Source organism: Coloeus monedula, assembly GCF_965178545.1.
Source record: "Coloeus monedula genome assembly, chromosome: 10".
Classification (NCBI taxonomy): domain Eukaryota; kingdom Metazoa; phylum Chordata; class Aves; order Passeriformes; family Corvidae; genus Coloeus; species Coloeus monedula.
In genome coordinates, this window is record NC_138790.1 from 10,775,990 (window position 1) to 11,064,347 (window position 288,358).

The window sequence follows — 288,358 nt, forward strand, 5'->3', positions numbered from 1 at the left end:
CAAATGCCCTTGATTTCCTTTCAGTACTGTGTTTTGGTAATTTGAAAGGGAAATTTATTTACATCCCTGCTTGTTGTATAATCCCTAATGTTATTTAAGTAATCATTTTCATTCTGACTGTGTAGGTGCATTGAGATGATTATGCAGACATGGGAGTGCAGCTCCACCAAAGGTGGTTCAGCCGAGGGCACTTCTTCTCACAATGCATCTGCCTCATATCCCCTTCACAGGTATTTTTAAATGGCGTCAGGAGATGCCATAACCTGAAGCAATGTGGTGTTAATGATTTGTGAAATTGAGGCAGCAGTAAGTATCCCAGTCAAGGGAGATAATTCAGGTTTGGATATGCCATATTCTTCCACCCATCCAGGTTGTGCTTGCCAGGGGTAACGAGGTTCTGATTTCCAATTTGTTAGGGAAGCTCTTGCTGGCGTTCCCATAGTGATCAGGGATCTTTAATTACCTGTGCTAGTGCCAGAAGAGGTCGTGTTTCTGATTCCCTCTTCAGCTGTAACTACCCCACCATTTTCCCCAAGCACCAGGACAGCTATTTCTCTTCCTCTTCTGAAAGTAAGTTCAACTTTGGAGGTGGCTGGACTAAATAAAAGCATGAAATGCATAGGTAGTGACCTATTAGGCCATATTTATGTGATATCCCTTTTTTCTTCTCACCTCTAGAGGTCTCATCTTTAGAAAGGCAGATATTTGGTCTTACTTTTCCTTCATGTTGGCACTGTACCAGTCCTGCTCACAGCAGAAGTGAAAATAAAGCACCAAAGCCATGGCAGGTCAACAAGTGCAGAAGGAAGGTGGCTGCAAAGGTCTTGCATACATTTAAAAGGGCACATCACTTCAGTGAAGCACAAAATATACGATACTGAAAGAGCAAGCAAGTTTTATTCTTAACATTCCCATCACCACTGCCAGGCAGCCCCTCCATTGCCCCCACAGGAGCCCGGGTGAACAAGGGAAGAAGGGTTGTCAGCCTCCCAGCAAACACAGCGTTGATCCTTTGGAGACTCCAGGCCCCTCGGGTCAGCACCACCATGCCTAGCCAGTCTCAGGGAAGAAAGGCCGAGTCTGAGGGTGCTGGCAGTGGCTGTGCTGCAGGGCTGCAGCGTCTGGGCTCCGTGCCCTGGCAGCCTCGTGCCAGCTGGGGGAATTCAGGCCACGGAATCTGGGCCGCACAGGCAGCGAGAAAAGCGTCTGGAGAGAGCAGGAGGGGTGCATGTGGTCACCAGCCCTCAGGCAAGACACTGCAGGCACCCAGGCATGGGGATGGGGGAGAGGCAGGGCGGGCACAGGGAGAAATTTTGGCAGTCCCCAGTGTCCAGCTGTGGTGCCCGGTGAGGGAGCGCAGTCTGGGGCACAGGGGGTCCAAGGGCAGGATCCCCACAGAGGAAGTAGGACTGAGCAGAGAGGCAGCAAGGATGCAAAAGAGGAAAAATCCAAGGTTCAGAGCCTGCAGAAGGCAAGGTACACAGCGGTGTGGGGGCAGTAATGACATGCAGGGCAGAGGAAAGGACAGGGACGTGGGACAGGAGGATTGGTCATCGCATCCCCAGGGAATGTCCTCACCATGTCACCACTGACACAGCTGCTGGCCAGACACCTCCTTGCAGGAACAGTGAGATTTTCCAGGCAGCCTCCAACAGCAAATCTTGCATTAACAAACCTAAAGAAGCTCAAATCCAGCTCTTAATGCACCAATTAATCTTGTAAGCAGCAGAAAATGAAGGCCAGAAGAATCTTTGGCTTGACATGTGCCAGATGCTTACACATTTGTTCTCTCCTAGTCCAGAAAAACTTGAAACAAGACCTGTTAAGACCCCTGTCAACCTTGTGCACCTTTAGCTGTATTGTCTTCATTTGTTAATTACCCCTAATTATTTTTAAATACTTATTTGTCTGTGACAAAAAGAAATATGTACCGCCACAAATCTGTACAGAGATCCTGATGACCCTTACACCAGTTAGATTTACGTTAAGCTGAATCCATGGCATCTGCATAGCTCCTGATCATGACACTTTTCTGAGTTACACAAATGTGATTTGGTGAATTTAATTCAAATTACTTCTGATTTTTAGCAAGATAAGCAAGAGAAGAATCATGTCTATACAGATAAGCTGTTTTTAGAGTGAGCACTGAAGAGAATGAAATTATAAAAATGAATGAAGAATGATAAATGATAAATAATACCGTGGGCAATTTTATATGCACTGGATATTCCTCAGAATAAGAAAATTTACCAAGAAAAGAGACTTTTGACAGTCTCAAATCAAAACTTTTGTTTGCAGAGCATCATTATAGCAAGTAGAAGATTTGGCAATCTGTCATCTGGATTTCACCATTCTAGCTACCCAATTTTATCCATTAAAATAGGAAGTTACTAGAGGCCACACTTCCTATTTCAGTGACACGTCCCCAGCAGTTATTCATAGGCTTAGGGAGACTGGTCAGCCATGTGGCAATCCAGGAGATGTTTCTCCTTCCCCCACCTGTGCATGGGAACGTACAGCACCACTGCAACAATCCAAATTCTCCTGGAAGCAGCTGTGCACACAAACACTGTTTAAGAGCTAAACCTGGGTAATTTTCAAATTACACTGCTGAGATATTCATGGCAGAGTGTGCAACAGCACTGGTGTCCTTTGTTTAATGCACTCACTGTCCCCCACAGCCAATAACTGGTACCAGTAAAACCCTAATTGCTGAGTATGGCCAAACACATAAAGGTGCAGAAACCAAAGGCCAGCATAGGACAAGAGACACATATTCCCTGTTCTGAAGTGGTCATAGACTATGAAATGTGTGAGACAGGAAACAGAGCAGAGATCAAGGATGAAACCATACTTCAATTCACCACAGTCCCAACTAAGAAAAGGCAGACAGGTAAGCTGGGAAGGGCTGCCCTCTTTGTCCCTAACCTGGGCACTGCACTCATTATTGGGAAGAATTTTAACGTGTGTTGCTGGGTGGATGTGAACTGATTTTCTGGCAAATACCCATAAAGGTTGAAATAGAGATTTACAAATCCAGAAAAGCACAAGAATCACCCTCTTGCGTACGATAATTTAGTGGACTTGAGTCCTTTCAAAGTTTTTGGGAACCAAAGTGAATGTAGAGCCCTCACTGAAAGTATGAGGCTGATGCCATCAACATATCACACAAGATTTTTTTACCAAGTCTTGCAACTCAGAGAGCTCTATAAATGTTAAAATACTTCAACCCTAGAAGAGTCAAAAATACATAACAGAAAGTTAACAAACCTCCAAAGTCTTTCATTAAGCTCATGCTTAAGTTTCATCATGAGCAGTGCCCAGCACAGCAATGCAGCTGGACTCCCAGGCTTTGCTCAGCACCATGCAGAGCTTATTTCAAGCAAAGAGCAAGAGATTGGTTACACAGCTGGACCTCAGACAGTCAGAGGGACTCCCAGTGGATCCATCACAAGAAATGCCAATGCCGTGTGGCCAGAGCAGTTTTTGTATATGTAAAATATCTATAAGTAAATACAAGATGAATTATTATGAGATGGGATTTGCATTTGTCCTTTCAAAAAGAATTGTCTTTTTAAAGAAATTCAAGGGTTGTGTGCCTCTTTGGTGTCTAACAAAGAAGAATACATCCCATTGCTGAGGGAAGGGATTTGCCAACTATTGCTACATAATATTCCACAGAAAATTGCACTCATAAATCACCCTTGACATTGGAGTTTGAGGAAGAGGGATGGAAGTCAGACACAACACATAAACGAAAAAGAGAGACACAATGAATTCTCAGAAATCTCAAGGCTGAGTTGCTTTTGAATGAAGAGCACATTTAACTGTTAATTTGAAATCTGGTATTTCTCTGTCCACAAATTCTGCCCTTCTTGAGAGGTACTGCCTTATGGGGAAAGAGAAGATGACTTTATTGTTTATGCAAAATCAGACCTTCTTGAAAAACAATTGGAAAAACATGGATAGTGCCGGCCCTAATGCCAGAGAAGGGTAGTAGTTTTGTTGGGAATTTTGTTTTTCTCTGCAGATAGCAGTCCCCTAAACTGAGGGAAAATTAGATAGTATTAACCAGTTTTTACAGAAATTTTGTAGTTCATTGCTTGAAACTCTAAAATGTTATCAAAGCATCACCATATTTACCATTCAATAATCTAAACCATTGAATAATGTATTCCAAATGAAATCTTCCAAAATTCAGCAACATATATCACTAAGTAAATCACAGCTGTGTGACATTTTGATTTAAACCTGACAAGTCTGTCAATACTGCTGGGTTACTACCTTATTTTAAATCTCACATGCATTAAAGTAAAATAAACCTTCCAAGCTCTCAGGGATTAAGGCATTTCCATGGAATTGTAAAATATTCTCTCCATGGAAATGAAATGAATGAAAGACAGAGGAAAACTGATAAACTCCACACCTAATTCAGCACTCTAAAAATCTCCTCCTGTCTTTGTCCTTATTGCACACAGACAACACAGGGCACGGGGAAAGAGTGGTGCAATGTGATGAGTACTTGTGGTAAAAATAACTGGTCATCATCTTTTATATGTAGAACAATCTCAAGCCCAAATTCATGGCAAGATGGAAGAGAAATGGCATAAAAGGCACATGGGAAAGCAGATCTGTCTTTAGTTACTTGACGTTCTGCCAGCTTTGTTTTGACAGACCTTTCTAGCAAATGCCATACAAAGGAAAAACAAATGAAATAAATGTTCAAATTAAATTACTAGGAGGAACTGGTGTCATGTACAGACCACAAATAAGACATTGTGGACAACACATTTTGGGTACAAAATCCTTGAAATAAATTATTCTGCATCATGACACTTACTGGCTGGTTGCCTTCTTCACATGACAGATGCAACATAGAAAATCAACCAACCACAGACTGATCTGTAGAATAAATATCAGTGCCATGCATGGGGATCTACAAACACCCTTTTCAGTCAGCAGATGCTGCTTTCTGCTTTCTGAACCTACCCATGTACTTCTCTGTTCTCAGGGAGAAAGAATCATAACTGGAACCTGTTGTTTGTGATCTCTCTGTCCCAATACAGTATACAAAATAAGCTTCTAGGAGACCAAATTGCACCAGCAGTGATCACATATCACACCATTACAAATGGGGGTAAGAACATAGTATTCTGCTCACAAACTAATTGCTAATGCAGCTCCTACATGCCAAAATAACCTCAATTGCACTAGGCTGTTTGCTTTTTCCACAGAAGCTACACGCATTTTTGTTACCTTGTGCATCTTATATCTGGTTTATAGGCTCAGATTCCAGACAGATTTACTTCAGATTACTTCAAATCCATAAGTCAATAAAAAACCATGGTGAAAATTGGAACAGTCACACTCATTTCCTTGAGTGGTGTTGGACTGAGATCCATGTAGAGTCACATGCAAACTTTCTCATATGGAAACATGAATGGAGTCCAAAGTTAAGGACACCACAGATTCAGATTATTGCCCATGTGTGTTCTACTCCCAGGAGATGGAAGAGAAGCCACAGCTGACTTCATAAGAGAGCTCTGTTCTGTTGCAAGGAGCCACCTCGGACAGGAAGTAGACCAGTCCACAGGAAAAGAAGCACATCAAAAATTTAGGCTGAAGGACATCTCCTTGACAAGATAGCATTGCTGCCAGAGTGATAAACAGGATCTCTCCTGGTCGGTGGGATGCTAGCAAAAAGCCCAGGGTCAGCAGAGAAAGAGCAGATTGTTTCCCTTAGACTGGTCTGTTATTGAAGAAAGCACAGCAGACCAGCTTATTTTCCTAAATGATTAACTTTGCTGCCTTTTCTGCTCAGCACATCAGATAAAAATGTTTATTCAGTTAGCTTATTTATTTACATTCCTTTGCCAAAGATCTCACCAAACAAAGCCTATTTGATGATTTATTCTTTGCTAAAGGGGAAACTTATTTACAATAATCATCTTATCATAAACTTCTTAAAAGGAGGATTTGAAACTGGAATTCATAATAACAAAGAAATCTGACTTTTCCAGAGAGGTCATATTTGTTATCCATTTTGCACTGTAGAAAAAAATAAGCCAGCTGAGCCCAGATGAAGCTGGATGTGGCATAACTGCTTTGAAGTTTTGTTTGTTTTCACTGGTTGACCCACATCCTGTTGGAAGGAATCACCTTCAACTATTTGGAGCCATTCCAAAATATGAGGGGGAAAAGGATATAAAGGGTTCAGATGCTGGGTCCTATAGAGGGGATTCTGCAGCACAGAAGTTGCACCAGAGGGATCAGATCTAGCGCAAACAGCAGAGAGTCAAGAAGTACAAAGAGGATTTCTGAGGGACACCTCTCCAGTGACCAGCAGATCAGACTGAGGAGGAGCTGAGAGCTCATCACACTCTGCCCGTCTTTGTAACAATCTCCAGCATTCTCAGGTAGCAGCAGCAGTATCTGGTTGCTCAGACATCAGACTCTGGCTGCTCTCATATCCCTGATGAGATGTTTAAGATGGACATAAAAGTGTCTCAAATTTGCCTTATGCCATCCCTCCTGACCCCACACAGCTATAGTGTTTTGGCAGACACTCAGCCAAAGTCTCAAGGGACAGAAGACAAACTTGCAGGGAGGAGATAGAGCAGATCAGCTCCATGTCTCTCATTTGGCACCAGCTCTGTGCTTTGCCCTTCTCTCACTGCTCCCCTGCTCTTGCAGAGCATTTCCTAAGGGTAATGGATGCTGAGAGAGACAACGTATTTTAAACAAGAATTTTGTTTATATTTTGTTATAAAATAAAGTGTGCCTGAAAGCTGTAAGCCAGTGCACATCTCTCTCAGCAGGTTTGAAGAGAAGGTTTAAGCATACACTGGACTGCCCTGACTCCCATTTTTTATGTTGGGAACATGTCTGAACTCATTAGCTCTTGATTATACACTCATTATTTTAACTGTTCATAGCAGAAAATAGCATGAGAGACTAAACTCTTCCCTGAATTAATCTGGCTTTCAGCTGCCCTCCATGATCCATGGGAGGACTGTACTTCTGCACTCCCTCTGAGGTCAGGAATAAAAGAGCAGAGTACTATACAAACAGCAATTTCAGCCCAGCTGTACTGAGCAGCACATGAACCTCAAAAACATGGCAGCAGCGAAGAAAAAGTGTTCCCAAAGCTGGTCACACAGCAAATACCTCCCACAGAAACCAGGCTGGAGGCACCCAAAGGGAGGGCAGGCTGGGTTTGCATCTGTCTGATGCAATGTGCCTGTCTACTCTGCAAAAGCTGGGCGGTTGTGTGCAACATGAGAAGGGAATCTCAGAGAAATTTTGGACACAGAAGGATTTAGCCACATGAAGGGGAAAAGAAGTTCCCTTTGGCAACACAAGTGAGGAGTGGCTCTTCGATTCCCCTCAGCCATTCACACAGAGAATAATATTCAGAGGTGTTGAGTTTATTCCTCATCAGGTGTCTATTGCTATCAGAGAAGAAACTACACATCTTCAGGAATGTCATAACTGCTCAGGCACTTCTCAACAAAGCCGTGCTGGAGAAAAGCCATGCTGTTTCCAGAAATTAGGCTGAGACAAGATGAAAACATCAGTTCTGTGACTGAAGTTTCACAACACAAGACTTCACTAAAACAAGCAGTGTTTACTCCTATGGTCAGATCTTTTATATTTTTAGATGCACAGGGACACCAAGCCACTTTCCCCCAAAACATCACATACATTATTTTTAAAATCCCATTGTTTTCAAAGGGATTAACCACATAGAGACTTCACTGTTTGAGGATGCACTCTACTGAGTTGAAGTCTCTTTTCAGCTCTCGTTCCCCTCACACCAGTGTAGCATTTGGCCACATTTGCAGTGAAGGGAGAACAGCAAAATCAGGCTGATGTGTTTGGTACAGGGCGTTACCCAGCCCTGCCTGACAATGCTCAGGGTTATTCAGTGCAGGGGGTGCCTCAGGTCTCCTTGCAACCTCTCACCAACCACACGTGCCTTCCCCACATCCCAGCCCTGGCCATGAGTGTCCCTCTGAGCCCATTGTTTAATATACTAACAGGAATAGGATTAGAGAGCTGAAAACAGAGTTCCTGCAGGTTCAGCCAGGTCAGGACCGCATCTCCAGGCCTTTCATCCTCTGCCTGCTCCCCCAGGTGAGGGATGGGACTGGCAGTGCCCCAGTGCGACTCACGGCAGGGCTGCTGCTGCCATGTGCTCACCACGCCTAGCACAGGGACACAGCAGGGCTCTCGGATCCCAAGGGTGGACAGATGGTCTGCACTCAGCTGCAGAAGGGCCGAGCCCCTCGCCCCAGAGAGCACCCCATGGCACAGTCCCTGCAGTGAGTGTGTGCTGGGGACACAGCAGGCCTGGCTGGTGTGGAGACCTTGTCTCCTTCTCGAGCTACCTGTGCCCCTCAACAACCACACTTCTCACCATGTCTTTGGAAGATGAACTGTGTTCGAGTTAGGAAGGATTGAGAGCCAGCTTCTTCCAAGTGCAAGATTTGTTACTGAACACTAGCTCTGATGTGGGACTGTGGCTTCTCAGCCGAGGGTTCAGCAGGATGTCACCTCTGGTGCCCACACAGGACGAACGCAGATTCCCAAAGCACCTCCCAGCGACAAGACATAAAGAGAGGATGAAGCTGTGGCAATGGTCTAATTTTTCTCAGCTGAAGCTAGGTTTACATCTGCAGGTTTTAATGGATGTAATTTGTATGGTTTTAGTCAACATGTGTTTTCTAGCTGTTGGGCTCAACTGTTGCCTCAGGCCTTGTATCTATGCCATCCTGCAATTAGCCCAACCACATGGATAGGGTCACTGTCTCCATCATTTTGGACTGACTCTATCCAGAATCCACGTAAATGATGACATTTTCCTGTTAGCACATGTATCACGACTCTGAGCTGTAAAGGCAAGTTTCACACCACCCTAAGAAACAAGTAAGGATACATATGCATGCTTCTGGGGAAAAAACACTCAAGGACATTTTCTTATTTCCAGATGGAAGATGATGAAAAAAATAACCAAACTTGGAGAGTGCACAAGTACTGGAGGTTAATGACAAGCCCAGAGACTTGTCCCTGGCTTGTCCAAGAGGAGCTGGAGGCTGTTAGCTCATTGCTACAGGAAGACCACCTACAATCACCCCTTTCTGCAACTGGATGATTTACAGAAAACAAACAAAAAAACCCCAACCAACCAACCAACAACAAACAAACAAACAAAAAAACAACAAAAACCCAAAAATGTGTAGTATATTAACAGCGAGTGGTATTTGCTATACATCTGTATTTGCTCCCTCTAAGGAACAAACCTCGTACAGTTGGGGAAAAGGATATGAAATAACCAGTGTCCCTTGTCCACACTCATATATATCCTCAGGATACGATCTGGTGTATAAAGACAGTAACCAGCTTGTTCTTGCAGATTCAGAGTTGGGATACAAACACAAGATGGGTTTGTTCCCTCCAGGTCTTAGGGCAGCTCCATCTGGCAGGCAGTGCAGTGCCTCACAAATATTTCACAAGTGCATGCATAACATGACATCAGAATTCAATAAAATAAATTGGAAGGAGACAAAGCAATTTTCAGAATACAATTCACAGGATGCACAGGATGATTTACAGAAGCTAGAGGCTGCAAGCTGACAGGAAAATAGCTCCTCAAAAATTACTTATCTTTCAGGTCAGTCAATTGAGAGAAATATGGGTTGGTCAAGAATCGCTACAAAGGTGTGATTTGTATGCAGAAAGGCTGCTGCTCATTGCAGCATCTCTGTTGTAAAATATAGACCATGAATATGTATGTTCCCTAGAACAACAAGAGTTGCTTGCTTCCCTACTTTATATAGATTTGCAAGCCAATATTTTACTGACTGAAAAGGCCAGAAAATTCTGAAGAATGAGTATTTCCCTTCCTCTGATTAACAAATCAATTACAACAATGCCTCTTTTCTGTTTAAGTTCCCAAAAATGGTACAGGGTATAGCTTGCTCTTGATTTTTCTTTCTTAAGGGTTCTCAAAACTTTCCTAGAAGTCATAGTAAACAAAAGTTTCAATGTACTGGTACAGCAAAAAACTGTGCCAATGAAAAAACCTTATCTGACAACCACCAGGTGCAAATTTACAACCTCTGTTGTTCAGGCCTTCCATGCCTGAAGAATGAATGAACTGAGATCCTCAGTTCTCTTTTTAATAATTATTTTCTTGGACCACCATTGTTGAAAGCCCATGGTAGCAGATATAGGACGTCAGGAGAGGTATTCTGGATTTCTGAGGAGCATTTGGCATTTCTGTAATTCAAATGCAGAATGGTGTTACTAACCTGCATATCCACCATCTGGGGCTATGCCTTTACCCTGGAGCTGCACTGGTCTCACTTTTGAGAGATTACCTTGATAATACAAATCATTTTACCCTTTTCAGATTAACAGCTGGAATATCATCTTTTGGCATTATTTATAGTGCATCATATGCTCATGTCCTTTCAAATTTATAGACAACACTTCAGTTTGAAATGAAGAAAAACACAGGAACAGCTGCAATCTTCACTGGTTAACGTTTATTCTGTATTTTCTGAAATAAGCAAGAATTTAAGACGCCCATAAGCGATCAAATACAGCCACAAAAACCCCATACTGATCCTAAATAAGAAGCACTATGAGAAATACACAATATTTCATGAAACAATACTGTACATCAACAACCTTTAGGAAACAAACAACTCAAACCATATGCTTAATTTACTCACAATATAAAAAACTTCAACCTTTAAAGAAAAATATAGATTCAGTCCAATTGTAGGATCCAATCCCATACCCAGTGAAGTCAATGGAAGTGCTCTCATTGATTTCAATGTTTAAAGGATCATGCCCTTACTTTGCCTCAAGAGGCACTTTAATTATTATACAAGGCCTAGCCTGAATAACTATTAAAAAATGTCAAACATCAACTCAAGAGTATGTTTTAGCAACTTTCAGGAAATAATGGAGAAAGAGGTTATCTATCCATGCATGGAATAAGGCAAAAGCTAATTAATTCAGATTAGGAATAATAATTTTTACTAGTTTCTTTTTCACAACACAAACATTTTAGACTTTTTTAATTAATGGATATATTATATATCATATTATGCTTCACATTTTTCCTACCTCTACTGAGAAAGCTGGCACTGACATGTCATAAAGAACTCCTCATTAATTATTGTTTTCTGTTCTGTAACAACCACAAGAAACTCATCTGGGTTTAGTAATAGTGTCTACCAAGAAAAAAGCACACACTATCATAAGCTTATAGTTTATAGAGCTCAAGGTACATTAAAATGTAAATCATGAAGTTCACAAATTCTGTTTTAAAATATTTTTCCAAACTAAAAGCTGCAGAAAATTGGTTCTTAAATATTCTACAGAAAATTCTGAAGCATCTAATGGTTTAAATTACTTATGCTTTCTTCTTAAAAATATTTAAATTAGGTTAGTAGCCCATCCTTTTGAAAAATAATCCAAAAAAGATACACTAGATTACAAATCTTTTGTCTTAATCAGTGTAACCAAAGGTTTATCATCTGGGCTGTAATCTTCATAAGCAATGGGGGTTGCATCATACATTGCAGGTCGGGATTTCTTGCCAAATCTGGAAATAAAAGAAAACTTTTGGTGACCAACAGAAATATGAATGAGTTCATAGCAACAATGCAGTGAGTTATGGCCTGTGATCAGAAACAAAGTCAGAGAGCTTATATAAACTCTATATAACAAAAGAAATCCCAGGAAAATTAAGCAAAAAATGGTCAAGTATTTTTTCTTATTGCCCTGATGCAAAGAAAACAGTACAGAAAACACAGAAACAGAATTATTTACGTAGTCATCCACACTAAGGATTTTTATGCACTTATGGACTGTATTAAGCCTATATTAATTTATGTTGTGCACACTGGAAAGTGGAATTCAGAAAATTCAGATTTTGAGGCTAATATTTAGCCCAAATCAAAATTAACTTGATTTTCTTCCAAGACTTTTGTGCAGCTTCATGACTTCCAATTTCATTCTTGCCTGTTTTCAGTGATCTAGAATTGCTGACAAAAATGAAATGGCTGAAAGCATTATGATACATATGGTGAAAATTTCATTTTTCAAAGTACTTTAGCTGTGAATAAGGCCACACTAGATTCATTCCCATGCATGAATGTCTGTCTTCTTCTATAGATTATTTTAATAAATACAGACAGATCACATTTGCTCATCACCATCACGATGGATAAACCTGATTTTCTACAAATGAGGTAAAATTTCAAGAATAGAACGAAGGAGTCAAGTTATGGCATTTTACTACATCAGAGGCAGCACTGAATTCTGAATCACCCTTTCTCACCATCACTCTCAAGGGTTTAAAGGAAATAGAGCTTTGCAGAGATACAAATGATGGTGAACATTCTCCAGAGATTTAAGTAAAAGTCTATCTGCTCTTTCTGACAGTAGAGAGCACATGGCTTGTTGCACACAGTGAAGCAGGACAAAATCTATTTTCTCATGTAGGTCAGGGTTGACATGTGCCCCTAATTAGAAAAGGCTGAGAAGAGAGCACAGCACATGTGCAAGTTTTTTATGGCCTGGTTGAGCCACTGAGCTGCTCAACCACATTGCTTTGATCAGGTGGTTCAGAAGTCAGTTCCTGCTCATAACAGCAAACAGAGATCTCACCAACCTCAGAGGTTTATGTCAAAGACAGAAGTGTTAAATGGGAGCTGTGTTCAATGGGTGTGTATCTGGGAGGACTGCACAACACTGCTATGCTATCTAATTGATGACATAAAGGAACACACAAAGCAATTATCAATACAATCTGCAAGAGGCAATGATTCAAGGGCTAATCAATAGTGAAAAGATGCAGGTCCCTGCTACAGACTGTGCTGGATCAATTAACTGCCTGATTACAGCAAAAGCACATACAAGCAAGCGAATAAAGATTTTTTCCAGGGCAACCAAACACAAGATTATTCATCTAACAAAGAGTATACACTGTATGGAGAAATCTCGATCCTGGGAAGCACTGAGTGTGGAAAAAGACTGCAGGGACATGATGGATACTCATTTTAACACTAGCTTCAATGCCATACTGTGACCAATTATGTGCTTGGGTTGGTAAACAGTGTAGCAGTAGCACTGGGGAAGTTCTTCAGGCTCTACATTGAGCTTTGGCATATCCATTCATGTGTGATGATCGTGTTGTTCCAATGTGTACATCAGAAATACTTACCAGGGGCATAGGGATCATCACAAAGTAAAGTACATGAAACAAGAATCAGAAAATATATTTTGCAGTGAAACATTAAACAAGAGAGACCTGTGTAGCTTGAGAGAAACTGAGGGTTCCGTGACAATTCTGAGGACAGTACACATTCGTTGTAGGAATTCTTGGCAAAGGCAGCTCCATGTGTGTGTGTGACAGACACTGCAAATCATCGTCATATTTGGAATGGTCTTGCTCCTCCACTTCCTTAGAACAACATTTCAAGAAATGCCTAACTATAGAGAGTTATTAACCTCAACAACTCAAGGAGAAGACTTTTGAGAACCCTGGACAGCTGAACCCTGAGGAAATGGTATCTTCCAACTTCTGTGGACAGGCTGAAGTTCAGAGTTTCCCCAGAAACAAAAGAAAGAAATCACATGTTGCTACTCTGTTCAAAACCAGCAACTGGCAAAGGAGTCCACAAAAAAAGTTTAAACAAGAGACCAGAAGTTTAAAAAAAAGTATAAAGCATATTGAGAGGAGGAAGGGATTCTTTTGGCTTTCACAGGAGGAGAATGAGAAGATTTATTTCCTCTGCATTATTCAGAGAAAAGGTCAGGTGTGCAAGTGGCATTACGCCTTGCTTAGAATAATTGAGCTGTAATCCTAGAGCTCCCAGAAAATTAACCCTGGCAAAGGATGTATATTAAGCAATTGGCCAGTGATGTAGAAACCAGAGGCACAGGCACGTGTGATTACATTTTACAAAGAGGCAGCTGACTGAAACCTATGCCAGGAAATGGTAAGAAATGAACTTGCGCTGATGCTCATCTGATTCAGAAAGCCTGGGACATTGCAGTCCCACAGAGCCAGCTCCAACACAGGAATGGGGAGAATGTGCAGTGGAGAGACAGTGACCCTGCTGTGACAGGATAACTTAATCAGAGTCTGATGAACTGGACTCTTCAACTGACACAGAGACAGGACAGGTCGGTGCGTGAAAATAAAAATTAAATGAACTATGCTGTAAGTAGTGCATGAAGGCTACTGATATCTGGGCACACACAGAACTAACTGCAGTACAGTCTGAACCAGATCATTCATGAACTCAGTGTGAATGCTTTTCTAAAGTGAATGATTCTATTTCAATAACAGATCTTGGTTCCATTTCAATGACATCTTATGGCTGCCATAGCCAGTGGTCAAGTATTTCATTACGCTGTTCTCTTCCAGCTTTAAAATGTATAAGCTTTAACATAAAAGGAATGTTTCTTTACTGTCTGCATAATGAATGCTGAAGAGAGCTGTGCTTCACCTGCTCGGAAAAGTATCTAGTTCTGATCTGCTAATCCTAGGAACATTCACTAGAAGTAGACATTTATTAGTAATGATCCTTGAGCACATTGGTTTTGTCTCACAGGAAGTACCTTGATTAGTAAAGATCAAATTAGAAAAATAATTATCTAGGAAAAAAAAATGCTGAAAAACATTAACAAGTAATTTAAAAATAATTTACTGAATAGGCAACAGGCATCCACACCCCCTGGACACCTGCTGACTTTACCAGAAACCTTACCTTTAAAGAAAATAATCTACTAACATTTCCCTAGGCCTCCATTTTCCAAAATTACTAGCAAGTTTTGGTATCTAACTGTGAAAGGGAATTATTTTCTGAAAATGCCAAACTTTCTGTTATTTGAAAGTAGATTTCTTAAATACAGTAATTCTGAAAAATCAAACCTTTATATAAGTAGGTTTAGGAATTTATGCAAAAATAACTATAAAAGTTGTGCTACTTTTTCTGGATTGAAATTACCAAAACAATGGTTTATATCTTTCTGAATCCAAAATATACACAACAATCTCCACAATAAACCTCCATGAATTACCTGACCTGGCAGCTCTATCTTGGATTTTTATAAGGCATCATATTCTTGGAGGCACCGAAAATTATTTGGAATGAAAACATTTCTTTTCATTTGCCTTAAGTAGAAATACCTTTTCCAAGATAGGCAAACCCTTAATGGACAATAATGCAATTTCTAACTACATAATATGCATTTGACAAATCATCATTAATCTATCCCAGTCTAAGAACTTTTTTGAAGCTGGAACACTTTGAAGGGCTACTACCCAAGCTGTGCTGTGACTAACTGAGCCTGTGGGAACGCCTCACCCATTTCAGATAATTTCGATGACTTCAGCAGTGGTACAATTTAACCTATTTCATTTTCACTGAAACAGAACTGGAGCATTCAGAAAATGAATTACCAGCAATCGCCAACCAATATGCACACATTTCTCCATGTCAGTGCACAGAAACATGTCTCCCTCAGTTGTTTTAAGAGCATTTTAATGATAACACACATGAACACTCTGTTGGAATTTGAAGTGTTCTTGACAAATTGAAGAATTGGGAAAAAGGAACACTAAAAATGAAAGTTCAACCCTATTAAGAGAGATGTCAAACACAGAAGAAACCGTACTGACTAGGGAACAAAATGACACAGAGTATCTTGGGAAGAGGAAAAGGTCTAACAGGTCACAAAAGTATGTCATTTTTCACTAGAAAGGAAAAAAAAAAAGAAAAAAAGAAAAAAACCAAGCAAGTTTCCTTTTCAGATGTATGAACAGGAATGCCATAAATAAGATGCAGGAGGTGATTACTCAATTTATTTGGTGCACATAAATCTTCAGATAGAGGACTACTTCCAGCTTTAGGGGCCCCTCTTCAAAAAAAAAAAAGAGAAAGACAATCTGGAGTGTGTCCCAGGAAGACAATAAAGAAGCTAACATGATCTGGGAGGAGATACTGAAAGAATGGGTTAGTTAAATCTAGGAAAGAAAACAGTTGTTTTGCTTTGTTTGTTTTTATCATTAAAAAGTAGCGGGGGAGGGCTCAGCATCTGATATACAAGTGATATGAACAGCCTGACAAGCAGTAAGAAAGAAGCAGCCTAGTCCATAGCAAAGAAAATCCAGGCTCAATTTTAGGGAAGCCCTTTCTAACTCTACTCAACTCCTTTGAAGTTTTTAAACACAAGTGTTGGCAGGGAGCTAGGTATATTTAATGCTGTATCAGTGCCATGGCTTACACTTGAGCTCTCAAATCACTTCCACTTCTACTCTTATATTATTCTGACACTCAATGCAAGGGCTCTATTAAATTTCAAAGTGAAAAAATTACTGTCTCTAGGAAAGCAAGTAAGAAAGGCAAATTGGAGCACAAAAATGAGCGATGTGAAGAGATTCTCACTGAATAATCTGGTAAATTAGTCACAAAAATCAATGTGCCTTTGCTATCTGATCATATTACTTGTGTGTAGCAGTTAAAGAATCTTTACATCCCAAACAGAAGATCTGACAGGCTAAGAACTCTGCATATGTCCCACTTCACTAGTTACACCAAATAAAGTCAGAATAACTCCCACTGTTTTCAAGGAGTTTTGCTGTACTATCACACTTCAGATGAGAGCAGTGAGCAGCGTTGGTGATCCTGTGTTTTCCCAGCAAAGCAGCCCATTCACTCTGCCAACAGCACTTAGGTGCACTGTGCATGAGTGAAACTACACATCAGAACAGATTCCTAGGAAATCCCCATCCCCAGCACAAACCTGGCGTGTCGGATGGAAGCAATAGCACTACTGAATTCACTGTCAATGCTCCTACAGTTGTAAAACTCTTCATAGGCTGGCCTGGAAGAGCCCTGGTACTCGATGCGGCTGATGCGGCAGATCCCCACGATCAGGATGATCAGCATCAGGACAAAGGCCACACACAGGGCCCCGATGATGATGTAGAGGGAGTGACGAGGCATATTTGTTAGACTCTCTGCCATGTGCCCAGACTTCCACTGCAGATCTGCCAAGAAGAAATAAAAGGCTATCATTAATTAATAATTTATATCCGTCCCGCTGAATAGAACTAATTTATTATATTCCTTTTCAATATTTCTGACTTTTGAAGCTATGGAGATAGGTAATTTGAACCTTCCCAGGCTCTGTTACCAATACACCGCCATGCCTAACATGCCACAAATTTGAATAGCACTATGTTGAACCTTCACCCATTTTTTTCTGTTGATTTTTAAGGTCATATGGGAACACCTATCCAGTTTGATCTCCTGTATAACCCAAGTAACACAAAATCATAAAATTATTCTTGCATTATGTTATTTTATGCTATAGGCTCTCTAAAGGCAGGCAGGTTTTATGCAAAAGCTTCTAGTAACCCACCAATCCTCTGTGCAGTTTGTTCTAATAGTGAAGCCTTCCACTAAAATGTGTTATTTAACATGTATTAAACACACTTGGTTTTTAATTTGAGACACAGACTTTCTTATGCCTATCTACACCAGCCTGCAGAGACTTCAGCATTTCAAGGACAAAAAGGACACCTCATAGGGTCCTACAGTAGTAAGCCCACTAGAGTCTTTTCCCAAGCATAATTTCCCTGAGATTCTTAAAGCAGACCTTAAAGTAAAGCCAATGTTGCTAAGGCTTCTTGTATTTATGTATTCCAGATCTTCTGTATAAATATTCTTGATCCCCAAACCATAGTCTATCTATGCCAAACAGATTTTCTATCAATTGCCTATGTCCTCAGATTTGTTTCTCTCTAGAATGGGTCAGAATATTTCTAATTAATGTTTCTAATTAAGCTGTACTTCCCTCCAGGGTTGCTTTTTGGCAGTCTTTTAAGCCTATGGTCTCATCTATTATTTCACAACAGGAACAGACTTGAATCATACTGACTATGGAAATGTAACACTCTGCAAAAATTATTTCTAGTAAGTGCCTGTTCCTTTTTCAAATGTACTTCTTCTTTGCACTGATTTAGAAACTCCCTTTACTTAATCACCAACAGTCTGGCAACAGGGCTACCAAGCATATGCTTTGGGAGGTTAAGACACTCTCAGAAGCCACCTCTCAAGGCTGCTGATGATGGCAGATAATTCAAGCACCTGAGTTGAAATCGCCAGTTTAGTGGCATCTGTGGAAAAAATCTCCATCTATGGTAGAAATACAGGGCATGTACAAGGACAGGAAATACATGAAATCCATTTTAGAAGGAGGTGGTGAGAAAGCCTGAAGCTGTAACATGTGGGATTCAGCTGGGCAGAGTTTGGAGAAATGGCTGCTTGTTCTCACAATAGTGAAAGTTGTCCCAGACCACCTCTCAGCTCAGGGTGCTCAGACTTTGTCCACAAATGTGAGCTGAGTTTAAGGACTGGCTGTTTGTTTCTCTTACCTTCTTCGGAGGTCAAAAAAGTTTTAATCAGCCTGAATCATTCAGTGATTTAATATTTCTAAAGTGCTGTTACTGCAGTTTGCCCAGTCAGGATACAAAGGAGGGAATACAGCTGTGCTCTGTGCAGTTTGGGATGGGCTTCTATTTTTGTTCTGAAGCACATTTGTCACACGCAGTGGTTTCTGTCAGGCTGTCAGACTAGGCTGAATTCAGATCTAATGTGTGCAGATATATGGCAAGACAGTTCTGATTTAGATTCCATGTCTTCCATCTCTGGATGACAAAGATGAGAAAAATTTCTTCCTTTTTTCCTGGCCATATCCAAATACAAAGATTAACAGCTTATACTCCAAAGATCAGAAATAGTATATGACAGCTCGAAATCACAGTATTTTCAGTTGGTATATTAATGTTCATAAAATTAATTAAGAGTAAGATTTCAATGCACAGCACGGTCTGTAGCAGAAATTCTTCATAATGTCAGTTTTCAAGTAACCACATGGTCTGGCATACCTCAGTAGCTACATTAACAATTTAAAAAGTGGTAAAGGTATTAACAAATAACTAGCAGGCATTAGAGAATTCATATGAGACATTTGTAAGCATTTTTACAGTGAATGCTCCATTAACTTTTTAGGCAAATGCATTTCATTTTGAAAGGAAGAATATCCTCTTTATAATTAAGACCAATTTAATCCTATTTAATTGGAATTGCTAATACTGGTAAGGACTATAAGATGATATAATAAATATCACAGTTCATCCAGGCAATGTACATCTTGTCTAGTTTGTTGTATATACAGCACTTAGAAATTAAAAAGAACAGTCTGACAAGAAGATAACCCTGAAATCCTGTTAAGGTAGTGACTTCAAGCAGCTAAACCGGCTGGTGAAAAAATGGGGAACTATAAATAGGGTGGATCTACAAAAAAAGATTAAGTATCAATAGCCTCCTTCATGGCCAGTAACAGAAAATCACAAAGGATAAAATGTGATCTATTTAGTCAAATGACTCCCAAACACCAGCTTCTTGAGAAGCCTGGTTTTGTGTCTTTTTCTAGCATTCAGGGGGATGGTCCAATACAAAGTCAGCATGCAGTGTTTAAATGTCATTTCCATCACATTATTAACCACTATGTACAAACTGCTGAAAGAATATCATAAATATTCCAGGAGAACTGGAAAGATGAACAGAAGCAGATTTACTAATAGATTCAAACTTTAGACGTCAAAGAAATCCACTGCACCATTGTCTCAACTCCAGTGAGATCAGAAGTGCTGCAACTGTTCATAAAAGAGCTGGATTTGGCGTTTCTAGATATGATTAGAATTAAGTTCCCATCAGTTTTTCAATTCACAGCTCAGGGAAAGACAGCAAGTACAAAGATCTTCACATGGCTACACAGGTCTGTAGAAGAAAAATCTGCAGATCAAAATACTTTAAAATTCTTTCTGCAAAGTGATTTCTTCAAAACTCAATCCCTCTCTGTTTGCATAATCCTTTATAAACATGTTAAAACCCGAGTTCTTTATGTAAGCTTCCACAGCTTTGCACATAAGGCACTCCATTGGTTAGAGAGGCTGCATGTCCATGGATATCTGGTTTGGGGCAGCATGGTGTCCCACACAAAACACACTTTTACTTTGATGCAGTGGCAAAGTGACTTGAATAGCAAGGGAACATCAGACATTTGCTGAAGTGAAGCTTATTGAAAAAAAGACTGGTGACCCTCAAATTTTAAACGTAATCGTTCTTTAAAATGTATTTTTTGTGGCTATAAGAAGGTTTTCATTCAAGACCAATCCAAATCAGAATTCTTTACACTGCATTTTTGTATCTCCTCTATTATCGTTATTATTACATACATGCACTCTTTTAGCTATTGTCATGGGTTGGATAAAAAACTCAGTAATTTCAACCTCTTCAGTCGAAAACAACTGCCACGAACAAGGCAAGGTTGAATATTTCTGGTTCAGAATCAGCCTTGCAGTGTTACTAATGCCAGTTAACACTCAGGTAATTCCCTGCTTTCTGTCTTAGCAGTCAAACATAAAAGAACTTGCATCCCCCCTATTAAAATGCCCTAGGGTATATTACCATGTCCCGCAGCCATAGGGAGGAGGAGGAGAGAAGATCCAGCAGGCAGGAATTGTGCAGCAAGATTGATTTATTTAATTATTTTACAAACTCTTTTATAGACATTTTTCTTCATAGTCTAATTGGACAAGGATCAGCCACCCCTTGGGGGTGATTGGCTAAAATCCTAAAACACCCACTGTCAAAATATTTTTCTACTGTACCATAAACAAGACTTCTCAAGGTTGCAGGTGTTTCATTGTTTACAGAACTCTGCTACCTCTTCTGTGAGAGAGTAAAGTCTCTCACGGACTTAGAAAATAGCAAGAAAATCCTTGCTAGCAGCATTTTGTATCCACAACCCCCTAACAGGGGAAAGAAGAAATAATTGAGTAGCTGGACAGTAGAAGAGGCTCCTTCCATCCTCTTTTCTGCTTCTCTCCTTTTCCCATATGTCTATATGCACTTCACTGTGTATCTGTCGTGCAAACAGCTAAACTGTGAGTGACTAGAGCATGACAGCCAGAGCACCCCAGAACATGCACCACTGAATTCCTATAGCACATCTGCAGGCTCAGAAAGCATGCAAGCCTTTGTATCCTTTTGGCATTCCATAACATAACAGAAATGTAATTGTTACTTCACCAAGGGTGAAGTAACTCCAGGAAGTGCATTTCCAGGATGATTATTTCTTTCTCCAAGAACTAAACCCATCTGTCAGCCAACTACTTAATAGCAAAGGCAGGCAGAATTATACTGCCTTGCTGATCAACTTGGACATGCATGTTGCAGTTGTCACCAACATCAGCCTTGTCAGCAGAAGCTCATCTGAGCATAATTTAGCATCAGCAATATGGCACACAGACAGCACACAGTGTTGTGCTCCCAGCGTCCAGTGGCTCTGCACCACCCAGGGAAGCATGTGTGCCATTCAGAGAGACAACAAAAAAGGCAAGGCTGTCACCATCTCTGGGCTAGCTGGCAATAGTCTTCTGCAGTCTTTGCTTACAGCAGAAAGGACTGAAACTGAATGTACTGCGTTAAAGTAAGGACTAACATCAAGAACATCAAGAGCAGAATCCATTTTAAAAAATTGTCAATATGTTTAAAGTTTAAGTAAAAGAGAGTAAAAAAAAGAAGGTTCACATGCTCCTTATGTACATGAGATACAGAAAACATTTTTTAATCCAGCCTTCGTGTTTGTTTTAGCAATCTATCACCCATCCCTGCAACCTTAACTGTGCTAACAAACCTGTGTACCTGTATAATGACTTGAAGGGATCTATGACCACAGTACCTGGGCATTCAAGCAGTTAAACACACTGTTGAATTCCCTAGCAAAGACAACATCTCTAGCTCAAGAACGAAACATCAGGGAAGTACAAAGCAGGTCTGTGAACAGCAGAACTAATGAAGCCTAATTTCCATTTTAACTCTTCTACAGTTGGGCTTCATACTTTCTGCCTCTCCTGGACTCTCCACTGTGCCATAAGGATGCCCTTACAGTGAAACTTCTCTCTGAACTAAGAAACAAGATCACAGTGAAGCTGTTCCTTCCAACCAGTGGAACATCTCTTAAGTCTTACTGAATGCTTTGGAAATATTTCGTCTTGGAGCCCTTCTTCTCTCTACAAAATTTGGTGGAAATTAGCCTATGGCTGAAAAGTTATTCCTGAAAAAGTTGGTAAATTCATGCACACACAAGTCACAGCACAATTACACAGAACCAGTTTCCTTAGGTAAGCGAGTTCCAAGTTGTTTTGCTGAAACATCACTAGAGCTGCAGGTGCTCAGAAGCCAATACAAGCCTGTTAGGACCATGCTTACAGTGCTGTGGAATACACTTGACCCAAAGTGTGAAGGGAGGCTCCAAAGCATGAGCACAATTAAAAGGCAAACTGAGTGCCCAGCTCTGAGACAGCAACCCTGACAATCTAGTCCGACACATCTCAAAGTAGGGTGCCCAGAAACAGAAGTTTTTAACTTTCACAACAACTTTTGAAATGCTATGGCCAAAAATAAAATGAATTTAACATGATTTTAGTAATTTACATATCATTCAGAGTATTTGTGCAGACAGGTATTTAGAGATAAAGAGAGATTTCTTTAATATACCTTATCATTTTTAGAAATGTTTAGAGAACTACAAAACTTACGTATTTCACAGTTTGCACCGACCCATCCATGAGGACAATGGCAGGTGTAACCACCAGGCTGATCTATGCAAGTTCCAGCATGGTGACATGGGTTGCTGTCACAGTCATTTACATCAATTTCACATTCTTCACCTTACATACAGGAAAAAAAAAAAGTTATGCATGGCAAGTGCCTGACATAGCAAGTACCTCCTCAGTCATTTAACTTCTCTCTTGCTGCAAAACACCTTAGAGTGCAATACATCTTTATTCTCAGAACATCAGAAGTATTCCAAGAAGGAGGTATTACCCTCATTCAACCAAGGTGAAAACAAAGCCTGAGAACTAAGGGACTTGACTAACCTCACTCAGACTCTGTCTCATTTCTCTAAATATAATTTCCATCCCAAGAAAATGTGCTATAACAGATGATCATGGATATTCTCATATACTATACAATAATGTAGATAATTGGTGCCTGAGGAACTGACACTGTACAATAGAAAGCTAATCCTTTTCCAAAGAATGCCCTTTAATTAGCACAGATCAAAAAGTACAATTTGATCTATAACCTAGCTATGGATGGGTTTACCTATTACTCTCACATTGGATATTACCTTACATGACTAAGAGAACATCAGGTTGCAAATTTTCTTGACATCAGACATTTGGATTTCACCCATCACATCAGTCTAAGTACGAGGCCAAAGTATTAAATGGGTTCTTTACCAGCCTCTGAAAGTGTAAATTGATTCTTAACAAGTACTTTAGTGTTTTTAGGAATTACATATTAAGATAATGGAATAAGCTGTTTCTTGACAAAGGTCACTGTTAAAACATTTTCTAGTTTCAACAGTGTCCAATTAGTATATTGGGTTACCTGGAAATCTTCAAAATGCTATTTTTAAAATGCAATCTAGTCTCAAGTAAGGTCATAAGCCATGCTAAAAAGCTGTTAGCTTAGTGAAGTCTCTTTAGTAACAGGCTTTTTTTGCTACAACGTTCAAAGCAGATGTAAGTAATACCAAAATGTTTCATTCTCACTAGACTGATTAATTCCTTCCTTGAAGAGACACAGTCGTACTTGGCATTTGTTTTCCTCTAGACACGGTGAACAATGACAACTGGACATTCTGTGTAACACACAAATCACTTGCCTGCATATCCAGGTGCACAAATACATGTAGCATTTAGACCTTCGCTGTCACAAGTGCCACCGTTCTGGCAGTTGATGTTAACACAAGGATCTTTGTATAATTCACAGTGCCTTCCTGTAAAAGGAAAAATCAGTAATTGCCATTGACATGACTGATACTGGCAGCATGGAATCAGTACATGTGATAACTTGACTTCACCTGGATGAGTGTGCAGACTCCAAACCTGTACTTCTGGGCTAGTGATGCCATAACACTAAAGCCATGTGTTTCATGCTGGCTAAACTTTTTACACACATGCCTCCTCTCTGCTCTTCCCACAGGCCATGGGCTAGGAGAAGTACCCACACTCTGATTATTAAAAGAAATACAGGAATATCGACTATCTCCCAGCTCCTTTGGATCCTTGCAGCAAAGCCACTTTTCATCAAAGAGGTGATAATTGTGTAACAGTAGCTAGAATGATAACATGTTTTAGCTTTAATGCTGTACAATGTCAAAGCACTGTAGAAGCATTAAGGTACTGTCTGCTTAGAAGAACTATTGGATGTCTATGAAAAACCATATAATGAAGCATAAACTGATCAGTTATCTAAAATTCTTCAGTAACATGTAAACAATAATTGTCTTGACTAGGAATTTTATGTAATAACTTATTTAATAACATACATAAGGATTCTGATGCCTCTCATTACCTATTGCTGGAAAGTAATTTAAAAAAATTATTCAAATGTATAGTTAAAAATAAATAATTGGATGGCTCTACTTCATGCACTACCTTCACTCTTTCATGCCCAGTGTAGGCTTGCTAATCCAGCAGGTTTGCCTTGCAGAAGACAGTGCAAGCTGTACCTGGCATACAAAACATGTAACACAGTGTATTCCCACAGCATATAGGGATGGGGAGAGAGACTCTAATGCTACGGCTACATGCATCATTTTCTTGAGGTCTACTGTTCAGATAAAACTTATTTTTATATATATTTTATATGTATACATACAGACACATACTACAGACCTGCCAAAATCATTTTGCTGACATTTGCAGTGTTAACAGCAAAAAGGCAGAGCACTCGTTGAGCATCCTGCAGGTGAGGACCCACAGAGGCAGCAGCCCATGGGGACCTGCTGGCACAAGCTCCAGTCCTGCCCATCCCTGAGAGCTCATCTGTCTGCCAGCCAGGGGGTGTGGAGGCAGAAGGGGCACTGCAGATGGGCACCACTGGGGTGGTGCCAAGACTGAGGCCTCTGATGGCCACATCATATCTTGAGATGGGTACCTCGGGTCTATTCACTGGTGCCACTGGACACCTCAAGTACTGGAATGATGGGAGCTCAGTAATCAGCAAAAGCTGCTTACAGGCCCAGGTGCCTTGCTTTCATTTACAGCACAATGTGCTGTGCACACAGTGCTTCCAGCTGCACCGACAGGTCCAAGGAGAAGAGAGGATGAACATTATGGTGAACATTATGGTTAAGTGCTCCTTAAACTGTCATGAAACGCTGAGGGTCATTTCCTCACCAGGCCTCTAAAATGAAGAATTCTGTATCTGTTGTCAAAGAGTAGTGCAATCACCAGTGTGAAATACATATTTAGCCTCAAGCAGCTGTTAAGAGAGCATTACTTACCAGATATGGATTGATATGCTTAATGAGAAAATGCCGGAGCAATGTTCTTAAAACATAGTAATTCTGTTTAAAATATTTATTTATTTTTAATCCTAACAGCATATAAAATTACGTTCAAAATGTTCTCACAGCATGATTCAACACAGAATACACTAAAAAAGTATCATTTTAGCCCTCCCCAGAAGGACTTGTCACAGACCACTGATATGTGTTAATTTGTTTGCAGCTGAAATCTACTGTGAGAGAAAGGATTTTGTATAGCCAAACAGACACTCTTCTCATCTACTTTATAAATTACTTAAGAAATGCCAAAGATGGATTCCATTTGAACAGAGATCTCAGAATAGCTGCAGTTAACATGGAAAAGCAGTCACAGACCTATTACTCTCTCTGGGCTTTACCGTCTTCTAAATGAACACTACTACTCCTTTGTGCTAATCTATTTCAAATACTAATCTTTTGTTATTATGTTTTTAGCTCACTTCACTGGAGAAAATTAATAAAAAATAACCTGAAAGCTCTCCATGTAAAGGCTCCAACAACTGATGAAAAGTCTATTGAACAGTTATGTTTCCTTTTAAAAATGCATCACTTTCTAATATAGCCTAAAAACTGCAGAAGAAACTACACCTGAGAAGAACAGAGAGAATCCATTTGTGCCCAGACAAGGACATGCACTCCTCACAGAGAAGCTAAATCTGAACTATTCATTTGAATAAAGATTATGGGATCAGGATCAATACTGAAGTTTGTCTCTGCTAATTTTACATGAGGGATATATTTCTGCTCAGTGGAGGATATGGTATCTCTCTGTAACAGAACCTACCATAAAAAATACAGAGAACAACGGCAAACCCCAGCCTACCTTCGTATTCAGCAAGGCACACACACTCGTAGCTGTTGACGAGGTCTCTGCAGGTGGCTCCGTTCTGGCAGGGTGCAGACAGGCATTCATTATATTCTTCCTCACAGTAAAGGCCGTGGTAACCTAAATCACATGAAGAGGAAACAAAAATAGCTATGAAACACTTCCCAGTAAAAATTAACAATTAGGCAACTATAGACCGTGGGCAGATGCTTGCTAATTTAAATATACTGTGCAAACTGATATATGTTAAGACACTGATTTTAAAGGCATCTGTTCCCAAGGTGAAAATTACCAAGAAAATATTGGAAGCACAATGTTCTGAGAGAATTCCCTGCCCCTGTGATAAACCACAGGTGTAAGGATGGAGGCTGGTGGCAGAGGCCAGAAGCACCAATGTCAATACCCACACTCTGATTGTTAAAAGAAATACAGGAGTATCGACTATCTCCCAGCTCCTTTGGATCCTTGCAGCAAAGCCACTTTTCATCAAAGAGGTGATAATTGTGTAACAGTAGCTAGAATGATAACATGTTTTAGCTTTAATGCTGTACAATGTCAAAGCACTGTAGAAGCATTAAGGTACTCCATCTTTACAGTATTCCCAAGCCACAGGCAGGTATTATGGGCTGATTAGGCAAACATAGAAAGCGGAAGCAGAGAAAAGCTACACAGCCTGTTAACAGCCACTGAGTCATTTGTATTATGAGATAAGAAAAAATGAGTTAATCCACTTGAAAACAGCACCTTTTTCATTAGTTAGTGTGCGACACAATCATGAGTCTTAGCAGTAGTTGAAATTACAGATGTAGTGTAGTCTATGATATAATACCATGCACTGGAAGAGTGCTCATGTGCTTATTAAAAATTATTATTATTATTAATTATTATTATTAATCAAAAGCTTGATTTCCTTATTACATAAAAAAAGCATTAGATGAATGAACGTACAATGAATAAATCTGCAATGGGCATGAATAAAGATGTCAGGAAAAAGGCCTAAAATATAAAGTGTAGATTCTGCAGTATGATTTTACTTCTTAAAGTAATCTCTAGTTAGTAGCAAAATTCATAGATATGTAAGGAGGGTCTCTTTCATGAACAAAGACCCAAAGAGGGGGCAGATTCTCATCTTAGTAAGTGGCAATCTTTATTCAGTATCCTGGTCTAAATTTTTGCCAAAATTCTCATAGAATCATAGAAAATAGGACAAATGCTGCCTTCAGACACCATTTTCATTCCCCCTCTCCCTCCCTATTATGGATAATTCAAAACAAAATTTTACGAAGATACAACTGTTAGTACTACTCAAGATGTATAGACAATAACATCCATTATGATTCTCAAAAAATTGTCCTTTCATAGGAAATAGTTGGACTAATAAGTTACTAAGAAACATTTCGGAACCATTTTCTCCAAAGCTGTCAGCCAGGAAATACAGAATTAATTATGCTAAATGTTATGGGTTTTCTTGCTAGCCTACAATGAAGTTTATCGAGCTTATGATTCTATGAAATATCCTATGTAATGAGATCTGTAGCCAACATACAAACCACCAAAATCAGATGGGAGAATCAGAAAGAAAAACAGATGGGAATTCCCAGTGTTTAACACTGATGTAATGAGATATTCTCAGAAAAAATGTTTTCCACTTCTCACCTTTCTAAGAAAACGAAGGGAATTTGTGACTAAATAGCTGTCTGGTTTCCAAAATCAACATGAACTATGGTATCCCCTCCTCAGGCTGCAGCCAGTCCATGCTGCACACTACCAGGGAAAGATGTTTTCTCTCTCCACGAGAGGGCAGGTCTCACCCCCACACAATTTCACCCTCATCTTCACCCTGGGGCCAGCAGCTTCCTTCTGCTGGAACTGTTGGGATGGAAAACGTTCTGCTGTGGGACCACCTGAGGGAAAGGCATGCTTCTCCTCAGGGAGGCAAGAGGCACCTTGTCATTCTAATTGAGCATTTCTCCTTGTATTACTGCTTTTAAATTATACTGATGTATAAACCCTGTAGTATACTGAATTCATATATATATCTTCAAAAAGACTACATAAATAATCTCTGTATTTTTGTTGAAGAATTTAGATTGAAAAAGGAGAATTTTTCATAAATAACTTCAGAGTAATGGATTCTAGTGTAGTTGCTTCTTCTCTTTCTAGTAGTGTTACGATTCTGCTGCTTTTATGTTCACAGCCAATGCCAAATGCAGCTCTTTCCATCTTTCGTGGTGTGCAACGTTTCTGTGCACATATTCAGAAAGAAAGAATACCTACATTATCAACACTTCTCCAGCTACTGTGTCCTGAACAGGATAAAAAAAAAACCACAGTAGGCATTACAGCTTCAAAAAAGGGCAACTTCTTTTTCTAGGTCACTTGAAATTGAAAAAGCCTTCAGTAACAGCATCTTCATGAAGGTCCAGTTCTGATGTGCTCTCTTCAGAGGCTGAGGAATGGACAGGGAACCTAAAAAGCCCTAAACCAGAGATGTCCATATGTTACCCCTTTTTCCTCTACATGACCATCCCTTTGCTACTGGTCTTTACAAAAGCAAAAACAGATCTGTTGCCATTTTCCTCTTGATCCCCAAATTCTTCTTCCTCTTTCTTAAGCAACAGGAAGGCTGCCTTGAAGAGAGCAGGTTATTTTCCTGATGCTTTCTGGCATAGCCTTCAGTTACATGCTGAACTGCACTGTCTTTGCACATGGCTGTTAAAAACTGCAGAAGGAGAAAATGGGAAAGGGAGCACACAATGTGTGTCACACGGGCTGATGAGGAGAAGACAGGGGCTTTGTCAAAGCCTTCAAGAGCCAAAGATACAGCAGAGTAATCTCTCAAGAATATCTGCTTATTTTGTTAACTATCAGGTTAACAAAAGAAAGAGGCAGAAGTTTACTCTCCCTTTAGAAATCAATAAAGAACAAAGCTGAAAGCTTTTTAGCCTTTTTAGACACTAACTCCTCAACAGTGATTCCCTGGGCTTATCCATACTTAACACTTCACCCAATCAGGGCAGCAGAATACAAAATCCCATCTTTATGGGAAGGCCTAATGGGATACAATGCAAAACAGCTCTATTTTGCAGGGAACAGCATCAGTCCATATATATAGCTGTTCACTAACACAGAGTTCATGTTATATAGTCAGGAAATAAATGTGTTCAGCGAAAGTCTGAACTGATACAGCAACTAAATAAGAGAAAGAGAGAAGAATGCTCCAGATAGCAGGAAGGTAGGAAGCCATGCTCACCAGCCATGGCCAGATTGCATGGAAGGTTGTCTTAATGTAGAAGTGGAAACAAGATGAGAAGCAGTAACAGGCTCAGAGACAGTAAGGAACTGGAATTAACCTAAAGTCACTTCTTCCAGAGCTCACATACCCTGCCCCCATTACCAAATGTGGGCAGAGAAAGACAGAGAAAAGAAAAATTGCCACTGCTGCAGACAAATGTTGCACTGGCCTCTGCAAAGGCACTAAAATAAACCTATGCTCCTAGAACCATCTATTAAGCTGCATTAGCAGTAAAATCAAGGGAACATATTCTATGGTACTACTTCTAAAGTTACAGCCACTTTTTATACCCTGCAGCACTTTTTCTGAAACTCCTCTTTTATTTTCTTTTTTTCCAAATATTCTATATATGCCATATATATTTATATAGAGGGCAGGTGTTAATGTCTGTACATGTGCTTTGCAGTTTCAAAATCTATGTCTTTAAAAAACCCAAATTCAAAACATTGCTGTGATATTAAGCTATGCAATTTCTAGCTACATTTCTCCACTTTGGAACAGACAAAATTAAAAGTACTATATTAAGTATTTGCATTTGAAATTTATAATAGTAGCTGTATTAAAACAATTGCGTATAAAGAGTAAAAAGGTTTAAGAGGAGGAAGAAACTGCTTTGGGATCCAAGGACTAAATAAAAATTCTATGAACAGACGAAGTGGGGTCCCACTAGTTTCACCAACCAGGCTCTAGATGAGAAATCCAACAAATGAGCACAAGAACTTTTATTAGAATTAGTTCTTTAATATGGGGTAAGAAGTAAAACACGACACAAACTCTGAATCTAATGTCCAAACATTAAGTATTTCTTTGTTACCTGTAAAGGGTGAGGTGATAAATATTAATAATTGGAGTGTGTAAGCATATAAATTAAGATTTAAGGTAAGGTTTCATGTGCAATTGAAAAATCAGACATACAATACAAAGTAGGTATGGTTGCATAGGTCTGGGAATTCCATAGAGTCCCTCAACAGATATTTGAAGTACGTTCAACTTGGAAATAACTTACACACTTTTCCTTCCATTCTGAAAATAGGAATATTCAAAAGTACTAGACTGCTTTCCAAGTTATCTTATACAAATTAGCTTTTCTGTAGAAGCTATTAGATGAAAGGCCACAATGAAAGCCAACACACACAAAAAAATTAGTAGTAAATGTTCTGGTTGTTCATGTTCTGCAAATTGTGCAGCTATGCAAGTATAACTACTATCATTTATCATTCTTCAAATCTGTACACTGGCCAAAAAACCATGGAAGCCAAACTGCCAACCAAGCAAGGAGACTTGCACAGATTTTGGGCTAATTGGAACTATTTAAAATTCCTCTCTTGTTTAATTTTTGAGGCAGAAGTAACACAGATGAAAATCCAACCGACACTGTAAAACAGCGCATAAAGGAAGGACAGTATTTGGGTCACATATATAAACAAAACTCTCAGGCACTTTGTTTCTGTATTACAAAATTATATGCTCTGTAAAATACTCAAAAAAAAAAAAAAAAAAAAAAAAGTGCATCCTAGAGCTGAACACAAAAATTAAGTGACAAATTCCAAAGTTTTTAAAATTGTATATCAGACATGCCAGATAATCAATATAGAAGAGAATTTTAAAATGTCATTCAACAACCTTTCCATTAATATATCTAAAAATATAATGTGTAAGAATTCAGGGATATTCTGAAAGCCTCCTGTACAAAGAACACAGTGGTCTAGGAGCTGGCACACTGATGCTGAGAGCCTGCAAGTGAGAAAGCCTCAGGGTCACAAGGCAGAGACATTTCTTTCCTGGTAATATCTTTATTATTAACCCTTGATAATGCTACTAAACTGTACACAAATTTTATTCATTCACTTTACAAGTAATGTAACAGACACTGTCAAGGTCTCTTCAAGCAAAATTGTAAATAGAATCAGCTTCTTAATATCCCAGAGACATAACCCATCCACCCTAGAAAACTGCTTTTTGATAGAGATACCAAAAATGGATTAGGCTACAATTTGTAGTCATTACTTTAGTTTGGGGTATTTTAGGAATTGCAACCTAGGGATCCTAAAGTTTAATTGCTTTTATCTGCCTTACACTCAATAATTACCCAAACCAAGGGCAAAGTGTATCTTACAGTGCCTCCTACATGCTGATCTACACAGAAGTTGACTGCCCTTTATCTAATATCCCTTTAACTCATGGGGAAAGTATCTGAAGATAATTGATTCAAATTCTGCTGCTATCACTTAATGTAAGACCATGATGGTATTTTTGTAACAGTGAAAAGGCATTAAAGAAGGAAAAGAATTATTCTGTCTATTCCTATCTTGCTATCACTTAGGTGCAGTTCTTAAATGGCCTTCCAAAATAAGTTACCCAAGTTTTTAAACTATTCACAGATAAATGATAAGCTTACTTAATTTGGCCTCTAGTTCCACCTCTATGTGAATCAAGTAATGTTATTTTTAAAACTGAAGTTTACAGCAGCTTACAAAACGTTTGGAAAAAATAAAGCTTTTTCTAATGTCATTTTTGGAGCAACACAAAAGAGTTCAACTAAATAAGTGCCATATATGGTCCTGGATGCAACCTCTAAGGCTTCTCATCTCTAACTTTTAAAAGCATAAATATTGTTCAAATAAAAATAAGTTTCCATAACATGAGAGGTCGAAGACTACTTTTAAGTCCTGAGAGAGATAGAATAATTTTGAAAAAATCAAACCATGGAATTCTAATCAGGTTTAGGTGACAAAGTTCCAAAGAAAGCTTTTATTTGACCAAGAATATTTTACTAGCTTTTCTTTGTTTGAACCACAGCAAAGAGCATGCTGAAGAAGATTAAAACTTCCCTGGTATTCTTGGAAAGAGAAATGTCTAGTTTTTCCTACTATTAATGACAAATGCTGTCAACAAATGTATTACAAGGTAACACTACTATGGTATTGCCTGCATTTCACTTTCATATTTTTCTCCTTTATAAAAGAGTATGTAATTTAACTATAAATCTGTCAACCTCAACAACAAATATCCATTAGCTTCTGGTAATTTGTGAGCACCTCCCAAAAAACTTTTGACGGTCCCTTCCCTGTCTCTAAAAAGCAGATAAATGCTGACACCAACTAAAAATGCTGAATTAGTAGATTTCATTACAAAATCCCCATATTTGTAAATATCGACAAATAGATTGGTAGGATAATTGCACATCCTGCGAAGTGAGACGGAGGAAATGAAGAATTGTGCCTCGTTTCTCACAAAACAAGGAAAAGCAGCAGAGAGAAGGAAAGGAATGTAGAGCAATGTGAATGTCACAGCAGAGCTACTATCAAGTATCATTCCTTATTTTATCCCTTGTACACTGGAAATTTGTTTAAACCTTAATTTCTTCAATTTTCAAGTTTATAGCTTTATAGGAACAGACTTAAAAAAACAAGTGCCAAAATTATTCAAGTGAAAACAAAGATTGGTGCTCACACTTAAGCAGCAATGGATATTGCACTGGTTATCAGACATTCTAACTGCTACTTCCCCTATTAATTATCATTGCTAAAATGGATAAAGGGAGCTATAAGCACCCCAATATTCTGTTATATTGGTATGATGAAAAAAATCTGGAGCTAAGCCAATCGCTACCCAGACCCCATGACTGTCAGGCTGTGCTGTCAAACAGTTCCCAGCTGAGTCTCCTCACCCGACTCACCTGAGCAGCACCACTGGATCTTCTCTAGAGAGACAATTTATGTAAACATAGATGGCAGAACTAAAACCCTTTGGAGCAATCAATATTTTTCCTTCTCTACCTCTGTTCAGCCACCTTGTCTGTTTTTCTCCCTTCCTAATGATCAGTGTTACTTTTCCCACTCTCTCTACCAAATTTTGTAATTCCAACAGTGCTGATGCCTTGCCTTAAAAAGATTTATCCTGCAGACTACAGTTTTGCAATACAGCTGCAGAGTTCTGTCAACCCATATGGATCTCAGTGGGTATTTCAGTGCTCATTCCGCAATTTTTGGTTTTCCAAGTGCAATGTGTAGATTCCTATCATTACTCTAAACAGATAGAACATCTGCTCAACATGTATTGTAGACTGAAAAGAAGGAAAGGAAGTCATTTTAAGCTATATATGGAACCTACACATAAAAAAATATTTACAGAGCATGTAACGGTTGGTACAAACCAGGGATACAGAGGCATCTGTAGCTGGTTCCAACGCTGCGACAAATGCCATGTGCACACGGATTCAGAGCACAGAAATCAATCAGCTGAGCACATGTAGGCCCTGTAAATCCAGGACTACAGCTGCAGGAGAAGGCAAGTCTGTCTGTGTAACAGGTTCCATTGTTCTGGCAGGGAGATGACGCACAAGGGTCTATTTTGTCCTCGCAAGTGGTTCCTAAAAACCCTAAAAGAAATAAATGGGTTTGATAAATAAGCATTCTGATATGCATACAATTTTAATAACTAAAGCACGTTAAGAGATCTATATTCCTTTCTTTTCTAATTCTATGAATATTATAAAAATACAGACCTCTTATATAATAAACTCTAATTTTGCCCATTAACATTCTATGAAAAGAGATGCTTTAGCTAAAATCATACTATAAATTATTAAGGCAGTGAATTGCAAAAATATTTGCTGAAACTGGTAGTGTTTATCTGCTTTCTGAGTGAATCTGTCTTGAAAAGCAGAAGAGATTTTCTAAAGATCAGGAGCTGGGTAGCCTAGAAAAAAAGAAAAAAGCCAAAACTGACCTATTTTTCCTAACTGTTAATGTGTATGTTAAGTGTAACAACCTCTTAAACAGAACATGGGTTTATTGAGTTTCAATAATTTAAAGAATATCTTTTACAAGAACAGATTTCTCATTAGCAGGAGAGACAATGATTTATTGAAGCAACACCATGCCAAAAATAGACATAATGAAAAGGATATTCTTGCAAGGGAACTTTTAATCAGATGTAGGAGAGAATAATGTTCTAACAAATTGCAGTAAGTAACTACAGCTTGTATCTATACATACACATACATCATGTATGTAGTAACACAATGCATGGTTATTGTATCCTAAAGCAAGTCAGAAAAGCATATTCCAATTCTTGAACCCTTCCAACAAAAAGAGCAAACTGTCCTTTCCATTCAATTATATATATTTTTTTAATAAGTATTTGGTCCATTTGTACAGACCATCACTCATCAGGCTTAAAATTCCCTGGAATATCTTAACATTGTAAAAAGCTCTTAACATTACAGTAGAATATTAAACAAAAGTGAGTAACCCACACAGAGCATACTACAGAGTTCTAGTCACAGAATTAGCAAAACTTATATTAATGGAACTAAGAAAAGCTGGGGAGGTCACAATTGCTCTGTGAGTTCCAGACAAAGTAGGATTTTTTGGTCACAATTGGCAGCAGGATTTTAGGGGCATCTTCAAAATATTAGGCGCTGGACAAATGACTTTCAATGTCACATTTCCATTAGATGTCCATAAGTCTTACATCAGAGGTATGGAATGAAAACATGGAAAAAACAATCCAGTTTACTTTAAAAAAAAAAAAAAAAAGTAACTAGAAAGAAGAAAAGAAATAACCTACAGATTGGACTTTTAAGTTCTGTCATACAAACTCTGCAACAGACCAGGAGATAAAATCAGCTCTGGCAGGGCACAGACGAAGAACAGGCAAGAACCTTCTGTCCTCTCCATTTTGCTATCCTATGGCTCCAACTGCTGCATGGGCTTTGTCAGGACCACCTGCTCACCAAAATTGAACAGAGAGAGCCTAAAAACAAACACTGTGGAATCCTATACTAGAGGTCCCTCCTGTAGATGATAACTAACCATCAGAAACTGCAAAGAACAGAAACCCCAAAATCAAGAATGTAATTCCAGCAATGGTTCACTGACAAATTAAAAAAGCCTGTACTGTTATAACAAAATCTTGGTCAGATTCAAAAGAATCTGCAAGGACTTTTAACTATTACCAGAAGGAGTAAAGAAGGATCAGCCAATGAGTCCAGTGAAATCTCTCAAGTAACTCTGAAATCAGATTAAAAAGGATCAAGGAGATCTGAGGTCACACAATGACATTAATGCTGCTTCATTACAACCTTTGCAATAATCTACCCTCCAAAGAGGAGGTTACTGGCAGGTGGCTAATGTTTCAAGTGACAAAGCACTTCAAGAACATATGCAGGTTTAAAATACACCAAAACATGTTGCCCTTGTGCTATCTTTGGCTGCACTGTGAAATGTGTTTAGGTGATTCTGGAAGTTCAAATCTCAAGCATGAGTCAAATATCTGAGAATACTCCAAGTAGAAAATACAGAAATCTATTATTCTGGCATTTCTGAATGTACATTTAAATCCATATCAGTATAATTGTTGAAAACAAATAATGCAAGTAATAACCTTAAAAATCAAATTCAGAGGTGTATTGGCTGAAAACAGAATCAAATTCTGGAGAAAAAAAAATCAGAACTGTTTATCTGCAGACAAATATCCTCTGAACTACTCTTCAACAGAGCTAACATAGACCCAACCCTGCATCTATGTCATTGCTGGTATAAAAGGGACATGACTGAAATGCAAAGACTACTGGTAATTTGAAAAATCTGAATACAAAATTTACCAAGGAATGACACAGAATGTAAAGGGGAAAGGCAATAGTAGGAAATATTTATATTGGTAAAAAACCACCATACAATGTTTGTGCTTACATGAATCAGGCGATTTGGCCAGTTGTCAAGAAGAGTAGCAATGTTAAGTTAGGTGATATGCTTTATAAATTGCTACAGACCTCCAGAGCAGTGACAGAAACTAGATCAGAAATATGTTTTCAGAGACAGAAAAGCTCTGGATAAAAGCCAGATTTCTCATCACGGTGGGATTTTAGTTACTTGGCTACTGAAAGCAAAAGAGCCATGTGCAAGTCAAGGAAGTTAAACATTTTCTGAAGACACAGTGTAAGTGCCTTTTGTACATCCTGTACAACAACTAATTTGTCTGAATGTTACATGAGACCCAATTCCAAGAATTACAAGTATGTGAAAAATTAAGTTGTGAATTTCTAGGGTTCAGGATTACAAAACCTTTAACTTTGAAATACAGGAATAAGTACTAAAAGAAACACAAGCAATTTATTATTTTCCCTATAGAAATTTGTCTTGTGAGGAAGTATTTATCAGAATTCTGTAAAGAGAAAATGTTACTAATCAGAAGGATCAAGAAATCATTAAAATGCTGTAAAATTTTGATTGAAACTCACCCTAGCTAAGTCTTTATGGATAAAGATGAATAGAGGCTAAACCCATTCAAGCACTAAGGAGAAGTCTATATAAAATAAGAGCAATTTGGGAAGGTGCCAGGTAAAAATACTGCATTAGTGCGAAGTACCAGAAACTAAACAGCCATGAAAACCTTTAATTAACAACAAAATGTTCTTCAGGTAAATTAAACTCTCTTATGGTAATATGAAGAATTCTGCATTCTGATCACCAGTAACCTTGGGAAATCATCCCTATGCAACAGCTGTGTGACCCAGTTTCCTGGGGTCAAGACCGTAAATAGGTTTATTCTATGTAAACCTAAAGAAGTCAGAATGACATCTGCAAGATATACTAGAGAAAAAGGCTTTTACATGAACAACGAAGGAGAGGAAAGAGTGAAAACCTTGAAACAAACTATTCTAAATCTCGGCAAGTAACTTCTGTTCTCCCAGTCAATTAAGATTCATGGTGACAATGTGCGTTTTCTAGCTGTGATTGCAAATCAACACATGAATCACAACTTAGCGTCTTCTATAGCTGTCAAACTCTATTTTCTAACCACAGAAATCATAATATGAGAATTCATAAATGTATTGCTTTCCAGTATTTTTAGAAATACCTGCAGATATGTTAGGACACTTTTGCTCAGTGTGTTGCCAGCAGTAATTACCTGTAGCTACTCAAATCAAACTGTCAACAGTAAAATAAAATCAATCCTAAAATGTGAATTTCAAGTAATCTATATGTTAAACTCTTTATCATAGCACTGTTTTCTCTCTGTCTGCTTCTGTTCTAGAGGATGGCTATGACATCCATTATTGCTGATGACCATTTTTCAAAAATATATTAACCCGAATTAAAATATTTCTGCCCCTTCTGTCCAAGCTGGCGACGTCCACACAGAGCTAGTATGAACAGCACAAGAACCCAAGCCAGTTTTATGGGGTTGGTCAGCTGAATGCAGGCTATTTTTATCAAAGATTAATTTTTTCCTATAACACTGAAGGCAGTTCATCTGCACTTATCATCAGGACATTAAACTTGCATGGAAGAGAACTTCAGAAACATCTTGAAACAGAAGTTTATTTCTTTATTAGAACTGATCTGCACTTTGCTCATTATTATCTGGCTGTGTTCTAAACCATAGTCCACAACTAAATTATTTTAATATTATCTTACAAGCAAATTGAACAAAGGGTCTCCAAAGCTTTAAAATACATAAAACAAATATATACACAAGTACCAAGTCTTTCATTTTATCTAATTTTTAAAAATTTGTGTCTGGAAGGAACACATTTCCTCACCACACAATCAGGCAATTTCCATACTGTTGGGTTTTATTTTGACTTTTAACAAAGATTTCTGTGAATGTGGTAACTATGTAAGTAAGGATAACTAGCTTCAACATGTCTGAACTTATGTTTATTTATTTAATAATATCTGTTTATTAATTTAATGTAACAACATTTATTTATTCCAACCAAGATTTTTTAATGTTTCCAATTATTATTTGTAGATTTAGTTCCACTTCAGGGTATTTTGGAAATACACATAACTTCTCAGAAGCGTAAAGAAAATGGAGTAACCAAATTTGTAAACTGATGAGCACTTCCCCAGTCAGCTCAAATAAAATGTATTCATGCTACTGTCAATACAATAGTCTGTTATACACTACAATAAGTGGAAGAAAATGAGAGGAGATATTTAAAAGTGATAAGGATGGAATAATTCTGAATAGAAATGTCAAATACTCATTTTAGAGTTCACATGTTTACTATGTATAGGGTTTTAGAATGTCTAGAAGTTTCTCTGCACAATCATTCGAAGGTAATATTTAGTAAATGTATGTTTATTGACATAAAATTAATAAAACAGTCGAGGATACCCTACCCCATTGTAAGCAAGTACAAGATCCAAACATTGTTTTCACAATAACAATGTCAAAATTTTAAACAAATTCTTTGGTCTTTAGTATTGCTTAAGCTTCTTCACTACAAATTCAAGTATAAAATCCAATTTTCTCTTTAGTACAGGTGATTCAACAACTTCAGATAACAGTTTATTTTCTGACATATTCTGGATATTAAAAACTACAGTGCATCCCACAGAAAACAGAATCTGAAAGCATAATGAAATTTTCTTTACTGAAGGACTCTTAAGACAGTAAAATTTTCTAAAGAATCATCATGAATTGTTCACATCTGAAATAGGCTGCTTTTTCAGTGCCTCAGATCTGGCCTTCTGTCAGCTAACACATGCTTTTTCATGAACCAGAGATCTCATTTATAAAAGAAATGCACAATCTCAAGATCATTCTTATTGTTTCCATCTCATTCCTTTATCTGCCATCTTTTTCTTTTCCCTTTGTGATACTTGCCATATTTTCTTATCCTTTTCTGCAAGCCATATTATATCTGCAGTCTGTAGTTCCTACACAAACATAGCTCTTTGGCTACCTTTTCCCACTGTGCTGAATTAGCACTACAGAAAGAAAAGCTTTTTCTCAACAAGCGGTTACTATTAAGCACAGCAGAATAGCAGAGACCTCACTTAAATTAGAAAATTGGGGGTTGGTAGGCAAATTTGCAAGTTACTGCATCTGCAATTTTCAATTAACTACTCTTTGTTGCATTTACAAAAATTACTGAATCTCTTCAAAACCCAAACAAAAGCTCTAAAATTATGCCTCTGTGAGAGGATAACACCTCAAAAGATACAAGAATGATCAAGGGACAGTCATCAGTAAACTCAGACAATACATTTTGTTAAACTGACTCTTTCTTTCCTTACATGAAATACCTGAATTCTTCAGCTCATTGGCATTAGACCTTCCAGAACAAAATGAAAAAGCAACACCATATTACTTAACATGGCCCTGAGGCTACTCCAGAGCAGTAGACGGGCCCCTGCAGACAGGCAGTGCCACTTCTGTGCCAACACCCACCCTCATCACGGGAACAGCCCAGTTGTGTAACTTCATGGGAAACACTCACTCTGTGAACCACCAGCAACTATTAGAGAGAAACTTTGAGATTGCTCTTGAGTTATCACAGGCCGACACAAGAAGAGCAACCATGCACACAACGTGTCATTTATTCATGTGAACCTAAGGATGATCTTCTCAGGTCCAAGGAGCTAATATAAAACTACTCTTTATAAGAGAAATAATCCTCACCAGTCCAGAAAGTGATTTCTGAAACATTCTATCCTCTCCAGAGGCTTTCTCTACATTGGAAATAATGCAGGTCAATGTGCAACACCTGATTTTAACAGGAGTTACAAGTGTATTTCAGTAAAACTCTTTTTCCTTTGTTGCCCTAGCCCTTTTGAAAACATCTATACCATGTGAGCATGTCAGACACATAAATGAGCAAGCAGAGTAACAGCTTTTCCCCCAATTCCATCTTTGCTCTACAACATAGCTGTTCTCAGAAACATGGAAATAATACTGGAGACTAGAACTGGTTACTCTGTACAGAAAGTTTCAAAAAAATGACCCAAAAAGCATGTTTGCTTATTAACAAGGCCTAGGAGCAGAAAGGTTCTTCTTGAAGTCACTAAAAAACTGTTTTGGTTTTTCTTTCCTATGGAAGGATCAAAAATCACATTGTGTCTTTAAGGCAAGTCCAGAAACCATAGAAAAACCCCAAGACTCCAAGCAGAAAAGGGGCACAAGCTTGTGACACATAATAAAAAAAGAAGTGCCAACAAACAAAAATACCAGAATACTAAGAAAATGATACCAATGTGCCAAGAAGGAAAAAAGCAACGCATACAGCCTAAACACTGATAGTACAATAACAGTGCCAAAATAAGCCTACTTAAAGCAGGGCACAAAACAGAAACAATTGGAAAATTATCAAACACAAATATAGATCAATGGAAAAGAAAGGAGCAGAAGGTAAATATTCAAGGAACAAAGCAGGCAACAAGACTGAGGAATCAAGTAGCTTAACACAGATATATCCAAACATGAGCAAACAGAGAAGGGGCACCAGTGACTTGTTTCTCCTGCAGCACAAAGCTGCTGCTGGTGGAAATTCTGCACACCAAGCAGTGGCACAGCAGGAACCTCTCCATCAGTCTCCTTGGGGAGAGGGCTCCAGAGGGAGGTGGAGGGGAGGTTTCCCTCTCCTGTGGTCCCCACAGCACAGGGGCACAGCGTGGGGCCCTGGCACAGGCAGCAGGTGCATTTGCAGGAGCGGCGCTGCTGCTGGCGGCCGCGCCAGGGCCATGGGCCAGGCCGAGCTGGCAGCCAGCCCCGCTCCCCTCACAGCTAATTGCCACTGGCACGGGATCCTCGAGCCAGAGAGCAGCCACAGCCTCGCACAGTGCCCAAGGCAGGGTGGCATTAGCAGGGCACTGAGAGCTGCTACTGGCACCACAGCACAGCCACAGTGCCTGGCACAGCCCAGCAGAGCCCTCCAGAGACCTCAGCCTACCAGTGACCCTGTCCTGTGCGCAGCATCGCCAGGGCGGCAGGAGAGAAGCTGAGGTATGATCAGCATATTCGTTAACAGGTAATCAGGAGAGGGCAATTAATGAGCCACACACAGAAACAAATATGGCAGATATAAAACAACCAAATATCCCAGCAGCTGCTTTTCCCAGCATTACTGGAAAGATAATTTCCTGCGCAGCATCCTTAAAGATTCTTGAACAGATTTCCTAAGAAAATCACAAGTAAATTATTGACCAATTCTAACATCTTGTATTTTTCTCCTGAATTTCACTACTATTTATAAGGGAAAAAATTTACAAAATTTTTTCACATGCAGGATCTGCTCGGTTGTCAATATGTCAGTGTCTGTGTTTCAACACAGCAGTTAAGTGTTAAAGCATAGCACTCTCGAAAAGCAGGGAATCAGCCTGAAGAAACTACAAATAATCTTCATTATTAAGCAAGTAGATATTACCAGAGCAGTTATCAAAGACTTGCAACCTTAGAGCCAGCATTAAGGTGATGGCAGAACAAAACTAATATCCACAGATCAAGGAAGGACAGAAGTATAATTAGCTCAAAGTTCTAAATAACTAATAGGAGGCTTCATAATTGAAAGCTTCCACTCATGATAATTTTTTCATGCACAATTCAGGGATCTGTCATTGCAGTCAGCACAGTGTTATGAAAGCACACTCTGGCATTGAGGTGTCCTTGTTTCACATTTACAAGGTTTACCAGTGAGAATCAGTGAGAAGCTTTCAAGTCAAGAAAGGAGTATGTCCAAATGTAAAGGAGAATTAATTAAAACTCTGGGGGATTGAAATAATTCCTTTAGTTATTACTTTTACACACATTTTAGCCAACCAGCCCATATGCAGAAATGTGCAAATACTACAAGGGAGGCATCTTTTTCTCAAACATTTAGCAGACAACATAAAAATCAGATCACACCCTAAGTCTCCTCAAATTCACCTGTCTCACCTGTGCTGGAGCCTCATTTCTACTGCAGGATGAAAGAACATTTGTGCACCACATATACAGTGAAACACTCAACTCCTACAACATTTCATATCCTATTGCTGATTATACCAAGATTTCTCATCTGGTTTTCTTTTCTGCTTACAATTACAGGCTAAGACACAGTTTAAAAAACATTTAAATACACATATCTAAACGTCAATATAACTGAAAATTGAGACTAAGTACACCCCGCAAAACAGCACTTTGTATGAGGTACTAGACACGTGTTTGCTGTTTACCTTCTGGGCACTGACAGCTGAATCCCTGGATGTGGGATGAGCAGGTACCTCCATTCTGGCATGGCTGCTGGATGCAATGATCAATCTCTGACTGGCACAGCTCTCCAGTGTAACCTACAAAACAGCTCACAATATTCAGAAGATGGAACAAAAACGAGGGTTTATCACTAAATGTATTGCTCAGCCATCCAAATAGTACCATTACTTTTCTTGAATAAAATTAACCAATAAAAGCAATAGAATCCAGGATAGTATTTTAATTTCTTATAAAATGAGATTTCTAATTAAAACATATACTTCACTGGAGAAACATTAAAAAATAGCAGAATCCTAGAGACTATAGCAATTGTATTTTACCAACAGCAATATTCTGACATCACTAGTGAATTGGTGATAGGTGCTGGGTCCTCATCAGTACCCATATAACCAAAAAAATAAACTCATTTTGGAATAGTTTTCAAATCCAACTTGAATCTCAAGTCAATAATCTTTAGCAAGGCTTTAAACAGAACATGACACTAATGAATTATTTGTGCATATGCTAAATGACTGTCATTTGCTCCTACTTCTGGGCTTCAAAAAGGGTGTTTATTTTAAGTGGGAGCTGTGAAGAACTGCTCAGCACAGTTGCAAACTCTTCCAAATAAGCTTCTATAAGTTCACAAGCTACAGATTGTGTGTACTGTACCATTTGACCATAAGTTTGCTTTGTTCCATATGTCTGATGTCTGTAACACATCCCCAAAAAATGAACAAACTTAACATACAATCTAAATTATTCTACACTCCGTACTTAAATTTCTTAACAAATACCACACATTCCCCTTTTCAAATTTTTATTTACCTTCAAGAAAATATCTTGGATGCATGACCAAAGAAAAAACTACATGCTACACAGACACATCTTGTCTTTTTACAAGGAACCCTAAAAAAAATTATAAATATCTTCCATAATGAGCATGTTTAACTGAAGAGCTGGTGTTAAAGACTAGTAAGCTATGACCAGATGAATACTGCTATGAACAGGTATAAATGACGAAGACCCCAAGGTGAGACAGAGGGCTCTGATGCAGAGGAGAAAAAGCAAAAAGAAGGGGAAAAAAAACCCCAAATCAAATCAAACAAGGGGGGGGGGGGGGAGGGGGCAGGGGGAACCCCCATGGCTTTATTAAATAATTATTTTTAATGCAATCAAATTTAAATTTGCATGTCTTTTGGGCAGAGTAATACCCATACCTATTTAAATTTATGATGTCACCATAAAATGGCTGTCAACACAGATTATTAGAGTTGCTACAGCACTACTACAGAAAAGCATCTATAAGGCTTTCTGTGTAACTTCCGCTTTTATATGCTAAGGAGAGCTAAATTATAAAACTATTCTCTGCAATGCAAAACCTGGAAAAAGAAACTGCTGTATATTGTAGAATGATTCTATGAAATCAGCTAAACTTGGGGGAAAGATGAGGTTTAAAGCCAGAAATGTGGTCTCATATGGCAGGTCCTCTTGACTGTGTTGAAGCACTTGGAGGGAGGGATGTCAGCTTCACTCCGGAAAACTAGTGATTTTCTGTAATTCTAACTGGTCTCAAATTCACATAAATTGTACAAAACCAACAATGAAGTATTAGAGAAGACTGCATCCACTGACTTCTTTCATCTATAGGCTTCACAGCTTTTCTAGTTCTCACCTTCAGCTGATTATTTTTATGAACTGTAACACAGTATTGAATATGGCTAACTCATTTAAACATCCTTCCATCTTTGAACTGTTACCAAGCTTGTGAAGGTTCAAAACTACCCTGGAATTCAACACGTATCCAGAAGAATGTGGCATGAAGACAGAAATGATTGTGCTGCTCTGAATCTTGCTACAAGAATTGGACTTCCTATAATTGTCATTACAGCTTTCAGGAAAACTCATCAGAGATAATATCTTTTGACAGATTTATAAAAATAAGTATGTCCTATCTTATTACAACCTATAGTGCATGTTTTCTCAATCTGAAAGAGAATATGATTCAGGAATAGCATCCCAAATATGTTGCAGGGACTAGAAATGCAGAGGTACTAAACAATCACCATAGAAGGGGGGGGGGGAAAGCAGTTTCTTGGTGCGATACACATGAAGCATCATTACACCTCTGCACTTTGTGCTGATATTTAACTTCATAACACTTTCTTCTATCAGAATTTGGGAAACATGATCATATTCATATACAAATGTTTCTGAAACTTGCATATGGAGACATATGAGATAATTAAACTCTTATCTACAATTTTCTTTAATATTTTTCATATTAAATGAATATTTTTTAGAAATTAAATGAAAACAGTTAGTTTTCCTGACTGGTTTTTAGTGTGTGGACACAAATTTTGGAGGATAAAATAATTATGGGTAGAAACACAAATCACTGAAGGTTAACAATGATTGAGCCATTTGAACAACATTAGACATTTGGTATTTTAAAAAATTATGAATTATTTTAAAAAAACCAAAAAGCTAAACCTAAGCTTATGTGTGGTGGTCACAGAACACATCTGAAAAAAAAAACTGATAAAGAAAAAGCTGATGTAAACTAAATTTTGCTCCTGTGTTTTTAGTAGGTAAAGTTCCATTAGTTATGATTAATTCCCTCGAGAGGTTAAGGTTCAGATATGTGCTTTCAATGGCATTTTTCACTGATGAAGAACCATCCACTGCCCTCGTGCTGTTGTTGCATTTTCTGTCTGTTCTAGTATCTGAAGTTGCACAGTTCACTGCTCGGCAAAAAGATATGCATCAAATGTCAAGCAAAGATGCATTATTCAAGGTGTATTTCAAAACCTACCAGGCAGGCAGCTGCAGGTGAAATTGCTTCTGTCATGTTTCTGTGCTACATCAGTGCAGGTTGCGTTGTTCTGGCAAGGGTGGCTCTGACAGGCATCGAATTCTTCACACAGGGAACCCTTATATGCATCTTCACACTCACAAAAAAATGTTGCCTAAAAAGAAACAAGATATGTACTTCACAATTAATTTTCAAAGATGATGCTTTCATTAACACACTACTCAAAAAAGATGGTTCAGTTTTCCTGTTCATAACAACAGTAGTTGCCATCACATCAATACATCAACCAAACAAAGTTATTCTTTGAAATACTAAACCCGCACCAATTCTTCAGCTCAAATTTTTAATGACGTTGGGTCATTTCATCTCAACAAGGAGGCTGGGATCAGATCCATAATATCGAAATCATTATGAATTTTTCTTCCATTCCAGAAATTAGATTTATAGGCAGAAATAACTGTCAGAATCAGTAATGTGCAGATTTACTGCAACAAAATCCTCCCACAAATATGCATGCTTTACATGATGGGCTCCCAGAGGCTCACTTCAGTGGTGCTCCAGCAGTAACATCCTCTTTTAATTCTGTTAAAATATGTCTTCTTCTGAATGTATTCACTACCTTTTCCAAGGTTGGAAATGCTTAATAAAAATCAAGACCAGTACACCTGTTCAAGGTTTAAAGTACCTACAGAGGCATGATATGGCACATTTTAGTTGGAAATAAAATAATTAAAATCAGATTTAAAAAATCTTTAGGTCACTAAGATTGTCAAGGAAATCTCCAAGAAAAGAAGCAAGGAAAGCTCTCTCATCTGTAGTATGCATTTAGATTACATCTGAATCTTTGTTCATTAAACACTAGATGGCAACATCACTCACTCTCATCTGTTTGAAAGCTGGATCTTTAGTGCTGGAACGCAGCTGTCCCATGCACAAACACTGGAATGAAAAGTGCAGAACACGCATGGAACTACAAACAAAGAGATGGGGGCTTCTATTTTTACTTGGTTTTGCTTTGTATGAATAAACAGCTGTGACTTAAGTAGAAAATAATCATCTTCACATAAATAAAAAACTTCATTCAGTAAACTCCAGATTTCACTCTTCCTTACAAATATCACACTGGTAGAGTTATACAAGAATAAATATGATACATCTTCGGAACTCAAAATGATGAGTATGTTATTTATCAGGAGTGCCAGAAGCCCTTCTTAAGTGTACAGTCTACACATGTTCTGGAATTTACCCAAGCCTCTTCACAAAAGAGCTCTGAGTGTCTCACACATCACCAGTGACAGGTTTCCAAACAAGGCTGTAGTTCAACAGAAAGGAAAGACAGGCAAGCAAAATAGAGTCAAAATTACTATACGTGCATAGCACAGTAACTATCTTTAAAGATAATTCACGAGCTGTCTACAGAGACACAAGCAGCATGGCTCTGCCTGTACTAAAAGCTCATCATTACAAAGTAGGTATTAATACATTCAAACAATGCAACAATCAGTCATTGCTTCAACAATAACGATGAAATAGGAAGTTAAAAAAAACCCAGATAATATATCTAAGAGTTTGATATAGGGATCAATTTACCATAAAGAGTAGTTAACAAAATGGGTTTTGAAAGCTGCAAAAGAAAGGCATTGTACCACTTCAATCCGAAATGTCTAATGACAGGTAACAGTTCTGAGATGCTGACAAGTTTTTCATATTCTTACCCATATTCCATAACCATGTTCTATGGAGAAGGTTAGGTTATCATCACTTACCCCAATTGATACTATTTTTTTTTCCTGAATAGATAACATGTACTAGTATATTTGAGGAAAACTGAGTCAAGAAGCAGCTCCACACCACCACAATGCTAGAATTAATGTCACTTAGAACTCCAAAATGATCTACTACCAATCAAGAGATCATCTGTGTATTTTACTTAAGTGCAAATCTATCTTATGATTTTGGGTGGCAATAAAAATAAATTTTTAAATAATTTGCTATTATCCAACCTATACCATATTATAAATACAGTTGGAATATACTTTTTGCCATTCTAATTAAGCAGAGTAATAAATGGGGTTTTTTACTATAGCAAAGGAGCTGTTAAGATGACCAGAACAAAACTAGAGTCTACTCTCCCTTACTGAGAAAGACTTTCAGTATTTAGTACAACTCGCAGTGAGTTGCTACAATATTTAAGCAAAATGTTGTATGATAATTACATACTTCGGAGCATACTTTACTTAGGAAAACAAGTCCATATGCAGGACAGCATACCTTCAGGTATACATGAGGGTTTTTATAACCTGCCTTTTTATAGATTATTATCAAATGGATCTATTCCAAAGCTTCCAGCCCACATAGAAGACATGGAAACCATTGCTATACAATTCAATATATTATTTCTCAGTGCAGGCAGAGGCCAGATATTTTTGTGTAAATCTCATGGGTTCTAAATCTAGCAATAAAAATTCATATTTACACAGTCAGCTCATCCATATTTTATACTGGAGAGCCAAAGTTATGGAACAGAGCAATCTGTGAGGGAAACAACCCCTTACGTAAGCAAAATTGTGGCACTCACAATCAATGGATGGCCCAAGTTCACTTCAAAATCTTACATGAAATCAGAAATTCACACCAGACAAATCTCTCCCCTTTGTGTTAACAGCAAAACTTTTCCATCAGCTGCTAACTGTTTTGAGGACAACTCATCCTGGTGTAAAGCTCAGCACATGATGTGAGAGTGGTATTTATATTGTGATGATGCCAAGACCAGTGTTATACTTCTGACACATTCCTGCTTCCCTTGTGGACAAGTGGCAAGCATGGCAGCAAAACAGGTACGAAGTTCATACAAAGGAAGGAAAAGGCATCACCTGGGCTCAGCATCACCTTGCTTCACAGAACTTTGCTCAAAGTGATGAATTTTATGTTCCTTTCAAAAGCAACAAGAACTGAAAACAAAACTTAGCATTATTTGCTTTTCATAACCACACTCTATAAAAACCATCTAGCTGAATAGAATTCAAGTTATATACTAGCAAGGAATGAGTAAAACTGGCCAAGATTCCCAGGTTAAACCAGAATTCATTTTTTTATAGTTACATGCACTCTGTACATAACAGTATGCCCCTGTGCTTCTATCACTGCAGATTGTTAATTACATTTAAATTTCCCATTAAGCAGATGTGTTCCTACATTCTTTTACATTCTACTAGATTTGAAATAAAACTATGAAGTACATAAAACCCCAAAGACAACCATTAATCTTCTTGGCTCTGGAAGCAATGACTACAGCCAGCGGAGCTCTGAGCTTGCTCATGGCATTAGGCCTTTTATTCATTCTTCTAAGAAGTTGCATCCTGCAAGACTAGATTGTGCAAAACAGAATGAATTATGGATAAAAACAAACAGCAAATCACAAAGGGCACGTTTTAAATTTAAAGAAAATTAAAGTTTATGTTCTGCAAAAAGTGTGTCGTGGGAAACAGACTCAATGGTTGTCGTGTCAATTATGCAATTTTGGCAGCTGCTAGCTCCATCGTTAGGGAAATCATCAAGATATTTTAGGGCACATCTCACATAATTTGAGTTAAACAATGGCAAAAACATTCTACTTAATGAAATATGCACCTTCTATTTTTATCTTATGCTGAGCATGTAGCAGTTTCCTGTCTAGAGTTCTCTGATGCATCTAATAGGCTAAAGGGCAAGGAAAGCTCACGGATTTAAAAACACAGTACAGACAAAAAGACAACTTGGAATTTTGATTCCCCCTGGAGTAGGAGGCTGGATATAAATTACCCACATTTTGGTTGCTGTATTTGATGTTCTAGCAAGCTGCCCCAGCCCAGCAGGCTATCTAGCACAGGCATGATGGCATTTGAGAGGATCACTGGGAGCATTCCTCATTTGTTCCAAGTTCTAGAAAATTCAGGAGCAGTTTGCAACAGCAAAAATAGAAGTAATTGAGTTTCTGAAGTTAAGATTTTATTTGAAGACAGATAAATATATTTTATCATCATATATTTACATTAATTTTTATATATTATTTTATATTTAGAAATATTGAGAATCCTGCTAATTCCAGATCTCTGACTGCCATTAATTGATAGATACTCTTCAGAAGTAGATTTGGACATGGTTTCCGTGTCCCACAGCTTCAGCCATAGGGTCTTGGTCAACTACAGCCTAGTACATGTTACACCACAAGCACTGCCTTAATAAATTTTCCTGTTAATGGGTTCAGAGAAAGAATAGTGGAAAGATATGAACAGTCTTGAATTCTTCTATTCACTTGCCAGGGAAGACAGCAGACTGCATGTGCACAAGGCGGGGCTCTTTCATCGTTAACTGTTCTAGTTTTAACATATAAAGCTTCCAATGTCAAGATTACAGGTGGGAACATACAGATACTGGTTTATCTTTTTTTTGAGTTAGATAATTGCTTCTCTTTCTTGCTTTGAAGGCAATCTGTCTGTCTTTTTTTAAAGAAAATTTTACTTTATTTGCCACATCTTAGAAGATAAATAACACATGGATATTTATTACAGGCCATATATGCCTTTCCCTTAATACAGAAAAGCATTAATTCTTCTGCACAGATACAGGAAGCAGTTTATTTTTATTTTGGAACTTGACATGCAACAAGAAATTACAGTCATAAAATTGGACAAACAACATGAAAATACACAAAATAAGGCAATCTATCAAAAGCTTTATCTCTCCAATTGACAAAAACTGGAAAAAGACAATATTTGGATATGCTGTTATACATAGGAAATTTGAACATATTATTTATGTAAGTCAAATTCAAAATATTGAATTTATAAAATAAAAATTACAGCAAAGTAAAAACATAAACTGGACTAGGAAACAGAACACCGTATCTGAATGAATAATTTATTTGGATACTAGCCAGCTGGTATAGTAAAGTAGCATTAATTTCTAAATTCATCTTACAATAATTATGTTCCCACATTACCTCAAGCATTTTATAAAATTCATTTTTGAGAAATAAAACAGATAATTATTCCAGATGTTAGTACTGCCATGTATGTATAGATTACTGCGGCAATTTAATTATTGTTGTTACAATCCAAAACACCATTTTTCTTTTAAACATGCTTATTGAGAATTTAAATCAGAAAATGGTAGCAGATGAACTAAAAGTGAATTCACTCAATATGCCAAATTTTTTGTGTTCACTGCAGGCTCACAGCTGTTCATATTTACTCAACAGTTACTACTGCTTTTATCTCCCAAATGAATATTAATAAAACCAAAGATTAAATATGCGTATTTGTGCTGTAAATGACTTTTAATCCATGAAATAAAAAATAACATGTATAGAAGCATCTAAAACCCAAAAGCCCAGTCTGGTTTTATAAAAGCAGAATACAGACTGCAAATTTGACAGATTTGGTTCTTATTTTCTTATGTTGCTAGATCACACAAAATCCCCAGTGTGCAGTGGAATTGCCATTGTAATCCCTCAATGCAGTATTATGTAAAGGAGAAAGCTGTACAGGAAAACTTGCAACCACTACCAAATCACTCCGTTCTGTTTCTCCTCATAATTATGGTCAGGTAGTTCCATTGCACTGGTCAGTCTATTCTGAGTGAGCAATTATTAAGACATGGAGGAAGAAGTACCAGATTAAAGCACACCTAAAGCCTAAGACAAGGTTGAAAACTTAACAAATCTGAGCACATTGGTCTGGAGATTGGAGATCCCAAGTGCCAACGCTGTGGTCCTCTTTTAAAAAAACTTCCTTCTACGGTGACAGTAAGATGTAGTACAAATTCCCTTATACCTGATTTGAGAAATTGTTTTTATTGCCAGGGCAGGGTGTGAATATTTGCATCTTGTATCTGTTATTTTCTTACTTCAAGTGCTTGATTTGCAGGTATAGCAGATAGATACTGTTGTTATTTAGTAACATCTGTGAGCTTTCAAAGCCTGTTACACAGCTGCAAGGAATGCACACACCAAGGACCAAGTACAATTTGCCCTGTGTTTAAATTACCATGGAATTGCCACATTACAGGAATGTCTTGATAAGCTGACCTTACCTCATCTGGCTTGGTGATGCATTTCCCTTTCCCCGAGCATGGGAAGTTGTCTGAATGGCTTCCCACAGGCATGCAGGTACTCACTTTCACCACCACAGTCAAGCGTAGAGCCACAATGCACTTGGTAACTGAATCATTCAAAAAACCTTTAAAAAAAAAAAAATTCTTGCTATATGACAAAATAGGCTGGCACTGTTAATGCTCTGCAGCTAGACAAACAAAGGAAACTGATTTTAAATAAACTGTCAACCAAGAACAAAATTGCTCATACTTAATACGCACTTCTCTGAATGCAATGCAAGTAAATACAAATTAAAATACAGTTTGGAGACAAATGTCATTATATTGATTAACAAAAGGAAGACAGGATGGTGAAACAGATCTACTTCCAGAGCTCAAACCTACTAGCATTTTTAGGCTTCAAAATTAAATGGGTTTGCCTGCTACCTGTTGAAAAGTTAAAAAATAAATTTCTTTAATGACAAGGAACATTAAAATCAAATTTCGTGGAGAAATAAGTTTAAATGAATTCATAGAAGTTACTTTGGAGCTAAAAAGCACACAGATTCATTACACTGGTAAAAGATGGAGAATCCCTTTGGCTCTGTTTTTATTAAGTTTGCAAGAATATACTTATACCATTTGACAGCATTTCTTTGTGTATTTGCAATGCAAGTATTATTTAATGTCTGATCCGATCTCTCTATAAGGTGATACAGCAGGTAGAGATGAACTAAACATGGAAACAGGAACACTGGGCAAGGAAGAGGAAGATTTATGAATCTCTGGCTAGCACCTGCAATTGCATGGAATGAAAAAAACTGTTGGTTGGTAGCTATTAAAACACACTGGAGCATAATAATATCACTATCACACATGTTCCTAACAGATTTATCTGAAAAATAAAAGAAGAACAGGAAAGATAAAATGGGGCACATTCACAGCCCATGACATACATGATAAAGTCAGAGTTCATGTCAAAATACACAGCCCCTGCTCCTGAACTTCACTTGTGCTTGTTGTTCCAGCACAGTGATAAGACTCCTGGACCACAGCCCTTCCACGTATGGCATCAATTAATTGTTTTGTTTTCTTTGGGGAGAATAAATGTGCACTGACACAAAAAAGTGTGTTTGGTATAGTGTATATACTGCATGCACAATTTATGCATAAAAAACCATCAAAGATCCCTCTACAGACTGTCAAACTTTGACTTCACTATCCTTCATGTAGGTAGACTCCAAAGGGTCTAAGACTGTAGTACTGGAATGGAACAGTGCAGGCACAGAACCATTCTATGATTCTTCTTTTCTTTAGAAAATACAAAGAAAATTTAAGCAAATTAAAGCAAAAATGGATGGGTTTTTTTTAAAACAAATATCCTTAATTTTAAAAAGAACAACACTAAATAGATGCAGTGTATGACATCGAATGTTTTTTCTTAGATTTTCTACTTCAAATTGCAAAACCCATTTACAGCCTAAGCCTCTAAGCAGCTTCAAAGATGCATTCCAGCTTCTTGCATTATAGACTGCAGATAGCACAACATTTAGTCAAGAGAAAAAAAATAGTAGAACAAAATATTTTTAATGAACAGGAACAAACAAAAGTTTCATGAAACAGAACTTCAAGTAAATTCTCTTGCAGAACAGCTGCTAAGCATTACTTACATTTTGCATATGGAAGTGTCAAGAATGACTAATTCTACAAATTCCACAGAAACTCATATGGAATACTTCCACTGTTTGTTCTTAATTTTTAGATTTGCTGCATCCCTTCAGCTATTAGTTGCCTATGATCTCTAAACCCTACCTTCAATGAGGAAAATCTCATGTCCAATACAGACGTCATTGGCTTGAGTACAGCCTCTACAAGTTAGCTGGATATTCTAAAGGATCAGATTAAAAAAAAAAAAAAAAAAAAAAAAAAAGTACTGGGTATAGTTCCAAATGTCTAATGGTCTGTTTTGGCTAGTGAAGATTATTGTAATCTGATGACCTCTCCAAAGCAAGCCAATTTATTCTGGCCTCAATACATACCCCATTTTTACCCATCTGTTCAAAGATGCAGCCAGAATTTTTCTTTAACAATTGAATGTGATTGTCACTGGCAGTCATGCAATTGTATGTGAATGCTTGGAAGAATGTAGTATTTCGAAAATGTCTTTGGGTTCACATTTCCTTGTCTCAACCAGATTGTTACATATTCTTCAGGACAGTTCCCTAAAGAAATATTAAATCAACCTTTTTTGTACTTGGAATCTTGCCACTATTTTGGTATCAAAAGCCCTTAGGCAAACCACTGAAAAAATCATTATTCTCTCTGGAATGCCACACATTTTCCTGCAATTTCTAATTATCTCACCTATCTTGTAAATACTAGAAAAATACTAACATGGGTATTTCTTTTCACTCTATAGAAGTTGCATACAATTTTCTGAGATCTCTAGGTTTTAAGGCTAAAAGAAGCTTGTCTGACCATCTAAATATAACACCCTGCTTAACTCAGGTCATAGCACTTCAATTAATTCCTTCCCCAATTCCCATAACAGCAACTGAACTAGAGTGAGTTTTAAGTTCTATTTTTAACTTCTAGATAGAAGAATAATTTCAGAACCATATTTACAGCTACCTTCATCTCAGGTCTGGAGAAAAATATTACAGCAATTTATACCAAAAGGTAATTTTGTTCAGTTCAACCTTGCTGGTTTTCTAAAGCCAGTTAAAACACAATGGCATCAAAGCATGTTTAGTTGCAGAATTCAGGGTTGAGTTATTTACAGTAATATTACAGAAACAATTCTCAAACCGAATGTATCATAATGTGATGAGAGTAGTCATTAGAATTGCAGAGGAGGAATTTTCAAGCGTTGTGCACACAATTGATTGTCTGCGAAATGCCTGCACCATTTCCTTGGCAGAATGCATGGTAAAATACACTACAGCTCATTCCACCCAGGTAGTTCCACACACTTACATCTGGGAGCACGAAGTATGGATCCTCCTGCTTCACTCACATCAAGAAAATTAAGAATGATAAATAAGCAATAAAGCCAAACTAAAATATGACAGGTGTTATAATTATGTCCAGATACTTTCAGAAGATCACATCATGCCATTCAGATTGCCACTACTCAAACATTAATTACGTGTATGCTTTCTAGACTATGCAAACTGGTTTGCTTCCTTCACAAGCCTCACTTCTGAGCCATACCATCCTTCTAAGCACAGCAGTCTGAGGTCAGCAAGCTGGTCCACAGTGGACAGCCAAAACAGGGAAGACTGAAGCTAATAGACCACCAAGAACATTATCATATTGCTCATAATGGTAAGGAAGGGAAACACTTCACTATAAATCATTCACTAACTCTTGGTATGCACCCAACATGCTCTGACACACACCAATGCCTTTTGCATTTGGCTCAAATGTATTTCTCTGTATTCTACACAGTGAATACATGTATTCCAAAGATATTCACCTTTGGTTGAAACAATAGATTGTCGTTTTAGTTCCAGTTCACAGAAGTGTAGGTCTTTGAGTTCACCTAAAGGTTTCTTGGATGAGTGAGAACGACTGCCAAGGAAATTGGGCACTCACTCACTCACAGCGATGTATCAGTCCTTGAGTTTTCAACTTATTTTTAGCCTGGTTTTCCAAGGAAATGAGACAGCAGTGGGATGTCTATCAGTTTCCATCTGTTCTCTTTTTCTCTTTCAACACTTTCCCACACCTAAAGCTTTTGGGGTCAGTAGCCGACTTCAACATTTTGCAAAGCAGTGAAGTTCTCAAAGACACTAAGGGCCTACAGCTTCCCTGCACAGTAAGCAGCCCTGGCACCAAGGACATTGGTAAGTCAAGATGGTAGGAAAACGGCCCCAGAATAAGGTGATGTAAATTCTCCACCCCATTCCCCATATACAGTACAGTCAGCTATTCATTATTTGGAAAATGGAAAACTGAGATATAGTTAAATGGAAAAAAAACAGACAGTATCAGTCCTTCAGGATCAAAGCAGCAGTACTTGGTGTGCCTGCACCGTATCTTCAGTTCTTGTCATACAGTAACACAGTGAAGCTATGCTACCTCCAGATCAGATTTCGGCTTCTAGAAACAACACTGCTGTTATCAGAGCATATTGAGCATGTTTTATAAGCCTTAGTGGTCTGACATAGAACCTATGTAAGTGTATCTGACAGGTCATCTACAGATGATGGAAAGTCATAGAATTAACCTAAAGTGTAAAAGAGTCAAGAGAAATTTTCTGTTTGACCACATCTCTCCCACCACAAAAGAAAGAGTTATCCAGCAAGCTAAACAAGAGTGGTCAATACACTCAACCTCTTCTTTTGTGGCCACTGAAGTTTGCAGACATAAGAATACTTTAAATAAAGGAATCAAGGAAAGAAAGAGAACTATATTTTGATTACAGTACCCACCAGGAAAAAAAAAATAAATAAAAAAAAAGAGAGATACCTGAATTCTAGTTCTTCCTCCTAAAATGTCTTATGTCCAAATTTTATCCAAAGATTATTTCATGTCCATGCATCATGTAATACAGCTAACATTCGATACCATGAAAATTACTACGAAAACAGAGGTTTGTACTAATCACCACCATGCTTCAGTGCCTTTTTGGATCTAAGCACGAAGTTGGAAATTAACTATATGAACCAATTTCCCTCTGTTATGGCACAGCATATATCACAATCTCAAACAGTTTTTCATCTAGCAAATCTAAGCAAGCTCAATCCTTTTCTTGTTCATACAAGACATCTTCAACTCATTTTAGAGACCTAACAAATGAAAAAACATAACAAGATGTTCTCATGATGCACTTAACTCTGAAAATTTACCTTTACATGTTGATGTAGTAAATAGTAAAGGCCTGCTTTTGATTTACAAAGGGACAGAACACTTATGCCCTTTTCCATGACCCAAATACTCAGGGTCATTAAGGCCTACCAATACCTTCAGGACCCTGACACCAATACTGTTCTAAAGAATAGGGAAAATGGGTCAGGAATCCTTTCCTAGTTTGCCTCAGGATGATTACATACATAAGAAAACAAGAAGTGAGAAACAGGTAATCAATGCCATTTGCAATCTTTGATGCAGTACATCAGTGCCATCAGCACCACACAGAACATCTGAGATCACTCTCTAATGACGCCGCTAGGCAACATAGCATCTGGGGACACAAAAATACAGCTACAATAGCAAAATTGCTATTTTGTCCACAAATAGCTCTATTTATAGGTGGCACAACTCTCCCAAATTCTATCTAGGTCAGCATGCTTACTGTGCTTTATTCACAGAAGCCTTGGTCAGATACTGCTTTTGAAAGTATATATAGATTTTAATGAGAATCAGTTCAAGAACTATTTCAAATATTTTGTTTTTCAAAAACTCACATGAAACAGCAATTTAAAGATTTTTTTTTCCTGAGAAGTGACTGAAGATTTTCTCATTGCATTCATTGTCTTCTCCAAATTTCTATCACAATCACAAACAGTTTTTAGATAGATATGCTTTCTTCCTTTGCTACCAACACTGAAAACAGCCTGGGCTCCTAAAATCAAACATACACTTTATTCTCATGCATAATCACTTAAAAGGAAGAGTTCTGCTGCTCAAGTTAACATCCTCAATAACAATACTAAAGTTCTACCAGAGGCAGATTGACAATGAGTGCTACACTGGTGTAAGAGAAAGCAAAATTTGGGTGTCAGAAAATTATTGCCAAAACGTTGGGAAGAAATAGCACATGGCTTGACTTTAAAGCTGGAGCTCAGTTTCGCAGGACTGGTAGTTAAAATATATTTATGAACTGAGAAAACCAGTTGAATTCACTTAGCGTAGAAAAATCCCATGTTCCATTACATTTCCTCTATAACAAATGTCAATTTCTGAATTTCACTGTTACTTAAACAATTAACCAACTTAATAGCCTGGCTGGATCAAAACCCATGACAGAACTATGAAACAGTCAGCTAGCAAGAGTACATTTACTCTTACAAAGCCACTTGCATACAGCTTATTAAGGAGCTGTGGCAGCAGCTTAAAGTGTGACCTTCTCCCACAGCTTCAAGGACTCTTCTTACGGTCCAAAGTAATGGTGAAAGCCCAACAAAGAGGTGAACAGACTATTCTTCCAAAAACATTTCCTGTATCACAATTTCCCAATATATTTTTATTTGTCAGCGTTTCAGCCACATTGCCAAGCTGGCAGAGAACTATTTTGGACCCAAATGTAGACCACCAGAATCTCTGATCCCACACTTCGCAAACGCAGTTAAGTGTGGTGGAATACCAATGACGTAGCTGGGACTGCACTAAGGGTAGCTGTGAAAGATGAGATGGCAAGGCTGGCTAGGATATATCTGTAGCGACTGGTTCAACTTAGAGACTCTGTGAGTGGCTACCCCACTTTTAAATACACGTTACAGTATGTTACAGTACTAGCTGAAGATCTCAAAGCATTTTACAAGCATTATTAAAATGTGTCTCACACTGGTCCACTCAATAATGTACCAGTTATGCACTGGTATCTGTATTTCACAGATCAGGTTAAGCAGTCTGTCCAAGATCATATCATGCAAACAACCATGTGATCAACTTAAAATAAATATCTTGTTTGTGAATTTGTCACAGAAGTCATATTTGAAGAATGAGGAATCTTAAAATTAAAGAAACAAATGAAAGGTATTTCATGAAACATTACAAATTTGAGCAGATGAACATCCAAAGACAGACTACAAAAATAATTTCCCAGTGTTACTAACGAGAAATAGCAGTGAATAAAAATTAATTTTGAATAATTTACTGATTAATTAAAGATTACTCTAAAGAGTAAAAACTATTTAAATGCTAGCTTAAAACAAAATACAATCTATGAAAATAGTAACTAGTCTGATGTTTACATCTATTTATATGTGAGATGAGGTACATGCAACTTGATCATAAAGGACAGGATATTTATTTTATCATACTTATAGATATACCCTTTCTTATACAGGCTAACAGCATTCTTCAGAATGGTTTGGATTTCAGCTGAATTCTTCCCTTTTTTGCCTTACTTTTAAAACAAATCATTGAAATTAACGCTTCACTGTGCTTTTCTTGCTGTTTCACACTTTGCTGCTGCTGCTATTGTTTACCAAAAGGCCATTTTCTGCAAGGTTAGCTCTTGTGCCCAGAACCCCAGGGAAATGTTCAGTTGAGCACAATGCTCAAATCTGCAGACAATAGGGCCCTTCTAGGCAAATTACACACTTAAAAATGAGAACCCCACTAACTGGAGCAGTTGTCACCAACCCCCTGCCAGCAAGGCCACCTTGCACAAAAGGAGCAGAACAGTCACACCTGCAGACAGAGGTTCTGCACATCAGCAGGGCACAAGCACGGCCTCAACACTCCAACCACGGCATGTGCAGGGCATGGAGATTTAATTTGGTCCAGAGTGAAAGAGGGTTAAGTTAAATGACTGCACATATGCCATGGACTGGGAGCTCACACAGATGCTCACCTGACACATGGCAACTTGTTAAAGCTAGAGTAACTTGATTACATGGCTTTCCGTGAATTCAATTCACACATCTCCTATTATGAAATAAAATTGTCCTATTTCATTTTTTGCTTAAGTGAAAACAGTTACAAGATGCAGTAAACTGCTTTCTTTAGATAGAAATGTGTGCATATTTTAGAGGCCTGTACACAACACAAAACACAACATCTCAAAGCCCCAGTTACAATTTGCCCCCTAATCTGAAATTCTATTGCCAGACAAAAAGAGTTTAAGAAGACCAACTCGTTTCAAAATATCTCTCTAGATTATTTATGTTTCACATAGTATTTTTTACACTGTTTCATTTTGCCTATTCAATATAGCTGCAGTCATATTGGTGGAGACTACTCATTAATGCATGATGAGGTCTTGCATGGAAACTTGTTTAATAACCAAAGAACAACAGAAGAGTAAGTAACTGCTCAGGGCACTGTTAGAAAGGAAAATACTTTCTTGAATTTGAAAGGCAGGACAGCATTTTGGATTTGAAAATATTATCCTTCCTGACACAGAACCATATGGCTCCCACACTTATTAAAAAGCAGCAGGTATCTTGTGCTTGAGAAGCCAAGCATTAATTTTCCTTTTTAAGCCAAACCTCAAAAAGTTTCATGGAATTCAAGCAAGCTGCCTTAGAGGTGTTGGCATTTGAATGGCATCAGTACTCTTCATCTCGCCACAAAGATGCTAGAGCACCTATTTTCGAGCGAGTTTGTACAGATACCAATTTTATTTAAGGAAATATTTATGAAATACTTGATAAGTATAGTTTAAAGCAGCTAATTATATTATATTGATCTAAAAGGCTGAGCATCTTGGAGACAACCAGATGACATGCCAAATAATGTCAACTGACAAGTGTAAGTCAGTTTTTGTTTGCTGTGATGAAAATAAGCATTATAATTTAAAGACTGTGCTGGAAGATTTATTTTCTGTTCAGATAAAAATATTCATTCATATTAAATGTTAAACCTTATTATCTGCAAGGTCTTATCTGAGAAATAGCAGTTTTGCTTATAAATGTCTTCCTTTGATTTTATAAGCAGACAATAAGCTAAAAAGCTAATGTAGCAATATCTCATGAAAGCAGCATCTTTACTTTCCTTTTAAGCAGCTGCTTAAGCAGCACCGTGGAAGTGCTAAATAAAGCACAAAGTCTAAAAGCAAGTAGTTTCAAGCTATTTACAAGCATTTCTTTACAATTAGATATTTACAAACTTTTATATCATATTACCTATGGGGAAATGGAGGCAAAATAATAATGCCCAACTGTTTGTTTTACTATTATTCTGAAAGAGCTCCCATCATTACTGTTTCAGCTCTGGGCACACTGAGGCAGAAAAGCAATTTTTCCAGCATTTTATCATGAAAGCTGATGAGAAGCAGATTTTTTTTCAATAGAAATAATATCCTAATAGCCATGATAAAGACCTGAAAACATAATTTAATTTTTTAGTGTTGTTAGGAGAAAGAAAAGAAATAGGTTGCATACATGCAGAGTTGGCACTGCCAGCTCCACCTTCCCCATTATGCCCAAAATCTCCAAATAAACACTTCCTAAAAATAAGTAACAATCATACAATAATAATACAATATGCAGTTTTGTATTGGTATGAAAAAGAAAATGGCATGAAGCTGTGTCAGGAGAGGTTTAGGTTGGATATTAGGTAAAGATTTATCACCCAGAGGTCTTTTGGGCACAGAACAGGTTCCCCACGGCAGTGGTCACAGCACCAAGGCTGACAGAGTTCAAGAAGTGTGTGGACAATGCTCTCAGGCACAGGGTGGGACTGCTAGGGTGTCCTGTGCAGGGCCAGGAGTTGGACTCTATGATCCTGAGGGGTCCCTTCCAACTCAGGATATTCTATGATTCTATGAATTATTACTCAATCTCCAAATTAATTTTAAAAAAAGCTATGGTTGTTTTGTGTCCTAGCTGTTAACTGGATTGTTAAATATGATCTGCTATCTGTACAGCCACACAAGTGTATCTATAGCAGTTTTCCAAGCAGACTGGAAACTGTGTGAAATTCGATCTGCCTGACTGCAAGTCCGCCAGCCACAGGTGTATCTTTGGATACACCTGAAGCACAGAAGTGTTGCCTTAGTAAGCAGGTATATTCATTTAGCGCCAGGGTAAATTAACTGACTCGTACAGAAACAGATGGTGTACAATCACTGTAAAACTTCTAAAATGTGAGCATTAAAAATATATTTTTTTAATGCTTTTATTATACAGAAGGTTTGGTTTTTCCAGTATTTTCACAGCAGCCTATGTTCTCAAAATTAATGTTCCAGTTCTCAGTCAGAGAATGATAGCATGCTTGGATAAAAGAGATGCATGTAACAAATCATAAAGGATTTTTGTGGGACATGCCATACAAACTGAGAATGTCCTTCAAAGTCCTTCAAAGGCCTTTTTTATTTTTTAAAGAAAAATGTTAATGAATCATTTTTCTCAAGACAGCTATTATTTAATCAATTCAGTAAATCTTCTGCATTTTCAACAATCTTGTATAGAAATATATCTACAGACTCCAAAATCCAGTATATTATTCCCTGGGAGAGAGAAGTGCACAATGCTGGGTAGATTAGATTCTCCCCAAAATACATAACAACCAGCACTTTTAACTCACCCCAGAGATCCTCAGCTGTAACCTACTAGCATTCAGGAGAAGTTCTGAAAGACTCCTGCACCAACTGATGGTGCATCAGGGAACTCTTTTCCCATTTTTTCAGACTTTTAAAATGTATTTCATCTGATTTCAATTTTTCAAGATATATTGCAACGGAGAATAGGTGTATGACTCTAACAATGTAAAGTTTTGCAGTTAACTCATTTTCAAATGTTCTAATACCATTACTGCCAGCATGAATATATGAAGATCCAGTAATAAAACAAATACTGATGAGACATTTTATAAATATAAACAGTTTATGCAGAAATCACTCAACTCCCAAGAACATTGGGACAAAGAGTACGAATCTGTAAGTCTAATTAATGGAAAGTCTGCCTTTCACTTCAACAATGTTTTAAACGTTGAACACCTAATTGTCATCTCTTATTTAAAGACAGTATTAAATCCCTCCCACTTCCCTTTCTCACTATCTCTTTGGCTAATCTTGATGCCCACGCATAGCACTCCACAGGATAGATATATTTCTGTAGAGATATTAAAAACATTTCCTGTTCAGAAATACGCTCAATTAAATACCTTTTTTAAAAATCTTGGTTTCAAAAGAAACATTGTTGTTGCAAAATGTGAGCAGAGATGAACAGCTCACTTGGCTTGTCTACAGACCAACCACCTCATGACCATCTCTGTTTAGCAGCAACCTCGCATTAAAAGCCATCAGCCCCTTGGGATGTGCCATGTGCTTCATCCTACTCCTAATCCACACAACTCACTTTCTCACTTCAAAGCCTGAACCATACTGGGCTTTTTTTCCCCACTGGCTAATAAGTACACTTTCTAATAAGACATAACTAATTATTTTTAAGGACTGGTACATGTGTAGCAGCAAATCTTACAGAGAAACTCTTTAAAAATACTCTGAGCAAAGCACAGAAGGAACATGTTACAGAAGGCACAAGCCAGACTTCTGTGGGCTACAGGTGGGTAAATGCTGTAATTGAACCACATAATCATGCTGCATAATCACAGCACCATAACTCTGTCCCTGCACTGCAAGAGACTGTTTGCAGATGCAGCAGCCATTTTATAAACCCCATTACAGAACACAGAGCGCTCTTTTTGGGTTAGTTGTGCTACACTCTCCCCCTTCATTCTCACACACTGCAGGTACTGTCTCTGGGGTGAACAGCTCTGTGCTGACAGGGGCTATTTTTAGACTCAGAAACAGCATTCTTCCCAGCCTCTAGACACTGTGTCCCGAACCACAGAATCAGCAAATCAGCACATTACTGCTGACTTCTTAGTCTTTTCAATCTTGTCTAAACAACTTTAAACTTGTGTCACCACAAACTAACACGAAACAAATAATATTTCCCTAAATGTTTTATCTTCGACATAGATAACTTTTTCAGAAAGATTTGCAAGAGGCAATTAAAGTACCTTGCTGAATAACAAAACTTGGAAGGAACACAGTGAGAAATGACTCAAAAAGGATGTAGATCAAAAAGACACACACACACACAAGAAAAGTCAAACCAAAAAAACCCACTCACATCTTCCTCATTTTTCTTTTACAGTTCTAACTAGAAATTTTTTACAAGATAAAAAAAACGCCCTTGTACAAAATTCACCAATTAAGAGAAGAAACCTTTAAAGTCTCATTTGAATAAACAGAAAAAGAGTAGGGGAAGGAGAAGGAAATTATATAATGTAAATGTATTGACTGACATGGTCCACCACCTTACTGTGTGGCTCTGCTTACAGCAGCCTACAGCATCTTGTGACCTCCTTGTATCATTCTAGCTTAAATATCATCAATAAAAGCACTGGCAACATTACTGATTTTTTATATAAAATCACCCACTTTAACTTATTGTCTTTTAGAATAAGCTTGTCATGTACATCAAGAAACATGAAAATTTGTCTATAAGGAAAACTTTATTCAAGTGACTTACTGAAAGCTAAATGATTAAAAACTTTTGAGGCACATCAAATTGACAGACCTCTGCCATACATCTGGATCAAATCTGAAGTAAAGATCAAATTATTTCTCTACAAGCCTTGGCAGAATTATGGATTTCAGTTGAGTGAAGATAAAATTCATTTACACACCAAATAACTGACTTACTTTTTAAGTTTTACACCCAAGACTTACACTTCATTGCACAAAAACTGATGATGGGAAGTAAGCAGAAGGTTTCCATACAACTGAGAAGGAAATTCAGAGGCTCTTAAACTAAAAAATTCATGCCTTAGTCTCAGCAGCTGGAAAATTTTACAGAGTTTCACTATCAGGAAATTAAAAAGACCAAAGAATGTATCGAAAACCACATGGAAGTAAAGCAAGAGGTCTCAGAAAACTTGTAGTGCATGAAATAAACTATTTTCATGAATTCAACCTTGTCTTATATTCATCAAGGAAAAGGTACATTTTCACCTCATGTTACCCAGCACACAATAAAAAATTCAAAGAATCCCAGTGACAGAAATTCAGCTATAGAGGAGAGTAGGAGAAGACAAACTACGAAAGAATAACACAATACACGTTTTAGTTATCTAAATTAATAACCTGTGCTGCATGGCTTGTACAGTCAAGTGGAGCCTCCATAGAGCAACTTCGGTCCTCTACTTAGGAGCTTAGACCAAGCTGTGCCTTTAGGCATTTTCACCACTGCATAAAAGTTACCAATTATCCTGTCTTCAAGATACTTTTATCATACATTAACTACCACAAAGCAAATGCAAAAGTTTATTCCAGAGACATGAGAGGATGACTTTAACTCTGATAAATTAAATGCAAAACTAGATTAAGGGGGGAAAAAAAGTCTAAAACTAAGTATCTTAGAAGAAATAATAATATTAAAAAAAGAAACTGGAAAATTATTTGAAGAAAATAAACATCACCAAAAGAAACCTCTGATGATAAGAATAAAATTATTCTACTAACAACCTTCAAGCAGTATCTTTGAAAAGTGGTAGCTCAAAAAGGAGAGAACAAGGTACTACTTCTGCATTTGGGCATTTTCTGTATTAGCTATACACTTGGAATTTGTTCCAGTGTTTCTACATCAGAATGCTTTTAATTTTACATTTATTAGCATGGTAAGTTTTCAAATAACAATTGTGGCAATTTATAGTTCCTTAAAAAATACACAGCATTTCAAGCAGATAAAATTAAGCGCTTTTATTACAATGACTTTGGTTTCATGTCATTGGTATAATAAAACATCTGCCCAGAAATCTCAATTTAATTAAGTCTATTGTGTCTATGCATAAATATGGCATTAAATCTGTATTATTTCCATACCCTTAAAAATAACATATCAGCCTATTTTCATTATACTCCTTCCACAAAGATGCTTAACATTTAATTGCTGCGTGAAACAAATAGTATATTTCTAAGGTTCCATATTAACAGAGACAATTCTAGAAGATAAAGAAGTAGTGCAATTAAACACTGACAAAATATAATAGGAAATCTGATCTTCTAATATATTTTTTCAATTTTCCTGTGTACAGGATTAAGCTTCTTCACAAAGCATCCCATAGCACAATATCTGACGAAGAAACACCTCAAGCATTCAAATATATACTGCAGCATTTTCCAAAAGCTTATTAAAATAGAACATATAAGATAATTTGCATCATCTCAAGCTATCAGACAAAAATGACCACATAGATTTTAAAGTGAATGGTGACAACTGTGTAAGAATTTAGTGTAGTTCTTGTCTGGTTTGAATGAACCAATGTCCGAAACAGTATCCTAATATCCCATCAGGATCTTTCAGCACTTTAAGGAATTAGTCCTTTGTTCCTTTAAACGCTGAGTAAACCATCAGCTGTCACCTAGAGGTGATGGACAGAAAGCCAGCATGTTACTCACCAATAAAGTAGTTGTTTCCTAATGCCAGCATATCTTCAGAAAGCACAAGGCCACCCAGTGCCTGGAGAAGAGTGACACTTCTGCCATCAATAAGTGAACACTGTTTAAATCCAGTGCTTGTGACCTTCCATAGCAGGATAAGAGAAGCAGTAGCATCTTGCCTTATTCTAAAAGAAAAGAAATTGAGAATATTTACACTGAGGGAAATTGGTGTTATTAGGAAGTACATCACTGTAGAACTGAAGCTTAACAAAGATGGGAAACTTAAATCTAGCAAGTATGGAATCAGGAAAAATAATGAATGTTTTTAGCATGCCCACAAAATTTAAAAATGCTTCAATTGTGAGATTGCATAATAGTTTATATAATACCAGATTAAATCATACAGAGTCCCAATTTCTGATACTTGAAGGTCACCATCTTAAAGCCCAAGAAGTTTTACATAAATATCACATAATAGTAAAGGATCCTTATTCATTCTTTGTATTTATGCCTTTTCAAGTAGTACGTCCATCCTCCATCTACAATGCCATCATTTTCTGCAGCTGAAGTACATCCAGCCCTGTTGTTTACTGAAGAACATTCAATATTCGTTCAATATCAAGAGACAGATCCTGGTAGAAATCCTCATTTGTTTGACACACCAGATCGAAGATTCAGGACAGTTTATTCTTGTAAATCAAATGAGTCATGTAATGCTCCCAAGGTTACTGAGCCCATGGTGCCTTCCTGAATATTGACAGATTGGATATAGAGTCTAGTAGTGCATACACTCCATTAGGGAGCACTGGACACTATGCCAGTCTTTGTCCTCACAAGACACTTTTTTTCCTCCTCACCTCCATAAAGAAACAATACAAATCTGTCATATTTCTGGCAAAGTCCCAAATATTTGCATTAATTGCCTATGAAGGAATCCCAAAGGAGTTTGAACAATCCTCTAAAAATTCAAACACAAGTGCATCAAACTGCTAAAAACTGGTAATTCTCTCCTGCTGAAAACAGACCTCCAAATACATACAGATGAAGCTCTGTTCCACAATTTCCTCTACTGAAATTGTTTCAATCCTACTAAAAACACAAGGTAGTTTATCCCTGGTCACTTGTTATTTGACTTAAAAACAAGAAAAGCAAAGTTTTGTAATTATGTGTGACAGAAGCTGAAATGATGTCGCAACTAGACATCATAAGAAGTAAATTTTTACACTATTTTGCATCCTCTTTAAGAACAAGCTCAACTGCTATTCCAAAAACTGACTGTCTCACTTTTAGAACAAGATAGCGACTAGTTTCACAGTTTAGGTCTCATCTGACAACCAAAACAAAATCAACTTATTAAACTGAAATTATTTTCCTTTCACAAATGACCATTAAACCAGGTATGTTACTTGGGCCTTTAAGATAGTAAATAAAATGAAATAAAAATAGATCTTGACTTGCACTAATCTACCCAGGTATAAAGCACTACTAAATATATGCAGTGTAAAAATGATCAAAACTGACTGTGTACTCTGCAGCCTCCTTTAAAATGGGGTTTCTCCATCAAGGCTCTTAAATAGAGCTTTAGAATCCACAAACGCCGGCTTTTTCCTGATTCCAAGAAAAGACACTTGTTTGCTTTCAGATTCCACCCAGCCAGGGCATCCACACTCCCAGATCTCTTCCTGAGGCTTAAGGCTCATGAATGAGCACAATTCAAAACCCCGTGGGAGGGCCCCCACGTTTAACAGTTACTGCTCCAAACTGTCTGCAGCTTGTCTGCTTGCATCACTTTGCTTTTTCCTGTGAGCATGGCCTTTTTTAACAGAAACATGGGATTCTGAAAGATAAGATGACAGTATGAGAAAAGTACACTATTTTGGGAAAATGTAAGTCTAAAACTGCAGCAAAGCTGTGAGCCAGAGAACTACGTTGGCAGATTTTTTTTTTTAATGAAATTTCCAATAAGAATATGCTTCATCCCAGCTGACAGAATCAGATCTTTCTAGGAAGTCAGGTTCTGTTAATTAAATGTAACAACGCAAGTATTTGATCCAAAAGCATGAATTTGAAAAGTGAGTAACCGAATAAATTCACATTTTTGAGAAACGTGTTTTTTAGGACATACACAAAGATTTCACAGCTGATGATGACACCCAAAGCAATAACCCAGAAATCAAATACAAATCCACAAAATACATGCATGTATATAATCAACAATAACACTTTTCGTCAGCAAGTTCATCTTGAGATTAAAGGGGGAAAAGTGTTCAGTGCATGAAGTAGAAAGGAAATGTCATATCTTCTCCAAACTGAAATCTTCAACACATTTGCCCTAATTTCTAATGCCTTATGATAGCCCAGAGACAGCTTACATGCTTACATCTTCTAAAACATTAAATATGTGGGAGAAATTATGCCAAGCAAAGAGCTGTCATGGCTCTGCTACATGCTTGAAGTCTGTCTGAATTCTCTCATAGTCTTTTAGTCATTTGACAAATCTGCCTATCTGAGAAACTGTTGTCTAAAATACCCAGTCAAATGAAAATAAAACTGCTTTTATATCTCATCAAATATAAGAATATTCTCACTTTATTGATGTATTCTGTGGAACATCAAAGGAGATAAGCCGGCCTCCAGCAGAAGTATTGGAACTGGCATTTCCACAAGCCACATCTGGGATTATCTAAAAGTAAAAATAGCTTTATTTAACAATAAACCATAAAATCTGACCAAAGAAAACATGAACGATTTTTTTTACAAATGACGCTAATAGCCCAGCAGTCAACTTCTAACAATCATCAGGAACATTCACTGAAACCTTTATGCTGCCAACAAAGGTGCTGAAAATTCACATAACCATCCTTTCAGGGTTTTGTTTTAACAAAAAATTCCTGCATGGAAGTGTGAACTTCTAAAGGCATCTTCCTTTAAAAGTGAACATTTTTAGAAAAAGATAAATAGCCTTCTGGTCTTTTAGAATAATAAATAAAGCTCTAACATTTGCCACATCCAAGAAATAGCGCATCGTTAATTTATTCAGTCCTGAAGGATTTATAATAACAAATACAGACATTGCCTTTCTACTATATTGGAATATGTTTTTTTCCAAACACAGGTTTCCTTTAAAAAACACTCTCCCACTTGCCCATTACTATTCTTTCCAAGTAAAAGATGCTTGGACACACAGTGCTTTCAGATGGAAAAAAAATGATGATCACAGTGAGAGTGAAAGGATGCGTTTGCCAAATCTAGTGACACCTACTAGGCATAGAAATCAGTTGCTACATTAACAAGATCAAGACAACATCATGCAACACAGGAATCACAGACAGATTCCTTAATTATTCAGATCTTCAGAAGTATTAATTTACTGAAGGGAGTTTGAAAATTATTAGTGTTTCCAAGGGCATATTTATTTCAAATAAGTAATATTTTATGTGGCATATTTGAGTCTATCACTTAATATCATCAGAAGTTTTAAATAACTTTTCATGTATCTTCATCAACTTGCCTATGAAATATCACAGTGGGAAAAAACCCCAACAAACCAGTTTAATCTTCAAATTTCTAGGCAGTTTGCAATGTTATTCTTTCAGCCATAGAGAATGTTTGCAAGCTTTTTATACCAACCTTACTGAAAAAGCTAAAATGCAACCTGACACACTTCCATGAATTAATCTGACATAAAAACAAAAGCAAGAATAAAATTTGTAAATTTAAATAAAATTCAAACTCACATTTTAAATATTGCATGAATGTCATTAAACACATGTAAATATAAGAACAACAGAAGTCCAGAATACAATGCAAGTAATAATTTTTAGGACACAGAGCTTATCTTGACTCAGGCAAGACAAATACTCAGTATTTGTATTTCCCAAGTGAATGATTTCCCAGTGTCTAGATTACTCAACTAATTGTTGAATTCCCTGGTGCATACAATATGAACACATGCTATTTATGAAAATAAAGTGAGATGAAATTTTACTCTATTTGTTCAAATTAATTTTAAAAAAGATAATATATTCATTATGATTTTTAATCTCAGAAGTCAAAACTATGGACCTAACACTCAAAGTACGATGCATCCAAAATTAGTTTGGCTAACACTCTTCCTTTTATATTTGCCAACATTTAAACTTTTTTTTCTTTTAGAATCTACATGCCTACTGGAACAAAGGGAAAAAAGAAACCAGTATCTCTATTCTCATACAGTCTTATACTACATCTAAAATACACGTGCTTTTATAGTATTCCTACAGTTTTGTAATTGCATGCTTCTATTATCTTGGAACACAAGAAGGGAAATTGTAATTTAAGCATTTCATTTACCTTACTGTTTAATATTAGAAGTTTTTAAAGTAAAAGGTATTGATGTCTTTGCAACTAGAACAAAATAAAAGAATCATAGAAGCAAGAGCTGAACAAAGTGGCTGCAGAACAAGAGCTGAGATTTAACCTTGACAAAACGGAAAAAAAACCAAACGAACAAACAAAAGACTTTAGTTTGCAAGCACATCAGAATTTAGGATTACTCAGCAGGAAAAGCACACACAGGAAATATTGCAATGATAATCAGAAGAGTGGAAGGCAAAATGCATGATTTTGACTCTTCTATTAAAAGATCTGTAATGTTTGATGTATTTCTCTAGGAACTCCATTTGTAATTGGCCCTGACTTCCTGCTCTAAGAATCTGGTAAAATAACCATCTAAACCAGTAGGATGCTAAACCGAGGATTTTAAAACAGCTGAAATTTGAAATTTTTTATATATTAACAACCATGATACTTGGATCAGATGAAAAACACATGAAGATGCAGAAACTCTCATAAGGAAAAAAAAATGGTCCCAGCAGTGTCCTATTTCAGTCAAGTACTATGCACACAAAAAATGATGGTTTTGACATGTGAATCAGGAAACAAACTGCAGGTTTTCCACAGCTGTGAGAAACTTGTATAAAGATTTTTAAGTGTGCCTCTTTTATGTCTTAACAGAGCACTCTGCAAAACTGTACTGAAGAATGAGGGCAAAGACAACCAATATATTACAACAATAAAGGACACTCAGAAGATGAAAACAATCTGTAATTTTCACTCTCAAAAAAAAAAAAAAAAAAAAAAGGCTGCTACAACTGGTAGAAGATATTTAAAACTGAAGTCACTGGGAAATATGCTTTAATGACTTCCAGAGGACAAAATAAAGATTATTCCTAGCCTAAAGTGAAAAACACAAATAGAGTCGCTATCTAAAGTCATTTAAAGACAACCAAAAGAAAACATAACATAACTGCAATGACATCAAACACTTCTGAAGCATCTAATAGTACAGGAACTTTAGGACAGCAAGAAGGTTATTGGGGAACAGACTTATAAACATTTACACTAATGATGCAGCTACTTTAAAAATAGCCACCAAAGAAAACAAAATCTTCATGCACCTTCTAGAGTCTAAAGCATGTTTAGGAGCTGATTACAAAGATAAGTTCCTGCGTCAACAGAGAATACATCCAAGACTCTTCTTCAATACCTTATTTAGAGTTTAAAATTATTAAATATCAAATTGTTGACAGTAAATACAGAATTCCTTTTTACATAAATGTAAATATATGTAAATAAGTTTGCATCTAAATCATGGGTTTTTTTCTTAGAAGATAACATAATATATAAAAACTATATTTTTTCTTCAAATGCTTGAAGACTTTACATAGGTAAAAGAGCAGCACCATTTGAGAAAGCAAGAGTGAAACCTTGAGAAGAGTTCTTACTCCTACGATCTCTACCGGAGCCTTAACAACACAGCAGTGATTTTGTTAGATTTCCTTACCAGGCCATAGCAGTGGTACAGAGGAGATTGCAAAGAAAATCAGGGGTGGTACCTAAGAAGAGAGCAACAGACTGTTCTTCCATATTACAACTATTCTGAAGAAATTAAATAGAGTGAGTTAGACAGATACTCTCCTGCCTTACAAAACCAGAATAATGAGAGATACACTTAATTCAAGAAGTGCTGAAATACATACATAAATCCCAAGGCAATATTTTTACATGAGTGAGTGCCTTTATTACTTTGCTAAGTGTACTAGACTTTAATTCAATGAGGCTGAGTGGCATACAGACTCTGTCTACATTTATGCAGCCTCTCAGTGCTGAAATTAGTTCTTTGAAGATAGCTATTGTATATGAAATTTCATAGTATATTTCTTGAAAAGTTGAGCAGACATTTGTAATTCTACAAGGCCTTATCAACACGGGCAGACTACTCCTGACAGTGCAAAATACAGCCATTCTGCGACCATGATACGTTTGCATTTCTTTTGTGTCTCAACCCCAAGTTCATAGAATGGCAGAAGGTTTGTACTTCTTGCAAAATATGCCACACTTTTCGTCAAATTTAAAAGTGGCAAGTGGAATGGCTGAATTCATATAAGCCTTAGAAAGTCCTCATTACCCTATTAACAAGGTATTAATTAATATTTCTGGAAACCAACAGATAGCTCCAAACACTAGAGGAGGTTGCCCAAGTATCTTGTGGACTTTCCACCCTTTGAGTTATTTAAGTCTCAAGTGAATACAGTCCTGAGCAACCTGCTCCAGCTGACCCTGCTTGGAGCAAAGGGAACAAAGTCCAGAGGTCCCTTTGCCCCATGAGCCAGTTGCCTGTTAAGTCTTTCCTGTTAATTGCCACTGTAACTTCAGTGACACCACAGCCTTCACTAAACCCCACTCCAGCATACACTGAAAGTGCTTCATTTTGAAAATATCCCCAAATGTAACACAAATAACTATGTGTGCATGTGTGTGCACCTGTGACTCAGGTACTTTCCTCCTGTCCTGAGAATGTTCTCTTTGGATAATCTCCTGTTTCTTCATCTCAAAAAGCTGTTCTCCTGTTTTTACCTCCTAGTGGGGCAACAGAGAACTCTGCATTGTCTGCAGCCAGGGCAAAGTGGGGCAGATTAGTCTGGAAATAAACAGAATATATGAATGCACACATAATTCTTGAACTAAATAAAAAAGATGGATACAAACTCATCCTACAGCAAAGATCAGTGCTTAAAAGTAAAAAAACCTAAAATTTTAAATATTTGAAATGGCATTATGTTATGGAAAGAGTAAGAAAATGAGTTCTTTGAGAAAAGCAACACTGTGCTCTGGGGTGGTGTCCCATGAAAATTGGCACAGTCATTAAGAAAGAAAACTTTTCAGCTCTTCAGTGGGACAGAAACTGTCATGACAAACGCAGTATGAGGAATGGTCTTGTAAATGCCAGGTCTTCCAGATCTTCTTCCAAGGGATTTCATATTAAATTTCAATTCAATAAAGCAAGTTTCATAACATGCAATTTTGGCTTTTCTGAACATATAACTACTTTTCTATCAGAATAGGGCCTGCAGGATTTATTCTCTTCTGACCCTCTAAGTGTGGCAAGAGGTAGCCCTTATTTTCTAAGAATTATAACATGTTTGGCAGTCTTTCTTATGCAAGGGAAAAATAATATATGAGAGAAATAAAATAGGTTAGATCCTGACTACAGATCTTGAACAGCTGTTGGCAAATAAAAAGTGAAAATAGAAGTAGGAAAAGGCAATATAATAGAACCATAAGACAGGGATCTAGTACTATCTACTTATTGTTGAGCTGCCAAGCAACAAAGCAGGATGATTTCTAGCACAGAAACTGAATTCAGAACAAAATTCTAAAAGAAAAAAAAAGCAAGAACAACAACAACAGAACAACAGCTCCAGTTCCCTTGCCCTGTAGCACAGAAAAACTACTTCTGAAAAATCTAGTGTCATTTAGCTTAACCTCCAGAGTTTCTACCCTCAGAGTTTCAGATGGAACAATGCTTGAAAGAAAACAAGAACAGAAGAAAATCAAGGTTTACTTCTAACATATCTCACCAGTGGGAGAGAAAAGTAAAAGTGTTTAGAGTAGGAGTAGTGCCTCTCTGAAGAACACCAAGGGGAGACTGACAGACGGCATCCAAAAACAGTATCAAATGAAGAAGGCTTGCCACATATTGTAGCACTGAAACTGATGTAAGGAAGGCTGCAAATCCACCCAGCGAATCCTGTTGCTGGCAGTCTGTTTCTTTGCTCCTCTGAGCAAGAGTCACTTTGTAGAGTCAGCAATCACAGCACCAAGAGGATCCAGCACATTCCAATGCACAGCAATCCTCTAAATAACATTATTGAAACTTTCTATTTCTGTCGCAGACTATCAATGCCAACATTACACCAAGAGGTAGATGCATCAGCAGGCACAGGAGGCTCTCTTACACAATGACAGATTAACTAGATTATCATATTAGCCAGCTGCCTTCTTGTCTCAAGATGGCCACCAAAATCACGGACAACTTCATAAAATCTGACGTTCAGTCTGTACTGGTTTTGGCTAGCATGGAGTTAGTTTTCTTCACAATACTTTGCATGGTGCTATGTTTTGGACTTGTGATGAACACAGTGTTAATAACAGGGATATTTTAGTTATCACTAAAATGTTCACACAGCATCGAGGCCTTTTCTCTTTCTTAGACTGCACTACCAGCAAGTAAGCTAGGGGTGCTGAGGGAACACAGTGGGACAGCTGATCCCAACTGACCAAAGGGACATCCCACACCATCGAAAGTCATGCCCACCAATAAAACTGGGAGTGGGGGGTGGAAGTTGGCCAGACCTGCTGTTACTCAGAGACTGGCTGGGCATCAGTTACTTGGTGGTGAGTAACTAGGGCTTTTTGCATTACTTGTTTTGTTCAGCCTTTTCCTTTGTTGTTTTCTACCTTTTTTAATTATTGAACTGTCTTTATCTCCCCATGAGTTTTCCCACTTTTACCCTTCCAGTTCTCTCCCCCATCTCACTGGATGGTGCAGTGAGCAAGTGGCTGTGTGGGGCTTAGCTGCCTATCCTCTGCTTAGATCACAACAGTCATTCAATAAAGATTATTTCCATGAACAATTAATAGTCATTTACTATTCCAGAGCGTATGGAGCTGTTCTGAAAAGAAAGGCAAACACTGTGTAAACAAGTTCATTGAGCAAAAATTCCACATAGTCAAATCTTTGCATGCAGTGTATGAGTTCAGGTCACTGGAGAATAAGCTGGGACATAAACTTCAACCTAAGACCGTCGAGTCAGCTATAGATATTTCTATCAGCTATAGATATTTCTACACCAAAACACTGAAAGGCAGTAAACACATCAGGCTTTTTTTTTTTTTTTTTTTTTTCCCCTTTTTTCCCCTCATACTTTCTAGGACTTCAAAACAGGATGATTCCTGAAGGAGTAGTTAAATGAATCCAGATACTTTTCAAAAACAGCTCTGGATCACCAAAAATTCTGAGTCCACCCATCAATATAGCTTCAGATGGGCAGGGTTTCAATATCTTGATATAACTGCACTCACTAGAATTTCTGTCTTAAAGAGCTTTGATTTTAGGAAAGCTAGTATTTATGACTATCTATTAAACATGATTTAGTAATGGAACATCATAAACTGAGGTTTGTATGAACTTCACATAAATTTTGTTTAAGCATATGGAGCTTTTAGAGATATTTAGGGTTTTATGTAGAAAATAATTATAATAAAGGGTAGCACCTATCTAGAGATATATCAAGTTGTCTATGAAAATGGTGTCTGTATATAACAAAAAGTTCCATAAATTAATATTGGAGAGGAGAGAGTTAGTGAAGTTATAGATTCATCCTAGAAGAAAACTAGTATTATTCTATCAAAATCTGTGTTTCCTTCATTCTCCTTATGTGTTTGTAGAATATCTTTTTCTCAAAGCAAAATAAAAATCCTAGAGGTTTCCAAAACAAATCTTATATACAGGTAGAAGAGCTGTCCTAAGTCAAACTAAAATTAGACACATTCCAGTACTTTAACAACAATTATAAGAGGGAATACCAAGAAAATAGGGTAAGAAAAGGGCAAGTATATATACTCCAACCTTCACCTATTTCCATGTCAAAGATCCTCCTAAGATGTCATTTCTAAGGATCAAGTTTCTGTTCTGTATTTAGCAATCTCAAATGGATCTCTCCTCTGATTTTGTACAGATTCTCTTCTGTTCGTCCTCCTGCACCCATACCATACTTTGACAGAAAAATCCACAAACATTTAGCAACACATAAAGTAGTCAAGACTCAAACATTCCTGTTTCAAGAATATGCTTAAGGAATAATTCTGCCATTGCTGCAGAGCAGCAACACTCTCGTTCAGGATTTTCCACCTGACTCAGCCACACTCCTTTTAAAGGTTTCTAATTTACTGACTAAGGACACACATAAAGCAAATGCTGTCCCCACTGCAAGGAGAATTAGAAGTTTATTGTAGCCTCTAATCACTAGGTCCAAACCCTTGAATCTGGGCACAAGATTGCAGTATAAATAGAAGGTTAGACTAGGATTCACATGCTCAGCATTCTAATTTCTGGCTGCGCACCTGGCAAATCACTTCCCCGTTCTGTGCTTCAGCATCTCAGTCTGTAAAATGTGAAAAATACAGCTGATTTCCTTTGAAAAGAATTTCAGTTCTATTATGAAAAGCTGTATGTAACAGTATGGTACTGGTATTCTTACGGTTGATTTTGTACACTGAAACTTTTGTTAAATCCATTAATTGACTAGTATTAATGAGATGGTTTCTTTTTCTCTCCATTACTGGCTAATAGATATCTCTTATACATTGTAACACAAAAGATGATTGAACTGGGGAAATGTGGATTGTTAGCTGGATCTCTCTTGCAAGGGGAACCGGTTGCCACAAGTAGGAAAAAGAATTATCTTCCAACATATGAGAACAAAGATAAATTTGTATAACAGTAAAGAAAATCAACTGAGAGAAAATATTCTTATCTATGATCTACGGTTTTAGTCCTTAATCTGCATATCAGGAAAAGATTAATTTCTTATATGAAGGCCACTTTAAGAAATGAAACTGCATGCAAAGACATCTGTACGTTGTCTACTGGTACAGATACTACTGAGGCAGTTCATTCCAGCAAGCAGTGCTAAATGTATCCCTGGTATCCAAGGAATACAGAAAACATGTCCAACTGTACGCACACATCATACATCTCCTAGACAGTTTACTTCTCTCAGGTGTTCATTTTTTGAGTTCCCAAAATTTCGCAGGAAAGCTTTCATGGAAACTTCATCCTTGCAAGATAGTGAGAGCTTTCACTTGGAAAGAGTCTGACAAAATTTCTCTCTGAGATGAGACAAAAGGGTCTGAAGAACATTAGTTAGCTTCCAGTATCAGTATAGAATAATTTGGAAAACAGACTTGTCTTGGAAGATTTAAAAAAAAAGCAAACAAGGAACAACATAATGTTAGTATTTGTTGTCTTCTGAATCTCAACAAAGATCAGAACAGTATGTTTTTGCAATACAAAACCTACAGCTACTTTATTTTCTTCCTTTTAAGAGAGCAAAACAGGACCAAGTTTTGCAAAGTTCTTACAGCCATGAGGAAAGGTAGTGTTTTTCTTATTAACACTTTTTACTTCTGAAACCTCCACCAAAGGGGCTTTGGAACACAGACCTTCAGGCAAATCAACTCTCTTCTGTTAATACAGATCAGATACAATGTCTTGAATCAGCAACTGAAATCTCTTTGTTTCAGATAATCATCTCTCTCGCTGTGACTTCCAAAGAACAAGGTAGAAGAACATTAAGCCACATTGGAAAGCTTGTCAAAAATACAATACCCATCACAGTATATTAAAAACATACCAACACAAGCAATTTTGTAATAGGGTAGCAAGTAATTTCCATGCTAGTGTTAATCATGCAAACCATAATGTATTTCTCAGGTAACAGAAGACATGCAGAAGGGTGAATTTCAGCTATTGAAACACCCACTTGTGAATGATCTGTTTGACTGAAATTCTTAGTGAATCTATCTAAAATGCAGAGCAGGCAGAAATGTTCCTTATACAACACCAGACCACAGACTGAGGAAGACATGCCAGGGAAATCTGGTACAGGGAAGAGCATGCCCTTAATCGATCAGGACATATGGACCACCCACGCAGAGATAAGACTTCATTTAAACTAAGTAATAAGAGCAGATCATTGTTTCTTTCTGCTTCAGTGCTCTCTCCAAACTCCATCCTTGGTGCCTGACATATGTTCTACTGTAAAATAATAGATATGGGAGATGGAATTCCAGGAAATAAAGCTTTGTGCTCCAGACGTGGTCTACCAGCACTCCCACTGAAATGGAATACATGCCTATAAATACTTATACCTCAGATAAAATAACATGCCAAACATATATTCTACATAGGCTGAGTCTACTTTCAGAAAATTGATTTAAATAAATTTTACAGTAAAAACATCAACAAAATTTGTTTGGGCAAGAAATGAGTGATGAAAAATACACTTTTTCCAGGAGTAAACTTCTGCCTGTTCACTTTCTCATTATGTATGTCAAAACACCTCAGGAGAATCAAACTCATTGAAACATTTCAGAAAAAGACACAACTGACATTTTGCCTATTTATTCCTGAATAAACTGAAATAAAATTACATTACAAGGCCTTTCTCAATAAGAAAAAGATGTCACAAAAATTCTAATTCTTTGCCTACAGAAATTAAAATATTTTTTAGCAACAAGTTTCATTACTTCTAGCGTTTGGTACTAAGCTGATCATTACTTTAACAGCAACTTGGTTAAGTTTAATCGTTTCTTAAAATTTTTGCAGATACTTGAGTCCATGCAAAACATTTAAGCATTACAAATAAGGCAGTGTACAACACAGTAGAAAGCAAAGATCACATTTCTCAAGGATCGTAGGCTGTGTGCTTTCCAGCTGTGGTTTTACCAGATACTGTTACGTTTTGACAGAGATTTGTTTGTAACAGTTACAATAAATGTCTAAAATTTAATCATTTAAAAGTTTCCACCACTGTAATTGCACCCCTAGAGTTGTGCCCTGTGTAATACATTAACTACCCCTTTTAATCCTCAAGTAAGTATGCTTTCTTAATACTGCAGGAACATGTATTTTTCAAAGCAAAATGTGATTATAACTGCAAATATCAAAAAATACATTAAAAGTATTGCTTTAACCTTTAGATTTTCCTAAATTTATTTGATGTTTGGAGATATGGTGTCATACAACTGACTGGACAAAACAGTATTATCCCATTTCAAAGTATCTAATACAACACATTAGCCAACTTAAGTCCATTACTCATAACATGGATCAAATGTTTTTTTTGTTCTAATTTTACCAACATATTAACTCAGGGCAGAGATCATATCTTCAGTCTTCTCACAAGGACATCATGAAACCACACACAAATGACAACTTGAAAATAACACTTTCAAATTTTTTTTGTCTGTGAATTTTCACTTAGAATACTCTCACCTCTATTTCATCCCATTTGAGATCCACAACTCTCTGTCCTGCCTTTGGCTGCCATGTAGGTAACGTCACAGTGGCTCTCGAACGGGGCAGAGCAATGTCAGGCTCCAAGGTGGACGAGGCTGGGCTGCTGTGTCGGGGTGAGGTGGCCTCTGTCCGTTCAGAGGCTGGAGGGCTGTGGAGTGAATGTTCACAGTTTGTTCCCTCAAAGCCTTCACTGCAGAGACAGAGGTAGCCATCCTCACTGGTGCTACAGTTACCATGGTGACAGGGGTTGCTGGCACAAGGATCTGAAACAAACTGGAAAAAACATCATATAGGTCAATTACTGATTATAAAGGGTTTATTTCTGAGTTTTAAAAATACCATAAAACAGGATTCTTTCCCCCTACTTTATTTATCTTCTAAACATATTTATGAACCAAACTCATCTTTGATGTATCTTCAAGGAGGTAAATTCAAAGGATTAAAGAAGAATACAAATTAATCTATATTAACTACTTTTCTCAGACCATTTATGCTAATTCACTGTTGCCACATTCAAGCGAAGAGATAAACACAAAAAAAGGAATGTGGCCACCATTCATTATCAGGAATTATCAAAAACAGACTTAAAAGAGTAACCTATTCAGGGAAAACATCAGGTATGTTGGAATTCAAGGGAGTAACAAATAGGAAAGGGCACAGAACCTGTACAGATCAGCAGGTCACAAAGCAGCTCAGTGTGGTCAGAGCTAACCACATTACACAATCCTATTTGTGGACACAATTTCCATCATAAAAGAGCTGGGCCTTTTACCTACACTTCATTTTGTGGACAGCAGTTTCAGAATCCAATCCTTTTGGGTGCTGAAAGCTTTCTAACAGGAGTCAGAAAGCAGGGGCAAAACTTTGCTTGCTTTTAAAACAGCATTTGTAATAGCACAGGACAAGACTAAGCTCAGTGATGTAGGGAAAATGCTGTCCGAGGCTTACATGCCTTTAATTTCTAGCTTGAATTTACCTACAGCTATTTTGTAGTTTCTTATGTCATCACTGACTTTCAGGTTAAATGTCTTCCATTTTCTATGTTGAATTTTACATCCATAATCCATTTATAGAATACATCTACAAACTCTTCAAGTTTCATCTCCTGGAAAAATTAGCCATACTTGCCCAGTTTCCTTGAGGACAACAAGCCCTTCCCTCCAGACATGTGCTTGTTTTTGCACCTGGGACTCCAAAGTTTAGCACTGCCTTTTGCAAAAGCATCAATACTTTTGCTTGTCCTGGAAATAGCTTCCTAGATAATACTTAAGAAATGTTTGCCCTAATGAGAGTTAAATCAAGCTGCTGGCTCACTGTCATCGACCAAGACTGTCAGTTCCCTTCACTTGTCTTCACATCAAAGGGAAAATACATCACTGGAACCAGACATTTCCTCATCTTTAAATGCAAATTTCACCCAAGTGCTCCAGTCCTAAATATTACCCAGTTCTTCCCTGTATAATATTCCTGCCCTTCCCTGCATCAGTAATGCTTCTTGTTATATTTCTCAGTAAAGCACCACAGTTATTTATTATTAAACATTTGTTATAAATATCTCAAGAATTATATAAACCTTACATATCATTAATGTCAAAAACATGTATTGGGTCTACACTAGGAATTTTACCTTCCCATTAGTCTAAAGGTCTGGTGTCAGGGACACCAAATCCTAATATAAAACTTCCTTATATAAAACAGCACTATTATTGACCTCAGCTGGAATGCCTTTTTTGGCTCAAATTTTTGTATACCCCAGACTCCATGTAACATTTTTGGACAGAAAACAGAGGAAACATTATTATGAAAGTTAATTTTGAAGACAGTCAATGATGAATGTCAGATTTTGCCCTGACTGATGTAGAAGGCTTAGAGGCCACAGAGGACAGTCCAAAATATATGGTCTATTAATTAATCTCGTGGTTTGGTTACAGTTCAGAATGTTATTTACTTTGCATGGGGGCACATCTAATACATATAGGGTGACACATTATACATCAGGGTCAAGCTCTGACTCTTCTTCGTTTTTAATACTCAACTACATGGCAAGTTTATATATATACTTGATATATCAAGGAAGTATAGATTTTTATGATCAGAAGAACTTATCTCCTTAAGGTCTCTTTCCCCTGCAAATCAAGAGAATGCATAAGTTCTCAAAGAACAGTTTCAGAATCTTTTCTCCATAAAATAATATTTAAGTGACAGAAAAGAACAACTTTCAGGAAGGAACTAGTTCTGTTCTACAGTTTGTCACTTACATTTTAAGCTTGCTCCACTGCCAAGTGCCAGAGATACTCATAGAAATTCCCTTTTCCTTTAAGAGTATTGAAGATAAAATGTGTTGACATGTGAACAAAGCCGAGTTCAAAAATTGTTTGCAGCAGTTTTTTCATATTCCAGTTTCTTGGACTAGATCTGAGTTTCAAAGAACTGCAAATATCCTATTGCTGGACAAGCTCTTTACTTATGCTTTCACAATAAATCCAAATTCACGTTAAGCCTATTTTGTGTTAGTAATTCAATTGTTCTTGTCACACCTAAAACGTGAAGGTTATTATTTGCAAATCTAGTAACAAGAAATAAAAAATAATGTTTTCAATGACAAAGGGCACTTTTCCCCATTACTGAATACACCCATTCACTTTACAAGCACAATAATAAAAAATGCTGTGTAATCCATGCTATTTGATGCAAACTGATTTCAGCTTCTTTGACCAGAAACAGTGGTGCTTAATGAGAAGCCTTGTTTACAGCTGCCCATGCCATGCACTGAAGAACACCTTGTGTCTTAGGAACCACCTCTACCCTTCACACATGAAGTGAAAATAATTAAAACTGTTTAGTTTCGATAAAAAGATGAGTAGATGTGGAACTTCAGCCACTGATTTCCTCAGAAGTTAGTTTTATGAAGCACTTCACAGGATTTCATCAGAATTCTCATTCCTTAGTTACTTGTAATTCAAAAGCCCATTTGTCTTTCAATAAGCATATCAAAACAACTCAATGTCCTTTGTGCATAGGCTTGCTGTTGAACTAAAGAAAGCCCATTTTAATTATCAGATAAAAAGAGATAAGCAAATAAAATTGATTAATTTGTGTTGGTTGTGATGTTTCTGTGGCTTCTCTGGTCCTCACCAAGGTGGCAGCAACAGTTAGCCAAGGGATCTGAGAAACATTCTGACACAGTGAACAGCATGACTACATCAGAATTAAAAGCTAATAAAATTTCAAGGCTTAACCTTCAGTAAACTATTAAAGCTCAGAAAACAAAACAAAACAAAACAATAAACCCACCATGGTCTCATAACGAAGAGCTCAACATGAATATACCGCGAGTACACAATTGAGAGCTCCTTTTTTCAGCCGCTCCTTGTAAAGTTCACAGTATATTCAGAGACTGTTGTGCAGAGAAAACAAGGAACCAAGTAACATGTATCCATACAGCCCATGAATAAATACTAAACCAGTATGATCACTACTAAAAATTCCAGGGCTGTTTTAGGTACAGAATTTCAATAGTCACTATTACAGTGAAAGTATATTTTGCATTTAGGTCTCTTGTTTTCATACTCATTTTTTCATTTAATAGTCTGTCTGTTTTTATAATACATTCCTTGACTAAATAGGCACAGCCAGCCATTGCAGCTGACAGAGCCAAGCTAAAAAGCATAAAATGTATTTGCATGCAATTACTATTCCATATGCCTGGACAATTGTAATCCTTGAAATATTTTTCCAATAGAATCCTAAGATAGATGCATACCAAGGTGCCCTTCATATCACAGTTAATTTTTCAAAGGCAGACTGAGTACGGTACAAACACTGGACTTGTTTAAGAATCACACTCACAAACACAGATCGTTTGCCACCCAGTCCAACTGTTTCCTGAGGTTTCAGTTCAAGATAAAACACTGTAGGAAATAATTCTGCAAGATCTTTCTGCCAGTGAAAGACCACTACTTGTGGTGACATCAATTTGTCATTTGATGCTCATTCACCTTCTCTTCAAAGTGGTTCTGCTTGTTCTACCTGGAGACAGTCCAGACAGATCCTCCAGAGAGCTTCAAAAACTAGAATGGTAAGTCTAAAGCCAAGGCTACAGACGAGCTCCTAAACACTGTGCCAAACCTGCCTTCCACCTGCAACTGCCCTCTTAGATGTGTTAGTACGAAACTAACTTTTGGGTCAGTTTTTATTGCTGCTGCCTACTGCCACAGACAATATTATACCAGCTTGCAACTTCAGTAAAATACAGAAAAAATCTCCCAGTAAACCCAGTCCTCACAGTAAGAATTCAGCAGATTGTTTAAATTCATTCTACATAATGAAAAAAGGCAAGCTGCCACAATGATGTCAAAGGCTGCTGTTTTGCATACGTGTCCAGGAGCACTCACTACTCTGAAACAGCCTGCAGATATTAAAAACTGACATAGTCCAATGTTTTCAACTCTTCCATGGCTCCCTCAGATAATTTTTCCAATTACAGAGTAAATTGTTGTGGTTCTTAAATATGTAGAGTGACTTTAAGTGGCTGGGACTTAGACAGGTAGTTTCTTCATGTGTTCTGGTAAAAAGAGATCTTAGGAGAAATTTGTATCAGTAAAACTGGTTTTGCACCTACATTGCTGAAGAAATTCTCCAATACAAAAGCAAACAACTTCTCTCCCAGAAGAGATCATGGGAAGATCCACCACATATCACCAGGATCAGAAACACCAGTTTCAAGATATGCATGGAACATTAAAAATTACCAACTTCCGAATACTTTAGAAAGAAAATAATTAAAACCTACATTCTAAGCCATTATCTGCTTTTAATAAAGTAGGGGGGAAAAAAAAGATTTTTCCTTTTAAGCACATCTGAAATACCATCTCTTTTTGCAAATGCATGAGTTTATGAAAGATAGAAACAGATTTAAATTTTTTACATAAAAATGACAATAAAGACTATCTAGAAATGTAATATCTTTGAAAAAATAGGTTAATTATGTTTAAACTATTATTAAAATTTCTTCTAATTCCATCCTTCACACAGTGAAGCTGTAAATTCCATTCCATGTCACATTAAACATTAGTGTTAACTATGAAATGAAAAGGAAGAAAAAAAGATGGATTTATATTTTAAAAAAACCACAGATGTTCCAAATAGTATCCACAGGAAAATTATTGACATGAGTACATCAAATAAATGTATTTTCTTTTGCTTTGAGAAAAGGCTGTCATGAGACTCAGTAGGACTAAAGCAACATATCCAGGTTCAATTTCTGGCTCTCCCGGAGACATCCTGTGTGAGCTGAGAACAGTCAGACTCCGTCTCTGCCTCTTTCCCAACTCTAAAATGGAGATTACACTTCCTTTCTCACACTGCCTGTGTTGTCTGGTTAGAAAGCAATTTTTTTTCAGGATGGGAACCACAGAGACAGAGGTAATACGAACTCTCAAGCAGCACTGAAATACAAATAAAAACAATCCAGAAATACATCCCTGTAGAGCAAGGCTAAATCTGTAACCTGTGGCTATTGATATCAGGTTTGTTTCTTAGTCTTTCTTTCTCTATTTCTTTTTTGCTTCTTTCTGTGGCTATTTTGGTTTCTTCTGAACACTTCTTTGCTTCAATGAACAGAAGTGTTTACAGAATCATACAGCAAATTTTAAAGTTAAGAAAAAATCCTAAATTATATTAGCTCTACTAATTAACCCCTAATAGACAGGAAAACCATCTTAATATTGCATCTTTAGACACTATTCTTCTTTAAAACAAGATTTGCTTCAAAACAGATGCACCAAAGAATACATTAATTTTCCAACTGTGACCAAACGTAACAGAAATAAAAGAAGTGGCTAAAATACTCTGATTATGAGAGTCAGGATGAATGAGAACTTTTTGTCACATGAGGATGTAAAAATAAACCACGATCAGCACCATGATCATACACGTATCACCACCTTAAATGGCTGCTCCCTAAAAGCTGCCTGCAATGTCCTTTGTGCATGAATTTAAGGACGCTCTCCATAAGCAATTCTTCTACCACATGCACCAGGACACAGTGAAACACTGCCTAACAGGGTGCGGTGATCACAGTGAGCAGAGCCAGTCCATAGAGGAACTGGAATGTCACAATTTGTCCAAAGGAAAGAAGTGCCATCACAGTGCTGTTTCGAACTGCCCATGTGCAACGAACTACACCAATATGAGCCCTGAGTGTCAGGGATTTAATAGAATGGGCAACCACAAAGTAATAAGAAGTGCTTTATACAGAGGTCCTGGAAGCCAGGGCAATCAGGGCTTTCTTTCCCATCCCTCAAAAAAGTGTAAGCAGGTCAGAACATTTCTCTATTACATAAAACACGAATATGGCAGCTATGTCAGCTTCAGTCATTAGAAACTAACTACAAGCTATGAGAGAGAATTGTGATTAATCAAGATTTAGAAGGCCAAGGCCAAGAACTGCATCATACTGAAAATACAATGTAAGCAACTTCTTTCTAGAAGTAAACATTTACTCTTCTCATTTAGCAATTCAAATCAATGCCCAACCCATGAAGAAAGCCATCAATAAATCTAATAAAGTGTAACCTTTATCAGGTAATTCAGAATATGATTCTCTGAAACACCATTAACAATGAGAACTTTGGATTTCTTCCAAGCTGCAATTCTCATTCCATGAGTTTTGAATATTCAGAGTAATGAAACTGCCAGTGAATGTAATAAATGGATATAAAACACTTTTTTTTACTTCAGTGAAGCAGAAAAAAAATGCCTAAAGAAATTGTCTGTTTAATTGCGAACCAAAGCATGGCTGCCCAAATCCGTTTGAAAATCCAGCAAACATAAAAAGGCAGAATTTGAACAGCCTGATAGATTTTCTCCAGCAAATGGCTGATTTACTCTTGTGTAGTAAGTTACCACACACCAACTGCCTTGCTCTACCTATCCTCAGGCACATTCTTACTTCAAGGTATTCTGAAATAACTGCAAAGCAAATTGAGATCACTTTCCCTCTCCATCAGTGAAAGGAAAATATCTGCTTCACACTAACCACTGAGAACTGTCAGATGTCAGTATGTACATAAACAATTATTGAGAAGTACCTTACTTTTTTTTCTCAGCTTTTCTCATCAGACTATTTTTAATCCTTTTTTAAAATATATATTTGCCTTTCTTCTGTTGTGAAAGGACATTCAAATCATTTGATATTTGTCTAAGTACAGGAGATTTAACATTACATTCCAAGTAGACAAGCTAAGCCAGTTTACTGTGTTTTTCAATAACACCCATACTCAGCAAAGATACTTTTTAAAAAAACCAAAATGAAGTCAGGATATCTATTCCAAAGATGGGTGGACTACTTAAGATAAAGGATCTAAGAAGTACTAATGGATCTGTGAAGATCAGCATTGGTGTTTTTTACCACAGAATCATCCCATTTTACTCTCAGTAGGGCCTGGCATCCTGTAGTTGTTAGATGGGACTCCAATGGTTCTCCCATTACTGGTGGCAAAACTAAGGGGAAAGTGTGAAGGCAAAGCATTACATTTGTTACAGTGGCACAATACTTGTTTGTTTAGATCTTAATGCTATTATTTCATCATTAAAACATCACACAGTGAAAGAATTATCAATAATATCTTTATTCTTAATATTTTTTCCCTTTTTAGAAATAATTTTTCTTGAGCAACAGTAGGGTGCATAAAGTATTTTTATGATCGGACATTAAGATATGTAATGATATGAGAATTCGTAACATTTTTTATTTCTACACTGAGCTAGTGCAAAGCTGAAATTAAGTAAATGTGCTCCCATATAACATTATTCTAGAATTCATTACCTGACCTAAAAAATGACAAGTAGAATTCTATAAAAAACCACACAAGCAAGTGTTCCAACTTACATATAAAAGATTCTTTAAAATTTTTTGAACAAAAGATTTATTAATTCCAATAAATAAAAGTTTGAGATTAACCATATGGGTCACAGGCTAATCCAAGGTTAATAATATAATTTCAAAATCTTAAAAGTTCTGCCATGAATATTCTGAGTTATGATGAGATCAGGACTAGCACAGGCAGAAATACAGTCCACCTATCTTAATGGAAAGAACAAATCCCAAACAATCTGCTACTGGAATTTTCAAAATTAACTGAGGAAATTACTTATCCTACTCAAAGTAAGATGATCTTGAATTCCTAAAATTTTAGCTGTTTTAAAAACAGTAGTGTGCTATAATCTCTCTACAAGGATGCGAAGTTTTACGTGTCTGTCTACACTTACAAATATTGAACAAAACAGATTTGAGAGTTTTCTAGAAATATAAAATATAATTTAAAATTTTACCTTCATTGCATGAACAAGCAACCAGGCAGAGGATCAAGCCTATTTAAGTGCTCGAAGTGACAAAAAGTGCACAATGTAAGCTCACACTTGATTATCTACAAGATACAGCACCCTTCCAAAGTTCAGCAACAGAACAGCAATAGCATTCTCATTTTCTTTAGCATCAACATCAGTCAACCTCAAGACATACATTCACATAAAACAAGACTTCACTAGTTCAAGTACTCATGGCATTTCTTGATTTCCAAGTCTGAGGCTTCAGACATTTGCTAGGTGAGAAAAAGCAAAATAGACACACGGTTCTTGTAACAACAAGAGAAGGACTGAACAACACAATGAGTTGTGCATAAACTATGTCGTTGAACCATCAATAGCGCATGAAATCCTGAAAAACTCAGCAGATGTGATAACTGGCTACTCTCACAGCTTTTTGCCCACAGGAGGATGTGAAAACAGAAGATAATAAACACATCTACAAGGTACCTAGGAGATGTGACATAACCAGCAGTTCACTGATGTCACATTTTCCAAATCAAGTATGAAAAAGATAATTTAAATGATTTACCAAAATATGAATATCGATCTAGTATCGATATCCAACTGGGATGGACAAAAACTCTTATCTAAAAGTTTAAAGTTAGAAAATGTATGTTTTATTGGCACTGGGCAGCTGTGTGGAATAGCTTCTTAATACACAGTGTCGAGGTATGAATGGTTACAGAGTCTATTTATCCACAAAAGTTATGAATATCCAAAATACAAATACATATTTATAACAATGACCCCCTCCTATTCTCCACTTTGTATGGAAATTAGCTTTAATGTCATTAAGCATGCATAGTATAGTTTTTAAATTGGGTCGGTGGTCATTATTAACTGAGGAGCGGTCTTGAAGATGAAGGAGTAATAGTCTTCCTCACTTGAACTTTCCACCCCTCTGGGTTTTGACAATACAAATAGCCTCTTGGGAAACATCCAGTTTCTTCCTTATGACTTCTGAATAGTATCCAGATGGGAAAAATTAGCAACTGTTTTAGATTTCTTTAGATCTATCTATCAATGCCTTCTGATTCTTATTATAAACACAGCTAAGCAAATATAGAGAGACAGTTAATTAATTATCTGCAACTTAAAAGCTTGTTTCTAACTTAACTCCTATTAACTCTTAATCAGTCTCAGGTGGACCTACTTCCTCTAACTAATTCTAGCAAAAGTTATCTTTAACTAAAATCTTAGAGTCTTAATGTTTCCTTCAATATCTGTGTTTCAAAAATTTGGGGAGTTTGAAAAGAAGCAGTTGTTCTCATTTCAAGACACAACACATCAGAAAGGAGACATTTTGGCAGCTGAGGCATTTGGCAATCAATAAAACAGCAAATGCTTATGCACTGAGTCAATTAGATAGGTCTTCCAGCGCTTTCAAATCACCAGCATTCCTGCACTGCATCCCATACTACTGACAGCACAGTAAATCGCAGCTACGTGGTCTGCTGATTTACTGCTTATTTCTCATACTTAAACATCCTGTCAGATCCAAAGCTAAAATATTGTCTAGTTGGAGAAATACCAAAAGAAAGATGAAAAAAATTGCAAACCCATAAATGCATTCTCTCAGTACACACTCTCTGGTTTTCTGTGTTGGATTATGTTACTCCCCATGATTGCTATTTTAAAAACTCTTTCTTTTATATATTAACATATACTTGATTTTAATCCTCTGGACTTGTAATTAGAATTCCAAGCTACATTTTTATATGGTTATTGGGGGTTAAATTGACTACTAACACCTACAGAGAGCAGGTGAAAAGAGATGCCAGCGTGAAGTCACTGACTTCAGATCTCTCATTGTTACAGCAGACAAAGGTTCAAAGCCCTCCCTTCTGGATTAGGAACCTAACAGTTTTCTCATCAAAAGTGATTTTTAATTTTAAGACAGGGCTGGAGGCATCTTCATCTCATAACAAAGCACCTGCCCACACATAAAGAGCGATGTCCAAAGAGCTTCCAATGAAATCCACTTCTTCGTCCCTGAAGAACTCACCATTTTACTGCAAAAAGTAATTGGATTAAATATTTGAACAATGTTGGGATGGAGATAGAAGCCCAAAATTTCTCTGCTCCTCCTTGTCTAAACACCATCACTCACTCATATTGGCACTCGTTGCCATTGTCACTGTCTGTCTATGTGAAAGCACCTTAAACTACAACGTTTTATCTCACATTTTATGACAGCCTGGGTGAACTCAGTTACTTCACAGCACCTAGCACTCAGTAACTTGTTAAGGTATGAAAACAGCAGAATATACCCGAACCTTGAGAATAAGCCAGTCTTCAGATGCATAAAATAGGTCTTTATATTCAGTGGTGAGACACAATGCTTCTTTTAGCCTCATCTGAAATAGCAGTTTTGCCCAGTCAGTAGAATATCCTATTTCTGGGGTTATTTTTTCAAAACCAAATCTATCTTGAGGTCCAAAAGACCTTCTAAGACTGTATTAAAATAAACTGGATTATCATAGCATCTAAAAAATCTTTAAGGCAATAATTAACTGTAGATTTTCTGTCTGATTAAAATTTGGTAATTTTATTCTATGCCCTTATGCCTTATCTTGTCATATTTAGCAAATGTGTTGCTCTTCTTCAAATCACTTATCATCAGAGAGACTTCTATCACAACTGTTTTTGAAAACGAGGTGAACAAGCAAAGTCTGAGATATTTAGAAGCTGTTTCATACACCTTCTTTTCATTCACTGTCCCTTTTGGATGTGGAGAGACAGTACCAGACATGTGGGTATATCTTGGCTTTGTATACTGGTATTGTGATTTTTTTTCTCTTTTCTCTGGTCCTTTCATCATAGTAATCAAAAGACTAAAAGCAACTTTAGACCAATTCTTCTTTGTTTTGTCACTAAACATCATTTCCTATCTATATGACCCATGACTCTCAACTCGCTCTATTCAAGGCCCAAATTGTCCTGACTGGTTTTGACACAGACTCTCTGATGTTCTGCATGTTCCCATGCCCCTGCACACCTGTATGATACACAACAGCGATGACCCATGGGAACTGTGAGGGCAAGGACTTCCAGATCTGATCACAACCATGCTGGGAAGCTTTGCATGGAACACAGAGGCAATAGCAGCAGAATTGTGTTTCCTGCAGATCACTCCAGCAGCTTTTCATCAGTTAGAGTCTTACATACATGCTTACATTATTAATAGGTTTCTGTGTATTTTTTTTCAGGTTTCCATTAATTCTTATAACAAAACATTCATTTTTGGAGGCAAATACCAGGGCTTTTGAAAGGCACTCTCCTATATCAATTTATGATATAATAGATAGCAAGACACACAAGAGTGTCTGAGAGCACTCCAGAGGCAAGGAGAAGTGTTAATTGATATTATTTTCCTCCAGATCATCAGGTTTTTAGGGGCCAAAGCACTTATCTCCTTTTGAAACAGCTGCAAGAATTCAAGTGAGTATTTCCTGGAACTATAAAAGAATTCTAGGTTATTTCTAGGGTTATCACCCAGCATATTGCCTGCACGTCATGCATTAGCGAGGCACTTGGACACCGGCACTCACAATGCTTAGCTCTGATACAAGTGTTAGTCACAATATTAAAAATGCTACTTCTCCTATTGTAGCTGTACTGAAAGATGGTGATTCAGGAAACATTCGAAAAGGCAGCCAAACACCAAGTCTACAAATAGCAAAACAGTAAAGAACATTTTGCACAATATCTCTATCACTGGGGGCCCACCCAACTCAACACAGAATTCAATTTGTACATTCCATGTATTTACATCACAGGATCAGATGGCATCTTTTGACAAATTCCAGGCTTTTTATTAGTTATTGAAAATTACACACACATCTTGCATCAGAATTTTGTCCTTGACCTTCAGCAAACACATTTATACTAAAACAAACTTCCTTTAAAAGATGGGAAAAATAGAAAAAAAAAAAAAACAAGTAACAATTTTAAACCACTCGTATGGGCATGCCTGCAGGAAGCTTCTAGTGATGGACAAAAAAATGGCTCATTAAATCCCTGCTGTACCATATCCTACCCATCCTATTCTGTCAGGTTACATGATATTTTAAGGCACTACACCACTGCCTTTCCCTCTGAGGATAGAAAGTGCAATGGAGTAGATTCTTGATGCTGTATTTGCAAAATGGAAGAACACAACGTAACCTCACTGTGGTATAAATTTTGCCATCAGTCCTTGTTCTTTCCCTGTAAGTTGATTCAAAACTTGTTTTACTTAAGTAGATAAAAGGATAACAAAAATGTGGAGAACAAAAAGAAAAATCAAAAAAATTATTTTATCTTTATTTGTCTTGCTTCTAGCTTCTTTATAGACAGGAGACAAACCATGATGTGATTAGGTGTTAATCCTGGCCATCCTCTTCCCATTAATTTACTTACCTTTTGCATTACAAAAATTATTTTTTAATTAAAGACCCAATTAAAGTATTTTTCTGGGAAACAAGAGTAGGTTTTCTAAACCAAAATAAAAAGTTCTTCTATCGAGTAGTTTTGTATATCATATAAGCTTTCCCTTATTACTTTTACTTACTAAGTAAATATGTAGGAGGAATACAACAATCCATCTATTGCAGGGCACAGCAGAAACAATTTTTAGAACTACTGAGACCTACATTTTGGAACAGAAACACTCTGATAGTAATATAGTCCTCTTTCTCTCTTGTTCTGAAAAATCAGGCTGCTGCTCATCTTTGACAAAACGTTCTTGTAAAATTCTCCATCACAACACTACTGCTTCTTGATCAAATTTTCTGTAAGTTCTCTGTAAATGCTAAAATATAACATAATTGAAGTACCATCGTGGGAAATCTACTGCAACTACACCCTTAGAGACTGCTCTTGATGATCAAACATACATTGGAACTGAGCTTCTAAGCAACAATGGACATTTATGCATAGCTGCATCCTTAAGAAAAGGGGTATCAGTTGCAAATTCAAAATAAGATTCAGAAGTAGAGAATCAATAAATATTCTAGAAAATACCATTACCCTGCCTAAAAGGTCTTAGGAATTAAGATGTCAACAACTCTTGATACCTTCCATGAGTTCTGATGGATATTCACAAACAGACTGAACAAACTCTGGGTTTCTGTAGCATTTCATTTGCTCACTCCACTTTTGTCTCTCTGGGTTCAAATCCTGGAGCACCCTTTCACAGGCACTCCCAACATCTCTTTAATCTCCTGTTGGGAGGACACCATCATCCAAATATCTGTGCACTTGTTTCAGAGAAACCCTCTCAGAGTGGGTTGCTTCCAACCCAGAATAGTCTGTGATGTATCCTCAAAGGCGATTTCATTGAGGACTGATCTCTGACAATGAAGTAAAATAACACTCAGACACCAAGACTTCAGACACACATCCACTTTACTGGGTGAAAAGGAGTACAGTGGGTGGAAAATCAACAATATATGAACAAAATGCCTTTTCCATTGTGCTACACTAGGCTACTTGGGTTACAAGTCAGTCCAAAAGCTTTCTTACATTTAGATTTGCAAAATCCACTTTCCTCTCCAAAAATCACAAAAAAAAAGCACCCCTCTTTACAGCCTTGGAGTCTGCTCTGCTAGTTTACCAAATGCATATCATTTTCCCTCCCTACTCAAATGATCTGTTGCTTAATTACAAGCTCATGTGGAAGGATCAATATTGCTTGGCAGTAAACAATTCATTATCCTGATGTTCCTGCATTTGATTCAGAGAAACTCCACTCAATTTTTGATAATCAGTCTTCATATGCACCCTTTATCAATACCTCCTTGAATTCCAGGGCCAAATACACATTGGAAAAAAAAATACAGAGACAGAAGAACAATACATTTGTGGTCTCAAGAGAAAAATCTTCTACAATCAGATACACATTAAATCCTCATGGTCTTAACCCTGAGAGAAATAAGCCCAGATTTGTGAAACACTACTGAAATTACGTTTGAAGCCTAAAGGATGAAGAGATACAGTACATTGAAAGTGACTTTTATTCTTGTGGTCTCCTCTGCCAAATCACTGACTTCCTGTGACAGCAAAAAGAAATAATAGTAAATGAAACATTAAATGCCCATTTAAATCAGATAATCAGAAAAAACTTTTGCTCGTTAGTGCTTTCAGCAAGACTGAATTTTATTTCACTATCTGCTTTTGCCATATCAAGTGGAACAAAGGGACAGACCTCTAGAAAGCCTAACACAACACAGGCAGTAAAATGGACTGTTTCAGTCCCAGTGTCAAGTTCTACACAAATAATTAGCCGGGAGAATTGCACTTAAAACACAGGTATAGACAAAACAGAAACAAATTATAAACATAATTATATCCAAAGCTGTCCTTTCGTCAATGGCTTCACTTCTATTTAGTTTAAGTTCAAAAAACAGGAAGGAATTATTGCCATGACAATTTTACTGGAATTTAGTGACATAGGTACATTCAGGTTAAATGTCCGTCCAGTTCTGGCAGTCACAGTGGCCCACAACAGATCCAGAGAGTAAAGTGAAGTCTCAGAAAAGTTTTAAGGGGTCTTCTTGGTCTTGCAAATTAGTATTGAATTTGGAAACAGATTGAAAGGTAAGATAAAAGCAGGTGTCTTGGGCACAAGCTTTTTAACATTGCTTTGCCAATATATTTCCAGCTTGGTTCGTCACACTTCTGTTACTTTTCTATTATTCATTACTCAAACAGACTGCATATTTGATGAAGACATTCAGGAATAATTTCTTGTACACAAAAATGTCAAGTAAGAACAAAATAATGAGCAATTTCATTTTAATTTATGACCTCAAATAGAACTTGAATCTTGATAAAAAGCAAAGGAACAACCTGAATTATGACTTCCTTGCATTGTGATTTTATTCTTGTATGGAACACAGTCAGTGTTATTTATGTCTGAAATGCAACTAAAAAAAATTGGCTGTATCAGCTGAACAACTAACCACAGAAACCCTCTCCCTCATAAGCCAGTAGTTTGGCAGGAAGTTGTGCTGTAGGTGTGCCTGTAATCCCCTTCGTGTGGTACCTAGCACATTAAAAAACCCAACTATTTTCCACCACAAAAATGTAGAGATCTGCCAGATAAATATTTGAAAACTGAAAGACTGGTATTACAAGCAGATTGACTCATGGCATCATCCCATCCTAAATTTCTTTAGGGTACGTTCCTTCTGCTCACACTTCGATTGCAAAGACAGAAAAATAAAAGCAAAGCAAAGCAATGCTGTTTTTAGATAACAAACCATCTGGTAAAATGCCTACAATAATTACTCTGTTTCCTTTACAATAACTTTCCATATGTTGGTAACTAGCCATATTTTCTTGTCCCACAATATAACCAGCTTGGAACTAAAAATGCACTCTAGAGTGCTGAATTGGACTTACATTCACAATTTACGATATATCCTACTGCAACTACACTTATTCCTTTAAGTAGAAAATTCTGCCTGCTGCTTTATTATGGCTCTTCATCACCAATCCTTATTAGATTTTAAATTGCAATGATCTTGCAAAACAAAGCACTATCATACACTCTCTTCCTCTCTCTTTTTTTTTAGATAAAAGCCACCACATCTATTTCACCTATTTACCTCCTCTGCTTATTATAAACATATTTCCAAAAATAAAACTATCTTTTTATCTCCATCCCAACAGACACATTCTGTATATTCATCAGCCTTTCTGTGGCCAAGATTCACTACCCACGACAAGCAAATGCACTGAACATTTTTTACACTAATCTTATAAATTCCTTTTCTGGTCCCAGAGAATACTTCAACCTTTTCTTCTTGTAATTTTTATTTCCCATAAAGAGCTGTTGCCAAAAAATGCATATGACATAAAATATTCATATTACATAGGACTACACCCCACAAACGTCACAATTTTTCCTTTGAATTCCTAATACAATTACTAGCTTGTCAGCATTTTCTGTATCAAACTCACCTAGCAAAATGTGTCAGTTCTATTTACAAACCCCACCCAACTAGTACAAAATATTTTTATACTGAAGGAAAACTGAGCTTAAGTTGCTAGTTAAGAACTATAAAAAACAATCAAGCTCTGAGACAATAAGCTATTTATTGACAAAGCAAGTAGTAAGATACTTAGTGATGTGACAAGACAGAAGAGCTTATATACTGTAAGAAATACTGACACCCTACAACTGAAGCAATGCATGACACCCACACTGTTAATACTCAAGCACTTGCGTAACTAGATGACGGAAATTCTCTTGATTTAGCATCAAGACTTTTCTCCATAACTTGTCACAATATAACAACTTACACCCCACAGCAGCCAGCAATACAGAAATGAACTAACAATGCAAACAACACTCCTGAGGCTGAGGAAAGAAATACTACTAAAAATACATCTCACATTCTTTAAACAGTGTCCCAAAATTGACATGAAAACACCTGGTAAATCACAGAAATTTAAAATGTATGTTTGCTCGCTCCTTAATACTACAGATTCTCTGATATCTGCAGCAAAAAAATGAACCAAACAGGTTCATTTTTTCTTACAATCAATATTTACCCACAGGCCAAAAGCCAAGCACCAGATAGTGTGCATTGGCATCATGAAATTGCATTAGAGACGGAAGGGTTAGGAGTAAATAAACTGAAAGACAACAACTAAGGTTGTTGTCAAAAAAAACTTGAGAGGAAAAGCAAAATTTGAAAAAGCAGTTAAAATATAAATTATTTCATAAATACTAAACATATGAACAGCCTAGTTAGAACCAAAAAGATGTTCCATAGATCACTTAGTTCAGTGTTTATTACTGTCATCTGCCTCAAAAATTGTGGTTTCAAAAATGCATCTGAAATTTTCCTGGTTTTGCTGTTTCCTACAGCAATGTAATTTAGTGTCACCATTCTGGTAACTTCCAAAATAATAACACAGTACATAGTAAGCTGGGAGGGAGGGGATGGTGGTAGAGAAAAGTACCCTATGTAAGATCAGTGGGGCAATAGCCCCTCTACTTTTATACAATATAAAATAGAATTTGTTCTCTTTGTATACATGGCATTCAAAAAAGATCCCCTCAGCCTGACACTGTTAGCAATGGGCCACATTTCTGTGATTTAGAGTCAGCCCATCCTAATAAAGGCTCTCATAGTCTTGCAGTGGAAATCTGCTTAACTGTTTTAGAAACGTGGCTTTATCTCCATGCAAGAGAAGGAAAAAACAAAAAAATAAATCTCACACGTGAGATATGCTCTCTCTGCTTGTTCAGCTGCAAGAGGGATTGAGACTTTACTTCACGATGGGATATTTCTATCTTACAGTTGACCTTTTACTGCATCAGCTCCATCCATTGTTCCCTTTCTTTCCTTGTATTCACCCTCCTTTCCCACGTTGATAAAATGGGAGAATGTCACATTTCACTGTGGTGCTTGTTGAACTAAGTAGGAATTTCCTCTGTTCACAATCTCTTAGATCTACACAACACATTACAGTGTGTCTTGGTAATTAGGGAGCATATCACTCTCAAGCAAAGGCTTCTGTAACTCCTTGAGTTCACAAACCTTCATTTCAGACTGTGTCCACTGCAGGTCACAGCTTTGGTCCGATTTTAGCCAAAGACAAAAACTCCCTAGTCTCCCCACTCCTCTCTCACTCAAAGCTAAGTTCTTGAAGTATGTCTTTGTGAAAATATGTCCCTTTCTATACACCTGCTATAACTGCACAATTACGTATTGATAAATTTTGATTGTGTATAACAACATTTAGGCACAATTTTAATGTGCTCCTTGAAATGTAAAGCTTACATTTATCAATTTTCTTTCAAAGAAAACGCAGCCTAACTTCTCTAAGAATTTCTTATAGATAAGGTGAAACAACAGTAAATTCCACGCTGATTAAGAGAACTTTACACAAAAAAGCAAAAAAAAGTTACACCTTTTTTGTCTCTATCAGTCCCAAAAAGTATTCCAGTTTAAAATAATTTCAAATTTTTATTTTTTGTACTCAGAGCCCTTGAATCTTTCAAGACACAGAAAATTATGCAAGACTTTTTATATTTACTTCTTTTTAAACAGAAGGGGATTTACTTTTTGTTCCACTTATTTGAATATACAGTAACTTTTTGAGGATAAGTCAGAAATCATACATAAATGTGTAAGTCATACTTAAGTGTTGTAGGTTACAACACATTCTTAAATTACAGCTAAAAACAAAGTAAAGTAAAAACTTGATAGTGGGCCCTGCATCCAGCATTCACATCCAAAACTTGATATTCATTGGCACACATTCCTATCGTTTCCTTTGTTGAAATCTTGCACTTTCTTCAGATCATTTTGTTTTCAGTGAATGAAGACAAACACTTAATTGTGAGTTTTACTAACACAAGCACACACATATCAGAATTCACCTCTTTTTGGTGTATCAGATGCTTATAATTACACCAGACTAAGTTTCTGGACTACGTTCAGAATCTTTTTTTTGTATTCATATAATGCTAAACCATTGGATAATACAAGCCTGACTTGGACTTTTAGTGCTACCATCAATACTTATTTTACTAATGACCTGCTGAATTTTATTTGGATTCTCTGCTACGTGGATCATCATAATTTTGGAATGTCTCAAGAATCAAAGAAAACTCTACAAATTAATGATACTGCTAATCCACTTGCTAGGCAAAACTCCTTCATTCTACAGAGATTTTTTCATACACTGCAGGATAGCCTTGGCTGCTAAATACTACACTTCTAAGCCAACAAGAAGATGCTTAAAATGAGGGAGAGGAGGAAAGAACCTTTCCAATATTCAGTCTTCTGCATAGTGATTACACCTGCAAAAATGTTACATACTCACTAACACTTGTTCTACCTGGATTCTATGGAAAAATCTGGCATGCACAGTGAGCCTCTGAATTTTAAAGTGCCTGAATCCATGAACATCACAAAATGTCTTCCATCCAGAAAGGAAAGGCCATAAAGTACAATGTCTTAAATCCTAACTGAGGTTTTGCTAATCAAACTTTTAATCCAGAAGTTCTACCCAATTAGCTCCCTGTTAAAAGATACGGCTACTGAATTTTCACATTTCCTTTCAAATTGCTTCCTCTTATCTGATTTCTGTCCTTCTGGTGACCTATATATAATGACAAAGTCTCATTATCAGAATTCTGCAGCACCCAGAACTGGCTGTAATTGATGAACTGAAGCCACAGCTGGAGCAAGAGCCTGCAGATGTAAAGTCAAGCAGGAAGGTGTTCCTTTGAAATAAGACAGAAATGGGCTGTTCTCACCAGGGCTTTGAAAACAGGGGTTGGTAAAAATGTGAAATTCTATTATATAAAAATAAAGATGATTTAGGGGGAAAAAAATTCTTGACTTCATACTTTTATCCTCCTAATCTCTTTCTGCCCATCCAGGCAGTCATTCGGGAGCACCGTTCCTCACAGATTTCATGTGCTTACAATGGAAGGAAAAAAAGTAACTTCTGTTGACATTGTCAGTACAGAAGGGGACATCTCATACACCATATAAAAATTAATGAGTAAGTCAACTCATGGAAAATCCATGGAATTCCTAGAACTCTAGAAAGGACATAACAGACATCATCCAAAATATAGCTCATGAATTATTTTAGATTACCACTTCACATGTCCTCTAACAAGTGGGCCAGCATATTTCAGCAGAACAAGCGGAGCACAACACAAAATATTTTCAGTCCCTGAGAGTACATAAAATTACTGTGAGCATTACATTTATCTTATTAACTGAAAGCAAAGTGGGAAGAGAATAGTTCAGTCATCCTACCTAAATCTCTAGAAATCTGGAGTACTCTTGGGACCTGCATTGTGCATGAACTACTGTCTTAGATGCATCAAACATGCTGATCTTGAAGTTTTTACAGTGCCAAAACCATCCAGTCTTGCTGCTACATTTCCTCTCCATCATGACTGAACTTTAATATGAGGAGCTCTACTACTGGCCACCCCAAAGATTTTCCTCCATGGGTGAAGGAAACTTCCTCCAAGTGAAGGAAACTTCTGATGAAATCTCAGCAAACTCTTTCTGTTCTGATATAATTTTTTTGTTTTGTTTTAGCTACAAGAAGTTTGTTCATTATGCTTAGAATTGAGCATCGCTGTTTCAAATTTTATGAACGTGCAGTACTGGCAATTCTAATGGATCTCCAGGGCTTTGACAGCAGTGAACAATTTTTCAGAATTTCTTAGATTACCTCCAATATTTAAGTGTCTATAAACATGAGCCTTCTTATTTGTGCATGACTGTATCTTGGCTACACCTGACAATAAGATCTCCAGTTACATGCACTTCTGTTCAGAAGCCATCACAAAGTCCACCCATGTCAGAACACTTGGGGTTATCAGTAAGTAAATAAAATAGCAAGATTTTTGTCATCTAACATTGACTTAGAATTCTTAGCCCTGTCTATTATCTATGCTTAAGGGTCATAACTGTCAAAACAGTACTGACAGAAACAACCTAAAAACATCAAACTTCAGCCAAAACAGGCACAACATGGATTTTGCTTCATAGCATTATACCACATAACACAAATGTCATCTACACGTGTGCTGTCATAAAACATTGAAAACAAAGCTTTTGTGCCTCAAAAATATATCAAATTAGATAATTTAATCAGCTTTATTTTATATTTTTCCACATAAAAGCTGTTTTGATTAGTAAGTGGGACCACAAAAAACATAATTCAGTTTAAATTGCATGTGTCGTATGGAAGCAAAGGTTTTTACCATGTTTTATAGTTAATTTTTAATAGAAAAAAATCATGGACAAATTGTTCTAGATATGGCTACTGCTTGTAACTGACAGGTAGGAAACATGGGGCCAGAAACTGACCTTTCAAAAATGTCATTTTAATAAAACTATGTAATTTTTACTCTCTGTGAGAAGTAGAAGTAATTTTTCCCTAATAATGTTCTTACAAGTATGAAACATCTCAAAAAATGTGGACTACAACAATTTCAAAGCTCCTGTGTATAAAAGTAGGTTTAAATAAGACATCTGCATCTCACACTGAATTTTTTTTTTTATTTATTTATTCTGCATCTCACACTGAAATTTATAATTGCCATGAATATTTTAAAAAACCTTACTAGAATCCACTTTGTCAGCATCTTAGATTGCAGCAATTAACCTCAGCTAACTCATTAACTTGATCCAGAAATCTGTTTGTTCCTTACTTTTGCTGCAATCACTACCAAAGCACCCTTCATAACTCTAGTAAGTGTTCAAAAATAACAAAAGAAATAAAACGAAGAAAACACATGGGGAAAAAGTTTTTCCTTGTTCCTTCAAACAACTGCATTTATACACTTATGAAAATAATTATAAGGCATAGTACATATACTTTCTAAATAAATGTAGTTACAGGTGCAACCCTCCTGCACCTGTATAATTCTCAGAAATACATCCCTTCTGAAAGAAAGATATTAACCAGTATATTTATATGCCAATGCCTCCAAATACATCCACAGACATAAAAGGATAATGCTTAAGCGTAATGCATAAAGAACTTTTTCAGGACTGAAGCATGGACCACCAACACCACCCTTATTTTTTAAATTAAAAATGTGTGTACCTTTTTGGTATGTGCTCCAATTCCTCTGATTCAACAGAAGTACATTTTCCTAGCAAGGCTGTTGCACCCTTAGAAGACATTCAAACATATTTTTGTATTTTCAAGATATAAACGAATCATTTCCATCTTGCCTTATAATATTATATTGAGCATCATGCTGTATTATATTATAAACAGGAACTACTCATTATAAATACACATAAGAAGTGAACATTCCTACAATTTAATGAGCAAAACTGTGATCTGCATGCTGCAGTTCATTAGATTCTCATATGAAAAGAAAAAAACACCACAGCTCAAAATTAAAAACTGTGGTTTTAAATTAGCTCTTCTAGGGCTGCTCGTCTTTTAACTGGCAGTGAGAAATGGCTATAAGACAGATGCTGTAAGTTCAGTTCATTACTACCAGCTCTGAATTATTTCCCAAACTTCCTGACACCATGAAGATTGATTGCTACTCTATTCCTTTAGATGTATGTGGATTTGAACAAAGGGTTTATTTTCTCTACCATATTTCAGAAATTTTAGTATTTTTCTTTTTCCTCCCATTTCCTTACATTCATGGCACATTTTGGAGATCTCGTCTCTCAATATAATCTCATGTAGCACTGGAGCAAAAATCATTAGCAATCTGGATTGAACTCTATCATGGCTCTGAAGCAGCAGAAGTATGTTTCACATTGGGAGAGCAGGGCTGCACTTCTCAGAAAAGACCCACATGAGCTCCAGAACAGTGGCCAAAACAAAGACGCCACCACGATCCAATAACGGGGATAATTTTCACCACAGATGTGTGTAAGTAAGGAAGAGGAGATAAAAGTACTCAAGTTAAAAAAACATGCAGTAGGAAAAACTCCCTCAAACTACAGCTGACCTCCTCATCAAGCAGCTTGTTTTCAGTATCATATGAAAGCTCAGGCTGTTTATTAAACTTTTCAGTAGAAAAAAAAAAGATTAACAGTTAATAATACAATCTGTTGGATAAGAATAGAATGATTGTATTCCGGGGTTTTTTATTTTAAAATTTACTTTATTGCAGTAGAACAAAGCCCGTCTTGTCATATTTCAAGGCTGCGGAATTTGGTTCTTTATCTCATGTAACGTAAGACTGTAGATATCTCTGAATTGCCTTAACTCACCAAAGCAGTCACACCTCTACACTTAGTAAAAGCAAAGAAATGAAAAGCATGGGTATTTTAAAACAAAACAGGTATTTTAACTGAAGTCTTTCATCAGATACTTTCATGAGGTTTCATTTGAGGATACACACTGGAGGAAACAATGATTTGAATATGCAAATAATGGAAGCGGATGCCCATTCACAGCAGGACAGCTACTAGCTCTGTACTTTGCAAAGCACGTATTAGTCAAAACTGGACAATAAAGCCAAAAATTACACTTATATAAAATCTCTTATAACTAGAAAATTATGTTTAGAGGCAACCATGAGCCAGTGATACAGGGTTGGCAGAATGCAAGCAATTCCCATGGAATCTGGTTACTGAAATTATGCCAGGTTAACTGAAACAGGTTTTGTTAAACTGATACATTCTTTGTGCACGGACTCTTGTGTAATAGGTTTTCAAATATTTATTTCAACTTAAATTTTGTCTGTGAAGTTGTGCTGTTCTCATTTTATGAGAATTTCATATAATCCTGCTAAAGAGAACTCTTGCTTCAAAATCCTACACTTTCATTGCTGCAGGCAGACAAGAAGAGGGTAGATAGGGCAGGAGGATTATTAGACTGGAGACAGGCAGCATTCCCATTTACTTCCACAGACAGCCACAAATATTTCTTGCTCATGTCTTACTAATCAAGCTTTTAGTACTACTTTTTACGCACTGTGTTGATAAACCAACCATGGAGCAAACACTGCTTGGTCTCCATGTCTATCCATTTTCTTTTGTGACAAACTGGAAGCTCATACAGGAATCATTCTTTCCCTCTCTGTTTATACAAGTACAGCAGGATCCTCATTCACTGGTAACTTTCTAGGTGCTACAAACATACATGAACTATTATATGCAGAATTACAAGAAAATGATGGTCTTGGTTGATTACCATGGCTGCAAGGACAGAATCTTACAGGGGAGGTTATTGCAGTCAGCTCAAATTACCCAAATTTGACAGGCTATGCAAACTCCAGCCCTTCCAAAGTTAAATCAACATGAACAGCTCTCAATAGGAGCGTAAAAGCTCTCGAGTGTGTTTTACACTGTCTGTCTAAAACCGTGACCCAAGAAGGATACACCTCACTGATCATTGTTATCTGCAAGGGAGTGCACATCCAAGGCAAGTAGGCTTATAACTCAGAAGTTCTATCTGAAGGTAGCTTAGGAAAAAATACATTATGTTTTCAGCTATCATATCTGAGAATACCATGAGAATGCTTAAGTGCAAGAGCTTTGTATGTTACATTACATCCTTAAAGACTGCTAAAAATTTAACTAGCTGGAATCCAAAACATGAGACCCTAAATTGAGAAGCTGTTAAATAAAACATGTAGGAACACACTCAAAGCTTTCATTTGGAATTCTATTGTGGCCATTCTATATTTGGAGCTTAAATGTCTCAAGAATTACCTCAGGTAACCCACCAAAAAAAAAAAAAAAAAAAAAATGGGGGGGGGGGTGTGAGGGGGAAGTCAGCGGCTCTAGGAGGAAAAATAAAAATAAACCCTCTTTTTAAACCAAGTATACCTGCAGTCTATATCAAATGTAGAACTAAACAAGCAGTTTGAAGCAAATTTTGTTACAGCCAATACTTCACCTAATTAAGTTGGGGTTTTATTGTCATTTAGCATTGTTTTACTCTTAAGTGGATATCCAGAATGAACAGCCAGCTGTCAGAAAGTGACAGAAATGAATATTAATACACATTAGGGGGGAAAAAAAAGACCAAAAGCTTTGCTGTCACATTAATTTCTTACATATAAAAACATATTTCCCCATTTTGAGGGCTTAAAATTCACAAAATAATCCCTCCTTTTACTACTTTTTAACTAGTATGTGGTAACCACCACAGCTCTAGCAAACACTAGGCAAGGGTGGTGAATATTGGGGTTATTTTCCCACTATTAGATCCTTCAGTTAATTGATCCAGATATATGAACCCATACACATAGGAGAAATCAAATCCTGATAGTCTGATAGAAGGGGTAACTTAAGACACACTTTTCCTGATAGAATCGGCATGCTTCAGGAGCAAGAACAAGGCAACACTGCATTTAACAGTCTCTGGTCATGAGCTTACCAGCTTAAGAAGCTTCTCATTAACTTTTCCCCTGTGGTAGAACTTAGTTTTTCAGAAAATACACTGGCAAGGTGCTTCTCTATTCAATTTCAAAAAAACTAAAACGTGCATACACCTAAAACAAAAACAATTTCTTCTGAGGTTTTTCTAATAATTTCTGGCAACTTCTTCAGTCCTGTCCCATATTATCTCCTGCAATATCAATACTATGTTGGACTATGTTATTGAAACATTCCACATTTTTAGGCAGGGCAATGCTGATTAAACTAATTTCTTCAATTAAAGTTTCACTAGCCCAATATTAGTACATTATTTATAAGCTGTTTGCTGGTTTACAAGGTTTATCCATGAAATCAAATAAGTCTTGTTGGTGACATTTTTTTTAATTGAGACCAGGACACTATTTTATATTCAACCCAAAAAGAGGCTGCAGTAAAGGACAGTAACAAAACTGTTTGACTTCAAAGTTGTTTTAGCAATTGTGGAACTACGAGCAAAAAGCAGTAATAGCAACATAAAAATCACTGAGTAAAAAGTGGGGTTCCTTTCTTGTTGGAAGAATATGGCTTACAGAATAAAAATGTTGGAGAAATATCATTTTATGTGTATTTGTTTTCACCCTCTGTCAAACACAGATCTCCTAGTAAACAAAACAAGTTAGAAGGTAGCCTTTTTGAATGCTTTATTAAAATTAGCATCCCATCAGTTTCTCCTAGAAATAAAAAGACCCTAAATTAATGTTCTAAAAAACTATAAAAACTATGTAATACATTTTCCTTACGAATTCTCCAGTAGACCTAAACTTGAATTCTCCCATCAGTGTAAACCCATGCATCATCCATATGATGATGGTCAAATCAAAGAACAAAAAATTTATCTAAATTTTCTTACTTGCAACCTGACAATAGAATTATTTCTCTTTTCACTATAGCATACAATTTTATCTATCCATCTGTCGCTGTTTTATGCAAAGCAAATGTTCACTGTTTTCTTAAGAACAGGAAAAATTGAAATTCTCCATATTTCAATGAGATACAATGCTCACATCTAAAAGGCCAAATTTTTATCAGCACAAAGGTTTTTTTCAATAATAAGTTCTCAAGCAGATTAGTATGAAAAAGTCAGGAATTTTTGTTGTTTGGTTGTGGGGTTTTTCCTTTTAAGTACAAAATAACTAAAGGTATCTACTTATATTTTACTGAACCAAGTACAGGCTAGTCATGACTGCCATACCTTTGGATCCAATTTTTCCATAATGCCACAATTTCCCATTTCTATTCAAATTACAAGCTATAACTGAGAATTCATTATCTATCGAATCTTATGTGTAGGACCATTTACTTTTTAATGAAACCAAAACAAAAAAACATAAAAGCAGAAAATGTTCCCTAGCTTACAAACATACCTTCATTAAACCTCCTTTTTAAATTAAAAATATGATATTAAAGTCAGGTCTAATGCAACTCATAAGATGTAAAACCCCATGCAAGTACTTTGTTAGAAAGTTATTAAAAACATTTGTTACTACCTCATTAACTTCTGTGCTTGTCAAACATGTCTATTAAAGAATGTTAAAATTTAATCTTAATGTCTACCTATTAAAAAACAGAAAGCAGAGAGAGAAATGAAAGAACAACACATTATTGCTAAAAGCCTGAACCAATCAAGGCAGTGATAGTGATAGCAAATTTTGCCACCACGAGAACTCGAGAAAGGAGAGTCAGATACTTCTGGGGACAGAAAGAGATGAGTAAAATAATACACTTACAGAATTATTAGAAATATTATTACTTTAATACTAAGCAAAGAATGTTTCTTACTATTTTTTATTTTCTATGTAACATGGAGCAAGATTGAGAAGTATTATTAAAGGGGATAAGCAAACCCAGAAATAAACTGAGACTAATGAGAAATTGCCACAAAACATCATCTTTGATACAGAAGAAAAAAATCTCAAAAAGTGTTCAAAGTAGGAGATATTAGAAGTGACATCATACTGTGCTACCACACTGGCACAAAAGAAAAGAGATATCAAAATAAAAGAACACAGTTCAGAACTAGAAAATCCTTGACACTAAGTTTCAAAATGAGAAATTTTGCTTTCCTGTAATTTACAAAAAAAGAAATCCTGTTTGTTTTTAACATAATCCTGTTCCCAAGAGATGTAAATCCTTTAGATTTAATTTCTTACATATAAATCTGTCTCACATGAAATGGAATGGAATAGGAATGGTGTCACTTAATATGCTGATATTATTATCAGTTATTTTTTTGCCTTACAATATTCTAATTTCAAGCACACAAGTCATTAAGCATTGCAGCTTTCAGGCCAAAAATTTTTGCTTACAACTGTCATAAAACTTCAAAAGCTTTCATATTTTTAGAAGTGTCTAGGAATACATGCTTGGTTTATTACATCAAAAACCAGTTCACTGACATCCCTGCATCTGGACAAGACTAAGCATTCATGAAAGAAGTGCAAGCTAGAAAGCTTATTTTCCTGATAACGGACACTATAATCTGGCATGGTTGATGGTTTTGAACAGAAACTATCACTATTCCTTGAAATTGTACAATCCAGCTGAACAACTCATCCTTAGTGGCATCACACAATTCAGATAATGCAACAAGCAAGCTGAACAGCATTCCAGTCCAAAGCAGAAATTGTGTATTTCATCTCATAGAGGTAAACCTGAATATTAAGTTATAAACATTTTTTACCCATTTTGAACACAGATGCAGAGACATGTGCAAGCTATGCTGCAGAAATTAATCAATTATTTGAATTTTAGCTGACAATGTAATTTCTTAAACTAAAATTTCTTCCTCATCTAACCTGAGTGCTACCATCCAATGCAGTAATATCACAGTAAGCAAAGAAAGCCCCTTCTCTAAGTGAACTTCCCTATTTCTTTCTCCTTTTCCATTCCCCCTCCCTTTCTTTACTGCAGGAGATCATCAAGTGAATAAAAGGTTTAAACAAACTATCTCTGCACAGAGTCAAGCATATGCCAAAAATTTCCATTGTTGTTAAAATCAGCAGATTGAAGATTAAATGGTTAAACATTTTAAATCCCAATGATTCATCCATTTGTAGCAGGAAAATAACACCTTACTTCTTTCCCTGCACGCAAAAATATCAGGATGACCTACTGTTACCACTTTACAATTAAAGAACCTTGGCAAAATACACTTGTTTCCTCCTACTCATAAACAATTTAGAAAACCTCCAGGCCTAACTCCGTATTTCCTAATTTTATAAACCTTTCTCCGTTTAATTTTAACATAAGAGCTGACAATAAATTGGCCTTACTGACTGTGCACATCTCGAACAGATATAAAATACAATATAAACAATGTGGTGAGGATACTGCAGGAGCAAGAAAGAAAAGATGCAGATGGCATTACAGTGAGACAAGAGTTTGTGCTACAGATGAAAGTGTTTCCCAGACCAAAGCCTTTTGTTAATCACGGAATTGTGCCCCTGAGCGCAGTGTTTTTATCCCGCAGATTGCGCGGCTCCCCCGGGACAGCAGCCGTGCATCAGCAGCAGGCCAAGGTCAGGGACAGCCCTGCAGTGGCCAAGCAATGCCCGGCCCTGCCTGGGCTGGAGGGCACCGGGGCAGGGTGGGCAGCTCGGCTGGGAACCCACCCGGGCACCTGCCCTCAGCCCTGAGAATCACATCCTTGTTGGGTTAACTAAAGGGCCACGGCAACAGCTGGGAACAGCTGTACTTCAGACACCTCAGGCAGGACTGGTGTTACTTCCCTACTGTGGAGCACGAAGGACCACAGCCAGGCTGAACTTTGAATAAAGGTGAGGCTACAAAAAGCGACGGCAGCCGCTCAGTATTGGTATTCAGCAACATTAGTATCTTGGGCACTACGAGACAGTCTCTGTGCCTTCTGAGAAATCTCTTCAGAAAGAATTGTTCCACACTAGAAAGTCTTTCTATTATACATTCTCTATTATTAGATATTACTATTTTAAGTTTTTCTCCAGGTCTTACAAAAAAACTGTATAAACAGACTTCACAACGATGGCGTTTAATTGCTTTGCATGTGCATTGGCTAATGCATGAATGATTCGAGCAGCTGAGAGCTGGAGGTGCAGCTTAGTTTCCATCCTTTTGGAACCCAGGAAAATCTAGTGAAATAAAGCAATGATTCTCAACCGGACTCATGCAGTCTGAAATCATTCAGTGTGTCTTCTGAAAAAAGAAAGAATTTAAAACATGCCTATGATCCTCGGGTTTGAAAGGTACCACTTCTATACCTTTTGGACTATCAATATTAAATTAATGTTTTTTCAAGCATATTTTAAGACTGCAAGAACAGTTACTTCGTGGATGTCTATAGAACCAGAGCATTTATAAGCAATTCTTCCAAATGATGGATTACAATGGAGAAAGTTTATTTCATTCTTAAAAATATCAACTAAGCATTCAACCATTCAGTTAAGACAGGACCAATAATTTCCCCAAAGAAACTTAGACAAGAATATACAGTCTAGTACATGTCTAACGAAGAAGCATTTCTTTGGAGAAATCAAATTGGTTTTGTCACTTTTTATCAACACATGGATCTATTTCCAACAATAAAAAAATACTTTTACTTTTGGAATTACATATACATGCAAAATGCAAACTTAAAACACTATGCTTTTTACAGGAATAAGATGGTTCTGAATTTCTAAGAAACAGTTGAATTATGGTTCAAGATAAACAGAACAATGCTTATCATTCAGTGCTTTTCCCTGTATTGTGAAAACAATATTATTATATAAATTATATATAATATGAAAAAAAATTCATTTTAGAAGCCAGATAAACAGAAGTGCTTGTAAATAATTAGTTACCCATATTCAGAATGAAACAGGATCTTTTTACATTAATTCTATGGAGACAAAGACCTTGGATTAGGACATACTTTAGCACAATCTCATAGACACTAAGTTACTGAAATGTGAGGGTAATTTTACTACATAAACACCTAAGAGACTCTCAGGGCACCAGCCTCAAAACTGGTATCATTGAACACTTTTACTGGTCTTACCAGCTGGCCCGAACTGACACAAAAGGGGAAGCAAAAGGTCCTGTTAAAGGACCTGACAGTGACTGGTGTATAAATCAAAACATGTCAAAACACATCAATTGTAAAACTATACAGCTATCAAAACCATGATTTTACCAATGTGAATTGGATTTTTAACTTTCAGCTTTCATACGTTTTCATAAAGAAGAGATGATGTCCAGTGTCTGATAACTATTGCAATATTTTTTTATTACTACAGCTATTACATCAAGTTCAAAATCTTTTGTTACCAATGCCAACCCATTATACAAATTTCTTTGTCTAAATAGTGACATCTTACATATACATATTCTGGTTCCCAAATTTTGCATATTTTGTTTAAAAGTTATGAGGCGTTTCGCATTATTAATTAATAAACAGATGCCAGGATAAACTTTGTGAATCTCTATGATAGTTCCTTTTTCCAAAGGAAATATCTGATTGTTTCCTTCAACAATCCAGACACCTGAAGTTAAATTGCAGAGGAATGGAGATATGAGCAAGATCTACCTTTTCCACAGATACTGTCTCTGATGTACCAACCATGAAGCTGTTAGAGCCATCATGCACGAAGCTTGGCTTCTTTCAGACTATGCACACTTGATGTGTAAGATTTTCCTGGAGAAGGCTCATTCTCTGCATCAGACCAAGTTACAGAAGTCAGTGTTGGCACAGGAGCCAGAATGGCAAGGAGAAATAGCCATAAATATGGACTCTTACTTCCAAGAAATTCCATTTATTATTTGTAAATAAATAATTATTTATACATCTATTATTTGCAAAAGAAAAATTTCTGTACTTCAACCAAGTCCAGAAAAGGCAATTGGCTGATGATCAAATATTGACTTGCAATTTGTAGGCACACAGCTGGGAGAAAGCTGGATGTGCATCAGCCTTCACAGAAAGCTGACCTGGCAGCCAGGGAAAAATGAGCAGAAAAAGATTTCTGCATCTGCAGGTTATTGTAATTAGTAAAGAGCATTCTATGAAACTTCCTAAGACACAAAATTAGAACTGGCTCATTTTACTCACATAAAGTAAGAGAATTTTGTGTGGACAGTTTGATGACTACATTCAGCTTTCAGCTGCTAGCAGATTTTTCAGGGTAGAAAATAAGCAGACTACAGATGGGGAAAACATTGGAGCTGGCTCAGCAGGGTTAATTCTGGCATGATGCTGCATTACCAGTCAGCTGCAGTGCCTCAGCATCACACTCCAGGGACTGGGGTAATTGTGCATGGAGCTGGCAGGGAGTCAGGAGCTTTGTTAGCCCCTGATCAGCATTAACCATTCTAAATAAAGCTCAGCTCTACGCAGACAAATGGTAGGTGACTCCACATGATCCTCATCAGTACCCTGGAGCTTTCCTCCATGTGGAGTATGCTATTTCCCCAATAATAGATAGTGGAAAGTGACTACTAGCAGAAGAAAGATTTTGTCCAAAGCTGTTCCACTCCAGCTTCAGCCCTTCTGTACAGAACTTCCCAAATACATACATGGAAAGGAGGAAGTTAGTAGAAGAAAGCAGACCTTTGCATTGTCACAGGTGCACAAGCAAAAACCTGCAATAAAGTGAAAAATAGAATTTGCATTTGGTGTGCTTATTACTACAGAGTGAAAATATTTCATCATAATGAGATGAGCTTTAAACATTACTGAGAATTCCATAAGGTTATAGTCCACACAAGGGAACACTTTCAGGGACACAAAACCACTCTACAGAAATTAAGACAAACTAAACAAACAATTCACTAGAATAACATCCTGTGACAAGATAAACTGGTAAAAGTGAAAATAAAAGGGGGACCAAATGAAGGCCTAAATACAAAGAGAGACCAAATTAAGACTTTGGCACAACTAAGCATAGCATCAAAAATCCACCAGATTGCTGGATGATTTACTAAAAAACTTCTAGAATAAATCTGATATGGACAATAAGGAAAGTAAGTTAGTATCAGTGGTAAAAAAACTACCGCATCTATCAGCTCTGAAGAAGACCTATATAAGCTCCAAAAGGTCACCATATTGTTAAATTGTACAAGAAAGTTTGCAGTATTTGGAATGAAAAATAAAGAGTCCATTTTGTGGTCTTAAGGTCTCTGTATTTTTCTTATAAGATCAAGAGATTTCCAAAGTGAAATGTGAGCATATATTTTTCTAACATTATAGAGATACAGAAACTTTTGATGTTGAAGAAAATTGCGAGAAATTTTCCAGTGGCAGATTATAAATCAAGCCTTGCAATACCAAGTTTTCAAACCTTTAGATCAAAAAACAACGTTAACAGATCAGGCAGGAGACAAGGAAGAATAATCAGGGTGAGGACAGGATTTTTTTCTTACATCTATTAATTATTTGTAGCCAGAACTATTTTATCTGAATTGACCAATAATGTGGTCTTGCAGATATTGATCACTATTGCAGTCTATTGATCCAATCCACAATCAGCTGAGTGCAATGGAAACAGTCTTTAACTAGGAATTTAAATATGCCTGCAAAACAGATTCTTATTTCTTTCTTTCTTCATTCATCTCATCTTGAATCATATAAAATCTCTTATCTTCACATAGAATCCAACAGAGAACACCCTATAGCGATACACAACGAAAACATTAAAAAAACATCTAAAAAAGGCATAAACCCAAGGGCACCTAGAACAAACTGTGCTTACCACAGCCATACAGCACAGCAGATGACTGAGGTTTTCAGAGCAAGGCCTCTGAGCTGCACTGCTCAATTCAAGCCATTTAAGACTACCTGAAAAAATGAGCTTCTTTAGACTGCCAGAAGCACCACAATCCACTGTGAAAAAATTAAACCACACTTGCCACACCATTGGCTGTATTTGCATACATACATTAATGATGGGAGTCCAATTCAACTGTTCAGCTCAAATGCATCATTGCAGATAAATATTTGAAATGTTGCTAGGAAGAAGTTATTGTTACACAGCTTCAACAATAGATTATTCTAAATCTATTCCAAATCCCATACAAAAATGGAATCTCAGATTTTACTTACACTGTCAATCTGCACTGAGTTATCACAAGTGTAGAAAAATAAGAAAGCTGTTATATGGTCTAGTTAGTTGAAACAAAACAAGAAGATGAATTGCAATGCTAATAAGAGTTCTTTTGCCATCTGATTTTCCGCAAAGAATTTTTCATTTTATAGTAAAATATTGAAAACAAATTTGTTCAGAATGATGCCTCTGTGCTTCATAGGATTTTCAAGTACAATTCCCATTCTCAGCTAATCTAGTGATAGGAGCCATTTACTTGCTCCGGGAGCACCTTTCCAGAATAAACAGAAATAGTAAAACAATTATGGAACTTTAATTACAACTGGAAAACCTCATTGAAGGACTTAGTCCCTCAGAAACTCAATATTATCAATAAAATCAAAAATTACTGGCAGTGAAGAACTATAAAGACTGACACCCAACATATTCTAGAAGAATCCTCTCATTCAGCCTGGAATAAGAAGAGATGCAATCCACTCACACTTCCAAGTTGATGTAGATGACTATGCAATATGACCTCAGCAAAAAGGCATGTGACCTCCACGTTACTTATTGGCTGAAGCGGAAATGAGATCTAAAAAAGCTAAAGACCTAAATAAGTCCTAAGTGAAAGCCAGGATTAAGAAGATAGTCAAAACCAGGGAAATCTGCTAAATTTGTCAAGCACTGAGCAAGTTTTACTAAATTTTTCAGAACTAAAAATGTAGACAATATTTCTAGCTCATAAGTCACTGCTGAGGTTACTGCTGCTGAGCAAAAATATTTTACCTATGATAAGTCCATAATTTGTATAATAGGAGTAAATGCAAACTAACTGGATCACTCTAGTTAGTTCTCTAGCATTCACTATGGAAATGAAAATCAGATTTGCTACCAAAAAAAAAATAGGAGAATAAATATGATTATTATATTTGGAAACTCATCAGCAGTGAAAACTATTTTTTTTTTCTAAATTATCTGCTTCTTGTATATCCCAATTCATACCTTGATGCCAAAAATTAGTTCTTAATATTTCTATTTGTGTGAAATCCTATGGCATATATCTAACCATGTCTGGTTTTGTATTAAAGAATAATGCTGGTCTAAGAGGAAGCGAAATTCAAAAATCCATACAGATGGCTAAAACTCATTTGGGTTGCTGTATCCACCTGAACAATGGTATGTAACATTGTAATAGGACCAGAGAAATTCATAATCCTTTCATACCTGTGAGAGTGCTAAGGACACCTGGAACACTATGCAGCATCATTAATGCATTTATTCAGACCTTGAATACAGGCAGGTGCCAAAGGAAAGGCCAACAGTCAAATTCTCTGATATATTATGTGAATTCACCTAGCTGAGACACAGAAAATTCAAACCAACTACCCTTTTACTTACACCTAAAGAACTGTCAGTACTGAAATGAAAATCCCACAATGCCATTGAAATGCAAGTCAAGCAAGAAAAGAAGCTATCAGACTTTTTCAGCATCTAAATCCTCTTTGTCCAAGAAGAAAATAAAAACTATTTTTGGAAGCTAACTTTATTTATGCAACTTACAGTTAAAAGACAGCAACAGAAGCTACAGAAATTACACTCCTGCAACTGCAGTGAACAGATGCCTAAGCATCAAACAAACTGGGAATCGAACAGATGTTATTCTGATAAAGGTAGAGGAAAACCAGGAAAACATACATAGAAAGTATTTCAAATAGATTGCCTTCTAATGGCCGTTTGAAGTATATATTCACTCCTCTGGCTAGTATCCTCAAAAGTATTCCAAACCCTGTGAAGGTCAAAGGCAAGGAGAGCTTTGTGGTTCAGGAGCAGCACTGATCTGGATGTCGGACCAGGGCCCCAGCCCAGCTCTCCCTTTCCAAACGAGCTGATGCAGCAATGCAAACTTCCCCTGCTCAGAGCATATTTTGCACATGAAACCAAAGCTTCTATAACAGTCCAGAGCACAGACACAACTGCTTTGTGATTAAGCCTGAATGTATTGATTTCCTCATTCTATTATGAATATCTATAGCAAATATTTCAGCTTATCTATTATACAAGCTTAAAAGTGATAATAAGGTTTAACTTTTGTCCTTTTTTTCCCCAATGCTGCCTGTATTTCATGTCTTAGCCAAAGAAATGCAAACACACAACATCGTATTCCGTACTCATCTTCATCCCACTTACTTGATAGGGTTTAAAGGGACTATGAATGATTTATTATTCTACTCATCCATAATTGCAGTAAAATGACTGCAAATTAGTTTCTGCACTGAAACATCCCTGCATCAACTTTTCTTCCCTCTGGCTTTGACATTATTGTCTTTAGAAAGAAAGCAAATTCTTCTAAAATGAGGGATACAAGTTTTATCAGCTTAGCCTGATCAGCAATCAACCCAACACCTTTACAATTCCCTTGAAAAACTGAAAACCTCATCCCTGTTATTTTAAAAAGACGGAGAAAAATAAACTGTGCAGATCAACAACTGGTACTCAACAGTTTTACAGTTATCTCCAAAATTAGATTAGGTAATGGCAAGGTTAACATCTAAATCAATATACCATTAAATACTCAGGAACTTTTCTCTCTAGACACCACAAGTGGTAGAAACTTCTAGCTGAACATAGGGGTTATCAGAAAATGACGGTTCATTGATTAAAATGAATTTTGTGCTAGCACCTCTGATCAGAGGAGGCCAAATCACAGATGTGTTTCTGACAGACACTTTCCCTCCCAACTGCAGCACTAATGGCTCTGCTCCAAGATCAGGGAATGCTGCCCCTTGAAGCCCTCAGCTGCAGCCCCACTCTCAAAGTCAGAGAAGAGAATTTCAAAGCCATAAGACTGCCAGGGTAACTTGAAATTCTCAAGATTTCACAGAACTTCCGCTTCACAGAACTCCCCTGCTTACTGCCAAGAAGCCTGGAAGAGCCTCTGCCAGCCAGGAGCTCTCAGAGCTCAATAGCCGCTGGCAGCAAAGGCCCCACCTCCAAGTGGGATGAACTTCCACACCATAGGCAAAGAGCATAGAAAATCTCACAATACAGCTGGATGTAAATGTATCTTGGAAAAGAAAAATGTCCTCAGAACTAGAAATTTGAAATTGGAAAATGCTGCAGTACTGATTTCAAAGTGAAAAGCACATATATCATGCAAAAATAACTAAGATGCTGCACTTGTGTTTGCTGTATGTCACATACTAAGGTTTGTTAGCACAGCTGTCATTCCAGAGTATCCTTCAATTGATTAGTATATGATTTACATTATGTTGCATGTAAACATAAAATATGGTTAAATCACTAATATGTTACACTAACAGAAAAGCCTCCACGTTCCTAAACCAAACACAGAGAAGTTTGGGGCCATACCCTAGCTTGCTACACGCTACTGCCAGCAGGACTTGATAATCAGAGAGCAAACTGTAACTGATAGATCTATCATGCTGTGCTTAAGCAGGCTTTTGTGAAAAGGCAGAACCACTGTATCTATTGATCCATCCTTTCTCACTCACCTGCAGAAAGAGTTGAAATTGTATGTTTGCAGGGGAAGATGTTTAACTGGGGAGAAAGGTGTTTTGGAATCAAGTGGCACAGCTGACCTTGTTCCTGCATTCTTTCACCTTAGAGAATTTCTTTGGGACATTCCAAGAAACCAAAGCTCAAATCATTACTGAAATAACTACTTCCAAACTTCCATTTATTATTTTCATAGACGTAGAAATGATTATGAATTTACATCAGCTTTAAGTGGTATCATAGTCAAGTCCCAAGCAGCCCTCTAAAGATGTTCCACATTTTTAGAATCCCCTGTACAAGCCAGGTCCCCACACACCCTCTAAAAGATTATCAAGAATTTCTATAACATCAACTCAGTACCTTTCCATTACTTTTAAAAGGCAATAGTTAGACAAATTTTAACATTAGAGTCTATTACAATTATGTAAATTAAGTCAATTTGTCCTTCCTTCAATTAAACATGTTAATTTCCCAGGGGACTCAACACAATTTTCTTCAGTTGTCACATATGCCATCATCACACCGTACACTGTAGCCTTAAAAAGAATTAATCAAGTATCTGATCTCACAAACCCTGCCTATGTCAGTAAACCCCATGAAACCCAACTCCCTGAAATTCAAAGACATTCTCAAACGAGAAAGTTTCTCAGATCCCCATATACAAGAACAAAATCTTGGTGTTCCATAGTTGCAGTAAGTGCCAGAAAACTCTCTTGCCACCAGACAGCAGAATTAGAAATCTCAACACAAAAGGCATTTAGCTCATAAACTATTATTAGACCTTTACACAGCCTTTTTCTTCTGTTTAATGTTCAGTATGCCTGAAAAACGGCTAAATTTGCCTGAAAATTAGATTACAATAGAAGTAGAAATATACAGTCAATCAGAAGTTATTAATAGACTGCTAGGTGTGTATGAAACCTGACAAATGTGTTTTGGTTAGCCATTACAGAAATTTGTTCACTAACTTGATTTTGATAAAGGTATTTAACAATTTGCTTAATTTCTTCAGCAGAAAAAACCATGCATCACCTTTAAAGCAAAGATATAAATGAAATTTGCATGAATTTTTACAGACTTGCTGAATTCAAAGCACAAATCATCAAGGCTGAATAAGAAACCTAAGAATTGTCATGTGGTTCTTGGAGATAGTTACTGTCCTTATGGACAAACACAACTAATATATATTTCAAAGGCAGATCACAGCAATGTACCAAGTCTGGAAAATTACAAAAAATTGTCCATTTATTTTCCTTAGCCACGTGATTTGATTAATAGCTGATGCCCAGAAGAATTTAACTGTCTCATTGATGTTGGTTTTTAAAGGATTGTCTTTGTCTCAAGATTACCTTCAGACTCTTCCTGTTTGTCTCTGTATGAAAGTGAACAAGTAGACCATCCCAGATTATTCAAATCTTTCCATATTTACTAATCTTTCTCGGGCTGATATCTATTTCTGCCTTCTCGATCTTGTAAATAAAGTTACCTCAACTTGATTTCAGGGAAGCAAGTACTATTTGTTCATAGAAGGGAACAACATTCTAGAACAGCTTCTGCTCTCTTGTGACATTATCTGCACATCTTTAAATTGCATGTTGAACACTCAGGCTCAGTGAAGATTATACCACATACTCACCAAAACATATGGGTCTTCATCCCAAAGAATCAGAGTTTATTCAGAATATGCATGGTTGACTGAAGTTATTCCTTCTCTTGTACACTTGTCAACAAGCTTCAGCTTTATTAGATCCAGCACAAAGGACCAGATAAGGGCTACCCAGGCTCAAAGAGAGGCTTGTTGGAAAGAAAAGGAACCATATCTTGTAACTTTTTTTACAGCTATTGTTCTTACAGCTACCCCAAAGTCTTCTCAAACTGACAATACAGTTGCTGTTGCAACTAATACATGAGGTACAACAAAGTTCTCAAAATCATTAACATTCAGTGACCTTATCTCAGTAAAACAACCCTACTTTCACAGTCAATTTGAATTCAGTTCTTACCTTATTCAAGAGCACCTTGTTCACAAACACCATTGCTACAGAAGTCTTTGAAATACTGGTCATTGATATATTGCCCTGTTTCCAGTGGGAAAGAACATTATGAAACTAAATTAATCTGTAAACTGCTAGACTGAATATTTGCCAGACATCAAAATAGTCCAAGTGGTTAATTTTTTTCTTTAACAAGAAGGTTTTTTTCATTACAATTTAAATATATCCTGATAGGATCACTAATGTGTAATTCAGAATCTGGCATTTCAATACTATGCTTTCTTACAAAGTGCTTCTCACTCAGCATTTTTAGACCCCTCATATGTATTCACAAATTAACCTTTTGAACACCCAAGATTAACTGAATTTATAGGGAAGAAATGTAAGTAAAAAGGTTCTATGAGTTTTTGCCCAGTGTGACTCAGCAAGGCAGTGAGAATTGCAAGCACCAAATCCTGATATTCCCATTCCTACTCACTATGTATCACTTCCAGACCTTTCTATAAAATTTACAGCTACATTTTCAGGTTTACACCAGACTATAATACTAAAAATACATTGTAATTGTCACAGCCTGTATTGTAAAGCAAATCAAGGTGAACTTGAAAAATAATATAGGGCAGTGATATGTATTGCTGAACTCAAATAGGCTCCATATGAAGCACACAAATGAGCTTTTGAGTGCACGAGTGCTTCTTTGTAAGAGGTTAGACACAGCCAATGGAAAAAAGAAGAAGTTCTCTTATCAAGAAAACATTACTTTTTCAATGTTTATTTTGATGAGCCTTTCCCTTCTTACAAAATTTTTGGAAAATTACAACTGAATCACAGTTTTAGATCTTCTTCCTAATAATACAATTACAGTTTATGTTTTGTGAATTCATATTGACAAATGACAAGCTTCACTCCAGAGGACATTTATTTTGGAGTTTACTTTATTCCAGTAACATAGAAATTGGGAAAACTATACTGAAACAAAAACTTGAATAAGACTACCTTTTTTCCTTAATAGCCAATTCAAGACTTTTAATAAACAATGCTCTACAGTGTCAAATGCACATACTAAACTGCTTTTACTTTCGGATTTTGACTTAAATGCCACTAAGACATTTTAATGCAGTTATCCCTACTTTTGCCAAAAAAAGCGCTTTTGAAATGATACAGGTGCACTGGAAATTTGGATCCTTTCATTTGGGGATCACCATTCCAGAAGGCACGTGGCTGAGCTCAGCTTACCACATCAACCAAGAGTATATTAAAAAAATTATTAATATTATTGAAGCTTTCCCTCTAATGCAGTTGTCAAGAGAACAGGTAACCTCTCAGCATACATAAAAACAGGATTTAGCATTGTACAAAAACTTTATATTTAGATTAACCAACAAACAACAGGAATATCATTACTGAATTTATTCAGGTCAGAAACAACATTGCAAAAAGAAAAATATTCACTATACACACACAGAGGGAAGAGTGGAATAACTCATTTATAAACGGGAAAAAATACAACAGGGGAATGCAATTAAATTGAAAGACAGAAAATGAAAGCTAGCGAAGTTATTTTTTCCATGCAATTAAACTGCGGGATTAATTGGAGCACAAATGTAGCACAAAATATCACAGGGGTTTGATATTTAACAAGAACAGAGTGAGCTGTGAGAGCGCCAAAAGCACCTGCAAAACCAAAAACCAACCTGTGTTCATGGTCAAGCAGACACTGTTTTCAGCAGACCCATATCTGCCTATTAAAACAGAATTTTAATTTTAATTCATCATCTTCTAGGATTTCTAGACTCAGGACCCCATGATCAAGTGAGATACTGCTAAATGCCACTCAGGAAATTACTGATCTCAAACAAGTGCTTCTCAGAAGGGCAACACGTACAAGATTCTGAGAGCCCCTAAAAGGAGGGCAGCAATCCTACCTCCAGTAACACTGAACCAAGTCATACAACTCCACTTGCATTGGGAACCTGCTCCACTAAAGATCATTTCCAGAGCTACATAATATACACGTGACAACATCAAGTTAGATTATTTCAAAGGAAAGTAAAATGGTGATGGTTTTTAAGCAAATATCATTGCAAAGTGATTCTCTTGGATCGAAGAGCATAAACTGAAATAAAATACATCATATGAAAAGCTGAAGCATCTTAGCATAGCACGTCTTCTACTATCACTCAGTTACTTTACACCTGATCCAGCTTTTTGCAATTGTTAATCACAAAAAATTACTGAAAACCATCACAGGAAACTTTCACTTATATATCAGAATTTTTCAGAACCAAATAGTTTGCACTATGTAATGACCTGACTAGCCTTTAAAAAGAACAACTTTTACCAAATTTAAAGAGAGCATTTTTAGATACTGGAAAAGACGATACAAAGATTCACAAAGGTCAGTGTGTAAATGATACCCAAACAACAACCTCTTATATAACTGAGACAGTTCGGGTTATTACATTATCCCAGTTTTATTCTACAGATATTTACAACAAATTTTTCTAGATCCCATGGCAAAAATCACAGCACGATTCTTTATTCACTGCTTAGAAAACTGCTGAATAGTCTCTTCCTCACGTATTTTCACATGATATGCTTCCAGGCAAGATGCTAATTTGAAAAGCTTAAATTTTTGACTAGAAATACATTTCTACTACACTAAGAGGAAACAGATGTTATAACAGCTAAAATAAATTGGGTGGAGAAACTAGTTTTCACATTCATTTATTCTGTGCTATTTGAAACCACACATTGCCACAATGCAGAACTTCATCAGCTCCACTGCAACCCTGGAGATCAGAGTTCATGAGGTACCTGAACAACACTGCACTTGGACCACAAGAACTCACAGAAAACAAGTTACACCAGTAAGTTCCATGTGACACACAATTGTAAATTGAAAAAAACCTCAACAATGACTGAAATGTGAATATAGTCATTTGTGACTAAAGGAGATACAAACTCAGTGTCCTGAAATTCATACAAAATATTTTTCAGATATCTAACAGTAATATTGCCATCTTGGGAGTCCTGCTTGCACAGCACAAAGTTTGTCAGCATCCAGGTATAGTCTAGACTTGACAGAAAACAGACATATATAACAACAGGGAAATAATTCAAATGCCCAGCAAAGGGAAGGCAAGATCAGGACAAGATTAAAAGGCAAATGCAAACTCTAATGGGGGAAAAATAATACAGGGGTGTGTATATACAGAATGGTTTAGACTGGAAGGAACCTGAGGGAGTTCTCTGCTCCTACCCCTGCTCAGGCCAAGGTGCTTGGGGTTTTGGCCACTCAAGCCCAGAATCTCCAAGGATGAAGGTCCTACAACTGTTCTAAATGCCTATTCCAGGGTTTGACCACCATCATTGCAAGGAATTTTTTCCTTAGCTTTAACTGGGACTTTGCCTACTATAACGTGTGTGTCCCCTCTCCTCCTTTCACTGATCACATCTGGGAAAAATTCTGCTCCATGTTCTCTATGACCACCCATTAGGTGGCTGAGAATGGCACTTGGATCCCCCTTAGTCACCTCCAAAGAAAACAAACTGAACCCTCACAGCCTCTTCTCACACATAGGATATTCATCAGTGCAAATATTTAAATTCTGCATCTTTAAAGTACTGCAAGAGTGAGCAGAGCTAGTCAGCAGGAAACAACATGGTATCTCAAAACTGAGGCTAAACTACATCTAAATAAAAGAAAATTCAAGGGCATCTGCTAACTCTACATGTTACTGTTATTAAAGGTAAAAGAGCAAACAGAATGGTCACACCACAAAACATTTGAATCACAATAGCCATATAATCTAAGTATATACCCCTCATTAATGAAATGGGAAAAATAGCATTTTAAATGTACTAGAGAATTCATTATGAATTTAAGGATAGACCTTTCAGAAGGGATGTCAGCACTTAATAGAAAACAGAATCATGTGAGGAATTAATCAGGATACTGACACCAAGGTGATTTAGCAGTTAGATTAAAGGATGTCCTTTTACACAGCACTGTCCAGTGCAACCTGAAATAACCTGGCCAATGAAATTCATACTGCTCATGCTGAAGTATTAGACCAGTGAGTCAAGAAACAGCAATCCTTCTTCCTGCAGCTGTTTGCTAACTCTGGATTTCTGCATTCAGCATTAACCACCACATTACTAGAAGTCTATTGAGACCAAAAATAAATTCAAAGAAAAAAGAAGCGAAAACCCAACACAAGATGAAAATACAAAAGCAGGGGTTAAAGGACAAAAACCCCCTGAAATCACTGCAGTAAAGTCTACAAACGTTCAAATACTATGATCAAAGACAAGAATAAATTCAGCTGGCATTTAAAGGTACAGGGAGGGAATGAAGAACAATCAGGCAAAAATTCAGGAGGGCAAATAAAAAATAACTTTGAAAATTATGAAAATAATTCTAAAAACAAAAATTTAATCTACCATCCAGTTTTTATAATATCAGTTCCTTCCTTAACTTTTTTAAACTCAGGCTACATCCTTCTAGAATTCCATTTTAAACATGATGTCCACAATTACATCTAAAAAATATTTTCTGTTCTAGGTGTGGAAATACAATAATTAGAGTAAACACAACAAATCCTCCCCAAGACCAAAGAGATCTCTTTGCTACTAAAATAATAACTGGAACACTAACTCAAAAATGCATTGCACCAGTGGCTACCACATCATGCTCAGAAGTGGAACATTCAGTCATCACTAATCAGACTGGATAGAAGAGAACTGCTGCAAAGTCAGAGTGCTGCTTCAGTATGCCTGGACACTATTTGTTTTCTAGTTTTGATTACTGACACAACCTATAAAATAACTAAAAACATACTAAAAAGCAGCAAAGTAAAAGAACAAGAGAAAATTATCAACCAAAAGAGAGGGAAAAAAATTTTAAAAAAGCAAGACAAGCAACTAAAACAAAGCATGTATGACAGTATTTTAAAATACATTAATAATTTAGTATTTCTTCATGTGATAGCCTTTTAATGAAATCAGCACTAGCATGGGATCAAATAAACATCATGCAATTCAATGCAATTAGCTAAGTTCCAATTCTGTATCTTTAAGCAAATTACCAAGTTGATCATGAAGTTTTTTCATTTCCCAACTAGTTATTTTGTACCTTATGTCTCTAAAATTATTTCATGAGGCACTAACAAGAATTAATTTTTGCATACAACTTTCCTGGTAAAGAAAAACTATTTTATTGGATTCTACACATCATTAAAAATAACAGAGTAGTCATTACTTTAGTCATTAGAAATGAAAATTGCTTTTAAAAGTAAAACAAATAAAAAATGTAGGGATTATGAAGTTAATGGACCATTACTATCTCATCATTTCACTTTATTTCATCAAATTCTCTCAGTGTAAACCTGAGAAATGGCCAATTTTAAATTCCCACAGAAAAAAGACAGTGGAATTCACTATAATTTTGTACAATTAAATAAATTGGTAATGTTTGTACAATCTCTGTCAAGAGAAGAGGGAAAAAATTCACAACCATGAAAAAAAATGGAGGTAAATTAGAGCAATGTCCCACAATGGGGGACCAGACAATCCATAACAAAACAAGCCTGAACTTTGCAAAGCAAAGTATATTCAAACTATAAAAAATGTGAGATATATACAAATGCATAATTCATAGGATGGATGTACTAGAAGGACCTGTAATTTCTGTGGTTAAATAAATAATGAGATACTAAAGCAATTATAACATGAAATCATGGAATTGGTTTGCCTAAGTAAAATACGCCACTTGGTGATAGGAAAGCTCTGGACTTTTAGAAGTATCCCATGTGTATGTGATGTCAGTTTTATTCTTTTCCCATGCCAGCACCAGCATCCACAGATGCCATCAACACGAGTTACAGTAAAATCTTCAGGGGTAAAATTCATGTGCAATCTCCAGGTTTGACTCTCAGCAATCTTTCTACATTATCAACTTCACCATGCCCAGCTGACTCACGGGCACATTGACAACATTTTGTCTTCATTCTAAAATCTTGACACATCTGAGCAGAATCATTGAAATGTTGTCTTCACTACCAGAAGCGACATGAAAGTAATTCTATCTTTTTAGGGAAGTGGGAGTTCCCAAAGAACTCCAGCTCCACCATAAATTCCAAAAATCCAAATTTACTTTCCATGATCTGAGTATTTAAAGACAATAATTCCTATTCTTTCTTCCCCTCTTGGCATTTCCCTCTATAATCCAACTGTTCAGTAACAACTTCAGCATTAAGACAAAAACCAGTATTTAGATATACCCCAGTGATAGCTATTGGCTAAATCTCTCATAACCTGTAAAGGTACACGAAAAAAAACCCTACAGTTATTTTAAAATCATTACAGTTATTTATTGTCACTGAGTTAGAAAACATGATCTTTCTTTGTAGAAGTTTAAGCCATTAGGCATCTGTTAAGCTCTGAGGTATCTGAATGACAGAGCAACAGAGGAAGGAATGCATTTGTACAACATATATTTATTCCCTATTTTAATAAAATAAGCAAAACCTCAAAGATGGGTGTACTGTGTTTATATTACACCTTTAAAAAAACCCTGCCTGGTCTCCAGTTAAAGTTACATTTCAAAACCATATAAACTTTTCAGAACTACCTTGTGTCCACACTTTAACTGCTGACATGATAGCTAGAACTGGCACTCATTTCATTATCCGTATTCCTTGCAAGGGTCATTACTCAGTATTTTATAAAAAGAAACAAAATGTGTAACACCATAAGCCTCCTGTTACTAGGTAATAAAATGCATAACAGCTATGAAAACATTGCCTACGTCTTTTATTACAAAAACAATTAAACCCAGATCCCCAGGCACAACACTTCACAGAAGGTGTGATGGCAGCAAGCGTTACATTTTACTAGGTCTTCAAAAGGGTCATTAATCTTTCAGTCATGGATCGCAGACACTTAAGTCTAACAGCAACGTGCAGAAGCAAACACACAGCGCTCTCTTTCTCTCTTTGTAGAGATAGAAACATAGTAAACTCCTAAGACAAGATCTAAAATTAGACAAAGAGAAATCTATTTAATCCACTTTCATCTCTCTGATTTTACAGAATCTCATTAGTGTAAATATTTTCACTTTCATTGTTACATTGAACCAGCTGAGGCATTTGACGGCAAGCAGAGAATTCTGTGCATAGCGCTCCTACTTTACAATGACTCTTACACTCGACTACATATTAAGTCTTCAGTAAACGTATTATCCCTTTCATCTATTCAGCAGTATAGTTCAGATACTACATGACAAAGGAACGAGAAAATAAAGCCTAAAAAACAGACTGAAATTACTTGAAGTCATTTGCTTCTATGTCAAAAGCACTTACAAGCAAGAGCACTGACAAAGCAATGGTCGTCAATCCACAGAACCTTTTGTACACCACTGTCACAGAAAGTACCCAGGCATATACACATGCAGGAAACAAACCTCTGTGTACCTGCACCTGCTTTTCCTTATCTGGAGATAGAGAAAATTGAGTGTTTGTGAATTTCTTAACACGATAACAAAGACTGCCATCCTTAGTGTTAGAGACAAAAAAACCCCCCTCTTACTATTTCACGTTACTATTACTATTTCACGTTACAATAATTCAATTCAATTATGTTATCACATTAGGTCCCAATATGACCAAGCACATTAGAGAGATACTGCTTACTGGCTCTCTGTATTTTAGATCATTATCCCTACTCCAAGCGCTCCGATCTTTTAGAATTCAAAAGGCACCCGAAACGTGAGAGCGAGCACTCCTAGCCTATAAAAATGACCACTGGAGACACGATTTGAGGATTAGCATTCAATGCAATAGAGCATCCGCTTCCAAGGACCATCTTTTCACCTTCCAGTAAGTCAGTGCTAAATAACCTGCAAGGTCTGGGCAGCGGGGGGGGCTGAAGTACTGACATTAACCTGGGAGGCACCGGCTGAGCTCAGCCCCATCCTCCTTCACCCCGACCGAGCCCCTAGCCGGCCGCCGCTCCGTCTGACGCCTGGAGTAGCGGCTCCCGGCTCGGGAGCCAGCCCGCGGCGCGGGTCGCAGCCCGCAGGGCCAGCAGCCCCTCGGGAAGCCCGGGAAGCGCCGGGGCCACCGCAGCCCCGGGTGCTCGCGGCGGCCGGGAACGGAGCCGGCGGCGGCCCCGCGCGGAGCCAGCGGCCGCACCGGGCGGGGAGGACGCGACACAGCCCGCCAGGAACCGGGACCGGCCGGGGCGGCAGGGCCGGCGCAGGGCAGCGGGAAGGGCGGGATGCGGAGCGGGGCAGAGCGGGCAGAGCCGCCCGCGGACGGGGCAGGGGCGCGGCGGGAGCGGGGGGGGGGGGGATATTCGCTCTGTCCCCGCAGAGCGCGGGGACACCCAAGGGCAGGGTCAGGCACAAGGACGCGCGGCGGGCGGGCGACGCTGAGGCGCGTCCATTACCTGGCAGGAGTCGCCGGTGACTCCCGGGGGGCAGGTGCAGCTGTAGCCAGCCGGGGGCTGGGGCAGGATCAGCTGGAGGCGGCGGGGCGGCGGCAGCGGCGAGCAGGTGCCGTTGTTGCGGCAGGGCTGGCTGAGGCAGGGGTCCCGGCCGGGGGGCGCGGCGCTGGCCGGCGCGGGAAGGCAGGCGCGGCGCTGGGCCAGGGCGAGCAGCAGCAGCAGCAGGAGCGGGACGGCTCGGGGCATGGCGGCGGGGCGTGCGGGTGCAGGCGCCGCTCCGCTGCTGGCGCCGGCAGGGAGGGAAGGAAGGAGGGATGGAGCGATGGAGGCAGCGGCCGCCCTGCTGCTCCCGGCCCGCGTTCCCCGGGCAACGGGCGGGCGGGGCCGGAGAGGGGCGGAGCCGCCGCCGCGTGCCCGCCAGGGGGCGCCGCCCGCCCGCAGCGCGCGGGCCCAGGGGGACGGGCTGAGGGGCGGGGTGGGCGCGGGCCGGGCCGGGACAGCGGGGTCGGGGCTGCGGCTGCGGCTGCGGCTGCCCGTGCCCCTGCCCCTGCCCCTGCCCCTGCCCCTGCCCGTGCCCTGTCAGGCTGAGCCCGGGCGGAGCGGACCGTGCTGCGCACCAGCCCCACCTTCCCGGGCGGGGCGGTGGCGGCCGGGCTGCACCGAGCTGCCGGTGCACGGGGACCGGCGCTGCGCCCCCGACCCGCTGGTTTAAAAGGGGAGCAGTGCATTACTGAACTGCTGGACGGGCATTCCAGGGCTGCCCAGGCAGTGACGATGCAGAGGCGCCCTGCGGGACCGAGCGCTGCCGTGGCTTAGGCAGATACCTAAGGGAAGGGACACCTTCGTAGGATCAACTCACCGTTTGCTGCTTATTTACTGTTGCACAAGCTTAATTCTCTAATAATTACTTTTAAATTCTGTTGAGACCGAAGCAGGGTCAGATGAAAAGCATAAACATTAATCCTATTATTTCTCATACTGCAAAGAACCTGTGTGTTTTCTTCATTGAGGTTATCTACGGCAGATTTTTAAAAATCGATTTATGTTTTTCCAGTCTTCTGGGGATTTTTTTACTACCTTTTAACTAGAACTAAGATACGAGAGCTGTAAGTCAGCTAACAGAGAGCAGGAAGATAACCCCTGTTCTTTGACCTTCTATTCATTTGCTACTTCAAAAGTGAAGTATTTTAATTTCTTGTAACTAACGACTTCTCACATCCCTCTCGCAGGGTACAGGAGTACTGCTGGCTACAATTTTCCTAAACTTTCACACTTCACGTATGGCCGACAGCTCTGTCGGGAGCAGAAATAACTTGTAATGCTAATTGAACTGAAAATTCGTCAGAGTCTCTAGCAGCTTGACCACGATATTCCGTCCCCGCATCCTGTCTCTGCTCCTCCATCCCCCCAGCCCTGTTCCCCTCCTCGCAGCGCGTTCGGTGCCGCTCCGGCTCCCTCTGCTGCCTCCGCGCCGGCTGCGGCCCGGGCGCTGTAGTGACCGCTTCGCTCGAACCGGCTCCATTTACATTTGACAGGATTTGTTCTTGGTAAGTCCACAGAGGCTGCTACTTGTCTCCCTGTTATCCTCCAAGTGCTCTGAAATAACTTGTCTATATCCCAGGTGAGCTGCTCTGGGATTTGCTGTTAAAGCAGCAGGCCTGTAATTCTCTCTGTCCTCCTTCTCAATAAGGTTTGTCCTTTTCCAGTCTCGTAGGGCTTCACCCTTCCACACAGGCTGTCGAAGAAGCTTGTTAATAACAAGCTTTAGCCAGTTCTCTAAAAATTTTATAGAAAAAATCATCAAAACCAGACAATCTGAAAAAATGTTCTCTCTAACCTGACGCATCTTTCTGCTCAAGCTCGGCTCCTGGCTCATGCTAATTGTGTTGAGCCACTGACTGCTCTTCCTAACAAAGAGGATGGGTAACAGTCAGTTATGTAGTGACCCTATTTTCCAGTTGTTCCTGTACCTCCAAAGGGTTCGATAATTCTGGTCTATAGCTGAGGTTTTTTAGGAGTAAGACATTTTAGATAAGCATTGGAAAATATGGTTTCAGGACTGACAGCTACACTAGACAATGAATTCTGTTGGTGGAGTAGCCTGGTATTTGAAGAAAAGAACAACTTTAAAAGTAAGCTAGCCAACTAATGCAGCCAACCAAGCAGGACATACCACAGTGCTCTGAGTCAGATTATACATCCCTACATCACAATTTTCTTAACTTTTTACAGAATATATAAGCAATGTTTGCATTATTTTATATGGAAATATTTAACCTTACAACAGAAAATATTATGCTTACCTAATTAGCTAGTGATTTTTTGAAATGCTGTTTCTTTTTATGCATATTAATGTTCCAATATGCATAGTTTCAATAATTTTATAGTCAGCTTTCCATAACAAATTCCTAATCTTAGTATTCAATATGGATTCAAGATGTCTCCCTCATTTACACTTGCTAGGATTTGAATTGTATTACCAGTCTAATAGCTTATTAGTGTAACTTAGATAAGCTACATTACAGCTTAACTATTTATTTTGATGGAGAAGTGCTCATCCTCTAGTGGCTTGAAGGAGATTTTGCAGAGATTTTTTCATCTGTTCTGATTAAATATTTAGTAAGGAACAAAAACCTCTCTTATTTGCTAAAAGGATGTGCTTTAAATGTCTCCTATGACAACAATGATATATTTTCTAAATATTGATGAATTCCTTTAAAACCACTAAATATTACTTGCATTTTTCTTTACTAGCATAGGAGTTAATTTAGATGAGAAAGTTACTCTGTAGAGCCTTTTCTGAACAGTGTCTGGACTGTGATTCTTTTGTTGCTTGTTTTGGGTCAGGCTGAAATTGCAGTGATGAACTGATGTTTTCCTCAAGCCTCCCTAAGCTTGTGCATGCTTTACAGCATCTCAGGAGTTTCAGTTCCGAATTACACAAGGACTGGGATCTTAATGTCACATGGGAAATTTCAGAAGGGCCCCACTCATGCAACTGAAGTCAAATTTCAAAAAATGTCCATTCTCCTCCCAATCCCATACTGATAGCGGCAAAATTAAAGCTATATCCCCTTGAAAATCATTGCTGGAATCACAGAAATTATTACTGTTTAACGTTGTGTTTCATACAGTTTTAAATGCATTTATTTAAAATGTTTGCTGCATATTTTAACTTTATTTTTCCAAGCACATAGTGTTTACTAGAATAGAAACTATTAATATAACTTTGGATGACCCACACTTCAATTTATCAAAATATTGGAGTACACATTTAAAGAAATAAGTAGCCCACAGAATTCAGTAAGAATACTCACCTTGGAAGGAACATGCTCAGGTGTTTCACATTGGCACTTACTTGGTCTCACCTTCATGGGTTTGTGAGGGCAGTTTCTAACCGTAGGAGAAAGGTAGTTTAAGGCTCTGAACAGAGACAGAATTTTTTAAAGTACATTATTTAGTGTTGTAGGTGGGTGAGGGGGAAATACTGCTTTATTTTTGTGTTTACCTGAATAATTCTTATTTTACTTCTGTCTTGGCACAGACTGGGGTACATTTACAATGTGTGGGGATTTGTCTGCTTTTCTACCCAGCTCTTGCATTTATATTTAACTTGTTCCCCTTTATTAAGCTGTTTGAAGCTTGCATGTCTTCTTCTTTTTGTTTGCTAAAATGGTGATAATCGTGTTGATATGTGTGCCACTGTTGGCAGTGACAGTGTTTGTTGTTATTTAATGTCTGATGGGTAGGGGAGCTGCAGTAGAAGGAAGGTGTTGATACAAGTAATACCAGGAGAGAGTTGCCAGCCCAGGTAGAGAAACAGTCTTCATCGTGGGAATCGTAAATTCTTGGGAGTCATAAATCATGCTTTAAGACAAAAGCCATAGAGCAGAAGTTAAACTCTTCTATCAGGGAGCACAAAGCCACTGTGCTGTGAAAATTCATGATGCCTGTTTTATCAGCGGCAGGCAGTTGAGGAGTGGCAGCACTTCCCACATCTTCACCTGTTTGTTTGGTTCACATCAACTTTTATCAGCCTGTGTGGGTTTTATATATTTTTAGAACAATGAGATAAAATATACACAGTATAGATATTTCACTAACAAAATGACTCTCAGATATCTAAGATCTTTCTCTAAAGGTTAACAAAGATTTTCTCAACAGCTATCGCACCTTTCACCAAAAAGCTGTACTCATCATTTGAACATAGACACTTTTCAGCAAAGATGTGCTTTTTATAGTCTTACGGTGGTTTTTTATCACCATGTTGTGTAACACCACAAAAAATATTACTGTACTTCATAAAATAAGAAATTTATCATAGGAAAAAACTGATCTGGACCTACCTCTAAGCAAACTACATGGGGTAAAATTCTGCATATTTATATCAGGTTTGAATTAATCTGTTCAAAAAGTCTCTCACAAAACAGATGTTACAACTACCACATGTGCAGCCTAAGGTCTTTAAATCCTATGATGTAGATACAATGAAGTAATTAATATATAGGGTTTGCCATTGACAGTCTTCTGCTCTATTCTTAAACTGTGACTTAGACTTTCAAATAATGACCTAATGTAACTACAATTTCAGTAGAGATAAAGAACATAATTCATAAGGTATCCTTCATACAGACAGTAATTTTTAGTTAAAGTAACAGAGCAAGTGCAAAGCACAGGATCAGAATTAATTAATGTCAGAATTACCTTAAATCTTCATCCTAGAATTTACAGAGATGTTTCAGTAATTCAAGTGTTATGCTTAATATGCCAGCAATCAGAACAAGTATGTGACTGTAAGAACTTCAAGGAAGCAATATCTCTGAAGAAGAGGTATTTTTATATCCAGTAATTAAATGACTTTTTATCTCTATGAATTTCAAGGTGTGTATGGCAGAGGACATGACGTCTATGTTCTGGTTGACTGGAAACCTTACACATTAGAAGCTGTACAGAGGAGAAAGAAAAATAAAATGCCAATAGACAGCTGACCCTACCTCCTTGTTCCCTCCTCCTCCAAAAAAAAATCATAAGATAATTTACTTACAGCTTTTAACACTTAATGCTTCTTTTATTATTCTTCCTGAGCAGTAAACAAAAAGGTTATGCTTTGGTTTGGTTTGTAGACACAAAAGAGCAGTACCTGAGATTCTCAAGGGGAAGCCAGCAGTAAAAAATACCCCAAATAAAGAACTGCTTTTATTGCTTTAATTTCAGCACAAAATTTCACAGCAAATACAAAACTGAATTTATATGTTGCATTTTTTTCTTTCATGCAATTATTCTTTCAAACCTTCTTTTTCAGGTATTCATTTCAAATTTTTCAATTTATTATTGTTCCATAATATCAACCTCACTAGAGCTGAAACTCACAATTAAATGTCACTTTTTTTCTATCTGTTCTTTTACATGTCTTTATAATTAGTAGACCATAGCTCTGTCCGGACTTGTCTTTTCAATTTCATTCTTTCCTGTAGCATTTATTTCAAAAAGAGATCATAGAATCACAAAATGGTTTGAGTGGGAAGGGACCTTAAAGATCATTGAGTCCCAGCCCCTGCCATGGGCAGGGACACCTTTCATTAGCCCAGGTTGCTCAGAGCCCCATCCAGCCTGGCCTTGAACACTTCCAGGGATGGGGCAGCCACAGCTTCTCTGGGCAACCTGTTCCTGTGCCTCACCACCCTCACAGAGAATTTCTGCCTAATATCTAATCTAAATCTGCTCTCTTTTACTTTTGAATCCATTGCCCCTTGTCCTGTCAATACATGCCCTTGTAAAAAATCCCTCTCAACCTTTATTTTGAGCTCCCTTCAGGTACTGGAAGGTCACAATTAGGTCACACCAAAGCTTTCTCTTTTCCAGTCTGAACAAACCAAATTCTCTCAGCCTTTCCTTGTAACAGAAGTTGGTGGCCTCCTTTGGACTTGTCCTTCCTGTGCTGGGACCCCAGAGTTGGAGGCAGCTCTGCAGGTGAGGTCTCACCAGAGCAGAGGGGCAGTATCTGCTCCCTCCCCTGCTGCCTACAGTGCTTTGGATGCATCCCAGGACACATTTGGCTTTCTGGGCTGCCAGTACACATGGCTGGGCCATGTCTGGCCTCTCACCCACCAGCACCCCAAAGTCCTTCTCATCAAGGCTGCTCTCAATCCCTTCATCCCCCAGCCTGGACTGTTGCTGGGGTTTGTCCCGACCCAGGTGCAGCACCTGGCACTTGCTCTTATTAAGTGGTGTATGCACCCACTTTAATAAATGTGGGTCCACAAAATATCTTGCCTCTTTTATAGGCTGGATCTTCAGAGTCCCAGTTAATTGAGTGCTGATCATGAGTCACCACCTCCTCATCCCTTTCCTGAGATGGGGAAGTGATTTATCCCAGTTTTACAGTTCAAGCTCCAGCCCAGATCCCAAACAATTTAAAGACCTAACCAACAAGTTGGGTTCTTGCCCAACAGCTACAGAGAGGCTGTGGTAAGTACAAAACTCATCCTAAAGCTTTGAACTACTGATTTACACAGTGCTGAACCTTGCTAGAGAAAACAACCAGGGTCTAATTTCTGTAAAAATTAGGAATAAATATTATATGTTCATGGGAAAACAATGAAGCCAGTATAACTTCATTGTCATGAAAAAGAGGGCCACTGTACATTATGTGGTCATCAACCCAAATTTAGGGAAAAGTAGACTCGGCAGATTCAAGGTGGCAGTGGTGTTTGCAGAGGCAGTGGATGTATGCTGGCATTCCAAACAGTCCACAGTCAGAGTTAGTGACAGCCTGTTATAAACCATATCCACTGTTTCTTAAAACCTTTTCAAAACAAAAGGAGGATATTGTAAGACAGTTCTGGGCCAATTTTCCTGTGGTCTCCCACATAAAGAACTTCTCATTTATTTTATGTTCAGACTAGAAGTATGCACAAATTACAGTATCTAGTCTTTTTTGAAGACCACGAGTGATGAAGACTTGAGGTACATTTTTCTCAGGAGTCATAATTTTAGTCTGAATTATTCTAGTTTTAGCAGTCAGCCACTGGATCTAATTTTACTTTTTTTTTCCTCACAGATTAAGGAGCTACATGCTAGTAAAATAATTAATGTAGCATTTTTACTTCGTAGGTGATTCTACACTGAGATTAAGCAATTTTTAACATGCTTTTAGATGAGCTGAACATTTTGTTGTCACTATTTATTAAGACTAATGTGCTGTAGCTCTCATGGACATATCATAGCAGTAGAAGTTGAATCTTCACCATTTCTCCTTGTATAATCACTGCACATACATTTTCTTCTTGCAGTTATCACCCACTAACAGTTAATTGGTTTCTGAGGAATGATGTAGTACATTTAGCTTATGTGGGCCTGTACAGATTTTATAGAGAATAGGCCAAAAATTGCATGGGCTTTTCCTTATACTGTGCAAATCTTCAGAAAGAAATGCCAGAGTGTGCAAAGTCACACGCACGTAAGTCACAATAAACAAACAACTATCTGGTGTGAAATGTATTACTAATTCAAATATAAAGGTTCTCAATTGATTTTGGTAAGTGTAGGAGGATAGGGACTGTCTGGGAGGTGTTCACTGCATCAGCAATGGTGTTATGCAAACATGGCTAAATGACTTGAGCCCTGAATGTCTCTTGGGACTTGGGAACACAAAATATAAACATTCTTAATCTGTGCCTTAGTATTAAAATCATTCAGTCTTTGACATCATCAGACAGAAAGCGATTGAGGACTTATCAAATCTCAAATCAAAAGCCTTAGAGAGTGACTTTAATATGCCAACCTGGGGTTTTTTTTCAGGCTGGCAGATATCATAAAACACACTAATGGGTGGAATTACTTCCTTTAATTTTAGTTCTGGGTTAATAAATTATATATTAATATTTTATGTTTCTGAAATTACTATAAAATTATAAAAATCTACACTAATAAAAACAATAAATGGCTTACTTTCACCTCTATGGCTACACCCCGGACATTTTTGTATTAATACAGCAATGACAACTATTAATCCCATCCCACTGTCTAGTACCAAAACAGAGCAACAGCAAATGGTTTATTTTTTTCTTAACATATTCTTGCTTAGTTTGTAAATGGCTATGAAGTTGATGCTCTTACACAGCTTAGCAAGTCAGTAATCCAAAATAGGAAATGCAGAATCCTTCACCTACATTCCATATTCAGCTTTACTGCTTTTTGGGGTTTTTTTGATTTAAAGTGCTTGTGTGTCTGTTAGCCTCAAGGAATATGCTCACAGGATTCTTCACAGCAGAGTTACTCATATTAAAGTCCCTATTTTTGCTAAGTAATGTAGTAATTTTTGCTAAGTCATAAAAACTTGGCATGCTATCTCAAAGATACATGTCAGGTTATGTCACCATCTAGCACACACTTCTGGTGTGTGCAAGAGTTACAGGTGACATCTATCAGGCACTTTTGCATTAGGTGGTAGCTCTAGAAATGAAGCTTTGGCTTTTGGGAGGATGGCTGCTTTGTTTTGCTGAAGACTCTCAAGATCACTTGAAAATTGCTCCTTTCCTCAGCAATCAATTCTGAAAAAAGAAAAAAAGGGCATGTTTAAAAATCAAATGAACTGAGTTACTGATATTTGCAAGTTTACTGAAGATTTTTAAATAAAGACACATAAATTGTGAACTTGAAAACCAAGGTGCTGTCTTTGATTGTGTGCAGAGCAAGGGATAGGTCAAATGGTTTCTGGCTTTCCACTGTCATGATTTTTTTTCTACTCTCCATAGTCAAAAAGGCAAGATATTAAGTACTACTTATTGCAAAAACAAAAAGCATATTGCAGAAATAATCTATGTCACCCATTTGGCAGCTTCAGCTCCATGCAGAGGTGCTGTAGCTCAGCCTCTCTGGAAAACAGCGCACTTCAGAAAAGCAGCAGCAGAGCACATACCCATGCTGCGTGCAGCCTGTCAGCAAATGGAGAGTACCTAATCCCTGAGCCTCTGGAGGGGAAAGGCAGGCATTTAAACAAAGGTCCAACAAATGAAAAATGAGCAAGCTCTGTGGAGGAGTGCTTAACTTGAATTTTTCAGTAAATTCCATAAATGGTCCTGGCCAAGTAAGAAGATTACATTGAACTGAGATTAATTTTACTATAAAAATTGAATGAGAGGTGCAGATTCACCCTTTGGAAAGCTGATTGGCTGATAAGGTGTAATACAAAGCAAATATAGTCTAGATACCTTAACACCTTCTAAAGCTCTATGATAACATGAAGTGTAAGAGACATTATTACATAATATCATATATTATTCTGATCTTCACATTAATTCAGTTGTGAAGAGATGCATTTTTATGATTCGCAATCGAATAGGTAGACCTCCTAAAAGAAATAACAGAAAAAGCCGTATCATCTTTGATAAGTGCTTTTATTGACAACTAACTAACTGGAATTGCCTAATTCCATTTAGGAATTATTTTAAAGCTAAAATTATTGCTATTAAATTTAATATTTTAAGTTGTTTTCTCACATAAGATCAAAAAGTAAATCTCTAGCAGCTGGTAGTTTTTTGCTTCTGTTTCCAGGCTGGGTAACAGTTCTGAGATACTCTTCTTGTAACCATGTTCTATTTGATGCTGTGCATAGAAAGGACAAGAAGACCTCCCTGCTTTTTCTTATCGTTAAATCACAAGAGGAGGCAAAGTCAAGCACTACAAAAAAACAACCCATCATGAAAGGCATAATGAGACAACACCAACCATCACAAGAAGCCATAAGCATCTGCAGCAATTGTCATTTATCATGATGATTTCTGGGGCAAATATTGTGACAGAGAAGCTTTTCAAAGATTTTTAAAGTGCCTGAGGCAACCTGAGAATACATTCAAGTGTGAGGTGAAGAACAGGAGAGGGAACAACAGTTCCTTCTTGGAGCACTGGAAGACAAGAACTTTATATTTAATGTGGTGGAGGAAAGGGACCTAAGAAATATACATGGAAAAAAGAGACAATTAACACAGGCAAAGCTGCAGTCTGTGTATCTGTCCCCTGAATAGGAATAAGCAAAGTTGTCTTTACTAGCAAAAAAAAAGAAAACTTAAACAAAAGTGCCAGTTACATAATGGATATGATAAAACCACTGAATGATGTATGTGGATAGGAGAGGACCAGCTAAACACAAAGCATCAGCACATTCAGATCTAGTGTGGAGGCAAGAATCTATTTTTGAGGCCAGGGTGAAAGAGAGGATGGTTGTACCTAAACAAACAAACAAACAAAAAAGTAAATCTCTTGGAAGAATGATTAAAAGCCTTATTTTGGACTTAACAGGTATGAAACATCTGGACATCAGTGCTATCACATCAGGACTGGAATTTGGTCAGAAATAGTCTGCTTCAGCACAGAAGGATAAAACCTTTAAATCATTAGTATGAAGGGAGCAGTTGAATGTGTTTTAGTGCAAGACTACCAAAAAATAAACTCTGAGACAAGAAAGAGGAAACTAAGAATGGAGGCAGTAATTGCAACGTAGAATGTGTGTAGCAAAAATGACAAGGATATGAGAAGGTAAAAGTGACGAATAGCTATATGATATACAGCTGGTATTGTACAGCCTCTGGCCCTGTTCCATTACTAACGGTGCTTCCCCATTCAGGAGCTGTGAAGCTTCTGCTCTGCCTACCTAATACAACTTGTACATCGCTTATGCTCTTACTTCTGAAAGAGGTGTGTTAGAGATCAGTGCTGCTAGGGGAGAGCAGAGGCTGCTGAAATATACAGTCACCTTTGGTAGGGCATGAAGCACCCCTGTTCCCCCTCTGACATGCTGTCTTTACAGCTCTAATTCCCATCACTGCTTTTTCACTGTCGTTCTTAAGACGAATGTTTTTCTATAAAACTTCATTAACAAAGATTGCTTGGTGGATCCATAAATGCCTCTCACCAAATAACTGATACACAAAATGAAATCCTACTTGATTTGAACTAATTGGTAGCTTCTTGCTATACTTTTTTCTGTTTATCCTATCATAGACATGCAGGACCTATACCAGCTCAAAATCAGGCCTCCTGTTGAATTCTGCCAACAGTTTTCGACAACAGTATCAAATGTTACTGACAGCTGGAATGTACAAAGGTCTCAACATTGGGCATAGGATCCTAAACAGCATCTTACTCTGTTCCTTTGCCCCTCCATTTCTTAGAATCAAGGCTTAATTAATCTGTAACCTGCACAGTGAGCTTTTGGTAGAAAATGTATTTTGCAGGTCTGTATCACTAAACCTTTGCATTAACACAGTACAGGAGGAAGTGAGTTATATAACATGACCATAAATGTCTTGAGCATTACCATGGACATACACAGCACTGCTGTGGTCACTCACCTATCAGTACTCATTTTTCAAATTCCACATATGGGACAGAAGTAGAACTTCTTCCTATTTTGTCCACGTCACATTCCCAGTTCTACCTATCTTTCCACTTTCAGGATGCTATTTTTTGCTAATACCTGTGAAAACTACTCTTTCTAGAAAATCCTCTATATGCAATTATGGCATCTCTCCATAATTGCTGTCAAATCATGTTAACTACTTACTCCAGAAGAAATTGGAAATGACCAGCTGCTTGCTGGGGCAGAGATTATAAACATAGAGTCATAAGAATTTCTCATCACAGATAAGTGCCAATTCATTCAATATTAAAAACAGAAGAGGATGCCAGAAAAACTTTTGAGAATTGAAACCATTTTAAAAAGTAGAAGTAATTAAGGCTTTTAATTTTCATCCAGTTGAAACAGAGTGTTCTGAAGTGGAGATTACCCATAATTGCAGCTGAAACTAAGACCCTTGTATTTTTCATTTATTTTATCAGAAAATTTAGAAAACCTTTCTCTCTGCATATAAATTTCTCCCATTGAATTTACTTCAATTGATGAGACTGATGTAGCACGAAACAGTGCAAGGGTAAGATGCATATCATTTTAGCTTGATGCTGTCATCAGTAAACGCCTACATACGGTTCTGACTTTAAATTCTAAAGAGAGCTCATTTTAGAATTGTAGTATGTTTTAATGAAACAAACATATATCCAGTTGGGTCCTAAAAAATCCATGGGGACTGCACAATCTCTCCTCTGGGGATTTGAAGCAAAGGAAATAATCCCTTCCCCTGATTCACCAGCTATGCTCCTATCTGCACTGTGTGATGCTGCTGCCTTCCCTGGCTGCCAGGGCACAGTGATGACCAGGGCTCAGTCTTCCCAGCAGAGCTGCCCTCCAGCCAGTTTCTCCCTTTTCTCCCCACTTCTGGTCCAGCAGAAGAAGCCAGTACTGCTGGCCATAAATTGGAAATTACCACTCTTAGAACCCAGTGTTACTAAAGGTGGAATAATTTTGCTGTTTGATTAAGTTTTAAAATGACGTTTTCTCCCCTTTCACATAGCATCTGTAGTTTTAGTGCCCCAGAACAAGGGCTGCTCCTTTGCCTATCAAAGTAGTATTAAAACTGTGGGAAACCTTTCTGAATGGTTAGTAACATCAATACTTCCAGTAAATTAAGCATGCCAAGCTACAAAGTGAAGGCATAAAGATTTTTTTTTTTTTTTTTTCCCTGAGTAGAATAGCACAGACTATGGGAAACATTGTGGGGGGGAAAAAAAGTAATCAGCTAGGAAGTTTTCACTGTTTAGCCAGTGTCTTGACAGTTTTGATACATTGAAGCAATAATCTGTAAAAAGGGCAGGAAGAAGAGGCTTGGAGATAAAATGCCTCTTAGAATGGCTAACTATTTCTGGATCACTGCTTGCATCATCCTGCCTGCCAAAGAGGCTTCTGCATGCAAGAAATCCCAAGAACAGCCAAGCCACAGTCAGATCAGGCCTGTATTTAGGCTAGAACACCGTGGATAGCAGCTAAAGGAAGAGTAAAATAATCTGGGAAATAGCTGTTGAGATGGGAAAACTGCAGTATGTCTAAATATCTCCAGAGCATGAACCTGCCATGGCTTTCAGTGTGTAAGCTTACCTTTAACAAAGGGAAACCTGCTCCTTCCACCTCTCCCTGTTCTCAGGCAAGAGGGTAGAGTGGTTGCTGTTGCACATCGTGCCCCAGGATTATCTGCTTCTGTCTTTTATGGGGTTTCAGCAGTCCTAATCCTAAAGGGAGGGGCAGGAGGGGAAACAGGACAGAGGCAGACAAGACCAAACCCACAGTACCTGTGCTGCTTTACCCCAACATACTGCTTCCAGCTTGAGCTCCTCAGTGTTCTCCCTAACTATGGGAAAATAGCACAGGTCTTAGGAATTCCTCCCACCTTTGTGCAGGGTGGGTGGGAAAGGCGCTTTCATGCTTCCTGTTACACTTTTTAGGGTGGTTTTGGGGTTTTGTGTCTTGTTGTGGCATTTTGTTCTTCTCTTTTTTCCTCTTTGAAGCAGTTTTCTGGAAGCTGCTGCCAAACTATATCTGGAGTTATCAGGAACTCTAATCTAGTGCCTTGAAAACACTGGATGTGTCTTAACTACTTCCCCTCTGCTTAGTTCTGCTTACAGCACAAGACATCATTAGTCCCCAGGCACACACAGGAAAGGAAGGGACCCAGGATCTGTTCCTCCCTCTGCCCCCAAAGCAGCTTCATACCTGATCAATACAGGCACATTTCAGTACCAGGAGCCAAGGGCATGGTATTCCTCTAGAGGCATCAGTCGTTCCTTGAGCCATTCACTGTCAGTCACAGGCAGCAGAGGATGGAATTTGTTTCCCATCTGCTGTACAAACAGGCACCAACGTTCTGATCAAACATTGCCTGTGCAGCTGGTGCTGCTGCACTGGGCTGGGGCAACCACTCCTACTCTTGGGCAACCACCTACACCCACCTGAGAAAAGCTCCTAAAAACACAATGCAGTGGGAGAGATACAGTAAGCTGGGAACACACAGTAGGAAGGTCCTGCAGGATCACAGGAAGAGGTCACGTAGCACAGATCTTTTGCAGTTCAAGCAATCAAGAGACCAGGAAAGGAAAGTAGGAGAAAGACAGGGCAAGCCCTGAAAAGGCTCAACCATCAGCAGATTTTACCTCCCCTTCCAATTTCAGCATTTCCATAATCCATTTCAGCAAGGCTTTTCATTTTTCTCCATTCTGCCAACAGCTTTAGCTATAGCAAAGTTTTGGCCTGGGGGAGGCACGTTCACATTGAAACCATGGCATTCTCTCTCAAGGCAGGTAGGCCCTTATTTCCTGCTTCTGCAGAGTACAGGCTGCTCAGAGGATGGGAACTGGCACTACTCCTGTGAAGACAGGTGGGCTGGGGCCCAGGAACTCTTTAGAGGATAAGACCTACCTCCAGCAGGGGCCACAAGGGAGGGCACAAGTGTCACAGGCACCTGGAATTTCACCAGTCCCTGAGGCACCCACCTTCACATCAGAGGAGAGCTCAGTAAGGGGAAGGAGATAGAAGAAAATAAAACACATGACTGACGGGAAAGAAGGAAGAATCTCAACAATTCAATCATGCAAGCAGTCTGCATATGGAAATTGGAGTATCTGATCAAATTTGGCAGTGGACATGGGGACTTTCCAGATGACTGGAATTAATTCTTGTGCATATTCCTAGAGAACATGAAGAAGCACTGTAACTAATTCACATCAGACGGGACACTAAAGTGTTCCCTACACAAGAGATTTTGGTAAAAAGCCAACGTCTAACAGCAACAAAAAAATACTGCACAAGTTCAGTAGCAGCTATCAGTGCTTGGATGGCCCTTTCATCCATGATTTTTTGCTACTCTTGCTAACACAGAAGGACACGAAACTCATTCAAAACAGTAACTAGTGGTGTTACCGAACACCAGTTGAACTTACCATGCTAAAAAGCTCATCTATTTTAAAAGATAAGACTTCTGATTGTACCTTTTATTATACCTTTTAATGGTATACAAAGCAGTGCAGTACTGAGATGACTACACACACCCACGGATTGATTTTAGTGAGCTTTCCCCTAATCCAAAATTCCTGAAAAGGAGGAATCCTTAAGGTCTTGCCCCACCCCTCCACTTGTTCTGAACTACTCTCAGATACATTTGTTTGCAGGACAGTACTGCAGTCATGCAAAATGTGACTTCTCAGTTTACTCTTATAATTTACTATCTTTACCGTTTAAACCAGACTGCTCTCCTAATACACTGTAAACTGACCTTGGTAGGAAAAAAGAAGTGTCACCCAAAAGGGTTTCATTCACTTTTCAGGCAAACTAAAACCTTAGTCTGTGCTGAAAATGACAGCCAGAACAACCAAAATCATATCACCACAGGTACTTGTTTTTTCCTTCCTTTTGAAACAGGCAACCAACAACTTATTTTCCCACTGGAACAGTTACATAAAGGCTAGATATGAAATCTGAAAGCTCCTCAAAATTTCCAAGTCAATGAAAGCCAGATTCTAGAGGGAGACAACATGGGTAAAAAAAAGTATCAATACACATGATATTTTAATACAAAATATTAGCTTTTTTCTTTTTTTTTTACACAAGTCAGTTTTTTTAAAATATAGAACCTTAAAAAAGAACAAATTGCTATCCACACACTATAAACACTTGTTTGTGCTCAGTTTGATCAAGTTATCAGAACAATTTAAACACCAGTCCATAGTTTAAACACTGCCTTGAAGTTGGATGAAAACTATGCCGCACTGTGCGCTACCGTTATTGTATGTACAGGGTGAAGCGCCATCGGTCGGGTTTAATACGGTAATAAAAAACTGTTCAGTTATCAGGTTCTTTGTGCAAGGATTTCACATTCTACTCATGCTCATGACAGGTCTGTATTACATTTCAGTGGCACTGGTCTGAGCAAGCACAGGTAATTCTGTGAATGTTCACCGGAAGAATGTCCATTACATGTTCTGGAAGTACGAGTTCTTCAGCTGGATAAAAGAAAACTTGTTAGTTTAGGGGAAATAACTAGCCTGATTAGCCAGAATTTAACAATTTCTAAGCACTGAAAGGAATTTTGATTTCTCAAAGTTGAATAAAAGTAACTATCACATTTTCATAAAGATTAACTATGTAGCAGGTACATCTCAGGAATATTTGTAATTCCCCATTTTTTGAACCCATAGAAAGGAAAAAAATTTCCCTCAAAGTTGGAGATCTTAAAAGGTCTTGTTTTAGTAGTAAATCATCCACAAGTTGCAGGTTGTTAGCCAAGTAGATTTAGGATGATTTACTTGCATTACAGTAATTTACACAATTGAGCTTTAGGCATACAGTACAAAACTATGAACAAAAAGGTGAAGCAAACTTTTTTATTTATATTCAGGTAAAAACATTAACCTGATGAAGTAAATTATTGCAGATTTGAGAAATCAGCACATAAAACAGTTGGACAGAGCATTGCTTACAGGTGCTTTATCTGTGTCAAAAGACAAAGGCTGAACTGCTTGTTCCAAGCTAGCACTGGGGGGAAAGAAAAAAAGAAAAATAAAAAGGAGAAAAAACTACAAAATTAGCCAGGAACTTAGATCAAGAACAGGAAAACTGTTTACTCAAACAGGGAATGAAACAACTAATTTGTCTTTTAAAAAAACTTTACATCAATTCGAAATGCTCTGGGCCTTACCACAATACACACTGGCCAGCCCAAGCTGTTGGACTTCAACTACATGAAAGAAGTAATTCTTCCTCACCTCCAGTACGAGGCTTTTGCTGCCTGAATCACTGTGTAAACAGCTCTGGAGCGCTCTGGTAACGACTGTCGCCATTATAACCTACCACTACAGTAAAACTATGCTATAAGAAAGGTTCTACCTAGTTACAAAGGCTGAGTTATATTGACAATATATATTTGATTTCAGTAAAATTTAAATTATCTTAATCAGAGAAAGAGGCATGGAGCAGTTAAATGCCCATGCTAACCAAAACGTAACAATTGTTGAATGCTGCACACAAAAAGAACCAAGTGAATTGCACATCAGACAATACATGAGGATGGGTAAAATTAGAGGCAGGTGAGGGTACACAGAACTAGTCTACTAAACTAGATTCGTCAAATACATGGTGTATTTTAATTTCTGTACTTATGTACAAAAGTTGTCTTTGGAGGAAAAACTTCAGACTTAGCTAGATGGATACACACAGCCCAGTATTAAACTGCACAGCGACATTTATTGTTCCAGCCTGGAAAAACATCCCTTTTTAAATTTCACACAGCAAAGCAAGTTAAAAACTTCACTCATCAAATAAATGATAATTTAAACAAGAACTTGCTAAAGAAACCTTGTCACAACAACTTTTAGGGCCTGATCACTTTAAGTCCATAGGGGCTTTTAATGAATATCAACCAAGTGTCTTTGTTTATAATCTGCAAGCCGTTTTTCTACAACAAGAAGGCGTAACACGTTTCCTTGACTCAGGTGATATATTTAGAAAAGAATCATGAGTTTCTCTTTTGCTGTAACAGGCAGACATTGCATTTTTCATTGTGATCAGGAAAGATGGAATGACTGCTGCCCTTCTCTTGCAGCTATCAAGAGTTTTTCACGCATTATCTCAATAGTTGAATAGTCCGGCAATTTGAGATAGTTCACACAAGTCATTACTGAGGGTAAGAAATCATCGGGATTCTCTGTGGACTCAAATGTCTTCCGTACAATCGTCAAGGGAGGATTCAAACTTCGGAAACCTATTAATGAGAAAAGACATTCAGAATGGCTGCTCCTCAGGTTGCTCCTCCTGAACACCCACAGCTGACTGCAGACATCCCCCAGTGACAGAAGAACACATCGCACAACTGATTTCCCCTCAACCTTTAAAAGTTTAGAATATGGCTTCATAAAGCTGCACAGTGAGCTAAAAAATACCTAAAATCCTGCCTGCAGATTAATTTTCCAAGATGAATTTAAAATAAAGGAATAAGCTGGATTAATCTACTCTTAATTGTGTTCTGCATGTGTAAAAATTCTATCCCAATAATAATATTTTTAAGAGTTTTTTGGCTTCACACATATTTTTGAAGATTCTCAGGAATTATCTGTGACTGTAGTACCTTATTTTTCTTATCTTTTCTTTTTCTTATCTTATCCAGCTAAGATTTTTATACTCCTAACACTCAATTGTATCTGCACTGTCTCTCCATAAAAGAGCTCCCAAAAATACTTAGAAAAAGAATGATCAAGTCTTTCCCCCAGATCCCAAAGAATGTAAATAGCAGAACAGATGCATGAATTCTGTTTTGACTTGCAAAGCACTCATCTGAGAATACAGTAAAATGTGTGTTCTACACTGGTCCCTAGCAAAGACAGCAAATTTCTCTGTTTACCTGCACTGCCTCTTACCTAAATGCTGAAATTCAAAACGGGGAGAAATTAAGTAAGATTAATCCTACGCTAAGTATTGTCTCCTTTCTAGAAAGGAGACTGTTGTTTTCAGGTTACAATGCATAAGTCTGTCATCATAACTTAATGCCCCTCTAGGAGCTTTATTTAAATTTTGAACTCTCTCTTGCCCTCTGACAGACTTTCTGGCAACAATTTAAACCTGGAGAGTCAACTGAAGGAAGTGTCATGAGATTAACACAAAGGTTATAAGAATTATACCTGAAGCCTGCCCAGCCACTTCTGAAATTAAGAATGTGAGACTATATGAATCTCTCAAACACGTAAGTGTTAAGGAATTTTTTCCTATACTGAAGTAACCATCTTATTCTGAAATACATCACTAACAGTGATTTAATGCACAGCAATATGTAATAAGGAAAACCTACCTCCTACAGGCAGTCTGGGGCTGCCTGTCACAAACTGAAGAAACAGTCTTTGCTGCTCACTATCGAAACTACTGAGAATTTCAAAGAGATACTTCACTGCTCGACTGAGAAGGGAAAAGAACCAAGAGAATATTATTTTGTTTATAGTTAAAATAATTGCATCAGATTCATGTTCAGTGCAGTATGAATATTTTCAAATAAATATCCTATAATTCCTTTAGCTTGAATAGCAGTGTATGAAGATTATTTACAAATATGTATTTTCTACTGTTTTGGTTTCCTGTTTATTTAAAAAGGTAACATATTACCTGTCATGTGTATAACCGTGATCAGGCCTGCAACATTCCATTAAAGTCTTTGCATCCCAAGTGTCTGTCTTGCTGCCACACAGCAGCTGCTCCAACTGTAAAATTAAACAGCAGGGAGTAAGTGTTCCTCTTTGCATTGCAAAGCACCAGGAACACCAGAGTACCACAAAGGCTGGGCTAACTCATTCCAGAGTGTGCTTTAATGCTTGTTCTTAAAGTGTCAAAGGTCCGAGTTCATAAAGGTAAACAAAGCCCTCAAAGTACAGTCTTCAAAGAGACTTCCTCAAAGAAGAATAAAACATTCTCTCTTCTAGTCCAGAAAACCATAATTGTGACTCAATTCAGTCCACTTAAGAGTGTGAGCATTTTACAAGGAAATTGATGGTGACAATAAAGAAGACCATCTATCCTTATTCTTTTCCCCTTCATCTGAATCTCTTCTTACTGCCTGAAGCTTTGCTGAACAGCTGACTACTTGTTTTATTAACAGAAGATCCAGGTAGCATCCACATCTATCTGTAACTATTCAGAGGTACTGCAACACAAGGAACTAGAGACCAACACAGAGAAATAAAGTATGATACATAAATTAAAGCGCTTCTCAGAAAAGCTGGATACACACAATTTTAAAGAAAATTGAGCGGTTCATAATAAAAGCATTAAATAAATGACTACTGAACAGAGAAATCTTTATCAGTTAAGTGTGCAATTTCAGGAACACTCAAGTTTTACTAACACGCCTCAGAAATGCAATGTCATCAGATTGCCACATATGCCCTGCACCCAGGTTAAGACTACCCATACATGCAGGTAAAGGTTATAAAAGCAGCAGCAAAAACACTTTCACCAACCTCCTCAGGATAGAAGTACTGAAGATGACTAAGGGGGAAGACCGACTCAAATCCATCTCTGAAGGAGTCAAACTGTCTGGCAACACCTTCATTTAGTGCCCAGAATATAACCAACTGCAGGAAAAGGGAAAAAAAATAAAATTAAAAAAAAGCCATTTGAACAAAGGAAGCATGCAGGGATGACTCCTGTACAAAAGAGTACAAGTACAGACACCAAACTCCAGCAGTCCAGCCATATGCTCATTGGAGCTACCACAGGGTGCACATTGATTCATGGAGCTGCTCTACAGCATTGCCTCATTCTGCCTTAATTCATAATTTAGATTACCCTTAACATGAACATCATGCAGAATTTAAACAACTTATTTGCCTTTGTTTTCAACAAAACAAATAAACAGATCTCAGAATAGCTGGTTAAACTGAACCTATTTAACAAAAGAATATAAAGTTAATCTGAACATTTGTTGTTTTTAGAAGCCTAACCTAGGTGTTCTCTCTCTACACCATTTAAAATGCAGCAACTGAAGCAGAAATCCATAGGGCATCATTGGCAGTATTATCTTAATCTCTCCCGTGGAAATATATGGGTCCCTATTCTAATATTAAGTTTTTAAAAAGTAACTTTAGCCCATTTGATATATTAGGTAGCTTAATATTGCAAGAATACATAGGAACAATAACTTCATTTCAAGTTACTGGAATATGGTTAAGAATCGTGATGCAAAAGACAGTAAGACAATAATCTAGGCTTTTTGAGTGCAATTCTTCTGTTTTGTTTTGGTTTTGTATCTGCAGTTACCTCATCAGCATTAAATTAGCTTCTAAAGTGGACAGCACATACTGAAACAACAATCAGTGGTGGGGGGAGGAAGGGCATATGACACAAATGAGACCAGAGTTCTTTTAAATAAATCTCCTGCAGCCAGTATTTCTCCACTAAATTAAGATATTTTACATGGCAGATTGCAGGCCAAGTTCAGATTCTTTTGTCAGTCAGTGCTATTGATGATTACACTTGCCTTGGATACCCTCAACTCCAGCAGGAAACGAGGGCTGGTTATAAAAGCTGTGTTGTCAACACAGAACTACGAGTTTTAAAATGTGTTTAAAGCTCTGGTCTCTGGTGCTGGTTAAAGTCATCTATGGATGCATCTGAATAGGATTAAGAAGTTCATAGGTCCTGCTGGAGTCCTGAAGCAAGAATTTAACCCCATCCCAATAACTGAAGAGTTACTGGTTCCAGAAAGCTCTCAGATATGAAAGCTCATTAGGATCTGCTGATAAGTTTTCCTACAGAAGAGTCAGGCATTGAATTTCAGGCAAGATACATTCCACAACTTTCATACACCAGGTTTTATACTGAAGAGGAAGGTAGTAAACACCAGCAGCACAAAAAACTCTTCTACGACATAGAATATTCTATGGCTATTCTAACAGCAGAGTTGCTTACCTACGACTGTGATTACTTTTTATGATCATGAACATGTGGTATACTTAAGCTACACTGTTTCTTGCAGATTCAAAGAGAAGATCAAATTGCTAGACAAAATTCTACTACTGAAACTTTTTGTTCACAAATTTTGTTCACACAACAAGCAAGGTGGCCCCTTTATAGTACAGGGGAGAAGAGGGGAAAAAAAAAAGACAAAAAAAATAGATAGAGAATAAAATCTTTCACTATATTAGTAATTGAAGCAGTTCTACCTTCTGATAAAGGCAGCTCCTGTGGGAACTGTCCTTGGGGGAAAAAAAAGGAGACAGAGGGAACAATGACATGAAGGCAGGAGAGGCATGAAAAGCAACAGTAGGATATTCCAGCTTTATAAACTACTTTTCATGTTAATCCTCACGTAAGATTTTAATGAAAATGATATGTTCAAGAGCAGGGCAGCTGACCCACAGGGAGCTGTACAGGCCAGCTGATCAATATACTGTTTCTAAAATGCAATTCATCATACTTGTGATGGAGAGCATACTAATTTTCCCTCTGAAATCTTTTCTACTTCTTTCACATCAAGTCTCATATAGTATCACATTCTTCCCATCTTTCCCCATCTCTTTTCCAAACTGTTATAAATAGATTCCCTTTATCCCTTTCTTAGACATAAACAGCATCCTACCTTTGTTCAGCAGTATCAACCTTCTGTTTTTCTATGCCTTATGTCCCTTTTGATATAGGAATCAATACACAGGTGGACTGTCAATTTATTCTGACATTGTTTTGTTATCTTTTCCTTACCCATTCTCTCTAGGGTTTGGGGTTTTTTTACACGTGTTTGGGGTTCTTTGGTTGACTGGTTCAGTTTTCCTTGGGGTTTTTCTTGGTTTGGTTTTGGTTTTTTGGACAAAAAAACTACTGCTCTAATTTTGACTCACAACTGCTGATGTTTTGTTAAGTCTGAGCCCAAAGAAGTTACACTACTATTATAGCAGTTCAAAGGCCACTGAGTAGCAGATGCTAGATCACTACTGCTAAAGAATTTGCTAAATCACTACTCATAAAAAAATCATCAAAACCAGATGTGGAAACTTGTTAAAATATTCTGAAATTCCACTGCTCAAATGAATCCACTTACAACACTTTCTCCAAAAAGCCAAACTTCTCACAAACCACACTTTTTTATACTACACAATTTTCAAGTCAGGTGCAATTAGATTCTAACAGTTTTAGTGTAGTAATAATAACCTAGTACAGAAGAGAAGTGATAAGTACGAAAATTATGTTGTGCCTATCTCATGAGAATGAACTGAAATATATATGGAAACAAACTACCTGGGAGGAAGAACAAAGAATTTGAGTGATAGGTTTGCTTTTACATACTCTGAGATACTCTTCTAAATTGTGGATAGTGACCGGTGTATCTTTTCCCCCTTTTTTCAGCTCTATATTGGGAAACCCAGGAAGTGTGAAGTCCAGCCCTAGATCTTCCACTGAGCAGCCATTCATAGTCAGAGCCTCCAATGCATACTGTAGACTTTCTTTGGTCTAAAAAATTGGAAGTGAAAAGCAATGAGAACAGTTAATTCAAATAAACTTATCCAAAAGTTATGACTTCTAAAGCATCTTTGACTAAGCAGACATTTCTGTAAGAGTACTACCGTTAAAACTGTTGTTAAAAACATTAAAACTGCTTGCTTTCCTTCTGTAGTTTTCATACATAACAGGAAACCAAGACAAACAGATAAACAAGCTTAGTGGATAACCTGGAAAGATCACAAGAGTACACTTTTTTCTAGCAGTTTTGGAATTCTGTAATATCCCAGAAGACAAACTATCTAGAAAATACTACTGGCAAGAAAAGGAAATGTGAAATATGCTATGGCTCAGAGGCTGGTTTTTCCTTAGGACAGTTAATGGCATTCATATTTGGCATGCATATTTACATTTTTCAGCTTTCATCCACCAGGTTTCAGGTTTTTCAAACTCTTGGGAAATTAAAAGCAGTGACCAAGGAGAGAGAGTGAGACAGTAAGGTAAAGAGGAACAAAGACCCACAAGCTTGCAATAATTTCGCTAGTAACAAAGCAGATATACTAAGAGTATAAATTAGGTTATTACTTCCTACCATCTATTAACATTGGATGCTAGAAAAAAGCATGTGCGCCGAAGAACTTTTATCACTACTGCCAAAAGGAACTGTGGTATTTTCAGCTAAGAGCAGATATCCTTGAAAAATTAATGTTATGTCTGAAAGAACCTGAATGCTCATGCATGGTGACAGTTTGCATCAGTTCTGCATACAGCTCTTCAGTGAAGAGGGGGAAAAAAACCCCCCTACATAAACAGCACTTCTATGAAAATCTGAAAATTTGACTAACCAACTAGTAAAAAATCCAAACCTTTTGACTATTCAAGAAGCAAGGACAGATTTTTTTTTTTCCTCTGATATTTAAGTTGGTTAATCTTTTTAAAGTGAACCAAAACAAGTTAGGCCAACATCTGGCAGTTTTAGACATTTCTAGACTGTGTTTAATCACACAGAAGAATCCCATAATGAATTTCTCATGCTAGACTTTACAAAAAGACTGTTTTAAAATTACTAGCCACTGATCTATAAACATTAAAACTACTTTGTATGAGAACAAAGTAATTATCGATATTACAATCAGTATTAAGCCCTACGATACATTCTGAATTACTGCTACTTCATAAAATCCAAACGTGTAAAGATGCACTCTTCCATTCTTAGGGTTACTTTCCCACCTGAGTTTTATCCTGTTCAAGTCTTTTCTTTTGTCTTACAATATCTTCAAGGTGATATATTGATTTGGCTACTACTGGATCAATACTGAACAAGTCATGCGAAGTCAAGGAAGTTTCCTGTCGTAGCATCCATTTATAAAAAGGAAGTCCAAGAGGAAGGTCCACCTGGAAACCAAAGCATTGAACTGTTTAGTATTAACTGTCTTCCAAAAGTCATCTCTTGACCAGATCTACAATACTCTCGTACTACTGGCACACACCAGAACATCATGTCTGAGTGGTTTTGCCTCAGAAATTTACAGTCAAGAAAACCCAAGTGACTGCCTAGTGCATATACATTAAAGCAATCAGCAAGCTACCAAGTAGAGTGAAAATGAGCCCAAAACATTCTTGAAAGAAGACTGGAGAGAGATTGCAACACATAGCAGATAATGGCTTTTCCTTTCTACAATAAGGTCTCAAAAGCCACTGTAAAGATCTTCAACCCTTTCCCCCCACGAAAATTAAGCTGCATGCCTGTTCTCTTCCCTGCCTTCCCCCAGACTGCCCTTACTTCTAGAGATGAAAGTAATACCATTTAACTTTTATGCTTTTATCCCTCAACAGAGCTAGTGCTTTTATTTGACCCCTTCAGAAAAGATTCTCTATTTTATTCTCACCAGTCTGAAGTCCATGATTGCCTTGGCCATTAGTTTTCCCAGAAAGCGGAACTTCATTTTAACTTTTGCAATGTGAGCTGGCTTGGCTGTTCTACCAAAAGGAAGTGCAAAAAGGCCTTGAAGGTTATGAATGTACTTGGTACCTTCCTGGCTTCCTGTTGAGGAAGAAAGAAGGAAAAAGGAAGAGTTCAGTACTTACACTGCTAGTTTCTTTCAAGATGCAAGTGGCATTCAGATAATCTTAACCTAAATTTCTTACAGAAAAAAAACCACCAACCATATCAAACACACAGAGAAACCCAACAAAACCCATGAAGATAATCACACACTATCATCAGGCACATTATCTGACCACAAACTGAGGTGCTCTTTACGTAATTGAAGTCAACTTAAAATCAATTCCATATTAATCAATATTTATAGATTAGGTAGTAGAGTAATTACCTTTTGGATTGGCTAAAGTCACTTCTTCTCCCCTCCAAAGGCCTAAGTCTGCTCTCTGTAGTTCCTGAGATACAAGTGCATAGAACTCTAGTGTAGGGCCTAGGCCTGTGCCAACCTTCAGAGGACAGAGGGTGAGGGGAGAGGAGAGGGAATGAGATAAATAAGTAAATAAGTGAGTCCATTAGGTCAGTTTGAATATAAAAATCTCTACTTAGTCTGAGAAATATAATACATTATTTCCTATAAAGAAGACTGCACTGCAAAAAGCATCTAGAGAACCTAACTACAGGAACATTTACAACATGACAGAGGCAGCCTGGAAAGACCATATATCAGAGGAAATAACAGTGGAGTAAAAGTATTAACCACCTAATGATCATATTATAGAGGAAACATACACAGCTGTTTGCTTAAGAGTTAGAAAAAAAAATGAGCTCTGCTGACAAAGATTGATTATGAAATTTAGATCAGAAAGAGCATCTCCTAGCAACTAAAAATCACGACCAAGCAGATTAGGGATAATGAAAGGATAAAATTCTTTAGCACCAGCAATGTGAAAGACACAGTCTGACCAAGCCATTTTATGAAAGTTGTAGCTGTTTTGTATTAATCTTCAGTAAAAAGGGGTTAAATTAGACTGCATTGATATTACTTACTTCATTCTCATACTGGATTTCCAACATGGCTCTTGAACTGCCTAGATCCTGCATCACAGATTCTGCCTGTTTCAACAGCTCATCTCTGTTCACAGTGCGCTACACATTAGAGAAGTTTTAAGTAGTGAAATTATGGCTTTAAGTCCCAGCTCCCAAGGCAGTTACAACAGGAAAAAAAAATCAGTTATGAATGTTTTTCCACCCCATGCCAATAGTTCCACAGTTCAACAATTTAAGTTTATACTTTGACATTACAGTTCTTGCTTCTATATGAAAACTATTTAGAATGAACGTAATCCATATAAAATGAGAAAAAATGCCTTACATTTATATCAGTGTAACTAAGAGGTACTATTTTTGCCAAGAATATGGCAATAGGGCTATGATACAGCAAAGAAGTATTGTCATGTGATGTTGTATACCTCAAACTAATATGTAGAGAAGAAAGTAGAATAAAGATGCTGAAACCCAAAAAAGCCCAACAGCACTGGGATTCCTACATGTGGGAAGCCATATTCTTTTTGAATTTGGTTCTCATGTCTCCTTGTCTTTTTTCCCCACAGGTATTCAAGATCATATAGCATATACAGCAGATCTTATTTTAAGATAATATATCTCCAGATTCAAGGCAGACATCCAAGACTCCCTCCAATTGAACACAGTCACAGCTTAGTTTTATTATGTTGTGACAGGTGATTTACCTTCCCAAAATACTAGGACAGTATTTTTGTTTATTAAGGGTCTAAATCCTGTAAATTCTTCTGAGAATCAAGCAAAACAGATCTACAAGCCAGTGTGTGGAAATAGCACTAATGTTACCTAAAACTCTGCGCTCACTACTGGAGTTTAGCTTCAGGAATTACATTAGGGCCCCGCTGAGGCGCAGGCAGGCCGAGGGTGCCCCTCCTGCCCTCATGCGGCCGGCACGGAGAAGACACCGCGCCTTCTGCTGGGGGATTGCAGGAACTAAACCCACCTCCGTTCTTCGCTATACCACGGAACTCTCAAGTTTTACAGCTAAGTCTTGCTCACAATGATATTCTTAAAGACAATATAGAAATAAATAGATTCTTCATTCCATTTTAAACAAGATGTACTTACTTTTTTCCTGTCCAGTCGCGGTGCCACTCTGCTATCCTGAGAATCTGACTGATTGATTTCTGGATTAGTATCCAGTAGTCTTTGCATGGCTCGATCGCGGTCAAAGGCTGTCACATAAAACAGCATTTGGCGGGTATCAAATGGAAAGAAAAATGGGCTGCAAGAGTATTGGATTAGTCAGTTGAGTTCCAACCAGCATCTTTGACTATAATTTAGTTTAAAACACAATAAAAATGTAGTATGTCTGAAATTAGTGCTTTATTACCCCCCCAAAGAAGCCCTCCAGAACACACTTTACTTTTAGTTACAATGCTTAGGAGCAAGAGTCTAGAGAAATGCAATATATGAAGGAGACAAAAAATTCCAGAAGCTTTTAACTCCTCTTGAAAAGTAACTCAAAATACTTGAATGCCTTGATTGTGCAAAGTTTACATCAGAAACTAAGATTCCTTGTTCACTACTGTGCTACAATTAGTAAGTCTAACAGATCAAAGATTTAAGCTCAAGCTCCCATACTGGGCAGCAGGAAGACATGACAACCTGCCTAGAGCAGCACCACTATTCTACCTTCCACCATTTGCAAAAAATACTTTAAATAATCTGTGAAAGACTACCAGAGAAACTTCTTACTTTAAGTAATCACTTCCACTATTCTCAAAGGCATGTGTATGTTAACAGCGTGGTCCTCCATTGGCATTAAGTGAAAAGGCAGTTTTATTGAACAAATACTGCTACAATTCTTTAATATATGTTCGTGCTCATCATCTGTTATCTGGAATGCTTATGAAGGAAGTTAGAAATCTTATTTTTAAAATGAAGCCAAAGAGTTTCTCTAGACTACTTCCACAGTAAGTTGTCATCAGTACTACTGCAATTAACATGTTTGAAAAATGCAAGAATGTCAACTCTGATTTCTCATTCTTTCAAGTGGAAGAGCTTTACAGCTGGTACTCTGTATCAAGATACTACCAAGTACTATGTATACAGCTTTATAAAAATTATTTATATTCTTTTATCAGCAACAATAAACATACTTTCCTTTGTACCATGCTGAATATGCCAAGATAATTACAGTGATATGGTAAGAATGTCATTAAGCAGTTTAACAGGAGAAAAAACATCACCTGAATAATCAAAATGAACGTGATTTAAACTATGCAATATAGGTGTAAGCATCCATCCAAGTGTCACTATGTAACTTGGCAAGACTCCTGTGACTACATTTTGCACTCTCAGGAGTCCTGTAAGGTATGATGCACTGTGATGCCCAGCCAAGATTCCTACTGAACTGCAATTACAGACAGGAGACAGCAAATCACTCATACCATGTTTTTCCAAGTTCTGTCAGCCAAGTCGGGATGTTTCCTGTCATAATTACCAAAGGGTCCTGAAGCTGCCTGTTTGCTTTTGCTGTCAGTTTACTGTTGATAAACTCTGAGGTTGGAATTATCTCCTTGCAGACTGCATTCTGTGTTTAATAAAAGCAATGTATTTCTAGTTAGAGAAATGCTAAAAGAAATAACAAGTCTTTGTTAAAAAAGATTTTTAATGCTTCTAATTTGCTTATCATGGAAAGTAAAAAAACTTTCATTGCTGTTTTGTTGATCCAGCGTCTAAGACACGAAAGAAGGACTGAGTAGATTTTTACTACTAATTTTCTTTTCAGGAATAATGGTGGTCTTTCAACTTCAGGAAGGACAAAGCATGGGAATTGTGTTCAACACACTACAGAGAAAATATGACTGACTAAGAATTTACAGCCTTCATCTTATCAGGAGTTAAGAGAAACATGTAGGGGAAGATGGTAGTATTTGCATTATTCTGTCTTCTTGAGGGGGAGCAGGTGGGGGAAAAGGTTATGATGTTAGAGATGGTTCTGTCCTGAACCAAGTATCAAAGTGATTTTAAAAGTGCTCTACTCACATCATACAAGTAATACCAGTATCGACTGATAGCGTGTAAAACTCTCAAAAGAAGAATAACATCTAGTGAGGGGTCTTCAAATGTTATATTTTCAGGTGGAGTAGATATGAGGTAAATTTCCAGAGGATTTAATACCGAAGGGCATACACCATCTAGCAGGAAAAAACAACATGTTAGCAAAACAATCCAATTGAAATTTTCCCAAGATTTAATTATTAGGAGCCTAGGTAGTATTAGTCATGGCATTCACCTAACGACAACAGTTTAGTTAAACAACTCAGTAAATATCTTACTTTTAGTTTTAATATGCAGATTAATATACTTACAATTTTTATACTACATCTGCTTTAAAAGAAACACTATAATGTTTGTAAACATTGTGAAAGTTCTGAAAGGACTGAGAGGAAATCTAGCATATAGCAAGGTACCACACTCACCATGCCACAATTCATCATGTTTTTTAGAATTTCGAGGGGAGGTTTTTGTGGGAGCAGTTTGTGCTCTTCCTCTTTTACCACCAACACAGTCCTTATTACCATCTTCATCCTCTCGCACAGGTTTGTACCTAAAAAGTAACCGAAAGTTGAAAGTATGCTTTGAAATGCTACCTTACAGGGAAACAAAAGCACTTTTAAAGGTGTTAGTTAGTTAGAACTTTACTTGAATGACAGTTAAAAGCAGAGAGACAAGAACACTGCACTGGGATATGATCCAGCCTCCAAGGCAAAGTATTTCACAGGGGAGAAAAAAATGGAGACCCTTCTGCTCCATAAACTGGAAGGAGAGAAGGCAAATGTATAAACAAAACCCCAAAACGATTGACATTAGTTAGGGTTAGGTTAAGTTTGGGGGTTTTTTGGTTGTTGTTTTGTGGGGTTTTATTTGTGTGCTTTTTTCTTTACATTTAAATGTTAAAAAGAAAGAGACTGCTGAACATTAAGATGTTCAGCATGGTCGTGTGTCAATGCTTCTTGCAAAGTATGGCCAGAGAATACATTCACCTTCACAGCAATCAACTGGGAAAATCAGTATGAAGTTGACCATTACTTGCATACTGCACATTCTCTACTGTTTGTGGTTAGTTACCCAACACTAAGAATGGTTTCTAGCAGGTGTCACTTAAAATTTCCCATTTCTTGTTCACCAGCTTTACTCATGAGCTAGAAAGAACACCAGGAGCTAGCAATGAATTCTTACTAAGTTTGGAAATTCAAAGCTCCAGTTTTCAAAGGGGAAAAAAAAAAGAGAAAACAGAGCAATATTCCCAATTTCTTGACACATATACATTTAGGAAACTGGAGAAGTTATTCCTGGATTTCTCTAAGCAACTTACCAAATGGTGTGTGTTTTTGTCCAAATCCCAGCTCTTCCCAATGGGTTGCTTTCATCATCTGTAGATTCCCTCTCTTCCTCAGCTTGCAAACTGTACTGCCTGACTGCTTGATATACAGTCATATTGTATGGCAGCAAGTGATCTCCAATGTAAAACTGCAATCTATGTCTCACATTCCCTGAATTTAAGAATTGAGCAGCCTGAACAAAAAAAACCCAAAACCCATACAAGTTAGGAAACTTGTTGCATAGCTTTTCTTTAGGCCCCTCCCCACACTGTGCCCTCCCCTTACTCCCAGAGCAAAAGCTTACCAAAGATTCATCTATTTCTTCATCTGACCCATCATCATCACTATCTTCATCATCTTCTCTAACTCTTCCATAGCCTGAGACAAGAGAAAAGAAAGATATCCTCATTTGCTTTTCTTCATGAAATGTAACAATGCTTTGGTACTCTGAATGTTATAATGTCTAGAACTTTAAAACAGTTCCAAAATGCATCAGTTAAAAACAGTAATATTCAGAACTGCAAGAACAAATTTCAGTAACAACACCTGGCATCAAAACTGCCAAGTATAGTTTTGTACAGCCAGTATGACAGTAAAGTAGATTATACTTGTTAGTATTTTGACTGAACTGTTTACAACAGGAAGAAGTTTGTCCCAGAAACAGAAGATTCTCTATAGCTTTAGTCTCCCCTGTGAGCAAGATTTATTTATAGGTACCTTCCATTTGTCTTCAGCATAATCCTCACAGGTTTTTACACACTCTACACTGTCAGGAGGAACTATTCCAAAAAGGAAAACACAAATGACACTATAATATATAAATACCTCTAACTACAAGGTATCTTTCAATGGCTTGTACCAAAGCCAGAGGATCAATCTTCACAGGGCCACCTTTCCACTGTTTCACATTAGCACAGTCTGGATGTCTTTGCAGTTGGCATTTTAATTGATGTGTATTGAAGAATTTTAAAGCTTGCGATCCTCTGTTAAGAGAAAAACTCAAAATAATTTGTGAAAAAAGTTGCTACACAAAGAATCTAACAACCATAATTGCATTAAAAATGCATTAAAAGAGGCTTATACATGCATTTACAATTTTACTTGTTCAGAGAATTATTTGTCAGACTATTTTTCTAAAACTAAGCTACAATGGTTTGGATAAATAGAATTAAAAGTTTTCTTTTACAAGAACACCAGAATCCAACTTGGACAAAATCTGGAAGCTACACGAATTGAGAGAAAGTCCAGCCTCAGGTCTGACTACAAGATGACCTATACTGACCATCTTTGAAATCTGAAGTTGGTCAGCTGATGGGACAGGAGATTTAGAGCTGTGTTTACATGCAGTGAAACATGGATCAGAAATGGGTATGGAAAACGCAAGTACTCATTTATATGGTTTTTTTTCAATAAGGACCTGAAGAGAAATCCTGAAAGCTCCTCTGTTTTTTCCTTGCCAAGGACAGTTTATATACACATTCCACCTCACCAAACTATCCGTACTCAAAGCTAGCTGGTTTTATACAACAAGCCTCTTATTTCTTCTGCTTCTATACAGGTGCTAATAAAAGCAAAAAAAACTTAATGCCTCAAAAAATCCTCACTGACATAATCCACATTAAAACCAGCAGTCAAACAATGCTACAGCAGTCTGGCTTCCTGTGTTTCATTTTCTATCAAAAAGAACAGCAACATTTTGCTTCTGTAATTAGCAGCTTTTTAATTTTGGTAGATAGCCCACGTTTTACAAAAATAATGTGTATAAGGAAGCATTCTCACATTACAGAGCACATACTATTTGAAAGCCAGTAAAGAGACACTAATTTCTTCTAATAAGAAATCAGTGTACTGCATTAATTCCCATTGATTTTAAGCTTCACAAAAACACAAGTACTGAATTTTAATGTTAGGTTAATGCTGTAGTGTGAGGCTCCAAAACACCTAATATAATGGATGTTGTGTCACCATTAATGACAAAAAGATTCTCCACACTACCTTACTACCTGAGACATAGAAGACCTTTGGTATTTCTAACTTTTCTAAAGAAGAGGTTTTGAAAATTCATTTTCAATGCTCCTCCTCTCCTGCAGAGCTTTTAGCCAGCACCAGAAATACTTTCAAAACTTATACACAACCTCTACTGAAACAGACTTACTGTTATATAATATGTGAACTCTAGTGTTGATTTACTGAAGCATAGAAAAGAAATTGTAGAACAGGTCTTTAGTTACTCAGATCTGTTACTTAAAACACAACTAACAAGCTGGATTCCAAATGTATTCTGTATCGTAAGACTCAGGGCAGGTCTACAGCTATTTTAAACTCTACTGACAAGCAAGACTTATCACTTAATCCACTATCATCCTAGAGAACAGAACCTATACGAATAACAAAGTTTAGCACTGTAGTACACTCTCTGCAATTTAATTACTCTGCTAAAAAACATCAGTGTCTAAGCAATAAATAGATTGCTTGTTTCCAGTGTTTGTTACATGGGGACAAGGAAGACATTTGGATTTTTAAAGGGCAAATTTAGAGATTGCATTTAAAGTTACTCTATCACGCCCAATTTAAGTGAGACAAGTTTCAAGATGGTAAGTAAACATTTGGTAAAATATTCCATCTTCCACTGGAAAAAAAAAACAAAAACACAACTGTGTCATTGCTTTTGTGTTTAACAGGGTCAGAAGTTTCCATTACCTCCTCTTGTAATTGTATTTCTACTGGTACTTGTCCTTTTACTGTTGTTTGAAACAAGTTTTGGAAAACAAAAGCTTCCAACAAAACTGTTACCTGAGCATTAATCCTTACCTGCTCCCTGTTCCATTTCCACTAGGGAAGTCATGCACTTTAACAGGAAACTGTTCCATCTGACTGAGGCAGTTGTTCATTTTATGGACTAATGCCAACAAAGGTGCATTTTCTAATGGCTCTAATCTTCCAAGGGGCTCTTCTCCAGGAAGCTGAAATATAGTCCAGTCTTTTAGTTATCTGCTTGAATTAAACCATCCTAAACCATTTATACCATAAATTAAGAATCACTACTCTCACTGAAAGCAGCAGCAGTATCATGATGACTAAATGACACAAGTTTACGAAAGACTTGTTTCAAAGAATGTACTTTTCTCTCGTGGTTTCAACTGAATAGCCCGATTTTAAGCATTCACCTTTAACCATGAGAAATAAGCTTTTTGGAAGTTTTAGTTATCTGCCTTCCTCTCTTCCACTTCACATTTCTTTCTTTAACTTTAAGTGATAATATTACTATCCAAACTCTTTCCATATCAGCTTCTTGAAAGACAGAAACAACTTCTAAGTTGTTCAAGATTCAGATAACTGGTCATCTTGGCATTTTTTCCACTGCTGTGTGGAACTATCTGTAATTACAAGGTATTCAAAAAAGTTCATGACCTATAAAGACATTGAACAATGTGGAAGTTGCAGCTATACAACTTAGATATAAACAAAACATTCTTTCTGTATTCCACCTGTAAGGTAAGGTCAACACAGAACTTCTCAGATGACTTTCTGAGAAAGAAAATTTGAGAGAAAGACAACTAAGAATGACAAAAAAATAAACAAGAAAACTTACTGGAGAGGAAAAAAATACATGAAGAAATCTTTTCAATCTGATATCCCTGCTAACAGCATCTTTTTCACTTTTAGATGTCAAGTAAAGCAGCAGTTGTTTAACAAACCCACTATGCTGGATTTCAAATGAGGAGACGTCAGATTCCGAGACAATGCTACGGATTTCTACAAGGCACTCTGTTCCACCATCCACCTGAAAATCATGAAGAGAGTGTTTTACTACCTAGGTATTAAGGGCTTAAGAAATTATATTTTTCCTTCTACTGCATGTAACAGCTCTAAAGGGAGAGGAAAAAAAGGAAAGTCTGGAATGTATAGTAACTCAACACAAGCAGCAACGCAAGGCAAATAACCTGAGGATAAGCACTTCTCTGTTCAAGGGGAGACATTACAGGCAACATCTACATTCTCTATTTTGCGAGAAATGCAAGGTCCCATTTCTGTCTCATGCAAGGTAAAGATAAGCTCCAAGTAAGGATGCTTTCTGTTTAAAACAACCAAACAAAACCCCAACAACTCAGATGGGTATATGTTTTACATAACATTCGTGTGGGAGAGAGAAGGAGGAAAAGTTTCGTATTTTAATGATTGCTTAGATCAAAGCACAGAACACAGCTCAGCTCTTGTGATACTTCAGAAGTTACATGTTTAGATCACCTAAAAGGACCACAGCTGTCTGAAAAGCAAGGCTGGAGTTCTTGACATGCTACCACATTCACCCTAACCTGTATTTCTTCTATCATTTTAACAAAATGCTGCTTCCCTCTCCTTCTTCCCCAAGTCCCAAAGTTCTTACTACAAACTGTATTGCTCTTTAAGAATAAAGTCAATCCCTAACACTAACTGTAGAACTTTTGAATGTGAAATAAAATACTATGCAAATGACACATTGCTAGGACTGGTCTTTTATCCTAAGTGGTGTGTGTCAGAGCTTACACACTCATTCTAAAAAATTACTTCAAGTCATAATGACTCATAAGGCAAGGCAAGGCAAGAAATTACTCCCCACGTAAATTTGCCACTTCTAACCTGGAGGTTGAGTTGTTCAGTTGCAGTGCAAAGTCTCTGTAATACATTTAGTGCAGGATTGCTTCCATCCATGTTTTCAGAACTAAAGTAATGTTCTACAAATTTATGGGCTTGCTCCTTAATCCAGCCCTTAATTTTTTCTCTGTAAAGAAGCACACAAAAGACATTTAGCCACACTTAGCATTTGCATACATCAAATATTACAAGTAAATATAGCCTGAGTATAATTTACTCCATGTTAAACAGCAGTCGCAGAAAACCCTTTGCTTTTATTCCAACATAGTCAAGTTCTTTTCTCTACAGATCAATTCTTGCATTGTTTTTCTCAGTTCTCCGATTTTTCCCCACCATGCAACTTTAAACTATCCAGATGTTATTTTCTCTACCTTCATTTCTTCATTCTTTTTCCAGAATTATTTTAACTGTGGTTAACCTCCAACTTCTTTGTAGGTGCTACTTAATCACCTGATCATAGCTGACATCATGTTACAAGTATTGCAATTTTTTTGTGTGTACCTGTTATTGGAAATGGTATCCTTGGAAGCAGCCCTTGCAAGACCACTTACTCCTGCTGTTCGTGCTGGTTCGATATTATTACTGTTGGATTGTGTGCTTAATCTTCCCCATGTCTTAGGATTTAAACTTGCCAAGAAAGAAGATTTAGGAGACTGAGTAGTTGTAGGGCTTTTAGCTGGAGGAAGTGAAGAGAAAATTTAAGAGAATCAACAGGTTTATTACAGCTAGCTTTTTCTGCACATTATAAGCTTACTTTAAAAAGGAGTTGAAAGTATCATACTTTAAGAATTATTTACCTTGATTGTCTACTTTGTCATCATCTCTTGGAGGGGAATATTTTGGTCTCCTTGGCCCTCGTTTTGGCAGTCTTTTTCTCTTTAGAACATCACTCAGTCGTCTGTTAAAAATAAATGTAACTTATTTCCACCCATGAACATATTCATGCACACACCCATCCCTCAGTTTAAGATGCACCTGGCCAACTACTTCCTTGAGAACTGAAGAACAGAAGGACATTCCTTGCTTTAGGAGCAGGGGCCTCAACTCTGTAATTGACAGGACAAACTCGATCCAGAAAGAAGGGGTTTTGCTGATTGTCATTGTTCTATTATGAGCAGCCAAATACAGCCAGAAGTGACACTAAACAGAGGTTTCTCATAATTTTCATACTTTGTGTATCCATCTGTTTGTTCATTTATTTGAATACACTTAGAAAAGAAAAATTCCACTAACGGCTACTGAATAAACAAACACCAATCAATATTGGATCTTTAACACACCTCCCCTACAAAAGCCCAGAAAACACTTCAACAATTTGTGGCATTTCTACTCGTCAATCACCACACTTCACAAGTTCACATATTTCGATTCTTGTTTAAAATGACCAATATTTGACCTTTAAAATAAAAACAAACTAGTAATTTATTCCTACACTGTATTTTAATTCTACGAGTGTACAAAATTATTGCCTTCCAACAAAAATTAAGGATAATTTCTTTCTTCTCCAGTCTCCAGCAGAAAGGAATCATGTACCATAGCTCTGAAAGAATCACTGTCCTCAGCAGTTAGATGAGACTACGAGCTGTTGCTCTTGGCATTCTCCCGAAACAGAAAATTAATATCATTATGACATAACTATCAGGTCACTATTTCGTTGTTTTCTCTTTTAAACATTTAATAAAAAATGAATCAAAACTACCCATTGAAAAATTCAACACCACTCCAATTTAGTTCTTTAGAGGAAAATACCACAACAAAATGCAGATGATAATGTGGGCAAGCCCATGTCACTCTAGGCTTTTTTTTAAAAAACAAGATAACAAAACCCCAAAAGAAAGCACCAAAGCCAGAGCGAACAGATTACTTTTCAGAAAGTGCACTTACCCCTGTGGGCTCAGATCCAAGGAATCCTCCCGGCTGTGCTGTAAGCTGGGAGAGCCCAAATCTGCAGCTGCATTGCTGGCAGCAGTGGCTGTCCCAGTACTTATTGTCGTAGTGGTACCCAGCGTTCCTGATCCATTAGTGCATACTTTTGGTGGGCTTGTTAGCAAAGCCTCAGACTCTGCCAAGTTTTTCACTTGGTGCATCACCCCTTTGAGAAAGAAGAAATCTTTCTTTGGTGGGTTGGTCTGGGATAGGGGGAGCGAAGGGGGTGGTAGAGATGTGGTGGCAGCCACAAGGGTGTTTGAAAATGTAGAACTGAGTGTTATTTGAACCTCTGCTTTGACTATGGCAGTATTTGCTCACCCCACCAATCAACACTAAGCTTTTAAAAGCACTCCAATCTTTTCTTCAAAAACTTAACCTACATCGTTTAAAAATAAAAAATTAGAGCAGTATGAACAGCAGCTGAAGAAACCCCAAGCACAAGGACTAACACAAGGACTTCCTGCCAAAGATTAATCCGTTTTCTCCAGTAAGACTTCCCATGTAATTTCAGTGAGCCATCTTCAGCCTAAGTCAGTTCACTAGTATCTAGTGAGCCTGTACAAACTTGTTTCGGATTCTAAAAACACAAGCTTGTCTCCTCCAGAGTCAGGGTCAGCTCCTCCCCTGTAATATGAGGGCAGCTTTCACAGATTCACCTTTATTATTCAAGAACAATATTCAATTTTTACAACTTGGGGAGAGTGGAGAGAGGGGGTAAAGGACTCAGATTCTCCACAAACACATTTTTAAAATACTACAAAAAGAGGTGAAGAGGAAAAAAAAAAACAAACCACAATTTACCTTCTCTTCTGAAGTAAACACTAAAAATGTCAGGTAACTTTTGCATTAAAATCTCTGCCATCTGCAGGGCTCCAACTACTATCTTAAGGTCTTGACTCGACAGCATGGAGGCAATATGACTAAAACAGATAATTTATTAGAATTAGCTTTGTCTTTTTTTTGGCTGAGTTTTTCTTTTTAAATCAAGTCAGTTCATCTTGCATACACAGCACTGGAGACTGAAAACAAGTTTTATAGTGCTTTTATCAAAGCTATCAACAAAAGGACTGAAACAGTTCTATTCCCACCTATATCACTTTTACCAAGTTTTAACATGGCATAAAGGAGTCTCTTATAAACAACAGTGTTGTTTGTAGAACTCGGTACTGTTTTTGAAAAACAATTTAGTTTATTTTCCAGCTGCATCCTCAGATCCCCAACTTTATGTGTAACATGTAGGAGAGGTTTCAGGAATAAAAACCTAGCAGTTGAATGCTATGAGCGTCTGTTATTGTTCACATTGTATTACCTAAAAAGTTATCTTGCCCTCAGAGAAGTTCATAGGCAAGTTTTAGAAATCAAAAACCAATAAAGAGTAATATTAGACACTCCTAGTACACACAGCCAGACGCCACCTAAGTTTCTAGTAGGAATGTCTAGCGCTGGCAACTACTGCAAAATCTGTGATACAAAAAAAATCCCTGCAGAGCTGGCAGCCTCAGCTTTTGGAAAATGAACGAGACTTTAAAAGTATAATTTTCCCCTTAAAAAGATGATTCAAAAAAAGTAACCACAAATTTGAGCTGTAAGCTCAAAATTAATTTCATTTGCAGCAGTTAATGAACCCACCTTGAAACAGCATGGTTTTTCAGCACATCCTTCAGAAGTTCAGCATCAGCAAAATAAATTATCCTAAGAATTGCTCTAAGGCACTTGTGTCTAACAGCAGGTCCAGCTGAAGAACTATATACTTCATAAAGAACACCAAACAATGTTTTGATAAAGGATTTTGCCAGTTCTGGGTCCTCTTTCATCAACTGTGCTCGAGCATCATCCTTCTTCAGTTCCGAATGTCCACCTGTGAGAAAGTGCGCAACGCATCACTGTACAGATCTTTGCATCTCTGCTCCGATGATTACTTTTGTTAAAACTGATTTAATTCAGCTCTTGAATGGAAAAGATAAAATTCAAGAACCAGAAATCAAAGTGAGCAAGCAGGTACAAAACTTCCTCTTTTCAGGAGTTCAATCTTTTTTTCTTCAGTTTTCTTATGTATTTCTGTATAATATTATGAAGCCCTCACAGAGTCTTCATTAAATAAAAGAGATGTATCAATAGAACTGTTTCAGAAATCCCAAGCCAGGAACACACCCAGCTCCCTCCCAATTCCATACATTTTCAGCTGCCAGGAGGAGTTTATATGTTAAAAAGCACACATGTCAACAGTACAAGTTTTGTTATGAAGCTTTCTTCATTCATGTAAATCAGAATAGTCTGAAGTTCCAAAGAAGCCATAAGAAATGTATTAGTTAAGCAGTAAACTGCTGCAACCCAGAATAAATCAGCCACAGCTAGAGAGCCCCGCTGTTTCCTGAGCTGTACTTACTAGTGTTTGTATTGGCTAAAGGGTTTGGTTTTCGCTGAATGGCACGGGCTGTTCCAGTATCCTCATTTATTTGCTGCATAGAGTTAAAATCAATAGTATAGACACGCCCAAGTGTAGACAGGCTTATCTCATCCTCACCAACCTGATGAGCTGCCTAAAACCAAGAAAGAGTTTAAAGTTAAGAAATCCCTAACAAACAGAAAGCTGTATGAAAGGTAAGAAGAGGGGTAACACAGTAGGAAAACAATGGCAGAAATACAGTAAGAACAGTGATTAAGTGATTTGGCTGAACACCAAAATAATGCAATATTACAGGAGGACATTTGAGGAAACTTGTGTTTCTTACTCAGAAAGATCAAGAGTGGTATTTTCAAAGACAGAGAAAGCACTCAATTCCCTATACAACCGCACGCAGATTTGAAAAGCGTCATCACACAAACGTGTGAAATTACTACCTCTATTATTCGACTATCAATCCTGTTATACGGATGCCAGAGACCCCTGTCATCTCGCCATTGCCATATTGCACCATCTGTATTTTGTGCATTTCCTTTCTTTAGCATAGTATCAACAGCAAAGATTCCCTCTTTTGGCAGGCAAGGCATCAGTTCACTGTAAAGGACATTAAAACAATATTTTACTAGAAGTATACGATCAAGTCCATCTAAGCTGAAAACTGTTTGCCTTATTTTAGTGAAGTTCAGGATTTTAACATACCAACCAGACCCAAAACCTAGGACTGCAAGACTTACCAGATAAGAGAAGTAAGTTCATAAAGTTCTTGAGGACTTCGTGGAACAAGGTCAATTTGTTCTTGACAACTCCCATTTGAGGCTCCACAAAGGAGGAAGTGAAGTGTTTCTGCAATATCTACAAAAATTATTATTCATGAGACTGCCTGTATCAGACATGGATTTCATTTTCTGTTGGACACTACACAGCAGAGATAATTACTGCCCAAAGCAAATAGACAGTGTGACAGTAGGACAAAAGTGTTTCTTTGAACACTAAGAAATGTGTTTGTTCTCAGGTCTGGGGTTTGTGGCTTTTTTGGGTTTGTGGTTTTTCCTTTAAGGGACAATTAGGGGAAAAACGCCACTCAATATACAAGACATAGAAGAAAACAGGGAAAGGTACAGGGCAGTTGAAGTGGTAAGTCAAAATTTATGAAATGGAGCAAAGAAAACAAGTGACAACTAAGACAGTTATACAACAGTTACTTTTGTTAATGTTTTCCCCTAGAAGTAGTATTAAAAGCACATGGTTCCCCCACATGGTAAAAACTAGGAAAAGAATTATTCAACTCAGGCTGGAATAAGAACAGTTTGTGCAGCTAATACAGACTTAAGACTAGGTGAGCACTGCAGTGACAACAGCTAGAACTAGGAAAAGTGATAAAAACCCCTCTGGGTAAAAGTTTTCAACATTTTAACTAAACTTTTTATCCCAAGGGAAACACAGTAAGAAAAATTGAAAGAACAGAATCTTTGTATAATCAAGCGCACAGAGGTCCATAATGACTGTAGGTATTAACATGAACAGGCCCCCTAGAACATGGAAGAATAAGAACTTACTTTGCTTCATAAGCTGGACTGCAAGTGTGGGGCAGTTGGAGCACATCAGGGAGAACATGCGCACCACCATAATGAACATTCCTGAGCTCAGGATAGGAGGTGTCACAACCAAGAGCTGCTGGATATTTGTTAACAAGTCCTTGGAAGCAACCTGCTGCAGCAAGTTCTTCAGGAGAAAACAACAAAATAGAAAACATTAAGTCTTTGAAAGGTGAGCCCTCATGAGAAATGGGGTGGGGGAAGAAGAAAACAGAAATGCAGCCCGATCCACACTCTTACCTCTTCATGCTGGAAGTTGTCCACTAGCCGTGCAAAACAGAGACAAGTGCTTTCAACAGACTTTTTGTCCTGTTATAAAAAAGTTAAGTTTTGTTTGAATTGAAAATTTTTAACTTGCACTAGATCATCCTGTTTTGAGGCATTCATCAAATTTCTCCAAAAGAGCCAGTCTAATCACATTTTACACAACATTACAGCTCTGACTTTTAAATTCACTGACAGTCTAAACTGACTTCCTGATACAGCTGTGCTTCCTACATATTCCCTGGGAAACACCCCCCACTTGCAACACAAATACCTTTAAGGACCTTTAGAGATGAATAAATTAATCCCTAATATTCTTTTTGGATTCTGCAAGGAGGAAACAATATGGAAAAGAGCTAGAAAGCCAAAGTAACAGGAGATACAGATAATAAGCAGGAATGAAGCCTACTGTTCTACAAACTACATGAAGCCTGATTTTGGTATTATGCAGCACAGCCACCACAGCAAATCTAAAGACACAAGTAAAGACTGCTCTGAAAATAGCTCTAGTTAAAAGTTCAATGAAATGCTCAAAAAAGTTCAGCTGAACATAATAAAACACTAACTGTAAGGGTGGCAGAGCACGGGAAGAGGTTAGCCTGAGAGATTAAGTCTCCATCCTTGGAGATACTTAAAAAGGGACAAAAAGAAAAAAAAAACCCCAACAACGACAACAAAAAAAACCAAAACAAAACACCAACCAAAAACCCCCACAAAAAACCAATTACCACCAAAAAAAAGTTAGCTGGACATGCTCCTGGGCAATCTGCTCTAGCTGACCTTGCAGGGGAGCTAGGACTAGGTAACAGAGCTCTCATCCAACCTCAACTATTCTGTTAAGAGCTAACTCAAGATTCTTTTCCAGAAAATTTCCACTTCAAAATTTCTTGAAATCTTACTTTGGTGGGTTGTAGCTTCTCTTCAGAGAGCAGGAATCAGTACTTGTCCCTACTACTGGTGAGAATGGTGCTTCCTGTTTCTAGAGTACAATCTAAAGCTGTCATTTGACTTCTCAGAAGCTGCCTCAAAGATTCAAGTAGTCTTTCAGCAAGACGATGTAGGCAAATTAAGAATAGCATAAGAATACACAAAACCATTACCTGGAAGCTTCCATGTAGTTGCATTTGTTAACAAACAAAATACTTCTCCTTTTTCATATTTTTAACAGGGATCTGCCAACCAAGCAGATCACCAAAATCTCTTTTGGTGCATCAGTCATTGTAAGTGCTCGTTTATGAACACAGCAATATTGCAGGATATGTAGCCCTTAGGAGCCCCTTCATTTCCGATCACTTCAAACTATTGTACAAAAGCAGGAACTTTTTTTAAAATGCCATAAACGCTCCCAAAAAGTTAAATCAAAAATAACCCCACAAAAATTGAAACTAAAGCTGTTCTGAGTTTAAAGTGGGAGAGAACCTTGCAATCCATTTCTTAAGAAAAAAATAAAAACAGTAATGCTACTGGACTCCCTTCTTACTGATGTCCTTGTTCTTAACAAGGACTACAAAACCATTACTCATGCTTTAACTTAAAGTACCTTATTTGTCTTCTTTTATAAAATGTCATGTTTACAGAAACACGAAAGGTCCATATGTACATTGGGATATCACAACTTGACAGTATCGAAACCTAAACTCAATTATCCCCTTGCAAAGGCAAATAATACACAACAAAAAAACAGGTATCTGGGGACATCTTTAAACTGCTTTCAGATCAAAATCAAAACATTCCATTTTTTAACAGCTTCTTACCTGATGGGTTAACCTTTGTGTTAGCAGTGGCAAAGAGTCTGCCACAAAGTGAAACTCATCAGGCGTTATACTCTGGCAGCAGTTGGCAGCGATAGCTAGTGCATTCCTTTGTGCATTTATACTGAAGAATTCCAGATACAGCAAACAGTCTGCCAACCCACCCTATAATAAAACAAGCATTTTCACTCTCAGTACTGCTCAAGTCACAAAGTTGTTTTATTTCATCTTCACAGAAGATCACCAAGATGTAGAGCTGGTAGAGGCAAAAATGCCTTGTTTTGTTTTTACTTACTGCCTGCAGAATGGCTTTACTGTGCCTGCGTGACAACATCTCCAGGGCTGTAAGCGCCTGCTCTGCCACATCAATGCACTGGATAACCTGCAGCTACAAGAAAACAAAAAAGCTTGTAGATCAATTTCTAAACCAATTTGCAAAAATAATCATCTTGATTAACACTGGGACATATAGCCTCTACTATGACACTATGCTAATGAAGCCAGCTCTGACCAAGCCTGCCCATTTAAGGTTACCTCAGCCACAGAGCTACTCCAAGAGGCAACAGGTCATGTAATTACACATTTTGTATGTTTGCAACACCAACCCAACAAAAAATTCTCAGTGAATCAGAGAACACTCTTCAGTAAGGGTGGGAGCAAAGATAAGCCTGGCTTTAGAAGCTTCTCATGCATTTTATATTATCTCGTAAGCCATGAAAAGAAACCACCATCTTAATGGCATTTTCTGAAGTTAAAACAAAAGATAAGACCCCCTCATACTATTTTATCACTGTTTTGATTTCATTTTACCTTTTCCAAGAAGACAGGAATTGCATCTACCACTACGGCAGATGATCGGGGAAGTGCTTCCATCATGTATGTTAAGGCCCGACATGCATGATTCATCTATTAAATACATAGATATTTGATTTTAAGTTCAGATGACATTTTTATATTTCAAAAGCTTCTTAAATACTACAAACTACTTACAATGTCAAAGTTGTGCTCCATCTGCAGGAGTGTTATCTGTTTAAAAAAAAAAAGTGTTGTTTGTTTAGAAAAATGTATCTAGGTATCATCACAAAAAGGATACAGATCACTACTATAGCTTTTGACTCAGGATTTTAGATGTTGGTAGGAATTCCAAAGGAACCACTGCCTATTCTTGAGCTATTCAAAAATTAATAGGACTATCGTAATTTAGCAAAACATCCTCTCAAAACCAAATAATAAGACAGATACACATTCACACACTTAGAAGTAAGACAATACAAATAGAGACGACTTAATTTAAGCAAGACATTGAGTGAAACATTATACCCTACAATAGAAATCTGAGATTAAATCTTTACCAAAGCTGGTACAACACTCTTGACTGGAAATCCTCCTAACGTTTCTTCATTTCCCATAACCAACAGCTGGCACATCTCAATCACTGCCTGTAGTTGCTGACTTTCATCAGTGGCTTGGAGACCTTGTAAAAGCTGTTGAGCTTTAGAACCTAGATATCCAGAAAAAAATTTAGGAAAGAAGGTATTAGAAAGTGTTCAAGAGAACTGTTATGCTATACTTCTGCCAGAGTGGAAGACCAGAGATAGTTTGTTTTCCTCTGTATTTGTAGTTTCATTTCCTTTCCCTGTCATAAAAAGGGGGAATAGGGAAGGGACACAAAATCTCACTCTTGGCTGCCTTTCCAGTGCAGACTGGTCAGCACAGGGAGTCCACCACACTGCTCACCACAGCCATCTTGCCAACCTACAGCAGGTGCCAGAACCCAAACCATCCCGCCTTTGTGCGGCAAAGGACTTTGCAACACCCCCCAGATAATACAGCACATGGAGCACCCATGAGACCCCATCCTCTTCTTGGCATGCAGTGTAACAGGCTGCCTCTGGCTCCCCTGGGAAGCCAGACTTGGACTAGACAGTACACATCTCATCCAGCTGCATAGTGCAGACCTGGTGCAACAAGTCTAAGGACCCACATTCTCAGACAACATCTGAATGAAATTCATTCTGTCTGAAACCTAAGACACTTTTGAAACTAAAACCGACATAACTTAGAACTGATATCTACTAATTGTTTTAAAGCTATCTTAAGCATTTGTTTAAAGCTAGCAAAAAATCCAAGGGGCTTGGAGAGGTCTTTTGTTAAGCAGCCCATCATGCAAAAGAAAAAGACAAGGAAGGGGTGAAAAGGCAAGAACCCTCCCTTCCCCACCTAGAAGGGAACATCAGATGCCCCAAAAAAGAAAAGCAAAGAAATACAGCTAAGGCAAATTTCTCTTTCTTATAGGAAGACAAGCAAATTAAAATTGTTGACCAGTGGTCTAGCACTACCACGACATACAAGTCTCCAACACGTAAAATATTAAACTATGAAGCTAATACAAATATTAGATTTACTATTGGTTGAATTCTACTAGTCTGGAAGTGGAAAGAATTAAGTCAAATTAGACAAACTTTGCTTACTAGCTCCACTTCCAATTGTCCTGTGGAAGAGCTGCGACATCCGAGGACCAAGAGGGCCAAACAGGTGAGGAGGAAGACCCCTAGCCTCTAATAGAGCTAAAAGCAAACAGAGGATAACAGCCATTGTCAAAGTTTCTACGTATATTTTTAAAAGTTAAATTTTGTGATGTTATCATTTAAGACTACTAGAATTTTGGTACTTTAAGAGTTAGGGTTAGATGACTGCAGCTACCTCGATATCGAAAAAACACCAAAAAGATGACCTTTAAGGAACAAGTAACTAATATTTTTTTATATCAGAGCGTTAAAGTCCTTTACGATGTCACCCGCCACGTTTCCACGGTTGTGTATTTCACAAAAGTAATCTCATCTATTAAACTGTTATAAGCCTAGAGCCAGAACAGCAAATACATCAGGCTGTAATTTCAAATCTAAACTCAAACTACATAGGATAGGTTAAGCTTATCTTCATGTTTTCAGGACCTGCAGGCGCTACTAATCTGACAAAAAAATAACACTGAAAACAGGTTTACAGCTTTATTTGCTGATGAGGGAAGAACTCTGCTAAGTATTAGCAGGTTTCTTTTTTGATTGATTTTCAACACTTTACAGTACTGTTACTTAAGCTAAACTAAGTGGGTGATTTTGATTTTTATTGTAGCAACCATGACTACTGCTGATCAATAAAATAATCATTAATAGTGAAAACCAATTTAGCCCAGTATTTCTGATGCATACCTATACTTACTGAGAACTAAAAGCAAGTGAACGATACTGACAGCACTCATTTCCACATTAAATAGCTAGATTAACAAAAACCTGTCATTTGCAAGGGAGATCATGATCTCAGGACTCCCTGCAATGTAGTAGCAAAATCATTAGACAGTTGCAGGACATGCAAACTGAGTTTATACCTGTCATACTCTCTGGTTTTTAGAGACCAGACTCCTTTAGCCCAAGCACAAAAGCAAGCATTTTAAGAACATTCAGATTTTTTTTGGTCAAAGCTTACAGCAACATGGGTATCAGTGACAAGCACAAAAAAAAAATTGTTATCCAGAAGCAGGCAGAGTACGGTAGGCCTAACCTGGCCTCTAAACTTAAAACATGCTTGCAAAGAGTATTTTTATATTTGAGCTTACACACTTAGTAAGACTGAGTTCTCATTTCTCTCCCCCCCACCTCCTCCTAGAAAATCAATAGTAGTGTATTACACACCATTTAAATGAACAAGGACACTATCCCACCCCCTTCCAGACATCTTGCATCTTTTGTGAATTAAGGCTTGAAAAACCCTACTTCAGAACTATTGTAAGCAAAAATACATTCACATACAGTGAAACAAAATACAGCCTTCCCACTGAATGTCATATAGAATTTGTGTAGGTATGGTTATTTATAGGCTGCTAACAACGAAAAAGGTAAATTAGTAACCACTTTTATACCTTGTAGTCTTCCCATCTCAGAATCATCTGACTCACTCTCTCCAGAAGTTGTCATACCTACAGCTCCAGCAACAGAACTAGAAGCTAAAGAAACAGTAAGAGATTAATACAGTTACAGTGTCTTTAAAGCCACAAAATTCACACCAAAGAAAGTCTTTGCTATCAAAAGTACACTCTGCATTTAACACTGCCACCAGCGAACTCCTGTACAACTTTCATTTTTAAACAGACCAGTCTAGAGGTCTAGTACTTTCCAAAAGCTGAAGAGAATGGCTTTATCAACACAAGATAATGAAGAAAAAAATACAGCTAGATCCATAAAACAGTTTCAGACAGATTTACCTGTATCCTTAATAAATGTATGCTTTTCTTAATTGAGTATTATGCTGTACTTAGTTTCCATTACTTTTTGTACTGATGTAGCCAGCTCTAGGCATAGAATGTTTAATATTTTCTAACATTCACCATAATTACCGAACAGCTCCTTTGTACTCACTAATTAGAACCAGATGATAAAATTATCATCTAATAGGACTGTGCAAGTAACAATATTCAACTTGGTCACAAACTTCTCCAGTACAGACATGCTTGCAATTTCAACAGAAAACCTGTAGAATATTTATGAGTAGTTTCAACAAAGCTTTCACAGGTAAATGCATGCCTTCTGTATTCTTAACAGTTTCATATCTTTTCAGCTGGTGATAATTTATGTAGCATCAGCTGAAGTTACTTTTTTTAAAAGTAGTACAAGCTCAGAAACTAACATCTAGATTACTGGATATAGTTTGGATACTACAAAAAAGTGTACCTGAACCATGTACCAAATAGCCAAAAAATCATTATCAAATATAAGGGTCCCTTGCACTCAAAAACCTTCCAGCATTATTCACCAACTTAAATATTTTATCTTCAGAACTTAATCTATTTAATTATTTTTAAATGCAAAGAAGTTTATACCAGCAACTATGCTAAAATTTCTTCAGTTGGAATTTCTTCTTACCTGCAGCTCCCTGGGGAGGCTCATCTGTTCGTGCAGCTGAAGAGTTAACTCCATCCTGGTTGTTGTCAGGATCAGCCATCTTTTCCTGTCGGCGAGCTTCAGCTGCTCCTCTTTTGCCCAGGCCAGAGCCTCGCCGACTAAAGGTTCAAAACACCAAAGTTTCAGACATTATGAACTAAGGTAGGAGGTTTATTAATGTAAGCCTACTAAAAACTACATAATGTTTATGTACATCACTACCACAACATTTCACAAACAAGCAATTCATGTAAGAATCAATCTTCACAAAATTATCCAACCCTTCTGTACACTCCCTGTCCGGCACCATAGCAGTGATTTGTTTACACTGAGGCATTACAGACAGATCCTTACATTACACCTTTCAAGACCAGGCAGTCTACTAAAATAGAGCAGTAAAAATGAGCAAGCTTAAAGTGACTGTTAGTTATAAATCATATATACATTTGAGAAGGCCAGTGATAGAGTAACCATCTTTAAAGAAGTTCTGAACTACTGAAAGCAAAAAAACGACTCTGATAGTCAACTTCGTTTTCAGTGGCAGAACAAGTTTGAGGGGGTGAGCTTATTTAGATTTGCTGTTTTAAAACACTACTGCCATCATCACTACAAATACATATACCTACAAAGTAAACAGTCAAATTCAAATGCACACTTGACAACAGAATCAAGACTTCAGAAGTGGTTTTTTTAATGGTGTGGAAGAAGGACAAGACAATGTGCTGGAACTACTAAACAGTCTAGGCACAATAACAAAAATAAACCTTGTTAAGGCCTCCTATGTCTAGTTCCAGAATATATGCAACTACTGAAGTTTATTGCATCACAGGACACAAACTCTCCCCTCCCATTTAATCTACCAGCTGTTTAAAATTACTAATTCAGGACTACTTCTCCTCTGCACCAGGAAGTACATTAAGTACTTAGATGCAGTTCAGATGAAACTGCTGACAAGCTGAGTCAGCTTAACAGTGCACCCTATTAAAACAGACTCCTGTGTGGTACCATGAAGTCTAATTTTTCAAAACAATCATCTATTTTACTATTCATAATGGACAGTAGTTCAGCACTACTGTCAACACAGAGAGTAGTGCTGAACTACTTAACACAAAGGAAGTAGTTCAGCACTACTGTCTGTCTTCTTACAACACCTCCCTAAGGACAGGATTACTTAAGTTTGTGATACTGGCTTTGGCTGTTTCTCTTCCTTCACCTCCACAGCTGAGGGACTTACTGGATGTCTGATGGCAACAAATTCTATGTGCTGTTCATGATACTGGTGGTACAGAGTAATCCAGCAGGCCTGAAAAGCTACAGCTATTTTTACAATAGCCAAGAGAGGGACAAGGCCAATTTTCATGCATGAAAATGATATGAATACCAACTCACTGTAGTAATCAAGTTCCATTTCCTTAAGTTTTACCTGGTGCTAGCACAGGAGCCCGTGGTCTTTTGCCGTGTGCTCCGCCGTAAACTGGGGAGCTCAGCAGGTGGTGATTCACTGCGCTTCTTTGTAGATTTTCTTAGACCTATGCAATATGTAAAGAATTGAGAGTAAATCAGTCTTTAAATACACAGCAGTTCTACAAAGAAATTAAACTTTTGTGTACAGGAAACTTCCATGATGAAGAACAGCTTCTACATAAGAACCACAATAAGCCCACATCAATTTTAGTCAGCTTACACTGAGCTGCTATACCAGTAAAAGAAAGGTTCAGGCACTTACTTTTATTCATTGAGTTAAGTAATACTAAACTCCAAGTTTTTATGTAGGCACCTTTTGCTAAACTATATACTACAGCTATAGATCATCTTTCTCATGTTAAACAGGTATCACGTTATGGAATACAAGGTATTATTTCCAAGTTCGAACACTTAAAAGAAGATGCTTTAGCCTTGAAAAAAAGAAACTATATTTCAAGAGGGAAGGCAGTGGTAGTTACAATCTCAAATTTTAGTCAGTTTTATTCACACTAATATGGCTTAAAAATAACTGTCTTAAATCAGAACCATACTCCCCCTCCAGGAGTCAAGCACTGTCAGTGCTGAGATCTATCACATATGTATTATTTGTGTTCCTATTTCAACGACACCACTTCAGCCCCTCTTACTGTCATAAGGCCATCCTCTATGTAAATAAGCAAGCACATCCTCACGGCTTTGGAAAAGGAGTTCCAATGTTTAATTTACAAGTATTTGCACTGTTGAAAACTGACCCAATTGATAACAATTTGCTCTAGGTGACAAAGCCACTGTTCTGGTAACACCCCACCAAAGAACCAGGTTAATCTTACACACAAAAACCCCATGCAATACAACATTCTCAGATGATTCTCAGCAAGCTTACTATCAGGTTGAAATATCCAATGGCAGCTTCCACTGATAATTTAGGGTGAAAATTAAGAACTTTTATCAGGCCCAGTTTGACATTGCAGCGATCTCACAATACCTCCACAATAAATAAATATAATAGAAGACAACATCATAACACTGAATTCAGACATATTACTAGAACAGATGTAAACAATTTTGAAAAGAAAAGTAAGATCACTGCTCCCTCTTCTGGCAACAAAACAAATAAAACATACTTAAGCATGCAATGCATTTGAGTTCAGAAGTTATCAAATTAGCTCCTATTTCTTTAATCCTAAAACATTCCAGAAATGCAGAATTGTGGTACTGAGGGATGAAATGATAACTATGCAGATTCTGACTGGATATTTAACAGAAAAGGAAAAGTGATCTAAAAAGCTACTACTGATCTGGCTAACAGTGTGTCCTTTCAAACACCACAGCATATCCAACCCAGAAACACAATGCTGTGTGCAGTTACATTCCATGCAGATGAAGGTTAACCTGATATTCATGTATTTACCACACACGTGGCTTAGCAACTCAATAAATTTAGCAATCTCTAGGGAAAGAAGTGTTCTGTATTTAAAACCTACCAAGCACTGAACTGAAGCAGGCCAGTCACCTGAGTTTCCAGATGGTCTATACATACAGAGCATACATTAACTTTTTCAAATATTCAAAAAGTAGTGGTATTTTTACTACGTATGCTTTGAAACCAAAACTAAGTTGAAATTACCACAACACAATGACTCCAACCCTACTCACAGATAGTATATGTAAGACTTGGAGGTGGGGGGAGGCCAAGCGTGACAGGAGAAATCATAAGGTAGAGATACAAGACAAAACTCATTTGAAATGGTTGCAGAAGGATCCCATGCCATAGATACACTTCTCAAGTACTTGGAAGTACAAGGATACATGAAAATTTCCCTCAGAGCTGGTTGTATTTTACACTAGAAAATGCATGCTTCAACTGGCACTAGGTATAGCACCGTATTACTCCACAGGTTTGCCCCACTGAGTTCAGAGAAATACTTTCTCATATATAACACATGGAAAACTAGGTTACTCGGTACCTGTAACACTACGGTGAAATTCTAAGTGAAATGTACTTTTGCTTCACATTAGAAGAATAAATGAATCATCTTCATACAGTAGAGTTCACTGGAGAAAAAAAGGCGTATTTTCATCCTTTATGTCAGCTTACCATTTACTACTTCAAATCTGTGGGTAGTCATTTTCAAGTAGCCAGACCTAAATTAGGTAACTTCATATTAGCTTATTAATGGGCTATCGATGAGACACCACACATCCACTGTAAGTGAAGATTGCCTTAGCTTGTATCAAAACAGGGTTTCTGCTAAAGGGAAGAGTTGCACAAAGCAGCTGAGCTAGCTTAACAGCTGTTGTTTAACAGTATGGCACATCCATGTCTTATTTTCCCCAAATCAATCTCAAGATATACAAAGTACACATCTGACACACACTTTCTTGTTTTAGTATTCTGCCAGCCTGGTGAGTTGAGCTTGCTTAAGGGTCAGATGAGCACAGACACCATCAAGCAGTAGGGCAAAGATGCAATAAAATGGGTTGTCCTTTTCCATAAGTGGCATTAAATTAGCTGAGCCATCTTTTTAAGCTGAATTACCTCAGAGGGTTGTAGAGAATATACAGTTACCCAGTTACTGCTTGGTGAGTGAGCTGCAGAATACATCACACCCCTGAGCATCCAGAAGAGCTGAGAGCATTTTCTCCTGCTGCTCAGGAACATTGTACTTGTCAGATCTTTCTACATGTTTCTTTTCCCAAGTCTTTACTTTTCTGTCTCTGAGCATCTACACAGGGTAAAATTGAGCTTCCACCTCCATCTATTAATTTTATAGCTAAAAGAGAAAGCAAAGAAAATCTTCTCACAGCATGTTCCCTTCCTGCTGTTCAATGCCACTCTGCCCTTAAGAAGCCTTCTTAAACAATCAACTTCAAGTCAACCTTACCATCTGCATCTTTTGCAAAACCTTTGAGTCTTCCCAATACCGTAGCTTCAGGATGGCTAAGTTCTTCACACTGAGCCTTCTTCCTTGCACTCACATTGTCATTAAAATTTGGGATGGCCAGCACAGCCTCCAAATTGAAGGGTAGTCCTGTGTCTTTAGCAGTTGCAGGAGGCTAAAAGTGGCAAGCATTCACCAGTAAATAGAGCACAACCAGTGTTCAGGAAAATGAGATTAAAGATGCCCTGCGTATGCCTGATGGAGGAAAGCACCAGTCATACTGCCACAGACAGACAACAAGGGCTTTCAGAGGAATTAGTTTGATGTTCATCTCCAGAAGTTGTTTATTCAGCACTGTTTCTGTAATATACACAGCAATTGTCACAGACTCACAGAAAAGGTTGGGGTTGGAAGGGACCTTCAGATATCATCTAGCCCAACCTCCCTGCTAGAGCAGGTTCACTGGTCATGTCCAGGCAGGTTTTGAGTATCTCCAGAACAGGAGACTCCGTAGTCTCTCTGGGCAGCCTGTTCTACTGCTCTGTCACCCTCAAAGAGGTTTTTCTTCATATTTAGATGGAACTTCCTGTATTCAGTTTGTGTCCTCTGCTGCTGGGCACAACTGAAAAAAGACTCTGGCCCCGTATCTCTTGACAACCACCCTTGAAGTATTTATATGCATTGGTAAGCCATGTTTTCTCCAGGCTAAACTGGCACAGATCTCTCAGCCTTTCCTCATAAGAGATGCTTCAGTCCCCTCATTACCTTCATAGCCCTTCACTGGACTTTTTCCAGTAGCTCCTTGTCTTCCTTAAACTGGAAGACCAGAACTGGACACAGCACTCCACATAAGGCCTCTTCAAGGCAGAGGAGCAGGATCAACTCCATTGATCTGTTAGCATCGCTCTTCCTAATGCACCCCAGGATTTTGTTGGCCTTCTTAGCCACAAGGGCTCACTGCTGGCTCATGCACCACCTGTTCTCCACCAGGGCCTCCAAGTCCTCCTCCACAGGTCAGCCCCTAAGCTGCACTGGTGTGTGAAATTACTCCTCTCCAGGTGCAGGACCCTGGACTTGCCTTTGAACTTCATTAGGTTCCTCTCCACCCAACTCTTCCGCTTCTCCAGGTTCAACTTAATGGCAGCACAGCCTCTGTGTATTAGCCACACCTCTCACTTTTGTATCATCAGACTTGCTGAGGGTGCACTCTGCCCCCTCCTGCAGGTCATTGATGAACCAGTAGAACAGCACTGGACCCAGTACTGACTGCTGGAGAACACAGGCCTCCAACTGGACATTGCATTGCTGATCACAACTCTCTGAACTTTGCAATTCAGTCAGTTCTCAAACCAATTCCTTGTCATTTACCTCACCCACATTTCATGGGCTATCAGGATGCTACAGGAGACAGAATCAAAAGCCTTGCTGAAATCAAGGTAGACAACATCCACTGCTTTCCCCTCATCTACTCAGCCAGCCATTCCATCACAGCAGACTATCAGTCTGGTCAAGCATTATTTCCCCTTGGTGAATCCATGTTTACTACTGATAACCTTCTTTTATTTCACATGCTTAGAGATGACATGCAGGATGAGCTCTTCCATCTTTCCAGGGATGGAGGTAAGGCTGACCAGCCTATAGTACCCTGGGTCCTCCTCTTTGCCCTTTCTGAAGTGACACTGGCTTTCCTCAGACATCTCTGCTGTTCTCCATGACCTTACAAAGGTGATGGAGAGTGGCTTAGCAGCAACATCTGCCAGCTCCCTCAACACTCATAGGTGCATCCCATCAGGGCCCACAGATCTGTGGGTGTCAAGTTTATCTAAATGATCTCTAATCCAAACCCCTCAAAGAAAATCAGGTTTAAGCAACTCATATTCAACACCTGCAAAGACTTCAGAATTAAGCTTCAGAATTAAAGCAGAAGTACAGGCTTTCTTATGGCAGACATATATTGCTTATGCCCTGACATCATTCTAGTTTGCATGCCAAGCACTCATGTTTATGAGTCAGAAGGAAAATACATTCAAACAGGCTAAACCTGAAATAGCACAGCCTAACAAATCAAAATAAAAAAATCTAACAACTTCACATTTAAGTGTGTTTACTCATCAGCATTTTTTTAAAGAATATTTTGTTGTGCAAAAGTTTTGAATGCAGCTGTACTGCAATCACTTATTAAGTCTGAATGTACTACCCAAGTCAAAACAAACTTAGTCAAACTTTCACAGTTCATAACCTAGAAAGCCCTTCATCTGCAGTTCAGAAAGGCAATCAGGAGTGATTTACTTGTTAGGACTGGAATTTTAGACTTCAGATTGGCTCCTGTGCAAGGCTGCTCTTCAACTAATTGAGATAGAGTGAAAAGGGCTGCAGCAGGGGAAGGCAAGACAGCCTCCTGTCATTCTAATATTCCACCATTACCCTCCCTCAGTACCAGCCCAGACATCCCCAGCTCTTACAGAAGCCCCACACAGCCGGTCATGACCATTAAACCAAGTATCTCCAAGCTAGCCATCTACTGTCTCAATACCAAGTCCACAGCTCCAAGGCTCTAACTACCATCACCCAAGCTAGCACTGTTACTCACAATCCCAAATAAACTAATTCAGAGCTATTTTCTGACTCTCTTCTCTCTCACCTTTGTCAAAACCCTCAAAGCCAGGAGTTATATATCATTTACACTCTGTGTTTAGGTTCATGTGGCTTTTCAGTGCATACACCAGTAACCTCCCTAGCCCCTCAGTCTCCAAGTATTAGGTAGAGATGTCTCAGGCAGGGACAGCTATCCTAAGTAATCTCGCGCTCAGCACTGTCCCAGTCACTCTTGCCAGCTTCTTCCTACTTAAGGGCCACAAGACAATACACAAAGGACAGCAAAGATTTCCCTAATAATGGAAACATAATTAAGGTTGATTTTATAGTGTTATGTAATCAGTAACATGACCCGATTTGCAACATTTAAGAAGCCCCTACAACAGATACAGCTTGAAAAGGACGTGAAAATAGTCAAATCACAACAGCAAATGAGAAGCTTGCTTTCTTCCTCTCTTCCCCCTTTCTCCCCGTGAAGAAATATTTAACTACTCAAATAGATGTGAAAAACTTTAGTTTAGCCTATTTTATTATACCAACATATTCTTTAGTTGTTATTCAGTGATGTCACTGCTCTGTTACAGAGACTTCTGTGTAGAGCTTAACACACAAAGTCACCTGGGCTGGATTTAATACCTATTACCTATCCAGGAGGACTGGACAAGAAACCTCAGGGTAGTCTCCTCATTCTTCTCAAGCACGTGAAAAACTTCTACAAAGATGGCAGCCATGCTTCTCATTCTTCACTTCAATAGAGTAAGGCAGAGCAGCTGCTCTTATTTTTCATTCAAAGATCACAACCTCTAACAATGCTGCTTCTACTCCTTGAATTGCATCATCTCCACAAGAGAACAGCATTGCATTTATATAGACATGACCGATCAGATGGGGCTTTGAGAACCTGGTGCAGTGGAAGGTGGCCCTGCCTGTGGCAGGGGGTTTGGAATGAGATGATCTTTAAGATCCCTTTCAACCCAAACCATTCTATGATTTTGTTAGGCTGAATAATCCCCCCTCTCCTCCCACTTATTTTCCTAGAACCACTTCCACCCATCGTTTTTTTCTGAAGTTTTTGCAGTTGTTACATTTGCTTTTTTGTTTATATCCCACTAATACTATAAGCCCTATTTCAGACTTCTCCAAATGCGTTTCATAATATATACACCTACAAAAGCCTACTAAGTTTAAGCTTTTAGTTTCTACACAGAATTACTATGACTTCTAAGGGCTTGTTTCCAGGTAGAAAGGCATACACCTCAATTTCATCTAGATCACTCTTTGCCTTCCCACTTCAGAAAGCTCCAGGGTGTTAATATTTGTGTGAGACAGCTTTCTTCTGTTCCCTTATCCTCTAAGGGTACTGGTCTGCTACAGAAAATTAATTTGAACTTACCTACCTACAAAAACCTACCCTGCTGGTTTATTTTCTTCATATTTTCATGACGCTTCTCAGCATTATGCAAAATGTGTGTTTTGTTAAAACACAATTTCGAACTCTTTGGACAAATTTGAAGTATGTCACACAAGCTTTCTCCTTTTTTAGGAGACGACTAAGCTAACAGTAGTTATTATTGATTCCAAGATCACTTCAACCTGCTGTCAGAGAGCACTGTTCGAAAGACTGAGACTGTTTGAAAATATCATAGCTTAAGACTTCTGTTCTATGCTGAGCTCTTACAGTGATATTTGGCCATCAATGATATTTACTGGAAAAAGTTTTGCTGTAATCGATAGTAAAATAAAAAGGCATTAGACATTTTGGACTTCCTAATATCACCTGTTAGTACTTTTCCCCTCCCTCAAATTGAAATGTCATCTACAGAAAATTACTTGGTTCTCTATTGCATATAGAAGTATCTCTCACCATGCTTTGTGCCCCTTAGCAGTGACATTTTAGACACACACACACCCCCGCCACAGTCCCTACCAGCTCGGTTTTGTCACATATATTTCAACATCTTCTGGCAAAAGACCTTTAGCTCTTCTATGAACTGAAAGTTAAGTCAAAGCATCTTTCTCAGTACAGTCTTTGCAGTGACAGTTTAGGCTCACATTCTCAAAGCTGTTTTTCAAGGTACACAACACCACTCTCCCCCAGCCCCCCCGTTGTGCTATCCCACCATTCCCCTTCTCACTCCTTCATGAAGTTTTGTAACTTATCACATGAATTGCTCTCTGCCTTCATCTTGTTGTCCACTTGTTGGAGATCAATGCTTTCTCCTCTCTGTTCCTTTTCTTCTTTGCCTGTAGCCTGGCTTAGCTCAGAACTTGTTGGTCATTCCCATTGTTATCTGACTTCTACTCACTTCCCTCTCCTTCCACCCTGTGCAAATTCAGAGTTTTGATTCTGGAATTCATCACCTGGTAGCCCTGAATCATGGAGCAGGTAAAAAAACCAAAAAAAACCACCTTGCTGTAAAGTAACTCCTCTCTCCTTCCCAAAAGCCATTCTTCATCTGTTAGGCTAGGTCATTCCAGAATCAATACTCCAGTCATGCACATTATCCAAAACACATCTGTTAAATTTAATTGACCTATGTTGATTATACAGGAAGACACCCAGTTGCTTTTGATTATTTCACCTATTTCCTGCATTAGTATTAGCTATGGATGTGTCCCAGCTGGGACAAGCTACCTGTGATCATGCCTAAGTAAAGGAACAACAGTAAGCAAGTTTAGGAATCCAACCTCTTACATCAAGTTTTAGAGAATACATGCAGTAAATAAATCATTCAGTACACAAAGGCAGCAAAACACATTTTTTAAAAAAAAAATTGTTCAAGACAGAGCTACAAGCATATCTGCATACTAGCAAGCAGGTGCTCTGCTTGGAAACAGCCTACATTTCTCAGTGATCATGTTCAAGAACAGTAGCTGCTATTCAAACTCAGCACCTGAAAGAAGCCATACTTTGTAAGAACAACTTAAAAGATAAAGTGACTAATCCCCAGCACTACATACACCAGATTTACAACATTACTGCTCTTAAACATCACAGATTCTCACAACAAGGAAAAATCAGGAAATTAAGTTTGAAAGAACAAACCACATATGATCTATCTGTTTTCCAGCATTTATCATTCCCACTTCAGAATAGAAGGCTTAAGAAAATGAGTGAGGGGGGGAAAAAAATCTGACAAAAGGAATATAATCAGTGTTTTATAACATATATGTCCCCATCACAACATCCAATTATTTTGCATGTATTTTATTTTGAAAATCAATTTGCAAGACACAGAAGCAACTTAAATTTACAGAACACTGACTGAACTTAAATAGTCTGCTTTAGCTGTAAATAGTTTCAGTCACAGCTTAACTTAGCAGAACGTAACTAAAAGTTAATTTTTCTAGGAAGATCCCAAGCAGCTTGAAAAAAGGAGGATTTGTTTAGAAGACTTGATTTTAAAACATATGTGTTTATTCTTCCACAAAAGAACGACTTACTTGCTAGCTTAGCCTGTAGTCCTGAAGGTCCAGGTTTTGATGTCTCCGACTTGGAAGAGCCTGGTAGAGACAGTTTTGTTTTAGGGAGACTGACTTTTGGGCTGAATCGAGCAGCCCAGTCAAACTTTGAAGAGCCACCTGTTTTACTCGGTTCTTTGTCCCTGCTACTCCTTCTTGGACTGGGGCTGGACGCGGAACGGGAACGTCTAGCCTTACTCTGGTCCTTTCCCTGTTTCACTCTGGCACCCTGAGGAACAGTAGAAGAAGCAGAGGCAACAGCAGAAGAGGAGGAGGAGGTGGAAGCTGAAGAAGAAGAATCGGTGATGGTGCTACACCCAGCTTTGGCTGAGGTCACCGATTTTGAAGCCAGCTTGGAGACTTTTGCTGACTTTTCTTCAGTGCCAGTTGATTCAACTGATGACCCACTCTTTATACAAGACAGATTCTCTGTCCTTTTCCTTTTCTGACTTCGGGAGCTACCAGCAGCTCCACCCTTTCTGGTGTGAGCCTTGCTTGTTGATGGCAATTGTGTAGACTTGGGCTGCTCTTGGTCTGAGTGTCTTCTCTTAGATTTAGTATGTGGCTTGTTAGTTTCTGAGGAAGTTTCAGTATGTTGAAGTGCTTTGGGTTTTTTAGCAGAGCTAGGAGAATTGGTCCTCCTGTAATCTGGACTAGCACTGCGTTTAACTCCTCGAGAATTGTCTTTCTTAGGCACTTGCCCCGTTTTTTGCTTTTCTGAAGTATTGACTCTCTCCGGATCTTCTTGTGGTATTAAAACAGCAGATGAACTACAGCCTCTGTAGAAGTAAGCAGGAACAGCATTAGAGTTGAACTCAAGAAGCCTCACAGTTGTAAGAGTTTTGCATGCTAAACGTTACCATTCTTTAATAATAAATAATAAAGGAAACTGCATGTAAGAAACACTGTTAAGTTTACATTGAAGCAAAAAAAAAAAACCCCACATGCTTGTATGAGAACAGTTATATCACACATATTTGCTAGCATAAAAACTAAGTAGATTACAAAATAAAAGCACAATACGCCACCTTTCTAAAAAGGAAGTTAGAACTTGAATATATTTTACTTTTACATATATCAGTATGTCAAACTGATTAAATCAAGCCAAAAAAAAAAAAAAAAAAATCAAGCCATAAAACTTAACTGAATGTTTGAGAATATTAGTTCCACAAGAGAGTAAGGAGTGTTCAGTAATGCATAACTAGTCATAACTGGACTCTAGTTCAAGAAAGACTCTTATCAAATCTTTAAATTGATGTAGTGAATCACATACAAAAATGGCAAAATTCTCTTCTATGTGATAAAAAACTGTTCCAGTGTGTAGGTAGTGGAATCATATGCAGAACAGACAAGCAAAACCAAGATGATTACCCTGAACATAGGTCTACTTTAGTTCATTGCATGTTTCAATTCATACTGGACATTGCTCTAACCCCCTTGAGCAATCTTCTCCCAATATGAAGCAGAAGAAGGGGAGAAAGACCTTGCAAGTACTCCAGGACTAGTTATGCAGAAATCATTTCCTCCCCATCACTGATGGAATGCTCTTAGTTGGTGAATTAGAAAAAAACAACACAAACAGAAATTGAAACCCTGAAATACATCCAGTGAAAGCAATACCTAGATTAGTTAAATATCTATTAGTCACATGTTTTATAAGAACTCTGTATAACTCAGTAATTATACACAGTTTTGAAGTGCAGATAACACTAGTTAACATATGAATATGAAGCACAATTACCTTTTAGAAAAGTGTCCCTTGGACTGCTCAGAAGTAGTATTAGACTGCACTTTGGGTGTCTTTGAAATAGATTTTCTACTCTCAGGAGGGCTATGTGCCTTATGTTTTGCCTGCCCTAAATGTGACCTGTCAGTAGAAAGTCAAAACAGAAAGCTATCAGGATTCCAAGATACAGACCTGTAGGTGGAATATTGTTTATTTCTGGACCATTTACAAATATTAATTTACAGCTACAAACCTTTCCACATCAGCTCCTAATATTAAAGCAGCATTTCAAAAGAATCACCTGATGAAGTTACAAATCACTACCAGTGTAATTGTTTTGCAAAGCACACAATTATTTAGTCATTTTAAATGAATAAAACATCTTCTCACACCTGAGTTTTGCAGATAAATTCAGATCTTTCTGGTGTGCAAGATTACTGAATTATTCACTTAAGCATTAAGCTAGCACAGTAAAGCACAAGACTAGAGCACCTGTCAAAGATCTCAAAAACAGATATATACTCATCTACCTCAAGATTCCACGCATTAAGTCTTTATACAGTTACGAGTATTTACATCTTTGCTCTTCAGTTAAAAAAAAAAAAAAAAAAATCAAGTGCTCAGAATGGGAATGCAGCCAGCTCCACTTGGTAGGAAAGCTCAACCCTACCAGTTATTTTCTGGCTGCAGATCTATCATTTCAAAGGACTGAGAGCTGTTTGGTAACAGTTGAAGTAAGAGGAATGAAGAAATGCATACCACCAATGAAGGCAGTCAAATGAGACAGGAAACTTGTGATGTCAGAGACAGGAACGAGTTTCACATAGATAAGCTGTAAGAGGTCTTCTAAGCAGCATTCAGCTGCATGCAAAAAATGGTTTATTGTAGGAACTCTGACTGAAGGACAAAGATAATACTATACACCATCGATAAAATTTCAGACTTAAGTTACATCTTCATTTATTCCACATTTACCTTGAAACCCACTCAGAATCACCATCTGCAAGACTCAGAAGAGAGCGCTCATCAGCATTTAAAACAGGACAGTATAAATAATTGCTAAGGCAAGAGACATCTCACTTGCACTTCCCAGATAAAATGCACTTTTGACTCAGCTGTCACCTGGAAAACTTTACTGCACATATCCTACCTATACAGAAGCCCCATGAATCACTAACCTTTGAAAAACCTCAAACTAGTCTATTATTAATGCTGAAAGAAGCTATGTTTCAAAGTTAAAGAACTGCCAATTACATGGTCATATGCTATAAACCCAGGTCTAGATACCCTTTGAGATGAGCTCTGCAAACATCCTCAAAAGCTACAGAGGGTGGAGAGGAATGTGGACTTCCAATTTAAGTGTTCCACTCTAACCCATGACCCCAAACATCACAAAGTTTAGGCCAATAGATTAAGTGGAAGTGGTAAGAGTTCCACAAGCTTTGAAATAGGTTCTCTTCCAATGAAATGCCAGTCTAGTAGAACAGGCAGAGCTAAGTATACTACACTGACCAGAAAGTTTCCCGATCCTCTTCAGGATTTCAACACAAACTTGAATCTCAGTAGAAAACAAGTACCAAGCATAACCATAAGGATGATAACCACATGGTAATTTGCTTAGAGTCAAAACAAAAAAAACCACTGTTTTTCATGATAACTTTCCTGCTTCTGAATTAATTCTCATTTAGTCAGTTACTCAGATGAATGCACATAGACAGTACATGTCCAACATTTTCTGTGCCCCATCTAAGAGCATGACAGTCTGGAAAGATTAAATTAACAGTATCTTCACCATACTCCAGTAATTAATTTTATTTATCATACTATAAGAAATCTTGTTTACTATCAAAAGTAAATGAAATAAAAGTGTTATATCTTTAGGTCACAATAACAAACTTCATCAAGGTAAACTTGGGAATGTTTCACCTAATCCTGAGTGTTTGGATTTTCCTTTTCCCAACAAAAGATTAAGGCGTGAAATTTAATTTTCCCCATGAAATGTTTTTGTTATGGGAGTAACAGACATTATTACATAATTTACACTTGGCAGGAGTCTTGGGTTTTATGTAAGCTAAACTGATCAGGATTCACTTATTCTGAAGTATATTTTAAAAGGTTACTTTCCCATAAAGATTTTTTGTTTTGCTTTAGATATTCACTAAACACAATAACTGAAGAACTTTTCAACTAAAATACTGCTAAAGCAATACATGCAAAACATGCACTGAGGAGTTTCCACTTGTTTTAGGTTTCTCCCCTTCCATGTTTAAACGTTTTGGATTCTTACAAGATTTCCAAAGACACTTTCATACCAATGTCCAATTTGTGTGGACTATTAAAGCTACAACCATATCTTAAGGATCATGAATACATGCAGAGTATTAGCATCTGCTTGGCTTTCTTTATCCATCAAACTATCAGTACAACCAACCTTCTGTGCAAAAAGGTTACTCTAGAAACGTGACAAATGGGAAGTCACAACTGAAGAGAATTTTTTTCAAACCTACTGTGCTCTCACTTCTCACTGAGTTTAATCACTCACCTTGCATATATTGCAAAGAGAAGGTCCACGATACAACGGCAACTGTGCATGCAGTACCATGTCAGTCAACAGGAACATGACATGAACTCTCCAAGTTTTATACAAGAGCAAGAAGATTGAGAATTTGATTACAGGATTAACGTAAAAAGCCGTACGCCAACTAAAAAGTATCATTCTCCCAATTTATACTAAAGTTGTGACAGTTTACTTAAGATCTCCTTAAAGAAGTTAACTCTCATACAAAGGTAGGTAGAATAGCCTGTAGAGCTCAGAATGAGCAATGCCTGAAGAGCAATCAAGTGCTAAAAAAGATACATGCACAGCTGGAAGGCTGGGGTTTTTTTAAGATTGTAAGCTACATGTATATTTGTCCATAATCCAAGGCTTTTCACTTGTAACTTACCATTACAAGCTCTTCAGTCTTTTCCATTAATACAGTTATGAGCATTTTCATTAAGAATCTTCATTCCAGCAACAAATGTTTTGAGAGACTGAGTTCCTCATTAATGACAAAAAATGATGAGCTAAATATTTGAGCTTGCATTTGTCCATTTCCACTCTCAGGGGCCGCTCCAGAAAGGGGCTGCTCCAGAAAGACTGAGCTCTTGCTGCACCTTTAAGTTGTGTTTTGTAGGGGCTTTTTGTTTTCCTTCCCTCCCTCCCCAAACATAAAGACAGTTTCATAAACAACTCCAAGGCTTCATTCAACTGGGCAAAGCTGACTGCTGAGGCACATTTTAATTCACAGGCAAAGTTTAGAGTAACACACATACAGAAGTTGACAAGCTAACCACCATTTAGCTTGCTCTGTTATATAAACAGTATGGTGGAAAATGTCAGCCCTGAGCAAAACTATAATAAAGAACCAACTAGAACCTGTTCTCAGAGAGTTACTCTGTGCATATTCAAAAAAAAAAAACAAACCAACACAACATACCTTTTGAAGTTAGTTAATAAACAAAGTGTTTAATCTAAGTCATGTTCCTCAGCAGCTGAGAGTGAGAGCTATTAAATGCTTCCAAACAAAGTCTGCAAAAACCATCCTTTTACTTCTGTCAAAAATGAGATTAAGAAAAAAGCAATAGCACAGATGAAAAAATGCTGTGGAAAAACACCTACTTTCTCTCCTCAGAAATACTCCACTTGTCTTCCCCACCAACTCAAACATCATATTTAGTTTTTTACAGGTCTTAGGTAAGTTCTTACCAGTTAACATATCACCAAGACTGGTCCAAAAACAAATCCTGTTTAGAACAAAAGCAGTATAACTGACAAAAGCACTCTTTCTGCTCATACCAAAATCCTACAAGCAGTCAACAACAATCTCATTTATCATTTAGCCTTCAATTCCAAATACACACGAACATGTACATATTTTATTCCAAAACACTAGAATTTGCTTATGAAGTATCCTACTTCCATATATAACTCAACTGCATAGCAGTCACTTATGCCAAAGTGATATCCTGCTTAAATACTGATACTCCTGAAGATTCCATAAGACTAATATGCTAAAAGATAAGCACCGCTGTAATTTAATGCCACTTATTAATAAAAAAAAAAAGAATTTTTTGCAACACTTGTAAAAAAGTTCTAGTACATGGCACCACTTCCATTAGTCTATACCAACATAGTGAAACATTGGTCACAACTGAAAGGAACAATCAACTGCTCCATGTCCAGAAAAGATCTTATTGTGTGCCTCACAATACCACTTCCAAATTGCTCCCATTCAAAGTAAATCCTATGGCATGACTGGGAACTAAGCCAGGAGGGCACAATTCTTCAACACACATGGTAACAACATCAATATACAGTTGAGAAAATGACAGTAAGTACCTTCCACCCCCTCCTCCTCCCCCTATGAAAAGAAAGCTTCATTAACACATCTGCTTTGGTTTACTGCTGCAAAGGGAAACTTCAGCATCATTATTGCTTCCTTACAAACCTGCAAGGAGTCATCCTTCAGAGGAGAGCACTCCAAGAGACACTTCAGACAGGGTTCATGCTGCACAATTATAAAGGTGCCATCGTAACAGTAATTCTAAATTAGGAAGTAAACACTAAACACTTTTCAAAATGGTAGTAAAACCAGTAAAAACTATAGTACCCACAAGAGCTGAAGTTCATCCAAAGCACAAAGTTATTGCAACATCACTACTGACAACAAAGTGAAGAATCACGTTAGTTCAACTTCACCAAGGCCAATTTGTTTACAAGCATACATGGGGGGAAGGAATGACACAACACCACCAGTTCACTGGTTTATATATCCCTTTTCAAATACAGACCCCTTTCCTCTTTTAGAGGAAAGCACACATGACTGTTACAGCGCAAACTGGATATAAACAGCATCTGTCTGTCTACACTTCTTTGAGCCTGGTATCATTGTTTGTATTTTTAAACAAATGCACCTCAAAAATCAAACTCAAAGCTCCTACCAAGTTACTATGCTGAGTGTGAAATTGCTGGTAAAACTCCAGCAGAAAACCATTACAGGCATCCCCTGCTCATTGTGACTCAAGTACTGATGTTATGGGGACATCAAACAAGCCCAGCCTACAGGAAGATGGGCTTGCATTGTTGCTTCTAGGTTAAGCCAGTCTGTCAATACTCGATGTAACAGGAGGGAGATTCTGCATTTAGAATAGACCCAAGAGAAGTTTGGAATTTCCAAGGTCTTCATGCCAGTGAACTGTAGCAGCTCAGCAAGTTAAACTGGCAAAGTTTTAACAAAAGACCTCTAAGCTGTAAAAGTATCAAAGATTATAGAAAGACACAGATTAGTACTTCAGCTTGGCAGCACTATCATTGTCCTGACTCCCTTTCTTAACACTTTTATCAACTAAGGTCTCTTGCATTCACTCCAGTCAGAGCATAAAAGAGATCGAGGTAACTCTAAGGCTATTACAAGGCCATCTGGCCATAAAACACGCTTACCTTGGATTATTGGCCTTCACATTCAGGTCTGAAATTATGAGTGACAAACAGCATAAACTCCTCAAGCTTTCGTCACTTAATTTGTATTTTGAAAATGCATGCACCTCAGCCACAAGAAAGCTTTAAGAAAAAAGCTGCTGTATTTCCAGCATTGAGAAAGCTATTTATACAAAGCAGAAATGCAATCAAGTACACAAGTTCAGACAGTATCGAAACCTGCCCTTGCTCGAAGGGTTATGATTGCATATCTATGACCAAAGTGAAGTAACCTCCAACTTCAGAAGGTGTGGCCCTTAAGTCTGCTTACAAACTTTGTGGCTAATTTTAGGCATGAAGCAACAACCCTCTACAGAGTCACATTACTGTCTAATTCCCTCTTTTTTTTTTTTTTATTAGGAAGGGGGGTAGTTGGGAGTTTTTCATCTTTGTATATTGGTTTGTTGTTCATGGGGGGGGTAAGAAAGAAGTGGATTTAATAAAGTGGCTGACTAAAATCTCACACTGTCTGTACAACATCAGTAAGTAGTATGGATCAACAGAAGAAAATCTGTAAAGCAAGACAGTTGCCATTAAGGATCCACCATCTCTGCATTTCAATGATTTCTACTTCAAAGCATCCCAGATTACAACCACAAGTGACCAGCATACACACACTGCTCTCATAGATCACAACTTTCAATTCAGTTTCATCCAAAAAGATTCCAGTTCAAGTGCTCCAAGACCATTCCACATTAGCCAAAACACAGCAGGTGAGGATGACTGATTGGCTTCAAAAGAATATTCCCAGCTCCAACTAAAATACTAACATAGATATATCTCAAGTTCACAGTTACTTGCACAATATTAGCATATTATTGAAACTAGTCTTTCCACAGTTTGTTTATTCTAAGTGATTTCACAGCTGAAACTGAAGAGTTTCACTTTTTACTGATGACAAATTCAAGAAAGAGTGAAAATAAATTGTCTCAGTCATCCCAAAAAACCCATTAATGTAAGAAAAGGTGCATTGTTTTTTGCTCAAGTGTTTGTTTGGGGTTTGAGTTTTTTTTAACTATAGCAGCCAAAGCAGTGTTTATCACTGGACTACACCAAGGCATAACAAGAAAACTCAAGCTGTGAAGGCTAGACCCTCCTCTATAATGCTCAGCAGCAGAACCGAAACATACTATCCCACTGCATGCTAGATACATGGAAGGGTCAGTCCTGTGAGGTTTGTGTCCAAAGACATGCACTAGCTAGAAACAGTAATCTGAGAGCCTGTCTCTTTCCATGTCATCTACAAATTTTATAAGGACCTCACAGATCTATCTTACATTGGTCCTTGTAAAATAGCCATTTCTGCCCAGCACCTTATTAAAAAGGAGATGCTGATGACACTAAAAGAAGATTAATTAATTTTAAATTTTGTATTAACCAGCATGCTTTAACCAGGCCTCTTTATAGGCTATGCCAGCTCAAAATGCTTGTTCAGAGATGCAAAGGCAGGGGAGGCCCTGTTCTAAAAGAGACCCAGATTCAAAGAGGATTTTAAGCTTCTTTCATCCTCTTTACTTAAGCAGGAGCTCTGGTTCTGACAAAGGTCCAACTCAGTTTAAGAGTGCAATACACTCCTGTTCATGGAAGTCTGGTAAAAATTTGGTGAGGAGTGGAAGAGGTCCAGTCATTTAAGACAAGTGAATTCCAATCATTGTATGACAGCATAACAGATCACAATGCACCAAAACAATGGATGAGTGACTTTCTTAAAAGAAAACAGTGCTACCCTTAAAATTCTTCAATTTGTCCGACTCGCTGGGGAGCTTCTCCCTGGCATTCTGCTGTAAAACCTGAACTAACAGTCAATATCTGAAGAATTCCCCATCTCATCTCCAAATAACTCGCCTCCAATTCTTTATTCTAGGGAGAGGTTTATTCGCCCCAGGTGAAGTTTAGTGTAAAAGGAAAGAGCTGGTAGGAAAATATCTAACTTAAACATCCACCGAGATGCAGAAACAACATAGAATGGGCAGAAGGGAATGAAGGGCTCACTATGCCTCTGTTAAAAGACATTCTCCAAAACCAATTCTAGCTTACAAAATAATCAGCTACATAAGGCAGCAACTTCCCCTAGTAATGCCACATCACTCCAAGGGAGAAGCCTTGTGTTTATCATCTGCTCTTCCCCTTGTACAGTAGACTAGTTTAGAGAATGTGAAGCTGCATTATTCTCCCTGAAGTTCCTTAGAAGTTGGCCTTCTTCACCCATTCAACAGTTGTTCAGCTTGTTCTCAGTTAGGCTTATACTAGTAAGAAATACACCACATTAAAATGTATAGCCCAATTCCTTCCTAGTAAAAAACTTTTGTGCCACTGATGTGCAATATTTTAATACTCATCCCCCCCCCCCCAAAAAAAAAAAAGAAAAAAAAATCAAGCCCAAGGTACACATATTCAACAACTGCACCAGTAACATATCTGAGGGAGTAGAATAGTAGAATATAGACAGATCTGCCTACCATCATACTACAACCTTTCTTCATTAGGCTGATCTTTTAACAAAGTTAAAGAAACACATATCCATACAAGCTTCACTCATGGCAGTAATACAGTCATGCATAGGAAAGTTTTAAGAATCTTCTTTGTTCTGCACTGCAGAGGCAACCACTTAAATACAATCCGGTCCACTTGCTCACTACATCAGGCATATTAAATGATGGCAAACCTTTTTTTTTCTTTAATTATTCAACAGCTGCACAGGATTTACATGCAGTGCAAAGGTAACAGAGTACCAGTTATTCACTCTTCTAGAAGAGGAACACAGATTTTCCCAGATTCCCAGTAACAAACTCTCCCTGTCATCCCCCTACCATATTTTTAATATCAGTGGAAGAGAGAAAGGGAAAGAATTTGTACTACCTGTGATTTATGGAAAACAGCTTTTTCTCCCCTTTACTACTGCTATTCTAGCTGAACATATATGGCAGTAAATTATCCATGAGTTTATCTCACACAAAAACAGTACAGGTAGCATTTCAGGGGTGAAAAGACTTTATGCAAATTTCAATGCTTGGATTGAAGGGTGGAAAACTTCATTCTCTAAATCACATCAATTTCACCATTATACATTTGAACACACCCATAGGTAGCAATCATACCTTCCTCCTACTGCGTCGTCTTGTGGCTGGGCCCCGGCAGTGTTCCTCTGTGAACGTCGCAGTGACCCCCCTGGATTGTTATTAGGCCGGTTGGACATTGGCACCTCTCTCCTGAAGGGACATACCCTTTCTAGACACTACCATTCACTGAAAGACAAGAGAGGAAGAGCCATAAGACATGTGGCATGAAGACTCACTGCCACGCCCCCAGAGGTAAATGTAAAATGCTACTGTTTAAGCAAAAACTGAAGACAAACTTTTAAACAACTTTTAGTTAAAAGACTCATGGACAAGGTTCTTCTCAAGAACATTTAGAACCTTAATACAGAGCAACCAGACTTTGGTATATACAGCATACAGATGATCTACTGGACTAAATGACCTTTAAAGGTCCCTTCCAACCCAAACTACAAACTCCTCTGTGATTTTGTGATGACACCTTTTTTTTTCTAGCAGGCTTCTCTAATCATAAGGAGACAGGACAAAGGCACTTAAGGAGAATCTGTGTTTATCAACATTAAGGAAAAATTCAGTGCTTGATAGACAGCAACAGTATTCAAGTATTTTAACTTCCATTGTAGGAGATTACAAAGCCCATTTCAGGAATAAGCAGCAGTATTCATAACATAACTACAGTGCTTTCCAAACAGCTTCTTTCTCTAGTCTGATTTATGCAACTTTCATTTGCATAAGGCAAGATATATAGTCATTCAGGAAAAAAGATCTAGCTTTATAATCAGGAAGTTTTGCTCATGAGAGCTAAATTAAAAAGTATTTGAGACAGAAGAATTAATGAGTGCACACTATTTTTAAAAAATAATCTATGATGGCTTTGTATTACAACTTGTGGAACTGCTTTGTGACTGCTAGAAGTCTACAGATATTATTTTGGTAGTTATTTACAGAAGACTACCATAGCCCCCAGCCACAGTCCTCAGGAACAGACATATTTCAAGAACAAGCCTCACTTAATTCCTCAATGAAGAGAGGTGACTTCTGTATCCTGTGCTAAATTGGAATTTCCATGTAGAGCATAGCAACAGGACCACAATCAGCAAATCCAGTTTTACTGTTTCTAATTTTGTGGAATCTGGTAAAAAAAAAGGTATTTGCAGGGAAAAAAAGGAAGCTGTAAAAAGAAAAGTAACTCAAGTTTAAGAACTCAGTACTCTATATGCTGATTTGGTACCTATTATATCTAGAGCACAGTAAGCAAGAAGTCTGTCATGGAAAAGTTTAAAATGCTGCAGCTTCAGATTCAAATTCAAATGTCTCCAATGAAATAACTCTCAAGATCTGGCATTGTCAGTAAAGACAGTGAACAGCTGAACATAATTGTCTATTCTTCTGAAAAGGGTCTATAGAAGTGAACAAAGGGGACAGGAGGAGAAGGGAGGGCAAAAAAGAATCCTAAATGACACCGTTTTACTGCAAGCCATAAGAAACCAGGCATATAAACTGGTATTATGCAAACCATTACCTCACATATGATGCTAAAAGGAACATGTATATCATCAAGACACTTGCACAGTGCAAGAAATTATTTACCAGGATTCTGCTAGCTCAGATTCAGTCTTGTTATACTGTAATAATACAACCTAATACTGAAAGGTCACACTTAGCATGCCAGCAATACTTTAAATATTTCCAGGAATTGAATACAAATACAAGTTAGGCAGTAGAATTGCTCTCCATCCTAATCCAAACATCACCGAGTCAAAAGCATCTTTTGTAAGTTTTTCATGTTCTTTGTACTATGAGGTCCAACACAGCAGCAAACAGCAAAAACAGAAACCAGAATTAATAAACAAATCACTTTTACCTTCATTGGTTTGGTTGGGTTTTTTTTTTTTTTTACCTTTGGCTTAGGAACTTGAAAGAATGTAAGTAAAGCACAAAATACACAATCCTACAACATATAGTTGTTTGATGAACCTCTTAGCTAGAAGTCCTGATGACTAAGTGGAGAAAGCTATAAACACTACTACTACTAAAAAGGAACTTTCCCTCTTCACAATTGTTTCCTCTTATTCTAACTCCTTAATCACAGCCAATATTCCAACAGAAACTGTTAAAGCTTTTCGGTAACATGTAACACCATCAATCTACAACTTCTTATACTTTAGAGCACAAAGAGATTTACAATGAAACAGAAAAAGCTTGCAATTGCTGGAAATCATGGCAGCTTGCTGATATAGCCAGATTAGTCAAACTGAGGAGATCACCAAGTTGAAGGACTCTCTTCAGGCTAGCAGTGCAAGAAAGCCGAGCATTACCCAGGCTAAAAGCTGACCAAGGGCCCAGCACCACCCAGGGGGTCCAGCTGAAGTCAATCACAACCACTGTCAAATGTTGTTGCATATTCTCTTTTTATTTCCTTGTATTCAAACACCAAATGAAAAAAAACCAAAAAACAAAAAACAAAAACACCTCCTACTCTTAGAAATGAGGAGCATTTTGTGCATTTTCTAGAAGGAGGGAGTAGTGTCCCCTTCTGCACAAAGGTCAGCTGGCATTGAAACTGTAATAATGTCAAACGTTCAGTCATACTACAAAATCATTGCCACAGAACTACTGTCTCATCTTGTACCAGTTAAAATGTGCATTCCAGCAGGTTTCATTCTGCAAGGAGCAGTGCTCACTTGGACCTCTGCTAGGTTAGCCATGTACTTTCCCACCTCAGGTCAGAAAATGGGCTTCTCCACACACCACCACAAGAGTCAGCTAAAGAAAACATCACACAGGCAATCCTGGCCCTCCCTAGGGAAACTTTCGTTTAATACTGATCTATCTGGGTGTGCTGGTTTTGTCTGTGATTGACTTGAATTTACTCACAGTGGCTGGTACAGGGCTGTGTTTTGGATTTCTCTTGAACACAGCATTGATAAGAGAGCACGGTGTTGATAATACAGATGTTTTCGTTATTGGTGAAATGTGCTTACACAGAGCCAAGGCCTTTTCTGCATTTTGTACTGTCAGTCATGCTGGTGAGGAGGCTTGAGGTACATGGGAGGTTGGGAGGAGACCTAGCCAGGAAAGGTGACCCAAAATGACCGAAGAGATATTCCAGACCACAGGACTTCATGCTCAGTATATAAAGCAGGAGGCAGCAGGAGGAAGGGGAGAACATTTGAAGTGATGGTGCTTGTCACTGTTACCATGATGGGTCCTGCTCTCCTGGAGATGGCTGAACACCTGCCTGCTCATGGGAAGAAGTTAATTCTTTGTCTTACTTTGCTTATATGCACAGCTTCTGCTATTAGATTGTCTTTATCTCAACCCACAAGTTTTCCCGCTTCCACCCTTCCAATTCTCTTTCCAATCCCACTGGTGGGGGAATGAGCAAGCAGCTGCCTGGTGCTCAGTTGCTGGCTGGGATTAAACCATGACACAGGGTTAGCCAGATACTTGAAGTAGTCTGTGTTTAGAAGTGACGTAGCACAATGTGTTGCCATATACACGGTATTTTCAGCTGCGTATAAGAATGAAATGACAACTGTTTTATCCTGTAAGGCATCTGCCAAGTCAAGATGATGCCCAGAGTTATCTTCTATATTGAAACCTCTCGGCTTAACTGCATTTCTTACTGTGTACTTGTTGCCATATGACTCCCAGTTTGCTTTTAAATATAATGCAGCTTCATGATTCAGCTGTGACCTTTGGCATCGAAACATTAACTTAAGTCTCACTGCAAGCTGCACAATACCATAAGCCCAGTTAGTCCAGTAATGAAGAGATATTTTCACAACTGTGCCTTCCACATCCTGAAACAAGAGAAGAGCCCAGAGGTTCCTAAATCAGAACTGTTCTCATTCAGACTTGTCCCTCTGAGTCTCACTCCAAGCACTTGGCTTCTTCTTTCCCATTGTCAGACACCTACATTCAAAGGAAATGTGCAACTCAGCAGAGATCAGCCGAATGTGCCAGTGCAGTCCTGCCAGATTTTAAGACAATTTCCTCAACTACACTGATTCTTCCTAATACCCACAATAACAAAAAGCTACAACCATTCATCAGACCTCCATGCTTCCGCAATAGACAATGCTATTTAAGAATTTTTAAGCTCAGATCCCCTTCTAACAAAGTTATCTGCACGCAAGCCCTTTTAGTTAATGTTTCATAACTCCATATTCCTAGCTACGATGATGCCAAAGCATGGGCCTGCAGAGGGCTCTCATCGTAAGCAGACTCCTTAGCATGAGGATCAACTTCAAAAGCCAGCATTTCCAATAAACCCATGACATATCTTCTGAAGCCATGTAACAACACTGGTATCTAGTGCTTATTATGCTGCATAGTATTCTTGAGTTTTAGCAAACACTATTTGATTACTATTTAGAGTAATCTTCATTATTGTACAAGAAAGCAACTAGAATTAATTTCTGTAGACCTAAGATACCCATTGCAAACACTATAGCTAATGTATAGTCAACGTATTGCTTGGAAAGGTTCTACAGGAACACAAGACAAAAACCACCTGTTAACTTGCAGTGAAGCCTTCAACCTTCTTGTGCAAAAGCCAACAGGAAATGACTAACATGCTTCCATGTTTTTGAAGCAAACTGGGAAAACAGAGAACGACACAAAAAGCCTGTACCAGCCTTTACTTAGCATCCAAATCACTCTGAAGGATACTAAGAACTGTAATGTAGCAACCCTGACATAGCCTAAAGTGAGAAAAAGACAATGAATAAACTGAAGGACTCCGGCATGCTCTAGGGCTGCAAATAGGGTAACAAGGCAAACCAGTAACAATGACTGTAAAAAATAAACTGAACTCTTCCACAAGGGCTTTCTTAATCTACTTGCATGAGCTCTAAAACTTGTTTGTTTGGGGTGTTTGTTTGGTTTGGATTTGTTTTGGGTGGTGGTTTTGTTTTTTGTTTTGGGGGTTTTTTAAGTTCTTTGCAAGAATCTTGGTAATGCAAGAATTTTTTCAGACTCTTACACTCTTATGAGTATTTTGAGATATGCCTAGCACCTCTGCCTATAATGCTCCCTTATAATACCTATTATCTGCTTGGAGGTGAGCTAAGTACACTGGTCAGCATTCTTCCTCTCTTGTACTTTAGCCCAAAAAAATCCGTGCTTTATTTAATGATGCTGCAGTAATCCAGCTCCTCAAAATTGCACAGACTTACTGCCCTGAAGTCATTATTAGGCAAAGGGGGGGGGGGGGGAGGGGCATAGGGGGGAGAGAACAAAAAGACAGGAGGATGTTTATATGCCTTGCAAGTTCAGAACGTTTTCTTCCAGCATGTTGCACATCTTGCCAGCCAGAACCCAGAGTTCAGCGTACATATCAGAAAATATTAAGCCTAAGACTTCAGATCTGTATTCACTTACTTCAATGTAGACATTAATTTAATTGATCAGCTGTTTCTGTGATAAATCTAGTCACTTAAGACAAACAACACACTAAATATATAAGCATACAACATATTTAAGAGTTCAGACTTCAATTGTGACTACACTTAAGAAATTACTGCCTACAGTTTAGTAACTGCTGAATTGTTTCAGACTTACATCATTTTCAACTGATGTCAGCTGCAGCATTTTTGCCCACTGTTCACAAGGTTCTCCTCATTTACCTGCAGACATACACACCTATTTACTTGCCTGACAAGTAAGCACTTGCAAGTACTCAATTACTAATTCTACTTCAACAGCTGACTTCAATTAAGATGACTTTTTAGTCCAGGGAATTGTTTTAAACTCGATCTTCTGCAGCTGATTTTGACACAATATTCTCCCTCCCTACACTCTCCAAATTCAAGAGTTATCCAGTCATCCTTGTTCTTTTCCCACTAAGGTCCTCACGTTCACGCAGATTTTAAAGCTCCACACAGGCAGAAGTTTGTGTTTTCAGTTTAGCAGTCTCTTGTCCCTTCTGGTTGTTGAAGTAGCTCATGGAAGAATTTTAGGGAGTGGATACAATACCATACTGAAAACTTCTAGAAACATTTTCTGCAATGTCCTAAATTCTCATCACCCCTCCCTTCTTCCTGACAGTAAGTTTCTATACACAAACAAGGGGAAAATATATTTTCCCATGAGCTGTAAGGCACAGTAAGGTGTATGCATTTAACCTGTATTCATGCAAATCTTACGTTATTCAGCTGCATGAAACCATTGAGCCTTAAGAAAATAACAAACTTTTCTTCTTTCAACATAGGAAGACCAAGCTAACATTTAATTTCCTTATCCGCTTCCATTTCTACCTTCTCTCCATGAATAGCCATAAGGTGTCTGCGGGATTCAAAGATGCCAGAGTACATTAAGGCTTCCTTGATGCACTGCATCTAATGTAAAACTCACATGGTGACATTAATCAGAACAACTTCCTCTGATACAGAAACCACACAAAATTATATTGAATCACGAATTAGGCTGGACTGTATTCTTTTAGTATTTTCTTTCTCCAAAGCTAGAGAAGAACTAGAGAACTACACACACAGAACTGCATGCACAGACACCCTAACTAGAGCAAATTCAGTACATATATAAAAATCTCCGGGACAAACAAGATTCTAATGACATAACATTACTTCATTGCTACAAAGACAGACAAGCAGGTCTCAAGGAAGTTTCTTCTGTAAACAAGCATGTACAGCTGTAAGCAAACAGATTTTTACAACTGGCACAAAATTTCTACAGATTTATATAGTTGCATCACTTTTGCCACTTTTTTTGGAAGACATTAATAAAGTATCGATGGGAAGACAAGCAGAGTTTAACGGCATTCAGAGGGAAACTTCTCTTCAGACCAGAGGCTTTCTTGATGCAGAGTTTAACTGAAGTACAAGAGTTAAGTCAGAATTATTTTAAAAAGCCTTGACTGGAAAGAATCTCTTGAGATTATATGGTCCAACCAACCTGCTGAAAGTAGGACCTCAAATTACATTAGACAGTTCTCATTCTGGGAAGTGACAGTTGCCAACCATGATGACAAAACACAGAGCCCTGAGCAAGAGGTGAATCACAAGAGCTACCCTGAACAAAGGGGAAAGGGAAACAAAATCACAAAGTGGGGTATCAAAGCACCACCATATATAAAAGCATGCAAAGAAGACACTAACAAGAATATCAGAAACTTTAAAAAGTCACGCAATAGATGTTAGTTCAAGTAACCTGAGTTCTCAGATCTGCATAAGATGTACACATACCCAAGGACACAAACCCCATCCCTTCCAAAGACAACTGCTCTGAGAGAAGAGCTAACTATGGCCCAGCTCCTCATTGCAATCACAGAGCTCAGAAAGCCCTCCCTCCCCCCCTTTCAGTTCCTCAAAAGCACAATCCAGTAACCTGGACTAAGAGGAGAAAATAAGACAAACAGGCATATAAGCTACAAACTTCAAAGGAGTCCAGTCTCTGAAGATTATAGATTTAGGACCACCTCATATGCCCATTTTTACACTGAGTAACTTTAGACAATACATAAGCTGTTAGCCAGAAAATATTTTTCCAAACTGCCAACAAAGAGGAGAAAAACTTCAGTAAAATATTTTTCCTAGATTCATTTACAGTGGAAGAGTTATTTTTAACTCAGCTTCTCTGCAATCACTGAATGATTTCAACATAAAGAAAAATAATAAAATAAATCAGTCAAAGAGCAGGAGTTATTCCCTCTTCCACTGACTTTACAACAAACAGCCATCAGAAAATTATGGCAAACTTTGGGCCTTGCTGCGTTAGGAAGTCAGCTTTCCCTTTCCCAGGCTTTCAAGAGCTCAGTCCTTGCCTATCCTTTTAGCCAAAAGAGTGGCTGTGCTGAAGGCCACCCTCAGAGAACAGCAAAGTGAGTGACTAAGAGCCTGAAAGGTTGTACCCACCACATAAGTCTCTGGACTGCATTTATGTATACATGTCTAATGACAGAGACAAATGGGCATGAAAGAGGAAGAGAAAAAAAAAAAATCTTCGTGATCTCATACTGGTACCTGGCAGTTCAAATACTCATTATCTGCAACTAGAAGATTTACAAGTTCCCACAGGTGATAAGAATACTGAAAACACCTCTGAAAAGATGCACAGCACTACTTGCTAGAGGAACACCCAGGTTGTCAGTACTGTGTTATTCAAAAGGTCATCCATGCCATGACCCCAAGCAAGCAAAGTAGCACACTTAGCTACTGACTTTTGTCTAGTGAGAGGACTGGCAGATATTAGAGGTCAAGTATCGTTTAAGGAAAAATCTAAATACATGTATCACATGCTCCAGTGCTGATAAGAACACTTTTGTGACAATGACTGAATTGCAGAAGCTGAACAGTCTCCCCTGCTTCAAGCAGGTCAACTGAATTTAAGTCTGAGACTGCAGAGACCTTTCACTGAATCTGGTACTGGAACAGCAAACTAAAGACTTCTTCAGGGACCCGGAAGAAACTTAAAAACTTGTTCCATTAAGATTACAGAAAACTGACACCCATCATTACTTTAGAAATAAAACAATGGATTGGCTTTTATACCACAGTCAAAACCTCAATAAGTCCTTCTGGGCTGTGGAAAAGTCAAATTGAAATAGCAAAGGGGGCACTACTCAAAATTACAGAGAAGTTCAGGTACCACTGGCAGTCAACAATACAACTAACTTGTCAGCTGAAGAACCAAGAGAAACCTACGCATGGAAGGGAGGGCCACAAAGTAGCTAAAAAAATTTAAAAATTAAGCACCCGAAGAGGTTAGACAGCAGAACATTCCCATGCATCTGAACAGCTTAAAGGAACAAAAAGAACTCAAGCCTGTAGAGGCTACAAGGGCAAGCTCAGGTATCTCAGGTCCGATTGTACAACTGGTCCTCCCAGTTCATGGTACACAGGATCCATAGCTTCATTTCATTACTGAAGAAAAAAAAAATCACCCTATTTGTGCACTAAGAAATTAAAACCAGGTCTAAATCTTAACTGAACTCTTGCAAGGTGGTTGAGGAGGCTACCTAACATTAAGACAGTAAAAACCTTTACTCCTATGGTCCTTTTTTTTCCTCTGGAAAAACAAACTGCAGTCTGAGGAGAAAAATTAAAGGAGTTGCATGGAACAAATATAATGGTCTCTTGAGGGCATCCCTCTTCAGTTCTGCCACATCACTGCTTTCTTTCTCTTATGTTCATCAAGGACTGAAATATTACAATTTGTATCACTCTGTGGACTGCACTTTGGTTCACAAAACAACACAAATGTCAGTCAGATCTTTGATCCTCATCCAAAGGAGAAGTTAGGAAAAATGAAAAGCATTTCAATTTTTTTCTCTTGCTTCTCTGTAGTTCTACATTATGTATTGAAAGCGTTGTCAATAGCAACTATTCCTCTTGTTTTTGAGTGCATCAGTAATAAAGTTAACAATAAAAATAATCTCCTAGAACGTTTACTCACTACTTCATTCAAAGAATTTGCCCTTGTAAAAAAATTCAAATATCAAAGTTGTTCTTCTCCAAATAAACCAAATTTGATACCTTTCCTTATCACTGTTTGTAACATGTCCAAACTCGCTCAGTGTAAGTTTTCCTCTAGTGTATGGTTTGATTTGAATTCATTAACAAAGGAAGGGAATGCTCTCACTGGGGCAGAGGGCCAGGACTCAAAGCTTCAAGAAAATACTTTTGTGTTTACGACACCTGTAGTTTCTCAGTCTGAATTCAGTGTTCTATATTATTTTGTCTTTTTAACCACCTAAACATAAAGTTCTGTTGCATAATTCAGTCAACTCTGCAGCAGTTAAATTTTTTACTACAGAGATATAAAGATTATCAAAAGCATAAGAATCCAGAAACTCTTGAGTCAATCTATATCAAGGAAAAGAACAGTCTGATCTGGATAGCTGCAAGTCAGACAGAGATAGCTCAGCTTAAGAAGCAGCCCAGAGGTATTTAAGCCACGTCAGTAACACGAAAGATTTGTTATACCACACAGAGAACAGGCACACACAAACATAGCAAACGTTAGCTGCAAAATACTGAACCACGTTTCATATCTTTGTTGACAGATCTTTTTCCCTTTTAGCACAGCAATGGGAAAGAACACAAAAGTGAGGAACAAATAGGTTCAACGTTTCTTCCGTACACTTGTGTCACAGAGCAAAATTTTTCTGCCAAATCAGTCCTACAGCAAGAGCTTGACTTCACCTCTACAGGACCTTTAAAATTACTGTTACATACTGACAACCTGCTCCAAGCAAAGTCTACACTACAAGAGCCTCAGGATGCAATTCTGCTATGTGGTCTTAATAAAAATGGAGTTTCAACCTGCTAATAACAATGGAAATAATGGCTCTTTTGTTTTTTAAAATTAAACAAAAGCAACCCTCTCCAACAGAAAGGAACATTTTCCAACAGCCAAATTATGACCAAAACTTTGCTGTTTGTACACAGAGAGAACTCCATTTCTTGCAGACTTTTAACAAAAAAAACCATAATAAGCAATAGAAGTAAAATCTTACCTGATCTTCATTTTCAGCTTCTCTAGAAACCCTTGTTAAGTAGGAGCCAAAAGTCACTATCTGTACAGTGGCTTAAACTTTCACTAACATCATAATAAACAAAAAAAAAAACCCAAAACCAACCAACCAAAAAAAACCCACACAAACAAAAAACACTGTCTGGCAAGAATGAAGGAGAAGACTCTATTCAGTTCAATGAGAAACTTTTACCTTCTGTGAGACAACATGAATCAAAACACAGAATCATTCACGAAGCGCAGATCAGTGACACTGCCAGAAAGGAAGGCAAGCTATTAACAGGTGGTCCAGCTAAGACCAAGTAAAACAGGTGTAGCAAAGTTAGGAGGGGGCACTTATTACCAGTGAAAAAAAGAAAAAAAATCAGCTCAGTGATTTGTACAAATTTCAGTTTAGTAGCTTATTTCAGTACTTTTATGCAAGTGAACCAAGAATTACTCAAAACCATCACCCACTCTAAATCTGCCCTGCACAATGCTTAATGCCCAGCTGCCTTCGAGCTGCATAGCTCCATTTACTTACAACACTGAGTCTGAACACAGAAACCTACTGCTCCAACACCGAGCCTCTTCCCTATTCTAATTCCATAGACCAGATGGTGCCTTATTTGCAGTTGGCCATTCACCTGCATCTGGCACACCACAGCCCTTAAGCAAAACCAAGTGCAACAGCGCAAGACAAATACTGATATGGTACACAGCCATGTCCTACCTGTAGAGCCTGCTAGACAATACATGCCCCAAGTTGCAGCATGGAAGGTTTTCTGAAACCTGCCAAATTCCTAATCAACTTTTGCCAAGCTGTCTTAAATTACTGAGAGACCTAGTGAGCTCAGTGGCTAGTAAAACATGGTTTGGTCACCCAAAGTCTAAATTAACACAAGATGATCTCTGCAATCTCCTAGATAACTGTAAGGGGAAAGGCAAAAACAAAGCAAAAAAACAAAAGCTAAGAACTTTAATTAGCCACTAGACTGAAGGAATTCAGAGACTAGATGTTACAGAAGTTACTGCTGGAAGAAGAAACAAAAACCAGTTGACTTGTATATGTGGATTAGAGAAGTGTGCCACAGATGAACTCAAGACCACAGGTCTAAAGGTATTATGAAAACATGATAAAGAAGCAGGAGACTGGGTCATTTTGTTAATATTCAGCTTCAGCTCTAAACCAGTCTACAAAAAACTGTTCAGTAATACCCACATGTCTTAAAGAAAAAAACTACAAAGATAAAAACAAAAATTCCAAGAAGTAACTTATGTTTCCAAGGCCAGGTAGAAGGTACTCATCTGTTTACTACTCACCTAAAACGGGCCCTCAGATTTTTGCATCTTCAAAATATAATTTAGACAAGTTTGGGACAAATCAGGAGGTTTTCAGGAGTTTTCCTGTGGTTTTTCTAATCACTGATATCTAGCACTGACTCAGGCTAATGGCTGTTGAGGCTTCCTTTCCCACACTGGCTCAAGCAGGTTATGCTGTCCTCCTGAACAGAGACTTCATCCAAATGCTACACTAAAAAGGTCACAGACCTAATGCATAGCAAGATTCCTACACCACATGACACAATCTGGGAAATGGTTTAATTGCAGTTGTTGAGGAAGAAATCCAATTAAAACAAGTTAAGTTTCCGGCTTCCTCAGCACTGGATCTGCATATGGATCTTTTGCTATCACAAGAATACTGTAACAACAAACAAAGGGATTAAAACACATCTAAGTTTTCTAAATTGGGCAGTGCTCAAACCAGCAGCCCCTTGGAATTATGTGCCACAGACATTTTCTCAACCACAGAAAAAATGATACATTTACATTATATCTTACAGTGACGTAATTAGGAGCAAGCTCCAATATACATACCAAATTACTGACACAGGCACAATTAAAGACATTTACCTTGTATGAAACCATGAAGCAAACTGTCTACCAAATATCTGTATAAACAGAAAAAGTTCTTTGTAAAGCTGAACAAAAGGAAGTCACAACCCAAGAAACACCTGTTAAACACTAATGATTAAGCTGTCTTTAAACTGATCCTATCAATGATAGGATCATGACTTTACAGCATTCAGAGCTATTCTTTCATGTTAAATACACGGAACAACACACAATATTAGCTTCCACAACTGTATTTTAGGAAGGTTCAAATTTTTAGAGTCATGGAAAAAGCTGTCAAAAGCTAGAGCTTTATGAAGGAATTAAAAAACTTTATGGCACGCTTTATTGCCAAGTGTCTACTCCACTCTGCACATTTACACCTTCTCAGTGCTCCATAAATAAAACAAGGGAATGTTGTAGGAACAAGGTGTTGTACAGGATGCTGAACTTCAGCAAAACTAAACATTAGAGCTCTTTCAAGTGCTTTTTAGCAGGATGCCAAACTTAGTCTCAGTTTTAAACTAGACAAGAACTCATCATCACCAAATACACACAAAAAAGTCTGCTACAAATTCCTCTCTTCCTTCCCATATGCATAAGTACCACCAGGACTTTTTTCTGCTTTACCTCACCAGTGATTATTACCTCATCTTTCCCAGGTTACCCACACACTTTTCTTGAACAACTGTAACTGTACCCATATGTTACAGCTCACAAGACTAACAAGCTAACACTAATGAGGCATTTTTCCTAGGGTCCTAGCATGGCCAGGTTTGTCAAAGCCTGAACTCCATGTCAATAATCAATCACTTCAGAGTTGGAAGAAAGGTTCCTTACATTTCTGCCAACAAGATGTTCCAATAGGTACTGCCTAAGTCTGTTCAACACTTTTTGTTACTTTCCAGCTAAACTGCTGCTCTGATGTACGGATTCACAGACTAATACAGAACACTTATCAGAACACAGTCTCTTCACTACACTGAAACACTCAAAAGAGCAAGCAGAGCTGTAAGTTTTCTATAGCTTGATCAAAATGATTATTTCAGAAGTAGCTATTACAATAGCTGGTTTGATAAGCCGTTGCTCTTGCAATTTGCTCCGTGACCCAATCAGAACACTCAAAGAGTTGTCTCCTATACAGGTGACCTTTCATCCAACACTAATGATTAACTATGCTTTATAAGCAAACCTACAACCTACTGCCCCCCAAACAACACACTAATTTTGGCCTTGTCTAGGACTGAAACAGAAAATGGTGAGAAAGAGGAAAGGAAGACAGTGCTCCTTCTAAGTGCTTTGTGTATACAACAGTGATATAATAACTTGAAGCAAACAATGCATCCATCGTGCTACACTCCTAAAATATGTTTTAGCAAATGTGAAAATAGTCCCATACTGTTAATATGACACTGAATTGGAAGCAAAGTTCACTCAACTCCCATGCAAGCTTTCTTGTCTTTCTGGTTTGTTTTCGTGTCTTAGGTTTTTTTCTTTACGAAACATCCTTAAGACACTCCAAAATTACTCCACATCATCCTCTTTACTCTTCATTATAAGCCATTTAATAAAATGCACCAGTAAGGAAGACAAAGAAAAGGATATTTAACTGGAGAGAGTAGCTTCATCACGGTTCAAGATAAAATAACTCTTTACAACACTTAAGTAAAAAACACAGAGAATGGAGTGGCTTCAGGGAAAGATAAAAGAATATGAAATAGGCTTGTAAAGAAAGAGGGAAAATACCTGTAGGCCCAGAGGTGAGCCCAGTTTCTTCCCTTCCCTCTGCACAGTATCTTACATATCAAATGTAAAATGTAGATATTTCCTAAAGGCTGCAGCCTCTCTTACTCTTCCATCTATTTTGCAAACCAAAGATACTCAGCTGGAAACACACACATCCCCATCCCACATACGATTAATGAGCAAAAAAGCATTCTAGTAATCCCAGTATCTTTACCACCTCCATTTCCCCACATCATGTCTTGCAAATACTTTTCTCCCATCAACTATTTCCTAGCACCTCCAACCCCTATTAGCTACCAAAGACGCCAAATTAATTGCACTAAATTTGGATCTTTATTCTATGCTTTTCAAACTTTATTTGCTTGCTTACTTTGTATTTAAAGGCCCCCCTGACAGAACAGTTTTGGGACACAGACACCATGTACTGCTATTTGAAAACAGCCTGATCTGCCCAACACAAATTTCTTCCACAGAACTGAAAGCTGATTAAAACACTGCTTGCCAAACATGCAGTTATCTATGAAAAAAATAGCTGAAACTATTTTCCATTAAATGTCTATTTTGTTAGAAAGTGGAGGATATAAAGCATCTAACACTGAATTTTCAAAATGGAAGTCTAGAGTTGTTTTTTCTTATATCAAGGGCAGCATATGCCACTAGCATATTATTAACATGGTAGTATTTATTATATTAAACAGTTGCATGATAAGAGCCTGAAAGTTTCAGAACTGCTTTTTCATTTTCAAGAAAGCATTTCAGATGTGGTATCACAGTCTGTGTTTTATAATGGATACTTTTTGAATTAAAATTACAGCACAAACATTCTGTACATATTCAAGTATGACAGACGTTCTGAGACAAACACCTATTTGTTTTTTGGGTTTTTTTTGTAACTCCATTAATTCTAAGCTAAGTGGTGATTACACTTCCTTATACTCTTCCTACAAGACTTAACTCACTACTGAAGTTACAGCACAGATTAAGGAGAGAAAACAGGCCAGACTTAAGGGCATTAGAGCCCTGAGTCTGCACTATGCAGTTGCTCAGGTGAGCTCCATTATATCCCCCAAAGAATACCAAGTACTAATGGAAGCTAAAAATTCCAACTACATTTCTTGGGAGACATCCTAGTGAGTGTGGTCACCCAGACAAAATAGGAAGGCAAGTTAAGTTGCTCTAATCCAAACCTACATGGAAGTCTTGTGTACTTCACAGAAGGCAGTTTCCAACTATTACATGTATTTACCCAAAGTTCCACATACCTCAGTGGGTATGGGGATAGAGTACAATCATTAACTGCACTACTATATGCCAATGCAGACATTTTCATGCTAAAATTCAGCATATGAAACTTAGGGTGTTTGTCAAAAATGTAGATTGCATCTGTACAAGTTGATATAGACAATTTAAAACCTGACACTTTGATCTATCACCAACTGTCACAAGTTAAACTTTTCAAATTCTGCTGAAGCAACTTGAAATTACATCACCTTCTCCCTCCACTCTCCCATCAAACACTACTACAGTCTAGTCAAATAGAAAGAACAAAACAGTTTAAATGATAGGCAGTCACAAATTTGTATTTTCAAGTTATTCCCACTTCAAAGCTGGGCCACCAACCTCCCCAACAATACAGCAAACACCCCAAGAGTGGATACAACTCTAGTTTGTCATAATCTGGAATACTACTAAGTAGTAACAAACTACCTCGATTTTGGATGCATCTAAGCTAAACTTAGACATTTAAATCACTATATTCTCCCACAGGTTGAGCTGCTGCTTCTAGCTGCCACAGGTCTGGGCTTGCACTAGTCATATCCTGCATTTGATGTTGTCAACAGAAAGCCCAAACCCATCTGAAATAGGCTTTTTAACCAGGTAGATCATATAAATAAAGCAAGGATAGGGGTTCACGAGCCCCAGCTCAGCTATGTCTCAGAGTTAGGCAAGAATTTGAGCAAATACAGTAGTTTGCATCTCCTCTACTTGTAACACTCAGTGACCTCTGAGCAGCATTCTTGAATCCATAAGCACAAAACTCTGGGTTCTTGAACTCCTTGACTGTCATTCAAAGCTTAGGCATGGCAGGTTAACATCTTTAGAATGTCTTCCCTTGAGGGACATAAGCACACAGATTCCCACGGGAGCAACTATCCCAGTATAGCTGTAACATTTATGACAACACAGCTAGAATCAGTGGTATGAAAACTCAACACTTGTACATACTTATGCACTTCATTTTTTCTCCTCTTAAAGTTAGCCTTTAGCTAACTAGGTATTTTACACTAAAATCAGGCATTTAAAGTCCTCCAAGCTAAAGAAGTACAAAAATTACAGTAAGGAAAAATTCTCTTTACTTTAAAAAACAAACTACTATTTAAAGAGATACCCTTAGTACTGACTGTACTTCCAGGAATAGGCCCTCTCCTTTCCTGAGGAACAAAGTCTATTTTTTTCAAATATTTTCACAGGACAGCCTACCTTCCTTCTCTATGTCAGTAGTGTCATGACATTTTATTTCTTTACTCCATGAACTTATGTAGATAAACATTCTCACTGAACCAAAGTTTCAAAGTTTAGCAAGAACGTACTCTTTGATGAGGACTACAACTTCCATCCAGTTGGTTTCAAAGCTGTGTTACAGCAACCACACTCGAGTAAGAATATTCTACCATTCAAACATAACTGGACATAAAATATTCGCAGCTACTCTGAATGCACAGTCAAAGGCCCAAGGTTTTGAAAAACAACTGAAAATTAGGTGTCTCTCTAAGCTGTGGGTGCTTAAACATTTTTAACAGTTGAAGGCAGGCAATAAGGTTTAACTTGTAATGGTATTAAATCTTGAAATCATACTTCAGTAATGACAGGACATCAATAGACTCCAGATGCAAAAGGTAGAACTCTGGACACTTGCTACTATTTCCAGGCTCACAGAAGAGAGGTCATTCATTATTTTATTTCTGTTTTGTTAAACCCAAAACTATTTAAACAACCAGTTGCTGTTAAGTGGCATCCAAACAGAACGCATCATTACACAAGTTTAACAGAAAGTATTTGTAATGATGGAAGACTATTACCCATAGAAAAAACCTGTGAACTAAGATGAAAGCTTTATTATTATTACAGCCTTGCTTATTTCCAAATAACTACACAGGTGATATAGTTATCTAAACACAGAGCTGTTCCCTCAAAACTCCTCTTTTTCCAAAATTATCAAAACTTATAAGTTCTCTTTTCTTTCCTCTGTCCCTCTCCCAAAGCAGTAAGGATGCATCAAAATACAGAATAGTAAATTATTCTAATAAGACACTTGCAGTGCTGAGAAGTACAATATTACCATTCAATATGGAGATGCTGTATTTCAGTACTGAACCCAAAAAGCATTACTGTAAGCCAAACCCCTGTCAGTTGACCTAAGCATCAGTGACTACATGTTCCAGTTCCTCCCAGAGTGATGCTGGAGGGGAATGGGAGAAGAGGTGTGGAACCAATGCTTAGGTGTATACACCATTAGAGAGTAACTGAGAATTCTCAGTGCTTTCGTAAAAATCGTGTTTATCTGGAATACTCTATCCCATCACAGTGGGCCTCGGTCAAGAGACATGAATTCCAGCCGAAAAACAGAAGGGTGATCTTAAAGAAGTTAACTAATAAAACCTGTATTATTTAACCTGGCAACAAGGCTGTAAATACTTTCTGTAAGTGCTAAGAATAAAACATCAAGGGAAGAAAAGAGAGGATAGTATTGAGACAGTTAGCAGGCAAACAGCTATGAGAAACTTTCATGCTGCAAATAAGATGATCCTAGATTTTGAGAAACAACATGCTTAAAGAATATCCCAGGAGGACTCAAGAATTAAAAAGGCAAGTGTGAGGTCTCTTACTAAGCCTACTCCAGGAGAGTGTTCACTGTCCTTACAGACAACCAACAAGTTCTGTTGTCCTACTATGCCTACCAGAGAGAGGAGATGCTCATGCTGCTCAGGTAGAAAAATCTCTTTAAAGGCCCAATTCCTACAGAAAGCTAGTCCCCTCCTTTGGATCTTTTGGCTAAGGAAGTAACTAGAACACCATTCTTGTTATCGTAACAGCCATTCACTTTCTCAGGTGCAAGAACTCAGAGAAGACACAGCAAAGAAGCAAACACCTGTATTACCTACAATTTGTGAAGCTTTTCCTGTCCTTCTTGTCCCATGGCACCTACCACTGAAGCTCTGTTATGACTGAGGAGAGAAAACTTGACCCCACACCTTCTCCTGGGAAGGAGAAGGGGAGGCAGAAGACAGCCCTTCACAAAGCAAGCTATTGCAGTAAGCAGCAAGTTCTAGGATTTAAAAATAAAAAACCACAAACCATATACCACACTTTTGGATAGGGTTAGTCTGTGCAGAGGTTGTTTATCCAGCTTGATCCTTCTATTGCTGTGTCACTCTGTGCCCATATGTTCATGTTTGATATCTGCCACATTGGGGGGGGGGGGGAGGGGGGGGCAGGGGGGAAGGATTGGGTGGGGGAGGAAACTTGCCAAAGTTAATATATTCCAAAAACTAAACCAGTTATTCCATTTCTGGAAAGAGCTCTATGTAGAACTAGCAGACAAACATAGGAGTCCTATGAAAGTGCAACAGAGAAAATTTGTAATTGAGCTGCTAACATCCAATTCAATTGGCATTTCAGAATGGGTTACAGAAGAGAGACAGTCAAAACACTAATTGAACTCTGCTGTTAGATCAATTAGCACTATCACCTGCTATCTGCTTTTGATTCGTCATCTTACTGAGCTGACTTTCCAAATAGTCTGATGATATTTTGGTGAAGGAAAACAGTACTGCAAATCTGTGAGTCTACAGAAGAAACCAATTCCTAGCTGAAAGGGGAGCAGCTTTTAAGTTAAAACACAATATACAATTTGATGATGCAGAGTGATCTACTTGGCTTACTTCTGATAGAAGTTTTTAAGATTAACTGAATAATAGCACAGTTGAGTTCTAAAAGGGTTTCCAGTAATTGCAAGGTAGATGTGAAACTGCAACAAAACAGATGCCACAAACAGAAGCAACACTAGTTTAGAACAGGCAGACTGCTGAGAACAGGTTGAGGGAGTTGATAGTGTTTCTGGTGACACTACAGGTATTACCAGCACGAACCATAGTTAGCATTCAAGTGTGAGGTCTCAATCTGATATAAACTCAAGATTTCGTCTAAATGAAATACATGAATTAAGAAGTTTTTCAAAACATGATACAATTGTTTATCCACTGACTTGTTACTTAATAGGAAACTACTTTATTTAAACAAGAATAGTTTTAACAGCTTTTGACTAAGTCTGTGACAGAAGCAAAAGCCTGATAACACACAGGGAATATACTTTATTCCAGGCAACCTCTGGAAGCCATGAAGTATAGCAACAAGTGTGGTCACTGCATTGTATTTTGAAAGTGACAGATTGAGATTACTTTGCCTGTCACTTCAGTGGAGTCTCACAGGCAATTTTACATTTAGTTTAAGTGTATTCCCAAAAATTAACTCATTGCTACATTTCTATTTATCTCAAGTTTTTACATAGTTCTCAGGTTCTAGCTTATTTGAGGTCTTCTCCATAAAGCACAATGAAGTTGGAATTTTCAGTGCCCATTCTGTTCCAACTCCAGTTTGGTTTGGACACTATGTCAAGAACCTCTAAACTATAAAAAAAAAGTATGGCCATAGTGCTCAAATATGTCAACAATAGAAGGCATTAAAGTGGTACCATTCCTTCACACAGTAAATTTCACAAAATTCATCTTTCCTCTTCACAGCTAATCTGAAGAGAGCTCAGTTTCCACCCACTCCATGGAGCATTTAAATCTGCAGACTGAGGTTTGCAGTGGCATTTTCCTTAACACGCTTCTTCCAATTCTAGTTACAAAGTGCTGGTGAAAGTTCTGAGGGGCTGTCAAGAGCCAGGTACCCAGCATGGATACATTCAGTTTCAAGTCTACAAAAATGCAGCAGAACTATATCAACTTAAGAGCTGCCATACAGGAAATTTGACAAATGCCTATTTGCTATCTTACTTTTGGCAAAGGAATATATTTGCTGTTCTGTCAAGCTTCTTGTAACTGAGTAAGGGAGTGAAACTAACTTCTTTAAACTATATTCTTATGGTATAATGTGGGTCCTTATTTTTATTAACAGTCTTTTATTGTAGAAGATTATCTGCTAAATACAACAGACAGAATACTACCAGAGTAAGATAGGGCAGCATCCACTATCACTGCATAAACTTGAAAAACATTGTGGAACAGACTGCAGTAGATCTTTAAAGGACAAGCTTTAACACTTGGAATCCTGGCTTAAAGCTTGCCAAAGTTATGCAGCTCCCATCCTTTTCATTAAATGAGATTTAGCTGAAATTGTGTTTTCTCCAGCTGTTTAACTTAAAGATCTCATATATACCTACCCAGCAATGTAGCTGCTTCTCAGGTGCTGTTCACCCAGACTTACTGACACAGCTTATGACTGTCTGCTGTCCTTGTTCAGCTGAGCTATTTCCCACCTTCCCCTCACCCCTGTACAATGGATAAGTTCATCAAGCCATCATACCTGAAACAACTGCAAAGCTCAAAACAAGTGAAGTCTTACGGAGAAATTACAGTTTCCAGTCAGTAAGTTGGTTATTAATGAAGTATATCCTTGAAATAGAGGAAGAAAACACTCACTCTCTAAGGAAGGCAGAGTTCCAAGTTTATATTCAGTATACAGCCTATTAATATGAGGCCTCAGTTACTTTCTTCATTAGTTCTCTTTAAATGCACAGCCACATCTCACCTGTGATCAGAAGATTCAGTTACATTGCACACACCTTCCAGGACAGGACACTCCATACACTGAATAAGCTAATTACATAAGGGATTTGACATTAGAAGACACAGAACATTATTAACTTGGATAAGATGCCAACCTCTAGCCCTGACATTAACCACATCTTACAATATTACCTTGTCCAAAAATACACATATATTACATGCTTCACAAAGGCATATATGATCTAAAGAGAGCTTCTCCTCACTAAATGAAGGAGTTAAAGTAAGTAACTAATCATTACACCAGTATCAAGGACATGTAATTCAAGTCTCTTGATGAGTGGGTGGGATGCAGGTGTGTTTTTCCTTTTCTTTAGGACTGGAAGGAAGGAGGAGGAGGGCAGGCATGGGGGATACTGGAGTCCACCATAACTGGTGTTACTATGCATTGTTTCCATCTTTCCTTTTGTGGTGCCTCAACTCATTTATATTGCTCCTGCTCCAAAAAAACCTCACGTTTTCAACTCAGAAGATATTATACAAGAGTGTATTTTTGATTTCCGCATTTATTTACCTGTACTTTTACATCGAAGCAGCCTTGGACTAGAGCAGAGGTACAGAACAGACTTCAAGCACATAAAAGCCCACATACACACATCTTTTCTCCTACCCAGGGCTGGTAAGACAAACTATCACAAGTTCAAAGTAAGGCAAGTAAGACAGACATGGAGAAAAACGAGGGAGAACAAAACAGCATACACGCTTTCTAAAAGCAAACATAGCATAAGTCTAGACCTAGCTACCTAGGGGCATGAGTTTCGCACAGACCTATTTTTTCCTAATACTTTTACTGTCAGAAACTACACCTCAAAATCAAGGTAAAAAATTAGAGTTACTGATCTGCATTAATAAAAATTGGTATTAACCATGCTTCAAACAGCCAGCCACAAAACTGAAGGAGGTGCACACTACTAGTATTAAATCTAATGCCCATCTCAGGGCTTGACAGCCTTCTGAAAGTTTAACACCTTTGTTCCCCAAAAATCATACATACATCAGAAAATAAAAAACACGTTTGTATTCTTTTATTTCCAGCTTTACAAAAGTCTATCAACTATTTGCCCTTCTTTACACTAAGTTTACTTATTTGGACTTCATGCAATACAACACAAGTTGCTCTGAAAGCAGAATAAATGTGAAATACACCTTGCCTTTCAGATCTTAAAAAAAAGCCATCTTATTCAAAAAGTACCAGGGACCTCAGCTTCCATTTTGAAACACCAAATTGCTCCCTACAACTCAAGGTTCGCATTCCAGAAGGTGACTCAGACCCTTTCATACCTTTTACGAAGGTCAGATCTTTGCAGTTCAGCATGTGCACTTTATTGAGGACACCATCAAAGCAAATCATTCAGAAAACACAGAGAAAATGGGATTTTCCGCCTAGTCCCTGAGCCAGCAGGGTATTACTACACACTAACAGCATCCTTCCACAGTTTCTTCTCCAAACATACCTTTGTATGTTCATAAGATTTGGGTTTTTTTCACCTTCCTTATCACTCAAGAAAACGGAGCTCTTTTTATCAGGTTGTGATCAATGAAAAACTATTTATTCAGGAGTAGAAGAAGTCAAATGTGAGAAGGGCCAAGTAACTTCCTGAGGTCCTTCCCAAACTGGCTTACTACAAGAATCCTAACAAGAGAGGTTTTTCTGGAGCAACCAAGGGCAACTATGGCTTGAACATCATTGCTAGAATATCTCATGCATCTTCAATATTGAAGTCCAGTATTAAACTACCATGATTAACTTTTTTGTTAATACACCTAAGTTTTCAATTTTTCCTATATTAAAGTTTCCCCTTCCAGAGTGGACCATCTACTGCTCTCATGGCAGCTTTCTGCCAAACTTGTACTGAGTACCTTCATGAGTCAAGTTAGACTGGCAACAGTCAGTACATTGCAAGACAAGCCGTATTACAGACGGGGAGAGTAAACAGGTTGGTTCTGTGTCCTTGAACCCTGGCTGCCAGACAGAATTGAAGGAGAATATGACTGCATTTTTACACAGTTGGATTCTACCAACTTGATGGCAGGACAAGGAGAACCACTGCTCCTCAAACTAAACTTCGTACTAAAGCAACCATTGCTGGCACCTGAAAGTAGGGAGGAGAAGCCAGTTGACTTAGTCCTGTCCTCCAGAGACACTCTATATTTGATACATAGCTAAAATTTCTTTATTTTCAGAAGATAGCTGTGAAGAATGAATTCAGCAAACTGTTTTGTTAAAAAAAAAGACATCCTGAGACAAGTGGCTACATACAAGCATTTTTTTCATTATTGATCACCACTGAGAACTGCAAATAGTTTTGCTCCTTGAGAAGCACTTTATTTCATGCAAACTGAAAAAAAAATAAATACATCAGGAAGAAAAAAGTTATTATTTTTGCAGTTACCAACCTCATGTCCTACATTAAAACTGAGCTATTAAAACTCTCAACAAGAAGTTGCTTCATATACTGTCAGAAATCTGCTGTGATATTATACAGTGATTAAAATATTAAGAACACATTTAAAATATTACTTTGGAAAACTAAGAACACTCACCCAAAGCTAGTATATTACTTTACAAAAAAAAAAAAAAAAAAAAGAAGAAAAAAAAATATATAAAAATACATCTGATGTACTACTACCTTCAGAATCAGAACTGAATGGGGCAGTGATAGCTTGATGAAAAGAGCATAACAAAGCTCACAAAGTGCTTTTTAGGGAGTGTTACTAATTTGACAGGTGATGAACAGGACACTGATCATCCACGAGGCCAATGGGAGATCCCAGAAACATGCAGGGTTAAGTTTTTGCCAATGAAATAGTACACCATGTTGTACAACTTTGGCATTTGAGTATACTTTGTCACAATAATTTAGCCTCAGTTTGACAAAAGACAGATGCATGATCAAAAGTGTTCTACATGATGCTTACCAATTAGTTTGTTAGAAAATATAGCATGGCCTATAAATACAAGATTAACACAGATAGCTGTGAGATTAATTTAGCTGCAAATCAGGTACACACATGTAGCTTACTTAATAACTTTCCTACTTTTGCTTCAGCTTCATCACTTAGAAACAAAAGGAATTTAGTCAGGTTATGTTTCTGGATTGCTGCGGAGTAAGTAACTATACTGGGGATGTAAGGATCCACATGGAAATTGATCATGTGTCCATTGATGGCATTAAAGCCAAATGCATTATATTTTTGCTACACTGCTGCAGAAAGAATAGTGGTGTTGTCACCTATAGCTTTAGGCCTCAAATTCAGGAATGATTTTAAAAGAACAAGTTTTCAATTACGGTTATTTTCTGTAATATTTATGCTCTGGGTTTGAAGACAGTCAAAGTACAATATAAAAAGAAAAACAAACCAAAAAACAAACCAAAAAAAACCACAAAAAAAAAACAAAAAAAAAAAAAACCAAACACAACTTATGTGCGATTCCTGATTAGGAATGACAGCTTTGATTATTCATTTACTGGGAAGATGTAGAATATTTCCTCTAATGGTCACTTTAGCCTGAAGAACTTTTGCAAGACATCAAAAGACTCCATTTTCATAAGCTCTTACTCAACAGGTTGGCACTCCTGCTGAAGTAGATCTGCTATATTAGTAAGTAGTAATGTCACACTGTGGCTGACCTACAATTTTTCTATTAACAGCTGAGACATGTTTAGGTTCCTACCTATGGAACCATTTGAAGACTGAAGACTTAGAGGTTGTTAATTCAAGTTTACTACTCATATTTTTCTCAGAATGACCCTAAGAACAGAAAAAAAAAAATCTGATTACCTAACACAACAATAAGATACACCAAACAATAAAAATTAAAAATAACATGCGTTTAAGATCAAAAGAACTGAGGCACTCACAATCAGCTGCATTTTACAAATATAGAAACTATTACAAGTTAAAAACAAGTCAATTTCCAAAAACTTTAAATATTCTTTACAGAATTTATTCACCAGAACATTGGTTTTAAACTTCTTAGTTCAAATACAACATATTTTGTTAAAATACCAGCTGCAAAAACTGAAATACTAATATTTTCATAAGTATATTTAACTCCTATCAGTATTTATTAAGTAGACTACCAAAGAATAGAAAGCTATAGTTATTTTTCCAGTGCTTTCATGTCCATTACGTTTATTTTTACATACATAAAATGAAACTTGTTTAAGAAGTTTTAGCTTAATGAAACTCTTAATAATAAATCTCAGAAACCTCAGAAATCAAATACCAAAAAAAAAAAACCAAACCCAAACCAAAACCCCAAGCCTGTACAACTAGAACTCTAGTTTTCAGAGTGGAAAACTGGAAAGAGACTACACCAGAGATAAACAGAAATAATCACAGCAATGCTTGCTAGCTTTTAATGTCTTATGAAAGTGTATCCACAGTGACAGTTCCCATAAGAAAATCTTGAAAAATTAATTCAAGTGCTCAGAATTCCTTTTCTTTCTCATTGTGACAGATGTACTTCAAATTTATCAACTGGTAACTACTCAACTCCTCTTTCTGACAACCTTTAAAGCACCAGGAAGCTCAAAATTCATATTACACACAACACAAACTGTGGAAGTTACTCTAAGTAAAGTTTTGCATTACAGTGTTAGAAGCTCTGAATCAATATTATTTCTGCTGAACAAGGCAGGAAGAAAAAAAAACTGAACAGTCTTTTTAAGAAAAAAAAAAAGATTTAAAATAAAAATTATTACTGCATGGCTACACATAATAAAAACACTTCCAAAACAAACTACACACTCTCTGAAAGCATTCCTAAGTTCCATGCCAGACTTACAGAATAAATTTAGGCCAGTACCAAGCACTCATTTCTTCCCCGTGTGTAAATGCGACACAATCAGGCCTCACATGCAGGCCTCTCTCTCCAACACAGGCAGGACCTTTGTTCGATACGTCGATGTTTTTCCCCCAAAGCCCTTGACATAACTTTCCATTCTTTCCCCTATTATTTTCCGGTTCCCCGTCTAGACTTTGGGACTCCCGAGCCGCGCAAACCCCCGCCTGCCGGAGAGCCCGTGCACTCGGAAGGGGGAAGGGGGAACAATAAAAAAGTTGGACACAGGAAGACGGGCCTGCAGGTCTGGCGAGAGCCCCGGCCTCGGTTCCTTCCCTTCCCCGGATCACCGGGGCAGCAGTCGGGAGCCCCAGTGCCACCAGCCCCCCCAAACTCGTCCCACTACCCAGCCCCCCGGGAAAAGGGAAAGAGGAAGAGCCAGGCAGGAAAGGCAGAACCCAGCGTTTGATCAGCCTCCAAGTACGACGCATTATGCAAGCAAACGCGAGGACCAGGCAACTTGCTTCTTGACTGAAAACAAGAAAAACATCAGCTCTAAAACATTTAGCTGCGAAAATAACCCCTTTCGTGGGCAGCCAGCTTTGTGACTCCGACCCCATGGGCGCCTCCGTTTTCTACCCACCTTCTTCCTCCCCCCAAAAAAGCTTGTGAAATATGGACGTCGGCCGATTGTTTAGCATTTTTACCGAGCTGGGCAGGAGGAAAAGAAAGAGAAATTGCTATTTTTTCCTTTAAGATAGTCCATAGCTCCTTCAGAGGAGGGGGAAAAAAAAAATAAAGGGGGGTGGGAAAGAAAGGAGCACTAGGGAAAAGGGGGCCAAGCGGAGTGGGGGAGGGAAGACGGGGAAGGGCATAGAAATCGGCACGGCAGTGTCAACACTGACACTGCCCTTTTGTATCAGCAGCCACATAGGGCCCGCGGAGGGGCGGCCGCGCTGCCGCCCCCCCTCCCCGCCAGGCGACCCGGGAGAGGCAAGGTGGCCCCAGCACCCCCGCCCGGCGTGGGGGAGCGAGGGATGTCCCTGCAGCGGGCTCGGGGACCTGGCCATTTTATCAGCTTCGTTTCCACCCCTTCCCTCCACGGCGAGGGCCCCACTCCACCCCTCCGGGCCGCCCCACACACTCACCAGTGCGGCGCCGTGTCGTTCCCGGCTCCCCTTCGCCCCCCCACCCCTATCTGCAACAATGCTCCGGGATGGCGCCGCTCCCCTCCCCCTGCCCCGGGCCGCCAGGAAGGGCAGCTCGGCTAATGCCAGGATGACACAACAGGCCCGGCCCGGAGCCGCCGAGGGGCCCAGCGAGAGCCCCGCCACCCCGCGCCCGCCCCCCCGGCGCCCCCCAACCGAGCGGAGGGGCCCCGGGTACCTAGTTTGTCCCGGTGCGGCCTCCGCAGACGCTCCGTGCCTCCCTCCTCCCGGCAGCAGCCGCCTCGCTTCCCTTCAATTATCAGCTGAAGCCGCAGCACCGAGCGACGCCTCGTCCGCCGCCTCCGCCGCCGAACCCCTTCCAGCGGCGCGAGGGGGAGGCCGCGGGACTACTTTCTCCTGGCGCCGGGGCCCCGCCGGGGCCCGCGCGCGCCCCGGGCCGGCGGGCGGCCCCTGCCCCGGCTACCGCCCCCCGCGCAGCCCCCGCCGCGGCCCGGAGCGAGGCCCGCTCGCTGCGCTCGGCGGAGCCGCGGTCGGCGGTCGGTATCCCTCCGCCGGGGTCGTCACCTCGGGTCCGCGGGAATGTCCCCACTCCGGGCGGCCGGGGCGCGGCCGGGGCGCGGGTCGCTGATGGCACCAGCGGCGGGGGTCAGACCCTGCCCGGCACCGCGGGACCGCCGCGGCTGCTCCTTTAAGAGGGGGCCGGGCTAGCGGTGACCCCGCGCGATGTCCGCCCCTTCCTGGTTGCCATGGAGACCGCTTGCCGGCGTCCCAAAATGGCGGCGGCGGGGCTGCCGCTTTCTGCACCGTCCGGAAGGGAAGGAAGACAGACCGGCGGCCTGAGACGACAGCGGCTTTAGCGAGGGCTTGCCCTTGGGGAAGGAGCGTCTCCATGCTTAGGCAGGACGGGGGGCCCCGTAAACCAGGAAGCGGCCCTGGAGGCGCCACCAGTAAGTGCCGCTGGCCTGGCCTCCCGAGGGCTGGGTTGCGTGAGGGCTGGCTGCTAAAAAGGGTATTTCCAGGCATGAGTGAAGACGAGGAGCCTCAGTATGTGGGAGATTCCTTCTACCTGGACTTTCCCGAGCCTGTGGGATGCGGCTCTGGGTGAGGAACCAGAGGAAAGGAAGAAATAAAAATCTATCAAAATGGTGAGTTAGTAGCCTTGCAAAGTAGTGTATGCACATCGTGATTTTGTACCCTTAAAACAGACGTAAGTACTCTCAGAAATGCCTCACAAATAAATGTGGTGCTACATTTAACGCAAATAAACAACAAATCCTTAAGTACTCCTTCTAAGAAAATGTAAGTTTAGCTGCACTTTCAGGGTGATCAGACTTAAGGCAGGGGAGTAAGCAATAAACTTTTCTGAGAAAGTTTTTTAAATGTCTCACTGGAACCAAAAAAAACCCCAACATATTTTTAAACTAGGAGGAAGTTTTCAGGTTTTTTTCATAAAGTAAACAAAAATAATGGGCATATGTACTTTTGGGGAAGAACTACTGCACAGTAACTGGGAAATATGTGCTTTTGAGTAGCTGAAGTCTTGTAGTGGGCCTGTCCCACTGACCCCATAGGAATCCTATCAGTGCTCTGCTTGTTTGTGGAATGTGATTGAGTGCTGTAGGGTCTTTGCTATTCATTTTTGCACTCAGATAATAAAAATAAGATGGTTCTTCTTATTATTGCTGTCGTCAGGTTTTTGGTTCTCGTATCTGTTTCCTGTCACACACTTCAGGTATCTATTCTTGGGTTTGTTTTCAGCTGCCCAAATATATCCTGAAAACAAACCAAAGTCAGTTAACATAAACCATGCAAAAAAGCTTCATAACTGTCAGTGTAAGTAAGTTAAAATTTTTCTGCAAATGTTCATTGTACAAAGCATTACCAGGAAGTTGGTGTCATTGAAAAATAATTGGTTTGAATTATTTAAAAAATTCAGTTTTGATTTCATGGCAACAAGATCATTTGAGTATTGTGCAGTGAATGTATTTGAATATATCACTATATTTTCTGAAGCTAATGATTCCAGAAAAACTTCGTCATTCACTCAAATTTTAAATTCAGTACTCCTCAAAAGACCTTCACATAAGCAGTGTCTCCAGGTTTAGCTTCTGTACATGTAAAACTTCTAGATGCTAGTTAACCTTTCTACAGGCTGTGGAATCTCCTGAGAGAAGACCTGTGTCAGAAATAGCAATTGAAGGTATGTGCATCACTGATGTTCCAAGTTGTGTCTCATGTAAAATATATTTAGCCATCCTGTGTTAGCATGGAGGAGGCCTTGTTGTTGGTTCACGTTCCCCGTATGCTATTTTGCAGTCTCCTAATAAATAACAGTCTTTGCCTGAAAGGCCTCAGTCTAAGCCTCCAACCAGGTACATGGTTACATGAATGCTGAAACCTGCTACTTTGAATAGTCCCATTCTTGGAAGTGAGTGGTTTCAGAACAGTCTGTTGTTTTTCTTTAAAAGAAAAAGGGGAGTTTGTGGCTGCTTGGTGGATTTGTATGTAAGCTCCCATAATTCTGTCAAGTGTTGCCCTTCTTTGAATGGTCTACTTGGGCTTTATGTGAGCAGTAAATTCATCTCTTTCAGGATGAAGTTATCAATTTACTGGGCATGTCTTATAAAGCTCCAAGGCTTGTGGACCTGTGGTCATGGCCAGGATTTCCAGATATCAGCTAACTATAAAGTCAAACTGTCACAGAACCAGAAATCCTGTACAAATACAGAAGATCTTAAGAATGTGTTAGGGCAAGAAACCTAATTGCATAAATGAGCATTTACAGAATACAGTTCACCCAGCTGGATTGTATGGAAGGAGAGATCTTCCGAGCCATCAGTGAAATGATGTAGTAGCTATTTTAAGTCAGCAATCATAATTTTACAAATGCACAGAAACGATTCCATGTTTCCCCTGCGTGGGCACCTGCCAGTTCCACTGCAGAAATGTAAGACTGGAAGAGACAACTTCAGGTCATCCAGTCCCAGTGCCTACTGTTTTATCCAACCACATAATAGATCCTCATAGGAGAAATGGGATTTATGTGTTTCAAAGGTAGTGACACTTTTTTCCTCTGTGCTACTTCACACAGAACAACTGCTCCAGATCATCACTTCTCTGATGGTTAGAAGTGCAGTTATGCAGATTAACTTACATGCATTTTGTTTGGATATCTTGTGTGTAGGTAGCAATGCTGTATATGTGTGTGTATATATATGATATATTGTATGTATTTAATAAATATGTGCTCTGGATAGGGCTTGTTTTGTTTTTTCAGTCTCCACTTGTGAAACAGACTCTCTGCTTCTTGGTCACTCTCATCTTTTCACTGCATCTCTTCCCATTAGTACTTTTATTCTTAATAATAATAAGCCTAAGAAGTTCCATGTGCAAAAGCATTGTTACTTCTCCATGTCTTCTGGAAAGTCCTGGGTGATTTAAATTTTAGGATTGTATTTAACTTTCTCTACCAAAATCATATTAATGACTCTTTATCATCCTTCAATTAGTTATTATTCCAATTTCTCCTGTCAACTTTTGATTTATAACTTTTTGGTTTATGGCAGAAATTATTTCCAAATGATGAATTTGCCACTTGTACTTCTCAAATTTTATTTTATTAATTTGTTTTCTTTTTCCTGTCCAGGACTGTTCTGAGTTGTTATGAAGAAGAAATTGGTGTACTTGTCAGGGTAAACATAAATAAAAAATGATTCTTGGCCATAAAATGTGTAGAGATCCTGCTAGTATTCATGGGAATGGTGAATAGTTTTTGTTTTGAGTGCATGTAGTGTTACATAGGATGGGAGTCTTTTTGTTCAAGATTGACATGAGGGATGGCAAATTGTTTCACATATGCCTTTCCATTACCTTTCATTGTAAATGTTTTTCAATCTTGAAATGCCAAATTAATATTTGATATGCCAGTTATAATTTGGCAAGGTTCATCACAAACAACAATAGATTTTATGTGTTTGTACAAAGCAAGCAATTAATCCTATGGCTTTCAACATTAAATATAAGATGGCTTGAGAGAGCCACACAAACAACCAACATTTCTTATAAATTGTGTAATAGATGATAAATACAGGTTTTGAAAAGTGCAAGAGAGGAATCCAGATGGTGGGGTAGTGTAGGAAAGATCGGTCACTCATTTTGGTCAAAAAAGGAATATAGACACACATCCCCCACCCCCCCAAAAAAGTCTGGTGCTTAATCTGCTTATAGGGCAGGCTGATAACTGGAATGATGAAGCTGGTAACAAAAGAAATGTAATGGGAAAATGATCCGCTCAACATGTAATTAATACTAGCATCTGTCACCATTTAATGAATGCTACACTAATCAGAAGATTTTGTCACGTTAGTAAAATGTTCAGCTACTTACCCTCAAAAGATCAGCCTGGTACGTTCACAAGGCTGCCATTGTTCTGTGCAGTATTCTACATAAGATCTGCTCCTGTAACAGCCAGGATAACTGAACTCTCTCAAATATGGAACTGCAGGATTGTGTGTTTGGGCAGAGGTCAGCATCTGGGTTCTCTATAACAAATATACACAGGACATGTAGATGAGCAAACAGTGTAAGTAACTGGGCAAACAGTCCTGATGAATGTTCTTGTTCTTTACCCCTCATTGCTCCTATTGTTTAGTGTTCGCCTCTACATCTTCAATCAGTTTCTGATTAAATCAATACATTCTGAGCACAGCAAATTATTTTGGATACTGGATACTACAGTATTTGCTTAAAAAGGTCCTATAATTAGTTGTTTCATTTTAGAAATAAAGGTTTTTTCTGGCTTTTTTAGTTGTGAGCAAAGATTATGAACCTAAAGCACTTAAATCTTTAAGAACTTTTTTTTTAAAGTCCTTTTTCAATAAATAACCCAGTTCTGTGACTGATCTCTGTAAGTCCTACACTACAAAAATGCAAACAAACAAAAAGCCACCACCACATCAACAACATAACCCCCAAAAAAATTTTTTTAATTAAGAAAAAAAAATAACTCCAAAAAAATCCCCACACCAAAACAAAAAAACCCACCAAATTATCATTTTCCATTTTAGGAGACACTAATAAATGATCATTGTAGTGGTTGTGGGCTGGCTGATTTTCAGTTGTGAGTACCTTCATGCTTTATTAAACCTGCAAGGATACCTCGTCCATTTGGGAAAAAGGTACTATAAAGTTAACTGCTATGTCTTGGGCTTGTTTTTAAGTCTTTATGATAACATTTGATATGTAACCTATTTGATTGACAGCAGATGCCATTTGAAGTGCTTAAGCCAGATGGATGGAGGGGGGGAGGAATTAACAGATGTTCTAATAGGCATTGAGCTGAAATTAATTTCATGTTACACAAAACAATTTTTTGAAAGATAAGTCTTATTTTAAGTAAAGATTTGTGGGAGATGAACCTTTTTCAAAATTCTACTCTTTTTTTTGAACGATGCCAGTTATTACCTACCTGGACCAATTCTATTCAAGTCTCTTCTTTGACTTTTCAAACAGAGATTTGTGTTCTTAACAAACAAAAAGAGCACAGAAATTTCTCAAGAGGGAGTTTAAAAAAAATTTATTTTTATTATGAGCTATTTGTATGGAGGACTTCAACTGCATAGAACTAGGAACTTCTTGTTGATGTTGTAAATTAGAAATATTTCAAGTATAGCTTGATGAGACCAGGAGAAGGCAGCCATTTTGTACCAGCTCAGGAAATGCTCTGCTATGCTGGAAAGGTATATTTCCAAAAGAATCAAACATTTTCATGGTAATGGTATTACACAGTATTAAGCAGTAATTATCAGGAGAATGTTTGTTAAGCCTAAAATACATAGGGAAATCTCCTTTGCATTTTTGCTGTCTCTAATTCAGACATCAAAGTAAACAGTAGAGCTGCTGCTTGGAAAATAGAGACAGTTTCTCTGGGGAAATAATGCTGCATTGGAAAAACATGAATATTGTTGTCAGGTGTTTCTGTCCAAAGCTAAAATAAGTTGATTTAGCAGTGCCGTGACGTGTTGTGGTTTGGATGCCTGATGGTACCTCTCACTTCTTCCATGATGTGCCACCTCTGAATGTATGCAGTGGCTAGATCTTATCCATAAGGTTTTGGGAAAGATTTGGGAATTCTTTGGTCATGCTGCAGTATTGAAGATGTAATACAGCAGAAGAACTGACATAGGAAAATTTGGACTTTTAACAACTGAAATGCAATTTGTGATGTGTTGCACTGGCAATGCTGGAATTTCAGGGCTTTCCTTATTAGTGGAGCAAGATTTCTCTAAAGAAGGCATCACATACAGCAATGTAAATGGTGGGTTTTTACCTTCCCAGAAGACTCATTTCTCTTTTTTGGAAGGTGGTTGTTTTGGCTTTTTTTCCCCCACAAACATTAACAAATGCTTAACCCTGTGAAACATTCATTTATTGATTTGAAATTAGATATATAACTGATATAGGATGATTACTACTTGTGAAGTTGAGTTCTTAGTTAACCCTATGATAATGCAGTGCTGTCATGTGGGTTTATAAAATTCTTTTTCAGTAGTGTTTGAGCTGTCATTTGAAGATGTGTTGGAATATTCTCATACCAGTTTCAATTAAGGTATGTTAAAGATGATAAAGTAATCTTAGTTAATTCACTATTAATCTGGTTTTACTATATCACTGGTAGCCTAGAGTGTATTGGGTTTTGTCTACTTACAACTAGTCTTTAATATACAGATAGCAGGATCTCACAGAATTGCAATGTTTAAGCTCCAATTTTGAGTTTTATGCATGGTTTTAATATTTGTGGCTTTCTTTAGAAGTATCATACTTTATCTAGTCCTCCCTGATAAGGATGATTTTCAGGTCATGAAGGTGTAATAGTTTCTCAAGGTAAGCAATCACGACTACTTTCTGCTTAATAATGTGAACATTTCTTGCTGTAACCAAGTGATGTTCAAGTGTTCATTATTGCTAGTGTTTGTTCTTTAGAAACAAAGAAAGACTGAGTTATATTTTTTGCTTGCCTTACTTAGGTAATAAATCCTTATCAATCTTGTTCTCTGTGTTGGGATACTTCAGGAGTAATTCTACTTTTGTGTTACCAAAGGTAAGTTTGTGTTCTTACCTGTTGTCTTGTTTTCTTTTTTCCGGCTTCAAGTTAGAAAAATAATTATTTCTTCTTTTCTTTTGCCTTTATTAACCAAGAGCAGTCTACATTATTTCATTTTCCATTTACACAATAGCATTTATGATGAAGAACTATCAGATATGTTTACTTGACTAGGCATACCATATATTTGTACTTCTTTCATTTATCAAAAGTAATTAAATGCACTAAGCAAAGTGTTCAAGGGAAGGAAAAAGGCAAGAAGTGTAGAAGGCAAAGCGAGAAAAGGTTCAGAATTTTTATCTCAAAGTGAGATAGGCTATGAAAGTCTTATGTAAAGATGCACCAGTGAAACCTAAAAATTATTTTTAAATGAAGTTGCTGGTCTAAACTGCTCTATGGATTTTTATTGTAAAGATTTGCTTGATTTTGATTGGATATAAACTAAATCAGTTTGTGTTAAACTGAAATAAGCCTGAATTAAACCAAAGTAAAAGTGCCTGCAGCTTTTGGATGGGCTTCACTAAATTAGATTAAAATTGTGCACTGGGTACAACCAGTGTAAACATCATTTTTTGGCTGAAACCTGAATTACACAAATTGTCTGAAGAAGGGTGGGAACTAGAAGAATGAACACTAGTGCACAGTGAAATTATAAAAATCATTTGCTGAAAAACTCAATACTGTAGAAGCAGAAGCCTGGGAGACTGTCTGAAGCCAGAGTTCTAAATAACAAAATAGGATGATAATGAACAATAGAGTGAAAGGAATAACAGCAGATGGGGATTGCAGGCAAGAGAAGCTGCATAGCTGGAAAGCATCAAAAAATCAAGCAGATACTTGTGACAGAAAATGCAATATATGTTTTAGTATATGTACGCATCAAATTATCATGACAAATGATAATGAAAGGATAGACTTCAGCTTTTGCTAAGTTGGTGCTGCAGCTGAGTTGTACTGTTGTTTCCTCCTATGCAGTTTACAATGAGACTGAAACCTACAGATAACAAATGTTAAGTTTCATATAAAACGAGTAATTAAAATTGGACTGAAAAAATCCTAGTGTTCCTGTTTCCTAGAATTTGGTTCCTTGATTTGAGGTGGTATTAAAGCTGTAAATAGACAGCAAGGGAACTTTGAAAAACACACTGATAGTGTTAGTTTGTTCTTTAAAAATGTGATGAGATTTTAGGGGCCAGTGCAATAGATGTTTCTCAAAATTTACAGTAGGAGATGTCAGTGCTAAAAGTGAACTGCCCACTTAAAAATATAGGAAAACAGTTTTCAGCAGATATTAGATTAAACTGGTGGCAGATATATGCAAATCAGGAAGATAAGAAGTATCCAAGAAGAGAGCTGTGGGATGATTTAAGTAAGACTTCATCTGTAATAGAAGAGATTGCCAGTTACATGTATAGACCCTGCTAAAAGAGGTGCAGATTCCCTAAAAATTACTTTGCACTGTAACACTGCTGTACTTCGGGACATTTTATACAGATAGCAGGAGTCTGACTGCTCTGTTTTGTTGTTTGGGGTTTTTTACTCTAATAAAGAGGAAACAAACTCAAGCTCAAAAAAAAAAAAAAAAAAAAAAAGAGGAAAGAAAAAAAGAAATTTAAAGCATAGACTTGACCTGAAATTCCAACAAGGAGTCCTTGAAACTGAATTAAGAAGGACAAAACCAAAAGAAATGGTTTTAAATTAAAACTGTCAGTGTCTTACCCATCTAGAAAGGAATGTTATGTCTTGCACTTAGCTTGCATCCTTTGTTCTGTTAAGTAGTGGAATAATCTCTTTGTGGCAGTCTGATCTAGGTCTGCCTGTTTAATCACATTAATAAATGGCAAGTATCATGCTCATAATTGAAGACTCTGATCCTCTAGAGTAATATTTTATTCCCTCTGATAGTTTTGCTTTCCCTTCAGAACATCCCCTCCCTTCTGCATTGTCTCTCACTCTTGTATTGTTTCTCTGATCTGTGTGCACATGTTTGTATAAAGGTAGACCTTAGCTTCCAAAGCACCTGTGCTGTAAGCAGCTATGATAAACTGCTTTACCTACTTTTTTTTCTTACTTTCTTCACTTTTTATTTGTTCCCTCTCCCACCCACAAGCTCTGGGAAAACCAAGGAAGAAAGATACTAAAATAGGAATAAACCAGGTATGTAACTGAGAGAAGGGGAGGAGACCATGGCAAGACAACAGATTTTGTGCTCAAATATAACTACTGCATTCCCCAAAGGAAAAGACAATTATTATTTCCAAGCTTTTTTATTATATCTTCCTCCTGTATTTTACTAAAATGTTCTTCAGATGCTGTCAGTGGGAGCCTTTAGTAGTCATGCACACACACAGGCAAAGCTTATCCCTTGGCTTAAGTGGGTTGATGTTTCTGAGTGTGAGTGAAGTGATGGAAAAATTACCAGCTTCATAGTTGCTACATGTGAAATTTTGGAACTGAGACACTTCTCTTTTTCTTCATGAGCTTGAAATATTTGTTAAAAGCACTGCACGAAACAGTTTGCCTTCACACCAGGAAATTATCTTTTTTCTGTGTGTCATTGTTGTTACCTCTGTACGCTGCTCCAGTCACTGATGTATTTTTATTTGCTAACTAAATTCTTTTAGCTTTTCTTGCTATTAATAGTAATACTTTTTTTTCTCCAAAACCAAAGCAGACATAGGGAAGGGAAGTATGTGGGTTTGCATGATGACTAACATGGTCCTGAGGAGAATATGTACAAACTTTCAAGTACACACTGTTGTCCAGAATTTCAACCCAATGATGTGTATGGGTTTTTCTTGTAGAATAGTTCCTTTAGCACAGCTGGGCATTACACTTTAGATTCTTTGGCATATATGAAATGGACATCTCTTAAAAAAAGACTGAAAAATGGACAATGTCTAGTAAATGCCAAAGAGACCTATTTTTTCTTCTCATGAGTGCACATCAGAAGACTGTAGAGATGTAATCCTATCAGTGTAGACAAAATAGTAATTTGTATAATTTCCTATACTATAGCAAATGCAGATGTTAGCATTTTGTATCAGTTGTCAAATGAAGCAGGGACCTTGTAAGCCCTACCTTAAATTTGAGAAGAAAGTTAATAAATTGCCAAAAGAACAAAAAGCATCCGATTTCACAGATGTAACAGGCAGCAGCTAGTACCTATTTGATTTCCTGTTGTTCATCCCTGAAATGTGGAATGGTACCAGTGCTTTAGTTTAATTTCAGTTTGGTGGACTCTTGCACTATTGCACCCAGATGTGTTTCATTTTTTTGTGTTTGCTCTGAAAAAGTTGTCCTTCAAAGACTTCTTAGAACCCTAAATATGTTAAGACTTAACTGCTAACTCTTGATAGTCCGTTTTACTTTCTTTTTCAATGAAAGAGGTCAAACCCTGTCAGCAATTTTGAGCTACATACCACCACCAGCCCTGAAACCAGCGTGGTCCTCTTTTTCAAGCTGCATTTGCTAGTGTGCACATTCTTGCATATTAACCAAATCAGAACTCTCAAAATAGTCTGCTTTGTCCAGTCATAACATTTTCATTGCAGAGTCTCACTGGTTTGGGAGGCAGGAAGGAAAAAATGATTCTTCACAAGATCTACAAGATCTACATTCTTGCTTTTAAGTTAATCACAATATGCCATTGTAGCCTCGCATGAAACAATTGCCCGTGTATGTTACCATTCCGCAGCAGCTTATCCCATAGGGATCAAAATAGCATTGGCTTGAGCTGGGTCAGTGTCCATGCCTAAGGATAGCCTCACTCCAGCTCTTTCTAAAGTTATGAAACATTTCATTTTAGTTCTTTTGTAAATATGTGTCCATTGTCAGTGCTAGCTGGTTCTATAGTTTAGACACAATACACGGTTACCTTTTCTTGGTGAAAATTATGTAAAATATTAAGGTACCTGTTTTGCATTTTTAAAGTGACCTAGAAGCCTCAGCTTCATTCACTTGCAGAATGAGCATAGCTTTGTCTAAGCCTGAAGATTTCTGTTGTGCAACTCAAATTTTCCTTTATTTCTTATGCAGTCAAAGCTGCAGTGTGGATTTAAATGCAACTGTATGAAAAACTTCACTATAAAGTAAAAAAATCCAGTACTATGGTATCAGCTTCTCAATTAGATGCAACTATGCTAGAGTCAGAGTAGAAAAAACTATGACAAGAGGGATGCCTTTTTGTAAATAAAATTGCATGTAAACTAACAGGGATTGGAAAGATGAAGGAAGCAGCTAAGATGGAATTTTTTACCAATTAATTTCAGAATTTAAAGTATTTATCTAGTGAAAGCATTTGACTTAACATGTTGGAAGTTGAGCCTAGATTTACAAATTCTTAGGCAACAAATTAGCAGATACTGGCCTCAAGCAACCAATTAAGTGAAAGATGCTTAGTTATACAGATCATGATTTTAGAAGTATCTAATTTAATATATATTTGTCTCCTTTATTATATTTCAGTAAGGCTGATATTTATTCTGCATTCATTTTGTAAAGATTTATGTGAGGGTGAAACGGGCAATTTCTTAACCAAAGTACATGGAAGTGAATTGTTTTAAAACCAATAGATTCATTTGAAATTGTAGTAAAAATGCAACAATAGTGTGCAAGAGAAAATAAGATAAAATGATAAAATGAGTCATAGAAGAATTTGAATATTCTAATTTTGAAATCAAAATTTTAAGGTCTCCTCCAATCTACAAAAGCCCAGGTTGTCTTTTTAAAAAAAAAAAAACTGTGGAGAAGTAATATAGAATGGGATAAAATAGTCTGGGAGAAGGGATTTAGTAGAGATAAAGTCATTAGGACAACTGAAAATGTGACATTTTCTCGGTAGAAGGCACAATGGCTTCTTCACTGCACAGTGGAATGAGAGCTTGGATTGTAGTAACAAATCCAATGCTGAAAACAAAGACTGGGGATTTAGGTCATTCACCTGGGACAGAGGAAAATGTTTTAATCTAGATCTCCTGAATCTCAATGTTCTCTTCTGGATACTGGAGTCACCTTCCTTCTCCAATGAATGTTTAACTCTTTAAAGGAGAACAATTTAAGGGAAAAATTAACCTCCATATAGTCTGTAATCTGAGAAATTCTAGTTCGAGTTACTAGTTTTTAGCAAAGCAAAAAGCTGACTCTGAAGAAGTTTGAAATCCTAAAAATGTGTCCTGGGGAAGGAAAAAGTTTCTCATATTTGCCTTTGTGCAGGGTTTCACAATTCACACCGTCTGTCTTCAACTTCCCCCAGAGGTTTCTTATTATACAATATGAGTCTGATGTGTGAGACTTGTCTTTACTTCTATAGCTTCTAAATTAGATTAAATTAAAGGAAGAATGAGACCCACATCCTTAAAAGCTGTCTCACCATATGACAAATTTCAAATATTATTTTCTCATACAATGTAAATAGTTCTATACTTCTGATAATCTACGGTTCAGATTAATTTTGGCAATAGATATTTCCTAAATGGTTTATTTTTTGCTAATTTTCACTTAAATATTTTAGTAGCTTTATTTGTTTAAAAAATCACAATGACTTTTTACCTGAAGCCTTGTTTGGTTGCTGCTGTTTAGATTTGGGTTTGCTTTGGAATAAGCAATGTGGTGGTGAATTGCTTTACCACTTGCACCTCCAAATAACATCGAGAATGGAATGTGTCCATGGTAACCAGGATGCACTCATAACACTTTCCATTCTTCATCTTTTAATCTATGCAAGTAGTATAGTATTATAAAATCTATGCAATATTTTTATTTGAAATAACCACATGCTAAAAAATTACCAAGGTAACTGCAATTTGTCCTGCGTATTTGTACATAAAGAAGCTTTTTAATGGAATGGTGCTATTGGCAGTTTGTTTCACTGTAAATCAAAGAATAATGTTTCAAAAAATCCCAGTGGTGTTCAATAAAATTACTTTAATATTTTACTTTTTCTGTGCCTCTGCATGTTGGTATGGTCTTTCCATTTTGGCAGATAGTTCTATTGCAGTGTGCTTTGTGGTACAGCAATTAAGAGGAGGAGATATTATGGATATATGTATTTCTGTAGGTTTTTTGAAATTACTATTAAAACACCTTGGAATTTATACAACAATAATTTGGAATTGTACAACAATACTGCAAGAAAGTAAATTTTTATACCCAGATTAAAACTTCTGCTGTAATGGACAGGTGTATTTCATTTGCAGAGTGTTGACTTATGTTCCGTTTTAAAGTTTGTTGGATTCTATAAAGATAATAAAAATCTTTTTCAAGAGTCTAAACATACATATGCCCACTCTAGTGTTTGGAATAAATATGTTTTTGGACACTCAAATCTATTTAAACTTACATTATAGATAAATTCACTCATACACACAAAATAATAAACGAAAAGTATATAGAATACTTACTGTGAAAAGTCTGTCTTGCTTACGGCAGTGCAGACTTTCAGTATCTGCTATCTGTATACACTTTGTTTTGTTGCACTGTATATCCCAACTGAAAAGTATTGATTAATGTATTTTGTAACAGATCCCAACACATTGTAATCTGTGGTGCAACACTGCTCTGCTTTTTTAAGAATTAGACTTCTAAAATTGTTTATAGTTAATTGCTTTATCACCTTATAGATTTAATCTGTAGAACATTGTTAGGTATTCAAGTTCAAAAGTTTAAAAGCAACAGTTATCAATTGTTTTTGGTAAGTGGTTTTGGGGGCAGGTACCTATTTTCTTTTTTAGTTACACTTGGCATTTTCATGCTGAGAAATGGGTTTGTTTGGGTTTTTTTTTAAAGAAATGTCACTTCCAACAGTAACATGAAAAGGCCAGGAGAAAACCTATTAACCAGGTTTCTCTTCTGCTTTAACAGTGGGGTTTTTCCCATATATACTGTATTCTTGTGGACCGTGTTGAAGGGTATGCAAGCTGAGGAACATGTTAGAGATGTCTTTTCTTTCTCCACTTGGGTATCAGTTTTATTTTGACCCTATTCTCACCTCGTGTTTTCCACAAATAAGAATGGAAGTAGCCTTGTGCGCTGATTCTCCCTACACTGCTAGAGATAGAAAGAGCTTTTGGAAGTACAGTACAGCATTCACTGTCCTATTATCCCTGTGCTGGGCTGCAAACATTCTAGTTCTAAAGCCTTCCCAGGTAGTAACATCATCTGTGGAACAGAATGACAAGGGCTTTATAATCCCTTTTGCATTGAATCTCCCCATATTACCCCTCATATATGAAATGGTGTTATTTTAACAACATTGCAGAAATGTTAATTCCACTGTCATCAAATGTTTCAGTGGTATCATTTATTTTTCATGTATTAAATTCTAGAATGCAGTTTGGATGAGTATGGGCTTTTTTGCCTTCAAAGATGCAACTGTTTCACTGCAAAAGAATAAAGATTGTGTATTGTAAAATAAGATGAACTTATGTAACTGAGTAAGACTTTTTCCTTTTATTCACATAATAAGTTTGTTTTACAGAGTACTGTGGATATCTCTGAGCATTAATCAAAGCTATTTTATCAAAGCTTCCCCAGTACTTGTCACTGGTGGCTGCACCTCGAGTACTGTGTCCAGTTCTGGGCCCCTCAGTTCAGGAAGGACGTTGAGATGCTTGAACGCATCTAAAAGAGGGCAACAAGGCTGGTGAACAGTTTGGAACACAAGCTCTATGAGGAACAGCTGAGGGAGCTGGGGTTGTTTAGCCTGGAGAAAAGAAGACTCAGAGGTGACCTTATCACTCAACTACCTGAAAGGTGGTTGTAGTCAGGTGGGGATTGGTCTGTTTTTCCAGGCAACAACTGACAGAACAGGAGGACAGTCTTAAGCTGCGCCAAGGGAAATTTAGGTTGGATGTTAGGAAAAAGTTTTTTACTGGAAAAGTGATAAAGTTCTGGAATCGTCTGCCTGGGGAGGTGGTGGAGTCACCATCCCTGGATGTGTTAAAAAAAAGATTGGATGTGGCACTCAGTGCCATGGTTAGTTGAGATGGTGTTAGGGCATGGGTTGGACTCGGTGATCTTTAAGGTCTCTTCCAACCTGGTGATTCTGTGTGATTGTGTGTGTGATTTTATATGCATGCAACCAGATACATGATTTAGCAATTCTGATACCCCATATAATGGGGTTTATCAGAATTGGTTATCAAAATGGTTATCAAAATGATAAATTTTAACTGGCTGTATTTGACATTCAGATGAAGATGTTAGGCATTCATTCAAACTTATTTACTGTTGCTGTATATGAGATATCAACAGGATAAAAGAAAGGCTTGAACAATACAGGAATGATTGGTTGTAGGCCTGCCTTAGCAGATCATCTGCAATCTGAGCTTTAATTTGAAAGTTAGTGATTATACTGAATGTAACTCATTGGGAGTTGCAAATACTTAATGCTCAACTTTAACATCTACATTTTAGCACTGAAATACCGGAGACGTTTAAAGTGAAATTTGATATTGAGAGATGTAAACCACTGTTGTCAGATCTAAGATTTGTAATAGTAAATGTGTTTTTCAGTCAGTATATATAAGTATTGACAGTTAACTCGAGACTTTTTTAATTTTCCTTTTAGGCATGCCAGTAGAAAAAATAAAGATCTATGGAGTATGGTTTTTTATATGCACCTGTACGTGAGTATGTTTATAAATGCTCACCTCACTAATACTCACATTTGTCAGTTTTATCACTCATGTCAGGAACCTACCTACAGATAAGACACTGCAAAGTCCTCACTTTTCTCAATGAAATGGAAGGAAACAAATCAGATTAATATTAGTAACACTGGAATATATGGGGTTTTTTAACCTTGTCTGCAACAGCAAGTGAATTTTACTTCTGGCTTGGAGTGTAATCTTTACGAGCAACTTGTGTGAAGGAAGAAACATGATGATGATTTTCCTCTCCTGGAAACCCAGCTGTGACAGCAACAAAAAGAAAGTCAATATTAAAAGCTGACATGCTGTTGAAGCACATATGTAATGTTTTAAGAGAACTCAGGGAAAATTACTGATAGTGAGGGCCACTTATACTCCATCATTTCATAGCTATCTAGTTTACTATTCACGTTATTTTTTTGTCTCAGTTGCATGCTTTGTAATGCAGATTTTCTTTTCTTTTTCTGTCTCTGAAAATGTGAGTTTCACATGTACATCTGGAGGGCTATTGCCAGAGTTTTCAGACAGTCTTAAGTGCTGAGCTTTGAACTGTCCTATTAGTTTTGATTTCTACAAAATGTTAAAATCGCAGTTTAACTTCTAAGCTGCCACTTTTGAATGCCTGAGCAGTTGGATGGGTATTTCTACTTAACCACATAATTTAATGCCTGATACATTGTGATTCTATGAATAAATGAAAAACAAAACCAGAATGTTTATAGTCGTGCCAGTTGAGATGTCTTTAAGTGCATGTTTATTTCTATGAACAATTTGCATGCAGGAGTTGTCAAAGCATTTTACACTTGTTGCAGGTACATTATGGGATGTTTATTGTGCCTTGAAGCCACTGGTAATGTAACTGGTCTGATCTTTTAGGAAAACTTTGGTTTGGGACTGTAGTAATATTTACACAACCCAAACCCTGAATCTGAGTAATATATTTATCTCATGGTACTTGATATTAATTTTCTTCTTTCACAGTTACAGGTAATTTTCAGGTGATGGAAAATTTCACTTAGGAATGAGTTTCATTGTTTAAGACTAGAGAAATTTTAGAATCCCAGGAGGATAATTTTAATTACAAATATTGGGTGGCATAGAACAGAATAATCTAGCAATATTGATCTGCAATAACTTTCATGAAAGATGTGATTGCTTTGGCTAACATACGTTTTCCTAGGAATTTATTAATATAAATTAATGTATGAATAATAAAAAATCCAAAAATACATGAGAGTAAACCTAAATATATGATAAATCCTAGCAAGATTGATAGTTTCACTGTAAGACAATGACAGAGATTTTAGCAACAAATATAGGCCAGAAAGCAACATTCTTATGGCTAATAACTCATAATCCTCTGTGCCAGCACATTTGTTTCTACGGCCATGTTGTGAGCCACCCAGATTTGGATTCCCAATCTGACTTGACACAATCAACTGTTAATGCAACAGGTGATTGGGACTATACACGTGCAAAATTCCTTTAGGAGCAGACAGCCAGAAAAAGAAAGGCAGTGGGGACACCACTGAATTAACCTCAGAGATAGACTGGCCACTGAGAACATCTGAAATAATGATGCATTTTCCCAAAGTTCCATGGAACTATGTGTCCCGGGTAGTTACTGTTCTGCATCTTCTTATAATTTTGGTAATGGATTAATTTAAGGGGTGGTCATGTCACAAGATACGATGTCATGGTTCACAGAGAAACAGTCTTCTGAAAATACTAAGCCTTAGACACCTCAATTCTGTAACTGCTGGGGATAGATGAGATGAGCTATGGCCTAGTCTGGAAATGGAGAACTTCATAACGGCACCTGCAGTCTCTTTTGTAGCTTGAGACCTGATAGCACAAAAACCCCTTGGATTGGTGAGATCTTGATTTTTTAAAATAAACTGCTTTTGTATTCTGATTGTGTACAGACATAAAAAAAATATTTACAGATGTGGCTTCATGTTTATCCTGTTTTTATTATGAACTTGAAAAGTGTCATTTTCAAATTAAGTTTTGTTTTTCTCATCAACAGCTTTGGTAGACATCATCTTATTGAATCATCATCTCATTTAATCATCATTTTATTTGAGTAAGTCGTCCAGGGAGGTGCTGGAATCACTGTCTCTGTAAGTGTTCAAGAGGTGTCTGGATGTGACAGTTGGACAATGATTTCAGGATGATTATGGTGGTGCTGGACTGATGGTTGGACTGGATAATCTTGAAGGTCTTTTCTGGCCTTGGTGATTCTGTGATTCCATGATTATTTACACCTAGGTGGAGGAGGTCTGCTTTCCCAAGAAGTATATGAATCTTGGGAAAGAGGTATGGTGGGAGGGGGCAGGGTACAATTATTTATCTCTTTTCAAGAATGATCTTGAGTGGATCTTCCCTTAGAGCCTCAGATAGGACCAACACATTCTCTGTGCTTTGCTTATTAAAATCTAACACTTCCTACAGCACAATTGAGAGATTTTTAGCCCTGCTGAGTTCATGTGGCCTGCACTTCTATGTTTAGGTTTGTGTTTGTTCGGTTTGTGTTTCTGATTCCCTGTTATAACTTTTGCAACTGATCAATTTCAAGTCAACTTGGTAGAAATAATACCACCTCCTTAGGCTGCTGGGTAGGTCTGCAAGTGAGCCCTGTTCCATGGATGGAAAGGCTGCACATTCTGAGCTGAAGTGACTGGATATATGCACAAGCCATGGAAAAAGTTTCAATCAGCACTCACAGTCCATGACAAAACCAATCTTTAATTCCAGTTATTACTGTTTGTTTTGACTAGAAGGGGAATGAGTATGTCCTGAACTGACAGAAAATGGTCTGCCTGTTGAACTTGGCTCAGGCTCAGAGTCTTTAAATATGCTGGGGTTTTGCAGTAGATGATCCTAATTGCTCCATTAGTTGAAGCAAAAAGTTGTACCACATTTTAATGCATGGCAAAATTGATAATCATTTTTTGAAAACTTGAGCTTTCAAAGAAGTAGTCTTCTATAATTTTTGTTGACCCCTTTTTTTAAATTTGTCTTATAAAAGTAGATTTGATATGTGAATAAGTGCTGGGGAGAAGGATTCTAGCTTTTTGGTTTTTATTCATTGCTTGTAGTGTAAGGTTTTCCTGCAGCATTTGATATTAATATGATGTCACAATGAAACATCTGTTTTACGTTACGTGGATGCAATGATTTAGCTAATTAAATTATTCTTAGCAAGCAGTTTTCTACTATTATTCTGTGTTTGTAGTAGGTTACAAATAATTCAGTAGGTTATAAATACGATCTGCCTGCTTTTTCTTGAAAAGTCTTACTGATGGTTCAGAGGTTTCCTATCCTATAGGAAGTATTGAAAGCCACAGTTACCATTCTTTTCTAAAATGTAGTCATTTCTTCCTCCTTCTAAAATTATCTCTAAAATTGAAGGGTTCCCCTCTATTTTTTATTAAAATTGTAAAATAAAATAAAGCTGTTTTCTTTTTAGAAAAATGCTGACATAAATAGGAGTATTGCAAGTATAAATTACTATGTTTGTGAGTAGTATTGTCATACTGATATTATTTCTGTCCATAGTTCTTGCTGTTCCACACAGTCAGATGTTTTTACACCTCCTCACCTCCTGTTAAGAGCTTTGCTGCTCTTAAGTATTCATGTATTATTGTTTTTCTATTAATTCTCCATAAATATATGTACATATATATGTACACTGGAAGAAGAGATATCTATATTCTGGAATAATATTCTAGTTATCTGTACTGATTTATTTGCTACCTGTGGGTTCAAATAAAAATCTTCTCACTAGATCCATCGTTTGCTGCTAAATGCCAGTAAAATGTTTTCCTGTCAAGTATTGGTATTTCCTGTCATTGTCTCCTGGTTTTCATTCCTAATATTTTATCTCTTTTCATGTGGTTGGGATTTTCAGAGAATTTTTTTATAAGGTGCCTGAACATTACTATTTTACTAAATTTATAGGAACTACCATACAAATGTAAACATCCATGTTTGTTTTGATATGTTTTCTGTTCTTTTTGGGCAGTGAAATAACGTATCATTAGTTTATTTTCATAATTTCATAAAGCCAAGAGGATAGAGCAAGGTTTTGTATTTGGTTTTGCAGTGATGGAAAGTTAATTGATGATAGTGTCAAGCGAGAGAAGAGAGGTCTGCTTATATTTCAGGATGAGTGAACAATTAGTACAAGTCATCGAATGTTCTCCAGCAATCGCAGAATGAAAATTTCATTGAAAACTTTAAACAAATTAAATACTAAATGTACTTTTAAATAGCCAAACCAGATCACGCTATTATTTCCAGAAATAAACAATTTCAAGAAAAACTCAAATATTTGTGTGGTAGCCTGCTTGATCATTCAACATGAAATAGATGTACAATGCAAATATTATCTTCATCATTCCCAGGATGAGAAGATTTGGAACATTCTTACGTATCAGCTTGAATTAGATCAGCCCAAACATTTTTAGTTGACTGTGTAGATCATTTTGTACTTGCATAAGGAATTTGAGAGAAATTAACAGCTATATAGAACTGAGATGCTTGGAACGCAAAAAAGCAAAGGAGAACTGACAGCAAACTGATTCTGCAGTATGATCCAGCATGGAAAAGACCACTGCAGGACACTGGGCCGCCTATCCAAAGACATGAAGGAAGATAAGGTGGCAGCTTCCTCCCATATGGTTACCTTAGGAATACTTGGGGGGAAAAAAAAGAAAAAAATCTTACCATCTTAACAGTAAAATCATGTAATTTCTGAAGCTCTTTCAAAGGTATTTACATAAGCTTGAGTTTTGTAATTAATCTTACAAAATACTTTGGAAGGAAAACTGCTGCCTCAAAACAAGTCAGTATAGTTTCAACTTCCATGAAAAATAAGGGAAAAAAAATCCTGTACAAGTCTGGATGACTGCATTCATTTTGTTAGATCTTAGGAAAGAACATGCAGCTTCAAAATGTACCACTGATTGTTCATTAAAAGTGTAGCAAATTGAATTCAGGATTCTGTTTTATAGTGAACCAGTAATTTTATTACAGCAATTTGGTAAAATAGATAAGTGATCTGAAGAAACAGTGTTCAACTCAGAAGGCCAAGTTCAAAGTTGGACACAGAAGCAGAAATAATTGACTGCGAGATGGGCAGTAGCTCACTAGGTGGGTGACTTAAAAAAGGACAGTTTGGTGTTGTACTGGATCACAAAGGAATGAGTCAAAAAATGCCACATCCCTGAAGAAAGGAACTGCCTTCAATTTCATGTTGGTTTAACTGTACCTATGTATGATAAGAAGCAGAACCACAGGGACTCATGATGTCGGAGCCATCATTATTTTCCCCAAAGCATATGACTGAAGTACTTTTTTTAGTTGTTTTACTAATCTCCCTCTGAGTAAATAGCACAGTCTTTACATAAAAATCTGTATGTATGTGGAAAAGTGGATCCAAAAATTAATCTGGACATTCATGTTAAATAATATTTCTCTAGAAAAGCATAAAAAAAGGAGCTGTTTTTTGTTGGATTGTTTTGTGTTTTTTTTAAAGATGTACCCAAATAACTTGACATTACTGGCAAGAAATTTCAGGCTTTTACAAATCTGTTGTCTCTTGGATTTGGCTTCATTTTTTTCCCAGTTCAGATTGCTGTAGTGTTCAGTGCCAGAGTTCTGGAACATCCTCAATCTGTGCCGAGGTAACTGTGACTTCCTGGAATGGCTTCCTGTCCCATTGGTCCTGTACATCATTTCCTTTCTGGAGCTTGAAGATATTGCCAGGCTTTCTCAGGTTTCACACAGATTTGAAACGGTAAAAATTTAAAACCCCAAAAATTCAAATTGAAATTCTTAGCTTTGTTGTGCAGCCTGTTGGTTTTGATTCATCTCATTGGTTTAACATAATCATCAGTCTGTCTGCTTTACTTAAGACAACAAGTAAATAAGGATTGGTGGGTTTTTTGAGACAATAGATGTATCAAATTGAATGGGTGTAGTAAAAACCAGATCTTAGAAAGGCTGTGTTTATCCTGCAAGCTTTTGTTTTACAATAAACACAGTGATCCAGGTAATTCCATTGCAACCCATGGTGTTACGCACTACTTCCAGAATTAAGTACTGGAAATGTGAAACCTTTGCTTTGTGTTATGATTCATATTATTGTAGTGCCTAGAAATTTCACCCACAGACTGGGATCCCCTTATGCTGGACTCATTACCAGACAAAAGTCATTGCCATTCCTTACATTTTATGTCTTTGACAAAAGACATGAGCACAAGGAAAGATAGTTTTTTCAGTATTTTTTGTAGACTTTGCAGCAAGGAACTGTTAGAGGTGACTTTTGCTTGCTTGTTAGGAAGCTCTTCCCAGCTCTCTGGAAATTATGGGAAATAGTATGAACCTGGTGAATTGAAACTTTAAAGAGTGAATAACAGAAGTTGCCACTATTGGACAATTGGAGCTAAGGATAACCTCTCCATGCCAAATGAGGGGTAAGGAATTGGAAGGATAGCCTGGAAGTTGCAGGAGAATGAGGGGCAATTTGTTGGTGCAAAAGAGAGAAGATGTATTGGAAAGGCCTTTTGGAGGTCAACTGTTCCAGCTCTCCAGTCTGTGCAGGGTCAGTAAATTGGGATGGAAAGCTAATACATTCAGAGCTATGATGTAGGAAGGTTATTTCTATGGGTCTGAATACCTCAAAATTGTATTTTCTATCCCTGTCGGAGAAAAGGCTGCTTTAATAATTCAGGTAGGAGAGAAAAAGATTTTAGCTTATGGAAAATAAGAAATGTTTTAAAGAGAAAAATAACTTTATTTGTATCCCCAAGGGTGCTGTAGAAGCCCAGAATGAAGCCTGTCAATTTATGGGTGGAGCAATTAATGGAAACATAAGCAACAGTGAGACCTTAGGAGGGAGTTAAAAATGGGTTTAGTTCTCTTGATTCTGCTGTGACAACTGGATATGCTCTGAAAGACTTCAGAGAGGCAGATTAAACTTGTAGTATGGAGAGTGGGACATGTCTTATACAGAGTGCATTTCCAGACTGTATCAGGATGAGATTGCTCACAGGGTTTGTATTATTTTGAGGCTATGTGAGACAGAATTTCAAGAAAAGTTCTGTGTCAGACTGGCAGATCCAGAGGACAGGGCTGTGCTGATATTCCTGTGGTGTGGCTACAAAGGCGTTACAGATGCTTTAGTGAGAGTGAGTTCAAGTAAGCACAAGAAAAAGGGGATGGGGCAAAGAAAGCACTGGAGGAAATGGCGAGACAGGAAAATAGAGCGTGTTGTTAGTTTAGAGATGAAGGCCAGATGGGAGTAGATAAGCTTGCTGAAGTTCTGGGCTTTATTTCAGTTTGAAGATAAAGCAGGTGATCTTGTGATTGGGGAACAACTGAAGGGAGAATAAGGGAGTAAAAATAACTAAAGGAGAGGAAGAGAATGGATTAAAGAGAGACCAGGAAATTATTTGTCAGTATATTTGGAATTCATCTATCATTTGCAGAGTGTGAGTGGGGTAGGATAAGGTACTGTGGCAGGCAGTAAACTTTTTATTAGTTTAACACAAAGCCTTGGGTATTTTGGAATTTAAAGAAATCCTAGGAAGAATTAAGTTGAATAATAATAAATATATGATTTTGGCATAATGCAATCATCTATTAGAACTAGTAATGCCATGTTCCCTTTCTCTCATTTCAGCAGTATATTTAAGGAATAAAAATTTGCCCAGATAATATGAGTTTTCATTTCCAGACTAACTTATGTGTACACTGGAACTGGTGCTCTCTGTGGAATTACAGAATAGCATATTCAGATTTCTGAACAGAGGAAATAGAACAGTTTCTGCACTCAGGACTGGAAAGTGGAGGGTGGGAGTTCTGTGTGTCCATCCCGTGCTCTTCATCCTTGTAGGCTGAACTCAGCAGGTATCTGCATTGTTACCCCAAGCATGGCATTTCTCTGACTGTAGTTCTGAGCATAAATCCTGCTCTTCAGGGGATGCAGATGCTTTCAATGTGCATTTCAGAGTATTTTAAATTGTTCACCAGGTACTGTACTTATGTCCTGTAAAAGAAGCTCTACCTCAAAAGAAACAATGAAGAGAGGTCCTAACATGGACACCACCGTGTAAGCACAGTGTGTGTTTTCCTAATATTCTTCCAGTGAGCTGCTATCCTGTGATAGGCACGAGTCCAGGGTGGGATTAGTTTCGGATATTTTGGACAAGCCCTTCCTCAAGCTCCGGGCGCTGCGAGGCGATTCTGCCGCCAGAGGGCGCGCAGGGGCGGGGCGGCTGTCACCGCGCCTCGAGAAAGCCACGGGAGCGGCTGGGAGAATCCAGAGCCAGGGAACGGCTGGGACAATCCAGAGCCAGGGAACGGCTGGGACACTGCAGAGCCAGGGAACGGCTGGGACACTGCAGAGCCAGGGAACGGCTGGGAGAATCCAGAGCCAGGGAACGGCTGGGACAATCCAGAGCCGGGGAACGGCTGGGACAATCCAGAGCCAGGGAACGGCTGGGACACTGCAGAGCCAGGGAACGGCTGGGACACTGCAGAGCCAGGGAACGGCTGGGACACTGCAGAGCCAGGGAACGGCTGGGACAATCCAGAGCCAGGGAACGGCTGGGACACTGCAGAGCCAGGGAACGGCTGGGACAATCCAGAGCCAGGGAACGGCTGGGAGAATCCAGAGCCAGGGAATGGCTGGGACACTGCAGAGCCAGGGAACGGCTGGGATAACCCTGAGCCGCAGGAATGGCTGAGATAATCCAGAGCCACGGGAATGGCCGGGATAATCGGCTTTTTCTTCCTGTATTTTTTTAATAGAGCACTGTATTAGGAAATAAAAGTATGCAATACTAAAAACCAGTCTACACTGTTTTTAACTTCATGGTCTCCATTTTTCATGGGCAAAGCAGAATGGCAAGAGGCAGGGAGTAAGCAGAAATGTAAAGAAAACTTTTAAAATGTTCCTATATTTTCATTTCAGCACTTAAACAGCATTTTTCCCCAATGATCTCTGCTCTTCCTCTGCTACAACGTGCTAGGATGTTGTGTGTGCCTGCACAAGAACAACCAGGACCACACGTGCTCTGAGACAGCTTTGCTGTAGGCAGTGAGTGAAGCAGTTCAAAGTATCCAGCTACACCTGCAGTGTGTAACACAAGTTACACCAGGACTTGCGCTTTTCTATTTCTGTTATCACTTGCATTGGAGTCATTGAGTACAGCTGCACTTAGGCTCCTGCAACTGCACCTGTAGAAAAGTGGAACATTTGGGGGAAGAACCAATGTTTCTGTGTTGTACAATTTACAATGAGGAGATAATACCTGACACAGAATATCTTCCTAATTTTTTTTTTTTGTGATGGTTCTGTCATCTAACAAATTACATCATTTTTTCTTCCTCCTTATAGTATTTCCACCTGATTCTGTTTATGGAGTCATTCTGGAAGAGGGAAGCATCTCCTGAGAAACAGGCTTAATCCTTACAGTACATCTGAAAGTTTTCTAAAATTGCATTTCTGTTCAAACCCCAAGGCTTATTTTTCTTACCTTGAAAACAGATTTGTATTTCTGATGCAATTTCTACATCCTGACAATTTTTTTGGCATCAGCTTACACAGCTTGGTTGATTTCAGAGCAGCTGTATGAATTACACACCAGGAAAGTATGTGGCATTACAGCTGCTTTTAGTGTGGCAGAAAGGCCATGGATATCATACCGAAAACCAGCTCTCAGATTTTTCACAGAACATGCGATATCTTGCACTGACAACACTGGGCAAAAATTCTGCTGATGTTCTGTGATTTTTAACTATCACTGCGTCTTTCAAAATGCATGGGCAGCTTGCACTGCAAGTGACCTTCATACAAGGCCTCTTTGCTGTCTAAACACATTTTGTGTAGTAGAATAATCAGCAGCAAGTAAGCCAAATGATGATTTTAAGCCTCTACTTTCTCTTACAAGTAGCTATGCGACAGTAATGTGCTCTGTGAAGCTCTTGTGGAGAGCATGTGTGACACAACCACACCTGAAATGGAAGAGCCCCCACAGGAAGTGGGCTGGGAACCTTCACACATACAAATGCCAACTACAGCTGCAGCCCCAAAGGAGGCAGAAGCAATGTGCTCAGAACAAAAACCTAACTGACTAAAGGTGCATTTTCCATTGAAGCAATTGTTGCAAGGCCTGGCTGTTTATTGGGTCAGACACAAGGACTTGTCTTCTTTACTAGGAAAACAGATTTTTTTAAGGATTGAAAGAGAAAAAACAAAATATGCCCTACTAGGAGCAATATGTAACTATTCCAATGTTTAATACTTTGGGTATCCTGAAATTGTGTTCTAATCAGCATCATAGCAGTTACTGCAATAGAACAGGTTGTGGCAACTTCATAGTTCTTCTTTCTGACTTTTCTGTTTTGTATTTAGGCTGTACATCCTCCGTGGCTTATAGCAGGTGCTGTGGCATTGTCATTTATAGAGGCTGATTAATACATCATTTACAATTGACTAGATTTAGGACCTAAGTATTAAAAACAGCGATTTCAGTATTTGTATATAATAGTTTAATATTTGAAGAGTGTAAGGAGTTTACAAATTTTTAACATGCCAAGTACTAAACTTGAATTTTATAAATTGATGAAAAACTACTAATACAGGGTTGTTGTATAATTCTGTTTCTTTATAAACCAGTACTTTAATACTTAAATATTTGCTGATTCAGATTAAGAATTTTTTGTTCTACAACTATATACCAATATGCTGGAAACATTTGGTGATTTTTGATCTTTAGGTGTAAGAGACACTTCCATATATATTCTTTCCTCTTTGTGATTATTTCATTTTAGGATAATGACAAATACAAATTTCATTATGTGTCTAAAATACTGTATTAACTTAATAAATGCATAGAAAGTGCATTTTTGGGGAATGTAGGTTTATTCCCAACATATGGCCCCGTAAGGACCTCCATAGAAAGATATATTGCAGATATCACAAGTGAACAACATATTATTTATTACTGCAATATGCAAATAAAGTTGCTTTTGACAAAAGACAAAGTGAAGATCTATGTATAAAGGGTACATATCTTCGAAAAAAAAAGGAAAATGAAGGAAATCATCACTTCAACATATATTTCACCGATAAAAGATAGTTCCGTTCAAATGAGCTATCAGCAGCTTTCCCACCAAGAAGACATTTAACCTGTAACAAAGAACTGATGTGAAAACTTACGTGCACATTTTCTCCAATAACAAAAGTTGATTTTAAGTTCCTGACTGTGTGTTCACACTGTTGCAGTTCAGTGCCACCTCAGTAGTCTTATGTGAATTTTAAAGTCCATACATAACTACCCTATATGATTGCACTGATGTAAATCTTAAAGTAGTTCAGGGTTTCTTAAGGTTTTCTTTTTTAACTTGGCTCACTTCAGTGATCTACTTTAAAGTATGTCCTTGCCAACAGTTGTAGAAGTGCAACACTAAGAAGCTGGTGAATTGGAATATAGAACAATACACATTCAGAACTTTTTGTTAACCAACCTTGCAGCTATAAAGAAGATCAGGATATTGATACCATTGCATACTGAACAGTTTCCCAATAGTTCTTCAATATAATTGAATAGTTTCAATTGCTTTTTAAGGAATTCCAGCAGCACGTAGCAATATTAAACTAAGAACCTGATTTGTCATGCAATGAACTTTCAAAAAGCTAAGAGGATGAAAACTTACAGTGGTTCTTACTTGACAGGAAAATTAACATCAGACTCACCTCTCAAAGCTGAAAAAATTATGCCCTGTACCACCATACAACACCTTCTGCATTGGTTACCAGGGGCTTAATGTTAAAAAAATTTATTTCAATATTTTAAATGCTCTTTAGCTATTCCATGTTCTCCAGTATCTAATTTTCTAGTGAATAAACTTCTCAAACATGATGAATCTTAGTCAGTTCATGGTGTACATTATAAGCAGCAACATGACTGCTCATATGTAACAGGGCTTGTGAACAATTAAATTGAATTATAACAAAATTTAGTGTGCTGTAATAGAGTTCATTCCCATGGAAGGAGTCACTGGCAATGTTATTAAATTCTACAATAACTCTAATTAGGTAAAGGGGCCAGAGACCTCAAACTGTTTCTGGAAACATTTTCCAGTCACAATGATATTTTCCATATATTTCCTGTTTCTGCATTTATGAGTTTTTTACTCCAGGTGCATTAAGTGTCATAGCATTTATAATGCAGCCTATGTATTGAGGATGGCTACTTTAGATGCAGCTGGTACCTTAAAAAAACCAAAAATTAAAAATCATTGAAGTAGAATCACAGAATATTCTGAGTTAGAAGGGACTTACTGAGTCCAACTGAATCATTTCAGAAATATATGAGAACTTCTCTTCAGATTTGCATCACAGAAATAGTAATTTTAGTATCTGAATTAATGGAATTATTATAGTAGCATTTCAACAGTAGTTGACTAGCCAGGCAAGAAATACAATCATTTTCTTATTCTCAGTAACTAATCTTTTATCAGATTGAATACATAGTAGGAAGGACTTTTATAAATCATTCATGTCCTGACCAAATTCTCTTGTAGGACTAGTGTAAATCAGAGTAACTGCACTGCAGTCAATGGATTTTCACCAATGGTTAATGGTGAAAAGTTAAAAGAGAAGCAAGGGTAAGGGGCCTTACCGTTGTTCTAATATTAAAATACTAGCAGTGTGCTTTTAATCGCTGTATTTGATAGTTCTAAAGTAAAATACCTTAACTAATTTTGAAAGCATATTTCCAATAATTTATTAGCATTATGGAGCACATTTGCTTTTCACTCAAGTGCAGCTAAATGTGGTTGGTTCTATCAACACAATAGAAACATGAAAATAAAAACGTTCTGTACAAGAATCTTCTGGAATTTGTTCTATACTTGTGCTTCTTCTGTAGATTTCTCTCTTGGTTGTTTCTTTTGAATACAAGGTTGTATAAGTAAAAATATTATTCCCACCATGTATAGCAATCCAGCTATGTAAAAAGAAAAGTCGTATTTTTGTGTGATGTCATATATCCAACCTGGAAAATAAGGGCAAAACATGTTTGTTACAAAGCTTGACAAAAAGGTACATTGCATGTGAAATTACAAAAAATACTTCACGTTCCTTTCATGACATCTCTGTCAAATCCACAGATGCTTTGTAGGAAAAAATATTTTTCAAGCAAGTTATTACAGATCTGATTTTAAAATCAACATTTTGTAATCCCAAACCAATTAGTTCTTCCCCCCTACCACTGCCTCTGTAAAATGCCCAATACTGGTTAGTTCAAATGCCGTGCCTTGTGCAAGCAAACACATTCCCTATAGCTTGTCTCCAAGATTCACATACCAATAGAAGACTGTTCAAGAGATACAATCTCAGTACTGCAATGACTCTCATTCCAACCTCAGTTCCTTTGCAAAAACACATTAAAATTACTTCAGGAAATTTTGAGAACCCAAACCAGCAAAATTCCCTCACACCACACTGGCTGCATTGTGATGTACCTACAAGACCAGAAACTCTCTTTACATCAGCTAGTTGCATCCAATTTGCTTCGTAAAAGACCAAATACAGAGACAGGTTAGGACAGACTGGGAGGTGCTGAGGGAACATGGCAGAATAAAACACTGCTGCTTTTCATGGGGCACTGAGCAAGCTTTCTTCTCACTCGTGTTGCTCACTCAGTGGGGGGGAGAGAAGGAGCTCTTGCTTTTCTGGGCTGCTCGTGTGCTGCTGGTTTCCCCTCAGCCTAGAGCTGCCCCTGGCTGACCATGCCCATGACTCCCAAGGTTTCTTATCACTTTCTTCTGTTCAGCACCTCTGTAAAAGAGAGCTGAAGTCCGGTGTAGCACTGACAATCAGTACCTCTATCTCGTCTGTGCTGCCCTGCCTCTTTCTATGAGGAAATTTATAATGAATGTCTGTTTAAACCTAAGTAACTCTAGGGATAACATACATACACTTCTCCCTTCTGCTGGGGATGGCAGTAAAGAGGTTATGAGCAGTGTGGTCCCCAAAGTAGGTATTTCTGGCTGAAGGGAGGCAAAGCAAAGTTAGTTAAATCAACACATCCACTGGCAGCTTAGAGTGGTGATACCCAAACACACACCACAGTCCTTGGGCTAATGCTGTGGTACAAACAGCTGCCTACCCTGAGAACTAATCACCGTTTCTTCATGTGTGTAAAGGAATGAGTATGTATAGTGTATATACTACACAAAACATGAAAAAATAGGTTATACCTTTCTCATTTAAAAAAAAAAAAAGAAGCATAAGATACTGTTTAAGGAAACATACCATTGTAAGGATAGATTGTAATAGATTTAGGGTTATGTCCAAGAACTGTAATTTTCAATGTGAGGACAGTGAGCTGGAACCCAGCAGATGTGACCTGTAAATCTGTACAGTGTAAAGCTGGATGTTACATCCATTCTGGAGCAGCTGTGATTTTGTTAACTACACATGCTCATAGCATAAGAAAGTTTAATAATATAAAGAGTCACACAGTCATTACACAAACATCTTTTGGTTAGCAATTTGAACTTTTTACCTGCAAAGGGTGGTCCAAACAAAGCAGATATTCCATTGGCACAAATGATGATGCCATAGGCATTTGCAAGGTGTTTAGTTCCAACTAAATCTTCAGTCACAACAGGCATTAGAGAAAAATAGCCACTAGAAAATCCTATTAGAGCACAAACCACAGCCAGGCCAACGTATGTTTGCATTAGTGGCAAAGTAAGAATGCAGGTGACCAGGGTAAAGTTAGCCATGAGGAAGACATTCCATGTGCTGATGCACGGGAGATCAGAGATGATTCCAAGGATAACTTTACCAAAAATATGAACAATGGCTATAATGGATGTCAAAGGAAATACGTTGTCCTGCCTAGATAAGTTGTACTGCTTGACTATTTCTGGAAGGTGAATAAAGGGAATGACAAAGCTGCTATAGGCAAACAAAGCCCAAATTATAAAGGCCACGAATACTCTATTGGTAAACAGGGATGCAGCTCCAAAGTAGCTGGAATACCAGAGTGCAAAGCCCTTCCTGACTGTAACTGTCAGCTGGCTCACGGTCTTAAGGATGCGCAGTCCATACATACTCCTTCCACTTCCAGATTTACCTCCAATTTCTATGTGCTGCACACTGCCAAGCACTTCTTCATTTGCTGCCTCTTCTTTTTTCTCTGGTTCTTCACTGAGAACTCCATTAGATTTTATAGTCTCTGTAGAATGGGACAGAGCTTTTGCCCGATTTTCTTCACTATCACTTCTCACCACGTATTTTTCACGGAGGTCTTTGGGAGACAGTGGTCTCATAAGTGCCCCACAGACACAAAGGTTCAGGGAGATGGCCCCCTGGATGAACATGGCATTCCTCCACCCAAATTCAGTGCAGAGGTACTTCAGTAAGGCAGTCATTAGGAAAGCTCCAAACCCTGTTCCTGTGGTACTGAGCCCTTGTGCAAGTGCTCTTCTCTTCTGAAAATACTGCCCTACCATGACCACTGCAGGCAGATAAACCATGCCACTTCCAATGCCTATGAAAAAAAGAATAAAATAAATCTGAACTTTTTGCCAACAATGTAAAAAGCAGTGAAAAACAAATCAGTTTTATTCCTAACTTTTGTGTAAACATAATAGTAAAATCAATAATAAATATTAAATTCTGATGTTAGCTTTCATTTCTGTCTTGTAGTGTTTTCCAAATTCTGCAGTACTCATTCCAGTGAGAATACAATACTGGTATTAATTGCTGGAAAAATTAACACATGGAATATAAAACCTTTATCTCAGGTCAGCATGACAATCCTGGAAAGTTACAAATGTCCCGCAACCAGTCAGTGAAAGTTACTATGGGGACAAATATAGACACAGCCTATTTTGAAATATCTGCATTTATAATACCCACATCTGATGGTATCAGTGACCCAAACTGCTTAGTGAGCACATCTTATTGCTTTCACCTAAGTTCCCCAGCAATGAAGATTCACACTGAGTTCCTGTCCTTGCTCAGTAGCTGTGGAGCCATAGTGACCATGACATGTATGAGGAGTCAGCACATGGGGCTAGCAGGTGGGACCTCAGGTAGCTTCCAGGTTGGTTCTCTTTGGGCACTCCAGGGAGGGCCACACAGTAGCTGCTCAGTCTTACAAGGCAGTTCTCTAATTCTGTAGAAAACCCCTCACCTATAGTTAAAAACCAGCGTATTCACGGCATATACTTTGAGCAGAAAGCCTTGAGTTGTGCAAAAACATCATTAGAGGTAACAGTTCACCATTTTTTCTCACAGCAAATTCTTCATAGAGGAATTTGGATTGGAACAGGTATATGTGGGAGATGCTTCCCAACTCACTGTGATTGTAACTCAGAAGCATTTTGTAGCCTAGAAGTTTTCCTAAAAAGGTGCTAATGTAGCTGCATGCAGCTATAGCATGATCTAGCCATAGCTAGGCCAGAGAAAGCCATGATTCCACAAAAGCCTGAAAAAAAAGCCCCTCAACATCACAGCTGTGACCCTGGCCAGAGCTGACCCGTTTTGCTTGTTAGAAGTATTTATTTCTTTCCTGGGCAAATACGCAATTCAGCTTTTATTTTGCGCCAGTGTCCCTCCCCAAACCCAACCACAGACTCAGGGAGGCCTCTCTGCCCCCCAGGCGACCTCCTGCTCCTGGGGCTGCTGCCAGCTGCAGTGAGGAACCAGCCCAGGCCCTGCTGAGGGGACCAGGCTGGGAGGAGCTGGGGAAGGGAGCCCTGAGGTGAGGGGCCCTTCAGGAATGTGCTGAGAGTGGCTGCAGATGGAGAGATGAGGTAGGGATCATAGGGGCGAACTGAAGGCAGCAGCCATGAGCAGGCCCACAAGCACAGTGCGGAGGCCCAGAAGTGACGGCAGCAAGAGGTGGCCACTGCAAGGGAACAGCAGCTTTACAGCCAGCAGCCATGAGAACATGGAGAGACTCCCCTGGGCGAGCCGGGACTGAGGGGATGGTGAACAAGGGGATGGGAGTGAGCAGGCAGGGACTGAGGGAGAGTGAGGAGATCATGAGGGAGGGGACAGTGAGCAGAGGCCTCATGGAACTGGAAAGAACCTCTCAGATATCTCTACACTGCTTTTCTGGCCAGGATTATTCCTACAACACCTCACTTCTCCACATCACATAAAAGTTTGCCTCTGATTTTTTTCTGAAAATATAGTTTTCACCCCTCTTTAAATTCTTCATATAATCTCTGCCATTTGCGATTTTTTGCGTGCTCTTTCTGAAAAGCAGTATGGGCTGCAAGAAGAATTCTGTAGATTTCTGCCTGCTTGATTATATTTAAAAAATATGGAAACAGAAATCCTGAAAAAGGCAGAATCCTCTCTGTGATCATTATTCTTAGTTCAGGAATTTACAACATGACTGAAGTCTATGGTATGGTGGTATAAAGGGTCATCAGAGTGATCTTTGCTAGTCTCAACATTTCTCCATCCAGAAAGCTAGATTAAAATTTATGTATAGAAATTCTGTAGATTTCTATGAAATTCTATGAAAGGACAGTTTAAGAGAATGCAGGGTACTGAAGCTATTACTAGTATTGCAAACAATCCCTTTTCTTCATGTTTCCCGCTGGCAAATATAACATAGATACTGCCTCATCTGCAAACATAACTGGCCATGTTATCCGTGGAGTGAGTAATATTTCAAAGCCCCTCGAACAGCTCAGTATTGCTCTGATAGTAATTAAAGAACAAATTTTGTATTTCTTACATGGATAATTTTCACCTTTTTGTGTCATATCTATGAACAGTATCTCTTTTCAAAAATGAACAGCAAATAAAATGGAGTAGTGCTTTAAGCACTTAATAATGGGTTCTACATAACTTACTTCAAGTAACTGAATTTTTTCACAAGAAACGTTGCTAGAAACTGAGCATTCAGGCACTAAGGATCTGTTGGCTCTGAAGGAAGATGTCTAAACATGTATGCCTCTTTGTATTTTGATTGGGCTCTTACACATGTCAAAAGGTTTTCTAGACATCTAATTTCAATTAAAATGACAAAAAATTACTTCAGACCTTTTGATTTTAAAAATTGTAGCAATACTTGTTGCTCTAAGTGGTTGTTGATACAATCTGAATAACTGTTATTGGAAATTATGTATGATATACAGCCCCATGGATTATGCTAAGTGAGGCTGGGATAGAGTTAATTTGCTTCCTAGCAGCTCATATGGTGCTGTGTTTTAGATTTGTGACCCAAACATTGCTGATAACACAGGCAGTTGGTTTAGTTGTTGCTGGACAGTGCTTACACAGCATCAAGGCCTTTTTTGTTTCTCACCCTCCATGAGTAGGGGAAGCACCAGAAGCTGGGAGGGGATGCAGTGGGACAGGTGACCCCAGCTGACTTAAGGGACAACCCATACCATGAGATGTTGTTCTCAGCAATAAAACTGGAGGAAGGGGGAAGGAAGGGAGGACACTTGGAGTTGTGGCAATGTCTTCCCAGGTAATAATTACACAGGACCAAGCCCTGCTTTACTGGAAACAGCTGAACACCTGCCGGCCCATGGGAAGTAGTGAATGAATTTATCTTTGTTTTGCTTGTGCATCCAGCTTTTGCTTTATCTACTAAACTATCTTATCTCATTTTTACCTTTCTGATTCTCTCCCCATCCCACTGTGGGAGAGTGAATGAACAGCTGTGTGCATCTTAGCTGCCTACCAGCTTCACCCTTTAAAATATGCTTTGAAGCAGTGCAGAGTTATCATAATCCAGTATTCTATTAATATGGAGCAACTTCGGAGAAAACATTTGTTATTCTGTCCTGTGACAAGGAGAGGAGTTAGCTAGATATAAAATTAATCTTTAAATTTTACTTGTTAGAGTTTGGGTTACACTAATTCTCCTAATTAAAAATGTCCTCTAATGTATTTACTTGGGAGAAACTGATAAAAGTTCCACCTTCACATGGCAGATTTAAATGACAACAGAAGTCACTAGGCCAATCCACTGAATAAATAAGTTTTCTAAAAAGATAACAGGCTGTAAAAAGTGTGAAAGCAGAGCTGGAATAACTTTACAGTCTACCTTCCCTTTTTACTCACTCAGGTAAGCTTCAAAGGAATCAAAAATAGTTGAAAGAACCTTCAAACATTAGAGCAGCTCTCACCAGCTGTCACTCCAAAGGTGAGGAAGAGGTAGTGCACATTTGAGGCATGGGCACTCAGTATCCAACCCAGGGCATTCAGTATCCCTCCAATTATAGCTGTCGTGCGGCATCCACACATGCTGATGAATAAACCAATAAAAGGACCTGTTAAAAAACATGAAAGAAATAATAAATTATTTATTTAATTCTTTATGCTCTAATAATTTTTCACCCTAATTTTCTTAATGTTTTAAATAAAATGTTAAACATCAGGCAACTCATGCAACTCAGTTTATTTTTCATATTACTTCTTAAAATCATGGAAAGAGAAATACAACCAACTAATTAAATTCTTAGCAAATACCTGTAAGACCTAAAATCAAAGTTACCCCATGAAGAAGGGACAGTTTAAACAGAGGAATAAGCTGAAACCCTTGTTGCCAATGCTGATGCTGCGTGAGTGCAAGACTTTTCACAAATAACCAGAAATTAAGCATTTTATTTTGTTTTCAGTGAAATATTTTAGGCAGATCTAAACACAACTTTTTCAATCTTCATTTACAGGGTCTTAGATGTGTATGTACATATATACACAAACATTTCCTTCAGATATTATTTTGGGTTGATCCAACTACAACAAAAAAAATACATTTTCATTTGGCTGCCAAACTGAAATATAAACCGTGCGAATTCAACATTTTGTCCTCACAGATAGAGCATGGAGAGGACACTAAGCTTCACAGATCATCTGTTTTCTTAATTCTAGTGAGACCTGGAAGTCACAGGCTTCCTTTTCTGCTCATGCAGTCAGTCTCCTGGACTGTCTTCCCTATCATCTTCCCTGTTATTCCCTTTCTCCATCTAGATTGTAAAATGTGTCCTGGTGACTTCAAAAAGTGAACTCGGCACAATTGTAAGAAAATACTTAAGGGATAAATGGCAAACACATTCTAAAAATCTATATAATTTGGAAATACGTGATGCTGGCACATACCTACAATGAGTGTGATGCCCATGCTGAGGGAGCTAACCCACGCTGTTAAGCCACGACTTTGATTAAACTCTTCAAGCCATTCCATGTTGAGTATTCCAAGGGCCATTTGGGAACCCATGATGAGTATGTGCACAAGGAAAGAGGAAAGTACAATCATCCAAGCCCATCCTCCATCAATGTTTGGATTGGGTTTAATTGGCTTACTTCCAACTTTTGAGTCATCTCCAAAATCATATCCAATATCTTCTCGACTAGCATACATTTTGTCCACAGTGTTCTGAAGTAAATGCAGAAAACAGCTAAAAAATTCATACAAAATGATCAGATTTTGTAGTTTGGTTATAGTGAATACCATCAATCACGATCATATTTAACCACTGTGGTTAGTGCAGTTGTAGTGAGTTCTGCGCTTTCATTGTTCAAGCGTAAAATGCTTAGAAAATTGTCCAGTTAATTTATTTCTTTGTGTACCTTATTATCATGGCTGTCTATGCAGGAGTATTCAGAGGCTGACAGTAGGCTGCATTATTTCCATTACTATATGTTTTACTTACTTTTAGGTGGCTGAGAGCACTCACTCCTCATGGGTTGACTGTGGTCACAAAAAAGACTGGTCTCTCTCTGTATATTACTCCTCTGTGTCACCTTCTGCTGTCCCAGTAAGATGATGTGCCTTTGTGTTCAAGTTCATAACGCTTGGAGTAAAAAAGTGAAATCCTGAAGCAGCCGGTAGATGAAGTTACCACATCTTTTCAGAGGAAACCAGTTTGGGAGTGTATTTCTTCCTTAGCAGTGGGAGAACAAGAATGAAGACAGCAAAAGATAAGGAATTAAGAGTCTTAATTTTCGAAATGCTTTGCTTACATAAATCACAACGAGGCAATTTTTACTACCTCTCTGGGAAGCTTTTTATTAGAGTCAACCTGACAACAGTTTGCTATTGTGCTTTCAGTTCCCATAGTATTAATCCTTATAATCCTACTCAACACAAAGAATTCTTCCAAATTAATGTCAGTGCATATCAGAATCAAACTGAGTGGCAGGCTTATGTGCATAGGTGTACATACTAGCTTAATTTGATTACTTCCGTTTATTCTGTTTTTACTCTAAGCGAAGACTGCAACACAAGGTGAAAATCATTTCAAAACCACTTCTAATTGATTAACAGTCAAGGTGCAGAATCCAGTCTTCCCTCCGTCTGATTTCTGCTGCAACAGATTCAAATTCTACCTAACTGTGGAGCAGCACATAGGTTTCCATGGAGACTAGAAATGCAATGATACAAATTACCAGAGGTGGTAATTTTTTGTCTTCTTTTCTTCTCCAGAGAAATAAAAAGAAACATCAGCTTCACGACAGTTGAAAGAGAGAAAAAAGCTATCAAAAACTGTTTTTAATAGTTCCTTATGTCTCCTGTGAGCCCTCAGAATGTGTGCCTCTGGGCTGGCTCCTCACTGCTGCAAACAGGCAGTGAATGGACTAACCCAGATTCTGTACCAACTGAAAATTTGTCTTTAAATACGTGAGTACACTTTGCTTCTCAAGTTACTACCTTTCCAAACTGTTTTACGTTTTTTCTTATTGCTAGATAAACACACAGAGAAGGCCCTGAGGTATTCCACAGTAATCCATTGCTGGAGTCAGAGCTGGCCAGTCCCAGACACCAGTGAACACCTGTTGATACGTGCAGCCTCTCCAGCCTGGCTGCTGCCTAAGTTCCCTTTGTAGTCAAGTGCCACCTGACCCTCCCTTGCAGTGCAGGTAATCATGGGTAACTTAGGGCATCTTGAGCACGTAGGTTCTTCCAAGGGCACACTGATCTGCCTCATAAGTGAGCTGCAGCTAAAATATGTTGCACTCCTGGTAGCAAATTGTTCATAAACAGATGTTCTTTAGTGACTAAGTTGTCACTAGCCCTAACTTGGCCATGGGAGGTATTGGTGACACAGTCAGGAGGAACAAGAACTGTGCACATTTAACACTTGCCGCACAGGCAGATAAGCTGTCATCAGTTGACGAGTTGCCAGTGGAAACGGATACTGAAATGCTTTTCATTTCCAAACTGAGAAACAGAGAATGGGGATGGTGCTTAGAGGTCCTTCTTAGAGGTCCTGCAGAGTGTTTGAGGCAGGACGGGCAGCAGGGGAACAACTCAGAGCCACGCAGTGGTGCAGACTGGTTTTTTAACCACAAAATGATAACCTGGTCACAATTATTAAATTATATTATTAATTAAATTAACGAGGACAGCCTTAGTCATGATTATACCTCACCCTTCCTCTACAAAAGGTAGGTCTTAAAGATGACATCTCAACCCTTTCCTAATAACGTACTTGGAGCCAGATCCTCTGTTGCTGTAGGTTACAGGACTACTTGCAGAGGATTCAGCCCACTCACAAGGCAGAGAGAGACTAGCTGCATAAAGGTGATAAACACAGTGAATAATCATGCTAATGGGAAATAATGAGAAGAGGCAGAATGAAGGAAAATCACAAGCTGTTGCACATGCTCTGTATAAGATTAATGGAAGTGTATGAGGGATATTACAGTGCATCTTAGATAATGGAATACAAAATTATGTAACTGAAGATTCAGAGACAAGATTAAATGTAAAGCCTCACCTTTCTCTCTTATACTTTTGACTGGTTTTGTGCACACCTGGATCCTTATACTGGATACAAAAAAAAATTCTTCTTTGTACAGGAAACAGGCACATCTTTTATATATCTTAAATTATTTGAAGAAAAATAATTGATATTGAGCTGCAAAGTTATGATACTCCTCTTTGCAATCTTGCTGACAGAATGGGCTTAGATTGAGTAGATGCAAGTTAATGTCATGCTTGTAACAATCCCCACAAATCTTCAGAAAATGCATATATTTTCCATTTGAACTGAATTCTTGCTTATTATTACTTTCATACTATTAACTTTTCACTAAGGTCACAAGTTCAGAGTGAATACACTCAAAAGCAGGGGAGGTAATCTCTAATTACTGCACAAGCTCTCAGTCTCTGCATAAAGCAAGGATTGGATGCCTGGATCCCCTCCACTGGACTGACTGATCGCCCCATGGCCTGTTGCACCCAGGAGAAAGGCACTTACCTGCCTTCAGCCTTCTTCCCACACCACAGCACTGCCAAGAACAGGCTCATGAAAGGCAGAGGAGCCCAAGGGACTCTTTGCAATTGTGAAATCCTAGAGAAACTGGAATGAAAATGACAGCAGATGATTTGTGAAGCCAGCCAGTTTCCCCAACAAGCAAGGCAGTGAAGACCCACTCACAGTAACAGTGCTTGAATACAGCCCCTCAGAAGGAATTTCATCTAAAGGGAGGAGAATCTGGATTCTTGTTTGGTCACCTGGAAATGAACTAGTTTTTTTTTTTTTCCCAGAAAAGCTGTTTAGACTATATGCACACAAAGTATGCAGAGCTCTTAGAAACATGGCCCAAGCATTAGTACCTGCAAAGATGCTGAGCTTTTTTGAAAACTTGACTCATGAGCTATTTTAGGGACAAATGCAGGTGCCGTAACAAGACCAAAGTTAGTAGCAAAACACCCAAGTTCCATGTACCATCAGTGGAGCTATGGCTCTCTAGCTTGTAGTTCAACTAGACCACTGAAAAACATCTGCTCTTGATATAAAAAGTCCATATGATGAATAATTTACACATATTCGGTCAACTTATTCCAGCATTTGACTGCCTCCGTGTTAAAAATTATAGAATAAAATTGTACTTTAAAAGCAGTTTCAATGGATAACTCATAAATAAATTATAACTAGTAATGAGTTTTACCTTGCAATATTCCCAGTAAACATGCCACATATAATTATTTGGTTGCTGAAGACACGCAGAGGAAGCATTGCCAAAAACATGGTTTATTTTGGTTGTCATATGTTTTGGCAGTCTGACTTCGCCTGGCTGACACGCCGAGCACTTAAGCTGTCAGCAACTTCACTGAGATGTGGACACCGGTCAGCTCTGCCAGTCAGAGCCCCAGTGCATAACAATGTGTGCCCGGCAAGGAACACAAAATCAGGGAAATTAAATGCTTAAAAGGCTAAACTAATTACCAGGGTCACAAGTTTGCTTAAAGTCGGCAGCAGTTCCGTTTCCAGACCGGGGTTGCTGCCCTGCTGTCCCTCCCTGAGGGATGTTTCCCAAGCCCTGATCGGGCGGCCTTTCCGGAGACCCCCCGGTGCTGTTGTGCCCCGGTGTGACCCACGCGTGGTGCCCCGTCCCCGGGGACGGCGGAATTGGCTCAGATAGCGGACAGCTTTCTCCTCTTGGTACCAAGGGAAATGGCAGCTTGCATTAGGCGATCACCTCTATTTTGTACAGGCTCACAGCCTGTTTCGGGAGCGGCCCGAAGGCAGGGGATGTACTTTTTTCTCCCAAGAGAGCAGCTTTGGGAGCTTCACACGCGTCGCCTTCCCAGCACCCCGGCTCGGTTCACCTATTCGAAGCAGAGCTGGGGCGGGGACGGCCGCCACCGCCCGGGCCGCGGGGCTGCCACAGAGACAGCTCAGCAGCGCAGCCCGGGGCCGGGGCGGGGGCGCGGGCTCGGCCCGCGGGGGCTGCGGCGGAGCCGGGCGGCGGGGGCGGCGTTGGGGAGGCGGCGCGGCTGCGGCACCGCCCGCCCGCAGAGCACAAAGGATGACCGCGAGTTACCCCGCTGCGGCAGCCGCGCTCCCGGCCCGCCGCGCCTCCGAGGGGCCGCCGCCCCCGGCCCCGAGAGCCCCGCGCCGGTACAGCCCAGCACAGCCCAGCACAGCCCCGCACAGCCCCACACAGCCCAGCCCAGCGCGCCTCTGCCGCAAGCGGCGCGGCAGCTTGGCGTTCCCCGCCCGCCCCGGTGCCGGTGTGTTGCCGTGGCTCCTGGCTCGTCCCGAGGTACTCACCGCGCCGAGCTCCGCCAGCGCCGCCGTCCCTGCGCGCCTCGGCGCCGAGCCCCCGCTGTCAGCCCAACCCGCGGCGCTGCTCCGCGCCCCGGGACCCCGGGGGCTGCTGCGGGCTCCGGTGTCCACCTGCGCCCGGCTCCGCTTAGCGCCCGCGCCAGCTCAGCCTCGCCCCTGCTCACCGCCCCGGGGTTTATTTTCCATAGGAGTGCGGCATCGGTCTGGGGCCGCCTGCCCCCCAGGCATCTCGTCCTCTGCACCGCCTTGTCTCCATTCCCTGCAATTTCAAATCTCCACGCTCTTTCATTCCTGCAATACCGGCTAATTCTGGTTTGGCGGAGCAGATTTGCAGTCCTCTCACATGCACACTCTTGTGGCTGAATGAAGTTTATTGCTGCACAGGTTATGGCTGGAAATTTACATCCCGGTGAGTTGGAGGATATAATCCAATAAATGCAGCCGATATCAAGATTTTAACGGCCGTTGAATTATGTTTATTTCAGAGTGGCTGGTTGAATTTATGCATCCAAACCATTCTGACAATGCAGCTTGGGAAGTTTCACTGTATGGTACCTTATTTGTGCAATAAATAAGTTTCAAAAATATTCCACCCTTGGGAGAAGAGATACAAAAATACATTACTTTTTCAGAGCAGTATTCACTCCTTGGCTGGCTCTTTCTAAGTAACCTGACTAACGAGGTTTACATTCTGAATTCATTGCTCTATTTGCAGTGAATATACCCAGGCTAAGGTGACTGTATGCCACCACACATAACTTTCATCCTCAGAGATTCTTGATGTCCTAGCAGTGCACTGAGTAGTATAAATGAAGGCTGTCCAAGAAGATATAAGAAGTATCTTGAGAGAAGACAAGATGACGAGAGGCCAAGAGAAGTATTTTAATGGTGTTACACATACCGCCTATGTGCAAATCGTGGCACAGAGTCTGTTAAAGAACAACTGGTTTGAAGGGGGTTAAAATATGCATTTGGGGCTTTTAAATATTTTTTTCTACAATTTTACTTGACTTTTTCCTCCATCTGATGTTTACAAATGCAAATCTGATCTATTTTTTTCATTTAAAAAATGTGCTGTTCCATTATGGATCTAGTCCATCAAATATATCAATATGAAACACTTCTGTCTGGGTTTGGTTCAAGTGTGTGACAGATTATGGGCTATTGCTATGGCTTCAGTCTTTACATAAAACTTATGGTGCTTTGCATTGTAGTCTTCAAAAAGAAATCCTTTTCCAGAATAAATAACTAGCTCAGTGTCAGAGACTTGTGATTGGTTTTATTTATGTCTCCTTCATAAACAAAACTAGATTTCTGTTTCAAAAGACTGTGATAGTGCATTGCAAATGTGTGTCATTCTCAGTATACATGTTCCCAGGTTTTTGCATCTTTTACAATAATACCTTGCCCAACAGTGTATGCACACTGCTATCCCAGAATTTAATTTGTAAGTTGGCATTAGCTTTTTTACTGAAGTCTGGTTTCTTAAAAGGTTTGATGCTAGGGGCTTGAGACTTGAAATTTGCCGCTTATCAACTAGTGTTATTACTCAAATTTGAGACACACATACTTGGATTTCTGAATTATCTAACATGCTAACATCCTTTATTGTCTGTCACAGAAACAGATTTGACTGGCTGTTATCTCAGTACCTGAGATGCTGCCTATGTGCCTAAATCCTTGTGCCAACAGAGATTTGATCTGATGGAGAATTCACTTAGCTGTGTCATACTGCTTCAGCAGTTTTGGTTCATATACCATTGTGGTTCTGGGCTATAATCTTGGATTTATGTTGTCTCTTGAGAAGATGAGTATGTATGGATCTACTTGAATGGTAACCATGTGCAGGTCTAACAGAGTACAAATTATGTTCATTAAGGAAAAAAGTCCGTTTTGTAAGAATGGGGAGGACAAGCCTATCATATCTGAAAAAGTCTGCAGTTTTTAGCTAAGAATAAGATGCCTGATCCAGTAAAATAAGATGTAAACAAAGTCTGACAGACTCTGGTGCCTTAGAAATCTTAACTGTGTAAAATGCTTGGATGGCAAGCAGAGTAACCCCAGCTGAAAAGGAAGGATGTTTTACTAGTCCCTTAAACATAATGGTAATTAGATGTCATAATATAACTTCAAGGGAAAGAGGAATGGAGGGAGAGAGGGAAGAAAGCAGAAGTAGAAAGAATTGATAATTCAATTTCTTTTACTGTCTGGGGGGCTCTGTGGTAGCATAGTCCTAGAAGTGGTGGTTGGAAGGGATCTCTAGGGTCCACCCTGTCCAGCCTTCCACTGGAAGCAGGACTGTGACCTGTGGCATTGCCAGTCAGTCATGGCCTTGCTTAAGCTGCCCTTGAAAGCCTTCAAAGATGGAGACTGGCCAGCCTTTCTGGGAAGTATGTTCCTCTGTGGCACCAGCCATGCACAGCCACATGCATCCACAAGGATCCACATGCATCACAACTCCAAGGACTTGGCTTGTGACTTTTCCTTCTGGTTTTGCCATTCAGTACTACTGAGAAGAATCCAGTCCAATGATCTTTGCCACTCCCCTTTTTAGATTTAGATCTAGTTTTAGATTGTTGTCAGATATCGCCTTATTTTCTTCTCTGCCAGGCAAACCAAGCCCAACTTCTTCAACATCTCTACACAAGTGGTATGCTGTAGGCCATTTACCATTTCATTGGCCCTCTGCATGCCCCTCTCCTGTTTCTCAACATCTTTCTTGAACTGGGGAACCCCAAACAGGACACATTATCTCAGGTGCGGACTCACTATCACTAAATACGGAGAAATAATAATTTCCATTCATCTACTGTCCATGCTCCCTTCCTAATGTAGCTCAGACTGTGGTTCACTTTATTCACAATGAAAACACCCTGTTGGCTCATGTTCAACTTAGTGTCCGCTGTGACAGGCACATGCTCTTCAGCTGCTGCTGCTGCTCTGATAGCCTGCACTGGTGCCTGGCACTATTCAACCCCATGTGTTCACTTAGCACTTCTCATTACACTTCATAAGGTTCCTGTTGACCCAGTTTTTAAGTTTCTCAGAGGCCTCTCAACTGAACCTCCACTGTTTGGTTTGCAAATCACCCCTTCTAAGTTAGTATTGTCTGAAAATCTGCTGCAGGTGCATCCTGTATCATTATCCAAGTTACAATCAAGGTAATGAACAATTATGGCACCAGTATTGACCCCTGAGTGTTCTGCTTGTACTGGCCACCAACTAAACATCAACCCACTGATTCCTACACTTCAAGCCCAGGATTCCATCCAGTTTTAACCCTGCAGTTCATTCATTCAGACCATACTCTTCAGCTTCAACCACTTACTTAATCCCCATTGTTCAAAACGGAAGCTGTGCTGTAGAGCTTATAGACCATTCAGCCCTCTGGAAATGTGTACTGATGAAAATACAAAGTGCTATTTCTCTTCCCAGCACTTTTCCTCTACTATTGCTGTAGTGCTGATCACTCTCCTCCCTAAAGCTCTCATTAAACTGCCACCCTGCTTCCCATGAAGTGGTAGTGCTGCAGTGATTGATGAGGAAGGAAAGGTTTGAAATAGGAGCTTGGTTTCTGCAGCACCAAGATACAGAACAGAAAAAAAGTCCTTCTCCCAATTTTGTTGAATCACTGAACTTTTACTCAGTACAAAGTGTCACCAAATGACCTGGCCAATTCTTTGTTACACAGTTACTGTTAAAAGGAAAGATAATTTATGGTATTTATACATTTTGCCTCCTCTTTCTTCTATGAGTCTCTTTGGGTGACTGAAGAATTCTGTGTATTTGCAAGGGCATGTTACATTGGTGCTGGGTAAAAAGGCAAAAAGGAAAACAAACCCAACTTACTATTGTCATTTGGCATAGGGACTGCACAGCTTTCTTATGGCACCCTAAAAGTTTGTGCCCTGTCTTCATTTTGGTAACTCCAGACTGCCAAACAGAAATAATGCATATTTTCTTTTTTTCCCACTGCCTGTCTGTGGAGAATCCTTGGTATCTTTGGTGGATTCACCACAAAACAACATTCTCAAACAATACTCTGAGCAAATATGAATGTTTTCGGTAATCCCCCTGCCTACTCCTATGATAGCTGCAGAGTCTTACTCAAATGGGAAAGAATGAACTAATTTGCTATCTTCAAGTTCACCCAAGACTGAGGATAGACCATGGGAATGGAATTCAAAAGTAGAGGAAAGAGCAATATTTTTATTATTGCTGGCATGGAGATTTCCATTTGAAGAATAACTACATGTCTTCTCTGTCTTCTCTCTTCTCTCTCCAAGAGCTGATGCATTACAGCAGCTACAGGTACAGGAGATCCCGTCCAATTTTCTTAGATCCTTCAGGAGGACAATGCAGAATCATAGAATGGTTTGTGTTGGAAGGGACATTAAAGATCATGTAGTTTCAGACCCCCTGCTGTGGTTAGGAACACAATCCACTACACCAAATTGCTCAAAGCCCTATTCAGCCTGGTCTTGAACATTTCCAGTGAAGGTGCAGCCACAGCTTCTCTGGGCAACCTCTGCCACTGCCTCACCATCCTCACAGAGAATTTTTATGTAGTATTTAATCTAAGGCTATCCTCTTTCAATTAAATTGTGTAAAAACTCTTCTGTGTATCCTGTGAGAGATGTGAAAGTTTTCTGGAGTGTATTAAAAGGACCAAAGGATGTTTCTCAGCAGATGGGGATGCTGCAGATGTTGACAGTCCTGCCTCAGAGTGGAGGGGCTATTTTGTCAGTGACTTGTCAAGGTTCCCCCAGCAACACTGAGTATTGTGTCACTTGGGAGGTTGGAGCCAGGTTCATCCTGCCACAGAAAATGCAGCAAGAATGAAGAGAGAAAGTGAGTAGGAACAGGACACTGAGCTGGAGAAGAAGCCTAAAGAGCTGGCAGGGTACATTGAATGGGTAGGAGTATGTACAGTGACTGCCACTTCTGAACTGAACTGCTGCCACACACACACTTTTAAGTTCTTCAGTGGGAGCAGCTACAGCAAACCTACATTTCCGTGTTGTAGATAAAGATGTCCACAGGAAAATGTGTGTTCTGCAACTCGTCATAGTTATTTCCCTGATTGAGAAAGTCACAGCACAGGAGGAATGACACTTGCTCACAAAACAAAAGAAGAGGTGGTAAAACAGTCCCTTTTTGCAGTGTTATTTAATTTCAGCTTTGTACGTTAGCAATCAAAGTTGTATATCGAGAGGGTAAAAGAAACTATCTTATCAAGAAAAATCCTATTAGTCCTAAATGCTATTGTAACACTAATATGTTTTGCACATGGTGATATCTCACTTTTCTGGTTTAAAACGTGTGAGCATAAGGGTGTGGCTGCAGCTGGCTGAACATCTGAAGTACCATGCGAGGAGAGAGAACTTGGGGCCTCCGACATGACTCACGCTGCCACTGCAGTCAGTTCCTCCGGGTCAGACTTGTGCATGTAAGAGATCTCAGAGCATTCAATCCATGACTTGGTTGTGGGTTGCACTTGTTGCAAATATACCAAATTAACTGCAAATTCCAGCAAGGTCAAATTAGCACTGAACCAGCTAATATAAATTAAACCATTTATGTCAGCATGAGGCCAACAAAACCCAGAGATCCTACAACCAAGATCCCTGTGGCAGCTCAGCCAGAACTATTTGTACAAAAGTTGCCATTATGTGTTTGAGATAGAGTCATTTCTTCCTTCTCAATAACTGTTCCAATCTCGCTTGTTTTGTTGGGGTTTTTTCAATCTCTGTCTGCATAGCACTCATACTATCAATAACTACAGTTTTCCCTAAACAGAGATATGGAAAAGGAATGTATTATTGAACTGCCTCCAGTTCCTCAGAAAATTTAAATAAATATAAACAGGAGTGCAGTATAGAAATATATTTTACAGGATTTTTTATTTGTGAGCATCTCGTAAACTTCAAAATTAAATTCAAATGTTGTATTAACACCTGGGTTGTGTTTCCTTGTTAAGTTTTTGTTCTTGAACCATAAATAGAGGGCTTCCTTTGAAATCTATGTAAGCACAAACTGAACAGTTTTTGCCTTGTTTGTCCACATCTCAGTATATACAGAAACATTTGCAACTTTTAAAGGTCACTTACACTTCCAGGGGTAGATTATTGCTTTGATAATTGACACATTAAGCCCTCCCAGCCTTTCTTCCTTACTCTTTCTGCAGTGGGTTTTAAATGAAAACGACATTTCAGCCTTCGATTCTGTGCCATCCATGGTTATCCTTCAGGTAGTGGGCATCCAGTGCCCACTTTCCAGACGACATTTACACACACCAGAAGCTTGGTCCTACTCAGTACTCTGAAGCTCATCCAAGTGTCTCGTGTTTCTGTGGGCTGGGGCAGTTCCCAAACATTCTGTGGGCACACAGACACCAGCGCTTTGTTTTCTTACCCTACCACAAACTGCAAACCAGCAGGACCACGAGTCCAGAGGACTAAAAGTGACAGATACTTGTGTGGCTATCATGGACGGGATCATCAGGGTGTTTAGGTGAAATGAAAATATAGACACTCTGAACAGTTACTGTCAAATTGTCGTTGGGGAGGTGAGACTTCTCTGAGCTTCTGAGACAAAGGGTTACCTGTTGGGTGGAAGAAATTATGCTCTGATTTCTAAGGAAGCAGTGAAAATGATACAGTACCTGTAGGAGTGTTCCACATCCAATACAGAATGGAAAGTACAGTATAGGTCATTTTGTTTTGTAACTGATTTTCAATATTACAATTTCTGTTACTTCTGCTATTTATTTCCGATCTTTCAATAAAGATGTAAACATCCATGTCTAAAGAAATCAACATGGTGTAGTATTGGTTCCAGAAATTAACCTAGCAGCAATGAAATTTTAGATTTCAGGGATTTAGTATTTTAGGAGTTACTTCATATTTCATAATATAATGGACTACATTGCTCGGGGCTTTTTTCCCCTAAACGTGACATCATTGCTTTAAATGGGACAGTATAAAACTGCAGAATCTGCCCAGCAACAAGAGTTGCACTCTCTCCCTCTAGTGGAGGATAATAAAATAGTTTTCTTTCAATTTTTCTATATGTAAACCCTCAAATAATGCTGTCAGAGCTTGAAAGCTTTTCTGAACAAGAATATATCATAATTTCTATTTAATGTACAACACAAATATTATATGAATAGCATTTTAATGTGATATGTTTTCATATTAATATTTTTCTGCAAGTGCACTGTTTTTGAAGTGATTCTATGGATTGTAAAATACTTATGTGTGTAAACATTTACATATATCTAGACACTTTTTAGAACAACAATATAGCAGTAAAGATTAAAAATAACTCTTAATCTCAGAAGTAAAATACAGCGTGCTTATGTTGAGCAGGAGCAGCTTGCTTGTTGGTATTTGCCAGATGGATCCTCAGTTTAAAAAACATGTACCTAAATTACTAACTTTTTATTTTAATCCAAATGTTTTCAGCTCTTGTGGTGTTCACGTTAAAAGAAGAGAGTGCCACAATACTTGGCTGTGATGTGTATCCTCTTTTTCATAATTACATGCTACAATCTACTGCTTTGTTTCAGTCTCCTAATAAACAAATTTTTAAAGAACGGCATAAACATCTTCCAAGCATTTAGTATTCATTGCAAGTACAAACTTCTTATGCGAATAAAGATTTAGAGGACTAAATCCATAATTAGAATGCTAGAAAATACTTCTTATGTATTACTGATTAAATAAGATGTGCCTCTAACTTTTCCAGTTCTAGATTCCAAAATGTACCAAGACCATTGTTTCTTGGCTAGATTCCTGTTGCTGTTTTAAGGGAAAGTTTGATTTCTAATTCTGCTGCTGAGCTTCTTTATAGTGTCTTTTTCTATTTTGTGTTTTTGTTATCTCACTTTGTCTATTCGTACTTTTTTTTCCCTTTATTGTTGCCATATAAAACTTCATACAGGTAGGTGGGGAAGCTGTCAGCTCAAGGGAATCTGAAAGACGATGCACATGTAGGTTGCTTCAGAGTATTCACCTTTCAGGGAGAGGCGATTTCCCACCTGCAAGTCACTGCCTTGCACTGTGTGTGTCACTGGGAGCATTCTGATTCCACTTCCTTTGAATTTGTGTATTTGTTTTTCCAACCAAATCACTAAGGGATAACAAAGCTACTTGAGAAGAAGTGTTGGGTGACAGTTTTGGGTTGCCACTGTCTCACTCAAATACCAGCAGAAAGTGGATCTCATAGAAAAGAGGGAGAGGTTTTATTTTCTTGTATGGGGGAGTGATTCCAAGACCTGTGGTGTAATGAGTCACTCGAGTTGTAATTGCTTTCAGTAGCACAGAAACTTAGAGAGGGGGGTGGAACAGTGCTCTGAGAGATGACACAGGAGAGATGGCAGAAATGTCAGTATGGACTCCTATCCATAGCCGTAATTCTCCTCCAGCATGAGAGGAGCCAGAGGGACGTACAGGACCTCTTGTGCTTTTATGGCTGCTGCAGCAGCTCTGCACTTCCGTCCAGATAGAGATAGGCTAGCAAAAATGCATCCCAGACTCTGGAATCTGACAAACTATTAACAGCTCGGTTAGTTTGTGTTGTTTTAGGGAGGGTGACAGAGAACAAAAAGCAGAGGAGCAAGGTGTGAAAGGGACATTTGTCCAGTCACTTTTTTATTATCAAATGGGGAGAGAGAAATAAAAGATTGCCAGACAGGGTAACATTGTAATGTCCTCCCACACACCAGCCTGTAGATGTTGGTTGTTTTCCCAAATGCTTATTGCTTTTCCTTCAGTGTAATAAGAATGTAATAAACATTGTTGTTTGAGGGAGAGCAAGGGTGTGGGCTCCCAGGCATTCATTCAAGCCAGCTGTTCACTTTGCCCTGGTTTTAAAATGGACTCGAGCTCCAGTGGCTGGTGCTGCCAGAGGCCCAGGCAGATTTTGGAGGTGCTGGTCCTGCTGTTGCAGCAGCTGCAATGGAAAAAGCAAACTAGTAAATGTTCTCTAATTTAAATCAGCTGGTCATCTGTGGAGTTGCATTAATAGGGAATGCAAATATTGTTTTAATACAACTTTATTACATGCTAAGGAAGGAAATTATTGTTAACCTCTACAAACATCATTTTAGAAGCACTTTTTGTTCATGATCTGAAATGTTAACATGCTCCTGACACTGGGACGATGATGATTTCTGCCTACCAGGTGCACTGTCTTTTAGATTAAATATTGCAGACCCTCTTCTCAAGGTTTTACTCAAAAAGGGAAGGTTTATTCAGCTTATATTATTACTGGCCTGACATTTCTGCTACTTTGTATCTTTTAATGTATTTCTTAACAGAAATGTAATGCGGCTGTAATGAGGAGCTATCATTACTTTAATGAGGCTTCCTGCAAGGAGCAGCCATCACAACGTTTTACTGTCCCTAAAAACAGTAATGTTCCGGCGACTCCGGCAGCCCCTTCCCCCGCCATCCCGCTGTGGGGCCGCTGTGGGGCCGCTGTGGGAACAGTATTCCCCGCCATCCCGCTGTGGGGCCGCTGTGGGAACAGTATTCCCCGCCATCCCGCTGTGGGGCCGCTGTGGGAACAGTATTCCCCGCCATCCCGCCCTCGGGCCACCGCTCCACCAGGGCGCGGGGCCGGCGGGGGCGCCATGGCGGACCCGCCACGCCAGGGGGCGCCGTGGCGCAGGGCCGGGCGGCTTCAGGAGGGGCTGCTCCGGGAGGCGCCGCGTCCCGGTCGTGCGGGAGCTGGAACCGGGAACACCTTCGGCCGCAGTTCGTGCCGGCCAGGAGCTCCGCAGGGTACGCCAGGTGCTGATGTGACGTGACACACCGGGCAGGCGCTCCGGGCGGTGGGGGTCGGGAATTACGCCGGTGACACCAGCACAGTGGCAGCGGGTCACGCTGGGGTCAGACACCTTACGGGTTCTGGAAAATTAATTATTTGGCAAAAATACTTTTTTTTTTTTTAAATATTTATTTTATGTATTTTAGCTAAGATCCATCTGCTACTTCCGATGTAGCAAATTAGATTAAAATATTTTTTAAATCCTATATTAATTTCTCTCATGCTATTGCCAGTTTATTGACGTTTTGATGGGCAATTTAAGTAAGGCCACTATAATGGAGGCTTATTGTTAAACACATAATTAGTCTATATCCTTGAAATTCTATAAAACTTTGCTGCACTAAATAGCAGCTGTTAATGCTTGCTGAGTATCTTTAACATGCCCGATTCGTAGTACTTTGCAAATCATTAAAACATGACATTGTTCCACAAACAATACCATGTGCGTCATAGAGGAGCCAAGAAACACACTGGGAGCAGACTGCCGGGAAGACAGGAAATAATGAGCTCGTCCTCTGACCCCATTTTGATGACTCTTTGACCCAAAAAGCAAGTAGTGCTTGATAGGCAGGCAAGGCGGACAGTCGGGGCTTCTAAGGAGGTTACAAATTGCATTCAGGAAACCTTAGAATCTCTGTTTTTCACATCAGGCTCAGAAAGCTATCCATGGTTTCGATATTTATTGAAATACACCTGGCATCTGTTAGGAAGGAGGGATCCTAGCTGTCAGCTGCACTATTCTGAGACTAGAGAATACTGTACAGCAAGTACACACAAAGTCTGACCTCTGTGTCAAATTACCCTGGTCTTTCTCCCTGCAGTTCTTCTGGAGAGGTGGGGAAGCTTCTGGGTCTCACCACTGACCTTATCCTCACCTTTTCAGAAAAAATGTTGTGGACTAACTAGGAACACTACTAAATCATGAGCTCTTAATTTTCTGTAGTTACAGCAGCTTTACAGAACCAAATCTAATCTTACCCTGCCAATAGCCAACTGCAAACCCTCATTACCTTTTGTAGGGTTAACATCAAGGCCCTTGGCCTGATCCTGCCAGAGCTCCAGGCAGTTTTAGATAACTGTTCTCACAATATCATTTGTCAGACCAAGGTTTTGGCTTACACAAGATCAGAAGGAAAAAGAGTTATAAAATGCATTGCCAAGTTGTGGTTCCAATGGGATAACACAGGGAAAGAGAACTGTTACTAAATCTTTTAAATGTTACATTATTTTAATTAATTTCACCCTCAATGTTCTTCACAAATTACTGGAATTAATCTACAAACAGAAGGAAAAAAACTCCTACCCATTAGTAAAAAATGGTTTTTGAAATACTTTAATTATAGTAAGTAATAAAATAAATTGGAAAGAAGCCTGTATTCTGTGAATGTGTATGCTGACCATTAAAAGTGCCAGTGGGTTTACACACACTCTCATGAAAGACAGAGGTTTCAATATTCCCCATTGCCCAGGACCAAGGTCACTCCAAGCTAGTACACGACACTGATCCTGCAGTGTTAGATGAGTGTGTGCTGAGGCAGTGAGCAAGACTTTTCACAGCACAGTGCATTTGGGGTGTGCTGTAATTGGGGCTCATCTGGGGCCAAAACCATACAGAGCATTTTTCTAGGGCTTTTTTTCTCATGTTTAGAGAGCTAGATTTACATTTAAAATCGCGGCCTATTTTAAGTTTCTTGGTTTTTAATATATTAGAAGTCTGTCCATCTGCGTAGTTCTTTCTGAACTTCTGGCCTCTTTCAGATGTTTCAAATTTGACACCTAAGAATTGAGATGCTAATGACTTCTGATGGAGTGTGTTGTATTGTTAAATGTATCTTGATGTGTGTGTTTCTTAGTGCAGTTAATAATTTTGCTTACAGGTAGCTGGAGTGGGCTGCAGCTGCTCCCCTGAAATCTGTGGGAGTCTTTTAGCTTTGACGCCAGCATGAGCTGGCTCTAACCTAGAGGCCATGCAGCTGGCTTTTACCATAGTTAGCTGGGTATGAAATAATTGTATTAGTCAGAACAATGAGGAGGCAGAAGCAAAGCTGAAATTGAAGCTTTAAGGATCTGACTCATTCTGTTTCTGGCACAAGGAGGTGCAAATTGCACTTCCTGAATTTGCTGCACACCTACCAAACCCCAATTACAGCACACCCCAAATGTGCTGTGCTGTGAAAAGCCCTGCTCACTGCCTCAGCACAGAGACACCAACTAATTTGCTGTTGGCAGCTGCTGTTTGTAGGATGTTAGCTGAAAGATGTCTGTGTGTTGCTGCAACTCTCCTTACCCGTTTTGCAGTCTTTGTTCACTGTCACTCAGAGAACCTGGCTTATAGTAATGGTATCCTGAGAATCTTCAGTTGGACAATAACCTGACAGAGCAGGGCCCTCTCTGCTGGTCATAAGCAGCATATTTGTTTTTTCCCTCAGAAACAGCAATAATTTAGCTTCTCAGATGTGTCCTATCTGTTCCATCAACTAGAATAATTTTATTACCCCAATTCCATACAATTATATCCCCCCAAAAAAAGCCCAAATCCAGCAAGCCCACCGTGGCCTTGCTGAAAGCATGTTGCAGCTCCTTTTAAGTTACAAGCCCTGTCTGAGAAGTGTCAACAAAATGCAGTGGGTTGTAGCAATGTGAGATTCAGCAGGTACTTATGCATGGAGGCAACCACAAGGTACGCTCAGCATGAAGAACCAGCCAAAGGAAATTCTGCCTGCTGATCTCTGGTGGTTGGAGCAAAGGAGGAGTTTTCAAGGACAAGTCAGAGAAGATGGGAGACACATTTTTCCCAGTGCCTATGTCATTACACAAAAGGTACTGGTGCAGATACCCCTGGTTGCAGCTGTTTTCTACCCAGAATACCAGCTTGCAGCTACTTACTTAGGACTGTTATTGACAGCTACTATGGGAGAAAGGCTGTTGCCATTCTAAGGCTTCAGACCAAAATTTGCATGAAAAATATGGAGGTAGTTTGGTTGTTTCACCCATGTTTTCCAGGCCACTTATGTTTTGTTTCCACAGTTAAAATTCACTATGTACATTAGAGATTCTCAAAAGTGATGAAGAGAGTCCCAGGAACGATATTTCATTAGAGGTGAGTAAGTTTTTCAGTTACATAGTTATTTATATATATTTATTTCTACAGCACATAGAAGATGCTGTCTTGACCCTCCTGGCCTGGAAGACTATAGGTCTCCATAAAAACAGCAGTGATTCAATCTCAGATGCAGAATTGAGTAATAAGCACTAAGAATGGGTAGTGCTGACGTAGAAGGAGGTATGTTCACTCAATCTCATCCTTCATCCTGCTTGTCTATACTTACCTTACTGAGTATTGACCTTGTAAGAATCAATCTATTTCCCATGGGCTATTCTATTCCCTATTTCTTCTGATATTGCTTCTAATATTCCATTATTAAAGCATTTTACAATATTTATTTCTGAAATATCTTTAGGCATTTCTTAAAAAATTTTTGAAACAACTTTGAAGTCTTGCCTTCGAGCTGTTTAAGTTGGCTGAAGGGACAGCTGAAGTGAACTACATGCAATTAAACAGTTTACATAATTCATGCCATAAGAAAAATATCAGAAGATCTTTTTTTTTTTTCTAGTCTACCTAGGTGGAAGGAAGATTTTTCCAAAGTAATGTTTTCAGAGAGGAATGCTAGAAAACATATTGAGAACCCAACGAATATTGACAGACTGATAAAATATCATCCCCAATAACAAAAAGCCAAAAAGACAATGACTGTATATGTTCCCTTTTCTGTGAATCAGAGCAGCTAAATTGTGTGCAATGTGTCTTAGGCCATTAACAGGTATTCTCTTTACCACAACTAATTAATTAGGAGAATGACATTCTAAGTAAGGGGAGCTGAGATTTGGTGGTACTTCTATTTCTGTAAAATTTTAGGCCACAGTAAATCTATGATAGCTGTGAGGTTATTGTATTTATTACAATATTTCTATTTCTTGCTATTACTGTTTTGAGCCTGTGATGGCATAAAAAACTGTAAATGCTTCTAGAAGGACTATTATTCTAAATATGTAATGACATTCTAGACTTTTGGTTTCCAAGTAACTTCTCTATTTTAGCTTCTGTTTAATTTCCCTTCTTCTTCTTTTACAATGAGCAATATTTCAGCAACACAGAGAAGGAAACAAATGCAAGAAGTACTCCAATTTGAACAGAGACAAAATACAAGGTAAGTTACCTTTTTTTGAATATACAGTCAAGTTACATCATATTCCTTTAATTATCACGGTTTGATAGGCATGAGTGAACTGCTGAAATGGATGTTTTATCTGTTTTAAAAATTAAGTCTGGGTATTCCCTACATGAAACTCTTACCTGTAAAGGGATGAATTTGAGACTACAGTTTGTGTTACGCTCAAAGAATAAAACTATACCCAGTAGGCTAAACACCAAAAGAGTGGGGATACACCAGATCATTCTTCTCAGTAGTAAGAAAAACTATTTCTGGAAAATATACTTTTATATTTAAACTCTGCAAGATATATTTGCAAATTACTCTTGATATTTTTCAGTGAGTCTGCACTCTAAGATTTGAGTCATGTATGTCTTTAAATATTGCCTCAGTAGGTTCAAACTTATAAAAGTTTCCTACTTCTGAATTATTTTTAGTTCATCATTCTCATCCTTTAAGTTCAGCATGTTCCTATACTTTTTTTGTATTGTGAAACTTCTACAAATGATATTTCTTAAATTCGGGAATTGATTATTGGTACAAAACAAAAATACTTTTGAATATGTCCTATCTTCTTAACATTTTACCTATAGCTAACAACATTCTTTCTCATGAATCTGAATAAAACTGCAACAGACTAGAAAGCGTTCAGCATCAATTCCCACACTTCCATCTTAAACCAGTCCTGTCCTATTGAAACCAGCAGTACGCTTTGGCTTCAGCGGAAGAGAGTCCATTATTTTAGCTAGAATTATACATCATTTTCTGTAACCATGTGGATAGTTTTTTCAGGGTAGATTTAGTCAGCTTTGTGGTATTATAGACAGTTTAGAAATACCTTATCTAAACATCAGTCTGACCTGTTAGCAAGTGATGTCTTCCTAGCATCTCACATTGCAATCTACATTTTTCCTTGTTTGAAGCCTCTCTCCTATCAGGATTACAGTTAGAAGCAGGCCAGAATCAGAGCAGCAGGCTGCTCATGCAGTGTTATTTGGGATGAAATTCACTTTCCTAAATAAAGGCTTCCAGTGCCTTTTAAAATGCCCTGAGTTACCAAAGACATCCATATGGGGCTGTCAGATGTTATGGGGCTGTCAGAATAAGGAGACCCTCATTCTTCTGAAGCACAAAGGGGTTGAAGCGTGTGACACCCTATAGCTGCCAGGTTTTAGGCACTGTCAGCAGACAGTGTAGAGTCAGTACTGTCACAACTACCACCACTGCTGAATGGGGAGCTCCTTCTCATGTCACACAGCAGCATCCCTGGCTGCAGGAAGGGCCACCCAGGCTCCTGAGATAGGGACACTTCAGACACAGCCTAAGACGTTGGTGAATACAAGGTCCTGGATGCCAGATTGGACTGCCTCTCTTGAGAGGGGGGGAGTTTGCTTCTGCTGGGTGTGTATTCTTTTTGATTTGCATTACCATACCACTTCAGCCACTAAATATATAAGTATTAAAAATCCTTTTGTTTCCACAGTGACTAAATATTACTTTCAGATTATTAAATATTTCCAAGTATGTTTAGTCAAAATTAGTATGGAGTTTTGAAAGTCAATGAATGCAGCAATGATAGAAGATAGTATAAGACAGGTTAGAGTGGTAATCTGATTTTAATTTCCTTTAAACCTTTCCTAATTTATTTATCAATATAACATAATATAATGGACATTGTAATGTCCATTAGCAGTGCCTGAAATAATATAACTAATATATAGTGGGTTTCTTATTTTGTGTAAATGCTAAAATGAAAGAATTTTACTTCTATAGATAGTCTAATTAAAAACTCCAAATGAAGTCTGTGATGCTTTTAAAATGAAGCTTGTAGAAACATTGCTCACGCACAAACAGGCTTCACTTCCTATCAAACTCAGTGTTAATGTTTTTTAAGCTTCTGTAATACTGGAAAATCTGCAAGATGAAGACTTACATGTGTTGTGGGTAAAGACTTGCGTGAGCAGGTCCCATGACTCTGTTACAAAAACTGTAAAAATTCATAAATTGAAATTTTACCACATGCCTTGAAGACTGATCTAAATCAGCATATGGATCTAAACTGCAGAGAAGACCCTTTAACCACTGTTTTCTTTTGCCCATACACAGGAAATGACCAACGGATAGATGAATAACTAAGCAAAGCTTTCCTTATTTATGCACATATAATATTGACTTTCTAGGGCCCCTGACAACCACAGGACTCAATATAAATTGCTGAAGTAGCTAAATGCGCCATTTGCTAAACAGATTATAGTAGGAGACCAGAAGGCTGATTTGTGATATTGCAGTGCACTTTGAAAACAGCTCCAGACACCAGTATTGACACTGCTGAACTGCAGCTCGGTGAGTGCACTGTACAAACAGAAGGTAGTCTGTGTGGAGTAGTTTGAAGCTTTGGAGCTGTAACTCTGAAGTGATGTGTTAGTATTAACAAGTTGACAGGAAGTGGTGATTCAGCCCCTTGAAGGAAAGCTGCAGTGACCAGCCCCTTTTGCTTAAACAAAGAAAAATAGTAATATCTCTCTTTTTATGAAAAGCTTGTACACATGCAATGTCTGTCCCTGATACAGTCATCAAAATAAACTTCCTATACTCTGTATTTTTCCACAGACTTTTTGGAGCCCATTTTAAATAATTTTAAAATTTAAATAATTTTAAATGCTTATCTCTTCTCCCTGTGCCCAAAGGCCACACATATCTATGGAGACTCTATGTTACCTTCTTGAACCATGCAGAGGCAGTAAGAGATGCTGTCTCTCCCCCATTCATATGCTGTTTGTATTCAGAAGTATTCTGGAAGAAGAAAACTGTAGGTGGACTATGGAAAATCTACTGTAGGGTTTTGTTAAGACAGAAACTATATGTGTTATGGCTTGATGTTACCCAACAGCCAAGCACAGGCTGGTCTTCATTGTAATAAAAATGAGGTCACCATGCTCTTCAAAGCAGCCTGGAAACCTTGTCAGGAGGAAGCCTAAGGCTAACAGCTGAGTGACAGCTGGCCATGAGCAAAGTGAAAGCTTCCACCAAGGTTGTTATATGACTTTTGAAAGCAGAACTTATGCTCTGAAATTAGCCAACTGCTTTGGAAGTGCTTAAACTGTAGTATTTGTGTACACAAGTACTTTCTTAATTGATGGCCACACAGAAAAACCTGAGACTCTATAATCATTTACAGCATCCTCCTTGCCTCTGAAATATCTTCTTGGGTTTTTTTTGTTTTTTTTTTTTTTTTTTTTTTGAGTGCTTGTCTCTGTTCTCAAGTATTAAATTCAGTCTTCTCAGTAATGTGTACTTTAGTCAAATGCAGGGAGCATCTAAAGATGCCTGGAAATCACATAAAAAGTAAATTAAAAGTTACCTCAAGTAAACTCAGCATTTAAGACTGCATTTAAATGATTCTGCATTTATATAAAATTATGAAAATGTTAGATGTCGGGGAGGCATTGAAATATCAGAAATACAAGTTTCTGAGACAGCTAAACTTCAGTGGAGAACTGATACTCGCAACAGAATAGTTCCAAAGATTTTGTGCACATAACATTTATACTTATATTTTTTATATGTGAGGTTTTTTTAAGTTGCTAGTGACAACTGGCAAAGTCAATTTGTCTTTAAATGAAAAAATAATATCCTGCTGACTAAAATTTTACCTCAAATACCATGCAGAACTGACATCTGTTTGGATATTTGAAAACAAACATTCAGCACAGATTATGTTATATTAAGCGCCAGATAGACACAATCAGGAATGAACCTTGCTTTTCTAGTAAATGTAATACCCATGAAAGATTCTAGAGTGGTTTTGTAGGCTAATATATTTTAAACATTAGGGTTATTGTATTGCAAGTTTATTTCTCTGCACTACCCATCTTGCCAGTCGGGTGACCATCAGGAAGGCTCAGTGAGCAGCTTATTCTCTTTATTTGTTTGTTCTTGCTTTGCCCCATGAAGTAGTATCAAATGAATTGAGAACTGGTTAAATGGCAGATCTCAGAGGGTCATAATCAGTGGCACAGGGTCTAGTCGGAGGCCTGGCACTAGTGGTGTCCCCCAAGGCTCAGTATAGGGCCCAGTACTGTTTAACTTATTCATAGTATTGTTTACTTACTCATCAATCACTTGGATAGATGCCTCCTCAGTTAGTTCACAAAGCTGGGAGGAGTGGCCGATACTCCAGTGTGCTGTGCAGCCATTCAGAAGAACCTTGACAGGTCGGAGATGGAGAGATAGGCAGAGAAGGACCATCTGAAGTTCAACAAGGGCAAATGCAGGGTCCTGCACCTGGGGAAGAATAACCCCAGGAACCAGGACACCTGGGGGCTGACCTGCTGGAAAGTGGTTCTGCAGAGAAGGACTTGGGGGTCCTGGTGGACAACAAACTATCCATGAGCCAGCAGTGAGCCCTTGTGGCCAAGATGACAATAAGATTCTGGGGTGCACTAGCAAGAGCATTGCCAGCAAGTCAAGGGAAGTGATCCTGCCCCTCTACTCAGCCCTGGTGAGGCACATCTGCAGTGTTTGTCCAGTTCTGGGCTCCTCTGGACAAGAGAGACATGGAGCTCCTGGAGCAGGTCCAGTGGAGGCTGCAAAGATCATGAGGGGACTGGAGCATCTCTCTTCTGAGGCAAGGCTGAGAGAGCTGGGCCTGCTCAGCCTCAAAAAGAGATGACTCAGAGGGGACCTCACCAATGAACATGAGTCTCTGCAGGGAGGGATAAGAGGAAGGACCAGGTTCTGCTCGGTGGTGCTGAGCAATAGCACAAGAGGCAGCAGGCAGAAACTGATGCCCAGGAAGTTCCACCTGAAAACGAGGAAGAACCTTACTGTGCAGGACACCATGCACTGGAATAGATTGCCCAAAGAGTGTGTGGAGTCTCCCTCACTGGAGACATTCCAGAACCATCTGGATGCAATTCTGTGCCACACACTCTGGGGTGAACCTGCTGGAGTAGAGAGGTTGGAGCAGATGACCTGCTGTGGTCCCTTCCAACCGCATCCGTTTTGTGACTGTGTGATCAATTTACCTATCAAAAATGGTTTTCAAACAATCCTTATTATAAGGATACTTTTCATTTCCATACACTCTATATTTACCTGTTCACTAAATGACCACCAAAACAAGAAAGTTAAGGATGTGCTTTAGAGGTCCTAGTATGATATTCTTTGAGCCATGAAAACCAATATATCACATGTAAAGATTACAGTAAAATCATCTACTTGTGTGCAGACAAGCCTGCCTTATTGTGAACAGCTGCTAATCATGCTTATGGTTGTGGGAAGAAATAGCATCAAGCACACTGTACAAATTATGATACCTTTGGGTTTTGCTTTTATTTTACAGGACCTGGGAGTTGCCTTTAAAGATCATGAACATGTTTAATAATTCATCAGAGGGAAAATGCTCAGTATCAGTACATATAGAAAATGTAGTAAAAACCATTCCTTTAAACAGATGATTACATTTTTATTACTTCACTTAGGTTGCTAATACCAGAGATAGTTTGAGAATGCTTTCAAATGAAGAAAGAAGTGCAGTATTTTCTCCTGTGCCATGACCTGCTCTGTTGTTCCCTCTTCTGTGACCTTGGCGCAATCTGTTAAACAGTACAAGTACTTAATGTGAGAACTCCACAATTTGTAATATGGACAATGTTTGAAGTACAAGGAGAAAGTGGCAGAAGACGTTTTCCTTTGATGGCACTTCACCAGTATCTTGCTGAATATGCTGAGCTTCGTTGTATTTAACACCGGCGCACTCAATGAAACACCAAGTCATCATTTGTGCTTGGATTATAACAAAGCTTAAAGCTATTTGCCTATTACTTACAGAAGGCAAAAAAGAAGCACCTCAAGATATATTCAAAACAGAATCTCGTGGCCAACTCTGCCTGGAGCTACTTTTGTCAGAGCAGCTGGAATTGTTTTAATTGTAGTTCATATAATCATCATTGTAATTGACTACTGCCTCTTCTGCAGAGAAGAAAAACATGATGGCCATTCAAATAGCTAAAATAAAAAGGCCAGAAAAACTATCAATATTCATGGACTGCAGTTGAGTTTGCTACTTCTGATAAAAGCTGTTAGAAGACACCTTAAAAACTATTTTACAACCCTTCTTATTTTGTTATTTGCCCTGTGTTTTAACATTGTGGTTTATGGTCAGTGAAACAAAGAGCTGCAAACCAAGCCATTCAACAGGCAAATACTTGGCGCACGTACTCACCACATGCAAACACTAAAGACACAGCAGCTATTTAGTTTGCTGAGTTAGGTGCATGATCTTACATGTAAAACTCTAACTTTCCACCTTCTAAGAAATTATGATTGTCAGCACTGTAAAATAAAAAAGAAAGTCTTAGATACTCCTGCACAAAGTGTTTTTATGACACTGTTTTCATATCCTCGTTATTATGACCCTACTACTATGAAGCTTGCTATGAAACAAGATCAAACAGAAGAAAGAATATGACTTGGCATGTGAGAATGCTGCAAGTTTGCAAAATGAAATCTAAAACAGGATTTATTTTAAAAGAAATGAAAACCTACTTTCACTGGTAGTAAAAATGATGATTATAGAGAATACAGTGGCATTCATCTGAAGGTAACTATTGTTAGATAGGAAAGTAACAGCAGTAGAGTAAACTCCAGTTACAGTCTTTCCAAATGAAAAATCAACTTGCAGAATCAAGTTTCAGAATAGTTTTTAGTATCTGAAAAGATGTACACTATTTTGTCTTTATTCATTACATTTAAAACACTGAAGTTTTATTAAGATTTTAGTGAACTACCATGTTTTTGGTGAATTTATCCCTTTTACTGTTGAATTCTGAAATATGTCAAAAATAGGAATACTAATTGTTTTTGTTTATGTATTTAAAGCAATGAGTTATTGACCTAAAAACGCTGATACACTGTTCTTGTAGGACCACTAAAATTGCTGTACTTGAAGGAAGGACATGCATTTTTTTTTACCTCTTGCTTCCCAATTTTCACTGTATGCCCTGGAAAGTCTAGAGGTTGCCTTTTAGAGTAAGGTAAAGCTAATTAAATCTTTCGGCATTTATTTTTAGAGAGGCTACTTAGACATAGAAATCTGAAAAACTAGAATAAGTGTTAATTGAAAATTTTTCCAGCATTGTCAATCCCAAAAGATCATTCATAAGTACATACACCAGAAAATGAATTGACAGCTTTTAAATGATTATAAAACTAAAGGAAAGCAAATCTGGTGTTCATTTGCCTTTTAATGTTTAACTTTTCAGGGTATGTTTGCTTTTAGCTTTGATATATATCTGTGAAGCTAAAAATTATTTTAAAATAAATGCTAATACATTTCCTACTAATAGGATCCCAAAATCCTATCCCATAATGCTGTGATTAGAAAAAAAGTTACATTGTACTTCAGGGTAAAATTTCAGTAACTGCTGCATTACTGTACCATTCACTACATATTGACATGCACAACTTGTGACATTTAAATTTGAAAGCCGTGGCGTTGTGTACATGGTCTTATTTTTGCAGCTCTAACAAGCAGATGAAAAAGAAGGAGAAAACCCTGCTTATTTAGCACTGAGTTTAGATAAGCCAATGAGATCCCTCTTTGTAACCTGAAGTACAAAAAAAAAAAAAAAAAAAAGGGGAAGTATAAGCCCAACCACTTGCCAATTTCTTCTGTGGTCAGGCAGCAGATAAGCTGTTTGCAGCCTGCCCGTTGTTTTAGCTTATCACCGTCGTCATAAAGCACAGCACAGTTTGCACAGAGAGTAAAAACTAAAGCCAGCTGATAATGAGTTCCACTTCGGAATGAGCCCTGAATTTTAGGTATGATGGGCGAAAAAAGTTTTCTGCATCACAGGATAGCACAGAGAACGATATCCAGGTAATGACTTGGGAAGCAGAACTGGCCTGAGGTTTGTATGTAAGCAGAGCCCTGCGCGGAGGCTGCTGCTGCCTGGAGCCGCCCAGCGCTGGCGCTGGTGCCGTGCGCAGCCACCGCGGGGCCGGGGTTGGGCTGCTGTGCCCGGCCTTTCCGCCCGCTCCGGGGCCGCCTTGCTCTAGTGCTTGTTAAAATCAAGAGTTCAGTGAAGAAAACGTCACAGAATGTCAGGAACAACACAGGATGTCTGATCTGTGCATTCACAACTCCTGAACAACTCTTCTAGAGATGTAAACATTTCAACATCACTGAATTGCTATGTAAAAATATGAAAACAAACTATATTAATACCATAGCTCCATGTTAGCAATGGAATTTTAAAATTATTTCAGACAAATACTAGAAAATAAAACTACTTTTAATTATTAATATTTTTTTCATCATAAATAATTTGAAATCTTGCTGCTTTTCTTATTTTACCCTGTTATGCCCAGTGTTGAATCAGAGGAGGAGAGAGACTAGAAGAGTCCTGCTACAGGGAGGTGGGGAAAGTCCAAGCTGACAGGTGGAAAAAAGTGCTGTCTCTGTGAAGACTGGAGTAACGTGGCCTGTTCTGAGTATCACTTAACTGCATTGCAAATACAGGACCAGATTTAGAATAACCGCAAACTGAAACCTGAATAGTGGTGGAAACAACCATCTCTACAAAATTCTGGTAACACAAGTTGAGCCATCCATGGGGTCTCTCTTCTGAGTGTCTTGTTCACAAGCACTTGTTGTTCTGGCAAAAAGCCCTAGGTCCTAGATACCAGGAAGCAGTTCTCAGTTTTCCCTTTCTATGGCTTCTTTGGAGTTACAGGCGCAGGAGCAGATGGTCTTAAGTTCAGTCACTAATGCAGAATTATGGTGGCTGTTATAAGAATAGTAATTTTGGTATCTTTTAAAGGCAGAGTTTGCAGTTAAATTAAATTCCAGTTGATAAGCCTTTAGATAATACCAGATTTTATGCAGTTTAATCATAGTGAGATGATTATAGACCACAAGCTAAGGCAACCACAGACCTTCTCAAAGAAATATGCTCAGCATGTTGTATTTAACAAGATACTAAACATTCCAGAATCATCAAATCCTTTTCTCCAATAGAGCTCCTCCTTATAAAAGTAAGAGGTAATGCCAGTGGAATCTTTGTCAAGTAGGCAAAAGCTAGTGAGGGATGTAACTAATTTCTGACTTTGTCCTTATCCCTCATGAGAGCTCTAAAAAGCTCTCTTAAGCTACTTTCGTTTTGTTGTGTTTTTATGTTTTAAATGCACAATGCAGAATACACTATTTTGTCCCTGCTCTTCCTCTACCTTTGTAAAATGGACATTGGTTTGTTTTATAGAAGCAGAGAACCTCAAAGAGCAGCAGCAGCCAACCTGCTCACCCACAGTGAGTAACCACTGGCTAAAAAATGGCTGAGAACTGCATGCTGTGTAGAAAAGACACACGGAAACCAATTGTCTTTGTGGTGATCCTTTTCCCTTCAGTGGATTATGATTGGTATTGCTGATTAATTTGTATATTCTTCACTGTTAATAGAGAGGATATCTTCTGATAATTTATACAGAGGATTTCAGAGTGGTGACAGCTGTTGGTGGTTATCATTTCAGAGAATGGAGACAGGAACACCTTGGAGTGTATCTTCAGGGTTGCCTTCTGTGGTGGTGCATCCTCCCCCACTCCATGGGCCACACTGTCATCTCAGAAACACCAGTTAAACCTTGGCCTTGATGAACAGCACCTGGACTAAGCTCCTTTTGATCTTACCAGAAACACTGTCGGCTCCTGTTTTTCAAAGAATAGCCTTGGAAAATTATTTTTCGTGCCTCAACTTGTTTGGAACAACATTTTTATTATCAAACTTTAAATGAAAGTCACTGACCCTAATTGTGTCCAGGATGGAAAATTACTATGACTAAAGCCAAGTCTCCTGCAACCCAGTGGTCCTAAGTGAGACCCTTTGAGCTCTCCTGGACCACAGCAGGCTGTGCCCAGCCTCTCCCCCGGAGTGAGACATGCATGGAGCAGGTGAACTCTCAAGTTTGTTGTACTTGGAGTACCTCTGCCAAATACTGCCAACGTATCAAGGGAACACTCATTTGTGACACCTTCACAACAGATGTTCTACAGTCCTGCAAAGCTTTTCAACACTTTCTAAGAAGGTCTCTCAGGCAATGTGGTTCTGCCCACATGTAAAGATAGGTTGGGATATTTTACACATGTGGATTGAAAACAGTGATTTGGTCTAAACAGAGATTTCACATCAGTTTAATAGGGCAGCAGATAAATTCTCTTCCATAGGAGCTGACATCTGCCAGCAGTAACTGCAACCATGGGATTGGTTTTCCAAATTTTAGATTTTTCAGGAGAAAGCATGCTTTTACGTGTGTTTTTACCTTTTAGTGTTCCTACTCAGACATAAAGCTGGCATCAAGTACCATGAGTATTCTCTCTCAGTGTCTTCAAATCAAAAGGTGATAGGTTTAGGTGATACATCCTGTTTTCTGTATTTGCAAGCACAGTGAGTGGTCAGGTCTCTGACAGTGAAGCACTGTGCTTTTCAGTGCATTTTTCATTGATAACAAAAATCCTGGAAATCAAGTTATGCCCTTGCTGGTATCTGCTCAGTCTGGCTTCCTAGACCTAGAGCCCAGGACCATACCGACTTCATGGAATTTGCAGTGATGTAACAGTTTGAAATTCAGCTTGAGAAAAAAATGAAATACATTCTCAGCTGAGTAAAGAGAAGTTGGACTTTCATTTCCAAAACAGATTCCCTCACAGTTAGATCTTTCCAACAAAACTGGTTTGCACATTGCTGGAAAAAGATTTTGTGATCATGTTTTGCTTGTATTGTTCTGCTTTGTCAGTGTGGTTCAGAACACAAAGGCTATTGTTTAAAAAAACCATGAATGTTAATTTGCATTCCATTGCTGGGTTATTACACAGAGTGTGGAAAAAAAACAAGCTCTGATTCAAAAAAAAAAAAAAAAAGAAAGACATTGTTTCTTTTTCCCTTTCTTCTTCCTTGTGACTGGTTGTCCTTTATTTTAATGTTTCTAGCCCAGACTATGCTCTTAGAGACAGTGAGTGTCTTCTAGTACTTGTACTGGCCACCACAGCGGTGTCTATAGAATAGACTATTTCAGCTGGGAGGGACCCACAACAACCATCTAGTCCAGCTGCATATAGATCACCTAGCAGAGATATATAAACTAAAAACTTAATTCCATAATGATGTTTGTGAGCACTGACACTTGCAATACACCTGCTCTTATATTAGGAGGTAATTGCAGTCTGAAAATTCCTATCTGTACTATTCCAGAAGACTCTGAGTGTAGCTTCACAAGTGGGCATAGACTCCACTTTGACCACACTGCCACATCTACCATCGTCTATTGATTCTCAGCCCTGAGCCACACATTCCAGCCACCTCTGCCACAGCAGTGTGGGGAAATAACCTTACCAAAAGAGGATTGGTTTCCTCCTGAGCTGGTCTGACTCCACATGCAGCCTCACAAGCACTCAGGCTAGAATGAGGAGGGTGGGAGGAACAGGACACAAGGAAGAGGAAAGAATAGGACTGTCAGGACCCTGATGACACTAAGAAGCCTTTATTGGCCTCCCCCACAGCCCTACCCGTGGGCCCAGAGGCTCTGTTTACGTTCAGTACCTATTTCTACCACAGCCATACCTGTGCCTATGTATGTAGGTCCTGTTGATCTAGGCATGGTGGACTGTTCTGACCTCAGACCTATGGACTGACTTCCCAGCCTGACCTAGGCTCTCTCCTGTCACTGTTGTCCTGCCTGGGGATCACAAGGCTGGGCCACTTCCTGGCTTGACCTCAGCTCTGCTCTGGCATCACAGGCCTGCCTGTCAGTCACAGGTCTGTGTCTGACCCACACCTGCAGACTGACTTCTCAGCTTGACCTTGGACCTGCCTCATTGTCATGAACTTTCCTGATGACCTGGTTTGACCCTGGCTACCATCCTTAGCCTGCCCTGCTCC

At 38.3% G+C, this 288,358-nt stretch overlaps 3 protein-coding genes and 1 long non-coding RNA gene across 13 annotated transcripts; 1 reads left to right on the forward strand and 3 right to left on the reverse strand.

Moving 5' to 3' along the window:
- Positions 1–11,508: 11,508 nt before the first annotated feature.
- DNER (delta/notch like EGF repeat containing) lies at positions 11,509–126,443 on the reverse strand (the record flags this gene model as incomplete). The annotated part of the gene is made up of 13 exons (XM_082287803.1): positions 11,509–11,620; positions 16,834–17,080; positions 22,703–22,834; positions 23,839–23,952; positions 26,330–26,452; positions 33,784–34,008; positions 42,578–42,691; positions 45,409–45,562; positions 51,481–51,626; positions 65,564–65,730; positions 68,134–68,228; positions 78,927–79,223; positions 126,201–126,443. 13 exons carry the CDS (start codon positions 126,441–126,443, stop codon positions 11,509–11,511), a joined length of 2,169 nt encoding a protein of 722 aa, XP_082143929.1.
- Positions 126,444–143,299: 16,856 nt separating this feature from the next.
- On the reverse strand, positions 143,300–222,224 carry TRIP12 (thyroid hormone receptor interactor 12). 9 transcript variants are annotated; one of them, XM_082288236.1, is made up of 42 exons: positions 222,103–222,224; positions 194,660–194,806; positions 186,059–186,184; positions 184,300–185,096; positions 175,338–175,443; positions 173,897–174,033; positions 172,897–172,980; positions 171,452–171,547; positions 170,333–170,481; positions 169,971–170,006; positions 169,791–169,886; positions 169,276–169,368; positions 168,984–169,145; positions 167,206–167,274; positions 166,927–167,092; positions 166,105–166,222; positions 165,808–165,964; positions 165,353–165,506; positions 164,596–164,824; positions 163,768–163,886; positions 162,922–163,129; positions 161,835–161,935; positions 161,539–161,713; positions 161,023–161,164; positions 159,995–160,186; positions 159,214–159,365; positions 157,228–157,400; positions 156,707–156,780; positions 156,396–156,595; positions 155,500–155,627; positions 155,063–155,214; positions 154,465–154,607; positions 153,140–153,296; positions 152,039–152,137; positions 151,383–151,497; positions 150,939–151,093; positions 150,280–150,444; positions 148,897–149,061; positions 146,076–146,189; positions 145,225–145,319; positions 144,917–145,020; positions 143,300–143,836 (listed from the first exon to the last, which is right to left on the reverse strand). In XM_082288236.1, the coding sequence occupies exons 2-42, from the start codon at positions 194,755–194,757 to the stop codon at positions 143,640–143,642; spliced, it is 6,198 nt and encodes a 2,065-aa protein (XP_082144362.1). In that variant the 5' UTR covers positions 194,758–194,806; positions 222,103–222,224; the 3' UTR covers positions 143,300–143,639. The 9 variants fall into 9 exon arrangements, with proteins under 9 accessions (XP_082144362.1, XP_082144365.1, XP_082144361.1 ...); XM_082288239.1 differs by lacking the exon at positions 222,103–222,224 and adding an exon at positions 221,756–222,027 and having other exon boundaries at positions 157,228–157,385; XM_082288235.1 differs by lacking the exon at positions 222,103–222,224 and adding an exon at positions 221,756–222,027.
- A 27,991-nt stretch (positions 222,225–250,215) lies between these two features.
- On the reverse strand, positions 250,216–257,720 carry SLC16A14 (solute carrier family 16 member 14; the record flags this gene model as incomplete). Its single annotated transcript, XM_082287913.1, has 4 exons — positions 250,216–250,364; positions 251,880–252,872; positions 256,486–256,629; positions 257,459–257,720. The coding sequence occupies 4 exons, from the start codon at positions 257,718–257,720 to the stop codon at positions 250,216–250,218; spliced, it is 1,548 nt and encodes a 515-aa protein (XP_082144039.1).
- A 14,322-nt stretch (positions 257,721–272,042) lies between these two features.
- LOC309576800 lies at positions 272,043–282,820 on the forward strand. 2 transcript variants are annotated; one of them, XR_014226715.1, is made up of 4 exons: positions 272,043–272,165; positions 275,363–275,494; positions 276,351–276,422; positions 281,770–282,820. It is a non-coding gene; the product is annotated as an uncharacterized lncRNA (long non-coding RNA). The 2 variants fall into 2 exon arrangements; XR_014226716.1 differs by having other exon boundaries at positions 281,909–282,820.
- The last annotated feature ends 5,538 nt before the right edge of the window (positions 282,821–288,358 follow it).

Coding starts and splice junctions, on each gene's coding strand:
- TRIP12 (XM_082288236.1), bottom strand. CDS start 194,757: ATGTCCAACCGGCCTAATAACAATCCAGGGGGGTCACTGCGACGTTCA. Junction 167,093..167,205: donor ACAACTTCCAGCATGAAGAG/GTAAGAGTGTGG, acceptor TTTCTCCTGAAG/AACTTGCTGCAGCAGGTTGC. Junction 156,781..157,227: donor AAGATACCTTGTAGTTAGAG/GTATTTATATAT, acceptor CTCTTGTCTCAG/GCTATGGAAGAGTTAGAGAA.